The following is a 245,153-nucleotide window of genomic DNA, read 5'->3' as shown; positions in this document are numbered from 1 at the left end:
AAACTGTGATTATAATAAAGTGACTGAGAATCTAATAATCACTTTAAAAAAAAAAATTAAAAAACCTTGTGTTATCAAAGTGAAAACTGTGATTATAATAAAGTGACTGTAAGAATCTAATAATCACTTTAAAAAAATTAAAAAACCAAAATGGCACAACCTATAATGGAACAATGTCTACTAACACTGACTGAAATTCTAAACAGTCAGAATAATGCAGTGCGGAACATTAGAGTTACAATAGAAAAACGTTTAAAATATATAGAGAACTTTACGGGAAAGCAAGGCACGTTACCTTCTTTTATCGCGACGATAGACCAAATTATAGAAGAATTTGGACCGGTAAATATTAACGAAGTGTTTGCTGTTGTCTACAATGAGAAAATCGGAGGAATCGCAAAGAACATCCTAGCAATTGAAGCACCAGCATCGTGGGAGGAATGCAAGCAAAAACAGAAGATACACTTCCGGCCAACCAAAGACGAAGCAACAATCCTGAGAAACATTAATAGTATAAAGGTATATAGTATAAGTCAATTATTAGATAAGATACAAAATATTATTAATTATATAACAGAATGTGCAACATTCAATAAAAATGGTTTAGAAATTGCTAACTGTCTAAATAGTGCATTAATTCTAAAAATAAAAGATGTAACAGCAGGATCTTTAGCTGCAGAGATTTACAATGAATACAATTTATCAAAAATTAGAACAATTTTGTTTAAATATATAGGTCAGGATGAATATAATTTACGATCAGATAGAACACACAACATTGAACCTAGAAATCAATGCCAAAACACAACTTCTCAAAATTTCCAAAACAACAGACACAATTACACTAATCCAAATAAAAACAATACTAACACTAATCAAAATCCTTTTAAAAACAATAATTACACTAATCAATATCCTAATAGAAACAATAACTATACGAATCAAAATCAAGTTAATAGAAACAGTTATCAAAATCAACCTAATGGGAATAGCCCGACAGGACAAATAAGAAATAATAATGCATCAGGCCAAGCTAGAAATAATGGGTATAATAACCATCCCCAAAACATTCAAAATTCAGGTCAACATAGATCAAGACAGGCTAGAATAGAACCTATGGAAGTAGACTATTTAAGTAATAAAGATGAAACCAATCAAATAGAGAATCACGAGTTTTTTATCAACTAGCCTCGGATTCAAGAAAAATGTGCATACAATTAACTTTTGAAAAAACAGACTATATAGCATTGATTGACACAGGATCAACCATTAGCCTATTAAATTCAACTAGAGTTCCCTCAAATCTTTACGAATATATTAACGATACACCAATTCAAATTAATACTATTAATGGTATTGTTAACGAAACAGCACAAGTAAAAACAAAATGTCCAATACAATTTAATCAGCCTTGCAATGCAAGAATGAAATGGACAAAAGTAGAATTAAATAAACCTTACGATTTCCTAATAGGAATGGATTGGATAAGGAACAATGCAAAAACTATAGACTTAAAAAATGAGGAAGTTATTTTAGTAATGGTATACATCTTCCATTCTTAACCACATTACTTGAAGAAGTTAATGTGTTGGAAACAAGTGAAGTTTGTAACATTCAAACAAATCACCTCAATGAAATAGAACAAGAGTCTGTAGAAAAGCTTTTAAATAAATATAAAAAATTGATTTTCAAAGAAGGCGATCAATTAACAAACACTACTACAGTAGTTCACGAAATAAAAACTACCACAGACCAACAAATTAACTCTAAACTATATAGGTATCCACCAAAACATGAAGTCGAAGTACGTAGGCAGATGGAAGAAATGGAGAAACAAGGAATCATTCGAAAGAGTAACAGTCGTTACAGTTCACCAATAATAGTTATTCCGAAAAAACTTGACAATACCGGCATACAAAAATACAGGATTGTCGTTGATTATAGAAAGTTGAACCAAGTAACCGTAGATGATAAATACCCAATTCCCAATATAGACAGTATATTGGATAAGTTAGGGAAATCACAGTACTTCAGCACATTAGATCTGGCAAAAGGTTACCACCAGATCTTAGTTGCACCAGAAGACATTGAAAAGACAGCGTTCGTTACTCCAGCGGGTCTATATGAATACATCAGGATGCCATTCGGGTTAAAGAATGCACCTGCAACGTTTCAGAGACTTATGAACAATATCTTACGTGATTATATAAATAAAATATGCGTAGTCTACTTAGACGATATTTTAATATTCTCTACAACATTAGAAGAACATATGCATTCTCTGGAAAAAATATTTAAAAAATTAAAAGATCATAACCTTAAAATACAAGCAGATAAGTGTAGCTTTATGAAAAGAGATACTGAATTTCTCGGTCATATTTTGACTAAGGAAGGGATTAAACCAAATCCTAACAAAGTAAAAGAAATTGATAACTTAAAGATACCAAAAACAGAGAAACAACTTAAAGGTTTCCTAGGGATGACTGGGTACTACAGAAAATTCGTAAGGGATTATGCTAAGATTGCTTATCCTATGATAAGATATTTGAAAAAAGGTGAAACAATTAATATTAAAGACCCTATATATATATTTCAGCATTCGAAAACCTTAAAGATTTAATAACTTCACATCCAATTTTAAAATATCCTGAATATGACAAACCCTTTGTAGTTACAACAGACGCAAGCAATTATGCCATTGGCGCTGTTCTATCTCAAAACGGGCACCCAATATGCTTCGTATCCAGAACCCTTAATAAACACGAATAAAAGTACAGTGTAACAGATAAAGAGTTCCTGGCAATTGTTTACTCAGTCAACTATTATCGACCATATTTATATGGAAATCATTTTAAAATTGTAACTGATCATATTCCAATAAAATATCTAAATAGCAAATATAAAGGAAAGGAGTTCTCCCAACGAAATCAAAGATGGCTTTTGAAACTTCAAGAGTATAATTTTGAAATCGAATATTTAAAAGGGAAAGAGAATAAAGTAGCAGATTTCCTAAGTAGATTAGAAAACACTCCCAAAATAAACGAGGATAATGATTCAGAATCTAATATGGAGCTTACGGAAACAATTCATTCAGTCGAGGAACAGCATTTAGATCATATAGGAATAAAAGAGGAAATTGTTAACAAATATAAAACGCAATTAATCCTAACTTACAGTAGAATAACAAACGAAATAGAAATATTGCATGAACGTAGAATTATATATCTGAATCCTCTTGAAGGAGTGGACAAAATAAAAGATGTTCTAATTAGAGTAACTAAGAAAGGAACAACAGGTATATATTCTGAGGTAGAAGATCATGACTATAATAAAGTTCAACAAGTTATAATTCATTTATTCTCCATGAACAACAAAATAAAATTCATTAAATGTACTAAAAGAGCAGCCGAAATCAAAACCGAGGAGGAGATTCACAAACAGATTTCCCTCTATCACACTAAAGAATCTATGCACAGTGGTATAAACGAAACATACTACACGCTGAAAGAAAAAATGTTCTTCCCTAAACTTCACGAGCAAATACAGATAGTAATTAACAATTGCAAAAAGTGTCAGGAAATAAAATACGATAGGAATCCCATTAAACCAAAATATAACTTAACAGAGACCCCAAAACATAAAAATGAAATAATACATTTAGATATATTTCACATTGAGAAAAAAGCATTTCTAACTATAATCGACAAACTTACAAAATTTGCAGTAGGGTATGTAATAACCGATAGAAATTGGAGAAGTAAAAAAGCAATTATTATTGAACATTTCTCAAAATTCGGTAAACCAAAAAAAATAATATCAGATAACGAATTCAAATCAGAACATATTTTAGATTTTCTTAATAGAAGCGAGGTCGAAATACACTTCACGAAACCTAATAGCCACACAGGGAATGCGGATATTGAAAGATTGCATTCAACTATTTTAGAAAAAATAACAGGCATTGAAGAAAAAGATTTATCAATAGAAATGAAATTGCAATTAGTTCTAGATAATTATAACAACAGATATCATTCCACGATAAAAACCACACCTAAAATAGCTAAAGAAGAAATTGATGAATTAGTACTTTATGAAAGAATCCAACAAACGAAAGTTAAGAAAATTAACAAACTTAATGAAAAACGCGAAACTTATTCAGAAGAAAGAAAAGTAGGACCAATCAAAAATTACAAAAATGTTCGACATAAAGAACAACCTAGATATAAAATTAAAAATCTCAATAACGTACACATTAGCAATATTAAAAGACCTTATAAATTTTCAGGTAATAATGCTCCTAGTACTATTAGTAACACAAACAACACACGGCATTCTTCAAACAACACTAATTAATGAACAAACAGGTTATTTAAAAATTAAAATTAAAGATCTAGAAATTACTAACCAAACAAATACAATTCTACATATCATAGACCCAGAAGAAATTCTGAACACAATAACACTCATACAAACTAACATTAAACACTTACAGATCGAAAACAAAGATATGATATTTAAAGAAATAGAAACAATTATAGCAAAAATTAAGTCGATTACACCTAAAGAACAGAGAAGATTTAGAAGAGGTTTAATAAACGTAGTCGGAAACATAGAAAGATGGCTCTTCGGAACCATGGATAATGAAGATAGGGAACAAATTTGGAACTATTTAAGAATATCAGAAGAAAACAGCCATAATGCAATTGATGCAATAAATGAACAAATTAAAATAAATAAAAATTTTAATAAATCGATAGAAACATTAAAAAAAAAAACAATTTTAGATGATAGAGAAAAAATACTGAATACTTATAACAGAATACAAAATTCTATTTCAAAAATTGTAAAAAACCAATTATTTTTAGACCAAATGACAAAATTACGTTTTATAAAAAATAAAGTAAATCAAATTCAAGATAATGTTGTATCAGCAAAATATAATATAATACACCCCAGTATATTGACATTGGAAGAACTAAATGAATATGAAATTGATTTGCATAAACTTAAATTAATTAAAATGGGTGTACTAGAATACAAAAACAAATTTCTCATAATCGCCATTAAAATTCCAAGAAATTATGTAACAGTAGAACAAAAGTTAATTTTACCTTTACCAAATGATAAACATTTTGAAATTGATTACGAAAACGAATATATAATAGAAATTAATAATAAAACATTTGTATACCAAAATGATGTAACTGTGCAACAATTAAAACCAAGCAAACATTGTATCCTAACTAAAGATTGTAAATTGAGACATAACAACAAAACTCAAATACAAATAATAGATGATGAAACTTTAATTGTAAAAAATGCATACAAAGAAAAATTAAAACATAATTGTGATGACAGAGAAATTGTATTAAACAACAATTATCTTATTAATTTTTTTAATTGTCAAATATATTTGCTAAAAGAAATTTTTTATAATAACAAAACAATTGTTCAAGAAAAATATTTTTACCCCGAAAATAATTTTAATACTTCTTTTAAGAAAACCATCACTTTTGATGATATTGTTTTAAATAATTTTGAAAATATAAAAGAAATTAATGATTTAAGATTTCATAAAAATATATCATATGTAATAAACATTAGCATGATTATAATGATTATTTGTATAGCAGTAAGCATAACCTATTTCTGCAATAAAATGTATTATAAAGCATACAATGTAAAACAAGTAAATTATAGAATTCAGGAGAATTCTTACTCAAACCCAGGAGGAGTTACATATGATATAGCAGCTAAGCAGCAACTACAATTCAACCGATAAGTGCAGCGTCGGCAATGAAGGGTCAACAGCACGATCAACCAAAAAGTGCAGCATCGGCTAATAACGGTCAACAGCACTTCCAACCAATAAGTGCGGTATCAGCAATAAAGGGTCAACAGCTCAATCACCCACTAAATGCAATGTCAGCATTAAAAGACTATAAAAGCAAAGGCATAACCGATCAGCGGAGCCCAATAATACGTATGTAACCCCAATGATCGCAGCGACGCTTGGACGGCGGATCATTCTGGTTTCTTAGTTTGTTGTATTTAATATTAATTAATAAAGCGTAAGAGGCCTGTGGCCCAATAAAAAAAAAAATAAATAAAAAGTTTTTTTTTTCTTTCTGCGGTCACATAAAACGTAAATCGCGCGACGGCGACCGACGATTTGGTGGTGGTTTTGGTGTGGTAGTAAACTTGTGCAAACGACGGCAACGATTTGGTGGTGGTTTTGGTGTTGCAGAAAACTTTGTGCAAACTACCGCAATGATTTGGTGGTGGTTTTGGTGTCGAGTTTTGGTATCAGGGAACACTGTGGTGCACGTGGTACCAGGCTTTGTGGACCTTCGATAGCTGGAGATTCAAATTTCTTCTCTTTTGATTTCCGTTCTGTTTTTTTGCTCCACTCGTTTCGCTACCATAACACATCGCTGTTGCTATAATATTTCACTAGGCATGTTCGTTTGTATGTCTGACTTGTTCTGAGATTACATGTAGAGTGTGAACATGAGAATTCTTTTGAAATTTAGCAAAAATTAAGCAAACTGGTGAAGTACTACAGTAGTTTTGAGCACATGATTTAAATAGTGCATTTTTTCCGTAGCTGGGAAAAGAAAATGTTATATACTATGTTTCACCGGCCACAAACAGATTTATGTTGACATTTGGTCGGCGACATCTTACAATTCAAGGTTTCTACAAATGTATTTCATGATTATATCTATGTAAATCTAAAGATAACTATGTGTCTAAGTTCATGAGTAATTAAGAAAAAATTAAATATTTCCAAGAAAAACACTTCTTTTTGGTTTTCCTAAATTTTATCTACACAAGAAAAACTAATAAGCTGTATAAAGTATATCTTTTTTATTGATGTATTAAAAACTAAATATTTGTAATCCTTGTTTTTTTTTTATGTTTTGGTTCATCACGTTTGTGTGTATTCTTTAGCGATTTCATGTGGTCAACAGCCTCACGAGTCTTCAATTGACTCATAGTTAAGTTTTGAAAACCTTGATTGTAATCTTTTTATGGTGTTTTTAATAGTTCGTTTAAGAGTTAATTTTTGATGCTGATTACGAATCCGAATTAAAAAAAACTGCTTCACGAATTTAGATAGCCTCGAAAAAGTCTTTTACATATGTATGTATATTATCGCAGTAATTATAAGGTTGGTTGCCGAATAGTATTTAAAAATTAATTTTTATTAATTCCACTTTATTTTAAAAACAAGTAATCTTGATTAACAAATCAAGAAGTCTTAAATAATTCCTTATCACAAAAAAAGATTACAATGTTATTGTTAAGAATTTTTAACTAGTGTGGAATTCAATGTGGATATGAGCTAAGCAAACTATTTTTATTCAAATACTCATCCTTGTCAATAAAAAGGACATGTCAGGCAGGTGCTATGCATTGATTGAGAGATACCGCTCCCGTCCATTGGATGATCCTCTTGATGAACGTGAACTACGCGTGACAACCACGAAACTGCTCGTATCGTATGCCCGGCTGGGACTTGCTGATTCTAATTTTTACAATCCGAATTTTATTAGTGTGGCTGACTTAAAAGTTAAATTCGATTGAACCGATCTAGATCTCGATTTATTGAAATATTCTGGTTAGAAGCAAACTTTGATACTTTTTAAAACAAAATTTGAATAAATTTTATTTTTGAAAGAAAAAATATTCAATAGTTTGTTTTTGTTTTGATTTCATGCAAATCAAAGTAAAAAATTTAAATCAAAAATATTAATTTGTTTAAATAAAAACACATAATAAATGTTTACTTTATTTTATCCTCAGGTAGAAAAGAAACCAAGGTGGATGTTGAAACAAAGGTTACTTTTGCGTGATGCTATTCATTCAGATGGTAATGTTCAGAATATTGGCCAACTAACAATTTTCACATCCTCTTGTATCAAGAAGCTATGACGTACGTGCCAAATTATGGAACTAGAGATTTATTTATTTAAAGTTCCCGCTGATATTACGTGCAAAAATGGTCTAATAACATTTTCACGTCAAGTTGATAGTCTTTCCGTTATGCACTCCATACACGATTCAATTTTATTTTCAATTTAGTTGTCAACTAAATTGATGCTTCGCCACACACCACATAAACGTTGTTGAAGGACTTCTGCTTCAACTGTCAAAACATAATTTTTTTTCTCGTTAAAAAATTTCATTTAACCACACCGAAACCCGAGAGACAAGACATCAGACATGACCACAGAGATAATTCTATTGAGATTATTCACGTCTCTGTTTTTTATCTCATTTAATTTCTTGCTAAGAAAGAGTTGGAATGCGTTTGGTTTGACAGTAAATCAAATGACTTGCCTACACACACCTCAACTAAGTTGAACAAATTCAAAATCTTTTGATTTTCTTTCAACTCAATCGTCAACCTTCAAAAAAATCAAATTCAAGCCGACACACGAGTTTTTTTTTTTTTTTTTAAATTCATTTTTATTAGTTCAATCTTAAACCTATCTTAAAGCTAGACAAAAATTCATAAAACTAGCCTAATTATCCCTACCTTACAACAAACTTAATGGTCCCATACGGACATTCTAAGTTAAACTATAACACTTAAAACTAATGCCTTTCAGCCCTAAGATCTATTTTACTCCATTTAAATTTTATTTATTTTTGTATTTATTAGAAAATCAAAAAAAAAATAATATCAATGTCCTTTTTTATTTTTACTTACAAACTACTTAAAATAAGGTCCTTAAAAAAAACTTAAAACTTACTTAAACTTCCTATTCTACCTATAAACTACTTAAAACTAGAACAACCACAGCAGCAAATCTAACTATCTAACATTTTTGTTTTTCATATTTTGTTGTCTATTTTTTTTTTTTTTTTTTAATATATGTTTTTTTTTTTAAATGTTCTTTTTTTTTTGTATTTTTTGTTTTTTTTTCTATTTCTTTTCGTGCCACCATGCCTATTCTACTTAAAACTAAACCCTAATACTATTAAACAAGTATGTAAGCCGGCCAAGGCTTAAAACCCCATCCCGACTACCCACTATCAAGTGCCGATTGAAGCCACCAAAACTGGTTCTCCTGCTTCACCCTATCAGCTCGGTCCCGTTCGGACACAGCCCTACTGAACCGAAGGAGCTCTGCTCCACCTTGTGCCATGACGTCCCGATTGTACAGGAGTCGCCTATCCACGGTTCTTCGTCTGACGTGGTAGATTAACGGAACTGCCCATCTATCCTGTATCAGACCGCATTTGTCTAAAAATCCGACACACGAGTTGATTTGATGAAATTGACATTAAATTGAAAGACAAGTTGAACTGTGTATGGAGTGCTTTATAAAGCCAACAAAGTGTACACTTTTAATGAAATATGATTTTTTCGCTAAAAACAAGTAGCATTTGCGTTAATATCTCGCTTCATACTGTTTGTACAATAAAAAGTCTAGAACAAAAATTGGCTCAACTTTCCATTACCGCAGCACGAATTTCGACTCGCGTTTTTTTTTATTCGATAGATATGTGCAAATAAATAATAACTATAGCAATTTTAGAGCGAGGAAACATTTATTTCTATTTTTAATTAATTTTTAAAGTTCACTTTTTTCCATACAAAACACTCAAAAATGGTTGATTTTGACATTTCTTCCCTGTTTTTTGTTCAGTGTTGCCATACTTGTTTTTTTTTCTTGGTAATTTCTTTTATTTTAGTGCTCAAATGGAAAAGTACTTTGCATATACCCAAACTCGCACCCACCGAAATCCTATAGTGACCCCAAGCAGGGGGTTGCAGGGGGTCACCATGCCCCCTTTACATTCTTAGCTGTTAGTACGCCGTGGTATCAATTAAAAAAAACTTGTTCTAGGCTCAAAAAATGCAATACAAAAAAAGTAGGGTTAAGTCCGAAAAAGAAAATATTTTTTTTTATGACTTAAAGTTGTTTCCTCGCCCTAATATTTAAAACATGTTCTATTGAGTGTAACTGTAAAAAAAAATCAGAAGGAAATTCGTGCTGCGGTAATGGAAAGTCGCCCCCAAAAATTGTAGAGGACAAAATTATCTACAAATTTTAATGTTTACCATACAAAATTACAATAATATATAATATTATATCGATAATAACGATAATAAGAATCAAAATGAAATGGGGTGGCGCAACAGTCCGTTGTGAACCAGGGCCTAGTGACTTACAACTCTAAACCATTCCTGTGTGCGAGTACTGTTGTGAGGAATGGAAGGAACCTACAATTTAAGGCCGAATCCGAACGGCTAGTTTGAGAAAGCACTTTTTCATGACAAGAATTACTCTTGAAGGATTTGTCAATTCCTCGCAAGAGGCAGTACCCGCGAAAATTATTTTTTTTTTTAAATTAAGCTGGCACAGGCAGGGATTGAACCCAAGACCCCTTGCATGACAGTCCAACGCACTAACCATCATGCTACGGGTACTACTAACGATAATAAGAATGCATTCCTTTAATGCAAGATGTATATGCAGGTACATAGTACATATTACTGTCGTCTGGATACCAGACGGTGAACTGGTGGTTGGAGGGCAACAGGTTGTACATATACTACATATATATATAGAGATATTATTTATAAGGACTAGATCGACCTTTTTTAGTAACAATATACCCAGCTGTTTTCGACATTCATATGCCAGACCGGCCCGATGCAGTGGATGTGTATTAAGTTGTGTTCGGTCCGTCTTTACGAAATGGATACTTCAAACGCTACCTATATCATCGATGGTGGATTTCTTTTGCATCGTGTCATATGGCATCAAGATGATACTTTTCAATGTATAATTAACATTTTATTTGACGGTCTGAGGCATTTAGTGGGTCTTTTGAAGTTGTTTTTAATGTACATGAAAGTGCCTATAAGTCGAGAAAAGTTTCTTTCAAATCGATCGAATAAAAACAGATTTATTTCTACATTGATGCAAAAATTATAAAATGCTAATATAGTTTCAAAAAAAGCTCAAGGCGATGCGGACGTACTAATTATAGAAACAGGATTCTGCATTGAAATTGCTCAAATTCGAAAAATTGGTACTATGTATCTATTTGACATCTTTCGAACAAACGAGAATCGAATAGTTCTAGTAGTGTTTGCAAGCGAAGATTTTGGTCAAAGTGTAAGTAAAATGGTATAAATTATTAATATTCAATTTGTATTTGAAAGTTTTTCATTCAACTTTTTGTGTTTTATTATTTTACCATACCAATACACCGGGAATTCGTGATTTTTGCCAAAAAGTGTTTAGACTTTCGTTTCTCTTCCTCATTAATTTCAAAATTCATCATCAGCGGGCACATGACTCTTTCGATTGAAGTCAAAACTTCGGCAAATATTTTTGACATGGTTTGCTGTGTACGTAAAGCATTCTTGTAAGCACCGATTTGGTTTTGGTAACCTCTTCTTGCCAAAAACTTCAATGCTGCTGAAGATTTAATGATCATCGGAATAGCATTTTGTTTTCTGCGAGAAGTCTTCTCAGATGGTATGGCGTTAAGTAAGAACATAAATCCGTTTTAGAAAGACGATAGTTCTTAACAAAACTAAAACAAAAGTATATATTTTTCATTAAGAAATCGTTGAAATATTCTACCGTATATATACGAGGGTCGTTCAATATATTCTCGGTATCGATATGAAGGAAAATGCGAATTCAATTTAAATTGTTTTATTTTTCAATATAATCTCTCCTAACATCAATGCATTTGTTACATCTTGAGATAAGCTTTTTTAAACCCTCAAAAAAATAAGTTTCCTCTTTCACTGCAAAATACCCATTTATTGCCGACTTGAGTTCTTCATCATCCGAAAATCTTTTTCCACGAAGACATTTTTTCAAATCCGGAAACAGGAAGTAATCACTAGGGGCAAGGTCTGGACTATAGGGTGGATGTTGAATTTCTTCAAAAACACAATCTCGCACAGCAGCCTTGGAAACTCGCGCCGTGTGAACAGGAGCGTTGTCATGAAGAAGCAACACACCCGCTGCGAGTTTACCCCATCTTTTCTTTTTAATTTCCTCCCGCAAATTATGCAAAGTGGAAGCGTATGATTTGGCGTTGATGGTTTCACCTTTTTTTTTGTACTCAATGAGTAAGATTCCCTTTGAGTCCCAAAAAACTATGGCCAGCTCATGGCTCCCGGCAGACGGAGTGACTTTGAACTTCTTCGGGGGGTCTGTTCCTTTTTTATGCCACTGCATGGACTCTTGTTTGCTTTCAGGGTCATAGTGGTGAACCCATGTTTCGTCCCCAGTAACAATCCGATGCATAACACCGTCCGCGTTCTCACTACACATCTCCAAAAGCTCTCTACAGCATGCGATTCTCACTTTTTTCTGAGGCGCTGTGAGCATTCGTGGCACCCACCTTGCACTGACCTTTGAAAGGTTAAGATGGTCATGAAGGATGGTGTGAATGGTACCAGTCGAAAGCTTGGTGATCTCTGCCATCATTTTCACCTTTATTCGGGCATCCTCGAGAACAAGTTTTTCGACTTCTTTGATGCTTTCTCCCGTACAAGCACTAGCCGGGGCCCCGGAGCGGGGGTCGTCTTCAATGCTCTCTCTGCCTCTCTTGAACTCACTTGACCACTTTTGCACAGTTGATTATGAAGGTGCGGAACCCTGGTAAACTACCACCATTTCTTTATGGATAGTTTTTTGACTTTTTCCTTGCTTAGTGAGAAATTTAATTACAGCGCGATGCTCAATTTTCACCATTATCGTCTCAGTTGCCATTATGATTCTGTTTAAATAGAGATTTAACGGTAAATAATAATTACATTTCTATGAGACTTTACATGAATGCACTAAAATAATAGTATTACTTGATAAATAAGTCAATTTATATATAACCATCGTATATAAAGGGTCCGCAAAATACCTTTCTTTTCTTTCTTCGGCTGTGTGGCACGTAGCGCCGCGCCGCGCCGCGCCGTCTTGTTGAAACCAAATTTTGCCAATATCCTCCACCTCCTTTTTTGAACAAAAATTCGTTCAACATGGCCCGATAACGATTGCCATTGCGATTATTTTGGAATAATCTCTTATTCTTCTGCGTTCAATTTGCTCATACCCTTCTTCATTTCCTTGCAAATTAAACCAAATTCCAACGGTGCACAGTGGGACCGTAGTAGGTCATAGGGTAAAAGTTTGATGTTGTTATTATTGCCTCATATTTCTCTATAGTATTTACAAATAGCCATGCCACCTGATTACACACAGAAAAAATCAAATCCACAAACAGAACTTTTCATTCTGTGCTTCCGAAGTGGGACATACCAGACAAATATCGTTGTCATAGCAAGTGCTCTTTTTGCAATAAGCTTTAAAGTCCTATATTGTTAAGAATAGTTTTTTTTTCATATTTGTTAGTAATGGATATTCAAACTGAAGGTATGTGCTATGTTTATAAAGTATGTTTTATTATTTTGATTACTTCATAACCAAGAGCAAGTTCCCACAAAGAAAGCCCAAAATTAGTTTTTTGTCTCTTTTTCTCCAATTCAACGAGACTTTTAATAACAAAGTCATGAAAAGTCATGCATGAATCATATACCAAAATATTGGTATATATATGAAGTTCCAAAAACAACAACATCTTGCTGCGTCTAGTTGCGATGGGCTCCAATTGACTCTGCATTCTCCTTCTAACTGCAGCATATTTCATATATTTTTTTTTTGTTTGAAAGGTGCTTGTCTGAAGTGTTCTTTTAAACGTCTGAGAGTTCTGGATATGTGGCTTTCTTTGAACAATATTAAAAATGAGGCTGAGAGGAATCGTAACGTGTATGAGGCCTTGACGTTGTCTTTACCGGACGCTGAAAATATTCAAATTGATCACTTGCAAAATCGGATTTTTTTACTGTGCAAGCGGTTTAAAATATACTGGAAGCAAGGAACTCGGTCGAAAACAAGACTGTACGAAAAATACAGGGACTGGTTAAGCGAAACCGAGGTATGGAATCTTAGAAAGCAGGCAAGTGCAGATCAACCATCTATAAAGCGAAAGCTGTTTAGAAAGAAGTTCGAAGACTGCGGGAAGAGGTCAAAACGTCGCAGGTTATCAATATTATCTGAATTGGATGATTCCGCTGTGAGTCCTTTACTTGAGAAAGCTGATCAATCCAATTCTTCTTTTCACACGGACGAGGTGGTACGAGTATCTTTGATAAACGAGGCAAAACTAACAAAACATCAATATTTATTACTGAAAGATTTTATTCACTCAAAACTTCCCAATGTTTTGCCTTCCTATCAGAAAGTTTTGAAAGCCAAAAAGCGATGTTATACATCAGAAATTTCTGTAACGGAATCTTCGGCGGAAATTAATTTACAATCTTTGTTAGACCACACTTCCACAAGAATTGTTGAATCTCAAAAATCTATTTTAGATAATGTTACAAAGTCTGGTAGCGTGCTAGTTTTAATAGGAAAATGGGGATTCGATGGGAGTACAGGGCGTAGTGAATATAAGCAGACATTTTTATATCCAACAATTTCCGATGGAAATTTTTTGTCACATCCTATGTTCCTCTTCAACTTATTTGTAAGTCAAGCTCTCCTGACACAGAAATGGTTATCTGGAAAAATCCCCGCCCTTCCTCCACTAGGTTTTGCAGACCAATTCGTTTTCAGTTTGCAAAAGAAACAAAAGAGCTTTCTGTGCAAGAAGAAGCTTATTTCAAACAAAAAATTAGCAAACTGAATCCGTCCTTAGTTAGTGTTGATAACCAAGAAATAAAAATTGCACATTCCTTACAATTAACTATGGTTGATGGTAAAGTTTGTTCTGCCTTAAGTGACTTGTCTACGAGTAGGTGTTATATACGTGGTGCAACACCAAAAGAGATGAATGATTTAAAACAATCTTTAACGAAATTGTTGGACCCGAGTAAGTTTGAGTTAGGGTTATCACCCCTCCATGCATACATTCGATTTTTCGAATATTTTATTAAGATTTCGTACAGAACTCCATTTAATAAATGGCAATGTCGTTCGGCCGAGGATAAGGCTCAACTTTCTGAGAGAAAAGCATTTATTCAAAAGCAGCTTAGGGAACGATTAGGATTAATTGTTGACAAACCACGAAGTGGAGGAAGTGTCACATCCAACGACGGCAATACTGCACGTTCATTTTTTCATAATTCTACCATTTCAGCTGAGGTCACGGGAATAAATAAAGACCTAATTGATAGATGTAATTACCTGCTGCAGTGCCTATCGTCTGGTTACAAAATAAACTCGAAAAAATTTAAGGTACATATACGCATTAGACACCCCAAAATGCTTATTGAAGCTTATCCTTGGTACAACTTGCCTCCATCAATACATAAAGTATTAATACATGGCTCTGAAGTCATTGATTATGCCTTATTATCTATTGGTGAGCTATCTGAAGAGGCTGCTGAATCTTGCAATAAGCTAGTAAAGCATTTCAGACGCGAAAACACCAGAAAACATTCTCGGCTGGTCACCAACACGGATCTTTTGAATAGACTTCTTCTTAATTCTGATCTATTTATATCAAGTCTCAGGAAGTTACCTAGAAAAAAAAATTCTTAACTGCCAAAAGAAGTTTCCAATAAACTTATCTGTCATACTGCTTATTAACTTTTTAACACACGCTCATACGCCATTACTAAAAACTTTTAGTTAGGTAGGTATGTTGCAGTTTCTTACAATTTATTTATTTTACTTTGAATATAAAGAACTTATCCTTTTTTAAACATAAAAGAATAATTTTCCTTACAAGTGTTAATCCTTTGAATTTAGTTTTTTTTGTTTCTTTGTAATACTTTGTATGATTATTTTAAAGTAAACTTAAAAAAAATGTTTTATTTAAGTATTTAAAAAAAAGTGTGGTCTTTTTTTTGTTTTGATAAGCTCAATATTATTACCATTAAAATAAAACAAAATAAAAAATTCTCTAAATAAAAAGTAAAAAAGAAGTGGTCATTTTTAATTTTCTAGAAAACTAGTATTTATAAAAACACGTATTTTTCAGTGTTTGATCAGAATTAATGTAGACAGCAAGTAGTAGTCAAAGCGAATTTAGCACCTGATCCAACAATTTAAAAAAAGAATCAGTATACGCTTGTTTTTATGTTTTTTTTTGTGTAAATTAGTTTTATTTTTTTTTTAAAATCTTTTGATTAAAAAACATTGATTTGAAAACAATATAAAAAGACAGACTTTAGGTTTTCAAAAATGGTATATCACTTTTCTGTAAATTTTACCGATGTATATTTATATTTTTTTTTCATTTGAAGCAATTTAAACAGATGAGTTATACCCCCACGTTTATAAAAAAAATAATGTGATTTTCCTACCTACACGAATTTTTATTATTTGAAGATTTGAAAAAGTGGGCGTGTTAGTGGGCGGATATTTTGCCTGATGATTTCTTATACAATAGTTTATCGGTTCAGATTCTATCAATCTATGACCGCCTCTCCATAAAACTGGAACCACTGTGCGGTGGCCAGTTTTGTTATAATTATTCTTGTCCAAAAATTTGATGTTTTTTTTGTTAAACTGTCAAACGACTCGATACTCTTTATAAATGAGTTTCGAATAGAATCAAAAGTAGAATCGAGTTACATAGTAGGGCCCCATCAATTGAAGAAGTCATACACTCGGAAAACTATTATTATTATAGAGGACGTAGATCTCTAAGTTATACTAATAGCACGCACTCCGTCGCAAAAACAATTTTTTTTTTAAACTCGGTAAAGGAAAAGATGACACAAAAATATACTCGTCTACTAATAGCATTGATCACTACAATTTTGGTAGAGAACATCCACATTTTTTAATGAAGGAAAGGTAAACGATTTAAAACTATTAGAAAATCGTCCAGACCTTCAAAGTGCAGCAGCGGTGTTCAAAAAACAAATTTGATCCGTTCAAGATATTTTCATACTTGGAATTATTTATTTTAGCAATGTGTGGTGCCCAAAAACAAGTGGTCTCCATCGATAATTACAGATACACTATGTCACAAAAGTCTACATACGATGCGAAATTTCTTAATCATTTTGTTGAAATAAGAGAAAGCTTTTTTTTGTATGCACTTTATGCATTATAAAGTATTCCAATATTTATAAACAACATAAAATAGTAACATTTTCTTACACACCGCAATAAAATCTAAAATATGTAACTGCAAAGAAATATCACAAAAGTCTACATACGATCATGAAATTGGCCGAAAATACCGTTATCGCAAATGAAGGTGAACATTTGCATGATAACTCGTGTTGTCGTGTTTGAGTAACGTATCTTGCGTTTAGTTTATTTTTATTTTGGAAGTATTATAAAAACATAAAATGTCTGGCAGAAGAGAAATCTCATCCGAAGTGCGAAAAATTGTTATAAAACTTAAAAACGAAGGAATGTCAATATCGAAAGTTGAGAAAAGCTTGGATTTATCTAAGGCCTCAGTTCAGACTATCATAAAAAAAACTATAACGAAACGGGTAAATACGATAGTAGGCCAAGAAGTGGACGGCCGAGGAAGTTGGATGATCAGACGATGAGGAAAGTTGTGCGAAAAGTTGTGGAGAATCCAAAACAGAGTGCCATAAAACTTACGACTTAACTTCAACCATTTGAAAATATAACAGTTCATCCCGAAACTGTTAGTCGTGTACTTAAAAGGTCTGATATGTTCCAAAAACAGAAATAAACGATTGGAGTACGCCAAGAAGTATGAAAAAAAAAATGCAAGACAAAGCATAAGTCGTTTCTCGTCAAAGAGCCGCTGCTTTACAACGTTCGATCAAAACTTGAACATCCCCCACAATCGCCAGAGCTTAATGCTATTGAGCATCTATGGGCCCACATTATCGCCTTGCATGGCTGATGGAAAGTACAAAAAACTATATCCGCAACCGTTAGTTGCTGAAACAGTCACAGGGAACGATGGATATCGAGTTTATCGTTCGGCGTTCAAAAGTAGATAATGGTCGAACTATCAAAGTTCAAAATCAAGAGATTCAGATCAGAAATGAATTCATTGTACCCGCTGATATAACGAATGTTCAAAACACATGCGAACGTTAAGAGTTGTCATTCGGCCAAATCAGTCAAATATTTGTGCAAGTACGTCACAAAAGGCAGCGACATGGCTGTGTTTGTTATTGCGTCGGAAAATGCGAATGACGAAATCAGAAACTTCCAAATGGGCAGATACGTCAGTACTAATGAAGCACTTTGGTGATTGTTGTCATTTTTCACTCATGAAAGATATCCCACAGTTGTACATTTAGCAGTACATTTGGAAAGTGGACAAATAGTTTACTTCACTGAGGCTAATGCTGCACAACGAGCTGAGAGACCACTATCGACAACGTTGACTAGTTTCTTTGCAGTGTGTGAAGCAGACAATAAGTTAATAGGTTTCTATAAGTTTCTTGAGGTTTCAATTTTATTAACAAATAATAAAATGCATTTTTGTAAGCCCTTTTTATTTGTAACATTTTGTTCTACATTTTCCGTCTTTAAAGTATATGTAGTTTTATAATTTTCAACACTTATATATCGACTGAACCATGGCCGAATGATTTAAAATAGGCAGAATTAGAATTTTGAGTTTCATTTTCGACATATTTTAAAATGGATCAATATGAATAAAGTTTTTATTTCATATAATTTAATATAATATTAGTTTATAGGCCAGCCAGCATAATTCGAGGGTCCTCTACAGCCGCTTTAATTTTACGTAAGAACATAACAGCTTCACGACCATCAATCAAACGGTGATCGTATGTAAGAGCAACATACATCATTGGACGAACAGTGACCTATTATAGAAAATGTATTAAATATAAGAAATACTATTCTTGAAGATTTTTCTGTACTTGTCCTTTGATTGCGATTGGGCGCTCAAATATTCCATGCATTCCTAAAATGGAGCTCTGGGGTGGGTTTATAATGGGTGTACCCATTAAAGAGCCAAACACACCTCCATTACTTATTGTAAATGTTCCACCATCCATATCTTCAACTGCTATAGCACCTTTTTTAGCCTTATCACCCAGAGCAGCTAGTGCTATTTCAATATCGGCATAGTTCATTCCTTCAACATTACGGATAACTGGAACTACCAAACCTTTTGGTGTTGCGACAGCAACTGAGATGTCAACATAATCTCTGTAAATAATTTCCTGTAAACCAAACAATTTTGTTTTAATTATACATTTAATGATTAGGTATTTAAAAATAAAAAAATATCTTAGAAAAGGGTTATTTAATTTAATAAACAATCTATAATAAGGAAATATAAAAAATACAATTTGTGAGACAATAAATATAATTGTCCAATTGGTATTCTCCTACCAAAACTTGCTCCTAAGTTTATATAATAATTCATTTTTTTTTTTAATTTTAAGTAAGGCGTGCAATTTCTAAACTAAATTTATGAGGTTCACAACACAACGCAACGTTAATACAAAACCTACAAATGGAAGTGGACGTATTAATGTCAAAAAAAGACTCAGCGATGTTATAGCTATCAAATATCAACTTGGTATTTAAATATATATAAAATCTTTCCGCAAAAGCAAATCGTAGGTCTTATGGTTATAGACAATTAACATTTTTGGATGGACAATCGAGCCATTTTACTAAAAGCGCATAATGGAAAAAGTGTTGTTGAAATTGGTTCATCTATGAAATACATATACATATATATTTGTGTATATTGTTTCTTAACATAAATCCAAAAGGATTTTGGAATGTTGAGGTGTAATCTTAAAATGATGGGTTTTTTAGGTTTCCCAAAGCACTTGGCAACGGTTTTAAAGACAACATTTTTTGGTCAAAACATGTTTTTATCAGTTACGAAATCTAAGCCAAAAATGAGATTTGTATTTAAACTAAGAACAGGATGCAAATTAATTTTAGAAGATTCAGACCATTTAAGTATTTTTTTTAGACCTAAAGTTAAGCTTATACAATAGAAAACTATTTGCAGTTCCAGAGTGGGATGTCAGTTCGTTTAGAAGATACATGATTTTCAGTGCCCGAAGCTTGTGCATAAACAAGATTGTTTGTAAAGAAATAAACGAAAGAGGAGTAATTTTGGGTAGTTCAAACCATTTTATATACATTCTTTTGATTCTTCTTAGTATTTGCAGAGTACTCAATTGTTATCTTCTACAGGCTGTGTATGTTAACCTTATTTTAAAATTAAGAATCAAAGTGCATGAATACGGAATTCCACGTTCTATTCAAAACGAAAAATCACATCGACCACTGAACGATACCCACGCGGTATTCACACTGTACTCTTTACTTTGTTCAGTGTTCACACTGGTCTTTGAGTATTGTGGTTTTTTTGTATCTGTATTCTTCAAATACCTTAAAGTTTTTCTTCTTAAAGTGCATAAATTTGTATTACTTTGATTTAATATTATCGTTAATTCAATTGTTTTTATCGTGTGTTTCGTGAACTAAGTAAACCTAGTTTGTTGAAATTCTTTTTTCAATTTTGTATTCTTATTTATTTTTTTTTAAATCCTTACACTTTATTTGACAACTCAATTCTCTTAATTGGCAACCATATTCACAACACCCTTTCTTTACTATCTTTCTTTAAAATAAGTTAATAATTCTTCCCTTTATTACCTATTTCACCATAATATATCCAAACTACCTTCCCTAAAACCTAAATCTCACTTTACTTTTGTTGCCCCTTCGTCTTATTATAAAAACACATTTAGTTTTGTCCACTTTTAACTACATTAATTGTTCCTAACCTTGCAAGTTTATTCGTGGTCGTACACGTCTAGGCGCGCACTCTCGGTAATTCTTTCTGTTCCAGACTCCGTTGGCTAGGGCCACGAGGGATACCTGCAAGAATTGGCGCAAGATGGTCATCATTCATCTTCACGGGCAGCGATTAACGAGCAAAAGTGCAGTGAAGTACCTCGGTATTTGTTAGATCAATATTTATATTTTGACAGATGTATAAATGCTGCTCTAACCAGAGCCAAAGAATCCTCTGCTCTGACGAAACAGTGCTTATAAGGACGATGATCGATTATGGTTGTCTAGGGTGGTTCAACATTGTCTCCTCCCAGATCGAGGTCACATTGCAAGAGCTATGTCTTCGACCAACAATTAAGTTTTTTGCGGTGTTTTATCCAAACGAAGAGTATTTTGAAAACGCACTCTTGGGGTTCAGTTAAAATAAAAAATGAAAAACAACGAATGTTAGATAGTTAGGTTTTCTGTTGTGGTCGATCTAGTTTTAACTAGTTTATAGGCAGAATAGGTAGTTTAAGTTAGTTTTAGTTTTATTTAAGGACCTAATTTTTAGTAGTTTTTAAGTAAAAATAAAAAAAGATTTTGAAATTATTTTTTTTTAAATTTTCTAATAAACAAAAATAATTAAAATGAATTACAGTAAAACAGATCTTAGGGCCGAAAGGCATTGGTATTGAGTGTTATATTTTAACTTGGAGTCTCCGTATGGGGCCATCCGTTTTCTTTCCTCACTTTATTATCTATAACTTTTCTTTCCGGTATATTTGATGGACGTATACACTTATACAGTCTTTTGTTCAATTTGAACTAAAAACTAATATATATGTATGTGTATACATATATATTCAAAATTTTCTTTAAGAACTGAAAGCAAGTGATCAATTTTACAAGTGCTATGGTCCATGCAGATAAAAGACATAACCTGAAATTTTGAACAATGGAAGCCTTAAAAGCTTGCTGGTAGTTTTCTGTTCAAAAATCTTTGTTTCCCAGGTTCATAAAAATCATATTTTTTTGGTTAGATCGTTATTCCTGCATAATGTGAGTTTTCTTAACTCTTGACTTTTTTACTGAGAGAAAGTTTTCCGGTTGGCATCTTTCCAATGACATCCGCTGAGATTGTTAACTTGGCAACATTCTTACAATTCTCCTGAGTTTGTCGCTAAGGTTCCAACATTAACTCTATTACATTTTTAACTTACTCATCCCTATACCGAAATTCCTAATTCCTTAACTGTCAACTTGACAGCTCAATATTTATTAAATGTCAACAAAACAACTAGTTTGACTTTGAATATTTTGTATATTTTGAAACCGAATCCTTTATTTATTTCATTATTGAAAATAAAATCGGTTACAATACAAAACTTCAAAAAATGTTGAAAATACAACAAAGTTTATGAGATTGATTTAGCTTGTAGGCAAAATATAAATCCTACCGAGGATTTATATAAAGTGTTTTTGGTATACATTCTACTCCGCCGGCAAATAGAAATGAAAATGTCTGACAAAAGGAGAACGTTTTGAGAAGGATACATGATTTTTAACGCAAAACTCATATCTGAAAATGAGGAAAAAGACGAAACTTGGCATTTTTTCTCATACCTTTCCTTCTTTTTAAAAATCATCCGTTCTCTTTCGTGAATTAATTCTTTTTTTCGATCGGCACTAACTTTATAATTAATGCCTTTTCGTATAAAGAGAACGATAGAGCTCCTTGAGTGCGTTGGGCCGGTCTTTTCTTCCGATATTGTAACTGAACTGAAAGAGTTGAGTTAAGACTTAAAAAAAGTGTTACAATTATTTGATCATAGCAATAATAAACAACATCGAAGGCGAGAAAATAAAAAGGAAATGTAAGAAGTTAAATTAAAAAAAAACTACCACTTGAACCCAAAACTAAATTAATCAAAAAAGAATGACAAGATAGAAAATCAGGTTTCTATTTTGTTAAAATGACACCGCTAAAACGCTAATGGATTTTTTTCATTTCCATTTCAAAAGAAGATATTATATGGAGAAACAGCTAAAATAAGGTGAATGACTATTCAGTGGTTATATTAATTAACACTTAACACTACACTTTTATTTCTAGCCTTAACTTTGTGTGGCCATACCATTGAACCGGTCAGGGTCATAAGCAAAATGTTTACTGTCTCAAATATATATTTAATATAAAAGTCCTACCATTGCTTTCGAACATACAAATATTGAGGCAAAACGTAATTTCGGCAAAATGTCCGTCGGCCTTGTGCGTTAACGTCAACGTGTTTCTGTTACACTAGCCTATATATTTGCAGGTTTTTGATAAGATAATTTCCATCAGAAAGTTTCAAATTGCATGCTTCTGTATCTTGCAGAAGACTAAAAACAAAAAAACTTACATTTCCTTCAATTACAGCATTAACAACAGGTTGATCCTTTAAAGCGTAAGCTGATGCTTTTGCAAACATAGACATAAATCCAATTTTGATACCATATTTTTTCATAAATGTCTCCAGATTAGCTTTACGGAACTCCATTGCAGAGCTAAAATATATCAATTTAGTAATTTAAATATTATATAGAAATATATAAAACCTCATGTCAATTTCATTGAAAGTTGTTAACATTGCATTTGTGTTTTGAGCATCCTTTAACCTCTGTGCTATTTTAAGTCGCATGCGGTTCATTTTTACCCTTTGTTCTGATCTGGTTCCGGTGATTTCCCTTGTAAAATCTTCTGGTGAAACCTGAAAATAATGTATATGTTTTTTTTTATTTTGAATCACTCGAAAAGTAAAAATATTAAATCAAGGCATAATATGTTACGCTGGAAATCCTTCCTTTTTGCTCCATTTGAATATAACAATGTACATACGAGCATACTTGTTTTAATTTATTCAAATACATATGTACCTATGTATTCTTAAATATTGTAATCCATTGTATTTTAATATATATTTTATTTATTTATATTTGGCGTTTTTCTTTTTTAGTTCAGAGCTGAGCTTTGAGCAGAGTCTGAGCGAGCAGAGTAGAGTATAGTTCTGAGCAGTGTATGTTCAGAGCTCTCTGATTTAATTATGAAACAACTTGAGCTCTAAACTGTCATGATTTTAAATGTCGTCTGTTTGTAGGAGTTCAATTTTCTTTAATCAAATTAATTAATAAAACAGTCATAGAGGTGGTCCATTTGACTCCTGAAATAAATTTGATTCATAAAAATGCAAGTAAGTAAGTAAGTTTGCACTAAAGCGACTGGCCTCTTCCGCCATTTTTATTGTTTTGACGGTAATTTTTTTAATTTCCCGGCTTTCAGATTATTATTTTATTATTATTCTTTTGACAGTTCGAGCTCTGCTCGGAATTAAAAAAGAAAAACGCCAATTATAAATGGAAAATTAAATTTAAGATATCAAATCAAAATAAATCTTACTTATTTAAGGTGGCGCTACAGTCCTGTGCGAACTAGGGCCTCACCCAACAAACTTCTGCGTCTAGCTCGGTCCCTAGCTAGATGTCTCCAGTTTCGCGCTTCAATTTGGGTGAGGTTACTTTCCACCTGAATCTCTTCTCTTCCTTTACTGCGCTATCCTGTGGGTGTGGATTCGAAGACTTTCCGGGCCGGAGCATTGGTTTCCATGCGCTCTACGTGACCCAGCCATCTTAATCGTTGGACTTTCACCCTTCTGGCTAAGTCTACGTCGCTGTACAGCCCGTACAGCTTGTCGCTCCATCTTCTCCTCCACTCCCCTTCGAAGCATACTGGACCGTAGATCACACAAAGAACTTCTCTCGAACCGACCCAAGGTGCTTTCATTTGCTTTTGTCATAGTCCATTCTTCTGCACCGTATAGCAGGACAGGGTTGATAGCGACACTTTGGTCTTTCGAGAGAGGACTTTAATACTCAATTGCTTTCTTAGCCCAAAGCAACAGCGGTTAGCAAGTGTTATTCTTCGTTTGATCTTGGCGCTAGTGTTGTTTTCTGCGTTTACAGTGGAGCCTAAACAGACGAAGTCTTTGACTGCATCTAAGTTACGTCTGTCGATGGCGAAGTTTTGACCAAGACGTCAGTGTTGTAGGCCCTTTCTTGACGACATCATGTACTTTGTTTTGCCTCATTACCCGTTCAACTCATTTTTGCCGCCTCTTCCTCAATTTTTACAAAAGTCCCATTGACATTACGCTGTGTTCTTTCGATTAAGTCAATGTCATCAGCATTTGCTCATAATTGGACAGACTTTTGGAAGATAGTGCCTCTAGGGTTGGCGTGTAAGCTTTGCACTATTCTTTCAAGTATAAAGTTATAAAAATCGCATCACAGCGCATAACATTGTTTAAAACCTTTATTGACAACGAAAGGTTCTGTTAAGTTGCTTCCAACCTTTATGGAACAGTGTGAATTCTCCATGGTCATCCTGCACAATCGGACGAGTTTGGCAGGGATGCCAAAGCTACACATGGCTCTATACAGCTCGTTCCTGTAAATGCTGTCATATGCTACCTTGAAATCGATGAAAAGATGGTGGGTGTCGATTTGGTGTTTTTTTTCAGGATCTGCCGTAATGTGAATATTTGATCGACTGTGGACTTTCCTGGTCTAAGAACACACTGATAAGGACCTTATTTGTTGTTGAAGATGGGCTTAAGACGTTAACATATTGCGGCAGAGAAGATTTTGTAAGAAGACTGATTCCTCTATAGTTGTTGCAGTTTAGAGGGTCTCCTTTTTTCACCATCGGGCAAATAATACTGAGGTTCCATTCATCGGGCATGCTTTCTCCCGACCATATCTTACAGATAAGTTGGTGGATGTTCCTAACTAACTTATCTCCAGCTGCATAAAAGAGCTAGGCATTCAAGCCATCTGCCCCAGCGGCTTTGTTAGACTTCGGGAGGACGGATTGTTGGCTTTTGTTGTCTAAGTTGAATGGATCATCCTTCCTGACAGCGAAATTCGGTTTGTCGTTGCCGTTATACAGTCTGCAGAAGTGGTAATCCATAACCTTAGTATTGACTGCGGTTCCACTAGGATGCTCCCACTTTCGTCTTTGCAGCCTTCGGTTCTAGGTTTATGTACTTGTGAATTTCGTTTCACCTTTTCATAAAACTTTTGAACTTCATTCCTGATTTCCAACATCTCAACATCTTGGACCGCACGCTCCTCATGTTCTTTCTTTTTCCTTTTGAGAAGTCGGTGTTCTTCTCGCCCCTTCTGCTCAAAGAGCTCATAAGCAGCTTTCATCCTTTTATGCAATGCCGCTTTGCGAGCCTGTTGTGAAGTGTTGTCGTGCAGGCTGTCACCATAGTAAATATCGCACTTTTTCATCCACTTTTTGCCTGGTCCATCCCATCGTATTTCCTGGATGTCTGCTTTATAGCAGTCTAGGGCCTCCGCTAATTCTTCGGCTGCACGTGGTCTTCTAAGGGATCTAACATTCCACGTACATATCCGAAGTTCGTTGGCGTAGGTTGTCAACAGTAAATCCGTCTGTATCCGATGCTTTTTGGTGCTTCGCAACTAGGAGATTTTTAAGTGGTCAGGAAGTCACCCCGACGGCACAACCCCCAACCTGGAGGGCCAGATCCTTAGTATAGCTCCAAGGACGGGGAGCCGGATAAATCGCTTCTTATAGGCCTGGGCTCCGGATAAGTCGTAGAAGCCCTATAAGGTGTTTACTCAGTAGATCACCGTTGATTCCATTTCGGGAATTCCTCCTCTGCCGTCTGGATTAGGAGATGTGCCTTATTGGAAACATCTCTTCCCCCTCTCTCGTTTGCTGCCTCCAACAACTTTCCACTTGGATTGGAACTCAATCTCCAGTTGAGGTACTAGGCACCCGATTTCATCAAGAAGAGGTGAGAGTAGGAGTTGATAGGCAGAGGTGGTTTTTGAGGAAAAACCTGTGGACGCTTGTGTCCTCTTGAATGCACTTGTCTACCATTTGAATATATCTATCAAGTTAAAAAAAACCGCGAGTTGAAATTCGTGCCGGGGTAATGGAAAGTTGAGCCATCAAATCCTTTGGAGATGGAGAATTCCAAGTAAGTAAAAATATACACAAAACCAAATATCTACCCAGGGTATTCAAAATGTGAAAACAAATATATTTTGAAAAAGTTAAATCATAGCTGGTATAAAAAAAAATGCATGAATAACTGAGTGGGAAACTATTTTAAAAATATGCGCGTTAAATGCAGATTTTAAAATGGTATTACTTATTATTATATCTAGAGCCTAGCAAGTTATTGGTGAAAATCTGCAATACTAGAGTAAATTTAGCAAAAACAAAAGTTTTCAAAATGAGTACAGTAAACGTGAAAATAATACCAAGCGTTAAACATAGCAGATGTTTGATTTATTGGCTGTTTCTACGATGTTGTCCTTATGATAAATCGAAGCTTTCAACTTCTAGGGCTGAATTATTATTATTATTGATAAAAAGGTACGCCTTTGTTGGTTCTTGTTGATTTTTTTTACATTATCTTCAAAATCAATCCCATCTTTTTTAGAATAGTAAGAAGTAAAACGGCTATTCCAGGAAGTCCAATTTCATAAACAAGAAGTAAATTTAATTCAACAGTTTTAAATAAGGAATTTAGATGAATATGATCGAAGAATAATTATAAACTGAGGAATATCGAACTTTAATATTGTTCAATATTAAAACTATAAATATTAATATCACAAGTGCTTTTATAGTAAAGTATATACTTGTTAAAAATGTGAGGCTATTCTATTTGTGTATGGGATCTGATGTGTGAGGTTTTGCGATGCTTCACTTTTCTATACTTCAAACTGAATTTATTTTCAACACATGTGCTTGTTAACTCGAAAGAAGTTTTATGATTTATAAATATTAAAAAAAAAAGAAGTAACCAGCTTAACAATAATCCTCAATCAATATTCATAATATTTAAAAATTAATTTAATTTATAATTACCGTGTTCTACATATTTTCCTCAGCATGATCTTTGAGGTTAAGTTGCTCGCTAACAATTTATTCGTTTCATAGTAGATGAAATGTGGAACACAATTCGTTACTTCCAAATTGTTTTTACAAAATTTTCATCTTTAGAGAACAAAATGCAAATTTTATTTTCCTAACATTATTGGTTTCTTAAAATTTAAAGGTTTTAAATTGACGTTTTTAAATGTGTAAAATCACGTTTATTCGTTGTTCGCTCTCATGTACAAGGCCCTTAAAGCATCTTGCACATGAGCTACGAACTGCGAACAGTGGATGTATTCTTTCACATTAGTGCCATTTGGTTTCTTATAATTTAAATGTGTTTTTGTTTGAAATTGACTCTTTGAAATGTGTAAAATCATGCTTGTTCGTCCATTCGTTGTTCGCTCTCATGTACAACGCGAGTGTATGAGAATATGGAACGAAGCTGTACGGGCTGTACAGCGACGTAGACTTAGCCAGAAGGGTTAAAGTCCAACGACTAAGATGGCTGGGTCAAGTAGAGCGCCAAACCAATGCTCCGGCCCGGAATGTCTTCGAATCAACACCCAACTTGGAGCGCGAAACTGGAGACATCTGCTAGTGGCCCAGCTAGATGGAGAAGTTGCTTTGGTAAGTAAGGTATTCAACCATTTTACTTTCTAATAAAAAAATAAAAATAGTCAAAACTGTGAGAAGTCTGGGTTTTGTTATAAATTGTAACCTATGAGAATACTTCAGTAGATACTAGAAAACGACTTGTTAAATCTAATGTCTAATCTTACCCATACTCTGAAGAAGTTATTCTTATGTTGATTCCTTATACCAATGTAAACTTTAGGTAGCCCCCATTAATTAGATTCATGGACTTCGTAGATACGACCATATGTTACAGTATGGTTCGTTCTTTTTGTGGACAAGTATACATATGTACAGTAAAACTAAATTGAAGTTAAGTACATTTATGTTATTTTTTACTTTGTTTTACATAAAGTCAATTTAAAGAACTTAACATACATACAAAGTCTATCAAGACTTATTAAATACTTAGCTTAAAAAAAGAACAACCTTTCGCATGAGTCCACCTGGTACCACTTAGTACCAATTCAATGTTTCAAAAAATAGTCGTATAGATAATAATGTTTTCAACTAATAAAGATATTTGCGATAATAGTAATAAATAATTGATACAAAATTAATTAACTTTTTCCGGATTACAAAATAAAATGGTTGATCTTACCTTGACTGTCGCTTGAGCTATTCCTTGAGCGTGACGAATTGCAGCCACAGGGATGTGTGCAGGAGGAGCAGCTGGTTGTTCTGAGGTTGGTGATTTAGCTGGTGGTACTGAGGTTGGTGATTTAGCTGGTGGTACTGAGGTTGGTGATTCTAAAGGTGACGAAGGTGCTGACGACGAAGGTATTTTTGTAGTCACCGGTGGCGGTTGTGGTATTGAAGGAGCAGGTGGTGCAGCAGCTTCTTTAGGTTGAACAGATGGTGCAGTTGTCGCTGCATCCGTTTTTTTTAGTTTAAAAAGCTGTTGGCCTGCTTTTACAGTGTCACTATCAGCAACAAAAATTTCTTCGATTATTCCACCGAACGGTGCAGGAACACCAACTGTCGTCTTATCAGTTTCGATCTCCATTACCACTTGATCAGTTTTAACGTAATCTCCGACTTTGCATGTAAACCTTTAATTCAAATTAGTTTACAAAAAATATACTCATGTATACAGCAAATCTATTTACTTGACATCCCCTTCTGATACCGAATCGGCGAACGCAGGGACTTTAACAACTTCGATTTGCAAATTTGAAGCGCTTAGATGAAAACATGCATTATTCCCCTTCAAAGTTTTAATTTTCCTAAAAGTACGTATTGTGATACATATATAATATACAATATTCAAATAATAACAGTCTTTACTTACCTGTATTCAAAACTCCATTTATCTTCGAATGACGTGCTTAGTTTATTAGCAACGCGAATTAAAGTTATATGTCTGCTACCAGCTATATTAACCTGAAATATATTTAATCATTACATGAAGGTACTCTTAAATAACTAAAAATATATTAATACAATAAAAAGACTCACAAATAAACACAATGAGTATGTGGCGCTGTTTTATTTAATTTAATTTTATTTGAAGGATACAATACAAATAAATTTATATTGTCCGGTATATAACGCCAGGTTACACTATACCTATATGTCGGCTACAGATTATAAATTATGTACGTATGTAAATAGGTATTACAGAAATAATGTTTTAAAATTAATAAAAAATAATATATTTCAAATTTTATTTTTTGCTACTAAGACGAATAATTATGAATAACTGGGTCTACTGTAAGGATCTAAACAAATTTCGATGCTGGGAACATTTACAATGAAGTGCTATATTGTTGTTTTGCAGCATTAGTAGTTAATTAAAAATATGGGATTTGTTAAATTGTATGTCCTAGCCTCATCTGTTAAATCTGCACTGCTTGAGGTCGGTTTAAGCTTTCTCTAATTTCTCAAACTATTAGAGCTTGAATTATCGGCACATGGTTTTTGTCATTTTTAATAATTGCGCTGTAAGTCACTGCATACAGCTGTTTTAAAAGCAGAATGAATGACGTATTTGAAGGCTTCGATTAATGCCATTGTAACCGAATAACACTTTTTGTTTCTTTTACAAGAATAAAAGACAAATACAAATTTTACGTTTTTAGTCTAACGACTAAAATGCATTTTTTTAAATAAAGTGAACCCGATATGCTGATTAGGAAAGGGCAAAAATAAAACCAGGAAATGTAAGAAACCCCAGAATAAATTCCAGGTTTATTCTTTATTAGAAGAGTTTATATATAATGGTGTCTTGTTATGTACCTATATACATATATAACGTAAAGATAGTGCGTTAGAGTAAAATACTTGTATTGGTGCAGAAATTCGTAGGAAAAGTACCACCTTCGGACTTGCTAAGAACTAGGCCCTTATCAAGTTATGAAAATACTAAAGTAAGAAACTGCTTTAAACTGAAGTAATGATTTCAAACTGCTTTTTATCTCATCAAACTATCAACATTCCGTGGTCGTGAATGTCTAGGCGGCGTGCCCATCGACGTCGGCTAAGGCCAAAAACCAGCAACAACAACATCTAAAACAACAGCGGCAGAAACAGCAGCAGCAGCAACCGAAACAGCAGCAGCAGAAACAACAGCAGCAAAATCAGCAGCAGCAACACCAGAAACAACCACAGCCCAAGGAGAAGGTGCCACCAATTCGGACCTATCAGGTTGACCTGCAGGACTTAAAACAGGTATGTAAGTCGGCCACTAAGGGCAAATTTTTTACTAAATATTTGGAACGAAAAAGAAAAGCGGTATTCGGTGCAGTGCTTCTCACTGGCCGAATACAAGCTAGTGAAAGAGTTACTAAAAGAGGCCACAGCTGAGTTCTTCAGCTACACGCCCAAATGTGAGAAATTTAAGACGGTCCTTCTGAAGTGCATAAGTTCCTGCACGGAACCGGAGGAGCTCTTAACTGAGCTCCGCCAAAAAGCTATTGACGATCTCGATTTTATCGGGGTCAAGCCTTTCACTACGGTGAAGTCCAGACGAGGGGGTTATAGGCTGCCAATGTTCCTTGTAACATTATCGCCCCAAAGCAGTTTTAATAGTGTGAAGAGAATCGAATCTCTCGATAATCAAGCTGTACGCTGGGAGACATTAAAAAGGCACGACGACATTCTAAAATGTACGAAGTGATAGAGGTTTGGCCATGCCAATGCCAACTGCAATATGCAGTTGCGTTATGTCAGGTGCGGAGAAACCCACAAAGAAGGAGAGTGCAAGCTGGGGAATGAGCGGGTTTAGGATTTGACCCTGCTCAAGTGTGTCCTTTGCGGAAACCGAGGGCACCCGGCTAGTTATAGGGGCTGCCCTAAGGTCCAAGAAATTAAGCAAAAAGGGGCCAGCCAAAAAGCCGAAAGAAGTCGAACAGTTCGTCAGGCTCCAATACAAAAATTCGTGGACCCCAAATTTTCCTACGCCCAAATGGTGTCAGGGAATGGGAACACGAGACAGGCTCCACCAACGGTTGCCCCAAAGGCCCCTGTGCCTTAGGCACCAGAGGTGCAGCCTGACATTGTAACCTTGTTGTTGAGCATTCAAGGTCAACTAACAGGACTGCAAAGTCAGATAAAGAAGCAAGGCAAAAGGGTAGATCATCTCTACTCTTTATTGCCTGGCCTGGCGCAATTAAGACAATAATGGGCGCGCTGACGAAGACGCGCCTAAAAGCCCTAGCTGTGAATGTAAATTCACTGATTAGGATTCAACGAAGAGCCAATATGTTCCAATTGTTGACAGACTACAGTCCCGATGTGTTTATGGCTAGCGAAACTAAGCTAAACCACAAACACAAATTGACTCATAAAAATTACAATATCGTAAGAAGAGACCGGCCCGACTCCACTCAAGGGGGCGGTGTAGCTCTCTTTATAGGGAAAGGCATTAATTATAAAGTCGTATATGGGCATTTCCACAGTATTTTTAACATTCATGTTACCACAGTATATTAAGTCTTAGTAATGAAATTGGCACTTTCTAAGTATATATATTTTCGTATCATGACTTATTTCAATTATATAACCTACTTTTGACTTGATTGGATTAAAAATTTTAATTAAAATTAATAAAAAATAGGCTTAAATATTGCAAATTTCAAGCGCACCAGATGCAAATTTATTAAGTTTTATAAAGAAAAAACATTTCAACGACCTTTGAAACAACTTAACATCATTAATTTATAATTATTTATAATATACACTGATAGAAAAACCTCGATATAAAGGCGTGCTACCATTTAAAAAATAGTACAAAGCAATTAAATTAGAGTACCTCCGTTTTTACAAATATTAAAATCTGATCTTTTTCTCTATATAACTTTCTCAACGATCGATTCTGATAGTATTTTATAGGCTTAAATTATTCTCTATCAATCAATAAATCAATTAAAATTAAATTTGATCATGTGCCTCTATTTAAAAATAAATAATGGCATTTTAAAGTTTAAAATTGAAAACGTGATTGGTACAGAATATGTGATTTTTTAGCGGCACACCTATCGATAAGATCTTACAGAAAAATAAATGATTGTGAATGATAATTTTACGAATAATCAATAATAAAAAAAGCCGTTGAACGAAATTTTTAAATTTCAAAGTCTGTACGACAGTACAAAATCAAATTTTTTTATGAAATGAGGGTTTTTCATTGAATGCACATTGCACACATCTCCACTGCACTGCACAGAACGGAAGATATTTATTAACGATGTTTCAAAATGAATCACGCAAGTATTTTCTTGTTATTTAGATGATAAACAATCAAGGAAATGTTTGTAGATGTGCCTCAAAATTAAAAAAAAAAATTCAATTGTTGAAAATGAAAGATTCTGTGGAAATGCCTATATAACAATGAATTGCGAAAGCTCAAGACGCTACAGTATTGCCAGGAAGTCTATTAAAAAGAAAAAGAATTGTGTGCTTGTTTTGTAGATTTCAAAGCAGCATTTGATAAGGTCAACAGACAGGCTTTAATGTATAAGATCTCATTACTAGGGATCTCCCGAAAATTCCTGATGATATATTTTAAAAAAAGAAGGCTGCCGGAAAAGAATTGGGCACTCAATAATGAACGTATTGAAGTGGTACAAGAGTTTAAATATCTTGGAGTTTTGCTTCGGTATAATTTTTTCTAAGCATGTTAAACAAAAAAGCAAAGAGGTTAAAATTGCGTTGAGGATGGATCTTTTATCAAGATATCGGGATTTTCAAGCAACTGTCAACACTTGTATGAGCTACGGTGCTCAACTTTTTGGATACTTGGCTTTCGAGGAATTTGAAGCAATTCAAAGACATTACTTAATTTAACACCAAATTATGCTATTTAGGTGGAGTCTGGCGTATTGCCAATATATACTCAAAACCTAAAAATGAACTCGGATTATTTAATAAGAGTGATGAAGACGGATGAAAGAAGTCTTCATAAAACCATCTTGCTGAGACTACTGCAATCTAAGGACACCCCTTTCAAAGAATGGAGTCAGCTAGTTATCTCACATGAAGCTATCTTAACTTTATTGGAGTTAAATGTCGATGAATGGAGCTCTATGCTTGCAAATATTACTGCTAAAATTGATGAAAGAAATTACAATCAGCATCTCTCTAAAGCTTCACCAACATCCTCCAGGAACATAAGCTAACTATTTCAATAATTAATTATCGACCGAAGCTATAAGTTATATCTTTAGAGCACGATTTGAAATTTGTAATTTATGTAACAGAAGAGAAATAGAAGATAAACATATTTTATTGCGGTATACCCGATATTACAGGAAAGTCGTCGATTACATTTAAATGAAAGCCATCTTACTGTAAACAGACATCATGAAATTATAAATGGTTCACTAGGGTGGTCCACCCTATATAATTTCTGTAAGCACGTCCTACATTTCTGAAATAGTTTCCCAACGTAAGATCTAATCATTCGGCCAGTTACCATTATTTAACACTTTTTAATTTTGTGTTTAAAATCACTTTACATTTTTTTTTGTATGTATCAAATCATATTAAAATTGTTATTATTTTTGTGTTTCAAATCATACCATTATTTAAAATATTTTAATTGTGTGTTTAAAATCACTTTAAAATTGTGAATGTATGTGTTTCAGATCATATTAAATTGACATCTTTTTTGTGTTTCAAATCATATCAAAATTGTTAATGATTGCTTATGAAGTTTTTTCTATTGCTTAACTTATTTAATTTAGTATACGAATCCAACCAAATTGTTGTATTATTGTATTGTTTTTTTTTTTTTTTAATTTTTAGCATTTTTTAAATTATTAATTAATTATTTAGTTCAATTATTTTACCTATATGTTTTCCTTGTATTATGAAATGTCAATTTAGGCAGACGGCAGAATTGCCAAGTCCTTATTCTTAAGTAAGAATTATTGTTAAACTTTGATAAGAAAAATTAAGAATTTATCTATCTTTATATATTGTTTGTACTACAATTTTTTTCTTTAGTAACAGTTTTATAAAAAGATATAAATTTTATGAAAACTATTTGATTAATTCAAGAAAATAGAAAATATGAACTATATTCACATTTACCAAACTTAAAATGAAAATAAAAGAATTACATGGGTATCCTTTACTCAATATTTTTTTGTTCTTCTGTCATTTGTTGCCGCGAGCATCAAATTGATGCTCAGAAATTGCGTGAAGAAATTTTTTTGGACCAGATCTGGCAAAAAGGGGAAATGTTTTACTCTTTCACGCGCAATTACGCAATTACGCGCAATATAATTCTCAATAACGCAACATCAGCGTCTACAAAAAATTACGAAATAAAAAACTGATGTAAAGTTGCCAATTGATTGGACTCGTTGGAGTTCCAAGAAACTGTGGAACTGTCAAATCATCAATAACATAAAATGAGAATAAAGAATTTATTAAAATAAATTGTTAGTCGAAAATCACGAGCAAAACTAAGAAAATCTTTTTGTAAACTAGATTAAGTTCATAGATTGAACTAAAGTTTTTTTTTAATGAAACCTTTTTTGTTCGAATTTTAATGGCACATTTGTTAGATTTTCAATCCAAAGTTTGTAATTAATATTCTCGTAGTTAAAAGTGTCTTACCAATGGTAAATTAAAACATTAATTTTGGATTGCCGGAACCAAATCGTGGAATCCGTATTTTGTACGTAAGTATAATAGTATAAAGATAAATGAACAAATAAAAAGTCTAATGGCTAAAAAATAGTAAAAAGTGATAAGAAAATAAGTCGATGATTTTAAAAACTTTTATTAATGGTCTCAAACCTTGCTAGTGTAGTGTTAAGTAGGCAGGTAAATAATTTAAGAGATGCTTACTACAAGAAACAGGGATGATCCAAATTAATAGGCAGAAAGCTAGTAAACAGATCCCAACCCACAAAAATATTACTACAAATGATTTTAATCAAAATAGAAACAATTATTCAGGTCAGTACAGAAATAATTTTAATCAGAATAGGAACATTGGGTAAATTCACAAACGTCAAATTTTTGGGTAGTGATAAGGCATTTTTTGGGATGCTGATCGTTGCTCAGCTGATTAATGTGCGATGCTGGCTGGCGAAAAGTTTAACATTTAAAAACAACTTTTGCTTTGGGATGGATGTGTAACCAATAAAAACTCTCATTGATAATATTGAATCGAAAAATAACACTTTTCGAATCCAGGGAGAAATGTCAAAATTTTCAATTCTTCAAATCGGAACCATTACAACAACTTCCTATGGGAAGTTAAAAAAGAAATTGATTTTAATCAGTATTGAGGAGTGCAAGTTCTGGACAGGAGGCTGAATTGAATGTTTGGCTCCATACACTTCGTCCAATCTATCGAAATTTTCCAAGTTGTCGCATCCTTTCCAATTTCCTTGTTTCTTTTTTTATTCTTTTGTATGTGATGACCACATTTAGGAACTTTCGATGGATTTGGTCTTTGTTATGATTTAAATCTGGAGCCACACATTTTATCGTCTCCAGAACTTTCCTCCACAATACTGACTTGGATTTCCTGCCTCCCATAGGAGGAAACATACTTTAGTCTAGTTTTCAATAAAAGTTTAATCTCGGCGCTGGTAAAATATTCCAATTAATTAATTTATAATTTATTTAAAACTTGATTACATATTTTCCATTCTCCTTTTCCCCAATTTTTGCAACTAATCGTGTCGCCATCAACAAGTTATCAAGAAAATTCTTGATGCTTTTTTTTAAATATTTGTGCATCAGTTTATCCAACTTTGCAATAATGAAAATTTGACATTTTAAGTGATGTTAATTATTTGCGTTTATGAACGTGATACATGGAGGATCGCAAATCATCTCTGCAGTGATGCGTTTGTGAATTTAAATATTTATTCAGGACAGTACAGAAACAATTTTAAACAAAATAAAAACAATTATTCAGGACAGTATAGAAATAATTCTAATCTGTATAGAAATAATTTCAATCAGAATAATAACTTAAATATAAAAGACTATAGGGCATAATAATCATATCAAATTTTCAATTACAGCCTCTAAATCGGATTTACCGATAATAGAGTTGGCCATAGAAGATACAAAAATGTAATGATTGATAGATATAGGTTCTACGACTACATTGCTCTATAAATTAAAATTATAAACTAATTCTTTTGAAAGAAAAATTACTTTTAATACATTGAACGGGAGTCCAAAAAAATTCGAAAATAATTACAGAACTTCCAAAAGAATTTAGGGAAAAAGCTCACATGTGTTGGAAGCTTATATCATTCAAAGATAAACATTTTGACGGTTTAATTGGTCAAAATTTACTAAAACCGTTTCAAGCAAAAAATAATTAAGAAAAAACGTACATTGAAATACACGAGAATAAAATGAAATTTATAAATGCATGCATATTAGAGGGAAATAAAGAAGAACAAGATGTACCAAGTTGTCTCCTTGGTAAACATCTAAAGAAAAAGGAAAACGAGGCTGTAAAGAATCTTCAAAAAAAAAAAAAAAACATATAGGCCAATTTACGAAAAAATGTATCGATACCCCCAAATCCACCAATAGGAGATTAGTAGACAAATTAAAACGATGCTTACACAAAACATAAAACAAGAGAGAAATTTTCCTTACAATAGCTCTCTATGGGTTGTGCCAAAGATATTAGATAACCCTGGTGAAAAGAAATGGAGAATAGATAGATAGACAAGTTCTTTATTCAGTCACCGACTAGCTTTCGTGCCGTACGCATCGCTATCTCTGTCAATTCGACTGCTTTCTCTTTAATAAAATAATACCTAATTATTTAATTTATTCAATATAAACATCTATTTTCTTCTCCCTCACTCATACACATTTCAAGTGCATAGTTTTACTCTATCGCGAGTGTATTGATTTCCCATCTAAACCGCATGGCCCCAGGGGCTAAAATGAAACCTGGGTGCCGTTTTGGCGGACTTTCGGAAGTCTCGCTATCGGAACCCAGTGCCAAAAAAAAACAAAAAATCCAATAATACTCGTTTTGTAGAGTTCCCTATACTACCCAAAAAAACACTTTTCAAGAACCCAAGATTTATCGTCATTGAGCAAACAACACAACTTCGTGATGGTAATATTCTGATTTTGACCAAAAACCAACAAATTGCGATAAATTTATAGCCACTACAAATCTCTCAGGGTTATGTCCAGTTACAATCACATTAGACAGCCAACTAAATGGCTCTAAAGGCGTTGTTCATGCTTATAAACGTCCCGGAATCCGAAATAATCTCGGAAATGAAATCTTAAAATGTCATAGGAGTCTACAAATTCACATAAAAAGTTAATGCAGAACCTGAGCCAATTTAAAAGCCGACGGGATTAATGATTTTTACTTTCGATTCTTTCCAACCTCCCGATACCGTGGAATAGGTTGGTACAAAGCCAAAGTATCTGAGTACTACCCTAATCCCATGCGCTGTCAAATTTGCCAAATACTTGGTCATACAAAAAAAAATGCAACAGAAATCCCATGTGCAATGTATGTAATCTACCACCTCATAAAGATACCGCGTGTACAAGAAAAATGTGTGCTAATTGCCTTGCCCCCCACTCATCTGACTCAAAAGACTGTCCCACATTTATCCAAATGAAGGAAATTTTAAAAATTAAAACTAAAAATAAGTGTAGTATAACCGAGGCCAAGCGTTTGTATAAGGAACAAAACCCCATACAACCTAACCTCAATCAAAACTCATACTCCGTAATAGCTAACCCAGATTCAACTAAAACACTTCCTTCCAACATAAACACATCTCAATCCACTCAAAACAATAGTACAAATTCTATCTCTATGTCAAATGAAAATAACAACTCCATAAGCAATTCTTTACCTCCATCAGAGGCATCAACATCAAAACAACAAAGCTTTTCCAGTGCAATAAATAATGCAACCACCACTCCAATTAATACTCAAATTAAACCTTTTTCATTAAATAACAAAACAAACATAATTAATTATCAAGAAAACACTAATCAACTTCAACCTTTTTCCTTAAATAACAATACAAACACAGGTAATTCCAATATAAATCTCTTTAACACAATAGCAACTTCCGAAAATTCACAGATCTCTATGATCACTAGCTCACCTATCTCTAATGCCACTCAAACCCTTCTTAAAAACAACAACTATTTTGTCACACCCACCGAAATCGATGATGATTCCATTTAACAATAATAATTATTTACACAACCCTGACTCTGCTGTTTTGAGGTTCAATCATTTAGGCTCTTTAGGGAGCCTCAATGCTTCAACTTCCAGGCAGCGGAGTCATAATAAATCCGACAACCCTAAAAAAATAACTCACAATTTTGTACAACCTCAAAATTATCTTAAAGCTCTCCAGTGGAATATACAAGGCTATATAAACAACTTCGACGAGCTCAAAATTTTAATAAAAGAAGGATCACCATGTTTAATATCTCGTCAAGAGACACATTGTGCGTATCAATCTACCCTTATAACTCCCAAATCCTATTCTGGGTATTTTCTTAATTCTCCCCAAAACTTATCAGGCAAACAAGGTATAGCAATGTTAATTAAAAAAAATATCCCCCACTTACTAATCAATATTAACTCCAACATCTTAACTCTCGCTGTAGAAATACATTTAAAGATTAAATTTACTGTTGTAACTGTTTATATCTTGCCAAAACAGACATTCCCTCAGTCAGATCTTGAAAATATAATAAGCCAAATACACACCCCTATTTTATTTGTGGAGATGTAAACTCCTGGAATTTTCTTTGGGGTTCACCAACCACAAATCACCGCGGTAGCATGATCGAAAACTTCCTTTTTAACAATGACCTAACTATTTTGAATGACGGCTCGCCAACTCATTTCTCAACGCACAACACCTTCACGCACATCGATATATCTTGCTGCTCACCAATACTTTATCCAATTACAACTTGGAACACACTAGAGGATCTACATAATAGTGACCACTTTCCTATTTTCATACAAATACAAATTTCACCTAACAAATCCGATTTTCTCCCAAACCCTAAATACAAAACCGATTTAGCTAATTGGGACTCCTTTCAACTCGTTATCAACAACCATTTAGAAAATAACACCCCATCTTCAAACATCAATAAAGAAGCTGCCTTATTACAAAAAGCAATTCGTTTCGCAGCCAACGTTTCCATTCCTCAAAGTGCACCTTTCGCTACTAACAAAACAGTTCCTTGGTGGAATTCTGTTTTAAAATGTTTAAGAGACCAAAAAATGAAAGCTTGGAGATCCTTTAAAAAGCATCCCTCTCAACCTTACCTTATTGTTTACAAAAAAGCAAATGCTTTATTCTGCAGAGAATTAAAAATCAGCAAAGCAAAATCTTTGACAGACTGTACATCAACTATCAATCCAAACTCATCCACCGCAAAAAATTGGCATAATATCCGATGTCTAACCGGCAATTTTGTTCCCCGTTCAATCAGATGTATTAAAACACCCTCTGGCCCAATATCTTCATCTTTAGATATCGGCAACTTCTTTGCATGTTCTTGGTCTGACCTCTCAAACGACAATAATTTTTCAACATCTTTCAACAATCTCAAAAGAAATAGCATTTCCTGCTATTCCCCACAAACCGCTGGAAACATTGCAGCGAAACAAATAGAAAGCGTTATAACTTTTATTGAATTGGAAAGTTGTCTCAGTGCTTTAAAAGGAAAAACCCCAAGTATATACCGTATCTCATATCCAATGATAAAAAATTTACCACCAATTGTTAAATCAAGACTTCTTATGCTATATAATGAAATACTTAATAGAGGTATCATCCCATAGACTTGGAAAGTAGCCAATGTCATTCTACAACCAAAACCTAACAAACCAATAGACTCTATAGAAGGGTATCGTCCCATTTCATTAATTCCTTGCATGTCTAAAGTCTTGGAAAAAATTGTTGCTAAACGCCTTTTCTGGTTTTTAGAAACCAAAAAATTAATTAGCCCCAACCAAGTTGCTTTTAAATCTAAGAGAGGCTGTTCCGATGCTGTGCTACATATCGATCATTACATATCAAAAGCGTTATCATCCCGAAACCACATTTCGCTACTTTCATTAGATTTTGACAAGGCTTTTGACCGCATAGGTATCCACTTAATATTAAACAAATTAAAAAATTGGGGAATTGGTCCAAAAATATATTCATTCATCAAATCTTTTTTATCAAACCGCAAAATATCCGTTAGGGTAAACAATTCTTTTTCCACAGCCAAACCACTGAATAATGGTATCCCACAAGGATCACCATTATCAGTTGTGCTTTTCTTAATGGCTTTCAATGATATCAGTGTCATGATCGAAAAATATAAACTTCTCGATCATTGTGTTTACGCTGATGATATTTTCATCATGTGCAAACTCAACGATTTAGAGAAAGCAAAAAACACATTTTCAAAAATTGTAATCGATATTGTAGAATGGTGTAATAACTCAGGAGCAAAGCTCTCATTAAACAAATGTAAAACTCTACATATATGTCGCAAATTATCTTGTCCTAAACTTGAATTAGCAATAAATAATGTAAATATCGAAAGCGTAGAAAACTTAGATATTTTAGGATTGAGATTTAATAATAAGTATAATTGGAAACCACACTGTATGAATCTGAAAAAGAGCCTAGCTGCAAGAAGCAATATTATAAGTTATTTATCCAACAATAAATTAAATGTTCACATTAATACACTATGTAGAATTACTAAAGCCTTAATTTTAAGTAAAATCGATTATGGTTTTTACATTTATGGAAAATATCCAACCTCAACTCTAAATGTTCTCAAATCAACATACCATCAATCCGCGAGAAGGAGTATCAACGCCTATCGGACTACAAGAATAGACAACATCATGGACTTCCTACTTTGGAACAGCGTCAATCAGAAAGCATGTTAAAAATACTGTCAAAGCTTTTATTCTCCAAGGACTCCGTCATTGATAAAGATATCGACTCAACCTCCAACTTGAAAAAAAATATGCGTTTTCCATCTACAATTGCTAAAGCCTTGTCAACTGCAAAACAAACGGGGTTACCATTTCAGCGTGTCAAAGGAAACACCATTTCAACCTTCCCACCGTAGAACATTAATACAAACTTGTTTGAACTAACTCTATCAGTATACAATAAAGACAACACAAACAACAGAATCTATCATTCCAGTTTCGCCGAAATCATGGTAAATTTAAAACAAGAAGGCTGGATTCCGGTCTTCACGGATGGGTCGAAATCAACTTTAAATACCTCGTTTGCAGTAACTCAAGAAGACGGAACTCTGTTAAGAGCTGGAATTTTATGGGAATTCTCATCAATCTTCACTTATGAAGCACTAGCCATTTTTGAAGCTGCTAAAATTGTCCTGCAATCCACTTATAAAGCAGTAATTTGCTCCGACAGTCTATCAGTGCTCAAATCAATCCTTAATCCGAACAACAACAACAACACAATAATAAACAATAAAAGAGATTTGCTCATAAAACACACAACAAAGTTAAAATTAATGTGGGTACCCAGTCATATCGGTATACCAGGCAACGAATATGCCGACAAAGCTGCAAAACTCTGCAACGAAGCACCTGTTTACTTTCGATACATTTTCAAAGAACGACGTTCAAAGATATATCGATCAATTGCTTAAAAAGAACAAAATTCTCAACTGGGATAGCTACGAAAATCATTATGCAAAGATAAACACTGACCGGTCCGCTCCAATCTACCCATCATCACTGTCCAGAACAACAATATCAAACTTCATTCGCCTTCGCTTAGGATACAGTATCGTAACTCACCAACACCTATTAGGAAAGAAAGTTCACCCCTCTGCCCATCATGCAACACCAACTTGAACATGCCACATATACTTGGCTTATCATCATGTGGAATTTCCAAAAAAATTAATGCCATCCTAAAAACCGACCAAAATATTTATTTATTTCTCAATACAATTAATGTCGAAAATTTATTGAAAATTGACAAATATCTTCATATCAATAATTTAATAATATAATTAACTAATAATTTATATTAGAGTGGAAAGCTTTTGTAGCTAGTGCTCTTTTCTATTAGCATAGAATTTGTAATTTTATGTTAATAAATAATAATAATAATAAAAGTTCTTTATTTTTTCAATTTTCTTATAAGTACAATATTTCATAATAAAAGATATACAAAGCATGGCTTTATAAGCCGTCTGCCGGAAAAAAACTAATTACATAAAAAAACAAAAAAAAATACAATATTTGGGTAAAAATATTTTCCAAAATAAGTTTCATAGTTAAAAATATGTAAATATAAACATTAAAGAAACATTTTTTTTTAATTATTATTTTCACAATGTGACTTTTAGTTTAGTCAAAAACAAAGAAAAAAAGAAACTTTGAACCATATGGAATAATGTTCATCATTAAAGTATATTTTGATATATATATGTATATATAGTATAAAAAAGCAACAACAGGTAGTTATAATATTGGTAATGGGCTTTTAGTTTAGTTAAAACAGATAATGGTTTGTAAGTGAGCAAAAAATAGGAAGAAGAACCGCATATTTTAAGGGCTTTTAGTTTAGTTAAAAATGAAAAAAAGGAGAAGATACAATCACTTTAACATCTTGTTACAACAAAATCAAACGCTCGTTTCGATATTTTCTTGCATGTGCCACGATCTCGATGGAGAATAGTCGATTAGAGAAAATTGAATGAAGTCATTATTGACGACAAATATGCTATTCCTAATATAGACACTACCTAAGACAAATTGTGAAGATCCCAGTACTTCACAACTTTACTAGGGCACTACTTACCTAGAATCTTCCACCAGGTACCAGTTAGGGAAGAGGATAGAAACAAAAAAAATAGCATTTTCGACTCCTCTTGAGCACTTTGAATTCACAAAAATGGCTTTCGGGCTAAAGAACGCCCCTGCGACTTTTCAAAAATTGATAAACCTTGACGATATTCGGAAGGAGTAAAAACGAATTAAAATAAAATAGAAAGCATACAAAAACGTCTGTTACTAGAAAGTAAAAAACAAATTAAATCATTTTAACCCTTTGTTGACCGACGGTACTTTGAAGTACCACAGTGTTTTACATGAACTAAAAACTATATAGCGGTAAATTTTGGTTCTGTTGACCAACGGTACTTACAAGTACCATAATAATCTCTATACATTTTGGTGTTTGTAATTTTTTAATTTATTTTATAACTAGTTATAAGAGAAAGTTTATTAAAGACTAGACAAAAATTTCGCAACCAATGACCAGATATTTAAAGAAAAATTCAAAGATCAACTTATAGGATCCAAACTATAAAATCTTTTTAATAACTCAAAATTATCCTCTCAGATTCGACGGTTTTGAAGTAAACAGACTTCAACCAAAAATTCAAACTTACCACCGATGCGAGTGATTTCGCTATTAGGTCCGAACTTACACAGGACGGTCACACAGTGTGTTATGCAAGCCGCACCTTAAACGATCATGAACGGAATTATTCCCTCACTGAAAAATAACTTCTTGCAATAGTCTGGTCTGCAAATTGTTTTAGGCCATATACAGATATGGACGTTAAAATAGAAACACGAAGCGGTTTTAAAAATTCAATTTTTTATTGACTTAAAAAGATTTTTTTTTCAAGTTTGGTCTTCATTTTCTTATTTTTTTCTTTCAAGCAAAAATTACCCATTATTTATAGTAAAATTTTAACACAATTTTTTTTTAAATTCATAAAGGAACAAATTTCGTGGATATTAAAATAGATAGAAAGATTTTAAAAAATTACATTAAATGCAAAACTATTCTGGATTTAAAAATGATTTTAATATCTGGTAACCAGGCCCTTAGCTTTAATTATAGTGTGATATCTGTTGGACATTGAGTCAAATAATGGGCGGCATCTTCATATTTTGATCCATTTTACCCTCAATCAAATGTATCGGTGCAAAGCCATACCAAGAAAATTATACCCAAAGTAGGATACTAATGCCACCATTATTGACCGTGTTCTGAGTGTATTTGGGATTTAGCTTTTTCAAACGGTTTGTCTGCCATCATTTCCGAATAAAATTATCTTTAATTCGTCCATCCACAAAACATTCCTCATCTTTTTGGCTCTTTCTGGCCCACTCTAATCAAAATGGCTCTCAGTGGTCAAATTGCTTTTGCAATCAATTTGTGAGATCTGCTCATTATTCCAGCTATTTAACTCACTTCGTAGAACTAAACGACAGGTTTCTCTTCTAGGGAACAATGCTTGCCGCCACCCATGTTTACCTTAGAATTAATAGTAATATTATTAAAATAATTTGAATTTACTTCCTAAAGTGAACTAATTGTTTTATAAAAGTAAAAAAATGTTAAAAACTAATATTTTTGATACTAGTTAAATATAAGGGTTTGTATTACAATGTGTTTCTATTTTAATGTCCACCAGAAGTACAGTTTTACCTGAGGAACGGTTGATCTCCAAACAATCGACAAGCAAAAAAAATCCATGTTGTTGTTTTAATTGGGTTTTACTCTTAACAACTGGCTCTGCGTATATTTTAATGTCCATTTCTGTATTTATGGTATACGTTTTTATCTGCTAACAGACCACCACTTAAATTGTTGCAAACGAAACATTCGGATTTTTCGTACCTGGCAATGCGTTTCCGAACGTCATTAGCGTTCGAAAACGAACATTTTGTTTCTACACCAAGAGAGGTAACAAATTGCAATTCGAAGGTCTTTTTAAAGGACACATAAGGAAAACTGTGTTAAGTTGTGTGAAATAGATAAAATATAAGGAAATAATAATTATTTTATATCAGCGAAAAATGTGCATACCAAACAAAAGCAATTTAAAATTATGGTGGAATTTGTATGACTTGAAGGAAAAAAATGTATCTTGGCAAAAGACAAATTTCAACACCAAAAACGAAATGACTATGAAAATAAAAGGCGTAAACTTTCTAAACTTGAATTAAAAACAGAGATGTGGCAATTGCAAGGCAATGAAGTGTAAAAAAAGACATTACGATAATTCTCAATGACTGAATTTTAATTTTTTCCTCCTCTTCTTTTTGATTTGTTTTGAATTTTTTGTTTGTATTTTTGCTTTGACAAATCTCATAAGAAATACTGCGAGAATCGGAAAATCTATTTGATAAATCGAAAAATTACTAGATGATTGTCTTATTCGATTCGAAAATTTTACAGAGTACGAAATCATAAACGAATCGAATATCAGATTCGAATCGGATTGCCTTTCGAAACGCATTACAGAGTAGGGCCTCAGGTCATGTTAGCATAAACGAAAATTATGCAGGTCTAAGAAAATGTATATACTTTAAAATTTTAAAAGAGTTGATCTAAAAATACATTAATAAACTGAAGCTTCAATACACGGAAACTCAAAAGACAATAATCAGATAGTACAAGCAGATATTTACATTAACGCCAAAAATAATTTATTTACCTTTATAGACAAATAATAGACTAATAAAATAGTTTTAGATAATGAATTTCAAAACACAAACGTACAAGATTTCTTAAGACAGGAAAATATAGAAGTACACTTTACTACAGCATTACAGAACAATCTTAGCTTACAACTAAAGAAAGAATATATCAGTGTGTAGAATGGAAAAATAAATCAGTAAATTCCTCAATTAAATTTGAACCAATAGATGTTTTAGAAGGCAGAGTAGATAAAGAAAAGGTCCCGGAAAAATGCAAAATATGGAAGATAGCGTTATTAGAAAACTAAATAAAGATTGAGAAGAGTATAATAAAACCAGAGAAGGTTTAGTGAAAAATAAAAAAAAAACTCAGGCACAAATAGGAGCTTAGATATAGAGAGCTAAAATTAAAGAATATACATCAAAGGATGCAAACAAAAATATAAAAATACCGAATGAATTTTCAGATCAACAACTAATGCAACTTTAACCATAGAAAAAATAGACTAAAACAGCAGATTCATAAAAAAAAATTCGGAATCGTTGAAATAGTAAAAACTTATGATATTATTTTCCATATCATAAACCCAGCAAAAATTCCAAAGATAATTTCAAGTTTAGAAGATTATTTTTTAAATATTTACATCATAAACGGAAAAGAAATTTTAATGCATGAATTAGAATCACTTAAATACAAAATGTATACTATAATTCAACATAGACACAAAAGAGGACTTATTAATATAGTAGGGGCAGGTATGTAATGGTTAACTGGCGCGATAGATGAAGATGACAGACGAAACATTGAAAAACACCTGAAAGTCAGCATAACAAACAAGTGTTTATTAATAATAGTTTTAACCAAACCTTTTTGACTTTAAAGCAAACAATTGAAAACAAAAATTTAAATATTATACCAGTTAAACAATATAAAAAGGGAAACTGTTAATATGAATAGCAAGCTTTTATACCTAGAATAGTTATTAAAAGTCGGAATTATAAAAAACAATGTCGAACACTTTTAAAATAATATTGCTTCAAGTAGAATAGGAACAGGTCTATATGAAAATGAAAAAATTGTTTTTGCAATTAAAATACCTAGTGAACTTATAGGGACAAGAAAATATTTAGTTACCTTTTTAACTCGAGACTTATCAAACTGAAACGCTTATAACTTTTGAACTAAAGGTAGCTTTGTCTTTTATACTTTTTTGAAAACCTAAAAGATCAAGCAAGTTTTTAAAAACAATAACTATTATTGTGTAATATATATTTTGTAATAGAACTATTTCAAAATTAGATTTAAAAAATTAAGTTTGATACAAATACGGTTTTAACTATTAATATTTTACAAAATAGGGCGGAAAATTTAAATTTTTGAATGCACAAATATTGAATGTTTATTCAGAATTGTAAAATATTAACATATAGTAAAAACAAAAATCATTTTTGGACAGGGTGATTGAAAAACAGACTATTTTTTCAAAATGCGGTATAGACAAGTTCAAATTCTGTTAGGTCATGACTTGACCATTCATTATATACAGTTTGGACCATTTCTTATGATTTGTTATTGCTAAAGAATGTTAAGAATATAAATTTATCAAGTACTTGTGATGAAGGAACCACACATTTAAATGGAAACTTATTATTAAATTTTCATAGCTGTGAATTAAAAATCCAAAATGGGACCTTTTTGAATAGAAAAAAATATATTTGAAGAAAGATTTATTATATATTATGAAATATTTATATTAATTTTTACAATTCAAGAATAACAAAGCTTAAATGACATTGTAATAAAACAAATAGAAAATTTTACCGGATTAAAGTTTAACCATAAAAATCATATCCTGTTTTAACATTTATATTGGAATTTTCATTGTATTTGGATGTTCCCATAAATATAATTCACAAAAGCGTCTACAAAAATTACGAAACAAAAAACTCAGGTGAATTTGCCAATTGATTGGACTCCTTGGAGTTACAAGAAACTGTGGAACTGTCAAATCATCAATAACATAAAATCAGAATATTTTATTAAAATAAATTGTTAGTCTGAAATTGCGAGCTAAATAAAGAACATCTTTTCGTAAACTATTTTATTATTATTATTTAATATATAAAACAAATTTTCAAATTTTAATGGAAATTAGAGATCTATTAAGGATATATTTTTTTAGGATAGATACAATGCATGGGGCTGTCAAAGGCTCGAAGACCAGCAATTGGGGTACAATATGCATTTTCAAAGTTTAATTCAGATAATAGTCTAGATTGAGTATAAGTAATAGTTTATGAACTTTTTTAATGTTTTCGATTGTAGTTGTTACCATAGGTTACTTAATTTTTTATTGAAAAGTAATGAACATATATAATTAACTTTACAGCATTCTGATATAAGACGTTTTATTGATAGGATTTGATTGGAATTGCAGAGATGACAGATTGAAGGGTTTTCCTTTTTAAAAAGATAACAATGAGTTAATTGTGTGTCTGAGGCGTAAGCGGAGAAAGCATTTGTTCATGATGGTTGTCGTTTCTGTAGGATATGTGGCTGGCTCACGCTTTGGGTTGATGAACGAATAGTGGTGAACGTAGTAGAAAGATTGAAATAGTTTTTTTAATGAAACCTTTCTCGTTCGTATTTTAATCGCGCACTTTTGTAAGAATTAGCAAAACTTTTGAAGTGTGGAAGGAGTTTGCTCTAATATGACTAAACCTTCCTGACACTGTTTGAAACTAGGTGTGGAACACACTGTCTATATACTTCAAAAATTACAAAAAAGTAGGGTTAAATCCAAAGGAGGTAAAAGAAAATCGCACAAAATTGCATGCGAAAGTTTATTCTCCAGGAAAGAAAAGTTGAGCGATCTCAAGTACGGTTTCCATTAAATTTCTTGGTCATTCAATAGTTCCCCATCACTTTGGATGGGTAGACACTGATTAAAATGAGTTTGTCGTTTGAGTAACAGCGAACAACTCTTAAATATCTAATACACCCAGTTTATTCTGAATGAAAACTTTGAGTACAAACAGCTTAATTTAACTCTTTATTTTTTGTAGTTAATATAAAAACAAAAATTGAATGCGTTTATGCATACATGAAATAAATGCAAAAATGACGGTTCAGAATTTAAGGCTTTTTTATACATTACATAATAACCACTTCAAAGAAAGCACAATTATTAAACATCAACTTACTCTAGCATTGCTGTTCAATATGCTTCTAAATCCCCTTTTAAATACATCACGCCTAGTTGAACGCGAAATTACAGAAATTATGCCATACATAGTTACGACGAACGCAAACGAATAAATTTAATAGTTTTCTTTGCTTTACCCAGCCACAGTACCAGAACACCACAATTAATTAAATTCGCGGAAATATGGTCAACTTTACCAAAAATACTCCAAAACCAAGATGGGAATCTCAGACTGACATTTCGGTTTGCCTGCAAGCTATCTGCTGACTAAATGTGAGAAAGTGTGCATAAAATTATACAAAAAGCAAACACATTCTCACATTTAGTGTTCCGGTCCTTCAAAATGCTTCATTTTAGTCCTCAGGCACATCTAAATGCTTCATTTTGGCCTTCGTTCAAAAACGAAACAATCCGAACCAACAGAATCTGAAGTGCTGACATGGTCTTAAATTGGAAAATTTGTATAGCTTTTTAATTTCAATCCAAAAAACATTTGTAAATGTATATTAAATAAAATAAGATTGATTAAATACATATTCAATGATTTACTAGTGTTTTTTTTTTTGTTTATTTAAATTTTTTGCGAACGCAATATGCTCTGCAACTGGTGAAGTATAATTGAAAATGGACAAAAGTGTAGCTCAATACTCAATACAACAAAACAGAACATTTTTTCAGCTGTACTTTGCTTAGAGCAGCAGGGGGAAACAATAGATGGGTGCCACCGTATGTTTTTGTTCAGACAATGCTACGAGAAGAATATTTGTAAATTCCGTTGACAACTTAAGCTAGTTCAGATTCCTCAATTAGATTATTATTTTCATCATTTAAGCAGTTCGGCAATTGCAAGACAAAATTTTAGTTTGTTTGTTGCAGAAATATTCCTGAAAATTTATTTTTGAGGGACTATGTTAGAGTTAGAATTTTGTTTGTAGTTAAATTTTGGAATAATGAACATACCTTAAATATTATTGGCTTTCTTAAAAATATTTTTCTAAGCTAACCTCTGCTTAATATCTGAAAACTATTGTTTATGTATATTTTCTTCTATGTTCTGCATTTATAAAAAGTAATCTAAGTTAATTTCATTATTAGCAGCATACATATATTTTAAACAATAATAAGTAATCTTGAACTTTGGTAACTAAACATCTTTAAGGAATGAATGAAAATTGTATTTTGCGTTAAACTGTGGGAATTCACTAAAAGAAAGTTCTGTACGTCAACAATTAACATTCATGTCGATTATATGATCTATTGAATGAGTTGTGCATGAATTCAGAACGATTTTTTGACAATTTCATTTTGTGATAAACGTCAAAATTTGCATTCTATTTGCTCTACATTTATTCAACAAGTTCGCTATAATCGTTTTGATTTTTTTTTAAATATTGGTGTTCCTTTGAAGCATAATTGTTTTTATAGCAAATACATGTATGCTTTCATGAGGATGAGGTATTTTTCGATAATAACTCTTTTTCTAAATCTAAAATTTATTAATTAAATAATTAAAAACAAACTATAAATATACTAGGATTAATTAAATTGATACAGATTTTAATTACTTGCAAAAAAATATTTGAATTCAATATACTGCTCTTTGATACAATAATAACAAGTTAATTATGAAATTTAAAAAATTTCGTAGTGATTACTGAAAATAATTGAATAAATTATATTAAACTGATTATGAACATTGGTTCGCTTTCAACAAATTATTGCAAAATTAAACCTAGAAACTGACTTTTTCATCGACAAAAGTAAAAAGAAAAATCAGAAAAAAACACTTATTGACCTCCCCATTTTGTTTTTGCTTTGCAAAGTGCCGCTAGCCCACGGCATAGTTTTTTTATGTTTGTTTTCACATCTATTCATGGAATAATGGTCAAAATTACAAATGCAACAATGTAAACAAAGGGGTTTTGGAGAATGAAACCAACGAAAGATTCCGATCTTGAAAGTAGTGATTGATGTAATATGCTGGTTCTATCGTTATATTGCTATCAAACTAAAATAACCACATCTTGGTGCACAGCGTCTGAGTGACAAGTCACCATACAGTTTTGAATAAGGTGTGTTTAAGAATAAGTTTTACAAATGAAATTTCTTGTATCCTCCAAGGTTAAATTTATGAAACTTAATCCAGTGATTGATGATTATGGCATTGTAAGATTGAATGGCAGATTTAACAATGCTCTATTGACTGTTTCTAAACGATTTACCATAATTTTGTCGAAGAAAAGTAAAGTTACGACTCTGCTTATTGATCATGCACATCATACCACAGTGCATGGTAGCAAGCAAACCCGCACCTCAGTGCATAGCTGTCAGACTAAACTTTTCCGGACCCTATACGATTTGTACAAAAAAATTAAAAGATCGTTTTAGTTACGAGTGATGGTTAGCTCTTTTTGTCTGTCTGATCTAGACTAGAGCTATTTATCTAGAACTTGTGAGTGAGATGACAATCGAGACATTACCTTTAGAGTTTCGACGGCTTATAAAAACAGTTGAAACAGGTGCACGATCCCTATCTTGCCATAGTGTATCTTCCAACTCTATTCCAACAGGCTCTCCAAAATTTGGAGGCATATGGGATGCATGAGTCAAGAGCATGAAGCAATATCTCCAGCGGATAACAAGGAGGCATCGTTAATCTTGGAGGAGTCTTACACAGTCATAAAGCTATTGAGAGCTATGCTTAATTCAAGGCCGATTTCGGCTCTCTCAGATTATCTTGGAGTCTTCTGCCTTGACTTTTAGGTACATTTTGGTGAGCCTCCTTATCAGAGAAAAAAAAACTAAACGAGAGAACCAACTTCGACGGTTGCTCTCTTTTTGGCTACAAACTGCGATTTGCACATAAACTTGCATATGTATTAACTCCATATAAAAAAAATGTGGGGAACGAATACTTATGCAGGAAGATGTGCATACTCCCCACAATAAAAAAAAATGGCGTCCACCTTCGAAAAATGGCGGATGCCATGCTGTTCAGACGTGTTCAAAGAAAAGAAAATTCAAAATTGTGGATGAAAAATTTTTTGGTATTCTCATTGTGTTACTTTGGGAGTAATATCATTCGAATATGAAGTGAAATTAATTACTCTTGCCAGGTGCCAGAACAATGAAATATTAGAGAAATATTAGTTAGTTATTTGAAGCCAGTTTTAATTATTAAGTAAGTTAAATAAACGGTGCAATGAGAATTAGGACCTAGAAACATAAAACTCTGAAAGCACTACAACTATTATTTTTTTTATTATTAGCTGCGTTTATGCGTTTAATTTTCGCTCAGACCGTTGAAAAATGCAAAAAAAACTCAGATTTAGTTCAATTTTCAGAGTTCATCGACTTAATTTTTTTCGATGTTAAATAATTCAATGCAGTATATTGTAGATAAAACAGCAGTTAAGTTATTAGTTAAGGTATTACTATTGAAATAAACATAACATTCATTTATAATAAACATGTACTTGTGCATAACAAATAAAGTCTAGTCTAAAAAACCTTAACCTTGTTATACACTCTTTCTGAACATATCTTTTCTTGTTTTGGTTGTTAATGCCATCTATCTGTAACTCAAAGAAAGAGAAAAGAAAAACAAATTCACCACAATCTTCCGTTTTAACGTTTACCGTAATTCATTGACAAACGAAAATTGTTTGCTAGAATTAATTTGTGAAAACCAGAGAGAGAAAGAAATATCAAATATCACGATTCTCTCTGCTCTTCGAGGTGAAAACATGTATACACCGATACGAATTCAACACACTATAAAAAATGTGAGTAAGAGGTTCCAAAGGGACGGAGACGAGGAAATTTGGCTCTCTCATTTAGTTTTTTCTCTCTGCTCCTTATTACTGCCATTTTAAAACCAGATTTGATCGACATCAAGATAGACTGTCAAATTGGAAAAAACTGCAACAGATGTGCGTTTATACTCAGAGTAGTGCGTTTTTTAAATTCCTACAAGCTTCGATTTGCACACCAACTTGCATATGTACTAACGCCATATAAAAATGTGGGGAACAAACACTTATGCAAGAAGATGCGCATACTCCCCACACATGGAAAATGGTTTATAGGTGTTCAAAAAAAATTAGAAATTGTGGATAAACGATATTTTGGTCTTCATAGTGTTCGTTTCGGAGTAATATCATTCGAATATGAAGTGAAATTAATTACTTTTGTTAGGTGCCAGAACTATGAAGATTTAGAAACAATTCTAAATTACGTATTTAGACAAATATTAGTTAGTTATTTAAAGCCATTATTCATTAAGTAAGTAAAATAAATTAGGTGGTGCAACAGTCCAATGAGAATTAGAACCTAGAAACATAAAACTCTGAAAGCACTACAACTATTATTTATTAAATTGTAATCATTGTATTATATCTATCAGCAAAAAACATAACTGTTCTAAGAGCGAAGCCTGGCATAGGCTTAAATGCCATCGTACATAAAAGGCATGTTGGTGTCTACAATTTGGTCGGCCATCTTTCTAGGGAAATTGTTATGGGAAAATTTAAGCTGCAGCAATCGAGATCCAATGGGAATGCTTAACGAAGGACTAAAACCGTTATTCGCAACTGGATTAAGGATTAAAAGGATTTAATTCGATCGAATTGACTTTTACAATGCGAGATTTTTGTGGTGCGAGATTTTGTTATAGCGAGAATTTTATGCCGAAGCGAGATTTTTTTTTAAACTGAAAAATTTTGGTTTTCGGGATTTTAAAAATGCAAGATATTGTTTTGCGTGAAGTTTTTAAAAATGCGAGATTTCGTTGTAAGAGATTTTAGTTTACGATCAATCGTACCGCTCCCATGTAAACATGGATCATGAAAATAAAACAACGCAGGAACATTGTAAACATTTTTATATACTCATCTCTTTTTAACATTCCTATTTTATACTCGTTGCTTATTTTCTTTTCAGTACTCACGACATTTTTAAATCGCTCAAAATAAGTGATTTAAGTAGAGAAAACAAGAGGTGTTCAAAGAAAATTCAAAATTGTGGATGAACAATTTTTTGGTACTCTCATTGTGTTCGTTTGGGAGTAATATCATTCGAATATGAAATGAAGTTAATTACTCTTGTTAGGTGCCAGAAGAATGAAGATTTAGAAACAAGTCTAAAGGACGCATTAAGAGATATATTAGTTAGTTATTTGAAGCCAGTTTTAATCATTAAGTATAAGTAAAATAAATTAGGTGGTGCAACAGTTCAATGAGAATTAGGACCTAAAAACATAAAACTCTAAAAGAACTACAATTTTTTTTTATTATTATCTGCGTTAATACGTTAATGCGTTCCGTGTCTTAAACTCCAAAGAATTGAAGAGAACAGAGACATACGCATGACAGCGCAAATAGATCCAGAGGAAGCCATCTTTGACGATGACTTTTACATAATTAAAGATCCGAAGGAAAAAGTGGAGGCGGTGGGAGCTGCTTTCCAGCAAGTGTATAAGGTGAATGTCAGCATTCGCCCAACCACGACCTAGAAAACAGAGCCCTACTTAATCACTTTTACCTTCGAAATGATATGACACAATGGCGATCTGAGAACCGCGGTTTCATGCGTTTCAAAGACGACTCCTTGGCAAATGCCATAATCGCCAAGCAAACGGGACAAAGTCCCTTGTTAGTGACGAAGGTTGAGCTTCAGCTCAACCGTATAGTTATAGGGTCTTTACTTAAAACTGAGCAGGCTTGGCATAAGCAAGCCATTGTTGTATATACTTTATGATATGCTTAACGGTAGAAAGTTTGTTGTCAAAAGTGGCAATGTAACTTCAACCACAACATTCTCAATTAAAAATGGTCTTCAAAAGGGAGCATTGAATTCGCGGATTCTCTTCAGCATTTACACCAGCGATCTGATATGTAGTCTTACAAAAGCAATTGCGTACGCCGACGATCTAATTGCGTACAGAACTGTTTTTTAGCAGTCGGCTTGACCCCAGAGTGAAGGTAATTTGCTACATGGCCCTCATACGGCAAATGATCGTTTATGGTTGTCCTGTGTGGTTCAGCGTCTTCCCAGCTGGAAAAGTTTAACAGTGTTTAAGACGCTGTGTAGTTGAGCATTACTATTCCAACGAGGTCCTGTAAAAGTTACAACGGGGCTCGAATCAACAGAATTGACAATTTCGTGATAAGACTCGTTCGAGGTCACATTGCAAGAGCTATGTCTTCGACCAACAATTTAATTTTCGGGGCGTTCTATCTGAACGACGAGTATTTTGAAAGTGCACGCTTGAGCGGCTTCATTCCACCAGAAGCATTCCTCTTTTTAGACAAATGCGGTCTGATACAGGATAGATTGGCAGTTCCGTTAATCTACCACGTCAGACGAAGAACCGTGGACAGGCGACTCCTGTACAATCGGGACGTCATGACACAAGGCCGGGGAGAGCTCCTTCAGTTCAGTCAATCGGCACTTGATATTGGGTAGTCGGGATGGGGTTTTAAGCCTTTCCCGGCTTACATACTTGTTTTATAGTTTTAAGGTTTAGTTTTAGGTAGAATAGGCATGGTGGCACAAAAAAATAAAAAACCAAATAAAATTAAAAAATGGTGAAACAAAAAAACATTTAATATAAAAAACAATAAAATATAAAAACAAAAAGCGATAGATTTGCTGCTGTGGTTGTTCTAGTTTAATGTAGTTTATAGTAGTTTAAGCTAGTTTTAAGTTTTATATTAGGGACCTTAGTTTAAATAGTTTTTAAGTAAATAATAAATTAATGCAAAATTAAATTAATTTGAATTGAAGTTAAAATAGATCTTAGGGCCGAAAGGCATTAGTAGTTAGTGTTATAGTTTAACTTAGAGTGTACGTATGGGACCATTAAGTTAGTTGTAAGTTATGGATAATCATGCTTGTTTTATGAATTTTTATCTAGCTTTAAGATAGATTTAATAATGAACTAATAAAAATGAATTTAAAAAAAAGTGCGTTGGACTGTCATGCAAAGGGTCTTTGGTTCAATCCCTGCCTGTGCCACCTAACTTTTCTCACTGGTACTGCCTCTTGCGAGGAATTGACAAATTATCCAGGAGTAATTCTTGTCATGAAAAAGTGCTTTTTCAAATTGACCGCTCGGATTCGGCATATAAACTGAAGGTCCCTTCCATCTCTGACAATATTACTCGCACACAGAAATTGTTATGAGTTGTAAGTCACTAGGCCCGGGTTCGGAGCGAATTTCCATTAGCACAGCTTGAATTTCCTTCTGAATTTTTTTACAGTTAGGTAGGGGTCTCAATAGAACATGTTTTAAATATTCATGTAAGTCTTCATGTGTTGCGCCATATAATTTATTTTTATTTAAAAAAAAAGATGAACATTTTGGTTTACCCAAAATATGTCACCAACCAATAACGCTACATAGTTTAATTGAATTTTAAATTGTAACCTGATGCCAAACAAGTATATTTTTGGAAAAAAAATCCAGTTAAAGGTATTTTTATAAATCAAAAAAACTGAAAAAAAATATTTGTCTATTTTTTTTTGATTTTATCTATAAAATAATTTTATTTTATTTTTTTGACATCTGGTAAAACTAAAAAAATCTACTGTTTTTTTTATAGAAAATAAAAACCTAAAAAAAATGTTTAAAAGTTCGGAAAAATTGACTTCGATTATATTAATAATATAAATAATTCAACTGTCAGCTTTTTTGCCAAAACACGAAAACCTACAAACATTTTTAGCAAGACAAATCGGCAGACGGGATGGAAAGTTATCAGTGTGGATCGCATCTCAGCCTATTATTTTATAATAATGTGTTGCGCCAACCTTGAACAAGACATAATTATATTTATTTGTTTTATTTAATTGAAATTGACAAATGTATCTATGAAAGTTAACCTTCCTGCGGAAAAATATTTACCTTCCTATATTTCAAGGCAGTACCCTACATCTCCCTATGAAAAATGTTTGAACACAAATATTGTGAAAGGTATAACTTCTTTGTTGATTCATGTCACAATATTTCTACTTTAAAAACCAGTTTAATAGATGAAGGTTAGCAGTAGGTAAGGTAAGTAGGTTCATTAGATTTCAATTGGACAATTGTGAAATTTGGTTTGGTCTTTGAAAAACAAAAATAGTATTTATTTAGGTACATAATATTATATTCAGAAAAATTAAATTAGGCAGATATATACATACAGTTTTGAGTTTTTTCTTGAGTACATTACAATGAAAAAAAAAAACAATTCCTTTAAAATTTAACCTCGATCGGGTTAAATTTTATATGAAACTAAATGATCAAGACCAAGCTTCGTTATGAAAAACTGCTGCTTACGAAAAATGTTGCTTGTTTTAAATTTTTTTGTTCACCATTTAGTTTTAACATAAGTTTCAAATTAAATGCTGTTGTGCTTGAATTCTGAAAAAGGGTACTTTTGAAGCTTTCTTCTACAAAACATTGCACAGTAGTTTTTACATAATTTACGAATTCTCTTGTTGGATTTGTCAAGCCTCCATTAATCTTATTTTCGAATTGATGAAATTTTACTAAATGTCCCCTTCATTTCATTTTATTGAGTCTTTCTTTTCAATCACAATGTTTAATACTTTCTTTTATCTTACATTTATTGTCCCTTTCATGTTGTATATATTCAGCTCTTGCTCATGGAGCTATTTCACATTTTATTTTTGACGTATTTGTCATATAAACTTAACCTAATCTTAAAAATACCTTATTCTAAGGAGATACACTATACAATACATGTATCTCTAGGAACATCAAGCTGAAATTAATCGAAATGTTTAGTGTCAAAATTGAAAGTTCATTCTTACATTTTGTATTTACATGTTTTGAATTTTATTTAAAAATAATGACTTTTATAAATCCTTGTCAGCTTATTCAAAGATTTGTTTCACAAATAATGCTTTTGCATAGAAATGAATTTCTTTACCTTCTTATATTATTTGTTTAACATTTATGAGTGATAGTTTGTTTTGTACTTCATTGTTGTTTTGTTTTACTTTAATATACTTATAAGTAGGAATAACAAGCTGAAGTTAATCAAGCTGTTTTGTGTCTAAATTAAAATTATTTCATAAATTTTGTTTGCACTAATATTTACATTATTATGTACATTATTTTTATTGTTTTCATAATAACAACTATTTCTAATTTCATGTTTTTGATTTTGCTGTTTGTTTTTCTATTTCTTTTTGTTATTTGTTTATTTTGATTTTGACAGTTTATTTTCTTAATATTTTCAGAATAGATCTTTTATTTACCGCGCCACATCCTGATAACCACCCGGACTAGCACCAACCTTATCATTCACTTTAAAGTGTAAGATGTGAAGATGTCCCTCCAGTAACTGGCTAGTAAGGATGCGGCGCGATCAATATATAACAATATTGACTCTAGTTACCCACGGTTCTGCCCTTGGACAGTTCTTCTGTAGATTGATGGTAGAGCGCATTCCAAACCATTAGCATTGTTTTGAAAAATGATTCTTATTGGGGACAGGTACTCCGATATGTCCCAAGAAATATCTTTTTGTTGTTTTCTTTTATTAAATTTTTTTCGGACCAGCTCATTCTTTTTATGAATTTTTTCATGAGCGTAAATGCATAGGACATCAGAGGGGTTACTTTAGATTCATTATAAACATATTAATTTGAACATTTTCTAGTTCTTGTTTTGTTATTTTTATTTATACAGTATCTTAGTATTTTTCTTTCTAGCATTTCTAGCTCTTTTGCTACGGTTGGTGAAATTGAAAACCAGCAGGGGAATGCGTAAATCATGGTGGGTCTTATAAGCTTCTTATAAAACAGTAACTTTGTGTTTCTTTTTAGACTTTGATGTCTTAAATATGGTTTTAACATGTTAGAAACCTTAATTGCTTTTTCTTTCATTTTCCTTGCGTGAGAATTAAATTTAAGCAAATTCGAAAACTGAACACCCAAATAGTTTATTTTGTTTTTAAATGGGACTTCTACATTATCAACTGAAGGGCGTAGATATTTGCTCTCTGCATATTGCTTCTGATTTTGAAATGTTTATCCTGATCCTCAATTTACTATAATATTTTACAATTAGTTCAGTATGTTTTGATATTTTACGAACAGCGTCATGTGGATAGTTCGCATGAGCCAAGATTATAGTATCGTCTGCAAAAAGGAAACCTTTAGTGGGTGATGAATTAGGGTAAGTATTTATGTGTGGGAAGTAATACATAAGAATATTATAGAGCCTTGTTGACCAATTCCGATTTTATGTTTTGAATCATGATATAGAAGAATCTATTCGAAAGGAAGCTTAGTAAAATTTTGTATATTTCAACCGGGAAATCTAATTCTAGCAACTTAAAGAACAGGCCTTCCAGCCAGACGCTGTCGAAAGCCTTTTCAACATCAAGGCAGCATGCTATTGTACTCTTTTTCTTTCTTAAATTGTTAGCGATATCATTATGAACTTTTATCAATGCATGGGCTGTAGAATGCTGTTTTTTAAAACCGAACTGGTATTCCGATATGAATTCAATAGTGTCATCTATATGATTATCTATTTTATTTTCCCATCTAATGGAAAATACCCATTATTGAGACAATTATTAAAAATAATAGTTAAGAATTCAATAGCCAGTTTCGAAATTTTTTTCAGTAAAAAGTTTGAAACATCGTCTGGACCAGCCGATTTTTTGGAGTTCAAGTTTTTAATAATTAAAGCAACCTCGTCAACAGATGAAAACATTAGCGGAGCTATTGGATTGAGAGCAGAATTATTTCGATCGAATAAAAATATTTTGTCTGGCAAGGCATTTTTAGCATCTTTTATTTTATTTTTAACTGTTTTAATGAGTTCCTCGTTTATATTCGAATTAGAATTATAGATTTCTTTATAATGATCCCTAAATACTTCAATCTTTTCCTCCTCCTCGACTAAAGAAATGCCATCCACAACTATTTTTGGACAATTGAATTTCCGAGTTTTGCCGATAAGTCTATTTATATCCTGTGGACCGGGTTTAATATTAGAAAGCCTTTTATTTAATTGATCATTAATCCAAATGGCCACTTTTTCCTTAATAATTTGTCTAAGAAGTGATATTCTGTTTGACAATTCTCTATATTCATCATTGGTTCTATTGTAATTGTTATGGTAAATTTAGTTTAACTTTTTTTGCCATTTGTGTTTATGTGAAAAGAGAATTTGAATGTTTTCAGGTAATGCAGCATACTTTTTTAAAAGATGGTGTTACTTTGTTTTAATTGGATTCTACCGCCGATAGAAGAGAAAGGTTCAAGTACCTAATACTTGTGTCGATTTCCGAATTTAACATGTTGAATGTGTGCGTTATTTGAATCCTATTTAATTCCTTGTCTAGTGAGTTCCTAAATTGATTCCAGTCCGTTTTAACAAAATATCTGGTTAAGGGAGGTTGACTTAATGGAATTTCCGCGTCAGCTAGTTTGATGTTGAACAGTAAAGGTAAGTGGTCAGAAAACGAAGGTAAAGCTTTGATGCTACAATTAGGGTTTATCTCATCAATTAGGCTCTTTGTAATTAAAAACTGATCCAGATATGAAGATGTTCTTGGGTAAGTGGGACAGCTAGATACCACATTTACAAGACTGCAACCAGGAGCAGTAAGCCATTTCTCTAAACCAATACCATTTACGTTTGTGACACTATCTCCCCATAGAGGATTTCTTCCATTAAGATCCTATCCCAAAACGCAGCCGTCATAAGCTTCAGCTAAATAATTTATTGTATTCAGTTCACATGTCAAAAACGAAGATGACATACCAGAAGGAATATAAACCGATCCTAATAAAATGCTCTTTCGTGTACCGTTGCATATGTATTCCATCGATATCAGTTTACATAAGATATTTATGTCTTTATTTTCTACTCTCTTATAAAGGATATTGTTTTTGATAGCTATTGCTACTCCTTGTTCATTGTCATTTCTAATCAAAGTATAAGAGTCATTGTGGAGTTTATGTCTATTATTTAGATGGGTTTCCTGTAAGAAAGCTACTGCTACATTGTTATTCAAAAGAATTGAAAGACACTCAATTCTTCTACTGCGTTCAATTAAGGACTCAACGTTATGACTAAGAATTTGCATGGCCATTATTTAAAGCTTGAGATTAGAACTTCATTTAGAAGTCCTAGGTAGGCTTATCTTTTTTCTTCGATTGAGCCAACGTTTTTTATATTTTCCATAAAGTTTTTAATTTTCATTATAAGAACTGAAACATTTGTTCCAAATAACTCTTTTAAGAGTTCGAAAAACTCATTGATTACATTTTGACCACCCACGATTGGACGATTTGATGTTTGGGAATGAGCAACCGGGGGGTTGGATTTAAAAGGGTCAGATTAACTCTTTTAAGTTCTTTAGGAGTAAATGAGTGGGCTTCAACCTCTTTAGAATCTCTTAGAATGTCCATTAGTTTGGAGTACGCTCCAACATCACTCACAAAAAGTTTACTCTTAGAACGATTAATATTAACTACTTTTTTACAAAATTACAGGAGGGCAAAACTTATTTATGTTCTTAGGAACATTGACTGATTTTACACTGTTTTCATTTACATTTTTTGTTTTTAAACTTTGACTGCTATTTCACTTACTAACATTACTTAAAATAGTTAACTTATCAAGAATTTCAAATCTGTTTTCACCGTACGTCTGGTTTGAAGAGTATCTGCTGGCAGGTTCTGATAGATTCCATACTAGATCGTCTTGTCTGGATGTTCTTTTGCGGGGACCTTTTTCCATCCTTCCATTTCAACATCAACGACAGAGTTGGGCATACATCCTAGCTCCATTAGATTTTCTGCTGCCTCCATTCTTCGCGGCGTAGTTTGAAGCATATGTGCACTGCTGCTTGGGTTAGGCTGGTGTATGTGTAGACATCTTGGTTGTATTGCAAGCTAAACCGGAAATCAGCCTGATAAACTTTTGCATAGGGTGCGTGTAATTTCTCCTCTAATTTATTAAATTTCCCCAAAAAACTCAGTAAGTGTGTCTATGTATGCGTGAAAACACGTCAATTTTTCTCGTTGAATTCGTCCCCATTACAAATACAACAATGTAAACAAATGGGTTTTGGAGGATTTATATCTTTACTCAAAAACACTCTAGTAAGTATTTTAATATTAAACATTTTAAACATTTTCATCTGCAGTGGTCTTACATGATGGTTGGATAATGGGAAGCATACTTAGCAAGCGCTGCCTACTTAGCATTAAAAAACAATAAGTTATAAACTAAGGCAAACAAAAAAAAATTAAAAATGTAAATAAAATATACTAACAGCATTGAATTTTGAAAATGAAAACTTTACTAAATAACATACAATTTTGGAAAAAAATAGTTTGGAACTAGCTTATTAATTTGTTTTTGGGATATTTAAAGTTTAAACATCTATTTTTCAAAAACTATATTATGACTATATATGCACATACATATGTATGTATGTATTATACGTTACCGATATATTTTAATATTTGTTTGTCTGGCTTAATTCCTCTTTTTTAAAATTACTTCTCCCTTCTTGATGGGGGACAAGATCATTCCCTATTCTTTTGGTGCACATTATACTAATTAAATTATGGAAAAGATTATCAATTGTTTGTTCTTTATTGAATAAAGCCAAACATTTTCATTTTACCAAATTTGTATTTATTATATTTGAGGTACAATGTGAGCTTTGCTGTCATCGAGCCTTAAACTAATTAAAGCCTTTTCTTCCATAATAAAAGGCTGTGTTTTTCACTCATATTTAACACACTATTAAACGAAGTATCCAAATTACTATTGCTCTCGACAACAAAATGCCGGGGTTGTGTAAACAACGAGTGTTCAAAACCTCAAGTTTTAAAATAATTTGTTTTAATGTTTTTGTTCTTTTAAATATTGAAGAAACTCTGACGAAAGCACTTGACTACATTGCTGAGATGATAAACCAGTTGCTGTTGAAAAGTGTATGCGCTTATACTCAGAGTGATGGATATTTTTCACAATTCCATTTACGGCATCAATTTGCTTGCTAAAGCCTTCGTTGTTTTCATCTTTTGTAGTTCTAAAGGATTGTTGAATGATGGGAAGCATATTTCGCAAGTGCTGCGCAATATCCCTGAAAATAATTAAAAAATGTTAGTTGTATTGGAAACAAAAATCGGTACAATACTTGTTAGAAACTTTTTTTATTGTGTAAAAACATACAAATATCAATTATTTACTAGTATTTACAATAAAATGTTGAAACCTGCTAAGCATTAAAATTCCAGGCAACAAATATAACTTTCAGTCACCGACTATCACTCGAGCCGGTAACAGTTTTTCTTGCTAAGTTATCGTTTTAATTTCGTTGATGCACTCCCGCTATTTCTATAGCTTTCTCTAACTCCAACGTTTTTTTTTGTGAATTGTGCAAAACAATATAATAAAATAAAAGAAGAATGACCCAAGCCCCACGTGGTGCATTAGTGGGTAATTAATTCAGCATTCTCTCTGATGAGATGCTGTTTGAGCCCAGAAACAAAAGACGAAACGACCCAATCCAATAAATAATATAAATAGTTTAAATAACCACTCTAAATTCATTGTTATATCACTATCGGACCCGAATAAACCCTTTAAAACTTTAGTGTCTTCCTCCTCAAAAAAACAATCGACAGTAAGTAGTTAACATGAAAGTTTTAACCAATTACGAGATAGTTATCTTCTTCCTTGTTAAATCTGATAAATTTGCAAACCTTTGGGACATTTCCGTGAAATTACACGAACAGCTCAATACGTGCAAGGGTACTGCCTTTGTACCGTGTCTAAACAACGTCCTATAAAAAGAAATCGTCGAAGAACTGAGTTCACAATGCGGTATAGCAGTATATAAATTTACCAGAACAGTGGATGATGTAAAATTTCCCACTGGCCGAGTTTTATTTACATTCAATCCCTTCAATAAAATTTACCTATCATCTCAAAATTCATCCAAGAAAAAGAGGTTCTTAAAAACAGGACTCAACTTTTCATTACCGCAGCAAGAATTTCGACTCACGGTTTTTTTTATCCGATAGATATGTGCAAATAAATAATAACCATAGCAATTTTAGATCGAGAAAACATTTATTTCTATTTTTAATTAATTTTTAAAGTTCACTTTTTTACTACAAAACACTAAAAAATGGTTGATTTTGACATTTCTTCCCTGTTTTTTGTTCAGTGTTGCCATACTTGTTTTTTTCTTGGTAATTTCTTTTATTTTAGTGCTCAAATGAAAAAGTACTTTGCATATACCCAAACTCGCACCCACCCCAAAGCCTATAGTTACCCCAAGCAGGGGGGTTGCATATGCCTTTAATGATTCATTTACACTATTTACATCTATATTTGTTAGCGCATTATTTGAAAAATTAACCTTACAAGTGTCAATACCTAAATTAGAAAGGTATAAGCCTAATATATCAGGTATCATGATGAATTTGGACAGAATGGAAGTGTTTCTTGTGTGGAGATATCATTATGATAACATTAATTGCTTCTATGGAACTCTTCGATTCATATAGTCCAGAACATTTTACTTTTTTCGGTTTTAATCATTTCTGGTATTTTCTTGTAAAAGATTCAAACATAATTATTAGTGCATTATATGCCGAGTTTGCACCTTGTTTCAAGAGTTTCTTACTTACAACATTAACATGACCATGCTTATACATTAGTTTGATATCGGCGGAAATTTAAATTAGCATGTCTCGAAATTTAGCAACAAAAAAATCTCAAAATTGATAACTTATTAGAACATATAGCCCATTAGAACCTAGTACAATATGAGAACATACCAAGGAATTTGGTAGATAGTTGCAAGTATTGACGCAATCAAAATTATTAACGAATAGCTTATCAAGAAAAAAATCGGAATTATATCAAACTAAATTTTTGGTATAAAAAAGATAAAATATAGTTTTTTTTTAAATTTAAGAGTCATATTATCAAAAATAAAGACAATTATCAGGAACACCCTATTGAATTGAAAAACAAATATATTAAAAAATATATTATATTAACAACCTACCGCAAAAAATACTCTTGCTGTATTTTTTTTTGTTATTGTTTCTTTTCTACTTTTTCTATTTGTTGCTAAAGCATAACCGTAAAATTCTCCTCAAGTATAATATGCATACACACATATAATGTCAAAACCTTGTTGATGCTATTGTCTCCCTCGATCTCCTACTACATTTGCATATGTTCTTCTCTATTTTCTATTCTTTAATTATTGTTGAATTTTCCCTAATTCCCAACTCTTCCCAACTATTGAGGGATATAAAAAAAGGGACCAAATTCAATCATCTCCACGCCTCCCAGATGTTGCTTCAATAGTTCCTGTTCATGAGAGTACTATAATAAATATACATATATACAATGGTTTAACGATGACGCCATTATTAAACAGATTAAAAAAAATATGTAACAAAAAGTGAGTTATTGATGGGTGTGAAGAGAATACCGTCGTAATTTTTATTATTCTCAGTGTTAGTTAAATTAGTTATTTAAAGTTAATTTAAAAAGTCTATAGTAATTCTTCGAACATTTGTAATTTGCACTGACAGCCAGGTGCCAGGTGCCGTGACCCCATGTGTCAATAAGTTATTGAAATTCACATTTATAGGCCATATCCTTGATCAGGACATTTCGCATTAGAATACAATTATGTTTCCATTCACTGCTCAGTCCAATCTTTCTACGATCAATATGAAGAGCAACAGTAACAAATTTTATTAAACTTCTTCAGTTAGGTCACACTACTATAAGCCACCAGCACATTTTAAGGAAAGAAAATCCACCAACTTGTCCTCAAAAATCAATACCATTTTGAATTACACCAAGGAAATTTCTTCATTTTAAAATACAATTAATATCAAAATATTTTAAAGATGGAAAAATAACTGACATAACTGACAAATGAGTTATTTAAGTAAATAAATTTAATTCTGTTTTGAGTGGAAAGCTTCTACATCTAGTGCTTTTTACTTTTATTTGTTGTCTTATGTTAACAAATAATAATAATAATAAATCATTTTGTGCCTACGTCAATTCTGTTGCTTTTATGTTGTACTCTCATGCTCCCATGGTCTTTTAATCAGAAGATAAAAACCCTACAAAATTTATTTTTAAGGAGAACTTGAAAGTTTCAAAATTCTCAAATAGCAAAAAATAATTACAGTCGCATCTACACGCTAGGTTACTTCAAACGCTTATTTTCAATACAGGATAGACAAATGGCTGAAGGTAAAAGCCAATGGTATGTATTGTGAATTTGGTATGTATGGTTTTTAATTTTTTAATCTGTCAAATCTAACTTTTACTATTACAACAGCGTAATTGGTTTGCAAAAATTCAGTACTGCATACTTTAAGCCCTTTATCTCTGAAACATTTAAACGTATGAAGAATTAAAGAAGCCGTATGCTTGGCTATGGTGATAATGTTATCATCATTTTCATCTAAGCAAACGGCATACTTAATAAAATCCGAATTACGCGACACTATACGAGATTTTCATTTTTTCTCTACTTTAACAAAGTTGACCTCTTATTTTATCTTATTATGTTAATCAAATCGATACATGAATTTCACTAAGTTCAATAATAATTCTCTTAAATAAACTGTTTTTTTTTTTCATTCGCATTCATTTATGCGTTTTTATACCTTACCTTCCTTGTTTATTCTTATCTAGAGGCCACTTTTCTAATATTTGAAGGTATTTTTTGCAACACATTGTATACTAAGCCAGTAAACCTTTTTAATTATGAACAAGTGATTTTCTTCTTTTTTTCACAAAACTGTTGTTATTCATTGAGATATCAGGATAAAAATAAATATTTAGACCAGAGAGAAAGAACTAATAGAGAGTCAAATTCGGGGTTAGTTCTCTTTCAGCCAACAAGTTGTGATATTTCGCATCTACTTGCATGTGTGTTTAAATTTCATATAAAGAATATAAAATATTGGGACAATTCCAATACACAATGTCTGTGCATACGCGGATACTCCGATAGGAATTCAAAACCTTATTAAAAATGTAAACAAATGGTTTTGAGGGGACTGAGACCAGGAAAGTTGACCCTCACTACCAGAGAGAAAAAAAACAAAACGAGAGTACCAACTTCGACGGTTGCTCTCTTTTTGCCAACAAGCTGCGATTTACACACCAACTTGTATATTTATTAACTCCATATACCAAAAATGTGGGGAACGAATATTTATGCAAGAAGATGTGCATACTCCCCACATTTAAAAAATGGCGTTCATCTTTGGAAAAATGGCGGATGCAGTCAGCTGTTCAGAGGTGAAGAAGAAAATTCAAAATTGTGGATTAACAATTTGTTGGTACTCTCATTGTGTTAGTTTGGGAGTAATATCATTCTAATATGAAGTGAAATTAATTACTCTTGTTAGGTGCCAGAACAATGAAGATTTAGAAACAATTCTAAATTACGTATTTAGACAAATATTAGTTAGTTATTTAAAGCCATTATTCATTAAGTAAGTAAAATAAATTAGGTGGTGCAACAGTCCAATGAGAATTAGAACCTAGAAACATAAAACTCTGAAAGCACTACAACTATTATTTATTAAATTGTAATCATTGTATTATATCTATCAGCAAAAAACATAACTGTTCTAAGAGCGAAGCCTGGCATAGGCTTAAATGCCATCGTACATAAAAGGCATGTTGGTGTGTGCAATTTGGTCGACCATCTTTCTAGGGAAATTGTTATGGGAAAATTTAAGCTGCAGCAATCGAGATCCAATAGGAATGCATAACGAAGGACTAAAACCGTTATTCGCAACTGGATTAAGGATTAAAAGGATTTAATTCAATCGAATTGACTTTTACAATGCGAGATTTTTGTGGTGCGAGATTTTGTTATAGCGAGAATTTTATGCAGAAGCGAGATTTTTTTTTAAAACTGAAAAATTTTGGTTTTCGGGATTTTAAAAATGCGAGATATTGTTTTGCGTGCAATTTTTAAAAATGCTAGATTTCATTGTAAGAGATTTTAGTTTACGATCAATCGTACGGATCCCATGTAAACATGGATCATGAAAATAAAACAACGCAGGAACATTGTAAACATTTTTATATACTCATCTCTTTTTTACATTCCTATTTTATACTCGTTGTTTATTTTATTTTCAGTACTCACGACATTACCAAATCGCTCAAAATAAGTGATTAAAGAAGAGACAACAAGAGACCGTCAACATGTTACTTCTGCTGCCAATTTTCATTGCATAAGATTTGTGAATTGGTGATAAGCTATTCTTACTGCTTTCCACTAAGCTAGTGTGTTGCTTTTAAAGACTTAACTACATAAGCCGAAAAGTACTTTTGTACAGAAGTAAAAATATTTGTATTCTCGCTAGGTCAGTGGTTTTCTGAAAAGAATATACAAATTTGTTCTTCAACCAAAATTTAAGTCTTATGCATAATTTTTATAAATTTTCCACTTCTATTATTTATTTATATCTTATCTTTCAGTTATATAGCGACAAGAAAAAATCTGTTAGGGAAAGTTCTAACTACAGTTTTTCTGTATGTGCATTGTGGCTTATTCAAAGATGTTTGCTAAACTTTTTAGGCTATTCATAAATAAATGCAAATCTAAGTTAAGAGATAAACCTTAATAACTATAAACATAGAAAATGCTGTGTTCAAGTAATTATTATCGCACTCAAATTTCATAATTAATTTTTTTTGGTGTATAAAATGCTGAAAAACTAATTCATGACAAAGACATGTTACGTTAACACTAAGTTCCAGAAAATATCGAATTATACCGCAATTGCAGAAGATATGGTTATTTTATATAAATATTCCCGCTAAACTGTAGACCTTTATTATTTCCGCCTATTATAATTAATTGGATGTAAAATAATTCAACGCATTATATTTTAGATAAAACAGCAGTTAAGTTATTAGTTAAGGTATTACTACTGAAATAAACGTATCATACATTTATAAAAAAGATGTGCTTGTTCATAACAAATAAAGTCTAGTCTAATAAACCTTAACCTTGATACACTCTTTCTGAACACATCCTTTCTGGTTTTGGTTGTTAATGCCGTCTATCTGTAACTCAAAGAAAGAGAAAAGGAAAACAAATTTACCACGATCTACCGTTATAACGTTTACCGAAAGTTATTGACAAACGAAATTTTTTTGCTAGAATTAATTCGTGAAAACCAAAGAGAGAAAGAAATATCAAATGCATAGACACACTATAAAAGGACCGGAATCTTTCGTACGTTTTATCCTCCAACACCCATTCATTTACATTGTTGTATCTGTAATTTTGACAAAACGTCCATTTTGAAATGTGAAATCCGACAACAATTCGATGCGGTGAATTAAATTGTATTGACAGTTTTTTTTTATTAAATTGCTGTGGTGAGAATTTTAGATTTGATTTTAGCTGTCAAATGACGCATTTGCTGTTTTGTTAATTTTTTTAAAAATGCATTATCCAAATGAAGATTTTGAATGGAATGATGAACTGGTGGTGAGAAGCAGAAAAATATCGAGGACATGAACATGGACGAATCTGAAGACTCCCAAGACGAAAGTGTTCGCGAGGAATATCGGCACAAACGAATGGCATAGATGCGAGCATTCGCAGACAAGGCTCTTTTCGGTTCAGTGTGGGAAATTTTCGGACAAGATTACTTTAACGAAGGGACCAAAGCTGGAGAAGGTATTTGGGTTGTGTTGCATTTGTACACAAATGGTGTGCCACTCTGTTCGCTCATACACCACCATATATTCAATAGTTGGCCAAAAAAGTCCCACAAATTAAGTTCCTGCTGTCGATAGCCACTACCTGCATCCAGAATTTAACAGAGAAGCATCTGGCAACAGTGTTTATCTATTTTGAACGCCAAATGAGTAAGCAATTCATTGGTGCCTTGGAGCTTCGTGGTTAAAAATTGACCACCGATGAATTGGAATTCATGTTCGGTCAGTGTGGTTCAATTACAACGGAAATCAAGGAAGATTCCAAGCAACAAACTAGTGACAAAATGCTCAGCGACCTGAAATCCGTTGATTTCTATTGATTTCGCAATTAGGAGGGAATATTGTTAGATTTTTAATATTTATTTTTGTGTTCGAAAGGATTTTTATTTATTCAAATAATAATAAAAAAAGAAAATGGAACCATAGGTTCCACGAACAATTAAAAGCCAAATTCAAATTTTAATAGTGTTTTATTAACTCCGAGTCAGCCGAAAAAAAATTAATAAAAAAATGCTTTAACATTTTTAATAGGAAAAAAAACATTGGAACTCACTTGGATCTGTTCTTTTAAGTTGTTTTCATTTTTACTAAAAAAAAGTGAATGCAAAGTTCTTACGCACGCTTCAAAGATTCCAGGAAGGTATAAACCATTCCTGTAGGTACACTATTGTTCCAAGGACACGACCAAATAAATTCCAAGGTTTGCATTTTTAAACATTTTCGATAGATAAAAAAAAAATCTTATAATAAAAATCCAATAAAAAAAAATGTAAAAATGGAAGAGGTGGGATTCGACCCCGAGTAGTCTGATAGTGATGATGGGATCCAGCCTTGATTTTTTTTAATTCATTCTTAAACATATCTTAAAGCTAGACAAAAATTCATAAGACACGCCTAAATAACCATAACATAAGCCTAACGTAATGGTCCCTTACGGGCCCAGAAACAGAAGGTAATTATATTGTTTTTCTTTTTAATTTATAAATTGAATAAGAATCACGACCTTTGAATTATTTTAATTAATAAATTTGTTATTTTAGGAGAAATGTTTTTATTGAACAAAAATATTGATAACAAAAATTTATCAACGATCATCGGCCGTATGAGGGCCATGTAGCAAATTACCTTCACTCTGGCGTCAAGCTGACTGGTATGAAACAGCCGTTTCGTCAGTGCGAAGGCTCCTCGGGCCCTGATCAGAGCAGCATTTATATGTCTGTCGAAATATAAATATTGATCTAACCAGATACCTAGGTACTTCAATACACTTTTCTGCGCTAATAGCTGCCCGTAAAGATCAACGAAAACCATCTTGGGCCAATTCCTGCACGTATCCCTTGTGGCCCTACTCAACGGAGTCCGGAACAGAATTATCTCCGACTTCTCGACATTTATTTTCAGTTTCCAGTTGTCGAAATATCGCTGAATCTTGTCGAAATCACGCTGCAAGTGAATTCTAATAACCGAAAATTTTCGGGCCGTTCTGTACGCAATTAGATCGTCGGCGTACGCAATTGCCTTTGTAAGACAGCGTCGAGACCACTAGACCATGGTCAAGGACATCGAAGAAAAATCAAAAATGAAACTATAAAGCAAAACACATGTAGGAGCAACCAAAAGGATGATTGAAATAAAAGAAAAAGAAGAAAAAAAAGAAAAAGTAAAAAAAAGAGAAAAAATAAAAAAAAAGGCAAAAAAGAAACGTGATCGTTAACTAATACCACGAAAGGCATTAGTATTGGTAACGTATGGACTCACGTGTTTTCTCAATTTTCAAGAATTTTGACCAAAATATAAAATCACACTTATATAATGAAAAATCTATTATTCAATTTTAAAATGAAATTAAATTTTTATAGATGAAATATCAGATTCAAAAAGCAAAAAAAAACAAAGACCGGATCCACTTCCATCTTTAAATGCATAGTTTCGTCAGATAATTTCGACAATGGAAAGCCGAGAAACCCAAAAAAAAGCCAAGACAAATCTTTCATTTGGTACCTGGTGCGTGAAAAGATTAGATCAAAGTGTAAGTCTTAAAACAGAAGTAAAAAGGATTAAAAAGTTTCAAAGTGAAGTTTCAACTGTAACTGCAAACTAATAATACAAAATAACATAATTTTGAAAAACGTACATATACATAAAAGTGAAAGCATAAGTGAAACCTAAAAATGTGAAATAATAAAAAAAACATTTGTTTGTAATATTTTTTTTTAAAAGAAAAGACATCCAACAAGACTTATAGTCTAGTCGCCACGAGGAACCAGCCATTTTAAGAGCGGACAAGATTTACTTGAGCTTCAACTTTGGGCAAAAGAAACACAACCAAACAATTTGGTCAAACAAAAGCCCAGAAAAACACGTACAAGCCAAGAAAATCATCGTCGAAACTACCTCGACCATCCACGCTCACACGACACCAACAACAAAAATGAGGTCATCAAAATAAACTATCCATCCATCCATCCGCAACAGCAAGAACATCCAACCAGGAATCACCAAATACAACACTACATCCATCACCCACATCCAAAATTCGCATTCCATTCATCCACATCACCAAAATCATACAACCACTCAACTATCCATGTGCACAACAGAAATAGCAAAATCATACAACCATCCACATTTACTCCATTCATAACAGCAGCAATATACAACCATTCGCACACGCACAACATCTAACAGCATGTATATACGACCATCTATACCATAGTCCATTTATCAGCAAAGCCCATAATTCAATCTCAACCTCTCAAAAGCTAAGTACCAGATTATCCATTTTATTTTATCTATCATTTATCTTATTATCGTGTTTTTTTTTGTGTTTATATCATTTTTCATTACATATATATAAAGGACTAAGAAAAACCAAAATTAAAATTTTAAAGCAAAAGTAACAAAATATCAAAAAAAAAGAAAAGAAAAAATATAAAAAATAGACAATAAAACTAAAGTAATTAGGTTTAAAAAAAAGGAAAATTAAAGAAATTTTTCAATATATTATATTCAATCAAATTTAAATAGTATTGAAAAAAGGTACACATTTATCGTTCAACGATCATATTTTGGATTGTATGCTTATCCTCGAAGCTGAACGACTGAAACACCAAAACCACCTCAACGACTGAAACAACAAAAACAAAACCACATTGAATAACAACAAGTTTTATTTTTTATATTTACATACATTTGAAAAAGCTCGGTACGTGATTTTTACTTATTTAAATTTAAATGTGAATTTATTTGTTGGAAATTTCTTAAAACATATACCCACAATTACACACATAGTTTGAAAACAAAGAAAAACAGAAATTTCTAGAAAGTTTGTCTGAAAGTAGACAATAAAAAAAAAGAAAAAAAATGTCTTGTCTAAAAGTAGGCTTAAAGGAAGTAAAAGTTACAACCCTTTGAAATTTAAAAACATTACTTCAGATTTTCTTATCTGTAAAATAAAATAAAATTTATAACTTTTTAAAAAGTTAGTGAATTATGACTATTAAATTGATAAACAGATGAATTTGACGAGTTAGTAATTTTCATGGATTTCTAAAAGATTATTATGTGACCATTTTAGAAAACCTTCGGTAAGTCACACACATATGAAGTTAGGGGGTTACTGCAAACGACATCGATTTAGCAGTAGCCAAGGTCGTACCACGTTAGTGATGCGTGGGTGGGATATACCTCTAATGGACATAACATCTAGTCGATCCTTTTCTAAGGTTGTTACTTGAAGTTTCTTTCGCGATCAATCCTTTCAATTTGTCGAAAATCAAATAGTAATTCATTTGTTTTCTTAGAGATGAATTTAGGGTCCTAATATTTTTAGATTAAAATTTTTGTATTATCTGTGTTTTATACCTACAACCATCTAGGCATTATTTTACGTAACACACGTTGTGGTATACCTTGGCAAGCATCCAGACCTTCATTCCTGCTTACAGGACTGGACTATAGCTTGCTGTAGGCTATAGTTCATAGTGTGAGCGTAAAGGATGAAGGGTGAAATCTATAGGATTCATTACAGGTGGCGCCCAACGTGGGGCCAGAATTCGTCGTTATAGAAAAGGATATGCCTATGGAGAAAATATATTTTTTTTTGTATTTTTCGATTTTCGATATGTTTTTGTTAATCTACATTTCATAAATCCATTGTCGCTAACAGTTGACGACTAGTGAGTGGATGATTGTGTCGCTGCTCAGGCTGTGGCGCTCAATTAACTTGTAGCGGTTAATTTGTTAAGTATAGACAATTCTTGGTTTATTTGTTAAATTTAATCCGAATTTTGGATTGTTTTGATCTGATTTTTTTTTTTGAAAAATGTTTGAATTTTGATATTTGAATAAAGGAACTTGAAGAGAAATTTGAAGTGCTCGTCCTGAAAATATAAAGTCACAGAATTAGTCTTTATAACCGAGTACCTTTAACCTTTCAAAAAATTTAAAAACAAAAAAATTAAAAATCTGACTTGTTTTTCTTTCAATGGTGATTGTTTGAATTTTAGCAAATTAATGAGATTGAGAGAGAAGTAAAGAGAGAGCATCCTGGAGAAGAAAAGTGGTGATAAAGCTAAGTTTATGATAAATAAATGAAAAGGTTTTGATTTGGCACATTTACCCTTACACATTATGATTGATACAACAAAAATTTAATTTCAATTTCGTTTATATTATATATATTTTATATATTTTTTATATTACTTGATTATATTTTTTTGGTGAATATTTTTATTCTTTTTATTTGTTAAGTTCAAAATTCTTTAGGGCAGTGAATTATCCTTGAAAAAATTTATTGTTACTAGTTTTGTTTATGAATTTCTCTTTGACGTTGGATAGTTTTTTTGAATATCTATTATATTATTCTCTCTGAATTAACAAAACAGAATTGAAGTTTTTTTTGGTTGTAATAGTGAGTTTAATTTTGTAAGAACTTTTTTTGCTTTCTTTATTTTTTTATAGTTCGTAGGATATTTAAAGAGTGTCTGAATGAAAAAATTCAGGGTTGGATTAGTTAGATTTAATCGTAGATTCAATCCTTTTTATTTGTTGTCGAATACAGTTCATTGATAGAGGTAAATATGGGTAAATATGAACGAAAACTGACTTTAGGGAAGTATAGAAATTTACATGCTTTGCGTAGTAATACGAATAGAGGTGCGGGAAATCCAGCAGAAAATGTAACGGATCAACAAAACAGCACAACGGAAGGAAATGACAGAGATTCATTGAATGGAGTGCAACAACCGACAGGTAGACATCAAGTAGACCCAAAGAAGGTGCGGAGTCTTTTTTTACTCAAGCGGAACGAAGGATTCAAAATTTAAACCTTGGGGTTTCTCTTGAAAATAAAGACACACAATTAAATGCTGACGACGACGAAGATGAGGATGATGAAGATCAGGTTATAGGAGGGTTTATCGAACAAGTGATAACGGCGGCAATAGGGATAAACCGCGCCAAAGATATGGCGTTATTTAGGGCGGAGGTACAATGAAATATGGTTCACCTAGAAGAATAGGTTGCAAATATCGTGCGTAGGACATTGTCAGCAGTAACTCCAGGAAAGTATAGTGCGGATCGGGGAGAATCTTTAGTACCTAGGAGTACCCAACCGAGAAGAGAATGAACTGACGGTCCTCCTCCAATCAACCAAACCATACCGCATAGTTCAACGAGAGATGATCGTCCACAGTGTGACTCTACAGCCCATCATCATGGCGAGTATCATTATTCAAATGCACATTAATTTTTGAGACAGCTTAACAACATGTCCTTGAGTGATCCTTTAGAAAGTATGTACCAACCTGCTCAGGCACTTCCAACGACAAAACGGATACCATAATAGCCATAAATGGGGGATGAAATTTGATGGGAAAAGAATGACGGTTGACGACTTCCTTTTTAGACTAAATAGGGTGAGGTGTAGTTATAACGTTTGTGTGGAAGAGATAGTACAGAACTTTCATCACTTTGTGGCAGAGCCCGTAGAAAGTTGGTTCTGGGTTTATATAAACGCAAACCCAACTGCAGATTGAAACACAATATCGTAGTTTAGAAACGGACTCCGAGCTTTTTCGAAAACTTTTCGATTGAAGACAACAGTCTTCGGAATCTTTCGATGATTTGTATACTGCGATAAAACAACTGAAGCATAGATTACGAGTACCTAAACAACCTAAAGATATTGTAGAGTTATTAAAACTGAATGTCAAACGACGTATAGGCGCGTATAGGCGAATTGCTAATAACTTTTCATAGTTTAACTGAAATAGTCTACGTTTGTAGGAAAATTAAAAAGTACTTAAACAATTCTCAAGACTCTCAACAAATCGTAGGAACGTTTCCGAAATAGAGACAGACGAAGTTAGTTTGGTTTATCCGTATATAGAAGCCTTCAATTCAGGTAGGGATGTTCGAAGCCTCGTATGTTTCAATTGAAAGGAAAAAGGACACACATAATTCGATTCCCAAGTGCCTCAAAGAAATCTCTTTTGTTATAAGTGTGGATATGAAAACACTGCCGTACCGCAATGCCCGAGTTAAGTTTGTCGCGAACCGGGAGCTTAAAAAAAACCAACTTTCTTCATTGACAGACAAACTTTAATTGAGAATTCAAATCAATAATTAAATACAATGTTACAAATACGAATTGTTTAGCTAGGCAAAAATACATAAGTCTTTATAATTCTTAAAAACAATAATGCATTGACCTTTGAGGGAAATGCTTACTTATTAAAAATACAAATTCATTATAAGTTAAAATATTTAAAAGCAAGAATTGCTTATTTAACGAAAAGTAATATAATGTTAAAGTAAAAATATTTAAAAGCAAGAATTGCTTATTTAGCGAAAAGTAAAATAGTCAGGTCATCGGTTATGGTGTGGGGGCAGCTTGGTTGCACATGTAACTCCTCCCCCCTTGGAATAGAGCGACGGCCACAATGACGTAATTGGGGATGGAGCGAAAGACATCAGTGTTGGTTGTTGATCTTCGTTGCGATGGGGTTTTCTTCTTATGATGATAACGGCTATGATGATGACTATGATGGTGAGTATTGTATATAGTGCTGTAGATGCTGATATGAGGTGCAGGACTTCTGTTTTTGCATAGAATTTTGCAAAGTTGGAGTTAGTGATGAAGTTGTACTCCTTTAGCTTTTCCAGATTAAGGTCTTCTTTGATGACTGTAGCATTTATATGGCTGCTTGGGGGTGGTGGAATGTGGATTTCGTCCCAAAAGGTGTTAGGACTATCTTCATATGTGAGACCATTTATCTCGATGCTGCAGTTCTGGAAATGAATAAGTGCTGTGCCTTCTAGCATAGAAGTTTTTGTACTGCAAGTAGAGTTAATTATCAATTTTGGTGTATTTAATAGCAAAATATAATTTTTCTCTGGTTGTAAAATTTCTGATGTTTTGCCTTTGTCGGTGAAAGGGCAATTAGCTGCTTCGTTCTTCATAAGTTTTCCCATGCATTTGGAGTCATTGATGTCTTCTTCGTGATGTGCATTCGTGCAGTAAAATGTACCTTCTATCTTGGGGCAAGGTGTTGTAAAGTGCTGTATTTTGTTTTTGTTAATATTTATATAAGGTTCAATTGTAATAAATTTTGTTTGATTTATTGGAAGAGGAACTACATGATAAAAAAAATATGTTTCATTAGACAAATTTGGAATTCGTACATTAAATATAATTTTAGAGCCATTGTAATATGCTTGTAAGCCTAGAAATTCATAAATTTGCTCGTTAGATTCGATTTTAACATTTTGTTTGATAAATTTATTTTCAATATAATAGAGTTCTTCTGTATTTAATAGAAATTTAGGAATTATATTTAATTTACTGAGAATAACTGCTTCAGCAATATTTGAAATATGATTTGTTAGTAAATCAATGTTAAAATTTATTTCGTTTAGGTATTGTGTTTCTAGAAAAACGTGATTTTCTCTTTTTTAAAGCATTATAAGTTGTTAAAAGGAATTCTTCAATTTTATTTTGTTGGTTATTAATGTGTGAGGTGATGTTTTTAAATCTCTCTATTGTTTGAGAGTTAATTGCGTTTTGGGATAAAAGTGTATTAGTAATATTGGTAAGGTTTGAATTGAGGTATTGAATTTGTTCGTTTATAGTTTGTGCGTCTTGCGCATCCATGTTCCCGGTTATGAACTTAATAGTTGAACCAAGTCCATTAATAAGACCTCTTTTGTTTCTTTTCATAGGATATAATGTAGCAAATTTATTTGTTAGTTCTTTAAGTTTTAGTTTTGTTACGTGAATTGAGTTAGTATATGTAGCTCTTTTTTCGAAAAGGTTTAATGTGTTAGTAATTTGTTGTATGTTATTTTGATAGTCTTCTAGGTTAACGATATGGATTAAATTATTATAGTTAATAATTGATCTTCAGGGTCCTAGTCGGAGGGTAAGTACGCCGCGATCTTTTGGAAAATTGAAGATTTCTATTAGTTGTGTTACTACCAACGGAATGCTGTAAAAAGATTACATTAAATTATGTTTTAGATTTTTTTTTTGTTAGTTTGTAATTAATATGTTGTTTTATAAAATTTGTTTGTAAGTTTTTAATCTGCCTTGATTGTTACATTGATGTTCCGTGAATGTATTTATGTTTGTATTTATAAGGGTATTTATATAGGGATTTAAAAGGTTTATTTTAAATTTTAGGAAAACATAATATTATAATTATTATTATTTTTTTTGTTTTTTTTTTGTTTTTATATCATATAAAAGCTTTGTATATTATTTGAATGATGTTAACCATATTCCTTGGTTACATATTTTTAATATAAGCTTAGTTATTTTTTTTTTTTTTTTATTTATTTTTTTTTTATATATATGTGTATTTATATATAAGCTTTGTATTATTTGAATGATGTTAACCATATTCCTTGGTTACATATTTTTAATATAAGCTTAGTTATTTTTTTTTTTTTTTTATATTTTTTTTTTGTATATATATGTGTATTTATATATAAGCTTTGTAATATTTGAATGATGTTAACCATATTCCTTGGTTACATATTCTTAATATAAGCTTAGTTATATATTTTTTTGTTTTTTTTTTTTGTTTATTGTTTTTTTTTTTTCTTTTCTTTCCATGTGCCTTGGATAAGAGAAGGGTTTACAAATGCACTAAATTCTCATTAAATTGTAATGAGGTTAAGGGTTTTTTTTTTTTGTAATGTACCACGATTTACAGTTGAGATAGGGAAAAAGGAAGTATAAGAATAAGTAGTATTAGGATAGTTAAGAGGTTTTTATTGTTTTGTCAATCTTCTGATTTTACTTTTGTGTAATTTTTTGTTGTTCTGAGTAATTAATGTAAATTTGTTATTTTGTTTAACTTTTTGCTTAGAAAATCTAGGTGTGAGTTTAGTTCGCCTACATTCTTTGCGAAAGATGGTGTCTTCGACTTCTAAGACTTTTGGTGTTTCTCTCTTATCATTCAACTTTTCAGTTCTATTTTTTGTAATGGTATCTACTTTTTCTTTGATTTTAGGGTAGATGTTATCAATAAACTCATTTAATTTAAGAAGGTACTCGGGTTCATTTGAGAATTTAAGGGTTTTGAGAAATTTATATGGTCTGCCGAAAAATAGTTCATATGGTGTAAGTTTTGTAACGGAATGTATAGCGTTATTATAAGTTATGAGTGTTTCTGATAAAATTTCTTCGTGGTCAACTTTTAATTTTTCTTCTATTCTTTTTGTATAGATAATCCTATAAATTTCAGTAAGGGTTGAGTGGAGTCTTTCAACTATACTATTACTAGAGGTTTGTTGAAACGATGTAAAGTGAAGGGTGATTTCATGTTGCTTGCAATAATCTTGGAATATGTTCGCGATGAACTCGGAACCTTGGTCGCATATAATTTTCTTCGGAATGCCGTAAAGGCTTATGAAGGTTTTGAATTGTTTGAGTATGGCTACACTTTCTCTACAGTTGAGAGGAAATCCCCATGCGAATCTTGAAAATTTGTCAATTATTGTCAGTATTTGATTTTTATTTATTGTATATATATCCAAGTGAATAATTTCTAGCGGTTTTAGGGGATTCTCGGGTTGGACATATTTGATTTTTGGAGGGTTTCTATCATATTTCATTTTTTTACAATGATCGCAGAAGTTTAGGGTTTTTTCTATTTTCTCCTTCATATGAGGGAAGTAGTATTCGCGTTTTAAATGGAGTAGTGTTTCGTTTATTCCTCTGTGGTTCGAGCGATTATGGTAGTCACGTATAATCTGCTCTTGTTCATCCGGTTGTCGGATGTCTTTAAGGATCTCTGTGCATCTTAATAAACGGAGGCTATTGTTTTGGGAGAAATATTTGGAAAAAGTTGTTTGTAATATAGAGAAAATTTCGTCTGTAGTATAAACGGCAGTTTGTTTTCTGTGTGGAAAAAATTTCTTGAGTATATCTATCATGAAATTCTCGTCATATGTCGTTCTACGTATTGTTCGTCTTTGTCTATTTTTGAAAATTGTTTCGACTGTCGTCGGGGATCCTTTGTCATTAATTTCTAGTATGACTTGCAAATTTAATTCATTTAAGGGTTTTTCTGATATTGGGATTCCGTCGTTTTGATTTTCCTGAGCACTGTGTATTGTTTGAAGGTCTTCATCGTTATTGAAAATTTCATGATAAGTTCCATCCGGATTTGTCAATCTAATGCGGCTCAAAGCGTCGGCGTTTGTGTTTGCTTTTCCCTTTTTATAAACGATTTCGAACTCGAATTCTGCTAGCTTTAAACGCCATCTAACTAATTTCGAATTTGGTTATTTAAGGTTCATTAGCCACATTAATGGTTTATGATCTGTAACAATTAGAAATTTTCGTCCGAAAAGATAGGGCCTGAAATATTTGGTTGCCCAAACAATAGCGAGAAGCTCCTTCTCTATTGTTGAATAATTGCATTCGGAAGAAGAAAGAGTTCTGCTTGCGAAGGAGATGGGTTTGTCGCTTCCGACTCTGCCTTGTGACAAAACTGCACCTATTGCATAGTTACTAGCATCGGTAGTAACTATGAAAGGTTTTGAGAAGTCGGGGTGGACTAAGATGGGGTTATTCGTTAGAAGGTTCTTACATGTTTCAAACGCTTCTATGAATGTTTGATTTGTAGTTTGATCGGCTCCTTTTTTGAGTCGATTAGTGAGTGGTTTAGTTATTTTTGCGAGGTCTTTCATAAATTTCCTATAATAATTTATAAGACCTAGGAATGATTTTATTTCTTTGCTAGTTTTAGGGAGTGGGAAATTTTTAATGGCCTCAATTTTGTTTGGGTTAGGTTTAGTTCCTTCCGGTGTGATTATATGGCCTAGAAAGGCAATCTCATGTCGTAAGAACTCACATTTATCCATTTGGATTTTTAAGTTGGAGTTTCGTAGTCTATCGAAAACTGTTTTTATGCTCTCGATATGTTCCTGTAAGGAAGTGGAGTATATAATAATGTCGTCTAGATAGACGAGACATATTTTACCTACTAGTTCTTTGAGGACGTTGTCCATCACTCGTTGGAAGGTGGATGGGGCGTTTTTCAGCCCAAATGGCATCCTAAGATATTCGTAATGCCCACCTTCTACCGTGAATGCAGTTTTGGGAATGTGAGCTGGGTCCATTTCGATTTGGTGAAAACCGCTTGCCAAATCGAGGGTGGTGAAGTACATACACCTACCTAATTTATCTAGTATTTCGGTGATGTTGGGAATTGGATACCTGTCTGAGACTGTTTTTTCATTGACTTTTCTGTAGTCAATCACGAGTCTCCATTTTTGTTTTCCACTGGCATCCGATTTTTTTGGTACTATCCACACAGGTGAACTCCAAGGGGAGTAGCTTTGGCGGATGATTCCCTGTTCCAACATTTTTGAAATCTGGTCCTGTACTTCTTGTTTATGTATATATGGGTATCTATATGATTTCATATAGATGGGTACGTCATCAGTTGTGTTAATAGTATGTTTGATTTGATTAGAAAAGGTAAGTTGCTCTCCTTCTATGTATATGATATCATTATATCGTTTACACAATTTTAGAAGTTGATTTTTCTCTTCTCTATTTAGATGATCGGTACGAAGTAGATGCTCTATGTTGTTCCTCTCAGTAGTTTTCTCTTCTTCCGGTGTAATGTGTAGATTGTTATGTTCTAAGTATTCCTCTTGTTTGTACTCTGTTGATTGTAAATAGTAGTTTGTTATCTCGACGGTGCTCTAGCCATTGATTGCTCTGTAGATGCCTTGTGATATAAATACATCTGGTTTAAGTTCTATGGTATTTAAAATTATGTCACCATTCAATTTATTTACGGGAAGTTTTGCTAGAATCTTGGATTGAGCTGGGACATTTAATACGTCTGATGATTCGTTTGGTTTAAAATGAATTTCGACTACAGAGTTTTTCGTGACAAGGATCTTGTTTTCGAGGTCAATTTTAGCGTTTAATTGCAACAGTGTATCTAATCCGAGGAGGCCATCAAAGAAATTATGAAATTTGAATAAAAGGAATTTAAGGAGACCATCTTGATTGAATTCTTTAAATATTTTGACATTAGTCTGAGTTTTAAGTTGGTATTTCTTAAATACTGTTGTTATCGTAACAGGGTCACAATGAAGAAGTTTTTCATGTGGTATGTATTCTGGATTGATAAAGGATGCTGATGCACCTGTGTCTAGAAGGAATCTCAAGGGTCGACCAAAAGGAGAGGATATGTTAATAAAGGGAAGTGTGGTTGGGTGAGATTTTGAGTCTATATATCCGGTGGACTCTTGGAGGTTGTATAGAAAAAATTTTGATTATCATTAATATTTGTGGGTTCATTGTCAAAATATTCGTCTAATTGTTGGAAGGAGCCTAGATTGTCGTCTTGAACTTCTTGAAGATTGAAATTTGTATTCTTTATTTGTTGGCTGGGACTGGTTTTGATTTTTGGAGATGAATTGGGATTCTGAAATTTATTGAATTGAGTCTCTTTCTTTTGGAATGGTCGGGAATGACTTGGCTCATTAAAATTTTGTGTATTTCGCATTGGGGGTGATTTAGAAAATGGATTATTTGATTGCCATTGGTTTTGGTTATTATAGTTTGTCCTTGATTGATTTTGGCCTGAACTGTTTGTATATCTTGTATTTTGTCTTGAATTATATGGATATGTTTGGTTTTGGTTTGAATTATTTGTATATCTTGGATTTTGCCTTGAATTATATGAATATGTTTGATTTTGTCCTGAATTGTAGTTATATGGTCTGTACCTATACTGTTGCGAGTATCTTTGATAAGATATATTTTGTTCTTTAATGCAACAAGATAGGGTTGTAGCTAATGAGTCAGGTTGCATGGTTCTTACTCTCGAACCAAGTGGTTCATTAAGTCCACTCAAAAATGAATTAAGGCACATTTCGGAATACAAATTCTTTTTAGCTTGGATTACAGACGGGTTTATTTCCTGAATAAGGATGTTGTTGCATAAGGCAGATTGGATTTCAATTATTTCACCGTAGAAGGATTGAATCGTTTTATTATACTGCCTTATATTATGGAGGTCTCTAATAAGGGATGTTTCGGTTCGTTTGTCGGAATAGTGGAGGATAAGGTTTGTTTTTATATCGTCCCAAATTAAAGGGGTCCCGTACATATTAAGTATTTCATTTGCTTGGCCTTCAACCTTATTCCGGATAGCCCTGAGAAGTATTTGGCCGTAAGGCGTGTTATCAGTTCCTCTAATGTGAAGAAGAATTTCTTCCACATTATTTAGGAATTCAAATAAGAGACGAGGATTCCCGTCAAACTTGGGAAGATCTTTAATGGCATCGGGTATCCTGAGAGAATTAAAAATTTCACTGTGATTTATAGTTTGTTCTGTAGTTTGTGTAGTGTTGTCTTGTTCGGTAGTCATGTTAAATGATTCAGTACTAGAGAATGAAGAATCTATATTTTCAGGGATGGAATTAAGACTTCTTGAAAAGCGATTTAGATTATTAGAGAGATATTTGAAGTTATAGGGGAAAAATGAGCGTCGTGGTTTTACAGGAGGTCCCTTTTCTTTAGGCATTAATTCGATTTTAAAAGAATAAATATTCTGTGATTTTTGTTCGAGTTACATGTATGTACTTTTTTTTTTTTTTTTTTTAAATTCATATATTGTTTTGAAAATATTGTTTTGAGATTTAAAATAATATAATTGAGATATATTTATAATTTAATATTTAGGAAATGATTGATATACTTATTTATATATATTTTTTTTTTTTTTTTTAAATTATACAAATTGTAATAGCACTCACAAACACATGCACCCAAGAAGTATTATCCTTTTTTCCATTTTTTTTGTATGTGGTAGGTTCTTTGGTGAGGTGATGAAGGGTCAAAACCCAACAGCTTATAATTGCGAATAGTTCGATTTAATTAAAATACACTGTTCGTAAGCGTTTATAATAACACTGCTTTTTATTGTTTTTTTTTTTTTTTTTTTTTTTTGCTTTATTATGATTTTCACATCGACTTAGCTGTTCACCGCGGACTAACGACTGCGCCAGTTAAGTTTGTCGCGAACCGGGAGCTTAAAAAAAACCAACTTTCTTCATTGACAGACAAACTTTAATTGAGAATTCAAATCAATAATTAAATACAATGTTACAAATACGAATTGTTTAGCTAGGCAAAAATACATAAGTCTTTATAATTCTTAAAAACAATAATGCATTGACCTTTGAGGGAAATGCTTACTTATTAAAAATACAAATTCATTATAAGTTAAAATATTTAAAAGCAAGAATTGCTTATTTAGCGAAAAGTAAAATAGTCAGGTCATCGGTTATGGTGTGGGGGCAGCTTGGTTGCACATGTAACTCCCGCGTTGTTCGGGAAACGAGGTGAAAAACAGTCCCATGTCCAAGAAAAACTGTTCGAAAAATTAGAACCTGGACATAATATTGACATTTTAAACCCAATCATTTCTCATGAATCACGGATTCAAACAAAAACAACAAATGAAACAACACATCCAATTTTAATTTTAAAACACGAACATAGACCAAAGACAATAGAAACTGACAAAATTCAAAAACCTACCGAACCTAACCAAAAACCTTACACGAGAGATTAGAAAACTATAATAGAGTTAGAAATAGAATTTTTGTCAATCCAGATGCGAAGACAACCGTCTCTGAAAATGTGATGAAACTTAGACAAAAATTCAAATTTAGGAAACAAGAGTTCAAAGCTACAGAAGCTTCGGTATTGTATAATGCGGAAGATCCTAGACCATATGCTACATTGAACATTTTTGACGAAGAGATGCAAGTTTGCTTGATATAGGAGCAAGTATTAGTTGCTTGGGAGCAGGGGTGTCGATATGTTACACAAGAAAAATATAGAGTACAGCAAAATAACCCAAAACATAATTAACATAATAAGAATCAGGCTATAGTAGGCAAAGTCTTAGACGAGATTTCTTACAAAGGCATCTAGAAAGAATTGTACTTATATATTGTACCATCACTTCGGCAGAATTTATACCTTGGTATAAATTTCTGGAAAGATTTTAATATAGCCCCTGACCTCATCTCAGAGCTTTCGCTGAACTCAACGACGTCAAAAGATTAAGATCCAAAGGCCCATGAATTGACGGATGTGCAGTCAGAAACATTAAGGGAAACCATAAAAATGTTTCCATCTTCTGCTGTTTTAGGCCATCGCAAACTTCATCGCGGAACACAAAATTGATACGGGAGATGCAGAGCCAATCAAACACCGTTTTTACCCGATTTCTCCGGCAGTGCAAAAACTAATGTATGAGGAGTTGGATCGTGTGCTAGAGTTAGGTATTATAGAAGAGAGTTCCAGTGTGTGAAACTCTCCAGTAGTTCTGGTTCAGAAGCCAGGAAAGAATCGACTGAAGACAAAGAGAAATGCGTATCCAATGACTCATATAGAGGGTTTGCTATCTCGTCTTCCAGATACTCGTTGGGTTTCAAGCATCGATTTGAAGGACTCGTTTTGGTAAATCCCTCTGGAGAATTCATCAAGGGAAAAAACGGCGTTTACGGTTCCAGGTAGACCATTAATGCAATTCAAGGTCATGCCATTTGGCCTTAAAAACGCGTGTCAAACAATGTGTGCAGTCATAGATAAAGTTGTACCAGTTGCACTGCGAGAACAAATATTCCCATATGTAGACGATTTGCTGGTAGTGTAAAGCTCATTCGAAGATCATATAAAACTCTTGAAAGTGTTAGCAGATAGACTTAAGCAGACAGGTTTAACTTTTAACGTTCAAAAATCCAAATTTAGTTTTAAGCAAGTACAATTTTTAGGTTTCGTATTAGGCCATGGTTTTATTAAACAAATCAGGACAAAATCTCGGCAATAGTTGACTTTCCAGTTCATAAGACACCGAAACAGGTCAGACGAGTTTTAGGAATGGCAGACTGGTACCGAAGATTCGTCAAAGACTTTTCCACTTTGGCCAGTCCACTTACATATTGTTAGACGAAAGGAAAGAAATTTGAATTTACAGAAGAAGCTGAAAAGCTTTCAAAAACTTAAAAACGACATTGACTTCTGATCCTGTTTTAATAAACCCAGATTTTAATAAGGAATTTATAATATAATCCTATGCGACGATACAAACACAGGCATTGGCTATGTTCTCTGTCAACTCGACAATGAAGGTAATGTAAAACCTATATATTACCATTCCCAGAAACTGAATAAGGCACAACGCAATTATAGCGTAACAGAACGCTAGCGTTTAGCAGCAGTGGTCGGAGTTAAAAAGTTTCAAGCATACGGGCAAGGTCAAGCGTTTAAGATAATCACCGATCATGCAAGTTTAAAGTGGCTGATGAATCAAAGGACTTAAGCAAAGTAAGTAAAAGTAAGATAGAGCCTGAAGCTTGACTTCACAACCAAACATCGGAAAGCTTCACAGAACGTTGTCCCTGATTCTCTATCAAGGGCATTTGAAATAGAAGCACTGGACCACAATGTTTCGGTTATGAAAGAATACTTTGACGCGTTTGATCTTGAAGAACCCAGTTTTCAATGTGAGGAGTGCTTAAAGATCATCAACACAGTCAGAAATCAAAAGAACTAGCTACCGGATCTTCAAGTATCGAACAATTTCATTTAGAAGAAGGTCAAAAATTGGACAGGTAATCCGTTATAGGATGACCTTATTTGGAAGCTCTGGGTTCCGGAAGCCTTTACCGATCGTTTGATAGGATTGGCTCATCGGCCGCTGAGAGCATCGCATGGCGGTATATCGAAAACCTTGTAGTGATTACGTACTCGTTTCTTTTGGCCTGGCATGGCAACACAGGTGTAAGCTTACATTGCACGGTGGGATGTTTGTAAATCATGCAAAGCATCGAACAGTTCCCTAAGACCACCAATGGGAAAAGCCTTTACGGTAGAGAGGCAATTTCAAATGCTATACATTGATTTCTTGGGTCCTCACCATCGCTTGATAACCAGAAACACACCTTTTGTTCTTGCTTTGGACCAACTAAAAAAATTTGTCATAATTAGGCCTTTAAGAAAAGCTACTTCGGATACGGTAATAAAGTTTATTGCTGAAAATGTTTTATGTCTGTTTGGTGTACCGGAAACAATTCGTTCCGATAACAGAAAACAGTTTACAAGCAAGGAATTTGAAAAGCTCATGTGTTCGTTTGGAATTCATCATGCGAGAACCGCAGCTTTATCCCCTCAAGCTAACGCAAGCGAGATGGTGAATCGATCAATTTTAGCAGCAATTAGATCTTACATCGATCAAGACCAACGTAATTGGGATTTACATCTAACCTAAATCGCGTGCGCTCTCCGCACAAAAATACATTCCGCTACAAGTGTATCGTCATACGAGGCATTGTTTGGCCAACCAATGGTTGAACATGGTGCTGACTACCAACTTCTGAAAGATCTCAACGCTTTTAATAATTCAGAGATTAAAACATTGTTAAGGGCGTCACAAATGAACATTTTACACTCACATATTAAAGAATCCTTAGCAAATGCTCACACTTAATATGAGAACGCGTATAAAACTCGCAGTAAAGCTATTAAATTTTCGATCAGCGAAGTGGTTTTATGAAGGAAATTTATACTGAGTGACGAATCCAAGAAAATCAGCGCTAAGTTTTATCTCATTAGCTTTCGGAAAAGTAAGCAGGTTTGTGAGAAATGACATTTTAAAATAGAAACAAAATCCTGAAATCAATAATTAAAAATTGAAATTGCGAATACGCAAGCGTGTCCCAGTATTATTTTTGTTTAATTTGGGATGATGAAGCAATGTAGGTTGTAGTAGGTTGATACATTCTTTCAGAGTGAAATCTTTTCGGACTTGTTTTGTTTTTTTTTTTTTTAATGCATTCATGTATTGTAGTTGAAGATTGTCATATAACGATAATGATAATCAAGAACACAATTCAAAATAAAAAAGGAAAGAAAATTGTTAAAAGAAAAAAAATCGAAATTTTAAACAAAAATAAAGGTAAACATCTAAAACCGAGGAGTCTGATAGTGATGATAGGATCCACTACACCATGTCAAGGACATCGAAAGGAAATCAAAAATGAAACTATAAAGCAAAACACATGAAGGAGCAACCTAAAGGATAAATGAAATAAAAGAAAAAAAAAAAACAGAAAAAGTAAGAAAAGGAACGTGATCGGCAACTGTTTATGACATCATTTATTTATCAATAAATGTATATATTTTTAATTTTTAAATTACATACTAAAAATACTATTATAAATTGCTATTGTGAATTAAGGTAATTTGTAGCCCAATATGACATTCATGTCAATTATAAATTTAGTACACAAATGTCAAATTCTTCATTCTTAACCTTGATTGATTAAAAAGGTCATTTTTCTTTTTCATATTCGTTTTGTTCGTTCAAGAAAATTCATGGAATTAAGAGTTAGCAATAAATACTTATAACGTAAATTTAATCCTTTCTTTTATTTAGAAGTTTGAAATATAATACCGGCAAAGTCAAAATCAGTAACTAATACCAAGAAAGGCGTATTGGTTATGTATGGACTCACGTGTTTTCTTAATTATCAAGAATTTTGACCAAAATATAAAATCATATCACACTTATATAAAGAAAAATCCATTGTTCAATTTTCAAATGAAATTGGATTTTCATAGATAAAATATCAGATTCAAGGAGCAAAAAAACAAAGACCGGATCCACTTCCATCTTTAAATGCCCAGTTTCGTCAAAAAATTTCGACAAAAGAAAAGCCGAGAAACCCAAAAAAGCCAAAACAAATCTTTCATTTGGTACCTGGTGCTCGAAAAGATTAGATCAAAGTGTAAGAGTTAAAACAGAAGTAGAAAGTATTAAAAAGTTTCAAAGTGAAGTTTCAACTGTAACTAATTATAAAGAATAACAAAACTTTGAAAAAGGTACATATATATAAAAGTGAAAGCATAAGTGAAACCTAAAAATGTGAAATAATAAAAAAAAAACATTTGTTTGTAATATTTTTTTTTAAAGAAAAGACATATAACAAGACTTATAGTCTAGTCGCCACTAGGAACCAGCCATTTTAAGAGCGGACAAGATTTACTTGAGCTTCAACTTTGGGCAAAAGAAACACAACCAAACAATTTGGTCAAACAAAAGCCCAGAAAAACACGTACAAGCCAAGAAAATTATCGTCGAAACTACCTCGACCATCCACGCTCACACGACACCAACAACAAAAATGAGGCCATCAAAATAAACTATCAAAACATCCAACCAGGAATCACCAAATACAACACTACATCCATCACCACAAAATCCGCAAATGCACCAAAAGCAGCAAAATCGTACATCCATCCACATCACCAAAATAAGAGAGAAAAAACTAATCAGAGAGCCAAATTTCCTCGTCTCCGTCCTTTTGAAACCCTATACTCTCATTTTTCATAGCGTGTTGAATTCGTATCTGTGTATACATGTTTTCACCTCGGAGAGCAGAGAGAATTGAGACATTTGATATTTCTTTCTCTCTTTGGTTTTCACAAATTAATTCTAGCAAACAATTTTCGTTTGTCAATAACTTTCGGTAAACGTTATAACGGTAGATCGTGGTGAATTTGTTTTCCTTTTCTCTTTCTTTGAGTTACAGATAGACGGCATTAACAACCAAAACCAGAAAGGATGTGTTCAGAAAGAGTGTATCAAGGTTAAGGTTTATTAGACTAGACTTTATTTGTTATGAACAAGTACATGTTTTTTATAAATGTATGATACGTTTATTTCAATAGTTATACCTTAACTAATAACTTAACTGCTGTTTTATCTAAAATATACTGCATTGAATTATTTTACATCCAATTAATTATAATAGGCGGAAATAATAAAGGTCTACAGTTTAGCGGGAATATTTATATAAAATAACCATATCTTCTGCAATTGCGGTATAATTCGATATTTTCTGGAACTTAGTGTTAACGTAACATTTATTTGTCATGAATTAGTTTTTCAGCATTTTATACACCAAAAAAAATTAATTATGAAATTTGGGTGCGATAATAATTACTTGAACACAGCATTTTCTATGTTTATAGTTATTAGGGTTTATCCCTTAACTTAGATTTGCATTTATTTATGAATAGCCTAAAAAGTTTAGCAAACATCTTTGAATAAGCCACAATGCACATACAGAAAAACTGTAGTTAGAACTTTCCCTAACAGATTTTTTCTTGTCGCTATATAACTGAAAGATAAGATATAAATAAATAATAGAACTGGAAAATTTATAAAAATGATGCATAAGACTTAAATTTTGGTTGAAGAACAAATTTGTATATTCTTTTCAGAAAACCACTGACCTAGCGAGAATACAAATATTTTTACTTCTGTACAAAAGTACTTTTCGGCTTATGTAATTAAGCCTTTAAAAGCATCATACAAGTTGACGGTCTTTTTATTTAGTTTCTACTTAAATCACTTATTTTCATCGTTTTAGAAATGTCGTGAGTACTGAAAAAAAATAAACAACGAGATAAAAAGAGATGAGTGCATGCAAATGTTTACAATTTTCCTGCATTGTTTTATTTTCATGATCCATGTTTACATTCTGTTACTCTCGTTTTCAATGTTCCTGCAACTCTCGCATCGACAAAATTAAGTCGATGAACTTTGAAAATTGAAACAAATCTGATTTTTGTTTGCATTTTTCAACGGTCTGAGCGAATCACACTAAAGCTAAAGCTCCATGCAGTGTGAAAGGTCTAATGAAAGTTAATGATATGATTGATGCTGGTGTCTCATATGCTTCTAAGGTTCCTCCATCTGCTTTTACTGCTGGCCCAGATAGAACTGATGAAAATTTTATCTTAGGGAGTGATGATGACCGACGACTTCCATAAAAAAGAGGTTGCTTATGATGGTAAAACCGATGCTTATCAAGTTGTTGTTGTTGCTGGTGATGCAAATGTTGTTGGCGTTAAAAGGGTCCATAGACACCACACTTGTGTTCACACCGGTGCACTGGAAAATGGTGTGGCATCCGCCACACACTACAAACCAAATCATACACACATTAGTTGTGAAAGAGATTTCAAAGAGGAAAGATCGGAATGAGTGACGTTGAAGCTTGCGAGCTAATTGTAATCGCTTCTTGTTTAAACGAAAATAAGAAGAAAAAAAGGAGAAAAAGAATTTGGTCGAAAGATTGGTTTCTAAAAAGAAATAAATTTTTACATGTTGGCCTTCTAAAAGAATTGGAAGAAAATTCACCGGAAGATTTTAAAAATTTTCTCAGAATGAATTCTGAAACCTACAAAGAACTTTTAAATATAATTGAACCAATTATAAAAACAAGAGACACACATATGCGGGACGCAATCTCTGCAAACGAAAGGCTATCTGCCACATTGAGATTCCTCGCATCCGGACAAAGCTTTGAAGATTTGAAGTTTCTCTCCGGGATATCACCACAAAGTTTGGGGCAGATAGCTATAGAAACTTGTGAAACCATTACCAAGGTTCTTAAAAGCTATATTCAAGTAAGTATTTTTGCATGTTTACTTTTGCTCATCTTTATTCTCATTGAAAAAAAAATAAATATACATTTTATCATAAAAATAATGCCTTAAAAAAATAACAAAAAAGAATTCTTAAAAAAAAATTAAAAACATTTCATTTGTCATAACAAAATAAAAAGAAATTGTATTTCAATTATAAAATGGATGCCTAGTTAATTATTCGTAATTTATATCATTTACGAGCTCTTAAAACTTCTGAGAACATTCTTGAGATACAACAATTTGCTCGCCGGTTGTTGGCAAACATACATTTACGTATGATGGTTGAACAATACTTGGGGATGGAATAGATAATTCGGAATAAGGTGTGGAGTAAGATGTTCTTGATGATGATGGGGATTCATATGGATATGGATGCAAATAACGTGAAGTTCTTGGTCTTCCAATTGGATGCCCGTAATGTGGAATTGGGGTTCTTACAGTTTGGATGAAATCTAAATTCAGCTTATTTAATTGTCCTTGCAAAAGTATTTCGTCTATAGCTTGTTTTGCATAAATTTGCTGCTCGCCGTTAAGTTTTCTGAAAACAACTGCCCATCCTTCAGAAAAAACATCAGCTTCATCCTTCTCCCATCTTTTGTTTGCTTGCTCTAAATGCTCAACAGCCCTTTCCAAAAATTTAGTTTGTTGAGAATGAGATATTTTTTTTTAGGCTGTATATTAGGCACATCACACTAAAAAGATGAAAAAAAGATGCAAATGAATAAAAAAGCCAATATATCTTTAACACAGTGAAAAGTAATTGTTATATTTTTTTTATATACCAAAACCAAAAAACGATTGGAAGAAAGTTGCTGAAGATTTTGGAAAGCAGTGGAATTTTCCCAACTGCATCGGTGCGATTGACGGGAAACACGTTAATATAAAAAAGCCAGCAGGATCGGGTTCCTACTATTTTAATTACAAAAAAACTTTTAGCATTGTTATGATGGCTTAAGGTAATGCGAATTATGAATTCATAATGGTAAAAGTTGGAGCAAACGGCAGAGTCTCTGATGGTGGTGTTTTCGGTCAAACAAAACTTAAGCAAAAATTGTTGGATGAGGAACTTAATTTGCCAGCCCCTGAAAATCTACCTATGAGTGAAGAGGATTTTCCATATGTCATCGTTGGCGACGATGCGTTTCCTTTGAACAAGTACAGAGCAAAGGATTTTCAACTATCGTTTGTCTAGGGCTAGACGAATTGTTGAAAATGCTTTTGGCATCCTGGCCATCAGGTTTCGTATTCTATTGAATACAATAAATTTGTCACCAGAAAAAGTCACGACGATTGTTCTTGCTTGTTGTTATCTCCACAATTTTTTAAAAAAGCGGAACCCCACTGTATATCTTCGAAGTTCTGTGGATGAGGAAAACATTTGCACCGGAGAGGTAACCAATGCACACTGGCATTCGGATGCCAAACTTCAAGACTTGCAACCTTTACGAGGTAGAAATTCAAATGATTTAAGTAAGGAAATTCGTAATAAATTCTGATGCATATCTTTTAATAAAATAAATATTTCATATTCGTTCAATTATTTTTTTTTGTTTTCTGGAATTGATTTAGGAAATTGAATAAACAAAATTCTTCAAGGTTCTTTGAATTTAAAGAAGCTGATCTGTTTGATGCAAATACTAAACATACACCAGCACAAAACAACAATTATTTTCACTTTAGGTAGGTAGCCAGCACAAAACATAACAATTATTTTCACTTAAGGCAGGTAGTAAAAAAATATGAAACCAATGATAATTTTGTTTTCTCACTTTTTTATATTTATTTTAAATTTTTTCAAATATAAAATCCATCGTCGATGTTCCTTCGATTTGGGTTTCCTGATCCTTAAGGAACTCTAATTCATTAAAATACCACAATGTTGGTATATATAGAGAGTCAGTACCCGCACCGGAACGCTCGCTTTTTTTATTTTTGCCAACTCAAGACGGTAGGATGAACGCAACGACATAATTTTTCTCTTTACCACATCTATTGTTGCCTGGCTTTCAAAGTTTTTATATTTTCTTAGCAAAATTTGCCAAGCTTCTTTTTTTTATCCCGATTTTTGTATTCTCCGGATTTTATTTGCCAGATTTCTGGAAGGTTTCTATACAGATCTATAAAAGATCGCCAGAATTCGCAATCCCGAATTGCCATTTTATTAACACAACATGCGACGCACCACACACAAATACGATTCACATGCAACTGAATAGGAAATGTGCGCGCGCATCCCCACCCATACACATCACACCGATTAGGCCACCGACACAAAAAAATCAAAATCTTTTGATTTTACTCGCTCCGTGTCTCACACCGAAAATCGGTGACGACACCAGCCCACACACAGCACACATTTCCGCACACCGACACAAGTGTGAACACAAGTGTTTGCTAGAGATGTTATTATGAACCATATTGTATGTCCCATTATTCTTTCTCTTTTTAATATTTATGCACCTGAACGATCTATAATATCTAGATTTTTTTTTATATTGAGTATCATAGAACAAACTATGGCCGTAATGATAATATAGTCAAATCTTTAGTTGTATATATTATTACATTGTATAAGTTATATTATCATTATTACAATATTTATTGTGAATGTTAGTCTGATAGATGTAAGTCGACAGATAAAATAAATAAATAAATAAACTTATTGTGTCAAACCTATTGCAAAAATATGATGTAGAAAACATTTATAATGCGGATGAGACCGGATTGTTTTTAAAACCTCTTCCTACTGAAACCCATGTCAAAGATGGATATGAAATACAAGCGCAGAAAATACCAAAAGATATAATAACATTACTCTTCATATGTGATGCAACCGGCACATACAAATTTGTGCTTGCTATTGGGAAATATAAGCAGCCCAGATGTTTCAGAAGGGAGCGGGTCGAAATGCTGTATTTAAAATTAAAATTCTGTATCATACTGTATGATACAGGATACCTGGCGACCTCCGGATTAGCTAGCCTTATCTGTACATGCGAATCTCTGTGCAGATGGACCTTTTTTATTCGCGTCTCGTGGGACCAAATATGAACAAAACAAACAACAAAAACAAAATCACATGTGAGACCGGTATCTCTTCAGGACGGGGCGGCAGCGTGGTGTCAAAGCCTGCTGTCGTATCTCTTGCGGCCAACACAGAGAAGGGCGTAGTGGCTAACTTCTTCTGCTGTTGGTAGCAACGAGAATAAAAAGGTAGCGATACCCAATTTCAGTAGTGGCAGGGTTATGAAAAATGGCCCTGCCACTACTAGTGAGAATACTTCCAGAAATTGAAAACTTACAAAAGGCCTTTATAGGCAAAGGCGGCAAGCGGCGAAAATCTTGAAGGCCTCTGGTGCATCATCGGGGGCTGAAAAGACACCGCAGCAAACCGCTAGCGTTGAATGGGCCAATAAGGACTCTACGTCCAAAAGAGAAAGGTCTCTTGAGGGGGCCGCACCGACACCAAAACGGCCTCGGGTGCATAACACCAGCACCCCCCTCAATCCCATCAGGAAACAATACAGTTTCAGTGACGTCGCGAAGGGTACAGTCGTGGTTGCGGTCATTGACAGGAGCGATGATGATGGCACAATATCGGCGGATCGTTCGCAGTTGGTCAAGGTTAAGCTCTCGGGTGGCTTTTTGATCATTTTGAGAGAGCTTCCAGGACCACTTCCTTACATAAGCCATGGGGGTTGGCATCAAGGCCATGTCAAACTCATGGTTTGTGGCGACCAGAGATCTTGTGACCTTTACAAGCTTGCTGTCAGCCGGTTAGGTGAAGTTTGGCCAGGTGCGAAGCTCGAGGTTGTCGCTGTGGAAGACATTCTTAGCAGACCTAGAGGCCGCATCTGGATACCGATCGAAGCTGCTGGTATCGAGGACATTCTCGAGATGAACCCGTCCCTTCCGACGCATAACTGGAAAATAGCCAAGCTAGAGGAAGTGAAGGGTCTTTATGGGAGCGCGATTGTGGTACTCAATAAAGAATCCTTGGTCAGTGTTTGTGAGAAGTGCAACAAAAATATAAATTTAAGTGGGAAAAATTTCATTATTTGCGACGGCGAATGTAAAAAAGCGTATCACTCCAATTCCTCTTGCAGTGGAATATCGAAACATAAGTTGACAGAGATTGTGAGGGATAAATCTCTATGGTTTTGCTTATCATGCAAATCATCGAGGGACAGAAGGCGTAGCAGCATAATTCCATCACAACTGCAGCAACAACAACAGCATAATAGTTCAACAGGTATTACTAGTCTTAATCCAACAAATACAACCGAATCAGATAATATTACGAACAAACAACTTTCGGATAAACTCGATGAAATTTTAAATTTCCAAAAAACTCTTGAAAAAGAAATAAATTCACTTAGGAAAACGGTTGATGATTACAAAGCGCTAACTAATACCATAATGGAAGAAAACACAAACATGCAAAACGAATTATATATACTCAAAGAACAATTTAACACATATAAACAAAAAGTTGAAAAACATAAACAAACTTCACTGAACTATAGCTTAGCTTTATCTGGTATCCCAATAAAACCGATGAAAATCTGAAATCGATATTCATAGCAATTTCCAACAAATTAAATGTCGATATTACACAAGGCTGCATAAAAGAAATTTATCGCAAGCCACACAGTAACGACGAAAACAATAGCCCGAGTCAAACTAATCCACCAAAGATCTTGATTGAATTCTTTGAAAAAAAAACTCGCGATAGTATCATGAATGCATACAAGAAGAGCAACAGAGATAATGGCTGAATCACATACACGCTTCAGCTTCGGCTTCGCCTGACGTTTACGAGTTCAGCCATAGGAATTCAATGCATGCTATCACAATGTAGCTTCGACCTCACGTTTTGTTTGACAATCGTAAGGAAAAGAATGTAATGTAACGTAATGTGACTCCAAACGGAAGCTCTAGTTCAATTTTCTGAACATTTGCTTTGTCTGACAGCTCATCAGCAGTAAAAAAATTTCAACAAACAAAATATTTGCTCTTTGGAGGGATGAAATAATAGAAATGTCATTCAAAGCAACCTCGAAGCGGGCCTAACGTAACGGAGACGAAGCCGAAGCTGAAGCGTGTATGTGTTTCAGCCATAAAAAATACCTTAACACCGGTTCGGTCTTTGGCGACAACACAACACAACCAGTGTATATAGAAGAAGTTCTCACAAAATTAAACAGCTACTTATTTAAGAAAGCGCGAGACTTAAAGAGACAAAATAAAATTGCATATGCGTGGGTTACTAACGGAAGAGTACTAGTGCGTCTCACAGAAAAAGGGAAAGTAAGAGAAATTCGCAACATTGACTTCTTCAATTAATTGTGAGATGCATGTTCCCTTCTCCCCATGCAATATTCTCTATGACAACATTGGCAACATTAAATTATCTACAGGTAGCACTGCTAAAATTCTCTACATCATTGCTAGATCCATAAAAAACAAAATTTATGAATTTGAGCATATAATTAAAGGCTTTAATATTGATATTGATGTTATCTGCGTCACAGAAAGTTGGCTTTCAGACTCTGATGAAATTTATTTTAACTTAAAAAATTATGAAAAAATTACTGCAAACAGACCTACTGAAGGCGCGGGAGGTGTAATTATCTTTATATCTAAAAGCCTTTCGTATACGCATTTATTTTCAATGAGTGACAACGAGGATAGTTTCTGCGCAGCAAATATCAAACTAAAAAATTACTCTTTTGATATTATGTGCGTTTACCGTAAACCACACCTGATTGTTTCCAAGAAAGAAAAATTTCTATCCGTCCTAATGGAAAACATAACCAGAATGTCTTTAAGAAATTCCATAATTGTTGGCGACTTTAATATAAATATTTTGATCGAAGATGCTTTTGTCATAAAATATCTTAACCTTATCAGAATGCACGGATATTTTGTTATAAATAAATCAATTCCTACCCGAAAAAATGCCAACCTTGATCACTTTTTTGTTAACAACCCCAATTACAATATAATTGCACATCACTCAAAACTTGACTTAGTTGACCATAATGTGACAGCTATTGACATAAGCGCTCCAAAGCCTGTAACGAAACACACATCACTAAAGCTCAACCCAAAATACATATATGTCACTGATGCAACAAAACTAACTATGAAGCTTAAAGAACACCCAATAGTTTTGTATGATTCCATGGCTTGTGAAGAAATGTACAATTACTTTGTTAACAAATTAAACGCTTATATAAAAACACATCAAAAAAAGTCAAAGTCAAACAAAAACAAACCGATTCCTGTGAATGGCTCAGTAGCGAATTGATTTCTCTAATCAAAGAAAAAAACAAATGGTTTAGTAAACTGAGTAAGGATCCTAATAACATTTATATTCAGCGACAATACAAATATCTTAGAAATCAAGTAACAACTCAGAAACGACAAATTAAAGCAGATCATTACAGAAAACTTTTTGAGAGAAGTCTAAATGACAATAGGAAAACATGGGAGAATATCAACAGCCTTTTGTACAATAAATCAAAAAAGAATATGAACTGTCCTTTGCTCAATAACTGCTCACGAAACGAAAAATTAAAAAAAATAAATGATCTTAACGAATTTCTTGCTACGGTTGGCAAAAAAATCATAACTAAATGTCCGACTCAAAACATAGTCTATCCCACCAAACTGCAATTGGAAAGTTTTATATTAGGAAAGACAGCACCAGAACTTATAAAAACTATTATGTGTGGACTTAAACCATCAAAAGCTAAGGATGTAGACAATGTTTTTTCTTCACTACTAAAGGAATGCAGTACAGAGCTTTGTAAACCAATCTCCATACTAATCAACAAATCATTAAGAGAGGGATATGTTCCAAAGATGATGAAAGTGGCCAGGGTTATCCCTATCTTCAAAAGTGGTGACATAGATGACTTCAATAATTATCGCCCTATTTCAATTCTACCTATTATATCGAAAATTATGGAAAAAGTTGTAAACCAGCAATTAATGGAGTATATCGAGCGTAATAAGCTCTCAACCTCTAAACAATATGGATTCCGGAAGAAGTCAGGTACGAGTACAGCGCTGATAGATATGGTATCAAACCTTCAAAAAAATAAGGACAACCGTAGTAATGTTGGTGCACTTTTCATAGACCTGTCAAAAGCCTTCGACACAGTCGACCATACAATTTTGCTGAGAAAGCTCTTTGCCCTAGGAGTAAGAGCCTCCTTCTTCAATTGGTTTAGATCCTATCTCTAAGAGCGTTTTCAGTACATCAAAACAGACGACTGCACGAGTGAAAGACAACCGGTTACGATGGGAGTACCACAAGGAAGTGTTCTTGGACCAACCCTATTTTGCTTATACATACAGAACTTTGCAAACCTCTCACTGAATGGACATCCAGTTCTATTTGCAGATGACATAAGCTTGTTGTATTCCACAAACTCACCTGCAGAGATCGAGTGGCAAATTAATTCTGATCTTAAAAAGATTGAGACTTGGATGAACGCGCAAAAACTATGTGTAAACGCCCGTGAAACGAAGTATATCGTATGCACCAAATCCAATACCCCACTACGAATTGTGTACCAAGAAGATGTAGTTGAACGAGTCAGTGAATTTAAATATCTTGGCCTCTGGGTGGACTCAGCGTTAGATTGGAACTTCCACATTTTGAAACTATCGAAAAAACTGTCTTCGCTTGCTGGAGTTTTTGGTCGAATCCGATACAGCGTTCCTGAAAATCTAAAACGAACAATGTTCTTTTCTCTTTTTCATAGCCATTTGACCTATGGAATCAACATTTGGGGTACAGCAGTTCATGGCCTTCTACAAACCTTGCAAGTAGTGCAGAATAAGGCATTAAAAAACTTGTTCGGATTTGATTGGCTTACAAACACCCGACGATTTTATAAACAGCTGCAGATTTTAATGGTCAAAGATGAAATCGAAATAAATATGGTGACTCACATTCACAAGATAGTGCTTACGGAGGTTCATACAAACACCCAGCTGACTACAAGAAGTAACTTACACCAATACAACGTACGGAGTCGAAATAACATACACCTAGACAGAATCTACTCAAAAAAATATGGAAGCAGCTCAATTTTATACAAGTCTATTCAGTATTATAACAAACATTCTGATGAGATCGAGAAATGTAATACTTTAAAATTTAAACTTCACGTTAAAGCCATGCTACTGTCAAAATACAATGTTTAAAAGGTCAATGTTAATTGTCATAGAGTAAACTGTAAGAATAAATTTTGTCTCCTTTTCTAATTTTTTGTCTCTACTGTATCTTAGTATGTCACAAAAATTTCTTTTTTTGCTATTCAATTGTTGCTTGATGTTTAAATTTCCACTTTTTATTAAATGTTTTTTGTTGTTCCCATTGTCAAATACTTATTGTACTTATATTTAACACTTTTAATTACATAATTACATAAACATTATTGTAAGAACTATACAGCCTGTTACGAGATTCATCTCATAAGGCATTCTGAATAAATAAATAAATAAATAAAAATAAATCGGAAAACTGACTGGGCTTCATACAGGAACTCATTACAGGGTTTACTAGAACCTGGACTATCTAGTCCTTCTTCTAACGCTAACGAACTTGACAACAAAGTCAATGACCTTACCTCAGCTATGAACAGATCGCTAGAAATTGCTTGTCCACTTATACACATAAAAGGAAAGAGGAATTAACAATGGTGGGCCTCAGAGCTTGACTCGCTCAGGAAGGAATGCAGGAAATTTTTCAACCGGGCCAAAGCTGCAAGACTAGCCTCTCATTGGGAATCCTACAAAGAATCCCTAAGAATCTTCAAGAAGGTACTAAGGAAATCCAAGCGATCTTCTTGGCAATCCTTCTGTGGCATGATAGAAGAAACTTCTGAAGCCTCTAGGTTACCTCTTGACATATTTAGCAAACAAATAGCTGCAAGCTCTGCTATTCGCCTTAATGCTTCGTCGCAGTGGGCTAACAGCAGCATTGGCCACTCCGTAATTCTAATGTACTTAGAATCAATTCCAAAGCACACAGACTACACCATCCCCCAACCACAATTCGACAGAAACTTCCAGATTTCTATACCTACCAGATCTTTTTGAGAGGATAGGACATTCTTGGAGGATGAGTCAATCCATTTTTACACTGATGGCTCAAAAACCAAAGAAGGGGTTGGTGGAGGTGTATACTCTGAACGACTGAAATTAAGTCTCTCATTCCGCCTTCCCAATCATTGTAGCGTGTTCCAGGCGGAATTTTTGGTGATTAAGGAAGTCTTGTCTTTGCTCAAAGAAAACGTGATATCAACATCTGATATCCGTATTTTCTCTGACAGCCAGGCCGCTATCAAATCTCTGATCTCTGTCTCTTCAAACTCTATAACAGTTCATAACTGTGGATCATCTCTAAAGGAGATGGTGCAACAGTTTAATATTCACCGTTGCTGGGTGCCGGGCCATAGAGACATTCCAGGTAACTGTAAGGCAGATGAACTCGCCAGGAACGGTACAGTACAGCCCATCCTACCACGTTTGGCAAGTACTGGCATACCAATTGCTACTTGTAAACTGTTGCTAATGCAAGACGCTGCGAGGAGGGCAGGCACCAGGTGGAACAACATCTCCACGTGTCAAGCCACAAAAAACATCTGGCCAAAACTGGATATAAAACGTTCAAGGTGCTTGCTCTCTCTTAGCAGATCGCATATAAGCTCGATAATAGGTATCATAACCGGACACTGTCTAATAGGAAAGCACGCCACGAGACTAGGCGTATTCTCAAATGACTTTTGCAGAAGCTGTATGGACGAGGAAGAGGAAGAAACGGTTCTTCATCTTCTCTGCACATGCCCTGCTCTAGCTCGAAAACGCAAGAATTACCTAGGAGAATTCTTCTTTAACGATCTAAACGATCTAAATCATATCGGTGTAATCAGCCTCTCACGTTTCGTAAGAGACTCAAGCTGGTTCCATTGAGCTTAGGAGGAAGCCTCAAGATTCATGTGGTATCACAATGGGCCATTAAACTGGCCTAAGTGTGTCCGTTTCCATCTTGTACAGCCACTATAACCTAACCTAACCACGTGATCAATATATAAAGAATCATCACTCTCTTCAACACTTTCACAAGCAACATTACTTATCTGAATATTCTTATTTTTTCTGAAACAATAAAAGAAGGTCAGGAGGTTAAATATACAAACCATTGACACTTCCGTTTGATTCTTGATTCATAAAGCATGTTATACAACAATAAAAAAAATTATTGGAATTGAAAACTTGAGTTTTTCTTATATTTTATAAACCACAAATTAAATTTATTGTTTAAAACAGGGACGGTAGATGAGATGCACCAAGCTTTGAAGAACAAATAATTGATGGCAATCGCTGGGCTAAAGGAAGATGATGATGAGGATAGTGAGGAAGATAATGGTGGAGTAGAGGATAGGGAAAATATTAGAAAATAAAAACAACAAAACATTAATGACTTGATAGTTGGGAAACAGCGTTCAGTTGAATATCAAAACAAGTACATCGACGGACTTAGGAATGGCAGGATTGATGGTATAAATGATAGTGGTAGTTTAAATATCAGAATGGTAGAGCAGGTTGTTCTTAATCCAAACAAGAGTGAGCAGATTTATAAATGGAACTTGAAGTTCACTTGTTAACGCTATGCTGCCTCCTTGAACTCATTCTTAGAAAAGATTGAGGAAATGTGCTCATCCCGTGGGGTCACAGAAGCCTAACTTTTTAGGTCCGCGATGTAGTTATTTGAAGGAAAAGCAATGATATGGCTTAGGGCAGTTAGGCTTCTCGTAAATTCGTGGTCAGAACTTGCCAGGGAATTGAAATTAGAGTTTTTGCCACCGAATTACAATGATTGTTTTCTAGAAGAGATAAGGCATCGCACACAAGGCTAAAATGAGTCCATTGGGGTCTATGTGGCAACGATGCAGAATTTGTTTGGTCGGGTTTCCGAACCAATATCTGAACAGAGGAAGTTGTCAATGATTCAGCGGAACCTGACACCTTTCTACCAGACTAAACTTGGTTTGGCTAGACCGAATTGTGTGTCAAATTTAGTGGCATAAGGAAGAGATTTGGAAGCGGTTAGAGCTAACGTGAAATCATACGTTTTCCCCCCAATAGTAGAAGTAGAAATCTTTTAGAACCGGATTATGTAGGAGTAGTTTATGTTTCATTTTCTATTGTTTCACAAAATAATCAATTTGTTGAACAGGGTCAGAGGTCGAATCCGTTTCCAAGTAGGAATAGGGTACAAAATTCTTCTGATAGGATAGGAATGCTACGAATAGCACATTACAAGCCACAAGGTGTTATAATAGGTGTTCCGCTGTTAGGCGTTGTTATGGATGTGGGAGGATTGGAGTTATACGAAGTGTTCGTCAACGGGCAACGAACTCTGGAGTCAGCTGTCCGAGAAGGAGGGTTACCTGCTAGTAACCACTAACCAGTCGGAGATTATTAATGTAGGTTTCACATTCGAACGGAAAGGTAGGGATCAACGCCCATAAATTGGGGTTGAAATTTATAATATTAAAATGTTAGGACTCTGAGATTCAGGTGCTTCACGCACAATTATTAGAAGAGACGAATGGACAATTTTAGAAAAAGTAGGGATACAGTGAGGGAAATCAGATTTAGGGAGGGTCATTTTAGCGGATGGTGCAGGTATAAGAGTAGAATAAAAGGTTTCAATTCCAGTTAAGATAAAGGAATAGGTAGTTTTGATGGAATGTCTCATTATTAAACCCCTTCCTCAAACGGTGATTTTAGGAGCAGATCTTTGGGCTTCGAACGCAAGTTCGTTGTGTTCGATTACCACGTCGGATCAGGTAACGGAACTAACGCAGACATAGAGTAAGGCATCAGAAAGGTGTTTAAAAAAAAGTTTTAAGTGAAACTCTAGATGGGCTAGGGTGCAAAAAGGTGGTAGAATACAAAATAAGGACGGAAGCTGAACCAATTAAGCAGAGGTATTATCCGGTATTACCTGTGGATCAGTCTTTCATAGATAACCAGAGAAATCTAACGGTCCACGGGCTTCTCTCAACGTTATGATGAAGAAGAAAGATGGGAAGTATATGTTTTGTGTAGATTATAGGAAGTTGAATGAGGTTGCGGATAGGGACGGCCATCTTAGATAAGGTAAATATTGCCAGGTTTTTGAGTTCACCAGTTATAAAGTCTGCATTTTGGCAGATTTCAGTACAAACAATTTCTAGATATAATACTGCTTTCACAGTTCCATGTAGGGGTTTATTTTAGTTTTTAAGGATGCCTTTTGGAGTGCAGGTTTATATATACTGTTTTAGGGCCTGAATTAGAACAATATATTTTCGTTTATTTTGATGATATCATCATCTTGACAGACACTTTTGAAAAGCATATAGAAGTTTTAAACGAAGTTTTTAGAAGATTAATTTAAAATTAATTAAATTAAATTAAAAGTAGGTAGGGAAAAGTTTCAGTTTGTTAGGCCATCTTTAAAATGTGTAGGCTATGTTGTAGACAGAAACGGTTTACACATGGACCAAGAAAAGATAGAAAATATGTTGGGAATCCCATCACTATAGAATGTTAAACAGGTTAGGAGTTTTATCGGAGCGTTATCCTGGTAAAGGAGATTTATTCCAAATTTTGCGAGTTTGGTGAAAACGTTATCCGATCCCTTAAAGGAAAATAAGAAGTAAGATTGGAGTAGCGAATGTGAGGAAAGCTTCATAAGAGCAAAAGAATGTTTAGTGGCAGCACCCACCCTGACGTATCCGGATTTTTCGAAACCATTTGTCGTTTAGGCAGATGCTTCGGAATTTGGCTTTAACTTTTAAATCATGGGATGTTCAAATGTTAGACATGTGCATTAAAGAGGACACAATTATCCACAAGATTTTCTCAAAACCCACCTCTGTCTATCAACTCCTAATCTCACCTAGAACCTCAACTGAATATTGGGTTCCAACCCCAGTTGAAAGTTGTTAAGGGGAAAAACAGGCAACCTTACTTTCCTTACTTTCCGAGGAGCTAACATCCACTCGGACCACTACCTCGTTGTAGCAATTATATCGTGGTAACCGAGTTTATCTTAAAAAAACATAACTGTTTTTGTTTTTTTTTGTATTTATTTATTTATTTTTATTTAAAACTTATACTAAAATTGATTTTATTATTTTCTAAAAGTAAGGCCGCTGTCCAAAGCGAAGCTGCACCTTACAGATAGATTGTTGGATTAAGACTGACTTACAATTATTATTTATCTCTTAGGCTAAGTTTGCATTGGGAAACGAATGCACTTCTTGTTGACAAAATATTCAAAATGAAATATGAATATGACTTTATTAATTCTTTAAATGAAATATGAACGTGCAGTGGAAAAGGGGGTGTATCCGTTATGGACACGTTTTGCAAGTTAAGCAAAACAAATGGCTTGGGATACCGTTATGGAATTGACAACCGTTAGGCGAGGGGATGTAAAGGGAATAATGGGTTAATGTTAGGAGGCACTTCGGCTTTCCAGACCCAAGACAAAACAGGGAGATGCTGGGAGATGGTATAACGTCAAAGGACTACAATCGCAAGAGATCACCAAATCCTTCTCCGACCGAGTTACAAGTAACCTTTCTCGCAGTTCTCTGCCACCAACACAATGTATCGAAAACCAGTGGCATCATTGCCAAGATGCAATCAGAGAAGCCGCCTCTGACGTGCAGGGTCTCAAGCAACCACCAACAAAGAACCCCTGGTTTGATGACTAATGCCGGCAGACAAGTGCAGCCAAACAATAGGCACGCAGAGCGGCGCTGCATAAAACGACGAGAACTGCACATGAGCTCTATGAGCAGATGAGGCAAGAGGAACACTGACTTCTTAGAAGGAAAACGATAGGGCATGAGAAGGGTGCAGTCGAAGATGTTGTGAGGTTTAAAAGCAGGAATGAAGTTCGAAAGTTTAATGAACAAGTGAAACGAAATTTACAAGTACGTGTATCTACTTGGAACTAATTACTGATTGACGACAAGGGTAAAAATCGAGGGATGTGACACGTAAAGGATTTAAAAACTTATGTTGATATTGATGTTTAAGTCCCTATATCTTTTCTTTTATTTTTTAATTTTGCTTTTTTTGTCATTAATTTTTATCTTAAGAACTTTTTTAACCGTGCCATTTTTTATTTCATTACTTATATGATGGAAACTTTATGTTGTGTCGTCAACCTTATCTTTTTGATAACCTTTTTCCTAGAGTCAGCCTTAAGAAATGGTTTATTTTTTGTTTGAAAAGTAAATACATTTCTTGGGAGGAGAGGGTGGTTAGGTAAGGTTAACGTGGCTGCGGATTCAAAATCCACACACTTAGGCCAAGAGAAAGGCTTATTGTGATACCACATGAATCTATAAAATTACTTCTTACTAGTCGAACCATTTTGAGCTTTTTATAAAGCGAAGAAGATATTTGATATCGTTTTCAGCTAGTTCACTGGGATTATCAAAAGAGTAGTCCCCCAGATGAAGTTTACGTCTGATAGAAAGAGCAGCGCAAGTGCATAGGAGATGAGAAATTGTTTCCTCTTCTTCTTCGTCCATACAGCTCCTACAGAAGTCATTTGAGGCTACACCAAGTCGTATTGCGTGTCTGCCTATAAGAAAGTGTCCCGTAAGGACACCTATTAGGGAGCTAATATGAAGTCTGCTTTGAGATAACAAATCTTTGGAGCGCTTTAGGTCCAGTGAAGGCCATATGAGTTTAGTGGCTGCGCATGCTGGTAAGTTGTTCCACCTAGAATTTGCTATCGCCAAAGCTGTTCTTTTAGCATAAGTTTACATGTAGCTATAGGTATATATATGTTCTCCCTTTCAGGTGAAATAGGTATGACGGTTCAATTTTTATCGAGTTCATCGGCTCTACAATTACCTGTGATGTCTCTGTGGCCCGGCACCCAACAGAGGTGAATGTTAAATTGCTGCGCCATCTCCATAAGAGACGATCGACAATAGAGGGCCGTTAAAGATATGGTTGAAACACCGTCAAGGGTTTTGATAGCAGCCTGACTGTCAGAGAAGATGCGGATATCAAAAGTTGATATCACGTTTTCTCTTAGCCAGGAGAGGACCTCTTTGATCGCTAAAATTTCCGCTTGAAAGACGCTACAATGATAGGGGAGGTGGAATGAGATGCTTAGATTAAGCTTTTCTGAGTATACACCACTACCATGTCCCTCATTTGTCTTGGATCCATCTGTATAAAAATGAATACTTTTGTTATCCAGGAGTTTTTTGTCTTTCCATTCATCTCTGGATGGAATGGATACCTGGAAGTTGTTTCCAAATAGGGGCTTAGGAATAGTGTAGTCTATGTACTTTGGTATAGAACCAAAGAGGTTCAAAATGATGGAGTGCCCCACATTGTTGTTGGTCCATTGAGATGAGACGTCGAGTCTTATCGCACTTGTTTACTGAAGATGTCGAGGGGTGTCAGATGGAGGAGAGTGTCTTCCGCTGCTGAGGGTGTGGTTCTCAGTGCCCCGCTTATGCAGAGAAATGCAGTGCGTTGGATCCCATTTGCTTCCTATAGTTTTCTTGCAAAGGAGAAGAGCTGCTGTAGCTTTTTTAACTCTTTCCTGTATATTGGATTTCCAGCTTAATTTTTTGTCCAACATCAGACCAAGGTATTTAGCTTCATTGGTAAAATTTAGTGGTATACCTTTTATTGAAGGAGGTACAATTACTGGGATCTTGTATTTCCGTGCGAAAAGGACGAGGTCTGTTTTTTGAGGATTAATACCAAGTCCGCAGTGATCAGCCCATCTAGAGAGCATATTGAGTGCATTTTGGAGGAGGTCTCTCAGTGTATAAGGATGTTCCCCTGTGACAGCGATAGCAACATCGTCGGCATACGCAACCACTCTGTAGCCTTACCTCTCAAGGGATATTAGTAGTTCGTTAACTACTCTTCACAGGAGTTGGGACAGAACACCAACTTGAGGAGTGCCTCTACTGACAGACCTTTTTGTGCAAAAATCTAACAAACTAGAGTTGATGATCCTTTTTTTTAGCATTAGATTAATCAACTCACAGATTGAGTATTCGACGTTTAAGGTCGTCAATATCCAAGAAGGGCACCATAGTGTATTCCTTTTTCTCTAGGGAGTATTCCATAGTTCTTAGTTCCCTTTGCAGTAAGCATGCTGAGACATTGATAGTCTCTTCTCAATGTTGTTACGTATATGGATATCGATCAATCGTTCCAGAGTTTTGAGAATGAAGATGATAGGCTAACAGGTCTTAGGTCCTTAGGGTTGACATGCGAGCATTTGCCCGCCTTGGGAATGAAAACTACCTATACATCCCTCCATCGCTGAGGTATATAGACCAGATTTATGCAACTTTTGATGATCATCTCAATGATGGGCGAAGTTATATCAATGGGATATTGTAGCTCAGCTGGTACGATTTGATCTGGAACTGGAGATTTGTAAGGTTTGAAACTATTCAGAGCCCTTGTCAATTTTTCTTTTGTAACCAGACCTTGAGGAAAAATTAAGTTAATACCCGACCCAGGACTGTTTGTTGTATTAGCGGATTGGGAGCTATCCGGGATGTGGGTGTCTAGTAGCAGGTAAAGCGTTTCTTCGCAAGAGTTGGTCCATGTTCCATCTGAGTTTTTAAGACAACTAGGGATTGTTGGATTTGAGAGGGTGGTATTTGTCACGGTAAAATTTACCACAAGAATGGCTAGCCTACGATTCCTTGACTTCGGTATTCCACTTTCTTTGCTACTGCAAAATATTGGTGAGGTTTAGGGCAACCATGGCTCCATTAGCTAATGGTGTACTTAGCCTATATGTTGCAAAAGCAATAAAACAGGTGTTGCGTTCCAGGATCTTTTATTCCAGCAGACAAATAAAATAATAAATTAACGTTGGGTAGTGTATTATTTTCTCATCTAAATTTACTTAAATTATGAATTGTACAAAATGGGTTTTCACGCCGGCCGGTAAATTTAAATAGTAAGATTAAGTTTCGACATTTAGGAAAAAAAGAAAGTTGGCATAACAATCCTTTGTGCATATTCGAACCTATTTGAATTGAATTCCAACTTTGCATTAGCTGCTTTAAGAGTACAGTAGTAGAAAAAAGCCTTATTAAGGCTCCTTCTCAATTTATTTCTCTTTTTTTCAATTTTCCCCAGAAGAAAATTTAGTTGGGAGGGGGGTTTAAACTTGCCATTACGTTTCGGAAAGTTTTGGAAACACATCCAACTTGTCGAAACCGTGCTTGTGCGTGTGAGAGTAAATTTGTAGAGAATCTACAACGGTTGCTTTCTCGGTGAGAGTCAAGCTTCCAGGAAGCCGTACTCCCGTGACCGACGATCTCGAAAGCGATTGGCTGAGTTGTATGTTGAATGATTGGACTATTGGAGTGGACGAGGGAGGAAGGATAGCTAGAAATTTTTCGCTTGGAATGCACTTAAAGGAGAACCTTAAAAGCGTAACGTTTATTTGTGGAAAAAAAGAAAAGATAAATCAAGAAAACGATAGGAGTATATTAGCTAAGATCAAAAGAAGGAAATTGAAATAATTAAAACAGGATTCGAGGTGGGAAAGAAAAAGGAAAAATAAGGATAGCAGAAAGGAGCAATACCAAGAAAGCTAAGTAGTTAAGTTTAATTTCAAATAGAAACATATATGTATACTCATAATTTCAAAATATATACAGTGGTGGACACTAATTTAGCACATTGAAAAGAGTACAAGTATTTTTCTGTCCATTTTGCAATCAACTTTAATTTTTGTATTTTTTTAAAAAGAAAATAATAATTTTTGAGGTAGGTAGTTAAATATTTCTTTAATATTGTATATAACAAGAGGAGAATGGTGCTCCAAGGAAAAAAGAAGTCTGATCTTGAAAATGAAGTCAAAAGAACGGACGGTAACAGACATTTCTAAGTTGTAAGAATGCTAAAGGAAGCTGGTTTACAGTGCTCAGAGAAAACGCTTGTATCAAAAAAAATCTGAGATCTAGGTTACAGTTTGCCAAAGGTCACCTAGACAAACCAATCAGTTTGTGTAAAAACGTATTCTGTCGGTTCGGATCGGATGATAAAAATATGTATGACATCCAAAAAACAGGGAATATGATCCAAGGTACACTATTAAGACGTGGAAACACATTTTAATCAACGTTATGGTCTGGGCTGCTTTTTCTTGACACGGCGTTGGCTGCATCGTAAAAACTGACACCAAAACGGACCAGAACGTGTGCAGAGATATCCTGTTGGATCATATGATAACCTACGCAGAAGACAATTTGCCTTTATTATGGCGCTTCATGCACGAAAACGACCCTAAACATACTTTAAAGTGAGTGAAGTGTGCCTTAGAGGTGAATAAAATTGACGTTTTGAAGTGGCCAGCACAATCACCCGATCTTAACCCAATCGAAAATTTGTGGAATGATGTTGAACATCACATTGGGCAAAAAAAAACCATTGTGGCAGGAGATTCAAAATGTTTGGTATGCAATTTCAAAGTCACGATGTGAGGCTTTGGTTGAAAGTTTGGCAAGAAGAATTGCTTCTGCACTGCAAAATAAAGGGTTCCATACCAAATACTAACAAAAACTCAGAATTGATAACGGTAAGTAAAATTTAATCAAGAAACTTTTGAATGTGCTAAATTCGTGTCCAGGCGAAAAATTGATGTTTCTATATTCCATACTTTTTTCTTCTTACAGATGTTAAACATATTAATATGAAGTATTATGAAAACATAGTTCTATGCATATGTAATGTAATTAAAATATAATAAATTTCATAATAGGAAAACAAATTGACAATTAAATGGTTTTTACTTGCTTTAACAAGAACCACTATATATATTTTTATCAATTTATTTCTGTTCAAAAAACTGCCGTAGTGCGTTTTCATTTTTTTTTGGTTATTTCGTGAAGACCCATTTTTTGTAAATACTCTTAATTTCTTTCACTTTTGTTTTATTTCAATAGGGCGGCCATTTATAAATTCCAATTTTTATCGAAAATATTTGGGTTTAAACCCATGGATTTTTTATCCCACGTTTTCCCAAAATAAAGTAAAATAAAATATATATAGCCAAATATGTATATCCATTTCTCTTTTTTTTATTTGCATAAATCTTCTGTTTAACTAGTTTTGGAATTTATACAAAAAAATTCCTGGAGCCCTTTCATTTTTTTTGCACCCAAGGCCGGCCTCAGGCAATCTCGCGCCCTGTGCAAGATTAGAAGAAACTGTATACATTTTTTTTACTCCATCAAAACAAAAAGTTGCAATTTCAATTCATTATTTATGTAACATTTTGCAACTGTTGATATAATTTTTGCGATGAATAATATTTATCTAATATATTCATTTTGGTTTTTGTTAAAAAATTGAGTTTTAATAGTTTTTGTGATTTAATTGCCTATAAAATTAATTTTTCTTTTTTTTTATTCTTTCTTTCTTAATCGTTTTGTTACTACCTTTAGTTAAATTCCGTTGAGTTGTTTGTGTAAAATAATAAAGTGAATCATAAATCTACAGTTGCAATAAAAATTGGGTTCTAAAATTTGCAACCGTAGTTGTTATTTGTGTAAGAAAAAGTGATGTTTTATGCATTTTTAAGCTTTATCTTAAAAAACGTAAATTTTGATATATTTAAAGGATAATCCAGCTTTATAGTTTCAACCAAAAAACGTTTATATCATGTGATGAAAACAAGTTCTGAAGGTTTATTTAAAGCTTAATTGGGTTATTTAGAAAACTATTTGTAAGACAAGGCTTGTTGTGAGGAGGGTCAACTCGAAGAATTTAAAATTAAAATATGGCGTTTAAGGTTTGAATATGAATTTAAATAATGAAATTTATTTTTGTTTTTTGATTTGAATTTAAGGGCAGATGGCTTTTTCTGCAAGATTTGAAAGTCGATTTTTACAAACGAATGAAACATAAAACAAAAGAACTTTCTTTTGCAACACAAATAAAATTGCGGGAATCTGGTAGGGCAATATCTGCAAAAGTCCTGAACGAAATAAATCATTCTCCAGGAGGAGCCAAAATTTGTAAAAAAGTATTTAAGAATAATTCTTTTTCTAAACGAGAAAAGATGTGAACTCTGAGAGCGCTTTCAATTTTTGTTGAGGCAGGTTTATCTCGAAAGCAATTCGAAATTACAACAACCAGTGACAAGAAAATGTTTCCGAGTTACAGTACATTTAAAAAAGCTAAAAGTGATTGCTATCCTGACCCAAAGTGTTTTACAGTTACGGAAACACTAGGTGATGTTAAATTGCAAAGCTTGCTTGATCACACCACTAAGCGCTTACTGATGCATTTGGATATTCGACAAACCTTAACCTTGACGAAATGAAATCTTTAGTGCTCTTTTAGAAATTGGTTTGCGATGGATCACATTAAACCCAATATATAAGAATTATTTTAATTAAAGAAACTAAGGATATTACCCAAAGAGAAATTTATTATATAGAATCGCAAATCAATTCTTTAATGATCAATTCTCTGGGTGATTCTGAGAGCATGTAAGCTAAAAATACGTCGGCATTTACAATGATTGATGGCAAAGTCTAAAATGCTGCAACAGATACAATATCAACTATGAAGTGCTATATATGTGGAACAACATCTAAGGAATTTAAAGATTTGTCAAAATCAAGAAACATTCAAACAAATACATTAAAATTCGGTTTATCAATTTTGCATGCAAGAATTTGTCTTTTCGAAACCATTTTACATTATTGCTTATAAGCTTTAAGGAAATGGCAAATTCGAACACAGAAAGATAAAGATATTTTCAAAGAAAAAAAACCAGAATTGCAAGAAAAAATTCAAAAACCAACTCAGTCTAAATGTAGCAAAACTAGGTTTCGGGAGTACAAATGATGGTAATAAAAGTCGTAGATTCTTTGAAGATCGACAAATTTCTATCGAATTAACAGATGTTGACATTCAGTTAATTTTTAGGCTCAAGGTTATATTAGAAGTTCTGTCCAGTGGATATAAAATCGATATTTCCAAGTTTGGTAAATTTTCGATACAGCAAAACTTTATGTGAATTTGTATTCGTGGCATCCGATGACACCAACAATGCACACAATTTTAATCCATGGATCAACCGTAATTGAAAATGCGATTTTGCCAATTGGGCAGCTTTCGGAAGAAACAGCCGAAATTATAAATAAGCACTTCAGACTCTACCGCCTTAATTACTCAAGAAAAATTGCAATGCAGATATTTTTAATCGTTTGTTATTAACATCTGATCCCCTAATAAGAAGCATAAGGCATCATCCTATTAAAAAAACAAATTTTTTTTCGAAAGAAGCAATTGCAATGCTTATAGCTGAGAATTCGATTCGATCAATGGGTCTAATAAATCCATTACGAAGCATTTCTGGAAATAAATGTAATTTCATTGGCAGCGGTTTAACAGGCTAAGAGACGTCTCTTTTTAACAAAGCTTTCTACATCTTTGTCCATAAGCGGCCACCACAGCTTAGCACGCAGTCGGCAATTCATTGCTGTTTTCCCCGGATGTCCCTCATGTTCAAGCTTTAGAACTTGAGACTGAAGATCTATGGGTATGACTATTCTGTTTCCACATTTTGGCTCCTTGAGTCCCAATCATCTTTCTTTGAATGCTCAATAGCTCTCATTAACTCTTTGTCCATATTGCTTTTAGTAATAATTTTGACATTTGTAAGAGCGCGGGGAATCCATTTCTCAATTATGGTGCATACATTTTTTCCCAAAGACGTTCAAAAGAATACACATTTTCAATTTTGCACAATTGTGAAAGCGAATCCGCTATATTTTGTTTTCCAGCCTCACCTCTCAATCCTGGCAGGAGGTTTTGAAGCCGGTTTGAAAATTGCCTCTAGTGGTTTGTGATCGGTAACCAATTCGAATTCGATGCCAGCAAGATAGTAATAAAATCACCCTTTAGCCCAAACTGGCTCAAGACTCTCCTTTTTAGCTTGCGAATGCCGTCTTTCTACTGCAGATAAACTCTTGCTAACGAAAAAGATGACGTATGGAGATCCATTTTCAAACTGTAGCAAGGCAGCTCCTTATGCCACTGGACTGGCATCTGCTACTAGGCGAGTGCGATTTCTGTGGTTAAAATAAGACAAAGTTGGAATTTTTGCAAGCACGTTTTTAAGACTTTCAAATGCCACTTGTTGTCTTTCACCCCACTCATATTGTATACCTTTTTTCAGTAGACTCCACAAAGGCTCAGTTACGTCTGCCATGTCAGGAATAAACTTTGCTAAGTATGTGACCAGCCCCAAAAAGCTCCTTGTTTCTTCCTTTAAGTTAGGTGGTCCAAACTCCATTACCGTTTTTATTTTCTCAGGGTCTGCTAAGATTTCCGTTTAATTAATTAATTCCCATTAAGTTTCTGCTCAACATTCTCTTCTAACTCTGAGTGAATACGACGGCATGGCTGTCGTATTGGCTTAATATTACTATCAATAGATAAGCTGATCTGGATATCCTTTATTGTTGAAAAAGGTCGAAGGTCTTCGATTGTATTCGGTCCTACTCCTAACTTTAAAACGCCTAGCCTGAGCGCTGTTTCACGCCCTAGAAGTGACTGCCTACCATTCCTTATAACATAGAATGTGGAAATGATCTCGAAATGTTTGTCAATACCAATGGGAGCATCAAATATGTACTTTATTTAAGGTCCGTAAAGCTGGAAACACCACAATCGAATTTCGAAATTTTAATGATGGGGTGATTTAGGGCTATTTTTGGGCTAATTTAGTGCTCTAATCCCGACTTGGTTCAAAAATCCCTTCCCCCTCAAACTTGTGGTGTTCCCAGCTTGACGTCAAGCTGGAAACACCACACCTTTAGGTTCATAATTTCAAAAAACTGATGATGAGGGAATTTAGGGCTCTTTTTGGGCTCCTAAGTTAGCGAAACTCCAAATTAGTATCTCCACCCCTTACCCCCTAAAATGACTCGCAAAGTTGAAGTTTGTGGAGACTTTCTAAACCAAACAAAATTTAAAAAAACTAATGATGGGGTCGTTAAGTGCTATTTTTGGGCTCCTTAGTTCGCGGAACTCCAATTTGTTTTTTTAAGCCCATATCCCCAAACTTAAGTCTCAAAGCTTAAACTTTTGGAGACTTTCTTAACCAAACACAATTTTAAAAATCTAATGAATGGGTAATGTAGGGCTCCTTTTGTGCTAATTTAGTGCTCTTATCCCGAGTTGGTTCAAAAATCCCTTCGCCCTAAAAATTAATTTCAAAAGTTCAAACATTTTTTTATTGCATTACCCTGACGAAATTTGAACAATTTTTAAATTTGAAACTCAAAACAAAATTTCTGTGGAGAAATTCTGTACCCGACGTTTTGAAAAACAAAATACAAAATAATACCATTCCATTAAAAAAAATACCAGTTTCGTGTTTTTATTCCCACTTGTTTGTGTTTCACAGGGAAAAAATCAATTTGTGATGACGTGATGACGTCACTCTCAGCAAACTCAACTCCACAGGCTTAACTCATTTATATTTACTCTTATTTTATTTTGGAGATTTGTATATCAACCAATTATATTTAAACAAAGCCTTTCAACCAATCAGATCAAGAATTTTTTTTTGAAATCAATGTAACCTTCACCGGAATTCAAAATTTAACTAATCAATTTTGAATTTATGCGTATTGAGATATGCGTAAATTGTGCACAAAATTCCTATCACAATATGCGTACTTTCAAAATTGATTAGTTAAATTTTGAATTCCGGTGAAGGTTACATTGATTTCAAAAAAAAATTCTTGATCTGATTGGTTGAAAGGCTTTGTTTAAATATAATTGGTTGATATACAAATCTCCAAAATAAAATAAGAGTAAATATAAATGAGTTAAGCCTGTGGAGTTGAGTTTGCTGAGAGTGACGTCATCACGTCATCACAAATTGATTTTTTCCCTGTGAAACACAAACAAGTGGGAATAAAAACACGAAACTGGTATTTTTTTTAATGGAATGGTATTATTTTGTATTTTGTTTTTCAAAACGTCGGGTACAGAATTTCTCCACAGAAATTTTGTTTTGAGTTTCAAATTTAAAAATTGTTCAAATTTCGTCAGGGTAATGCAATAAAAAATGTTTGAACTTTTGAAATTAATTTTTAGGGCGAAGGGATTTTTGAACCAACTCGGGATAAGAGCACTAAATTAGCACAAAAGGAGCCCTACATTACCCATTCATTAGATTTTTAAAATTGTGTTTGGTTAAGAAAGTCTCCAAAAGTTTAAGCTTTGAGACTTAAGTTTGGGGATATGGGCTTAAAAAAACAAATTGGAGTTCCGCGAACTAAGGAGCCCAAAAATAGCACTTAACGACCCCATCATTAGTTTTTTTAAATTTTGTTTGGTTTAGAAAGTCTCCACAAACTTCAACTTTGCGAGTCATTTTAGGGGGTAAGGGGTGGAGATACTAATTTGGAGTTTCGCTAACTTAGGAGCCCAAAAAGAGCCCTAAATTCCCTCATCATCAGTTTTTTGAAATTATGAACCTAAAGGTGTGGTGTTTCCAGCTTGACGTCAAGCTGGGAACACCACAAGTTTGAGGGGGAAGGGATTTTTGAACCAAGTCGGGATTAGAGCACTAAATTAGCCCAAAAATAGCCCTAAATCACCCCATCATTAAAATTTCGAAATTCGATTGTGGTGTTTCCAGCTTTACGGACCTCTTTATTTAAAACGCTTGATTTCTTGCATACGCCCTGAAAATTTTGTGTTCTTTGCTAAGCAGAATATTTAGTATCACCTAAATGACTTACCCGCCCACACCTAAAACACTCTTTGTTGTTACTTGCTTGAAAATAATAAATATAATCCTGTATGTTATTTTAATATATGAATACAGATTTAATATCAACATAATATATGAGTTTTAAATCTGAATTATTAAGCAAAATTTAAATTCATGAGAAATAAATAAATAAATAAAAATCCTAATCTTATCTTATTAAATTTGAAAGCTCTCCACCGAGTTTTATGTTTTGTAGTAAATGTTTGAAGAAATTGTCTTATTTTCGTGGTATTAGATAGAACAAGAAAACAACATGTATTTTCCTCGATTCAAATACAAGGATTATTTATTGTGCGTATCCTGATTAAAAATAGTAGTTCCACTACTTCATATACATTTAAGTTCGCACAAAACAATTTGTCATATTTAAATAGTAATTACTTAAAAGACTATCCGTTCTGGTCCAAAATCTGGATTGACAAAGGAAAACCCAACAAATTCTTCTTGATTAATGCAACGTATGACATCTTTGGCCACATGTGTTAGAATAGGTTCTTCTTTAGTGAATTCCGTATCGAAATTATTGGCGTCACGTGGATTTTTCTGCAAAAAAAATTGTTTTATTTAAACTTGAACATACAAATTTAATTTTCTAAATTGTTGGCTAGTTTAATTTGGTGATCTTCAATTTTAAGAGTAAACCTTAAGTCATTTTATATCAATCCAAAATATCACTGATATAAAGGATTAAAAATTAATGAACTTCTAATTTAATTCAGTTTAATTTAATTTAATATAATTTATTTTAATTTAATTTGATTTAATTTAATTTAATTTAATTTAATTTAGTTTAATTTAATTTAATTTAATTTAATTTAATTTAATTTAATTTAATTTAATTTAATTTAATTTAATTTAATTTAATTTAATTTAATTTAATTTAATTTAATTTAATTTAATTTAATTTAATTTAATTTAATTTAATTTAATTTAATTTAATTTAATATAATTCAATTTTATTAAATTGAATTAAATTTACTTTAATTAATTAAATTTACTTAACTTTAATTAATTGAATTTAAATTAAATTCAATTCAATTTAATTTAATTTAATTTAATTTAATTTAATTTAATTTAATTTAATTTAATTTAATTTAATTTAATTTAATTTAATTTAATTTAATTTAATTTAATTTAATTTAATTTAATTTAATTTAATTTAATTTAATTTAATTTAATTTAATTTAATTTAGTTCAATTTAATTTAATTTACTTTAATTCAATTTAATTTAATTTAATTTAATTTAATTTAGTTTAACTTAATTTAATTTAATTTAATTTAATTTAATTTAATTTAATTTAATTTAATTTAATTTAATTTAATTTAATTTAATTTAATTTAATTTAATTTAATTTAATTTGATTTGATTTAATTTAATTTAATTTAATTTAATTTAATTTATTTTAATCTAATTTAATTTATTTAATTTAATTTAATTTAATTTAATTTAATTTAATTTAGTTTAATTTAGTTTAGTTTAGTTTAGTTTAGTTTAGTTTAGTTTAGTTTAGTTTAGTTTAGTTTAGTTTAGTTTAATTGAATTTAATTTAATTTGATTTAATTGAAATTTAATTTAAAAAATTGATGTAGATCGTGTTTTAGTAATAAAAAGTTACTATAAACTCGAACAAAATGTAAATGACTCCATGACATAAAAATACAATTTTGAAAAAAAAAAACCAGGCTTGTTGTTATTATACTGAATCTAAAAAAATAAAATAAATAAGAAACTTTAATTTGATCCATTTTCCGTTTACCGTTTAGGTAAAATCTAAATTTGTTTTTGGCGAGGAGAAAGTTTTCGAAGTTTTAAACATTTACCTTCAACTTTTATTTATTTTTTAGATTGTATAATTTTATAAAAAAAATAACTTACTAAATATTTCATAAACAAAATATTTATTTATCTGTTATGTCGTTCGGAATCAAAGAAATCCGTGAAATCAAAACGTCTTCGCCTTTGTACTTCTTTTGATATTTTTTGTTACTTATTGTTTGAGCTTTCCTTATATTACCTAAAGTAATGGTTATTCCATTGTAACTTGACACAGTTAATTTGATGTGAGTTGATTGTAATATGTATGTCATGACAGGAAGTATAACGACCTTTGAGTCCAAAAAACGTTTAAGATTCCAAAATTCCTTCTAACTGTTCGTTGTACAAACGTAAGTGCAAACTTTGTTTAACAATTGTTCCTTGTCTTCTGTTGTTTTGAAATGCAAAACAATGTCATCTGCAAATCTCAGTCTTTCTCCCCATGTGTTTATTGCAAAAATATCGGTAAAGTTAAGCATATGAAAAATGTCTTCAAAAGAGAGGTGGTCTAATTTTCGAATTAATGATATATTTTCGTCCAATTTTGTCCGTTTTTATAAAACTAATTAGACAAAATTTGTATAAATTGTCAATATTAAAGTGATTGGTCTATAGCTCTAGATATCTTTGTCACCCTTGTTGTGTAGCACTAAAATGTTCTTTCATTGGCTTAGTATTTTTTGTCAATTAAAAATTTTGCTGAGAATAACAAACACAACAAAAAAAATATAGCGAAATCGGTCCAGCCGTTTAAAATCAGATGCCGTGACCAATGTAATGTGTACAAAGGAAATGGTTTCTAACGTTTTGCATAATACTCTAATCGAATTTAATTCAAACTTCTTCATTTATTTTTTTGTAATTCCTATTTTGTTAAAATATTGAAGTCAGAGTACCTAACTCTGTCGTTTTGAATTTATTTCACGTTTATTTGCTTCATTAGAATATTTGAGATTCTAATATATCATTTAGCGCAGAGTCTTAAGAGACATTTCCAAAAAAATTCAGCATTGTAATCCCAAAAGTAATCGCAAAAAACACCCTTAAATCAATATAAGTTAAAAATATTTATAATTAAAATGTATTTACCATTTTTGGTCTGAAAGGTGGTTTAATATTGCGATTCCCAAGTTCATTCCATTCTAACTTTCCAAAAAATGGATGCTTTTGTATCTCATTCTCATCTCCCGAGCATCCTAAACGTTGGGCTGGGTTTTTCGTTAGGAATCCTAAAAAAAAATTACATCAAATTAAAAAATTGAAAAAAATTATATCCTTTTTACAAAATAAATCGATTAGTCTTACCAAAATTAACAATATTTTACGTTAAAAAAGATATATATATATATATGCCAAGCAATAACGGTTTTCAAAAGAGGTATATATTTAGTAGCAGATATATTATTTTTTTATTTTAAATGCGGTTTCGTCCAATAAATTGAACCGAGAACTGAAATTTCAATTTAAATTAAATTTTGTAATACAAAAAATACTTGTTTTTGCATTTTGCCTTAATTCCAATATTTAGTTAGAATCCCAAATTTCGATATGTAAAGGTTGTTGGTACTTAATAATTTTTAAGAGGTTGGCTTTAACTCCAAAAGATCTAGTATTCAGAATCACTGTATAAAACGGAAAAAAACACATGTATGCATGTATAAATTATACAATCTTTAACAAGAAGTTAAATTTACTTTAAACTCGGGATAAATCACACCATATAATGTTTGTGTTTGTCATGCCTCTTGTACTGAATAGTACAAGTGCTTAGTTTGTTGGTTTCTGTTAGATACATAATGAAGAATGAATTTATGTATACGTATATAATATATATATATATAATTATGTGTTTTATTACCTGCTAAGGTAAAAACATATATACTCCCATCGACTTAGAAGTTTTAATTAAACACAACATGATTTTTTATATTTAAAACCTGTATTTAAAATTCAATTTTTTTATTCGGGGACAATCTATTATTGTAAGTTAAGATATGAATTTATTTAAAGCTTCTGGTCCATTACCGTGGGTCAGGGGAAACCATGGGTTTATACGAAGTGATAAAATGAAATAGAGAACTCATCGATTGTAACAGGTTTATTTATAACCAACCGATCATCCCCATTCCAATATTCTGAAATACGATCAGTACATGATCTAACGGGAATAATGGTGACACAATCGATAAGATGTGCGAGTCAGCACATTTATGTTTACAGTGAGTAATTGTTTGTGTTGCCCGCTGGGAATAATTTTTATCTGTCAAAGATTTTTGTCAATGGCCATGGACAGAAATGATTTTTTATATTGGACGGAGCAGATAGCTCGATAGCTATATCCGTCCATTACGTTAAATGATATTTCAGGTATGGTAGTGGTGTATGTCTGTGATATAACTCCCCCTTCTTAACATTAATTAATAAGAGTTTTTAATTCCAAATGATGAACATTATTATTAAAATTACAAGTGTTAATAAGGCTATTGTGCTGAATGAAATATTTCTAGTAAGAGAATGAGAGTACCTCATTTTTTCAATGATTTGTCTATTTTGTATGTTTTTAATATGCATATATAATAATATAATATGTTAATTAAAATATTTCCGATTTTAATTTCGTTAAAATAAGGTATTACAAAATTTTCATTGATGGTTACAGTTTCATAACTTATGTCATTAATTTTTATTTTACAATTTTCAAAAATTTTTAGATTATGTCCTGTTAAATTATTTTTACATTGATTACAATTATGCTTAATTTTAGTTCTTTCTATATTTTTTACAATAATTACGTTATTTGTTAATTGCTTTTATTTGTACTTAATATTACAGTATAATATTTTGAATCTAATTCTAAATATTCTTTATTTGGTATTGGCTCAATAAAGGCCTCATTATATATTTCCTTAGAATAGTTTGGAATTAATACAACAAATAATATTTTATTTTTATATAATAATGCTGAACTTTTAATCGACATTAAATCCTCAATAGTAATATTATCTTCGGCTGAGAAAACGTCTCTGGCTAAAATGTTTAATCTACATAACATCAGTTTTTCTTTTACCCTCTTAATCTGCTCTCTTAACAGTTGGATTTCGTATTGAATTTGAAATACGTGTTAAATGTGATCGATCTCATTTAAGTCTGATTCTACTGTAGCAATATATTTGAAATTTGATCATTAATTAAGTTTTGTTGTCTATTTATGTGGTCTGTTATCGATTTCATTGCATTAGTTAGTTTCTTATTTATTTTAGCTGATCATTTAGATCTTTTATAGCATTTTTATTATTTGCTTCATTAACTTCTAATTTTCTTTTATTTCTAACTCGTCGTCTGAGTCCATTGTTCCTGCAATCCATTTAAGTCCTTTTCCTACTATATTCAATAAACGTCTTCTCTTCTATTATGTGGTTTTAAGTTGTGAATTTCTTTTTCTAACGAACTTAAACTGTGTAACATTGTTGGAAAATGATCTGAGTAACTCAAGTTAAAAATGTTCTGTTTGATTATGACTAAATTCTCTCCCCGATTGTTGGTATCAATTATGTGTAAGATTTTCCTAAAGAGTGATTTTTTTGAGGTTAGGATTTTCATGCATTAGTATTTGACAGATCACGCGGGATTTCAGACATGGTTTCAAGGAGAAAGATGCTCAGTATGCTTTGACATTTCATCATGAATAGACTTACTAACGAGCAACGCTTGCAAATCATTGAATTTTATTACCAAAATCAGTGTTCGGTTCGAAATGTGTTTCGCGCTTTACGTCCGATTTATGGTCTACAAAATCGACCAAGTGAGCAAACAATTAATGCGATTGTGACCAAGTTTCGCACTCAGTTTACTTTATTGGACATTAATCCAACCACACGAATGCGTACAGTGCGTATAGAAGAGAATATTGCGTCTGTTTCAATTGGGTTTGTGTTATTCGACCACATGGAAGATTTTACGCAAAGATCTTGGTGTAAAACCGTATAAAATACAGCTCGTGCAAGAACTGAAGCCACAACGTCGAATTTTCAGTGAATGGGCCCTAGAAAAGTTGGCAGAAAATTCGCTTTTTATCGACAAATTTTGTTCAGCGATGAGGCTCATTTCTGGTTGAATGGCTACGTAAATAAGCAAAATTGCCGCATTTGGAGTGAAGAGCAACCAGAAGCCGTTCAAGAACTGCCCATGCATCCCGAAAAATGCACTGTTTGGTGTGGTTTGTACGCTGGTGGAATCATTGGACCGTATTTTTTCAAAGATGCTGTTGGACGCAACGTAACGGTGAATGGCGATCGCTATCGTTCAATGCTAACAAACTTTTTGTTGCCAAAAATGGAAGAACTGAACTTGGTTGACATGTGGTTTCAACAAGATGGCGCTACATGCCACACAAAACTTCGGAGAACAATTCATCTCAAGGAATGGACCGGTAAGTTGGCCACCAAGATCATGCAATTTGACGCCTTTAGACTATTTTTTGTGGGGCTACGTCAAGTCTAAAGTCTACACAAATAAGCCAGCAACTATTCCAGCTTTGGAAGACAACATTTCCGAAGAAATTCGGGCTATTCCGGCCGAAATGGTCGAAAAAGTTACCCAAAATTGGACTTTCCGAATGGACCACCTAAGACGCAGCCGCGGTCAACATTTAAATGAAATTATCTTCAAAAAGTAAATGTCATGGACCAATCTAACGTTTCAAATAAAGAATCGATGAGATTTTGCAAATTTAATGCGTTTTTTTTTTTAAAGTTCTCAAGCTCTTAAAAAATCACCGTTTATAATTTGTAATAACTTGTAATTCCTGGTCTCTAATTAAAATATATCCCTCTCTGTAGTTTAAGTCAATTACTTCTAGTCTTTGTCCAGTTTGTCCATAACTAAGTGTGTCAAGTCCTTGTCCTTATATTGTCCTTAACGTCAAAAACAGTATAAGCGTTGTTTTAAGCGCTTCCATCTTGTTCCTGAAATTTTCGAGGTCTTTTTATTTTGCATTTATGGTATTGTTTATTATACGAGTAAGTGGCAAAAACTGTTTCTTATTTCTCTGTGTATAATATTTTTTAAATCTTTGTTGTAGATTTCTTGAGTATATTATTTTATGATACAATCTGTCTTTTTCTTTGTATTCATTAGAATCATTTCTGTTTATATTTTGTTTATTCTTCTTTTTACATGTGTCTTAGTAAGCTTTTTCTTCTAATGCTTCTGGTATTCTCGCATAAAATAATTGAAACGGTGTATATTTTTTTGCTCTACAAATTGAGTTGGTAACGCTTCATCTGATGTGATATTATTATGATTTTTTAATATTCTTAATTTTTTCAATGTTTTAAAAGTGTTGAATGGAATCTTTCTACTGGAGAATTTGAGTTTGAGTTTCTTATTCTTATTGTTGTGAAATGCAAATTTATTCTTTCATTTCTTAAAAATTTCTGAAAATCTATTGAAGTTGCTGCTTTTTCCTGATCTATAACCATTAGGTTTGGTTTGCCGAACGTATTATGTATTTGAGGATAGCGTCTTTTAAATGTATTGAATTTCTAGATTGAAGTTTGTATGCTTGTGCGAATCGACTGTATATATCAATAATTGTTATTATGGGTTTACCTTTTTGCAAAAAGAAAAATCTACGTGAAAGATATAAAGCATTTTTTGGTGATTCTGTGCTTTCAAATTTGGTTTTGAAGGGTGCCTCTCATATTTTTCGACTTGGCATATTTCGCAATTATTTATGTACCTTCTTAGTTTTTCTTTTATATTTGGAATGAAACACTCACGTTTAATACGTTCAAAGGATTCTGTTATGCCTCTATGATTGTTTTCCCTATGCAAATTTACAATGATTTCATCTTTCTCTTGCTCATTTTCTATATCTTTTAAAATTCTTGTACACCTTAATATTTTAAACATTTTTGATCTATGGGAAAGGTTTTTAAACACATCTTGTATTTGAAGGTATAATTGGAGATCTTCCACGTATATAGCATTAGTGCTTTTAGCGTTAAAATGATTTTTTATAATTTGAATGATATCTATTTCTGTAAAATTTGTATTCTTTATTGTCTTCATAATTTTGTTACAAATATTTTAGTCCTAATTTGATTAGCTCCACTTCTAAGTTTCTCTATAATAAATTGATTTTTGGATAACCTAAAGTTTTTTTTTACGGGTAGTGCCTCTTGCGAAGAATTGACGAATTCTCCAAGAGTAATACTTGTCATAAAAAAGTGCTTTCTCAAATCAGCCGTTTGGATTCGGCATATAAACTTTAGGTCCCCTCCATACCTGATAGCAGTACTCCCACTCAGGAATGGTTGAGAGTTGTAAGGCACTAGGCCCTGGTTCTTCATGGACTGTGGACCCACCTAATTTTTTTTTATTAAACTTAAAGCGTCTGCGTTACTATTAATTTTCCCTGGTTTGTAATTTATTTCGTAGTGGAATTCCTTCATTTGTAGTTTCCATCTTACAGGTCTACTATTACGCTCTTTTATGTTCATTAGGTTTATGATTTGGGTTTTACATTTTGTACCGTAAAGGTATGGCCGAAAATATTTCTTCGCCAAAACTATGGCTAGTAGTTCTATTTCTATTGTTGAATAATTTTTTTCGTGATCGTTCAATGTTCGACTTGCGTAAAATAAAGGATGTTCTTATCCTTCTTGAATTTGAGATAACAAAGTTTCTATTGCATAATTTGATGCATCTGTAGTTATTAAGAATTGTTTGGTAAAGTCTGGGTATGCTAGTATTGGTTCAGTAAAGCATTTTGCATAATTTTTATTATTAATATCAATTCTCCGACCTTTCTTTAATTTCTCGGTCATTGATTTTGTTACTTTAACAATGTGTGTGGATTTGGCTTAATACCATCTCAAATCACAACGTGACAAAGGAACTCTACTTCTTCTTTAAGAAATTTGCTTTTTTCTATTTGAATTTTTAAATAAGCATTTCTTAGTGCTTCAAAAACTTTTCGTAGATTTTGAGTATGCTCAATGAAATTTTGTTAGAATATTATAATATCATCCATATAAATAAAAAAACATTAACTTTACAAAATATTTGTTTTTATGTTTCCTTACGCAAACACCTTTTTTTTAGTTTTACGCTATTGTTCTTTGATTTTGTTTTTTATTTGTTATAATTGTTTAAAAAGAGTCCCAAATTGCTTACTTTTTTAAATTCATTGATTAATTTAATGAAAAAAATTGTTGAATGACTACGAAAAGAAAAAATAGAAAATAAAGATTAATCACGTCACATTACGTATATTAAGGATAAGGAACGATCGTGGTAGTCCCATTTAGTCGCAAGATTTTAAGATCGCAAGCAACCTACCCGTGTAACGATTTCACATCACAGATCTGTCCTTTAGTATATTTCTATCTGCACCATGTTCCCATGGGTATGATGGATGTGGTATATAGATTACAATCTTTTGGAATAGAATTCTTATGGGAACAATAACTTTCGCGCTATAATTGAGCGTACGAATTTATTAAAACTATCGAAGGAAGCAAAGGAAAAAAACTTATTCTATCCCTGATCAGGCACTAGTTAAGGTTTCCCTGAATAAAATAAATAATATTCATAATTATTATAACAAAAATTATAATAATAGTAATAATAAAATAATAGTAATAATAATAATAATAATAATAATAATAATAATAATAATAATAATAATAATAATAATAATAATAATAATAATAATAATAATAATAATTATAATAATAATAATAATAATAATAATAATGATAATAATAATAATAATAATAATAATAATAATAATAATAATAATAATAATAATATTAATAATATTAATAATAATAATAATAATAATAATAATAATAATAATTATAATAATAATAATAATAATAATAATAATAATAATAATAATAATAATAATAATAATAATAATAATAATAATAATAATAATAATAATAATAATAATAATAATATTAATAATAATAATAATAATAATAATAATAATAATAATAATAATAATAATAATAATAGTAATAATTATAATTATAATAATAATAATAATAAAAATAATAATAATAATAATAATAATAATAATAATAATAATAATAATAATAATAATAATAATAATAATAATAATAATAATAATAATAATAATAATAATAATAATAATAATAATAATAATATTAATAATATTAATAATAACAATAATAATAATAATAATTATAATAATAATAATAATAATAATAATAATAATAATAATAATAATAATAATAATAATAATAATAATAATAATGATAATAATAATAATAATAATAATAATAATAATAATAATAATAATAATAATAATACTAATAATAATAATAATAATAATAATAATAATAATAATAATAATAATAATAATAATAATAATAATAATAATAATAATAATAATAATAATAATAATAATAATAATAATAATAATAGTAATAATGATAATAATAATAATAATAATAATAATAATAATAATAATAATAATAATAATAATAATATTAATAATATTAATAATAACAATAATAATAATTATAATAATAATAATAATAATAATAATAATAATAATAATAATAATAAAAATAATAATAATAATAATAATAATAATAATAATAATAATAATAATAATAATAATAATAATGATAAAAATAATAATAATAAATGTGAAGTAGAGTGCCGAAAAACTGGGAATCGCAAATACACCAGCACAGAGCCGGGACCTCAATTAATTGAACATCTATGGGAAAATTGGCCAGGAGAGTGTACAAACAGAAATTTAACTCTTTAAATCAGCTTAAGGAGGCTTTTATTGAAGCTTGGAACTCTATTGAGCCTAAGGTGTGCCAAAATTTAGTTAAATCCATCCCAAACCGCCTTCTAGTCGTTCTGGATTGTAAAGTTTTTCTACCAAATACTAGATGATAGATTTTTACTGTTTTAAAGATTATTTGTTGAATTTTAAAAACTGTTTTTTTTTTTTAATTGAATTAGAATTTATCATTTGAAAATATTTAGTTTTTTTTTGTTGTTTTTTGGGTAAGTAAGTGTTTTAAATAAGAACGAAAAACATATACATATAACGTTTTTTTTTCTTAAATTACAGCCCATTTCATATAAATGAAACTACTGTCCGATTATGCGTTAGAGCCACCGTATAATATCTTCATTCAACCATGATTCAGGTGTCATAATTATTTCTACATTTTTACATTATGTGCTTTAACACAATGCCCATTAATATTAACAGGGAAGGTTCTTATCAGCATACTTTCAGAAAAAAAACTCGTGCAGGCCTTTTAAATAGAAGCAGAGTGCATTTGCATTCTCCTACGCATATCATTAGCTTTTCAAAAGACAATAGGGGAATTCACGATCGGGTGTAAATGGTCTTGCATCAGTGCATGTGCATATGTTTTGTGCATACAGATGCTCTACACTAACAAAATATATGAATATGCGCATGCTTTACTAGTGCAAATTTACTTCGCTGAAACCCTAAAGTATACAAATGTACAAGCATGAGCAACACTGTTTTGACAGCAATAAATCAGCTGATATTTAAATAATTAACATGGATGATCTAATTAAAATAAATAAAAAAGAGAAAAACCGAATAAAAAGTGGTCAATTGACGAAATTAAAATAGTTTTAAACTATATACGGGATAATCCGGACTTGGAGGTAATATAAATCAACAATATTTAACATTTGTTTACAAGTATTTGCTGTTTTTTTCTAGCTACCAACAGCACAACTTTATTATAAAAACAACTGTCAAAATTCGTTGCAAGAACACCTTGCTTTTCTATTTGCTTTTCGAGCGTTCACTATGTTGTGCATATATTTACACTCAAATGCAATTCCCAGACTAAATGCACTAGATCGTGAATTCCCCTAATATGATTTAGTATTGTGAGACAATAGAGTTTTTATTTACAAAGAAAAGATCATTAACTGCGGCTGTACTAGGCGTTGATTCGTAAAATTCACTAACTTTACTTTCTTGCAGTATGTGACAAATAATAAATTATTTTTTGGTTTGGTAAATAAAATGTAGTGATCTAGAGGTAGGAGAGTGTTGATAGTTGAACAAAATTTCTTGAAAATCTCATTAAGGCTTTCATTTTCGCTGGAGAACAAAGTCTTGCATGTGCATATTCGAACTCTTGAAGTCAAGGACTTTCGAATGCGATCATCTCAAGCAGTTTCTAATAAAAACGGGTTTTTTGTGACCTTTGCCGATTACACTTTTCGCTATAATGTTTATGTAATCAACTTTACTAAAGCTACCTGCACCTTTAATATCATCCAAAAAAATAACTCATAGTATAATAACTTTAAAAAAATTAACCATTTTAAAAAATGTAAAGAAGTGTAATTCTTAAAGAGCTTTCCTCAAAAGTTTGTTTTCGCACATTAGCTCGCTTTTGTGAAAACTGCAATATTTCTGCACCCTAGCATTTTAATTAAAAATGTTGTAGTTTATTAAGATTAATCTTAATAGTTTTACATTTGCAAACCATTATCATACCTTTTAATATAGAAACAGCTTCACGGGATAGCCAAACAGGATATAAAACATCGTCATGCAGTATGGAATCAAAAAGTTCGTCCTCATTATCAGCTTCAAATGGTGGCTGTCCAGCCATCATTTCGTACATAAGAACACCAAGTGCCCACCAATCTACGGACGCACCATACTCCTGTTCCTTCAATATTTCAGGAGCAATGTAATCAGGAGTACCACAAAATGTTGAAGTAAGTTCCCCGTTCAATACTCCTTCCTGTAGTTGATTATAATTTTAAACAAATTTCCACGTTATTGTGTACATTACACTGATTCAAGAAGAAACTAATGTGCATAATGTAATGCCACAAGCTTCAAGGAAGAGTTATGTAAAAACAAAGTTAAATTATTATTTAAATGTTACAAGTTTTAAATTAAGAAACAATAGAAGCAAAAACATACAAAGTTCTCAAATGAAAATAGAAAAAGACCATGATTGACCTCTAAATTTTAAATGTTGGTAAAATTGTTGGATATTTACTAAACTCTTACTTCAAACTAGTGGCTTGTTTTACCATAACCAGTTTAGTATACATATTCTAATAAGTTAGTTACTTTGCACATTCCAAAATCTGCAAGTTTGCAGTGACCGTCTTGATCTAGCAAAATGTTATCCAACTTAAGGTCACGGTAGATCACTCCGTGGGAGTGAAGAAACTGTAAGGCTAATGTTACCTCAGCAGCATAAAACGCAGCACGCGCAGCTTCAAAGCGTCGGGCTTTTTGAATTTGAAACATTAAGTCCCCTCCATTGACGTATTCCATCACAAAAAATAACCGTTCCTAAAAATATCTTTATATTAAAAAAATGCAATTTAATTGTTTGAGATTAGAAAATTACAGGTGTTTGAAAACATGAGTGCAAAGCTGTTAAAAATGGGTGCTTAGCTGCCAACGCCAATATACGTTTCTCAGTCATTGTACAGTCGACATCGTCATCTTGTATAATTGCATCTTTTTTTAATACCTTTATAGCGTATATTTCCTCTGTACCTTTCTTTTCTGCCAACATTACTTTTCCAAAAGAACCTTTCCCTAGTACTTTTATAAAATTAAAATCCTGAAGTGTTAATTTACCAGAGCGATTTTCAGAATACTGATACAGATTCAAATTTTGTTGTTGGGTTTGTGGATTACTTCCACGTAGCGATGGTTCGCCTTCTACAATATCTTTTCGTTCAGCTGAATACTGTTCTTCCCCGACAGGCAAATTTAAATACTTAGAAATGTTTAAAGGTAAAATTGTAAGAATTAAGATATATTTTGTTATTTACCCTTGACCGACGAGGTTGTGACTGTTTATCCGGTGAAATGCCTAGTGAATTTAATATTTCTGCCATATACTTGGTGTTAACTCCGCATGTATTTGCGACATTCTTTTGGCAACGCTTATGAACATTCATATAACAAGCTTCACATTGAAGGCCCTGTTTTATTAAACCATATAATAATGAACCACAATGGTCACAAAAAGTAAATCTTTTGTAGCTGTGAACGACAAAGCGATGAGGAACATTTACATTAAACCTTTGACCAGCTGGAATAGATTCGGCTTGGCTTTGCTATAGAAAAAAAAAAAACGAAACAATAATACATTTTAACATTAATAACACAAGTACATACTTCTTCTCGCATTCCAGGACATTTCGTAACAACAGAACCATGGCATCGTTTATGCACAACACAGGTACAAACTAAAATAATAATTAATTGAATTCTTTTGTCTTCTTTAAAAATATAGCATTCATGCATCGGGATTTCAACAACAATAAATATTTAAGCATACGAAAGCTTTAAAAAGAAACAAATGTCAACAATTATATTGGCATTGTTTTATAATGTAATAAAAGTAAACCCCCATGATTTCCATTAAAGAACTACTCTTAAAAAGTTTTATAATAATACATACATTTTGGTTTAGTCTGGAACATTATTTGCTTCGTAAAAAAAATTTATATTTTATGGTCATAAGATTTTCATCAGAGAAGTAATTTCCAAAATATATATACAGTTATTTAAACTTTGGAATAATTAATGCATCTATGACATCAGGCACCAGGTATTGACAAGAACATTAATATCAAGTGACAAAACGTTATGGTTTTTTTTTGAATATTTATGTTTCAAGGACTTTTTAACCAAAAATGCTTAAGAAAGATGTCGATCAAGATTTTGTAGACTATAATATGTACTATAAGAAAGTTTAGGTAAACGAGCAAGCATATAGAAGTTACAGCGGTTTTAAAAAATGTAAGATGTTAAAAAAATTAGTTTTCAGATATTTTACATAAACGGTACCGAAGAATTTTTTTCTTTATTAGAAACCAACCCTTTATCTCAAATGATATTGTTGTTGAAATATGTATATTTAAAACCTTTTTTGTTAATTATGTGATAGTCTTAAAAAAGGGTTAACATATTTTTCTAACAAGCAACAAATAACAAAATATGGCGATAAGAAAAAGCCGAAATTTAATTGTTCACATATAACTCCGTAACTGCAAATTTTGTCTATGTTTATGTTTAAGACCTCATTTATTTTGAAAAATTAACAATTAACGATAACGGTCACTGTTCACCGGTGAACCAATTTTCAATTAAATCGTCAATACAATTATAAAATAGAGAATCAAAAATTCTATACTTCTTGAACGTTTGCACTGTCAGCAATTTTAAGAAAAAAAATCTTTATTGCGTTTGCAGAATCTATAACAGTGACGAAATACCGAATTACGCAGCTAGACAGGTCAGACAATCTACCGCAGGAGCAGATGGCTTTAATACCGAGCCCTTCAAAGCAGCTGGAAATTAAGTTATCTAAGAGTCATGGCCGGAAAAAAACAAGCCTGATAAATGAAATCTTAGTGTTTTTTGCCCCATACTGACGAGAAAACTGCAAGAAACTATAGAGAAATCAGTCTACCTAACATCGCTTACAAAATCTTCTTTGCCGTAATAAGCGAACATCTGAAGATTATCACCATAATCTGATAGGTCCTTATCAGTGTGGGTTTAGACCAGGAAAGTTCTCAGGCGACCAAACGTCAAAATTACGGCCGATTGTGGAAAAAACACAAGAACATCAAATCGACACCAACAATCTACTTTTATGCAGGATGAGCATGGAGAATTCACCCATCACGGTGCTCCATACAGATTGGACACAAGTTGACCGAACCTTTCGGTGTTAAAAAAGACTTTACACAAGGTGATGCGCTGTCTGTCATGCGATTTCTTTAACATCTTTTTTGAAAGAATAGTGCAGAGCTCCCTCGTCAAAACTATGAAGAATAATGAAGACAAAACAAATAACATGCAGTCATCAAGAAAGGATCTACACCACATCTTGGTCAAAACGTCACCATCGACACACGTAACTTTGAGTTGATTAAGGAGTTTGATCTCAGCGCCAGCGCTAAGATCAAACAAAGAATCTCCCTTGGTAACCACTGTTTCTTTTGGCTAAGAAAGTAATTGTGTAGTAAAGTCACTAAGACTCTCATCATCCTCGTCCTGCTATATGGTGGAAAATCATGAGTCAACACATAGTCTAAGATACATAGAAGATACAAGAAGAACATATTTTTTTTTGATAATGACCAATATTTTATTAAAAATATTAATAGGAATAAGAATTTGCGCTTGGATTGCAAGATAAGAGTGCATTTTTAAGTTCAATTGTTCTCAGCTGTTATAAACAAAAATGAAGTATATCACAAAATATGAAGTAAAGATGGAAGAGCAATAATTAATAACTGACAGAAGAAAATCTGTGTAGATAGAGATATATAGATAGGTATATAATTTTATTTTCAAAAAGATTTTACAAAAAATTATTATTGCTGGTTTAAAATTAGTTTTGACAATAACTGTAAGTTGCCTGTCAGGTTCAAAAGGAAATTTAAAAGTATATAAGCCTAGAAAGTAAATTACATACATATGTGAAGAATATACATTTATAATTAGATTGCGATATTTAATTGACGCTTTAAGAAGTTATATAAGTTTGAGCAGCAGTATCCATTAAGAACGTTGAGAAGTAGAGAATGAGAAAGGATGCCGCTGCCAAGAAATTTCCTTCTGTGTGTTTTGAATATTGGGCAGGTTCCAATGAAATGCATAGTATTTTCCGATTCATCCATATTACATAATGTACATATTCCGTCTTTATCACCTTGGAAGGCTCTTCCATTGATATTAAGGAGCCCGCAGCGAGCTTTAAAAATTATGGAAATCATATCACGTAAATTGGAGTCATCAAAGTAATTCGGTATTCCAGCGTACATCAAGTTGCAATATTCATCGTGATATTGAGACTGTGTTGCACTAACTGTAAATTCATTCCAGTGAATGTAGCTGGAGGCACTTAAGAAAAACTTTCGGTAAACCTGTTTCAATGTGCACAGCATAGTTAGGCCTATTATCGGGCAGTAAAAAGCACCTTTTCATGAAGAAACATTGCAACTTTTCGACTTGGTTGTATTCGCGGTAAGCCCAAACTTGACACAGTACAACATAATAGCTTTTGAGGCGGCATTGTATATTTTGAACTATGTTGAGTGTTCGATGGTATTGTCTCGCAGCAGTTTCGACCACCTTGCATTGATGGAATTTATAGATTCTCTCAACCTGTTTATTGCATTTAAACACTACGCCAAGATGTTTGTATTGATTAGACACATTTATTTCAGAATTATTGTAAAACCATTTTCTACTTGCTGCTCTTTTTCCACCATTGCGATATATTACTATTTCCGACTTATCAAGATTCCGTTGAATGCGGTTATTATCTGTTATCTGACAACAGTACAATATCGTCCGCATATAAGAGAGCTTTATTTTGAAGATCGTCTAAAACAATTGAAAGTTCCGCATGAAGATCATTTAAAAACAGATCGAAAAAAGAGAGCTTAGCAGAGTCGGTAGCTTATAAACAAGAGCATTCCTGTCAACGCTATCAGAAGTAGTCTTAAGACCGATAAAAAAAGCGTAGAGTTTATTCTTTCGGTAGAGTTGAAGTTGGTCCACAGTAGAATAGTTGGTTTTATATGCAGCCTAAAATTCATTAATTATGTTGTTTTTTTCTCTAACCAAGCTGACAGTCTGAAATGAAAGCCCTCTACACCGAAGGAAGTGCTGAGCATTTATGACAATGCTAGTACGGCCTGAAGACCCATACTAAAAAAGTATCTGTGATATTCCTACATTGTCTTGCTGTATGGTACCACAATCTTTGCTTGTAACACAGCCCCATCCTGTACCTGTCGCCCCATACTGAGATGTCGCAATGCTAATAGTTTTTCCGTGATAATTTATGGCGTGATAATCGATAATCTTCTATCGTATCTTCTGTATCGATATATTTCTACAATAATAAGGAACTTGAGGCACATAACAATAATGAATAAACTTCTCTGCTAGGAGCGTTGTACATTACGCCAGTCAGTATGGGCCTGACTGACATACTGGCATTGTCGTATCGGCTATAACTATTGTTGACGTTACTATTCTCAATATGGCCAAATTAACTATGCTTACAACTTTTTATCCAATGGAAATTTTCTAAGCCATACAGTATTGCCTTCACACCCATACTGACGATTTAATATTCGCAATGTAATTCTTTCTGTGTATAGTTTGACACAACAATTGTATCTCCTTTCTTGAACTGAACAGCGGGTATATAATAGATTTTCTGAAAGATGATGGTAGCGTTGCAGTTTCAAGAATCTCAGTGAATAACTTCTGTATTTCTTCAATAAGAGATAAACATGCATTTGTATACAATTCATACAGTATTCCATCAAAACCGTTTTAATCGACAGTCCGCGTATTTGCTTAGCAATCTTCCACTACTCTCGGGTTAATGAACAGATTCACGACTCCTAGTAAGGCTAACGAAATAAGTTTATTTTTTAGTCCTACATAAAATTCTATATTTAGTGGTTTTCTGAAGAATTTAAGGTGTTTAAAATCATTTTTCCTGGCAATAAAACAAGCTAAATCAAACCAAGGTTTTTTGGCTTTAACTAAACATTTTGTTGCGTGGGAGCTCGGTTTGTTTCATAAATACATCTTTTGATTGCTTTGTATCGTTCTTCAATTGAATCTGTTGGTATTATGATGGAGGGTACAAGTGACTCGAGTTTATTTTTATAAGCAACACCTCTTTCTTTAGTCGTACTATTTTATTGTAGAGATACCTCTTTGGTTGGTATTTTCCGCTGTTACTGAAGATTTTAGGGAAAAAATTAATGGCATGTGATCTGAGAAGGTTACACAATATAAACTAAAATCTTCAACCAAATAAGAGATTGCGTACGAAGGGCAAAAGTAGTCAATCACTGAGGAACCTCTACTACTTACAAAAGTATATTCATTGTTTTTGTCACTAAACCCTCTACCATTAAGATTAAATGCACCAATATCATCAAGAAATTCAATAAATTTGGTGCAGTTATTGTCACAGGTAAAATCTTTTGAATATATTCTTTCCACAATCGACGATGTAGGAATGAAGATGTAGTCCACTATCCCTCTTGTACCTGTTCTCACATTGAAATCCCCTTCGAAAATGAAATTCCAATAATAACAATTCAAGTAAAAAGATATTAAATTTAGTTGTTCTCCGGCGAAACATCCTTGCAGCAAAATCATATCATTCGTTGTTACAAACTTTATTTGATAGATGTGTCCAATAATTTTCTTATACCCAAACAGGCTCCACCACTGGTTCTTCCAAATTTAAGCGTTTTTGTAGCAGATGTCCATTTAAGTTTATAAATTATAACCTACAAAGTATTTCTCATAATTTTTAAAATTCTCAGAAAAAAAAAGTTTCGAATAAAAAGAACGACCAGCTATATTGTAGAACAAAACCTGACAGGCAATGCGTTGCTAATTATAAATACTGTTTTGTTGAATTTTAGATACTGTCACATTGACAGGATAGGTTGGTTTTGCTTAAAAGATTACGCCTTATCGGCTTCGTTAAATGCAGTACCATCCTTGTCGCATTTATATTGACGTCCCTAAACTGATAGTGTCCAATGCTTAATCTCTATTTTAAGCCGGGTATCCAATTTCCCTCTTCAACTGACGCAGATGGAAACTTTCAGATCGCTCATTCAATGTAAGGTATTTATTACTTGATATTTTTGTGTTTTTTAAAAGGATCCATAAAGATATTACGGTTTTTACATCGTTTCCATTCGAAATACATGGTCTAAGCATTTAACCTCTGATAATTAAATTAAATAGCTATGAGTTGTTTTGGTTATTTATTTTTGAGAGTTGAAAATTTACTCAACGTTACAGTTCTACTGATCATGTGCAGGCAAAATCGCAAACGTGAGAGATACCTTTCTTTCCTCGCTTTTGGTGTATTATACTATATGTATTTGATTGGTATCAATGTAGTAAAAAAGACTTAATCTAGGCCACTTTAAGTCTGCATATCTGGAAGCTAACAAAATATAAAATAACAGGTCTGAGAGGCTAAAAAGTTAAATATCACACTTAATTTCGCGACCAGCTTAGAAAAATGTAAGGATTCAAAGAATTTTAGTTGTAATGTACGGGAGTTGGTGTTCAAACATTGGACACTGGGATAATAAGAAGTGATAAGATAAGTGATAGGCATTATGTTTGCATAGGATATCGTATCTAGCAGACATGATCACACATACAAATTGAGTTAACAAGCAACTGATTGTACTTTACGCTGACAGTAAAGTAAGTGTAATCGGGAATTAGACACCGAATTAAAGATGCAGTGTTAAAAAAAGTCAAAAAATCAATTAAAATGCACAAAAAGGATAAACTATACAAATCCCAAAAACAAATAGGGGATGAAGTTGTGCTTATTCATAACAAACTCAAAAATAAAACAAATCGAAAATCTGACTTTGAAATAAGGAATAGACTAAGTTTTATATTGAACAAATTCCAGCTAAGCCACTCAAAAATTTTGGAAGTTGGAATCAGCACAGATAAATATTTCGAAATGAATTATTTCCAGTGCATTGAAAGTGAAGTTAGCAAAATAAATGCTCTGCTTGATGCAGCAAAAACACCGATTCAGCCAGGAGAGGTTGATGATTAAGTTTCAAAGTCTTCAACAAATAATCAAGAAGATGACGCAACAACAACAGTAAGTGCTAGAAAACTGCCGACATTTGCACCAACATTGGGAACATTAAAAACAAACCTCATTAAAATGTATTACCGACGGCATGAAAACTTCAAACGTCAAATGGATAAGACGGTCGGTTGATTTATAATAAGATCACTGTAGACCTCGGATATTATGACAATAATAGAGCGCTTCTAATGTCCAACAAATATTTGAAGAGGAGGCTACAAACCCCGAGATCCAGAAGAAGTCCTCCAACCTGAAGCTGGAAGAAGTTAAAATACCAGTCTTTTATGGCGATTTAAACTAACGGATGTCCTTCCTTGATTTATTTGTGAAATTAGTTCATGAAGTAAAGAATATCTCGAACATAGAAAAGATGTTCAAAATTAAGTCTGTAGTCAAAGGTGAAGCAGGAAAACTCATCATCCATCTCAACATTACTGAGACGAATTATAAAGCGGCATGGAGAATGCTCGAACAGAGATTCGAGAATCGAAGATTTCTGTTTACAAATCTGGTTGACAGATTACTTGATCAGCCAACAATTAATGGCGAGTCAGGAAGTTCTGTTAAAAAGTCATTAGACACCACAAATGAGTGCACATTCGCACTAAATTAATCTAAAGATACCACTAAATGATGCATGTTTAAAAGGAAACTGGACAAAGATGCAGTACGAGCAAGAGGTGAAAAAAACCAAAGAAATACAGAGTTTGGATGACGTTTTACAATTCTTGGTGCAGCAGTATCAAACAATGGAAGCAACAATGCTCAAAAGAATAACTAAAAACAAAACACGTTTTTAACAGACCAGATACAATTTTTTATTGCCAAATTTTGGAAAATTTGTACAACTTAAAGTGGCGGAACAAAGAAGTTGGACTAGGAAATTAAAAGTATGCTATGGGTGTTTAGACCACACAATAAACACAAAATGCACAAGCAAAACAGAAAATGCCAAATTTGTAATCGTGACCACAATACAATACTTCCTTTGCTGCAGAGAAAAAAAGAGAACAACTAACAGCAACAGTGACGAAGGAAGGCGTTTCATCAAACATTTTGCTGGCAACTGCACGAATAAAAGTGAAATCAAAAATCGGTGAGTTCGTGCTAATGCGAGCATTAATAGAGCAAGAATTCCAAAAAACGATGAAATCTGAAGAGACCGCAAATATATAAGCCATTCTCCGGACTTAAGATAGAACCGAACTTCAAGGAATTGAAAATACAACAGTGGGAATATCTAAGAGCAAAGTTTTGTTAGAATTTAAGCCACGTTTTTTGGCATTGGTGTTACCAACATTGGCTCAACCAAGCAGAAGCTTTTATTTTAATTTTGACCACTGGAGTAATTGTGTGATCGCCGATCCATTATTCAATAAATCGGATAGAATAGACGTGGTAATAGATGGCGACAAGATTCTGGAAGATGATATGGAGAAATGCATCTAAATTCAATAGGATGTAGCGACAGAACTTAAAAAGTATGGTTTTCATTTAAAAAAATTAATGATTTAAGAATAACTAACAGCTAACAGCATTCCTAATTGTGGCAACAATCAACTGATTGAAATTAAATATAACGAATCAGCCAAGACTCTAAGACTAAATTGGGATCCAACACAAGACGAATTTAAATTCTATTTGAAGATAAAATTACGAAACGAATTGCATTACAAAATCTTGCCCGAATATTCGATCCATTGGGTTGTCTTTCTCCAGTCATATTAGTTGCAAAACTTTTTAAGCAGAAATTATGGATTTAAGAAATTTCATGGGATAGTGAACTTAAAGAATGAATGGAATAGTTTCATAGAACACATAATCTAGTCTAAATGAAATAAAAGTTTCTCGATGGCTGCAATCATCTATTGGGATGAAAATTGAGCTACACGGCTTTGCTGACGCATCCGAAAAGGCATACGCAGCGATGGTTTATATGAAGGTCAACTCATCAACTACACTGATAAGTGGAAAGAGCAAGGTAAATCCAATAAAGAACAGAAAAACACTTCCGAAATTAGAACTCTGTCGGCACAACTATTACCAAGACTTTTACTTTTAATTATAAAGGTCATAAATAGAGACAATGAAGTACATTATTCCTAAAGCATGTTGTCTCTAAGCAAAACCCAGCAGGTGTAGCATCAAGAGGAATATATGCGAACCAGCCAATCGAGCACACACTTTGGTGGAACGAGTCGGAATGGCTTAAGGAAACAAAGAAAGGTGGCCCAAACAGTGTTAAGACATATATCTACCAACTGTATTAATGATGGTTGGAGACAAAACCAATAAACACTATTTAGATCATCTCATGACAAGATACTCCAGTTTTACAAAACTTATAAGAATAGTAGCATTTATCATACGCTTCTTTCGGAAATAGATGCGAGTAAATGCATTTTTAAACTTTTCTCCAGTAGACGAAGTATAATACGCTTGGAAACTCATTGCGAAACATCATCAACAAAGCGAATTTGAAGCATTGTTTAAAACAAAAGAAATACATTAACCCAAATAATAGAATTATCAATTTATATCCGTTTTTGGATAAATATGATATTCTAAGAGTAGGCGGCAGGTTGCATTTATCCAACATACAATAAAATCAGCCAGTTATTTTAAGCAAATCAAATTTAACTACAGCGATAATTGGAGACACACATCAAGCAACATTACACGGCTCCATTTGCGTCATGGAAATCATTATAAGGCGAAGGTACTGGATCGTTGGATTACAAAATGCATCATACCATGTCCAAAATGCATTAGATATCGACAATGTGTAGCAGGACAGATAATGGGAAATTTTACCAGAATATCGAGTTACTGTATCACATCTATTTGAACATACTGGAATTGATTATGCTGGACCTGTACTGATGAGATGTTCGAAATGAAGAGGGCATAAATCATTCAAAGGCTATATACATAAGTGTTTTCGTGTCTATGTCAACAAAGGCATTACACTTAAAACCAGTGAGCGATATGAAAAAAGAAGTTTTCATGGCAGCTTTAAGACGTTTATTTCGGCAGAAGAAGAAAGAGTGTTCATCTATACTCTGACAACGGATCCAATTTTGTTGCTGCAAGCAGACAAATGGATAAGAAATTCTTACAAGCAATCAAACAGAATTAAGACGTTAGTCATATGCTAGAATCAGAAAGGCATTTTATTCTGCCGGCAGCAGAATTCCTCACTTTGGAGGAATTTGGGAAGCTGGAGTAAAGGCGGTGAAGCATCATCTAAGCGAGTAGTAGGAGATTCGAAATTTACCTTCGAAGTAATGTCAATTCTCTTAGCCCAAATTGAAGGAGTTTTGAATTCTCGGATACTCTGTGCATTCAATAGCCCTGAATCAGAAAGTAACCTTACAATTAATTCCACCGACAAATGGAAGCTTATACAAAACAATGGAGAGATTTTTGGAACCGCTGGAAAAACGAATATTTACATACGCTTCAACAGAAGGGGAAGTGCAAAACACAACAAAATAATGTTAAAGAGAATGATATAGCCATCACCAAAGACGAGAATACTCCGCCATCCAGATGGTCGTTAGGTAAAATAACGCAAGTGCACACTGGAAATGATGGAAGAGTACGAGTAGTGGGTTTAAAAGTTAAAAACGGCACGTTGAAGCGGCCTACACACAAAATTCTTGATTGTTCTCAACAGTCGACAGAGTCAAAACATACTGACATAAGTAATTATAATCTTAGAATAAAATTAGTAACAATGATGCAACAAATGAGCAAAATGACCATTACGTTAATGCTACTACTAATGATGACCGCTGTCTTTGGAGAAGCACCGCTGGCAAAAGGCACTAAAGGGACTTATCTTAAAAGACTTCAGCAAAATTCCGCTATATATTTAGATAAAAGCGAAAAAATGGATATTGTTAGATCAAATTGGAAATTAATCGTTTATTACGATCTGGATCTGACAACACAGTTAGAGAGACAGCGCCATAAATTGACTTACTTTAAATGATCCTGTGAATCAATGGTTCAACCAATGAGAAGGAAGTTAAAACAGCTAAGTGAAAAACAGACATCTTTAATTGATTCTACAACTTACATACTAAAGAAAACAACTTAGGTTGGGAATAACAACTTGGAAAGGCTAAGTCAATAGCTAACCACATTCTACACGCACTCAGTCAAATTCTAGAATGCTGAAAAATTGACATTACAATTTAAGTCACTGGCAATACAAGTTAATACTATGATTGAATAATGTGATAACATTCAATCAGATATCATCACGATGCTTGTTGACATGAATCATGGTCATGTAAATCCACATTTAATCAAACTATCACAACTCATGAAAGAGAAAGACTTCATTATCTGGAAAAACAGGAAAGGAACATTGTTAAAGACACTTACAACTCCATGGTGGCTTAATGGACTTTTATCGGTACTCGATTAATAATTAGAGCTGATATACCACTTATTAATTACGTACCATCAGAGGTTTACAATTTGGTTCCGTTTCCAATGGAATTTAGAGGAAAAATGATAGTAGCACAAGCAACTGCAGAATACATGGCGCACAATCCAGTAAAATTTGTGTATACAATGATTACGGAAACACAACTTAATACCTGCAAAAAGAGCCTGGAAGGAAGATTCTTATGTCAAATGATTTGGGTATGGAATGCAGCTACCGACAGATCCTGTGAAATGTGAGCCTTAAAGAATTCAAAACATGCTGAATTTCAATTCAAGGAAATTCCTTATCATTCAACAACCGTTGGCTGTTCAAAACATACAACCAATCAACATTGGACCTAAACTGTAGTGATTATGAACAAGGATTAGTGGAACTACATTCTCAAGGTATATTGACTTTGGCACCAGGATGTAAGGCACAATTTGAAAGAATCAAAATAACATCTGATCATCAATTAGGATCAAATGTGATCCTGTAGCGACATGGACAAAGAATATAGATTTTGATGCTAGCTTACCTGAGAACTACAGAGGTATTTCAGTAGTAAATTCAATTAGAAAAGTATTTGGTAGAATCCTATACAAAAGACTTATCAATGGGTAGAATCAAACAATCGCTTAAGTATGTTTCAAGCTGGTTTTTGTGAGGTCTTTTTAACGGTTCACTATATGTTTAGTCGGGAAGATCAGGACAAAAACTGGTATATTGAATTCAATATAAATAGAATATTGTACATAGGTTTGTTGCAAAAGTTAGAATGTTTGTATGTATTGGACATGTTAAAACAAATACTATAACACTATGTTTTTGCTTTATCGAGTAAAACTTATGCAACAGTTAGGGTGGGGGCCGAGAGTTCAAATTACTTTCAACCAAATGCAGGTGTTCCCCAATGATGTATTCTCAGCCCAATCTTGTTTGCCCTTTACATTGGTAATATTTCAGATAATTTACCCGGTGGAGTTTGTTTTTCTGATATTCGTATAAAAGTACTTCTTTACGCGGATGACTTGTACTTGTGATAGCGGATAACCCATCTTCTCTCCAGCTAGAAACCATACTACGATATTGCACGTACTGCAATATCTGGGACCTTTAAAAAAAAAAAAGATAATGGTATTTGAGACACGGAATGTTAGAAGGTTGAGAGAAGAAAGGTGGTTCCTTAACAACTAACCTATTGAAATAGTGCAGGAATCCAAATATCTGGGAGTGTTTATGTCTGATAACGGTAGCTTCAATAAACATGTTCAGCATAAGAGTAAAGAAGCTAAAGTAGCTCTAAACATAATGTGGCCAACTTTCTTTTCAAACAAAAACATAGACTTAGGATCAAAATACCGCGATTTCCAAGCAATCATCATTACTTGCTTATTTTACGGTATTCAAGTTTTTGTTCACACACATTTTAAAGAACTTGAGTTAATGCAACGACTCTTATTCAAAATAATAGTTCGACTCCAACCTATGCAATTCATGTTGAGGCTGGAATTGCGCCGACTTATATTAAAAAATTGAAATTGCATGCAGATTTTCTAACTAGAGTGATGAGTTAACCAACTTCGAATCTTCACACATCTATCATTAAGGTTCTTCTACGAGCAGAATCATCGCCATTTAAGGAATGGACTCAACTTGTCCGGTTGCATTATGTTTCTCTTGACTGCGTTTAACATAGATAATTGGCAAGATAACTTTTCGAATGTTATCGCAAAAGTTGATAAAAACATACATATATCTTCAACATCTAAACAGAGCATCATCATCGTCAACAAGAGAAATTTATAGAAATCTAAGCCAATCCTTAAATACTAATGCGACAAATTATTTTGATAATAGACTTTCTGCGAGAGCTATAGGTACAATTTTCAGAGCAAGTGTTGAATTATTGAACTTGAATTATATTCCGCATAGGTCAGGTCTACCTCTCCTTTGCAAATATTGTAACAGAAATGAGCGTGACAATATTTACCATTTCATAGCTATTTGTCCGATACTTCAAAAAATTCGAAGGCTCTATTTTCAACATAGTGTCCTCTCTAGAGAACAAATGTTTGGTGTAATGAACTCATCCGGTGGATGGAAAAATATCTTCATGTTCTGTGACCATGCCTTAAATTAGCAACGAAGCTTTTTCAACCTTTTAATTTTTTTCAAGCTATTGAATAGATTCTATCGCTGTCCTTGAGCTCTGGGGACGAATCCAGAAATTCCTTAACGAAAAAAACCTAATGCCAACCACCCATGCATCGTCTAACATCGTATCAGTTCGGCAGTCTTCGACACGGTGTTTGTGTGTGTGCAACTAGACGTATTGTACGACTCTACAAAGCTCGCACGAATCGAGACGAGTTGCATAAGCAGCTGTTTATGAAAAGGTATATAAGTGTATAGGTATTTATGAAGAACAGTGATAAGCTGTACTTGTAAAATTTCTGTATGAAGTGTTTTGAATATGAATGAACGAAGTGCATTTATTAATGAAGAAAGTTATTAATGCAGTATTAATTTTAAATTGAGAATAAAATACTGCTATAAAGATTACGTACATTTTTGATATTAAAATGAGCGATATTAAAAGTAGCCCTCTTTTATACAAAAAAACAAACATACGCGTATAGTTTAAATTCTCAATTTAGATTCTCAATGTGTGTATATATATATATATGTATATATGTATAAATTCATTCTTCGTTATCTATATAACAGAAACCATCAAACAAAGCACGTGTACTTTTCACATGAATGCCGCATAGAATATATGATATTATATTTCTATAAATGTACATCGCGCGAAATGCAATAATAACTTTTTAATATTGTTATTTTTGTTCAAATTTTTAAAACGAATAATTGTTTCGGTGTGTCATTACGCTATTTATACCTAATTATTTATACCTGCAAATGTTATTTTCTGGAAGACGGCAATGTTTCCATGTTCATATATCTAGTTTTTGATTTTCAAATTGTAAATAAATGTTTTTTAATGAAATTAAGGAATAAATAATGATAATAATAATAATAATAATAATAATAATAATAATAATAATAATAATAATAATAATAATAATAATAATAATAATAATAATAATAATAATTATAATAAAAATAATAAAAATAATAATAATAATAACAATAATAATAATAATAATAATAATAATAATAATAATAATAATATTAATAATAATAATAATAATAATAATAATAATAATAATAATAATAATAATAATAATAATAATAATAATAATAATAATAATAAAAATAATAATAATAATAACAATAATAATAATAATAATAATAATAATAATAATAATAATAATAATAATAATAATAATAATAATAATAATAATAATAATAATAATAATAATAATAATAATAATAATAATAATAATAATAATAATAATAATAATAATAATAATAATAATAATAATAATAATAATAATAATAATAATAATAATAATAATAATAATAATAATGATAAATAATAATGATAATAATAATAAAATAAAACCACTCATGTGTGCACTTTCAAAGTACTAGGTGTTTGGATAGAATGAACCGAAAATTAAATTGTTGGTTAATTCTGCTGTTTGCAACCCCGTTGTGTAGGACCTCTTTGGAATATTAATGAACATAAGAAGATTCGGCTGTGCGATGTTAACCAGTACAGCGCCATAAACACTTACGCTCGAACATCCGAAACTTCTTCATTGGGGTTGTATATTCTTACAAAAGTTTTTTTTTATTTAAAAAACAAAATTGCAAAAAAAGAGAAATTGTATAAGTAAAACCAAAAAGTTTAAAGGTTAATTTTTAAATATGCTTATTCAAGAGTTAAAGCACAATGTACAATTATAATAGACATCAAACTTGGCTTCGAGATGCTGCAAAATGCCCAAAAATAAAGTTATCAGGGTCATTCTTTTTTTAATAAGTTCTTTATGTTCCTTATATACTATACAAATACAAACTTTTTTCAAAACTTAAATACAAAATAAACATTTAATTCAAATTATCAAAAAAGGATGTATCCACTTTTGCACGTTTCAAAATGAGGTTGTGAATATCACGTAGTTCAATACTTTGTCGATAAGCATTTTGTAGTAATGACGCTGTTTATCCGTTTGGGCATGCTCTCAACTAGTTTTTCTATCAGTTCGTGTGGAAATTTCGCCCACTCCACCTGAACTCGGGCACACAGATCGTCTAAGTTTCTTGGCGGATTATCGTACCGTGCAAGTTTCTGTTTCAGAAGAGCCCACAAATTTTCAATGGGATTCAGGTCTGGGCTTTGTGCCGGCCACTGCATAGTTTTAAATTTTTGACTACCGAGCCAATTTTTCACAATTTTAGCAGTATGTTTGAGATCTCCATCTTGTTGAAACACGACCTCTTCTTCTCGGTATGTGCTTTCCTCTTCAAACTTTGGCAGATTCTCTTCTAAAATGCGGAGATAATCTTTATTTCGCATAGTTCTATTGATTTTGCTTTTTTTGCTTAACGGCCGATGTCAAGCCGATTTTTCGAATTGCTCTTCGTGCTGTCCACTTACTTACACTTTTGTTTAAAGCTGTTGCAGCTTCTTTTGGCGTTCTTACTTGCCTGGTTACATCATCCTCCATAGCTCGAGCAATTTGATCGGAAAGCAATATCGGCGGAGATTTGTTTACCTCAGGCGCGCTAATATTTCGTCTTTTTCGAGCTTAAAGCACTGTTCTATGACAATTTTTTAGTTCTTTCGCTATTTTTCTAGGTGAATAACTTTTTTTTTTTTTTCCAAATTTTCCTCATTGTTGTTAAAAAAAAAACTTTTTTTGCACTGACACGCAAAAAATATTTACAGAAACTAATTACTTTTAAACGAAATGCGGTTTGTTTTGATGAGTTGCATAACAGTAAGAATGACTGTAAATTTTTGTGTTCTTGAACTCATAAATTAGCGTTGCCAGCTAAGAAAAAAACGAGCGCTTAAAACGTGCAAAAGTGGATATATCCTTATTTTTCATAATTTGAATTAAGTGTTTGCTTTGGATTTAAGTTTTGCAAAAAGATTTAAGTTTGAATTTCGATGAAATAAAATTAAATTTTGAAATTAATTTGGTGTTTTATTTTATATTCTCATTATATTATTATATATTTTTTTGTTTCATGATTTTAATTGTATATGATACGATATATATGTTTATAAAATTTTGAAGTTTAAATAAATGTTATTAAGAATTTAATCAGTGGCTTATTTAATTTTTACAATTTTAGATTTAAAGTTTTGAAAAACATTGAAGCGATGTTTTTATTAATCAATTAATGATTTGATAAATTTTAATTATATTTGTATTGTTTTAACTTATGAGTTTTGTGCATTAATTTGTTTGCTGTTTTGAACGGTGGTTAAATGATTTTGTGATTTAATGGAAACAATGGATTGTTGCTCAAATGTATTGTTCAATGGCAAGCGACAAATCTTTGCAATGGGCCGTTTTATCCGGATTTGGTTTTCACTGTGACAACACGGATAATCCATCTGATTAGGTTCCAATTAGTAGGTGGAAATCTTTCATCTTTAATGAGAACCATATCTCCAATGTTAATATTTTTTTGGACTTCATCCACTTCGGACGCTGTTGAAGCCTGGATAAGTATTCGGAACTTCATTCAAGCTTAGAGTACACGATTGCCAGATCTGCAAATATTGCCAGATCTGCCACTGAAAAATTTGTCTCGAATGGCTGACAATCGTGTACACACCAAATTAATTTGCAGACAAATGGTTTGGCTCCTTTTTTGCAGACAAATATCTGCCAATTAATTTGTAGATTTCTGGCAATCGTGTACACGCAAGCTGACAACCGTGCACACACCAAATTGATTTGCAGAAAAATTTGTTCATCAATCATTTTGAAGACAAATGAATTTGATTCATTGGGAGATCACCAAATTTTTTTCATTTTCCGACGTTTCTGCAAACGTCTGACAATGAATAAATTTGCAGATGCCGTTTGAGGAACATTTGCAAATTTATTCATTGGCAGACGAATTTGGAGAAAACTACATGGTAAATTTTAAGTTGTTTTTTTTTTTATTTCAAAGAAAATGTATAAAAACGTTAACATTTATTTTCAGATATGGATGCTTATATCGAAAATGAGAGTGCTGAACATGTACAGCCCATTACGGTTGAGGCTGTTTGTTGAGGTTGTTTTCAAAACATCGATGTATCGCTTGCATCCCTAGTGACAATGAGCTGAAAATAAATTTGCAGATCCAAAATTCGATTTGGTGTGTACACGGTTGGTAGAAAATCTACAAATGTTTGCAAATCTATTGCTAGCTATTTGGCCAAATTAGTTTGTCGAGATTGTCAGACAAATATTTGGCAACAGATTTGGAGATGTTTGTAGATATATGCAAACCGTGTACACACAAATTAAAATTTTCAGCTCATTGTCATCTCATTGTCACACATTGCCAGACGTTTGCAGATCTGACAATGATTGTCAGACCTGGCAATCGTGTACACTAAGCTTCACTCCAAAATGTCTCAATTAACGCTTGGATTCCATCTATCCATATACGTGATGTTGATGTCAATTTCACCTTGTGGCACAGCATGAAGGGATTCGCCGATTAAAAAATGAGCTGGGGTTAACACATCTAAATCATCAATACTATCGGAAAGAGGACATAAAGGTCTCGAATTCAAACACGCAAACACAAGTGCTGTGAGTTCTTCAAAAGTTAGTCTCTCTGTTCCAACGATCCATTTTAAATTGTGCTTGAACGACTTCACACCAGCTTCCCACAATCCACAGAAGTGAGGAGAAGCGGGAGGAGTAAAATGCCATTCCTTACCTTGATTTGCAAGGTTTTCCGCGATTTCATTAAAATCATGCTGTGCAGCTTTTAACATTTTGTTTAGTTCAGTATTAGCTCCAACAAAAGTTAGTACCACCATCACTATGAAATTGTTTACAAATTCCGCGTCTGGTAGTAAATCTTCTTGTGTCGTCAAGTCTGAAACGACTTCTTCTTTGTTATTAGGCAATTAAAAACCACGAAGTATCCTTTCAGGATTTAACTGCTTTGTGCTTTCCAGGCTTTGATTTTGAAGGGACCTGCGTAGTCAACACCAGTGTGACAAAATGGTCTAGCAATACGAACTCTTGTAGCTGGTAAATTTCCCAGCAATTGCTGCATATCTGCAACCTGTTGCAGATAGCAAGTCGTGCATTGATGTAATTGGTACTTAAAGTTGACGTATGTACGCTACATTTTGTTAGATTCTTTCTATTCTTTGGAGAATATTTCGCTCTGGGCTCTTTTGATAGCAAGAGTTCGAGCTTTCAACTCAGACACCCTTAATGGTACGGTGAGTTTTGAGGCAGTCACTACCACATTGCTAAACTTTGACTTTTTTCTGGCCTGACTCATGGCTCGGAGATTGGTTTTGTAATGAAACCACCAAGCTTTTACTGGCATTATCTTGCGTTAGCTCGAAATCTTGTGAATACTTACGCTGGTGAGTTCCTCTGCTACTTGAATAGTATGGATCTTTACTGGACGACGTTCTTTTTCTGTTTCAACACTTTCACCTTGGCCATCAAACTCCCACTGCGATCTTTAAAATATTGGACCGTTCCACCAGACATCTCAAATCAAATCAAATGGGGTGGCGCAACAGTCCGTTGTGAACCAGGGCCTAGTGACTTACAACTCTCAACCATTCCTGTGTGCGAGTACTGTTGTCAGGAATGGAAGGGACCTACAATTTAAGGCCGAATCCGAACGGCTAATTTGAGAAAGCACTTTTTCATGACAAGAATTACTCTTGAAGGATTTGTCAATTCCTCGCAAGAGGCAGTACCCGTGAAAATTATTTTTTTTAAATTAAGCTGGCACAGGCAGGGATTGAACCCAGGACCCCTTGCATGACAGTCCAACGCACTAACCATCATGCCACGGGTAATGCCCACCAGACATCTAAGAATCCCATAATTGATGGATATACGCCACGGGATGCCAGATCAGCTGGATTGTGCTGTGTTACGACATAAGACCAACAATCGCTGCTAATTAATCATGTATTTCGGATACTCGATTTGAAACAAAGGTTATAAAGTTTGATGGAGGTGTTCGAATCTAGCAAAGAGCAAAAACCCATTGGTCCGGTGCCGTCTTTCGGACGTTTAATTTCCGTTAGGAATATTAAGGCACAAACGTCACTGCCTAAAAGAAAATCGATGGGTGCAGGTTCTTGGAGTTGTGGTTCTGCCAACGGAAGTCCAATTAGGTGCTTCCATGCGTCAAATGCCTGCAAAGCATTTTGAAACGATGAGTGACAAGATATTATCTGCACCTTTTTTAAACACACGGTTAGATTGTGGAATTCCCTCCCCCTGCCCATAAAGATAATTGGATGCATCACTCGGTTCAAGATGAGACTAAGACAATACTTTGCAGACTCTCAATGATAAACTTTTTTGAATGTATTACTTTTCTATTGTTAAATGCAACTATTACTTCTTTTGCATTTTGTTTTTATTAGTTTTTGAATCATTATTATGTTAACATCATAAATGTTTTTAAATAGTATGTTAATACTAAAACTTGATCTATCCTAAAAGATATTGTATCTTATTGCCTAAGCTAATTCCATCAAATTAATAAATAAATAAATATACCTGTACAGCATCCTTCGAGGTGCCACTACTGACCAACCTCAGCCCTGATACCTCGACACATGTCCTTAATTTTTCAACTTAAGCAACTGATCATCTTCTTCAGTAATGAATGAAGATTCGGAACCTGTATCAAGCATGGCTCTCAAAAAATGTAATAGGTCGTCTGAAGAGCGGGCCTTAACTAAAGCGGTAGCACTTGAAGAGAGAAATCTCGATTACCATATGAAGTGTAAAAGTTCAAGGTGGTGGAATTTTGAACATCATTGTTTGGGTTGGAAATCGAAGGCATTTGCATCTATGTTGTTTAAACTACATTTGAGGTAGTTGATTTCGGTTGTGTTGGAAATTTTTAAGAAGGTTGCGCAGGATTTCTTTGGAGATTGTTATTCTGCACTTGTTGTTGGTTTATATGCAACAAAGAATGATGTATCTGTTGACAAAAGAAGCAACATAGTGGACTTGGACCTTCATTTAAGAAATTCCTGTAAGAAAAGCAATTTTCACATACTTTCAACCGTCGAACAACATCTGTACAACCCATGGTGTCCATATTTAAAAATAGTTGACATCATTCCAAGGAATATTTTTCTTTACTACAAATTAAATTTTCCGTCACAGGTGGTTTAGCAGGCTTAAACTTTTGCTTAGTAAATAAAACCTTGGACTTCAGTCGAAAACGTAGTTTCGCATAAGCTGCTGGATAAAATTTGGTATTATTTGAAGTACTCTGATCCTTTTGTTCAAAAACTTCAAGAGTTTGGAAACGTTTTTCCAAAAACTAGTTAATTCATTAAATTTTGTAGTTCTTTTTTATCGCCTAAACTTTCTTCCCGCAGCTTTTGAATAGCCGATGGCATTTTTGGTTAATGAACCAGACAAGAACAATGTCAAAATTTTCAACCGGAACATCCATATTTTGCAACGTAATACAAAATTTTGTTTAGTGTACAAAAGATTTCAATTGTAACAGTTTCACGAGGAGGTCCAGACTGTCCAAAAAGTTGATGCACCAGAATGCCTTCAAAAGTGTCCATGCCTTCTCATAATTGGGAGCTTCAACAAATAAGTTATGAATGAATCGTTTCGCGTCATCAGTTAAACAAGGCTGCAGAGAATGGAGGCTATATAAATCCATCAAACTTTTGCTGTTGTGGACCAGAGCCTGAAATCTGTCATAAAATGGCCGCATCTCCTTTCCATTTCAACCTCAGGCTACAGCCTCCCGGGGCTGATCCTGGCAGCAGAAAGGAGAGCGTGTCCAGGCCACGGTAGATTGGCATGCTTGAATGAAGGCGAACTAGCTCGCCGACGGGGGGGGGGGGGGGGGGGGTTCTTGCTACCGCAGCACTGGACGGGGTTATGACTTCATGCCATCTTTTACAAAATTAAAAAAAAAAATGGTAACCCGAACTGTCAATAGGTTGGAGAGAGTGATCCCTATAGAGGGGGAAAGTCGTTGATGGTGTTGACCCTCGGAGGATTTGCTCACCCTTGTATCCGACGGCTATCACCTTGCCTACTACAACCTCCTATTTATGTAGTAGCCTCTAACTCACGCTTTTGCTCCACCAAACGCACCTTACTCCATGTGCGTCCCCTCCACCCCAGTCCTGGGGCATCTAGCCGGCCATCGTAGCTAGAATACAAAACAAAATGAGAAAACCGCCTTCCCAAAGCAAAATCACGAAAACCAACTGAAAATCCAGTTGAGGAAAGACCATGTTCACTTTTCTTTTTTAAACGTTATAAACTTGGTACCTTTATTAAAAATTATTACAATTTAATTAAAATTAATAAAAAAAAAAAACAATTAATAGTAGGTTGGGGAAAAGTACAATTGATCACCACACAGTGACACTATACACTTTAACAGGGAACAATTTTGGGGGAACTGCTACTGCTGCTGCTGTTGCTGATGATGAGGATGAGGGGTATGAAAATCGGTGTTAGGTAGTTGCTGAGGGCACAGGTAGATATATATATATATTTTCATTTTTTTAGAGGTCACTGAGTATGGGTAAGTATTTTATTATGTACATATGTTTATATAACTTTTTCTTTTTGGAGGCAAGGGGCACCGGGAGATAGGTATACATATATATTCTTACTGGCTGCTAGGGGCACAGTTAGGTAAATATATGTAGATACATATTTTTTTTAGAGGTCACTAAGCACGTGTAAGTATTTTTTTTATATATATACCTTTTTATTTTTGAAGGCACGGGGCACAGATAGGTAAAGTTTATGTTCTATCTAAAAAAACACAATTTTCGATTTCAAAAATATAAATTAAAAAATAGTGTAATGACACACCAAAATTAATTTTAAAAATTTGAACAAAAATACAGATATTAAGAAGTACAATACATTCTCGATAAAGCAACTCTGGATTCGCGCAACTCCTCGATTTTCGCAACAGCTCAATTTGTATCATTATTGACGCGGTAATCGCAACTCTTTAAAAAAAATTGACTCGATAAGTGCAACTTTTGTTTTTATATGCATATCCCACAGGTTATTTACTATTTTTGTTTTTGTCTGTTGCGTTACATTTTGTCTCGGCAGTTATTTTACAGCTACTTTTGAGAGATGGGTACGATGAAGGTACATTTATGTATCTGTACAATGGAAAATGTTCTCATTAGTTTTATTGAATTTTGTTTAGTGAGTCGCTTGTGTTTGGAAAAAATGAGGTTACTAAAAAAATTGTGTAACTTTCAATTAAAAATAAAAGTGAAATTATAGAAAAAATTAGTAAAGGTGCTTCAATAAAATCATTATGCTCTGAGTATAATGTTCATAAATCTACAGTCAGCAGAATAAAACGAAAAGAGGGTGCAATAAGAAAGGAAAGACGATCACATTAAAAGGTGGCGAATACCCTAAGATGGAAAAGGCTTTGTACAAGTGGTTCCTGAATCAAAGAAAGCAAAATGTGCCAATTTCCACCGAGGTCCTGAAAACAAAACCGTGCTCATTGCATGAAAAAATTAAAGAGAGGCCAGGATCTTTTAATGCGAGCAATGGTTATATGACAAATTTTAAGAAAAGACACGGAATTCGCCTGTTGAAAATTTGTGGAGAAAAACTTTTAAACAAACCGCAGCTTGTAGATCCATTCTTGATTGAATTTAAGGAAAAAGTCAGAGAGCTCCATTTGACTCCCAATCAAATTTATAACGCCGATGAGTCTGGGTTATTCTATTGACTTATGCCCACCCTTGTAACTTTTAAGGAATCGACAGATCCTGGCCGAAAGACAAGCAAAGAAAGAATCACGTTTCCCGCCTGCACGAACGCATCCAGTTTACACAAAGTGAAGCTGTTCTTCATCGGTAAATCTGTAAGTCCAAGATCATTTAAAAAATTTTACCACATGCCCGTGTATACAAGGCATCTCGAATTGAGCCTAACAAAATATTTACTCGGTTATAGCAACCACCCTTGTTTTAATTAGTTGCAATAATCTAGAACGTACTGTAATTATCGAATTTCGGGCGATGTACTTTTAAGCACTATTTACATGAGCACGACCAACGAATTAACGAATATTCGTCGATTTTGACATTTATTTCACATGAGAGTTTATAATTCGTCGCGAATGAAGTTTGAAGTTTCTCTGTGCGGAATTTATGTGCGTTATCTATACACCAAAAACAAAGGTACTGAATAGTACACGTTCTTAGTTTGATTGTTTTTGTTATATGCATAATGAATTTATATAAAGTGGTGAACACGAAAATAGCAGTAAGTAAAAAATAAAAAAAATATTGAAACGAAAAATAAAACTGTCGAACTGAAACGACGTGAGACGATGCATGGGTGGGTGGCGTTAGGTTTTTTTTTTACGGAATTTCTGGATTTGGTCCCCATAGAATCTATGCAATAGCTTAAAAAAAGAAATTCTATGAGTAAAACCACAAAGTTTAAATTTTATCGTAAACGACAAATCAAAAGCTTACTGCTGGTCCTTGATACATGACATGACAATAGCCTTTAAGGCTCTATGTGTAACTAGCAAATTTTAATAATTAAGTTGTCTTTTTTATTGAAAATGTCGCTTACGATAAAATGCCAGGAAGGACTCGATATCTTTACGATAACCTTAGTATATCATTGCAAGTTTTACATTTTTCGTTAAATTTATTTTGAGATACAAAGGTTGGAAATACTATTTTAAAGTTGAATTTACATTAGTTTTATTTTTAAATTTGATTTATTTTATTATTTATCTTAATATATCATGTATAATCGCACAGGGTTACTCCGTGAAGATCAACGATGAATATGTTGCACCAATTCTTGCACTTATTTTTCGTGGTCCTCGCCAAGAGAGTCCGTAACGTCTCCGAGTTCTGGACGCTTATTTTTAGTTTGCAGTCGTCACCATATCACTGAATCTTGTCGAAATCACGCTGCAAGATAAATCTAATAACCTCAGATTTTCAGATCCGCCTTGAAGCCCAACTGTTTATACCAAATTATTTGTATATATACAGCTAACTTTGTCAGAGCCCTATTGATGATCTTCCTGGAGACTTTGCTATTTCTTGGAAGAAGACTTAGCGACCGAAGATTTGACGATTTGGAGTTTCCCTTTTACTTTTTCGGTAGAATGGCACCATTATTATTCATCTTGTTGATTTTCGAAAACATTTCGGTTCACTGAAATTAACTGACCGAATCGTGTGGTCCAAGTACGTGTTGATTGATAACCTGTTGTTATCCTTAATCGACATATTGGTATTTTTTCTTGAGGACTTCGGTGTCCTAACTTCCTAGTCGTGCGGGACTGTGAATCATCTGTACAAGTTTTGGAGTCTTGTCAGCAAGCGACTCTTTTGGCTATGTAGTGTTTCTAAAGTCGCGTTTCTGTCACAAGCAGACACAAGCGTCCACAGATTTTTTTCAAAACTAACATTTGTCTATCGAGCATCCTAAGACGCTCTCACCTACTCTCACCTCCCCGCGGAGGATTAAAAGGCCTTCCGGGCTGGAGCGTTGATGTCCATCAGCTCTACATGACATAGCCATCTAAGCCGTTGGACTTTAATTCTGCTAACTAGGTCAGTGTCGCTGTACTGCCCGTACAGTTCGTCGTTGTATCTTCTCCTCCATTCTCCATCTATGCGTACGGGACCAAAAATCACCCGAAGAATTTTTCTCTCGAAGCATCCTAAGACGCTCTCATCTTTCTTTGACAGGGTCCAGGCCTCAGCGCCATAAATGAGAACCGGGATGATGAGTGTCTTATAGATGATGATTTTAGATGCTCGAGAGAGGACTTTACTTTACAACTTATGTGGGTGAATACCTCAACCAACTTGTGCGAAACTGGAGACAGTAAGCTAGGGATCGAACTGGCTGGAGAAGCATGTTGGTTGAGGCCCAGGTCCGATTTGAACTGTAGCGGCACCTTAAGTTAGTTGTTTGTTGGGGCTATGTCACTCGAACGAAGTTCTCTCACTAAGTATAATTGTAGAGGGCGTTGCAAAGCAGCCAGTCCGTACATGACTGTCTGTAAGCAGTTTGAGGGCGATAACCCACTTTGTCTGCAATTTTCAGTCTGGTGTTCTGTGACAAAAGATCGAGAAGGAACCGCTTGTGGGACACAATGACTTTTCAGTAGCCAGCAACCATAGTTAACGCTTTAAGGGTTCATCAATTAAAAAGAAAGCCACCACTAGGATTACTTTATTGATTTCTCTTATCTTCAATTAAACCAGTGATGAAATAGTTTTCTTCCAAGCTCAGGTTCAGTGCCCTAAAAGGAATCTGGAGTTGTAAAGCAAAGCGTGGAGTTGACCCACCCTTTTGCCTTGCTCCTTTATCGGAATTTGCAGTCCTGTTAGTTGTCCTTGAATGCTCAACAAAAAAAGCTACACTGTCAGTTTGCACAGGCTGGTGCTTTAGACATGGGGGCCTTTAAAGCAACCGTTGGTGGAGCTTATCTCGTGTTCGCATTCTGTGACACCATTTGGGCGTAGAAAAATATTGGGTCTACGAGTTTTTCGGCGTAGAAAACTATTGTGTCTACAAATTTTTGTGTGGAGGTACTGTTGGACTTTCTTCAACTGGTCTGTTTTTTTTTTAATGAGTTGCACCTTAAATCAGCTCCTATAACCATCAGGGTGACCTTGGTTTACACAGAGTACACACTTGAACTGGGTTAAATCCTCAACCCGCTTATCCTCCGGCTTGTCTCCTACCGCCACCTTCACTGGGTTACCGACCACTTAAATACAGCTGTGGAACACTGCGTACTCTACTACCGATCAAACACTTGCTATTTGAACCACGAAAGAAGTTAAGTTTTAAATGACAAAATTTAATTCAAATAAAACAAATAAAGTGGAATTAGTTTAATCAAACAAAGAAAGAAGGGGAAAATCAAAAAATCACTTTAAAACAAAAAGCACTCACATATGGTCAAGGGAACACTTTGGAAAAAAGAAAAATATCACGCAGCTGGCCAGTGAGAATTTTTATTTCAAACAAATAACACTTATCATTCAAAATTGAAATTGATTAAAAAACAATTTAAACACAACGAAAGCAAATAAAAACAAAATAAGTTCACTTATTTAGTGAAGTTAAACACTAGTGGAAATGTTTGAATACGGTTATTAATAGAAAATTAAAAAGATAGAGCCTGTATGACAACGCAGCTAATGGTTACAACAAGATTTTTTCCTTAACTGGGTCTAATAAACTTCTTAATGTATTAAAAGACCGTCTTTACAAATTGTAAATTCATTTTTAAATTTTACCTATAACATAAGATTGTCTTTAAAGACTCAAATGCTATTTAATCAATTAAAACAAAATTGATTTATTTAATATTTTATTTTTGAAAATCGTTTTTTAATTAATTTTTGAGTGTACCTAAAATATTTTTTGTATGCAGTCATTTAGAGCTTATTTATTTGCGTTTCACATGGTAAGGACAGACTGACGGATGGGATCAGGGAAACCACTTTTTTTTCTATACCATCGTAATGTCATGTTTGATAAAAATCTCGAGTTCATATTTTCTGCAAATACAATACTTGCTGTATAGTTCCCTGCCGCAAGTAAAAAACTATATGTGCAATGCGAACATAGCTAAGAACGCATTATCAAAACCTTACCCACTTAGATTAAATGCGAGCATTGGCTTTATTCTTCGGTGTTGGTGAACTGTAATTAAACTTTGAAAAGTTAAACTTGAACTTCATATTTCCAGTCTTAAAGACTTAAACGTTAAGTTATATTTTATTTCGTCTTATTCATAGGTATTGATGTTAAGTTGGAAATGCAATCCGAAGCTGTAAGAACACATATTTTGCTCCCAAGAATGAAAATTATTTTTAAGCAATTATGCAGAAATTCTATGGCAACAAAATTTTTCGATGAACAGCCAAAAACTCAATTCAACTTTTAGAAAAGCTTTGTTCAGGAATTTCTAATTGAATCTGATAAATATCCAGATGTTGTAAATTGTTGGAGTGAGAAAAATGATTTTTGTTGTACATTTAAAAGGAAAGAATATCACAAGATAACAATTTGTTCTTAAAAAACTAATTAAGGCGAATCAAAGTAAAGCTGAAGTAAAGCATCAATTTTCATTATAACGATACACAATAAACATAATGAAAAAGCGGCACACAGCATACAACATAATTCTCAAAAATTGTATTTTTAGGATTTCCAATCTTAGTTACAGAATTATTTCCTTCTGACAACAATAAACATAGCTCTCGAGATATTATTTTTAGAAGAGATTCTTTAAATTAGAACTATTAATTTTAAACCAAGAAAATAGTTCTTAGTCACTCAAGAAATATATTTTTCGGGCAACATTTTATTCTTAAGAGTTAATACAAGAACGAAAGTACTTGTTTTAAAAAAGCTTGTTCTAATTTTTAAAATTAGAAAAATTTAAAAAAAATAAGTTTTAGGTCAATCTTAAGTGTATTTAATTTTGCAATCAGAGTATGTTTAAAATATTCATCAAATTATTCAGGTGACTTTTGTCTTCCTAATCCTTCATCAAAAGTTGAATGAATCTTTAAATTACAACAATAAAATCTACAACTGGCTTGTGATATTTTCAAATTAAGTCGGTATTAAGATTTAACCCTACGAACGATTTCCTAAACGATTTAGTCCGCACTTTTTTCTTCAGCACATGATAGGAGTTTTGGTTTGCAAACATTTCAAATTTAGGTTATCAATGAGAGCTGTACTGTGTAAACACCTAAAATGATTAGCATGCTTTTCTTAGTTTTTATTTAGCAATTAGCATACTGGTCAACGGGATCTTTTAATTTAAAGAGAATTGTAAACAAACAAAATTATTTAAGGCTTCTATTATGAAAACATGATGATACGCAAATTAAAAAAAAAAATTAAAAAGAGCTAATCTACAAAAAAACGAAAATAATGCAAATTTATAATAGTTCTGAACATCGCAAACATACCTTGACACTGATAGCCTTGTTTACCAATACCCCTGGAAAAGCAAAAAATGTCCAATTCTAATATATTTTTTTACAATCACCAAACATTTTAATTGAAATTTAATTAGTTTTGTTAGATAAGTACTAAAACCCGATATAATCAATAGAAATACTAAGTTTGTTAAGCTTTTTAAATTTGTTTTAAACTAATAATATTGAAACAACGGTTTTATGTGTGTTAATTCATTATTTTTTAAAATCTTACCAAATAAATTCACGACAGTGGGAGCAAAAAGTCGGCTGTCTTAAAAATGTGGCCATAAACTTATGACCATTAACCTGAAAGGAAGTAAAAATTAGGAATTATAATGCTACATGTATTTCTTATTGAAAATTAACCTGATGAACACGCCTTCGCATCGCTCCTCGTCGACGATTAAATCCCGCTCTTTCCTTGAATTCATTTTTAGTGGAAACCACAAGTTGTTCTACATCGGCAAGTACCTTACAATGATCTAAGGATAAATAAATATTCAAATTATTTTAGTTTCAATTTTGTAAATTTACTTATAATCAAATAAATCTAAGTTTTTCTAAACAATGTGAAATTCTGCTCATGTACGTATTAAATTTCAAGATAATTTCCTTTTAAGGCTAGCAACTATAGGTAATAAGTAAATATAGATAATTGTATGGTTACTTGTTAACGATGTTGGCCTCATTAAAAATCCAAATTTCTGACCCGGGCACCGAAAGCAACATGTACCGCGAAAATGTCGGGTATTTTTTACCTGAAGGAGAATTTAGTCGATACAATCACATTCTACGTATTTAAGGCAAATAAATTAACTTTATAATTTGAGCCTTAAGTTATACCTGGAGATGTAATGAACTTGACAATACAGTTGTTCAAATATTACCCAAAATACTTTTTACAAACATAACAAAAAGAGATAAATTGTTTTAAGGTATACCATAGCTCAGCAGTGCAAAGATTGTACCAGATGAAGAACAAAATTATATAAATTGAGGTCTATAACCCATTCAGAAAAATGGGTTGACATACAAAATCAAAGATTGGAAAACAACGGCAACACCTAAAACAGACAAATTACTTGGATAACCATTTTTTTTCATTTTTGTATACGCTATTAAGTACTATTTTTTCAGTAAACAAAGTCCTTGTCAATTATTGATTAAACACATTACTGGTTCTCCTGCTTCACCCTATAAATTCGGTCCCGTTCAGACACAGCCCTACGGAACCGAAGGAGCTCTGTTCCACCTTGTGCCATGTAGTCCCGATTGTACAGGAGTCGACTATCCACGGTTCTTCGTCTGAAGATTAGAGAAACTGTCAATCTATCCTGAAGCAGCTCGTGGCCTTAGCGAACGGAGTCCAACACAGATTTGTCTCCGACTTCTGGACATTTATTTTCAGTTACCAGTCGTCGAAATTTCCCTGAATCTTGTTGAAATCACGCTGCAAGAGAATTCTATTAACTTCAACCTTTCAGGCCTTTCTGTACACAATTAGATCGTCGGCGTACGCAATTGGTTTTGTAAGACTATATATAATAGAGCATATACAACAGTGCTTTGCTTATGCCAAGCTTGCTTAGTTAAAGATAAAGACCTTCTAACCATACGGTGTCAAAAGCGTTTCCAAATCAACCAGAACAACACATTTGCATTGTTGTGTTGATTCATTCTATGGGACATTAGAAACGCGTTTAGACGCAGCATGAATTGTGAAATAACCCGCCTTGAAACCAATCTATTTATCCGGAATTATTTTGTTGTCCACAGCCCACTTAGTCAGAACCCTATTGGTGATCTTCTCGAAAACTTTGCTTGTGCTCGATAAAAGACTTATCGACCGAAGATCTGACTTTTTGTTTTTATTGAGTTGAAGATGCTTATGCCGAAACCCGAACTTCGTCACAAACAAGGGACTTGGTCCCTTGCATGAAACCGCGGTTCTCAGACCACAATGCAAATGCTAACAAGTACCTGTACACTTGCTGAAAAACAGCTCCCACTGGTTTTACCTTTTCCTTCGGGATCAGAGTCAGCATCAAAGATGGCTTCTTCTAAATCTATTTGCGCTGTCTTGAGTACGTCTCTGTTCTCTTCAGTTCTTTGGAGTTTCAGACACGGAAGGTCACTATCGTTCTTTTTCCTCAATATCTTGTTTTCAGGAATGACCGGATCTTACGGTCCCAGTAGTTGTTAATTGATAACAGAATTACATTTTTTATTGACGACTTCAGTGTCGCAACCTTCAAGTCGTTTGGGTCTATACAAGTTTTTGAGTCTTGTAAGTAAGCCACTCTCGTGCCTACGTAGTGCTTCAATAGTCTGGTTTCGGTAAGCGTCCATTTGGTCCCGTTTTTTTTTGTATGGTCCGTTGCATCGTTCATTTTATTGTTTCGTCCATCTGTTGTAAATGTTGTTCAATTTCTGCATTTGTCATGTTTCTGTTGTTTGGTGGGGCTATGTCACTGAAACAATGTATTCCCCCAACTCCACGCGTTCGTTCAGAATCTGCATCCACTGGGCTATCGATTATTTGTTGTGACACACTGCCTTGTTATTCCCAAACACTCCAACTGCGCTTTTAATTTAAAATTAACTGCTAAACAATTGTTCTCTCTTCCAAAGTAAAAGAACGACGACAGTCATACGCACTACCCCACATGGCCCTCGTACATCCGATTATCGTTTATGGTTATCCTGTGTGGTTCAACGTTGTCCGTTCCCAGATGGAGAATTGTCGGGTGGAAGTGTTTACAACGCTGTACCGGCTTATATCAAACAGCCGAATCTTCTTACGTGCATTACTTTTCCAACGAGTTCATCTCGAATCCAAAGATTTGACAGTTTCGTTATAAAACTCGTTCGAGGTCACATTGCAAGAGCTACATATGTCTTCGACCAACAATTAAACTTTCGAGGCGGTTTCGACGAGTATTATGAAAGTGCACGCTTGAGCGTGATTCGATCTAACAAAGTATAGATTGACAGTTCCTCTAATCTACCACGTCGGACGACGAATCGTAGATAGTCGACTCCTGTACAATCAGGACGTCATGGCACAAGGCGAAGCAGAGCTCCGAATTGACAGGATCACGCAGGAGACCCAGTTTTGGTTGCTTTAATCGGCATTTGAAAGTGGTAGTCGTGTACATACTTGTTCTACAGTTTTAGGGTTAAGTTTTAAGTAGTGCAGGCATATTGTGGCGAAAAAAAAAATAATAAATAAAACAAATTACAAATTAATAGAAAAAGACACAAAAAAGAAGAAAATGAAAAACAAAAATTGACAGAAACAAAATTTAAATTAAAAACAATAAACCCAGATTTGCTGCCGTGGTTGTTCCAGTTTTAAGCAGATTATAGGTAGAATAGGTAGTTTACTGTCGTTTCAAGTTTTATTTTAAAGACCTTATTTTAAATAGTTTTTAAGTACAATAAAAAAGATACTGAAATTATTTTTTTTTAAATTTTCTAATCAAATAAATAAAATAACATTTTAGTCAAATAGATCTTTTTGCCGAAGGCATTAATATTAAGTATTATATATTAACTTGTGTCCATCAGTAAGTTAGTTGTAAGTTATGGTTAATTTGGCTAGTTTCATGAATTTTTCTTTTAAGAATTAATGAATACAAATTTAATTTTAATTTTAAAATATTCGGTATCAAAGTTTTCATCTTCGTTTATGTCGTTAATGCTGGTGCAGAAAATTGTGTTTAGCAAATCTCCTGGAGTATTTGGCAAAATTGGCATGATAGACTCAAGAAAATCGTTTCGCATTGTCCAACCCCATACCTGGGGTTCTAAGTCACGCCCTAGGTTAGATATCGTTTAAGTAACTTTCTTTGATAGAGTAGGGCATACTAAGGCCAGTTTAATGGCACATTGAGATACCACATTTATCTTAAGGCTTTCTTCTCAATGAAAATAGTCTGAGTCCCTTACGAAACTTGAGAGGATTTAGATCCCTTAGATCGTTATAGAATAAGTATACCAGGTAATTCTTGTGTTTTTGAGCTCCTCAAAGAAAGATCTGAGGGTATAGAAATCTGAAAGTTTCTGCAATTGAAATTAGTAAATGGTTTGGTCTAAGTTCTTTTTTTCTCTTTCTTTCTTTTAATTCTAAATAATTTAGAATTACGGAGTGGCTAATGTTGTTGTTAATCTACTGCGACACAGCCTTGCGACTATTAGCAGAGCTTGCAGCTATTTGTTTTCTTTATATAATAAGAGGTGTTAGGTAGAGTAGGGTGTCCAATACCGCAGGTGGGGTCGAGCGAAGCGATCCGCTTATACGTTGGACTTTATTTATTTTGTAGCGGTTTAAAGCTTTCTCTAAAGCAGTCCACCATACTGCCACACCGAACATTAAAATCAGTCTGATTACCGAATAGAATTGTAAGTCCCATTTATTACCAATAGCTTTTTTGCAATAAAAGAGACCTACAGTAGCTTTTTTGACACTTTCTTGTACGTTGCGTTTCCATTTAGTTTTTTGATCTAAAATAAGACCCAGTTAGTTAGCCTTTTATCATCCTTGGAACACTTGTGGATTAAAAAATTGAAGAAGTTGCAAAGAAGAACGATATCGAAGCAATAATCATTTATAATCAACAAACAATAGCTGCGAACATTCATCTGACAAATAAAATGGAGCATATGCTACCAATTAGAAAGCAAAACGGAGGAGTTGGAAAAGAAAAACACAGAAAACAATCTATTGCTACGGGTACGATCCAAGAAAATCAAGATGAAAAAGAGGTTGCAAGAACGTTATAACGTAACGATAACGTTAAGAGCTTTCTGGTAAAACTTGCCTCGAAAGAACAAGTCATCTAACACACTACCTAGCACTAAAATAATAATATCAAAGGATCTGCCAGCCTCTGTCTGGCAAAAGAAATACAAATTGATGTGTATCAAAAGACGGCTTAATAAATTTAAGTCGCAAAGTAAAGTGCTTGTTAGGGATGATTATATGTTTATCAATACAAATATTTTCTGCTGGAGCCTGACGTTGGGTTTAATTAATATCAACAAACATAACAATGCCATAGATGGAGCTAAAATTCTTAATGACATTTACAATACAGATATAGTTTAACAGCTAGATTCTCATTGTGACAGATGACACTTCGTGTGATAGTGCTGCGAATAGAAAAAAAACAGATCCTGCACCACCTGGTTGTCAGGATAGGCTTAGTAAAGTCAACAACCAACAGTAGATATTCTAAAGCAAAGGGTGAAGCTGCCGTCTGCAAAAAAAAATACTATTAAACACAATAATGAATTAGAAACTTTAAAATAATTAGCTATAATTTATCAGGATTGAGTAATAAATCCGTATTCGATTTTTTTTATTTTACAAACAATATTTTCAAGTTTATGTGGATTCCAAAACAATTTTTTCAAGTTTATGTGGATTCCAGCAACAAGATTAAATACGCGAGGAAGAGCTGGTGGTGGGAGTTATTTCGGCTTCAAAAAACCTCTATCTGAAGTAAATTGCGAATTCAAGGTGAAAGATGAAGTTAAAATATTAGATATTAAAATGGGGACAACGAATTGTAATTACTAGGGTCGAGATTTCAATATACTCCATAGTTTTATAGAGAACAATAATAGTGATGAAATAATGATAATCGGGGACCTTAAAGCGAGGATAGGAATTAATAATGGAAAAGAAAACACTATTGCGGGAAAAATAAGGAATTCGAAAGACACTAATGTCAATGCACGAGGAACTTAATTGTTAAATGTTTGTGATGCTTTTGGAGGGAAATTGGATTCCTATAATTTCAGTTTTCGTTGTCAATGTCGTTTTTGATCACTTGCCATTAGCAGTTCAATTCCGAACTAACTTAATACAGAAAGACAATATAACGGCTGCTCCCAAAATTAAATTGGAAAGAAGACAGAACTCACGAGTATCAATGCAACCTGGAACGGAATCTTCCAACGGTAAATCAAATTTCAATATACACCATTGAACAAATTATGAAATTTGTATGCTCGGAATCAAGAAAATACCAAGGAAAAATTCTTAAAAGTAAAGAAAAATAGTTCGACGTACGTTTTATGAAACCAAGGCTCTTAAACTTACAAACTACAAGGCTTCCAAGGAATTCTGGATGGTGATTAGCCAATTAAATAAAGCAAAACCAAAAATCAGTTTGAAACTAAATATCGATACATAATCACTTCAAGTTATTTTTTAACCCAGTGAGTCCTACGCTTTCTATCCAATAGCTAAAACTTCGTACTGGAATGATATTTTGGAATATTTTATTATTAAGTAATCACTAAAGCATTGTAACTTTGTTTGATGAAATAAACACTAAACTAAACGAAAGTGTCATAACTCATGACGAAGTTAAAACCGTATTAGTGAAACTGAAGGAGAGACAAAATTCAGTACCTGATGGTATACCACTGGAATTCTTTAAATATGGAACAGAAATGCTAACTTTAAATTTAACATCGGCTTTCAATACAATTTTGGATATTGGAATACTACCAGAACAGTTAAAAAATTCCTGAATTTGTCCCATACATAAGAAAGGCAACATTGCCGATCCATCCAACTACCGTGGGATATCCTTCCTCAACGCCACCTACAAGATATTCGCAACATTATTAAATAACCGATTGACAGGTTGGATTCATGATAATAAGTTGCTTGGGGGAATTTCAGGCAGGTTTTAGAAGTGGCTGCTCCACTATCGACTATATTTTTGTACTGCAAAGCATAGCGGCAACCTCTATTAAACACAAAAAGAAGCTCTACGTATTTTGTGTCGCTTTCAAGGCATTTTTTGATACCGTTGAACGCCGATCAGTATTCTTCAAGCTTTACAATTATGGAATGTCACACAAATTTGGACAGGTACTAGAAAGCATATTTGACGAAAATAAGGGAGCGGTATGGAATGCTTCGAAAAGTCGGAGAGTTTCAAATCTTTTTGCTTTGTTCATAGAGGACCTCATTGATTTTCTTCCTGGTGGAATTGAAATATCGAGGACACTCATCAAAGCCTTGCTTTTTGCAGATGTTGAGATACTGTTTGCTTGCCCGAAACCTTTTAGTTAATGATTAACCGACTAAATGTGTATTGTCGGTTATGGAATCTGAAAGACAGTTTGAGCAAATCCAAGGTGATGATATTCCGGAATAGTTCTGGTAGCACAGCCAGGAATGAGAAGTGGCACTATGAAATAGAACCAAACGAGATTGTTAAAGCCTACAAATATATAGAATTTACCAAAACCAGCAATATAGAAACTCACCATAAAGAAAAATTGATTTAATCTAAAAGTACAAGTGCTTTTTTTTATTTTACACTTTAGAATTTTCAGAAAATAGTAAGCTTATAGCAAACGTCAAACTACGATCATAGTTTCTAGTATAATACAATTATAGCAAAACACGCACAAAATGAGAACGTTTACGGTAGTGGACCAATGGTTCTGAACAATGATTTTAACCCCACCTTACTTAAATTTAAATCTATCGATTAATATTTTAAGTTATATAAAATGGTCATTCGACTTAAAGCTTCATTCTTCCCATAAGTTGTTCTATGGAAGTCAATATATATAAAATTAAATGTATGTAATGGTGATGAGTTCCGCCCCGGTAATTCAAATCTACACAAGATAGCAAATAAGGTGCATCAATTTCACCATTAATGAGTTGATGAAAAAATACTAAGACATTATTAACACGCCTTTGATACAGAGTTTCCATTTGAAGAAGCAGAAAACGATGTTCATAAAAAATTTGCCTGTTTTTAGAGACGCGGATAAAAGATGAAGCACCGTACTCTGGAGCACAGGTATGTGATTACAGCTAGTCTTCAAGGCTATTAACAAATGACTCATGGAAATTTTTTTGCGAAAGCGCTACAGATATCAACAATTTTATCTAAAGAAAGGTTCTTGTGAGTGAAGTTAACTGGAAAGCTATCTGATTTTTTCTTAAAGATTACAAGTTTTCAAATTTGTTTCGGATTCTCTTTCAAAGTGGTGACCAAATCAGTAACATAGTTAGCATATACAAAATTAGAAAGAGACTTAAATTGGTTAAAGAGTTTAACATAAAAGAAGAAGATGGTTGGAGACAGAGTTTTGAGATAAATTGTCCATGCTTTATTTTTTTTATTACGCAGTAAACGCAATTCTTTAAAGTTTGTATTTCTTGATTTTTTTAAAACTTTTATTCCAAACAATAATTAAGGATATTATAAAAAGTTGAAACTGCTTGGTCAATGTTAAAAAACGCTTATGTTTCAGCAATTCCAGAAATGGTTAAATCTTCAGACAAAATCTGGAAATAAGCTCTTCTGAAATCAAAATTATATAAGCAATCAAAGGAGTTACTGTGTTCAGTAAGGTGATTACTTAAGTCAAAAAAATATCCAAAGGGAGGTGATATTTACCAAAATTATTAATTCCTGATCTAGATTCTAGAACAAGAGTACTAAGAGCGTCAGAAAAAAAAATTAAATTGAAAATTAAATTTTTTGCAATAATAATAATAATAATAATAATAATTATTATAATAATAATAATGATATTAATAATAATATTAAAAATAATAATAATAATAATAATAATAATAATAATAATAATAATAATAATAATAATAATTATAATAATAATAATAATAATAATAATAACAATAATAATAATAATAATAATAATAATAATAATAATAATAATAATAATAATAATAATAATAATAATAATAATAATAATAATAATAATAATAATAATAATAATAATAATAATAATAATAATAATAATAATAATACATAATAATAATACATAATAATAATAATAATAATAATAATAATAATAATAATAATAATAATAATAATAATAATAATAATAATAATACATAATAATAATACATAATAATAATAATAATAATTGTGTAGTACCCGTGACATGATAGTTAGTGCGATGGACTGTCATGTCCTAAATGATAGATCTGCTATTAGAACAAATATAATTCAAATGTTACATTTGTTCACAGCCGCACTTACCCTTGTCACCGACAATGAGAAAGGGTTCTTTAGTCCTATTATTCTAAGCATGATTACAAATTTTGGAATTAAGCTTTACCACCCCATAGAAGCGAAGGACAAATTGAAAGAGTTCACTCTACAGTTATTGATAGATGCCTTAGAGAAGAACATAAAGATGTAAGTGTCAAGGAATTTGTGTATGTGGCTGTTGACTGTTACAATAATACCATTCATTCGGTAACAAATAAGAAACCATCTGATATATTTTTTAACAGGTCATAGAAGATTAACTATCAAAGCCTTTAAACATACGTCAAAAGATTAATAACGACCTTAGGGGGATTATTAGAACAAATATGGATGCTAGGAATGCTAGAAGAAATCTGAAAAGAGTGGTTCCTAAGAAGTATTGAAAGGCTGATGTCGTTTATGTGGCTATCAAAGGCATTAAAGGTAAACATAAGCCTCTATATAGAAAAAAAATCGTAGCCAAGGATAATAAGGTCACTATAACGACATTGAGTGGCAAAAAGATCCATAAGGCCCACTTTAAAAATAGTAAATAATTCATAAAGAAAACACATTATTTTCCCGAAACCTTATATATATATATAAAAAAAGGCAAAGGGATCACAGGGGTCCGAATTTTACAAATATATATAAAGAAACGCCTTGGGTTGATCTCTACAGAAACAAGGGGCCGGTTCATTTAAAAAACTTCTTAATTGTAGTTGCGGTGGTGTTGGACCTCGTATCCTAGTAGGTTCCTTGTACTTTAAACCTTGTGGCCAAAACGGACTAATACGAACCTTCCGATCCGCAGTGATTACCCCGAAAATTTAATGGAGAGTAACCCCATGAGCGTATTAATAAATAAATACGTAAAAGAATGAATTATATATTATAAAGAGAAATTATGGGAACAACTTATATTATGTTCAAAGTGAGGATGTCATATAAAAAAAAAAAAAACTAAACAAAAATATTAAAAGAACAAAAATATAACTTACATGATAAAACATAAAATGTTCAAACATGCCTAGGAGCTTAGCTCTCACGAAACAAAGGCCCGGTTCACAAAAAATTACTTAATCGTAATTGCGGTGGTGTTCATTCTCGTACCCTAGTAGGTTTCTTCAAACTTTAACCTTGCAGCCAAAGCGGATGAATACGAATCTTCCGATCCGCTGTGACTACCCTGAAAATTTAATGGAGAGCTAACTCATCGGACATTAAAAATATAAGAAATCATTTATTTGATTTAAAATAAAAAAAAAAATATGAATATTAAGAAATTATAAAAAAAAACAATTGAACAAAAAATGTAACAAAAGAAATGATGAATATACTTACAAAAAATATAATAATTGTATCTTGTAATATAGATTTTAAGAAATTAAATTGTGCTTAATAAACCTTGATTATATATGCATTACAGATTAGTAGTTCTTTTCAACCCCATGCAGTCATTGCATATATTTGCCTATGAATCACCGGTGGTAATGATCAAAGAGAGAAATGCTTGGATAACGAGGGGAGTTTTTAAACTTGTACATGTAATTGACCTACAAAAATATGACAAACTGGTGCCGGAAGTCGAACAACTCACATTTAAACATTTAGAGGACGAAGAAATGCGACCTATTCGGAATTATCACATAAATCAGATTAAGGAAAGAATTGACGAATTGAGAGACTCGAAAATGATAAAGGTTAGGTCAGTCAATTAGATAGGGACAGCCTGGAAGTGGATAGGTGGTTCTCCAGATGCAACTGACAGGGACAATCTTTTAAAAAAAATAAACATACATTCAAGAAAAAAACAACCAACAATACATTATCAAAAAAAAGTTGTTTGAAAAGACTCAGGAAGTAAGAGACAAAATTAACCAATTAATTGAAATAACGCTATACAAAAACGAGAAACAGATGAACTCAGCCAATACTTACTCGATAAGATAATTATCTTAAAGGAAGGGGTCAGTTAAATAGTAAGAGCTTGCCAATTTGCCATGAACGGAATAGTAAATAGTAATCTTTTGAACACTGAAAAAATTAACTCCATAGTTCACGACCCTCAGTGTATCGTAATGGGACATTACTACTTTACGTGTTATCTATACCTAAAATTGACCCCGGTATACATCACTTAATTACGGTTCATGCTGCAATTAGAAACAACAGACAAATGGACTGAGACTATTCCAAAATAATAATAATAATAATTGTAGACTGTCTTAATATTGCTAACACATCTGTGTGCGAAGAGAAAACTCTTGCATATCCAGAATTCTTAAGGGTGGAAATGCGTTATGCAACTACAAAATAACGAATGAAGAAACTGTTCAATTGGTCGGGGAAAATCCAGTTTTCCTTACGAATTTTAGCGAAACAAACCTGAATGCGTGCTTGGTCTCAACACCAACACGTTTAAGTTCCCATATAAAATTCATAAAGTGCTTCCGAATGACAGATATGTAATAATGGACATTGAAATTTGTCAACTTACTCAATTGCCATATGACGGTGTTATTGAAGCTAGACACTTACGAAATTGGCTGACTAGCGTAGTTCATTGAGTAAAATTAACACTATGTGATGTCATATTTTATTAAAAATGTTCTTAAATATGTTAACTTTTTATTATTTTCTTAAATTATGTGTAGGTATGTATTTGATTGGTTATTAATTAATTTGCTTAGGTATTATCATAATTTTTGTAACTAACATTATACTGTAATTATATTTTTCTTTTTTTTTTATGATGTAATATTTGAATTCAGGATTGACCAAGTTATATAAGTACTTTTTACTTGTTTGTAATTTAAAAAAAACCTTAGAACACGTTTTTATTAAAATTATTATTTTGATGTTTTCAATAATTAGTATTATTCTTGAGCTGAATGTGAACAGACTTTGTTACTTAATTATTATTTCAATAAAGAAGTCTTTACAACAAAAGAAACCTTCACACTCTTAAACAAAAAAAAAACGCCTAACGCGAATCTGCTTAAAACCTTAACTTCCAAGTTTGAACTCAATCTACCCAATGGTTTAGGCTGTAGGAGCGTGGACAGACAGACAAAACAGACCGGACGGAATCGCGGGACTCACTTTTTTCGACTTCTACCATCGCAATATCATGTTTGATTAAAATCACGAGTTCGAAATTTTTTACGAATGCAAAACTTGCCATATAGTTCCTATATGTCGCAAGTAAAAAATTGATCTAGTAATTGTAATTTAGTAAGCACAATAAATTCGAGGATCGCATAAATCCCTCGAGTTCTGCAGTTAATTATAGTTTGTTGGTATTGAACGCTGGAAACCTCTTTTAGAAATTTAGGGATTTTAAGGAATTAATTTATTCAATTAATTTATCTTTAGTCTTTTTCTGACGATATTACCCCTTTTTATTTATAATATTATACAAGAAATATAGCATATACTTTTTGTTGTTTTCCAGTTTTTAGGTTTTAATTTGTATTAACCGCCCTTTCTTTGTGCATCTATTAGTTATTATGTACTATATCTTTTATGCACCTCGGTTCAACATTTTTTCATTACTTAATTTAAGTCACTCATTTTTTGCATTTAACAGTTAATTATTTCATGCGCTCTCTTCTTCCAATTTGTATCGTTGCGGTTTACTTTTAATTAATTTTATTTGTATTTACAAATATTTTGTTAAACACCATTTTTCTTAAACGTTTTATTTTCCTCCGGTTTTTGCCTGTTCTAATCTTTTATATAATTAATTGTAAAACTAAAAAAAATGTAGTTTTGTCTTTGTAAACTGACTTGACTAATTTGTTTAACTATGAGGAAATAGATATGGGTAATTAATAATTATACAAAAGTTGGGTAACTTTTGAGGATATTTTGTTTACGATAGTTATTAAATCCAACTTCTACAAATTCGGGTGTATATGATAGCTAATCTGATAATATATTGTTCCCAATCGGGCCAGTCACATTGTAAGATATTTAAAAATTTCGGAATTTGACGAGGCAACATAGTACTGATAGATGTTATACACAGTTTTGAAAGTATTATAATGAAATTTAGTACAAATTAGTAAATATAGGATTTAATAATGACCACTTAAAATCATTTAATAACAATTAAAAATAATTTTTAATATGCAATACTGGGAGAGAATAATATATCAGTTTTAAAAACATTGACATTTTACGTAACGTTATTCACTTATCTTTTACTAACTTCACATAGTTTACTAAATATTTCTATGTAATCATCAATCAAACAATATAAACAAAATCTAAAAATATTCATCGTGAAATGAAAAACTCACATATGTATTAAATTGATAAATTTTCTCAAAACAATGATAATGTTTGATAGACAATTTCTTATCCATTTAAATAAGGATTTAAGAAAAACTAAATAACCCTAGGCATAAATCAATCCATATTTGATTATTACTATCAAAATAAGACTACGTAAATGCGCAAGGAAAAAGAATTAATTAAAATATTTGTCTTGGTAATTTTCAGTTTTTTCAAGAACTAGAAGACATAAAATCATCTAGTTTTCAGTTTTTGATTAAAAGCAAATAAGAGCAATGAATTCTGAAAACAACAATAGTAGATAATCTTAAAGTTTTGAAAAATTATACTTTAAACCCTTTTTTTAACTTTTTGTTTGAACATATTTTGAGTTTAAAACAATTTTTTTCCAAAACCATGCACAGTTTTGACTTAATTTAAAAACAAGCTAATAGACAAAAGTATAAAATTGGTTGTAAGTATTACCAATATTTTTTAATAATATTTTTCCATTTAACGTACATATAGATATAGACCCCCCTCCCATAGTAAAAAATGCTCGTTTTTAACTGTTCTACACAAATTCGTCATTAAACTTTGTCGCCTGAGTTATCGTTCTCTCTCCAAGAACACTAATATTTTCCTTATTTGCTTTTTCCTCGTATCGTAAAAAAAATGCCTCTGTTCTTTGTTTTCGGCCTCAACAATCCTTCGCCCTTGTTTGAATTCTGCAACCGAAGGCTCTTTTTGTTCTATATTAGAAAACAGAAAGCACAACTGAAAAGAAACTTCTTGTCAAAACTGATAGCATTTCAATTCAGACCAGATACAACAATAGAAGTCGATATAAGTCATTCATTTTGACTTTCGAGTGTGAGTTTCGATACTCGATAATAAGACATACTTTTGAAAAAGTGCGATATCTTAAAAAGTTTGGATAGTTGTCATGATTTTATAATTCGTTAAATACTATCGTTAACAATTCTTAATATATACTTAAAATCAAAAACTTAAACTAAATTGTTGAAAAATATTAACTTGCAATTTATACTTTTTACATTATCATTTGGTGAATTAATACAAGAGTAAAATTTATTACAGTTGTCAATTAATAGATTTAAGGGACTATTTACACCATAGTTTGATCTGCTAAAATTAGTTTTCAATAGTTTCTGGAGTCTTATACTGGAAGGATTAAAACTAAAGTTTAAACTACCAAGAACTGATGGTGATGAAATGTGTCCGTTTATTATTCCAACAATAAAACAAAACTGCAAGTACATCCTATGATTTGTCAAAGAAGGAAGATTTATGAGAGAAAGTCTTTGTGAATAAGGCGGTAATGTATGAATTTCATGAAACCACGGAAGGGATAGTAGACAAAAACGCAAAAATCTTTTCGGAATGGCTTCGAGTCTTGTGACGTGTACGGCGGAGTAGTACGGTGACCATAATGTACAAGCATATTCCAGGACTCACAAATCAAACAAAAAGCAATTTTTAAACATATGGAACACGGAAATCACGGCCAAATCTCTTAATAAAACCCAGGACTCTATTTGCTTTTTTAACTATGAAGTTAATATGTTCATTAAATATAAGTTTAGGATCTAAGACAACACCCAAGTCAGAAAATACATATACTCTACTCAAAGGACAAGAATCAAAAATGTAACTAAAAACGATTGGAACTTTTTTGCTTGTAAAACTCATAGTTTTACATTTGTCAACATTTAAAACAAGACGATTATTACTGAAACATTCCTGAATAATGTTAAGTCTTCTTGCAAGAGAAGGCATTCAGTTGTAGAGTTAATTTTTTTTTATTTCAATGTCATCAGCATATATTAGGACAGACGAATTTCGTATGATCGAAGCCAAGTCATTTATTCATAAAACAAATAGAAAAAGACCAAGGTGACTTCCCTAGGGGACACCAGAATTTAACACTATAACATCTATCTTGCCAATATTTGGAGATCCAGTTTATAAAACAATCGTTGTGATAGTCTTAAAAGTAATGTTTTATGACACAATTTATCAAAGGCCTTGCTGAAATCAGTAAAGATACAACCAACTTCTTCACGTTTTTCAAAAATATCTAAACAAAGGGACGTAAAGTTATACAGATTAGTAACTGTTGAATGCTTTTTAACAAAACCATGCTGGTAACCACATATAATTGAACTACAGTTAAAGAAAGGACGCTACATACGATTGACTCAAATAGTTTAGGTATCACAGATAGTTTCGCAATAGGTCGGTAGTTTATTATTTCGTTTTTAGGACCTTTTTTGTGTACTGGTATTATGAAGAAGCTCTTCCAGATAAAAGGAAACAGCTAGTTACTTAAAGACGTGTTGAAAAGAACACATAACGGATGTGCTAAATACGCATCACATTTCTTTAAAATGAATGATGGTACACCGTCGGGACTAGGACTAAAACATTCGTTGTAGAATACTATTAAGGACAGTATCTTCACTTATAACGAAATTGATAGAATTTAAGTGGGGGAAATTTATAACAGTGGTAGATGTGTCAGGAAAACTAATATTATTGTTATCTACAAAAGCATCTTTGAAGTAGTTTGCATTACTCAATACTCATTACTATTTGTTGTCGAATCAGTCATTAAGTTAGGGTACCCACATGTTTTCTTCTTACGATTAACGACTTTCCAAAAACCATCAGGATTATTTTTAAGGTTTAATTCAATTTTCCTAATGTAGACATCATATAGAATGTTATAGTAGTTTGATTATACTTTATCCAAGCTTTGCTACTTTGGTTTTTTAAGTCTTAAACATGAGAATTAAACCATGGTGGAACACTTTAGAGTCTTTTTAAATGGAATCGTTTTGTAGAAACAATCAAAATGAGTTTAATAAAAAATGTTACACATATCGTCAGTATTTAAGTTACAAAATAAGTGATCTCAATTGACCGTACATAATAAGTTAAAAAGGATTTCAAGATTACACCAACTAAAGTTGAATTCTAGTTGTTGTTATTAGATAGCATATGAGGTGAAGCCATGTTGGCTGGATGGTGGCGATCTTCGTCCACAACTTTGACAGCAGAAGAAATCACAGCTGCTTCAGAGCATATGGTTTCGGACAAAAATACCAGATCGAATGTTTTTCCAAAACGGTTCTTCAAACCGTTGGGTTGACTAAGCCACATGAAGACATACAAGCTGTTAATAAAAACTCGTTTAAAGATGACGCGTTTATTGAAATGTAGAAGTTATCGTCGTCAATTTGAATCCAATTGAGATTGGGTAAATTAAAATCACCAACAACCAGTACTTCGTCTTCAGGCTCCAAAAGAATATGAATACTTTCTATACAGTTGTTTAGTGTTTCATAAATCTCGTTCTCGGAGTTTGGAGGTAAACATATATGCTGTGCTGGTACAATAAATAAATGTCCTGTTGCCATTTTACTTTTCAAGCATAATATTTCGATAACCAGTGAAAGTATTGTTGAAAGCGACAAGAATTCCGCCACCAATGGCGTTTGAATCGTCTGAGTTATGACGATCACGTTTAAAGACTTGATAAGAGGAGTTAGAAAGCTCCTAGTCCGAGATGGAGTTGTTAAGACATGTTTCCGTCAATATTATGATATCGTGACGAAGATTGTTAATGTTTTTGTAAGCCATGTTGGTCTTTGTCCGAAGTCCATTTACGTGTTGGTAGTAGCTGGTAGTTCAGAAAGAAACAATATTTTTTGCCCTACGGTAAAAAAACCGATTTGGTTTATCGTGGCAATGTATTTACATACAGTGCGTTCAGACGATTCGATATTTTGACATATAGTGCGTCATTTTTCATCTGGGCTACTGTCGAATAATGTATTGCTAGTATATAGTCGTTTTTGTGTACGAGTACGAGTACTGTGTAGGGTTGAGTACGGTGTACGGTTAAATATCGAATCGTGTGAACGGGCTCTAAGACTATCAGGTGATACAACATAACTCATAACAAGATAGAAGAACAGAGGAGAAAGATTAACAGATAGAAAACACATGACAATCAAGATGATAATCCATTTTTGATTTAGGTGATCAATGGGAACTAATGCTTTAACAGTGGCAAGGCTATTGCCTTGAAAAAAGAAAACAATTTAAAAAAGCGAAAATAATAAATTCAGTAATTCAACTATTTTAATATAATACTTATGAATTTGCTAACCCAACAATTTTGTGACAATTGAATATTAAATACCATTTATAAATTGAACTCACAGTTAAAAGATAGTGAGCTATCTTATTATTATTCGGTAGCGAGAGGTTTTGATCAAATAAAATATAAGTGACAGGTTCAGAATTAATGAAAATTCATAAACAGTTGCTGAAGTTAATGGATTAATCACTATAATCAGTTATTGCTCTTTTAGAAAAGGCAACAAACATAACGAAATTAATCAAAATTCCTTACCTGTTTTTTTCTTAAGTTCTATAATAATATGAATTTTTCCTTGAGGTTCAAGATTAATCTGAAAAAAATAAAGAAAAAACTATTACATTAATTTTAATAGTCATCATCATAGTATCCGTAAAATTTGGCGGATAACCCAAAAACATCTTTGTGTCATTAAAATTAAAAATTCTAATTTGTATTAACGAGTCGTACACTTCTTTATTAAGTACAGTAGTAGGTTTAGCTAATTTGTAGGGGAAATAAATAAAATCCAGACTACTTGTACACTGACTAAAACATAAATATCAGTAAAAATCATTTATCAGATGATATCTTTGAAATACATTTTTAACTTTTTTGGTGAATCTACGTGCAACGAAAAATAAAATTAAAGAAATATGTAGATAAAAACATAACAAAAAACATAATAGACCAAAAAGAAAGGCCTCTAATTGCGGTTAACATTGAAACAGTCGTTGATCAATTTTCAAATTACCATCTTTGAACATTCCAACGAAAGAAGACATATTTTCGAAAGATATGCAGCTCCGCCTACAAATAAGATGGATAAAAAGCTTAGCTATATAACACAAACTTGTCCAAGCCATCTTAATCTCAGCTTTTGGTGATGTTGAAAAAGAAAATTGTTCTCAAACTGGAGAAAGTTCACACTACTCATTTTAATTGATTTTCCGTCTGCCATATTAAAAATATTTAAAAGTTGTTAATTTAAATAATATAATATCATTTAATTTTTCATATAATGTTGCAGGACTAAATAATAAGGGTTTCTTTATGGTTTTTTATAAGTTTATTAATCAATTTGGAAGAATTTTGCTATATGCAACTTTTATAACCGAAAATAATATATATATGTAGTATAGATATTTGAACCCAAATTTATTAATTTTGAATTTAAGTACCAGCTATTCGAGCACAGTCAAAAAGAAGAGCCAGCGGGGTTTGTTTTTCGGATATAAGAAGGATATGAAGCTTGTAAATTGTGATTTTCGGGTTATTGATTGTCCATTAGACGTGACTTGAGGTCTTTCTATGACGACTCAGGAATCAAACCCTATGAGACTTTCATAAACTTATGTGGAACCAAAATAATAGAGCTCAATACCAAATAAATCTTAACAGTTTCCTTCACAGTTATCAGAAATATAACTCGATTAAGTTAGAAGAGATCATGAAAGCATCATATCCGAGAATTTTGTGCAACATTACAAAAGCACAAGATAGCATTATAGCACCTATTATAAGACCTTGTGTTGCTACAAGGTCCCAGAAGCTAGACGGTTATCAAATTGTATGAACTCCAAGGACTTAATTGAATTTGGTGAAAAATTTTAAATCTATTCGGAATTGAGGCCCACGCTTTTGGCAGACCATTTTAAAAATTTGATAGCCCCAGTTCATGAAGTAAAGAACTTTCATTTTGCACCTCCCGGTATTTATAATGGAGTTTTGGACACATATAATCAACGAAGAAGTAAATGTAGCAATGAACATAATATAGAATATACCTACTAGAGGAATTTTTTAAGTATAGAATCGTTGCGTAGAGTTAATCAGCAAGCTTACTGCAGTTTACAACGAGGTGTTGGGAACAGGTATGATTCTATAAGAACTTAGTGAATCAATCATTTTCCCTATCGACAAAAAAGGAAGCTGGGGCGGAATCGGCTAACGTGATAATTGACTATAATATCCGTGTTTTGCGCAGTTTACAACTAATGAAGTACAGAACGGAAAAGATAAATATTAGGAGCGGAATGCTCCTGGTGACTACTGAGTACCGCCTTAACAAAAGAATATAATATAATATTTGAGATAGCAACTGTTCCTGCAAGCTTTAAAAGGCAAATATATATCCAATGCACAAAAAAGGATCATACGATAATCCCAAAAATTACAAAGGCATCTCTTTTTTGATCGTCGTATATACTATACAAATTAGGAATGTCTTCTAAAACTGTAGTTCTATTAAAAGCAATATACGAGAACAATGTGGCGTATGTATGGGATGGCTTACTTTACTCTTCATCTTCTTATAAATGATACCGTAGAAGCGACCAGTGGAGGAATCCATGAATAATTTTCGTGCGTTTTCATACCGCTTTATGGGGCACAAGTTTGGGGTTTTGGGGATTTCGAAGAAGTCGAAAAATTTCTCAGGCATTTTATAAAAAGGATTTTTCGATTACCAGCTTGCACACCAAACTTTATGCTGCATTTAGAAACAACCGTTCCACCATTATTTTTCGACACTCTTAAGATTTACTTTGAATATATTATTAAAATATTGTAGATGGATGAGGGAAGGTTACTAAAACAAATACTGCAGCACACCTTAACTTATAGGGGAAATCTTGTCATGAAGTGAGTAAGATGGAATTGTCAATTTAAAATTATTTTGTGTTAAATAAAGTTTTCAACTAACTAACTAACTAAGAGGAAGAGGCATACTCCCAACTTGGTAAAGCAAACCAATCCTGTTAAGCGAAAAGCAAATACAATAAAATGCAGCAGAAACCTCAGAGAGTGAAGACTCTGGGCGCCCCGATTACGTCTCAGAGGGAGGTAAAGGGCGATTTAGGTCTCCGAAGAATAGGTTCGAGATTCTATCGGAGCAGAAAAGAGAAGGTGCCACCAAATAGGACCTACCGTGTTGGCCTACAGGACATACAACAGGTATGTTAGTTTTCCACAATAAACAAAACAAAAGCCGTATTCGGTATAGTACTTCTCCGAAGAAAACAAAACAAAATTTATATAAAGAAGTGCTAGTGGAGGCCACATCTAATTTCTTCAGCTTTACGCCTAAAAGCGAAAAATTAAAGACGGTCCTACTGGGGCGCTCTTAACTGAGCTCCTTCAAATAGCCATTGACAATCTCGATTTTATTGGGGTCAAGCCTTTCACTACGGTGAAGTCCAGGCGATTTGGTAACAGGCTGCCTATGTTTCTCGTAATATTATCGCCCCAAAGTAGGATTCAGAGTCTGAGGGAAATCACACTCCTCGACTATCAAGCCAAACAATGTACGAAGTGTCAAAGGTTTGGCCATGCTGGAGCCAATATGCAGTTGCGCTGCGTCAAGTGCTCAGAAACCCTCATTTAGGCAGAATGTAAGCTGGAAAATGAGCGGGTTGAGAATTTAACCCAGCTCAAGTGTGTCCTTTGTGGAAACCAAGAGCACCTGGCTAACTGTAGGGGTTGCCCTTCTAAGGTTCAACAAATGAAACAAAAACAAGCCAGTCGAAAAGCCGAACAGTTCGGCATTCTCCAACACAAAAATTCGTGGATCCCAAATTTTCCTACGCAATAATGGTGTCAAGGAATGGGAACACTAACGGTTGTCCCAAAGGCCACGGTGCCTAAGGTACCAGAGATGCAGCCTGACATTGCAACCTTGTTGTTGAGCATTCAAGGTCAACTAACAGGGCTTCAAAGTCAGATAAAGGAGCAAAGCCAAGGGTAGATCATCTCTCTTCTTTGTTGCCTGGCCTGGCGCAATTAAGACCATAATGGACGTGCTGCCGGAGACGGGCCAAAAGGTCCTAGCTCTGAATGTAAATTCACTGTTCAGGATTGAATGAAGAGCAAACATGTTCCAATTGTTAAAAGACTTCAGTCCCGATGTGTTTATGGCTAGCGAAACCAAGTTTAACCACAAACACAAAAATAATAGATAATACAATTTCGTAAAAAAATACTTTCCCAACTCTACTAAAGGGGCGGTGTCGCTCTCATTATACGAAAAGGCATTAAATATAAAGTCATTTACCACGATGGATTGCGATAGCTTAAGACGCTAAAAGTTTGCGTTGTACTCATCTCTCTCACTCAAGGGAAGCGGATGAATATGATTGCACTTGATGCCGCTGGAGGTCCGCAGGAGTAAGTAAGTAAGTATATAATTCATTTATTTACATTTTAAAGTGAGTCCGCAGGATACTTACTTTGCTTTTGAACTCGAGATTCTTTTTAGGGAACTTAAACTGAGCTTGGAAGAAAACTATTTCATCTTGACCGGCGATTTGAACGCAAAACATGAAGATTGGGGAAATCGACATGTTCATCCCAGAGTTAACCATCATTTTAATTTGAAAAATCTTTACAGCGTTGAATAAGGCGTCGACCTATTGGCTACGGAAAAGTCATCGTATCCAAGAAGCGGCTCCTTTCTGTATCTTTTGCTGTACGACATCAAACTGACAATTACAGACAAAGTGGGTTATCACCCTCGAATCTGCTTACGAGTACGGACTGGCTGCACATTTGAACGAACGCTTGGAGTTGGAGGAATACGATGCAACGCACTCTTACAATTACAGTAAGATGCGTTGGTCTCGTTTCACCAAAACCTTAGCGAGAGATCAACAGAAACCTGACAAAAACAGAAATTTTAAAACATTTACAACAGGTGGAAGAAACAATAAAACGTGGTTTTGCCAGCTACCTACGAAAAAACCTCGTCAGACCAATAGCGGGGAGACCATCCGGACCAGCGGATTTATGAATGTTGAGATCTTTAAGAACTTTCGCCACAGTTCGAGTAAGAAAAAATATGGGTTTATCAATAGAGCTATATAAAGGAGTGTCATTGACAACAAGCGTAGGAACCGAGGAAGAGGATAAATTCCTCATGAGTCATACTAGTAATTTGCACTGAAGTCTACGTCACTACCGAGGAGCATAGTGACCAGTTAAAGGTCCTGAAGAAATTGTTGAGACTGTCCCAGTTAGCTTTCTCGTAATTTCACACGGTTCTCTTTAGAGCTATTTTTTTAACTGATGTGCTTAGAGGCGTCAATACACTGATTGTGCTTTATCAGGATCAGAAATGAGAAACAAGTGAAGTATATTTTCTGCTAGACCGTTAACGTCTGATATTCGAGAAGGCTCATTGACAAGCTGAGTAAGATGGTTAAGCTTAGCAAAAATTTCAGTACACATTCCTTAGGGTGTTGTCTGTCATTGCAATACATAAAATCCAAAAAATTAAAACAGACGAATTTTTAAGTATATCACTGTATAAGATTTTTTAAAATGTCGTGAAAAAAAGATGTTGAAAACAACAATTTGTATAAGAAAAATTAGTTTGAAGCCAACAGCCAAAATTTTTAAAAGATATCAAAGCCGAAAATTTTTAACAACTTTTTGTAATGTTTTTTTTAGGTTTTTATTTTTTGTATGAACGTACGTAAGCACGCATGCAAAGACATATCTCTACAAATCGTTTATTTCGATTCCAGGGACCCTGAAACCTCAAGAAATGACACAATTTTCAATTTGAAAAGTCGGACCGATTATAATAACTTCCGATGGGAAGTTAATAATATCGCGGAAGCCTTGCGTAGCTCTCAAAAACCTTATGAGCAAAATGTGCATTGCATTGATTTCACAATATCAATGCTTTTTTCACATTTCCTTCCCTTATACACAAGAGTTATGAATTGTACCTGCCAACATTCATATTTGAGACTCGAGCAAACGTCAACATTTTATCCGCACTCGGATCGTTTTTCTATTTTGATCTGCAGTGAAGGGCATGTATTTGTAATGTAGTACATATCAGCCTTCGCTACTGATATTTTTGCCAAAAAAAGCCCACCTATTGGTATTGTGGTTATAGTATGCTATCCACTAGTGAAGTCTTGTGGTATGATACTGTTAAAGGACATTTGGGATTTTTCGTATTGACTATAGTTTTCCAATAATTGTTATTGGTGAGTTGGATGAAGATGAAACTTTATTAAGACGCAGTGCATAAACAGTCTTATCTTTGTTCAATGAAAGGTAGTCCGGATTCAATCAACACATTAGTATTTGGAGAGTTTCTTTAAGCTATTGGGGCGAGTATAATTGCAGTGTTGTATTCATGTAGATAATTTGATGATTGTTATCCACTAGTGACGTTTAGTGTTGAAGGACATTTGGGGCTTTTTTCCTATTGAGTACTGAGCGACTATAGTTGCGGTGTTGTATTCAGGTAGATAGAATGATTGATGTTACGTTTTTTTGTATATTGTGCGCTCACTGAAGGGGTTATGAATACCCTTATAATGATAAAAAAGAGTGGAAGCACTTAGGAAAGGAGGATAGGATTAGAAAGAAGAAACCGATGCACATTGGTTTTGAATGTCTGCATATTGTAAAGAAGGAATTCCTGTGCTTAACAGAGGGGCACAAAGGTAAACTGATATGCATCGCTAGTAGTGTAGCGGTGTTTAAGAGAAGCAGATGTCTCGGTAAGAGAACGATCTCCTATAATTTGTAGAGCTTTTTTTTCAATTCTATCAAGAACACTCAAGTATGTTATTGGGGGATCAGCATAAATATGATAGTAAACCCGACTTACAGACGAATAAAATCTTGGAAGATTATAGCTTGATCAGAATGGGTAGAAAACTTCTTTCATAGTCGGAGAAAAGCCAAACACTTAGCAGAATTTTTGGCGATGTCAAATATGTGATCACTCCACAACAAGTGGTTTGTAAAGCACATACCTAGGACTGATAGTTGTGCAGTCTCTTCGATGTAAGTTTCACTCTTCGAAAGTGGAATCGGGGGAGGGTTAAGGTTTTGCAACAGTAGACAACATTGAGATTTCGAAGCATTAAATTCTACACCGATCAGAATTCAATGAGCTTATCATACGCTGCCGTTGGTAGACCACATCCGAAGAAAATGAAAATCTAAAAACGAATATTGAAAGCTAAGAGGACTGCCATTACCGAAACAATTTTTTGGGTTGCGTTGGAGATAAAACGGAGCCGTGGTGTACACTAACGATATCTGATTTGAATCCGTCTATTACTTCTTGAATTGAACGGTCCGAAAGATAATTTCTAACCCAACAATACCAAATGCACGCATTTTCGAGTGCAGTAATCTTACTTTCTCCAAAACGTGGTAAGGATTATTTCCACTGTTCGGTGAGATGAGCCATGAGATCATTAGTGGAACTATTGCTTTGAAAGCCAAGTTGGCAGTCATAGCGAAGCTGCCGTTCCTCTAGACATTTCTTAAGCTGATAACAATTAATCAACGATTCCATGACTTCAGAAAGGGGGGACGTTTGTGCTATCGGTCGGTAATTTGCGGGAGAAGAAGATTCGCCTTTTTGGGGATTGGCTAAACAAATGCAGTTTTCCAACTACTCGGAAGAAGCCCAGAAGAATAGGATAGATGGAAAAGCTTACGCAGTGGTTTTGCTAGCCACCAAAAGAAGACAATTCTTCAGAATAATAGCATTGATACTATCCGTACCAGTGGATTTATGAATGAAGGGAATGCACTTACTGTGTTCTGGTAGGTATTTTTTTTTTATTATTCCCTTTGTGTTGCTTTTTTTTATATATATGTAAGTGCTATGGCTTGTTTCTATTATATCGTCGCATAAGAGGTTTGTATTTCTTTGTTAAAGAATTCGTTATCTGCAATGGGATATGGATACTGTTTAACATCAACCGGATTATCATTGGTCGTCCTAACAGTGTATATAGTCTATAATATCTGAAATAGGTAACGGTCCTATGCTGTTATTAACCTTCATCAGTCTATATATGTCTGCTTTATTAATATTATTTTCCCCAATTATGCAACTACATATATCTGCTCTGCAATCCAAGTCACTATCGATTAAGCATAGTGAACTGTTAAAGTTCCTGAAAAAGTCGTTGTGACCGTTCCAGTTGGCTTTCTCATATTGCCATACGGTTCTCGTAGGGTTTTTTGGCTTGTAAATTAGTCTGAAGTGCCTAGAGGCGATAATAAACAAACCGCAGATTAATTAGGATCTTGAACCCGAAAACAAATGTAACCTAAAAATAGTTCGCCGCGAGTGTTAAGTGAACTAAGTAATAAACCCAAAAATAAATAAATAAATTAAAAGAGAGACGAAACCACGAGGGAGTGTAAGAGTATTTCCCAAGTAGCATAAGCAAAAGAGGCCAAAAAAAGCCCTACCAGCGTGGAATAATCTGCAAGATCTTAATGTAAGAAATTATTTTAAGAATTACAAAGTGAAACAATTATTAATTTTTATATTTTTGTATTTTAAAGCAAGATTTAAACAGATTTTATAGGGCTTTTCTTGATCAAAATAAGAAACAAAACGTATTAACTTGAACAAAACTTCTTTAATACTAATGAAAAATATTATTTTGATTACCTAGAAACAGTGAAAAATAAATAAGCTTTAATTTGATTATTCTGAGCAAAGAAATCATTAAGTACAGTGATATTTCATATCGTAAGAGATGAAGCCTCTTACAGTTCGGCCATCATGACTCTAAATCGTCCTCGATTTACAATTACATGCAACAACATTTACATCAACATAACATTTTTCTTTCAAATTACTATTGTTCTTTTAAATTCTCTTACATCTATAGACTTTTAAACAAAATTGAGTACATCATTAATGAATACAATTAACGTTATGAAAAAATGTGTTTTAATCATAGACATAGGTGTATCAGTTTTTTTTTTCTACTGTTCAATTTGGAAACAAAAAATAAAAAACATAATGACAAAGTTTTAACATTTAAAAAAAAAAAAAAACTTTTACATAAAATTGATAAAATAAAAAAAAATCCGATTAAATTTATTGATGCAAAATTAGAGATTATGTTTGAACATAAGGCTTCATGTTCTCAGGGCAACACACCCCTTTATACGGCACGCGAGATATTTGGATATTTTCTACGTCTTCTGTAACGGTCATTAGGCAAGACTTTTTTAACCTCATAGGGACCTTTATATTTAGCTATCAATTTTTTGTTTAATCCTGGAGTATTTACAACGCTTTTGATTAGGACATCACCGACTTTGTATTTCAAAGGTGGCTTATGATGTTTATCAAAATTAATTTTGTTTTTGTTTTGGCTTTTGACAGTTTTTTCGTTTGCAAATTTTCGGAGCTCTTCTAAATTTCTAGGTTCTTTCTGTAATATATTTTCTCTTCGATATTCTTTTAAGTTGTCCATGACAAACACCAAAAAGGAGTACACTAGGGCAAGCACCTCTTGTTTTGTGTGTTACTTAGAGCAAACTCAACCTTTTTGAGATGTAACATTCAACTACCTGAATCCATTTCACTTTCTTTCGACAGCATAGGGGTAAGGCACCTGTGTTTTCGTTCAACCTGGCCGTTGGACTGAGGTGAGCTAGTGGCCACCTGAATATCTTGAATGTTATACTTTTTACAGAAATCGCCTAAGGTAAAACAACTGACCCTATCTGAAATGATGCGTGTTGGCTTACTATAGTATACAAAATAAGATTCAAGGCATTGAATTACTTCCTTAGTCGTCGTATTTTTAACAGCGTAAAGCTTCGTATATTTTGTAAATCCGTCGACTACAACAAGTACATGTTTTTTTATTTGAAATTGAGGGAGGTAATGGACCGTAATGGTCGATGTGAACTGTTTCAAATGGCTTGTTTCCTTTAGGAATGTTGTGTAACACTGCTTCTTTTTTCCACAATGTGTTTTCTTTAAAAAATGAAAACATTTCTTAACCCCGAGGTGACACAAATTTTCAGGGTGAGTCTGTATGACATTCCTTTCCATCGAAGCTGGAACATAAAACAATATTTCCTTCTAAATTTTTCGATAGACTAACCCATTTATAAGTTCGTAACTAGAACTCTCCCTTTTTTCAAGCAACTCGACTAATCTTTGTATAGTTGTATCTTTTTGCTGCGATGCAGCAAGCGCATGCTCAAACGTTTCAGGTTCAACAACCAAAATGTTATGATCTTTGGATCTTTTCGAAAAGAAAAAATTGGATGGAACTTTTTGTCTTCTTGGCGCTGTAGCAATACAGCTCCAAAACCTAAGCTGCTGGCATCGCAGTGAAGCTCTGTGTCGGCGGTCGGACTATAAATGCTTAAAAGTGGAGCTTCTAAAAGGTTTTTTTTTTCAAAGTGTTTAAAGCATCCAACTGCTTATCTCCAAATTCAAACTTTGTGTCCTTTTTCAACAAATCGTTAAGTGGTTTTGCTAAAGAGAAAAATCTTTTATACATTTTCGAAAGCAAGAGCATAAACCCAAAAACCAATGCAACTTCTTTTCCTTTGTAGGTATAGAAAAATCGGCTACAGCTCTTAAACCTTCATAATTTGGACCTATTCCATTCGCCGAAACCTCATATCCCAAATACCTAATTTTCTCATACATAAAAATGCACTTATCTTAACTAAGATGCAAACTATATTTGGAGACAACGTCTAAAACCTCTTTTAAGACTATAAAATGTTCTTCTTTATTCTTCGTTGCAATCAACAAATCATCGATATAAACCAAAAGTTAACCAGAATCAATAAGATTTTTAAAAATTTTATTAATGTAACGATGAAAAATTGTTGGGCCGTTATTAAGCCCAAATGTCATTTGAATTGTCCCATTGGGGTTACAAAAGAAGTTAGTTTAATAGAATCTTCGGCCGTTTTCACGTGGTGAAAAACACTTTTAAGATCAAGCAAAGAAAGTATTTTTTGTTTCGCAATCGGTCCAGATGATCTTCTATTAACGGTAATGATAAATTATCCTTGACCGTGATTTTGTTTAAATTGCGGTAATCGACACAAAGTCGAACTTCACTTGACTTTTTCTTTGTCAGCACTATCGGAGATGCGAACGGTGAATAACTTTCAGGAATTATGTTATTTTTAAGCAAATCGTCCAGAACTTTCTGCAACTCAATTTTATGTGCATATGGAAGACGTCTAGGAGCACAATGAAAAAAACTGTTTGGATTAGTCGGAACTATTTCCATTTCATAACCGTTATCTGAATATTTCGGATTGGTTGTAATACTTCCGAAAACTAAATGTTCTATTTTTATCTTTTCATCATAAGTCAAATTCTCGTTTGTATTCAAGTTAACAATTTCGTCGCCGGCATTGCATAAAACAATTTTTAAAATAATTTCGTCACAATCAGGATTTTACATTTTTTCAACATAATTTTCATCATCAGGTTTAAAACTAATATTCACATCCTTTACACATTCTAAATTTTTAACACTTTCAAATTTCTCTTGTTCTTTAACATCAGCTCTTTCGTTTTCAACTATTTTAGTATCTAAATCACCAATCGCTAACTTAACATTTGTTTTATGTAAGAAATCTCGACCTAATATGATTGGGTCGTTCATAATTTTGTCACTCACTACATATAGACAAAAATTATAATTCAAACGAAAGGTGATGGTTCAAGTGACGTCATCAAAATGGGTGGTACGTACCGTTGTTGGATGAAACTTATAGGACTGTCAGTATCTATAATGGTCAAGATGTTCATCCGAGCTCCAAAACTTTCAGCTTCCCGATTCGCAGATTTAATTTCATACTCCAACACTCCATGAAAATCGGTCGTCAATGTTGAAACCGCAGATTCCATTGTACATTTTCCTCTCTGGACTGAAGACTTTTGTGGACAATTGGTGATAATATGTCTCTTTTGTCCCCATCGGAAACACGAACCTTTTTCTCGGCGAGCTTTGGGACAGTTACTTCTCGAAGGTTGTACAGATCTGTTGTAACCAGAACTCGTGGGGTTGCAACTCGGGTTTCATTTTTTCAGTCTTGCGCAGAATGTTCTTGAGATCAGCGATGGTATTTGCAGTAGGCAATTAAGCATGAATTGCTTATTAAATATTGAATCAGGGATCCCCTTGATTATATAGGCTATCACATCCTGTTCATCAATCTCTGCAGAAGAAGCTATCTCCTGCACGGATAAAACGTATTGCTGGTAATTTTCATCTCTACGTTTTTTTCGATTTCTCAATGTGTTATGGACGTCTGTTGCGGTTGTATGGTAGTGAAACTCGGACATCAGAGCGGCTCTCAGATCTTTCCATGATCGAAACGTTCTTGAACGCAAAAATAACTTGGCCGTACATTTAAGGAGTCTTTTGAAATAAATGAAAGCCTCTGACTCACTCTAATGGTAAGTGACCATAGCATCCTCGACGTTTTATTATCGGGTAATTATCGTCGCCACTAAATAATGGTAAGGACTCCTCGATATCATGTGACGAATGTGCACTAACGTGCTGGAACTCACGAATAGGGCTGTTAGTACTGAGTTCAGCCAAACGTTTTTCCAACGCAGCGATTTCTTCCTTTTTCTTGGCTAAATCACGGAGTTTCTCAAGACGTTGTGACACAGCGTCATCTTCGTCCTCATGTGCGTCATCACAACTTGCCTCACTTTCCTGGTCACCAACAGGAAACAGATTTTCAATCTGCTCAGGTTCAAGCGAATCAATGGCTTCATTAAAACGGGCCTTAAGTGAAGCCTTGGTACCATGTGTGCTTGAATTCATTTGGACAAGCTTCTCTTTGAGGATTTGCACAGAAGCGTTTTCCAAAAAACTCAAAACACGAGCCATTGCATTTGCATCCATGTTTGGAAAAATTTTAGGATCAAATTTTAGGACAAACAATTTTTTTTTAATAAATTTTCTTTAATTTATCGTAAGAAATGCAACCACTACTCAATTAAATGAGGAACTTTATCCCACTTCTGATTTATTATACTGCTTTTCTTGATCAAAATAAGAAACAAAACGTATTAACTTGAACAAAACTTCTTTATTACTATTGAAAAATATTATTTTGATTACATGGAAACAGTGAAAAATAAATAAGCTTTAATTTGATTATTCTGAGCAAAGTAATTATTAAGTACAGTGATATTTCATATCGTAAGAGATGAAGCCTCTTACAATTTGTACTTCTTTTTTTCTTTTTATTTAATCGCTATCATTTAAAGTAAAATAAATGTATCCCGTAGTTAATATTTAAACGAATTATAATTAATTTAAATACAAATTTTAAAATTCCGAAACTCAAAAAAAGTAAGAAAAGAACAATGACGGATCGAGAAACCACAGAGTCCAACAACCCCTTACCTAATATCTAACTCCAACATTTTAACATTTAGAGTGCATTTCTAAATGTCTTGCTACCCATCATGCGGAAAAACGCGACCTTGGTACATTAGAGTACCAGATGACTACCCTCAAACAGAGTAATAACAGCATAGAACAATATTACCAAATGGTGCATCACCATTTGACATGGATCATAAATAAGACCTCTCTGCAGATGGTATGAATATACTTACAGACACATTGGCTTAGTTATAAGAGAACCCGCCGATCTGTCAAGCCTTATACTTGTGCCAAAAATTAGACAATCAACAATTCCGCTCAGAACATGCAAATATTCTCAGCAAAAAACAAAACCCCGAATTACATACTCGCAGAACAAATTACATGCCTCAAGCACAACAATTTTATCAATCAGTTCCTCAACGATATACTCAATATTCACGAAATTATACGAAATACCTTCAACAAAGGCCTTTCCTTCAACATAATTTCAAATATCCACAACAACATTATCAATACCCACAACAAAATCCCTTTTTACCGAAAAAGTTTTAATTTAAATTTTGTCAACAACTTGTTTTTCGGCATTTGTGGTTTTTAGTTGGTGACGAAGCAATACATTTGTCTTTATAGATATAATAGTTGTTGCAATTGTTGGATTATAAGTATTATAATTGAACGGCTTTCTAAAAATTTGATAATTTTGTGGTCTAAATTTGATATTATTCGTTAAATCGATTTGATAATTACTACTTTGTATTTTAATATATTTGTTAAGTCTTTCTTACTTATATTAATTTAAAAGACCTCTTATCATACTTTTTATTGGAGGAATAAGATCTTCTAAAATACATACGTTTTCAAAATATTTAAATTTAAACTTAATGCAAGTGGAGTTGCCATGTTAAATTGTCTATCGAGTCCTAACCGCTATTTTGTCGTGCGCGACATTTTTTACAAAATTGAGTCAATAATGCATTTCGATAGTTTATCCCATTGCGTTTTTATCTATATCATTAATTTTTCAATATTTCATTTTATTAGTTACTAGCGGCCCGTCCCGGCTTCGCACGGGTAGACATAAATAAGTACAGATATTTAAGTTATACTTATAAGCATGCTAATTAAAACGACAATGAAAAAAATTGTATGCTTATCTTAAAGCCTCCCTGTACACTACGTTGGCTGTAGTATTTGTAGGTGGCAACAAAACGTATTGATTTTCAGGAGATCCTACTCGAGAAAGCGCCACATACAATTGCCCGTGGGAAAAGCACTCTTTCCTTAAGTCTATACCAACTATGGAAAAAGTTTGTCCCTGGGATTTGTTTATTGTAAGGGCAAAGGATATTTTTAAAGGGAACTGTAACCGTTTAAAAGATATGGGCAAATCAGTTGGTATCATCGGGATCCGTGGAACATGTGCGAGCTGACCGGCCGCGGGACCCGTAATGATTGTTGCAACAATTACATTATCTCTTAATTCTTTGATCAAAAGTCTTGTACCATTACACATATTGGGAGGGCTTAAATTTCTTAAAAGCATAACAGGCGTACCTATTTTTAATTTTAGTTCATGGGGTGGCAAGCCAGCAGGATTGAGGGAATTTAAAAATTCCTGTGGGTAATGCACTGTATCTTCGATGTTGCACACGGTGTCAACAGATTTGTAACATTTAAAATCACCTGGTACTTTTTCAATAATAATTTTGTTTATCTCATTTACTCTCGTTTCTGGGTGACAATATCGCTCTCGAACAGAGCCAATGGAAATTTCTTACTGTAAGATTGTTCATGTCGGGATAGATTTTGTCTATAAGAATTTCTAGACTGTGAACAGTTTGGGCCAATCCAATATCCAAAAGTACTTGGGAGCTGTTTGCAATTGGAGTAGTAAATTTTCCGTCTCCTAATTTAAGTATATTTTCTGAGAAATTACCACCGCGGTTATTGCATAAATGTGCTCTCATATTCGTGCGCAAATTGAGAGTTTTAATTGATAGCCACAAAGGTGATGATTTAAGGCACGCTTTAATAACGTCGGCACGTGTACCTTTTGTTACAACTGGTAGAGTTTGGCGAAAGTCTCCAGCGAAAACAAAAGTTACGCCACCCATCATATTGCATGAGTTTCTTATATCTTTTAATGTGCGGTCCACTGCTTCTACATGAGCTCTATGGCTCATGGTGCACTCATCCCAAATAATCAGCGACGTGTCCTGTAAGAGCTTTCCCAGTGGACCATTTTTACGGATTGAACATACAGACTGTTGATCTAAAGAAACAGTCAACGGTAATTTAAACGTAGAGTGAGCCGTTTTCCCATCATATAATAGGGTTGCAGCAATTCCTGACGATGCCACAGCCAGGGCTTTTCTTCCGGATAATCGTACTTTTGACAATACTAAATTGGCAAGAAAGGTTTTACCCGTGCCACCGGGCGCGTCCAAAAAAAAAAGTTGACCACTGTTATTTTCCACACTTTCAATTATAGCATCGTACGCTATTTTTTGATCTGCCACTAACTTGGGTACATTTGAATTGACAAATTCTGACAACTCGTTAACATCATATATACGGCACGGTATGGCATCAACTACATTTTGTGAGCGATTCGGAGAAGGTAATCCAAAGTCTCTTAAACTTTTGTCATTTAATTCTAAAAGTTTGTTTTCGATTTGTATCAAACCTTTGTTATATACATCATAATCGGAACCTTGTTCTTGGGCTATATGTCTGATGTCTTCACACAAATCATCTTTAAACGTGTCCCATAATTTGAGAGGTTCCGAGGGAAAACAAAATAATAATATTACCACAAACAACTCTCTCAGCCTTAACGGACATTGAGAAATCGAAGCTTCTCTCAAAGTAGTTTCCCATTGGTTATCATCTTCTAGCAAACCCCTTTCTCGGCAAGCGGCTTGGTAAGTTTCTTTAACAACTCCGTCAACGGTTTTTAAATCTTGGAACGATGTTGGGCCACGTACATGATGAAGCAGTATCCTGAGATAAAAACACTCTGACTGGGAAGGATGAACGCTGTATACTCTTCCCAGTGCCGCATCTTTTTTTATACCGGGATGTCCAACTACTTCTTGGCCACGTTTCCTTCTAGAAAATTTATTGTTAGCCCATGTATAATAATGAGGAACTTCGTGATAGTAGTGTTTTAGCAAAACCATCACTGTGGCATAGGTCAAAAAACGCCGTAAGTGTCGTTTTTGGTGGATTTTGCGCTATATTTTGCATATTTTCCGCTGAGAAGTACACTCGTTGTCCATTCTCTAGGTGTACTGCTAGGTGTACTACGGTAGGGTGTCTGTCATGTATAGGAAACTCTAATATCCTCCACACTGCTTCAGATGTACTTATGTACCGGCCGTTCAAATAATTTTCAACTTCATCGTGAGCATTTCTGACACTGAAAAGTGCTTGATCCGATCCTTTGTTAATGTATTTACATATGTATTTTATGGCTTGTACGGAATGACAATATTCAACATTAATATGAGCATTAAAAGATCGACATAGTATTGGGGAATATGGAACGATCCATCTGTTGTCTATATTAACCGTACGCCCTCGGACATTCAATGCAGCAATCTGCCCTCCGTTGTCGATATCGCGTCGTCGATAAACGGGATACCCATCCTCACCGGTCTGGGTTTCAGTCACGAAACGTCGTGGATATTTTTTTGTACATATCCCATTTTTCATGCACGGAGAAGTCAAATTTTCTTGTCCACATGGTCCATGTACCATATTCTTTGTGACTATCTCAAATAATACTGGGTCTTCGTCTTTATTAGGTAGTTCGGCAACTATTATTTTATCAATTTCATCGGGTTGTACTTTTGAGTTCAACCAAAGCAACATATGACAATGCGGCAATCCTCTTTTTTGCCGCTCAACAGTAAGCATATAACATTTAACCGGCCCAAAAATCGCGTCTTTTGTTAATATTTTTATCATTTTCTTCATTTTTAAGTGAAACACTCGAGCTATGATGTCATGCCGGTCGAAAGACCGTTGACCGGGAAAAAGTTCCTGTTTTATTTCTTGCCAATCTGGATTACAGGTGAAAGTTATGAAAAGATCTGGCCTTCCATAATTGCGCACGTATGTCATTGCATCTTGTGTCTTTTCGTGGAGATACCTTGGAGACCCAGTAAATGATGACGGCAAGATGACATGCTGTCCGATATTAGCTGCAATTACCCTTGCGTCTTGGTTTAAAGCATCCCTTAAATGAATATAGTCATCCGCTCTAAGCTTTTGTTGGTTTCGGTAAACAAAATTTAACCTTTCGGAAATCATCTTCGCCATCATATCCACACAATATTGATTAAACAAATCTTTGTAATAATGGAGTGCATTAAAACAGTTGGCCCTAATCATTAAACGGTATGCATAATATTGCATACATGACACAGTCTTATTTCTTGAGGAATTCTGCTGAGGAATAGTTAAATAATATCCATCGTCTCCTGATGCAAACATCAACGGATATTGTAACGGATCATATGCTCGATGTAATTCCGACACTCGTTTTAGTTGTCCGTCTCTACCGTGCAGTACTATATCCCTGGGTCCTTTGTCTTCATCGACCAAGAGAACTGCCACTTCATTTATTGAAGGGGCGTTATATCTTCCTCTGTGTTCTGTATGGGGTGTGCGATCAGAGTAAATGATCAATTTCAAACTGTCGGGGGTATTGAGTTCAATACTATGTTTAAAAATTCGTATGTAAACATTGTGGCTATTCAACATGGTCTGCAATTCGTTTATCAAATTTAGTTTTAGCATGGGAGCCGTGTTTGATCGCAATGATAGTTGATCAGCATCGGAAATAAAATATATCTGCAAAAATTGGGGAATTTGTCCTGATGGCGGTAAAAGGCTACCTATGAGATGATAAACTTGTCCTTCCACCTTAAAGTTAGGCATAAAATGACCCTCCTTAATTTCTTTTGCCCCAAAGGAAGTCATTTGAAAAAGGCTATTGTATCTACGTACGTTATTCAAAAAATGCGCGGATAGTATATGATTATTTGTCAAAAGACTTTTAATTGGTTCTGGTGGCTCATCAATGTTAGGGAGAACAACCTTTCCAGATGCACAGCACATACCTTTCGCTTCCTCAGCCCATTTTTTAGCGAAACATATCGGACACATCTTATTCATTGCTCCGATTTGGATGCTGTTTTGATGAGCATATTCAATTTGAGGATCGTAACTAAATGCCGACCTATTACTATGCGCTAAAATTCTATTGCGCGTCCTAGCTCTTAACGACCGTTGTCTATCTCGCTGTGTCAAAAGCCGCTGCGAGCGTTCAGTGCTAGATTCCCGTGCACGCGTTCGCGAGTTCCTAGCTCTATTTTCTTCAAGTCGCTGAGAGCGCTCAGCACTTGACTGTCGTTCGTATCTTGCATTTTGTTCTGCAAGACGAATTGAACGTTCGACGCTTAATTCTCTGGCTCGCGATTGGGAAGCGTACACTCTCATAATTTCCAGACGATCTGCATTTTCAGAAGAAGACTCTCCAATACGACGAACTTTTACTAATCTCGCTTGGGAACTATTCTTAGATAGCTGCGACCTTCTTCTTCTAGGCATATTGCTATGAAGGATATTTATTTTAAATAATAATAACAAAGAAATTATTCAAGTTCAAAGAGATATTTCTGAAAAGAACTTTGAGAAATATGAAAAAGTGTGATAAATACTAAAATTAAGTAGCTCTGAAAAGAACTTTTGAAGTGAAGCATACAAATGTATTTAAAAAACTCTAAATCTTCAATGTCGCTTGCGTCCGCTGCGTAAGGAGCCGACAGCGCAAATGAGAGTATATTTAATAATGAGCAGAGACACTCTCCACGTTTTCCTTCTGAGTTCATGTTTTAAATTACCCCTATGTCACACAAACACGAGAAATAGATGGCAGTAAGAATAGTTACAGTGTAAAAGAGAAGGAAGAAAAAGAGTTACAATTCCTATTCCAGCCCTAATTGCATTTTAGTGTTACCAGCTGTTTTAAATACGTACGCAAGAAGTAAAAAGTACTGTTTCTTATACTACGCTAAACATAACTTTTTTATGTTTTTAGAAGAACAAAATAAAGATGATGCAATTTTCATATTTCAAAACAATACATTTATTTAAAAAATACATAAGAGGTATTTTAATTTATAAAATAAAAAAATGACACAAAAAATAAAAGAAGAGCAGAGGCTGGTCACATTCAATCAATGAACAGCACGGAAAAAACCATACACACACATGCGATCACATTGGATCGCCTTTAAAAATCCATTATGAAAAAAGACCTCATTTATGTATCATACTATCGAAGGTGTATGTGCTGGTGTTGGGAAAACCGATTGTGTATCTTTCTAACATTAGCTATGTCAGGTAAGGATTAAAATGGATATATTTGACCTGTTTTCACTTATAATAACTTTTTGTTTTGTTTTATTGTTCATAGCGTATGCGATGAAAGACATTTTATGGCTAATTTTTTTACACCTTCGGTTGGTTTTAATAGGAATTTGTAAAGATTTCTATAGTAATCTAGTACTAAATATAGCCTATGTTACTCAGTGATAATGTAGCTTTCTAATGAAAAAAGAATTATTAAAATCGGTCCAGTACTTTTTGAGTTTATTCGTAACATACAAAATACAAATCTTTCCTCTTTATAATATTAGTAGATAAAAAAATTATCGTAAGCGGCATTTGTTAGTTTGTTTTACAGTCAAATATCGCAGATGACTAAGAATAAGATATTAATTTCCAAATTTTGTTAGTATTTACATCGGCAATCAAACCCTAATATACACTAAGAAATTGTTCCTGTCATGCTAAGATTTAGGAAGAGTATATATGCCCACTGAAACTTATGAATTTCATGAAAGTGAACTTGTTTATTACTAAATATTACCGTTACAGCCGTTTATTTGATTAAAAATTAAACTTTAGTCATCGTGTTCAGGTCAAGGCTAAATAATTAAGTTCAGTTTATTAATACTGCTAAGGAATGTCGTCCAAGTTCAAAAATAATAATTACCACGTAGGCTTCTATTTGCCTTAATCATAAGAATGCTGAGAAAGAAGAACAAAGAATTATTATGGAAGAAATAGATGAAAACTCAAACCATATGAGAGACAAAGCAATCGCAAAGCATGTATTCCTCTCAGATCAGAAAAATAGTTAAATCCATTTATTCTCTGTGCATGCTTTGACTTACAAAAAGTTTTAAATACCCTTCATGGTAAAAGTGTAAATCTGTGCTATTCGCGAAAAATACTTGTACTACAACGAGTGTGTTTACGAAAGTACAACAAAATTTCATCTATAATATTCAAATATTTGGCTTCAGTGGATCAGCGAGAAGTTAAAAATATAATTCATATTTATGGTGATAGATGTGCAGGACAACATCGCAACAGAAGCATGCTATCCATGTTAAGGTATTTTTTGAAAAAAATCACATTTCATATCACATTCATGTCATTTATACGAAATAAAACAGTAGGGCACTTCCGAGTGGCTAACTTTGATTTATAATGCAAGACACAATCCATCATCATATGACTGTATACGTATGAATATACTAATTTTAATGACTGGAAAAACGTTCGCTTTTACTTTTTCTTACCAAGTGTAATGTAGAGTTTAAAAATTTTTTTGAAAAAAATAGTTCACTTATTCTACTGAAATATAGATTCTCAGATGACTGTGAAATGAAGAAGTGTGACATTGCTCTTCCAAGGCCAAGCCGCATTTCCGCGGACGGAACTTACCAACTTCCCAATTGTTGCTATAAAAGCAAATCAAAAATTTCCAGAAGTTTTCGATTTGCCAAAAAAAAAACAATTTCTGAACCATGTAATCATGGTACTGATAATTTAAATAAAACAGACGAAGGAGATAACGTTGATAAATATGTAAATATCTATGTTTATTTAGTTTTTTTTGTTCATTCTTTTGTATCTGTTTTTTTGTTCTAAATAGCCATTTTTTCACCAAAAATCAAAAAATCTGTATTTATGTATGTATTTTTGTTGTTGTATGTTATACGACCGAAATGCAAAATAGTTGACCTGCTTGTTATTACTTTATATGAGTTGTAATTTAAATTAAATACAATAATTAAAATTTTATTTTAGTATTTTTCTTGTGTAAGAAAAACTCTTCTTAAACTTAAAACAAAAAACAAGAAATATCTTACGACATGTAACGAGCAAAATAGCTAGTCCACGGTTTTTACGATGCAAAAAAGGCAGCCCAATACAAATAACTTGTCTTCACCTATTAGTGACGTCACCTTTGTTCTTACTAACGTCCACAATTCGACTTGGGAGTGTTTCCATAAGGTTATAGCAAAACGCAGGGGTTATGTCATTCGAAACTTTCTGGTTTTTTGCTATACCTAGCTCAAGTTCTTAGCTGGATTTGTAATTGTTTCTTTTTTCATTTTCGTCAACAAAGGGTCTCAATGGGAGACAGATCGTCGCTATTTGCGTGCCACGTTGGTATTGTAATGTTGTGTTTTCGACGAAAGCCCATGTTTCGCAATAATGGATGACATTTGTTCAATAAAACACGTTACCTGGGTTAAATTCAGAACACAATGAGTTACTTATTAAGGCAAAAATAAGAAAAGTATGTAAAGTTATAATCAAGTACCTATGTACATATGTACAAAGTGGAGAGTACAATGAGTTAAAAATAATTCAATGATTTTTATAATGATCTTAACACTTCCACGTTATAATTAAAAAAAGTTATTACCAATAATAACAATAATAAAATTAAAACAAATATTTTTTACATTCCATTTCCTTTTGGAAAAAATCGAACGATTTAGTTTATGTGACTGTCCAAGTAAAATAATACAACCACTAGTTGAACGTCCGAGATCACCAGCAAATTTAGCATAACTGAAACAATTCATGGTTTAACTACATTTTTTGTAATATTAAACTATAATGAATTGTCCCCTTAACATATCAGATAATACGTTTCACTATCTGGACGTGACATGTGTTGGCATTTTCCCAACAAAAAGCGCATCAAAAGCTATCTGGTCTAGTACCAATAGACAGGTAAACTAGGCTCCCAAAGAAGTTTCGGTATGGAAAACGATGTTCTTCTGACGTTGCTGCAAAGGTACTCAGCAAAACAGATGGATCAGCTGGTGTCACCACAAATTGTTTAGAATAGTTCTTTTGTCCAAGCGAAATCGTCGCAATACTAGGTAACTTCAAGGGCTAGAAAACACCTTATCTGATACAACTCCACTTGGAAAACATCTCTCAAATGATTGATGAGTTTCGATATTTTGGACACTGACGCCATCAAAATAATTAATGTAAATGGCGACAATTATGTTATATTCGACTAAAACAAAGGAATTTTACCTCAAAAATAGATAGATATTCTTTATTTTTGTATTAACGGTCACGCACATTTTACATACAGATTTGATATTTTTCTGCTGAACAATTAATTTGTATATAGAATTTAGATAATAATAATTTAAGTAACAATTTTGAAGGAAAATAAAAACAAATAGTTCAACTCAAATTAAAAAGGGCAGATACATTTTAGCTCAAATGAAATTAAGATTTCTAAACTTTTGTTTGGAAGTATGTTACTAAAAAAAGGGTAGTGCTGATGATAACTGATAAATAAATTTTAATATATTAGTAATTTGTTAGTAAGAATCAACAAATTGTTAAATAAAGATATGTACAAAAATAAATAAATTAGTTTATAAATAAAGTAATTAATAAATAAATAAAATAAATAAATAAAATAAATAAATAAACAGATAAATACATAAATAAGTAAATTAATTAATAGACAAGTAAAGACAAACAATACATAAATAATGAGCATAAAGAAAATAAATTGATAAATTAACAATTTAAAGAGTGTAATAGTTTTTTTTGCTGTTATATTTACATTGTTATGTTAAATGTAAATGGTTTCTTTCCTTTGTTCCAAGCGCCGACTCTCGGCCTTCTCACAAAAGATGATAATCTGGCAATGCCGGACAAGAAACAGAGTAAAAACACGTGGAAGGCAGGAAATGAAACCATCTTGTAATTTTTGGAAATTAAAGAAGTTTGGATACGAAGTAGAAAAAGACTGATTCTGTGACTAAAGATATAAATTAATAAAGAAAAATTGAAAAATAAAGTTTTATTGCAAAGATCTATGGTGGAAGGTTAGGCATCATTTTAGAAGCTGTTTTGTGATGCTTGCAGTTTTTTAAGATGAAATTTTAAATTTCCCCCAAACCTAACATCCATAGTATTGCTTGGAATACGACTTTCCTTTTTATTATTATCATTTTACTGTCGTTGCTAAGACATAACTTTCTTTTTATAAAAGAATATAAAATATTTATATCAACGCTAACTTTTTGCAGAGTTCTGGCAATATGTTCTAAATAAATGAATATAAAATGAGGGAACATTTAACAATAATCAACAATAGTTAAAGAATAGAAAATAGAGAACAGCACATGCCAATGTAATGGGAGATCGAGGGAGACAATAGAAACAAGCTGTTGACATAATATGTGTGTATGCAAATTATACTTGACGATTACGGTTTTGCTTTGGCCAGAAATAGAACAAATTTAAACAAATACAGCAACAAAGCAAAAAAGTACTGCAAGAGTACTTTTTGCTATTGGAAGTAAAAAAAGTTAGTACTTTTTTGAAATTAATTACCAAATGATTAAATAATCCTCAAAACAGGTACAAGGTAGCATTCTAAAGACAAACATATTTTAAAATATTTTATTTGGATAAGATATTAATATTTTAATTGGTACGTTTTATTTTCTGACCTTGAGTTTTAATATACGCCTTAAGCTTAGCAGAAATGTATAGTAATATAATGACTGATTCAATAATTTTTCATCATGACTTGTAGTGTCTTGCGTCTTAAAGGGGTCTTAAATAAAAAATTCCAAAAATACGGAAATAATTTTGAAATAAAGTGATTTTATTTGAAACTGTTGAAAAAATTAAATGTTATGATATTAATTAGTTCATAAGCTTTCAACATATAATTTCACAAGAAAATCAATAATTTCCGATGAAATATGTGAGAGATACATTCAAAATTACTCAAAATCATACTTTCTTGAAGACTCACTACCTACAAGTTGCAATTTTTAAGTTAGGTAACTTTTATTCGAAGGGTGCGAGGTACTATGAAAGATATAAAGAATTTTATGAAAGCAGTTAGTAAAATGAAAACAAATTTTCAATACCAACCGCAGGAAGGCACCCCTGTCTTATTTTTATAGCAATTTTTAACCATGTCCGGTATTGCACAGTGCATGTATTCAATGTGCATTAATCGGCTATTTTGTTTTGAAGTGTCATTCGGTGATGGGCGTTGCTTTCGTTGCTCGCTCGGTGAACCCACGGATGCCACATTGGTCATCTTTGACCAAATTTGATAATTATTTTTTCTATTGTTGATTGTGCTTGACCAATTCTTTGAACTTGTTTTTATTGATTGTGTTGAAAATAGGCTCTTTTTGTCTTTTTGGTTTGGGGAATGCTAATAAAAAACTATTTCATTCTTTCTCCCAACGTTTTGTTAGAATTCCTTACTTCTTCAGGGATATTTTTCTTTATTCAATCTGTATAAATACATATAAATAATAACTTTTCAATTACAAAATACTTTGTTTGATATAACATTTTCTTACATTTGTAGTAAATCATACTTTTTTCTTTCCACACCTGACGGAACTGACCCAAATCGAAAATAAACAAAAAAAAACAAGAAAAACACTTATATCACAGATGGGGAAGTACTACATCATAGCTTTGTTTGATGTTGTCGATGTCTTCTTTCGTGTTCATGGTTCTCTTTATTTTTTGTCGGATTCGTAAACTTTCCATAGTTATAAATAAATAAATTGGGTGGCGCAACAATCCATTAATGAACTAGGGCCTAGTGACTGACAGCTCTCAACCATTTCTGTGTGCGAGTACTGTTGTCATGGATGGAAGGGACCTACAGTTTTAAGCCGAATCCGAAAGGCAAATTTGAGAAAGCACTTTTTATGACAAGAATTACTCTTTGAGAATTTGTCAATTCCTCGCAAGACGCAGTACCCATGTAAAGACTTAATATGGCATAGGCAGGGACCGAACCCAAGACCTCTCGCATGGCAGTCCAACGCACTAACCATCATGCCATAGTTAATCATGTGTTTAATTTTCTCTCTTTATCCAATATTTTTACTCCCTCGAAGTTCACTGAGTGTCCCGTTTGTGTTACATGCTGTGCAAGTCCAGTTGTCTCTTTGTTTTTCTTTATGCCTGCTTCGTGTTCAGTTAGTCTTAGATTTAAATTTCTCTTTGTTTGTCCTATGTAAACCAGATCGCACTTTTAATTCTTTTTGCCTTTGAATTCTATTTCATACACTACGTTGTGTTGTTGTTCTTTTTGTATTTTTAGTTTGGTGTTTGTGAAAATTGACTTTAGTCTAAAGTGTCGAATTTTATACATAGAACAAACCATCCAAACAATAGAAGATGACACAGAAAAAGATAAGAACATACAAGAAGGCTTAAAAATAAACCTAATGAAAAATTTATTCTAAAAACATTCCAGACAACTAAAAAATGTATATCCAGTAATAATGTATAAACAAGACTATGAGCAAAAAATGAACAAACTTCTTGAAGATAAGAACACATACAAAACAATAAGACTGGATCCAACAACAAAACTTCAATCAACAAATAACACGCTTGTAAACGAACTCTTCAAAAATGAATGCATCTACCGCTGGCTTAAAAAAAAATTGCCGGTCTACGTCCAATATCATCGTCTATGAATGTACCCTGTTACAGTCTGTCAAAACATATTGGGACTATTGTTCAAAACATAATTTCAGACAAATACAACATCAAAAATTCTTTCCAACTAAAAGAAAAACTAATGGATATAGTTTTATACGATGATGACGTCATGGTTTCTTTTGATGTGGTTTCACTATTTACTAATATACCAACATTATTAAGCTATTAAAAACTTCATGAAACAATGAGATGTATAAAGAATCACACAAAAATACCAAAGCCAAAGTTTCTCAAGCTTCTGGACTTTTGTCTATTTTATTACAACTATTTTCAATTTGACGACAAGTTCTATTTGCAAACATTGGGTAAGCCTATGGGAAACCCTTTCCCCAACAGTTGCAGATGTTATTTTGGACAACCTACTGAACAACTAAACAACATCGGAATACACATTAAATTTATAGCCAAATACATAGATCATATCTTTTAACACAGCATTCAATTTCATAAACAAAGTTTTGGACCTCAGCGACGATAAATATGAAACAGAAAATAGAAGAAAAATAAAAACAATATTAAAAACCAACAACTATCCAGTCTGCATAAATAAAACCTTTTAAGAAAAACATGTTATATTAAGTTAAGTTAACTAAAAGAAACAAACATCTCCACCACTAGTTTTTCAGGAATACTCCATTTTGTATGAGTAATCCGCGCACGACTGCAGGGTTAATCAACTCAAAAGTATGTAGTTTATGAAAAAAATTGTTTTAAACTCAAAATTACTAGTTATCAGTTTCCGTTCTTAATCAAAAACAAATAAGGGCAATAGAAAAAATAGTAGATAATCTTGAACTACTGAAAAATAGACCCTACCTCCCATAGTAAAAAATGCTAACTGTTCTTAAAAATCCGTTATAAATGTTTAATATCTTGTCGCCTGAGTTATCGTACTCTTGCACAAAAACAGACACGCGTATAGTTATACATATAAATTCATTCATCAATATGTATCTAACAGAAACCATCAAACCAAGCACGTGTACTATTCAGTACATTTTTTTTTTGTGTATAGATAATGCAATAGCTTTACCGCGGTAGTCTCCGAGTGCCACACGTCTTTTTTTTAGTTCGTATTTGAGGATATCGATTCATGTAGATCACGTCTCCGTCCTCAGCGCCCGAATTGATTCGAAAACTATAAACAATCATCAAATTACTCTAAAGCAAAAGGAGGTCTAAAAACAGCTGATAGTTTTGTTCTTTGAAAAAGGTTTAGTTTGGTTCTGATCGACCAAAGAAGATGTGTTTGATATTATGATATCCCTATGCATGCGCTCAGAAAACAATTTTTTTTTAAACAAAGTTATACCTAGATTAAAGAAAAACCAATCTTTATTTATTTTATCTTTGCCGTCTAAGTATCCCTAAGTTGAATACCTTTCTCAAGCTCAAATTTTTGATGATTATAGCGAACACATACAATTTTGTTTTTGTAACTTTTTACTTGCGACATATAGGAACTATATGGCAAGTTTTGCATTCGTGCAAAATTTCGAACTCGAGATTTTAATCAAACATGATATTACGATGGTAGACAAGTCGAAAAAAGTGGGTCCCGCGATTCCGTCCGGTCGGTTTTGTCTGTCTGTCCACGCGCCTACAGCCTAAACCATTGGGTCGATTGAGTTCAAACTTGGAAGTTAAGGTTTTGAGCAGATTCGCGTTTGGCGTTTTTTTCATTTTTTTTTAAAGATCAAAACTAACAGTGGCCACCATACAATATTTTTTGGTAAAAAAAGAAAATTCGAATTTTCTCAAAAACAAACCGATAGATTTTCTTTACATTTTCTCTAAAATTTTATTTTCTAACTTGGCTTCTTTTAATAAGAAAAACAAATTTTTGTATTGCTCAGGAAAGGTACCGCTCATAGAACCGTTATTTTGTTTTTTAAATTTCTCAGTAATTTATAAACCGATTTCAATAATTTTTTTTCTGAATAAGCTCTTATATTGCTTTAACAATATTTGATTATCAAAAGTGCAATTTTTAATTGTTTGGATTTTTAAAAAAATATTGAATTTTATTTTTTCAAAATTCGATATCTCAAAAACGGTTCAACATTTTTTTATGAAATTCAAACGTATAGCGTATATTAACAATCTCTAAACAACTGCGTACCAAAAATATTTTTGGAACAAAATTGAAAAATTTTATATATAAAAAATTAATTTAAAAAAAAACCGCTCTAACGATTTTCATAAAAAAATTTTGAAAAATAAAATGTTTTTTTATTTATAAAATGGCATTTAAATTTTTGAAGACAAACTTATTTTTCGGGCGAAATTTTGAATATTAAAATAATTTTTTTTTAATATTTTAACTGTGCATGAGCCCGAAAGAGCGCATTATTTTGACAAAATTGTAATTACATTCCTAGCTTTTATCTAAATTAGTGCATTTGGTACATATGTATTTATGTATTTTTATAACTAAAATTATTGTAAATACCAACAATGGCCGCCCATGTAGCGCAACTGTATCGGATTAACGAATATGATATATTTGATCAACAATCTATTTTAAAGTGTCTATCAAGAAGTAATATCTTGGTAACTTTGTATATGTGATTTTAAAATATTATTCTTTACGAATAAGGTTGTTTCACACATGATTTACTTGCCTTCGCCTATATAAAAGAATAAATACTTAGTAAAAGTTAAAGAAACGTGCCAGAAATAGTATATGTGTTTTCTATTAGAATCACTTTTTCAACGTATACACATTATACCTACTTATAAAGGTATTACGTACAAATTCAACAACTACTGCTAACGTGTCACTTCATAACTAAAATCCCAAACGCACAAAAGCCTGACTGTAAACAAAACATCAATAGCAATTTCTTGTACCTGTTCGTATGCTTGTTATTTTTTTAAACTTTAACAAAATAAATAAACTGAACGTAAAAACTCCATGTTAGCGCTGAAAACTTATAGTAAAGAAGGAATGTAGTATGTACCTTTTAGCTACCAATAACATTCCTTCATTATCATCATAAACATGTCCTTATCTATCTATCTGCATAAAGCTAAGCACACCAATGAACTATTCTTTATTCGTTTTAGACATCTACCTGCTCCCTAACTACACAACCAATAGGCGATCGATTTACAATTTAAACATTCATGGTCAGCCTCTTTCTTATCTTATTTATTTTCCATCCTGATTCTTTTAATATGAAATTACAATAAAGCTCTATCTAAAGGAAAAAAGCTTTGAATCGCATCGTAGCCTTATACAAACCATTTTTCATATACAAAGATCGTACCGAAGTAAAAGCAGACTCATGAATGTAAATAAAAACAAATATAGGTAAAAGATCCTAAACAGCTGACGTAAGCATGCAATAGTTTGTTTCATCCCCTTATTAGATACAACATTAAGCCATTTTGTTTTTTATATAAAGTGCATTGATATAAATAAAACAAAAACAAATTCATCAACCTTTATATGGAAGCTCTGTATGTGAAAATATATACAAGGATAGACTCAAGTAGAATGACGGAAATTGTGTTGACTTTTTGGGGTCGAAAATTAATTATCTCCCTTATTCTGCTGGCTGCTTATGGGAATGGAAATAATATTTTTCTCTCGCTCCAGCTGAATTTCTCCACTTTCGATACTAAAGCCACGCCAACGACTATGCATCTGGTCGCCCTAAAAGTTTCTGCTCATGAGAGTACTATGGTTTTCATTATGTACAATTGTACATAATGGCATTTATATCTTTGAAGACAAACTTAATTTACAGGTATATTTTTAAATCTTATATAAGTACTTTTGTAAACATACTCTTAGCATACAGGAGCAAGTTCGTGCGACCCAGTCGCGCATTTTATTTTTATTGCGAAATCCTTTATTGAATTAATTTTTTTTATGGAGTGTTAAAAACGTACTCAACATTTTTTGGAATCCGCTTTCAATAGAACGCACAACAAAAAAAATAGAACAAACCTTTTTAATTACATTTGAACTACGAGTAATATGGGGCCTAAACAACAAATTTTAAATCGCAATACGCGCTGATGATGAAGACGGTCAGTCGCTTAATAACCCTGGTACAGGTGAACATGCAATATGTGGTTCCGGTCCGTCGGTATCAAGTCAGAAAGATTTATCTCAGGATGAGAAAGTTACACGTGTCATCCAAAATATAGTTGTGGCCTAAATAGGATTAAATAGGGCTGAAGATCTTCGAAGACGTCAGGAAGAAGCCGAAAAGATTAAGCCTTCGGAGACAAATTATGTCAGACGTGAGAGAAGAACTTAGAGCTTTTCGCTATTCTCCTGCTCCAGAAGTTCAACCCCCTGCTAATGTTAACACACTAAGTACTAGTTCAAAACGACATAGATACAAATCGTAAAGCAAGCGAAAACACGACTCAAAACCAAAATCATAATGAAACTTACACCAGAAATGCATTCATGCATATAGGCCTTAAAAAGAACCGCATGAAAGAAGAAGAGCTAGACTTTTATCCGAGTGAAGATTTTCAAAATTTTACGAACAGAATAGAGGATTTAGCCACCAATCCTAGTTCGAGCAAGCCAACTCTTAGTTCCTACAATCAAGGTTTAAATACAACGTAATGGACACGACCAGCTGATTTTAAGAAATGGTGACTAAAATTCGACAATGAAAGAATGTTCATTGAAGACTTCCTCTTTAGACTAAATTGCCTAAAAACTTCTTATAAGTTTTCCTGGGATGATATTTTCCTACATTTTTATATCTACGTAGCGGGTAAAGTCGAGACGTGGCTTTGGATTTACTTGAAAAGCAATACTTGTGCTACTTGGCCACATTTAGAGCTTGCTCTCTTAGAGCAATACAAAAGACTAGAGACTGACACTGAAATTTCGCGAAAAATGTTTGACCGACGTCAGAGTCAGACGGAAACTTTCGATAATTTTTCTATTTAGACATCATGAAACTGATTTTACGCTTACTAATACCGAAACCATCTCATGAATTAATAGATACCATTAAGCAAAATGTTAAAGACAAACCGGGGAACTGTTAATAACATTCTCCACAAAAAGTCTACCCGAAGTGGCATACGTTTGTCATACTACCGAAAAACGCTTCAGTCAATATGAAAATATCAGAACTATACATTTCAGATACCAAATTCTATTATACGGCCTAAAGTTAATGAGTTAGATTTACGAGACGAAGATGAGGAGTCCCAAAGTTTTGACTCTTATACATGTTGGAACTGCAATTGCAAAGGCCATACGTATAAGTTTTGTAATAGTCCACAGAGGAACTTAATTTTCTTTCGATGTGGTTTAGAAAACACTACCTTACCTAAATGCCCAAAGTATTTGGGAAACCGGAAACGGGGCAATCCAACCGGGGAGTTTTGTTATACACAGGTGAACCCGGAACAGAAACAGACTTAGATAATTTTAAGCATTTACATAATGAAAATAAACCTGCAATTTCAAGCCCCAATCTAACTAATTCCACAATACAACCAGAAAATTCTATAGACAGTAACCAAACTTCCAAAACCAATACAAATATTCAAATTCTCAAAAGACTTTTACACAAACCTGAAGTAAAACCCAAGGACTGTTGTGCGAAGCAAATTCAAAAACCTTCACTGTACAAAAGATTGATGAATTATTATGGTGTGCGTGATCGTATTTTTAAAACTCCTTCAAATCGTATTTTAAAATTGAGGGAAAAATTTAAAGAGAAACGTGAAGTACATCGATCTATTTCTGCTTCTACACTAGGCTGTGGTGTTGACCCAAGGCCATAAGCCAATGTGACGATTTTCGAAAAAAAAAGATGCTAAGTCTATTGGACAGTGGGGCATGCATAAGCTGTCTAGGTGCCGGATGTCTTGACCTTGTTAATTCTGAGGGTATTTCGTTCAATTCTGTTAATAATGCCTGCAAAGTAAAAACAGCAAGTGGTCAGACTCAATCAATAATAGATGAACTTTTGACATCAGTAACTTATAAAGGATGTTCAAAGAAAATCAAGTTGTACTAAGTTCCTTCATTGGAACAATCCTTATATTAAGAGGTGAATTTTTGGAATTCGTTCGGCATCGCTAAACATATTTTGTCTGATATTTCCTCTCTAGACTGTCTTCGTGATTCAAATGCTCACGAGTTCACTGCAGATCAAACAATGTACCTTGAACAGGTTATAAGCTTGCTTCAAATTTGGACTTGGTAAAACGTCGCTTGAAGAACACACGTCATTACCCGGTCTCTCCAGCGGTACAGGCCCTAATGTATAAAGAATTGGATAGGATGATTGCCTTAGGAGTGATTGAGGAAAGCCAGAGTGCATGCAGCTCTTCAATTGTAATTGTGCAAAAACCGGGGAAAACATTGAAAAATTATGCTTAGACTCGAGGAAAGTGAATAAGATGACGAAAAAGGATAGCTATCCTCGTCATCATGTTGATGGCTTGCTTAGTCGACAAACAGATACACATTATACATCGACTGTGGATTTAAAGGATTTTGGCAAATACCTCTGGAGAGCATCAAGGGAAAAAACTGCGTTTACTGTGCCCGGCCAACCCTTGTTCACCGTCATGCCATTCAGCCTTTGCAATGCTGCCCAAAGGCTTTGCAGACTTATGGACCAATTCCTTCCACATGAGTTAAGACAACATGTTTATGTCTATTTGGATGATTTGTTAGTAGTCTCGTCGACTTTTAAAGAACACATGGAAATCCTATCGAAGCTTGCCATGCTATTGACGCCGGATTAATAATTAATTTATCTAAATCAAAATTTTGCTTTAAAGAATTAACATTTTTAGGTTTCATTATCCGGATAAAGTAAATGCGATAGGGGATTTCCCTGTCCCAAAAACAGCAAACAGGTCAGACTTTTTTAGGTTTATCTGGGTAGTATAGGCGGATTGTCAATAATTATTCGTCCTCAGCTATACCCTTGACAGATACACTTTAAAAGAGTAAATCTTTTAACTTTACGCCCGAAGCTTTAAAAGCATTTAAAGAATTAAAACAGGCTTTATCGTCAGCACCTAATATTGTGTGATGCCAAGAAGACGAAAACGGGGTGGAAATACCGATATATTACTTTTCTCACAAACGTACACAGCTAGAGTGCTTAGCAGCAGTTCTAGGGGTGGACAAATTTCGTTGCTACGTGGAGGGTCAAGAATTTACCATAATTACCGACCACGCCAGCCTACGATGGCTAATGAGCCAAAAAGACCAGAATGGGCGTGTAGCACGTTGGAGTCTCTGACTCCAATCTAGTATTGTTTTATAACAAATATGATAGAATAAAATATTATGAATAAAATTATGTATCTACATACCAACATGTTATGAAATTTGTACGTATTATTGCTTAACAGAATGTTAAGTGAGTAAAAGTAGGAGTGAGCTTGTGAAAAGGTAACTTAGACGGTAACGAGGTAAGTCAGATTTAGGTAATTTTGACTGCAATTTAGGGGTTGCCACGTATGATAACTAGGTGGTGTGGTAACCGTGGAGTGACTACGTTAAATAGTATACAGTGGGAGGGACACTACGTGGAACCTATCCCATCTAAGGTTTCACAAATGGAAATACGTTTTTGTTTAGTGTAAGTAGGTTGCAGCAATTCGTTATTTCTCTTTTTTATTATTAATAGCAATATAGTCACGTAAAAAGGTACACGGCGGTCCAGTGGCAATTGCAAGATCCCACTCCTCCGATGAGCTAGTTTAATTGGCATTCGCTAGCTTGCCTACCGCACTCAGCTGACTCGACAAGAATATACTGAGCGGTAAAATCGTCGCATTCCAGGTATATTTGCAACCACGTATCGATCGTTCGGTAGTACTACACAAATTATATAGGGTCCTCTAATTTGGGCTCAAGTTTTTGAGATTCGCCCGTCGATGGTGGTTCGTTCTCAATTACGACTAAGTCATCTTTGTTGTATAACATTAGCTTTTTTTACTGTTGATCGTAACGATGTTTCCACTTGATCTTTTGTTCCTTTATTTTCTCAGATGCTTCTATACGATTAACAGCTACTGGATTTGGTTCCAGTTCTCCGATGCTTTGCAAAACTAAAAGGAGCTTATTTTGCAAGTTATCCCAATGTCTGAAATAAAATAAAAGTTGGGCTTTTACCAGTGGTGTTGTTTGGGGAACTGTTTATCGTCCACTGTATGTTACGTAAAGTTTTGTCCCAGTCCCGTCCAGTTTCTTTCTTTGTCATAGTTATTATGGCACTCAATAACGTTCTGTTCATTCGTTCAACCTGCCCGTGCGCCCTTGGCATTCTTATTGCGTTGTATGATATTCTCTTTACAGTATTTTTCAAATAAATTACAAGTTTATGATGTACCCCTATCAGTTATAATTTTGGTTGGCAAACGAAAATAAGAGTGGATTCATATAAAAATAGTATCACGTGAAAAGTTTTCCTATCCCGTACTGCCTTGAACCGAACAAACTTAGTAAAAGCGTCAATGAGTACAATCACGTGCTGGTTTCCAGAAGAGCATTTGAGAAATGGACACAAATGGATGCAATGGAATGGAGCGGGCACGATTTCAAAAATATGTAGTTCACCTTCCCTCCAGGGCGCTTATAATAATAGCACAGGCACGTATGTGTTTCGAAATGCCCCCTTTCATTGTGAAAATTTCGAACAATTTGCCAATGAACACCGGCAGGAACCACCCACATTGTGTTTCCGTTTACGTTTCTGAATAACTTGTTGTTTTCAAGGGTGTAATTTAACTGCAGTTGCTTCGTTTCTCTATCTTTTCTTTTAGTTTGAGTTTTTCAATGATTTCCTCTAACTTTGAATCTTGATTTTGTAGAGGTACCACCCAATCTACGCAATAAATATAATTTTTAAAACTTTGGTTATTTTAATGACTTGATTTAAAAGATCGGGGCACCTACTTAAGGCGGCACAATGGTGAAATCAAATTCAGATGAACACAACAACCATCTCACAATTCTTCTATTCAGGGGGTAGGTACTAACGTTGAGTGTTTGAATAGCTTGACAATCTGTGACAACAAGAACTTCAAGTTCAAAACTTGAATAGCCCTCTTCGGCTCCATTTGTTTGACGACTTAAATATTGTACGGGACTTAGCACTCTACCTTCTTCTTGCATCAAAATCCCTGATTATCCAATAGAAGAAGCATCTGTGTGGAGTTCATATCTGGCATTTAAGTCATAAACACAGGTTCTTGGTATATTTTTCAAATGTTGAAATGCTGTGAATTACTTCTCGCCCCATACAAATCTAGAATCCTTACGAAGCAATGCTGTCAATGGTTCGGATAAAATTGCACACTTTTTGATAAACCTTCGGAAATACCCACTTTATCCTAGAAATTAGGGAGTTTCATGAACGTTTTGTGGTACTGGGTAGTCAAAAATGGCTTTGGTTTTTGATCCTGGTTTTACCCCCGTCTGTGCAATAACATGACCCACCATTTCCACCTCAGTGTGAAAAAACTACATCTTCCTAGTTTGAATGACAATCCGTAATCCGATATTACTTCAAGTAAAATTCTCAGTTTATTTAATCCTTCACCAACAGTTTGGCAAGGAAGAACTATATCGTCTATATAAATCAAGACAAATTTATCCTTGATTCACTGCTTGATTTTGTTCACAGTGCTTTGAAACTCTGCTGGAGCATTCTTCAGCCCAAAGCTCATTCGGAGAAATTCGTATTGATTGTCATCATTGGAAAAAGCCGTGAATTTTCTTGACGACTCTCCAATTGGCATTTGATAGTATCCGGAAATGAAATCGAGGCAAATAAAATATTTAAAACCAGCAAGCTATGCGAGTTGCTCTTCTGCATTTGGCATAGGAAAGTGTTGGCCTACAGTTATTGAATTAAGTTGCCGATAGTCAACACAAAGTCTTAATTCATTGTTCTTCTTTTTTAGTAACAAAAGAGGAGAAGACAACTCTGATGTACTTTCTAGGATGATTTTATTTTTGAGTGAATCGTCTATGATCGTTTTGCTTTTATTACGTTCCGTAAAAGCTAATCGATAAGGTTTCCTATTAATAATTACGTTCAATTTCAATTGAATTGTAAATTCAGACATGTTACATAATCCTATCTTAGATAAATCTTTCGCGAAGCATTATCAAAATTCATTTAATAAATTAACAAGAGATGTCACTTCCTCATGCGAAAGCTCGTCATTATACTTTATATAATTAAATCTGAGATTACTTCAGCATCATTCTTTTTCGGTACGCGTTCACCTTGTTTTGCTTGTGGCTTTGTCTCAAAGATTAAGCTGTTTTGTTCTTTAGAAACACGAATATGACTCTGATCAATAAAATCTCTTCCAATTAAAATATCAGTTTTAAGTAACGCATCATCAACCACAAGCAGAAAAATATTTGCAATGACCCCATCAATTGAAACCTCAGCTAAAATTTTCTGGGATGATTGGTATGATCCACCTCCGAAACCTAATAATTGGTTCTGGCTAGGCATAGAGGTTACCTTCACATTGCGAAAAATGTTTTGTTTGATCATACTACACTCACTTCCAAAATAAAAGCTAATTTTGACTCTCCGTTAATAGAAATCATTTTATGATACTCATCCGGAATAGTTATTAAATTCTCCCGACGACCTGAATTATTATTTTCTGATTTCTTGACAAAACACTGTGTTTCCGTATGTCTACTTTTTTGGCAGTAACTACATCTAGATCGCCTTGGTGGCTTGGGACAACTTATTGATATATGACCTCGTTCGGAACAGTTAAAGCATATACGTTTATCTGTTTGAGCTATTTGGTTTGGAACTAATAAATTATATCTCTTTCCAAATCTTTGGATTGACGATGAGACACGATCTTTTTCCTGATTTTGTAGCATATTCATATTCTCAAAAGATTTTATTCTGAAAAGGAGATCATTCGTCGATGGAAAAATAACTTCAGTCTACAGATTTGCAATAGTTGGATTTCTCGATGAGATAACCCTTTCCATAAATTGAGCTGCGCTAAGACCCACAAATTGCTCCCCATTATCAAAATTTGGGAGAATTTCTATAACAACTCTTGATTGCAAAATACTATTTTGTTATCATTCCCTAAAGTTGAAGCAGCTTAATTTATTTCATATTCCTCGAATTTTTTTTCCAACTCTTTAATTTTCTGTTGCAACTTTTCCATTTCGGTTTAAGTTTTCTTGTGAGCATTATTGTTAACTTGTGTGCTTGTGCGTGTAAGCGTTTCGTTTTCCCCGTTAAAGATAATTTTCGTCTCTTCAAATATTCTCTAAGAGATTCTGATGCCATAGTTTTGATTGTTCGTTCGTTTACAGAATCATCGCCATCGCGATTCCCACTTTTCACTTCCGTCTTAGTAGACACCTTCTTTTTCTTAATTCTAATGGCTTTGTAGTACCCGGGGCATGATGGTTAGTGCGTTAGACGGCCAATGATTGTTTATGGTTGTCCTGTGTGGTTCAACGTTGCCCCTTCCCAGATGGAGAAGTTTCGGGTGTTCGAGCGGCAGTGTTAAAGACGCTGTACCGGTTTATATCGAACAGCCCAGTCTTCTTATGTGCATTACTATTCCAACGAGGTCCTATACAACGGAGCTCGAACCATCAGAATTAACAATTTCGTGGTAAAACTCGTTCGAGGTCACATTGTAAAAAGAACCGTTATGGCACAAGGCGGAAAAGAGCTCCTTCGGTTCAGTAGGGCTGTGTGCGAACGGGACCGAACTGATAGGGTGAAGCAGGAGAACCAGTTTTGGTGGCTTCAATCGGCACTTGATATTGGGTAGTCGGGATGGGGTTTTAAGCCTTGACCGGCTTACATACTTGTTTTATAGTTTTAGGGTTTAGTTTTAAGTAGAATAGACATGGTGGCACAAAAAAAATACACAAACAAATTAAAAAACAAAAAAAAAAATTAAAAACAAAAAAAAATAAAAAACAAAAAAAAATTAAAAAAACAAAAAAAAATTAAAAAGAAAAAACATGGACTATACAAAATATTTAAAAAAAAAAGAGACATAAAATATAAAAACAAAGAACGTTAGATTTGCTGCTGATGTTGTTCTAGTTTTAAGTAGTTTATAGGTAGTTTAAGTTAGCTTTAAGTTTTATATTAAAAAAGGATATTGATATTAGTTTTTTTTCAAAATTTTCTAATAAATACAAAAATAAATTATATTTGAATTGAAGTAAAATAGATCTTTGGACCGAAAGGCATTAGTAGTTAGTGTTATAGTTTAACTTAGAGTGTCCGTATGGGACCATTAAGTAGTTGTAAGTTATGGATAATTGCCTAGTTTTATGAATTTTTGTCTAGCTTTAAGAATGAACTAAAAAAAAAAGTGCGTTGGACTGTCATGCGAGAGGTCTTGGGTTCGATCCCTGCCTGTGCGAGGTACTGCCTCTTGCGAGGAATATACAAATTCGCCAAGAGTAATTCTTGTCATGAAAAAGTGCTTTTTTCAAATTAGCCCTTCGGATTCGGCATATAAACTGTAGGTCCCCTCCATCCCTGCAATTGCTCGCAGGAATGGTTGAGAGCTGTAATTCACTAGGCCCTGGTTCTCTACGGACTGCTGCGCCAACTAATTTATTTAAATAGATTTTGGCCAATTCAATTTTATTTATTTTTGTATTTATTAGAAAATTAATTTATTTCAATATTTTTTTTTATATTTACTTAAGAACTACTTAAAATAAGGTTCTTAATATAAAACTTAAACTTAACTTAAACTACCTACTCTGCTTACATATAAACTAATTAAAACTAGAACAAAAGCAGCAGAAAATCTAACCATCTAACATTTTTTTGTTTTTCATCTACCGCATCTATCTAAGAAGGTGGATGGAAGCCGTTCAAGTGTGCACTCTCAAAAGACTCGTCGTGCGGACAGAACACCCCAAAATATAATTGTTGGTCGAAGACATAGCTCTTGCAATGTGGTCTCGAACGAATTTGATCACGAAATTGTCAATTCTGTTGATTAGGATAGTAATGCACGATAGAAGATTCGGCTGTTGCATATAAGCCGGTACAGCGTCGTAAACACTTCCGCTCAAACACCCGAAACTTCTCCATCTGGAAAGGGGCAACGTTGAACCACGCAGGACATGTAAGTTCTTACAGTGTTTTTTTTTTAATTGACTTGCACTTTTGTACAATTTGAGATTTGTTGGGTTCCAAATTGCTTTGGAACTGCTTCTTTTTTGTTTGTTGTATTTTTCAAGCTTCTAAGACTTTATTGACTCTTTTTGTATTCTTCTGTCGTTAAGGCTTTTAAATCAGCCTCTCACGGTGTTGGGATATACACCGAAATATATGTTGGTAACAAAGAAATGTCGGGTAACGTTTCAACTAAAATAAAAAAATAGGTGGCGCAACATTTCGTTGAGAACGAGGGCCTAGTGACTCTTAACTATGTGTTCTGTGTGCGAGTAATGTGTTGTCACTAATGGAGAAAACCTACAGTTTTAACCGGAATCCGAACAGCTATTTTGAGAAATCACTTTTTATGACAAGAATTCGTCATGCAGGATTTGTCCATTCCTCGCAAGAGACAGTACCAGTGAAAAAACTTAACATGGCACTTTACATGAACCGGAGACCTCTGACATGACAGTCCAACGCACTACTCATCATGACACGGGTTTCAAGTAACATAAATTACTTGTATTTTTACTTACAACTAGTTTTACTTTCATTGTCATCAATGTTCCCTGATTCGAAGACAGGGAGCTTTTATTCAATTTATAATTGTAGTTTTAGATTTAAGATTAAAACCAATTGCTATTGCGGACAGAAAATAGTTTATTTGGATTAGTTTGTGATGATTTGTACCAATTGTGCTACAATAAATAATTCAAATAACTTTTTTTTATTCAGCGTTTTTTTTTGTATTGTATAGAAAATAAATTTTTTTGACATAGTTTTTAAAGATGACATATGCGGCACCTATTCTTCATTGCGGCCTAATGGATTGAAGATGGGATAGCTTTAATTCATTCAAGTTCTTGGTTCTCGTTTTGTACACCTCCTGCTTGACATAACCCCATAAAAAAATACTGGTGCAGTCAGGTCAGGTGACCTTGGTGGCGATAAATAAATTTGTTTTGGGAATTTCCGTTTGAGCTGCGCCATAACTGGTTTGGGAGCAGTTCCGTCTCATGGAGTATTTCTGGAATTGATTCACTCTAAATACCCAATTTTGCTTGTTTATATAGCCGTTTAGGTCACAATGGGCCTTATAATACATGAACATACAATTAATGAATGTGTTGCCTTCTTCGGCCATTGCAATCATTTTCAGCAAAACTCCTAGCGAACAGGAAAATCCTGAGGGTTCAACCTGCGCGTAATTTGGGCTTTGTAGGAAAACAAGTCTAAGTCATCTAGAAGTATCCGCTGTAATCTTATTTGCCGCGATAAGTTTCGAGTTGAAACGTTTGGATTTCCAATGCTAAGGCGGGGCGTTTGTAACCTTAACATAAACATTGGGATCCCCATGGTACGGTCTTCGTGCGATGCTTCTTGATTTGGCATGCTCAGCAGCCTCATAATTGGCCATATACTAGGCGGTGTACTACCAAAATTCTCTTTGGACGGAAATGAAACACCGCAAAGCATGGTTCCGTTTTACCTTACAAATTCTTTTTTTCAGTACCCAAGCATACATTTTTTTTAAATCTGAAAAACAACCTGCAAAATCAAAAAAAAAATAAGCCGATTACTAACACAAAAAAAAAAATTATTACGTTTTATTTGTGTCGCACGATTAGTGCGCACCCTGTTTTATTTGTTTTTAATAAGATTTGAAGTTAAATGAGGAATATGAAAAGAATTGGCATTTAGATAAGTTAGCTGTTTTGTATAGTAGTATTTATTTCGTTGTTTTAATCAATTGCATTTTTGAGTTTCTTGTTGTTTGCTATTTGTTGCTTTATTGGGTATTGTAGTGATTGTTTATTGATGAGAAAATTCTTTTGGAATATTTGGTTTTTTAATTTGGTAATATGGTTCATAATTGGTTTTTCTAGGTGGTATAGGTGAATTTGTTGACGTAATACGAGTATTTGGTTCTAATTGTTTCAGATTTTGGGTTATGTAGCCCTAGAAGGCAAGAGTAGGACAACCAAGGAAAGATAACGGTTCTTCATAGAACAAATTAAACAAACATTTTGCTATGGCAGGATGGGAAACATTATGAAAAAAGTAATTTAAATGAAAACAATACAAATAAGTATTGTATTTTGTTTTAAAGCCACAAAAATCCAAATTGTTAAAATCTTAACTTTTCAATTACATTTTTCTAAAAACAAGTCGTTGCTCTTAATTTAAGCTTAAAACTTTATAGTTTAACGTCTTTTAGTTTTCGAGAAAATTGAAATTTGTTTAACTTTGGAATGTACGTTGTTTTAATTTGACATATCTCTAAGTCGACTCGCTTTGCAATTCTGATAACAAAACGAAAACAATCTTACAGATTAAAACATGGGCTTCCCAAAAATCTCAAGCTTATCTAAAGTCAATAATATTGACAATAAGGCTATTTTTTGTTGTGTTGGCTTTAGTGTTTTACCTGTGTTGAGTTTACCAATATACAGTTTCCCAAGCTAGTTCGACATTGATCCTTTATCCTCCCCGTTAGCAAAATTAAAAAGATGCCAGTCTTTACCATCCCAATGTTATCGATGCGCGAGATATTTTTCTAATCCCCCCCCTACCTGGTTGTTTTCTCGCCGAATAATCCCTTTAACCAACATTCCTCTTCCTACACCCTTCTACCTAGGTTTCCTCATCTCTTCATCACCCCCTTTTTAAAACAAAATCTAGAGATTCTTTTGTTTGTAATCTATTTGACAAGTTTCATTTAAAATTTAATTAGAATTAGTAATTAGGATCAATTACTAAAATCGATCAATTTTCAAAAATTTGAATAATTAGGTATTATAAACAAAAATATGTGAAATTTAATAACTTAATCAAAAAAAGTCTAAAGGTATAATATTAGTTTTGCTCTATTATATTCTTTTGAAGATTATTAAGCAATATTTATAAATATATTTGTCTCAATAGGACAGGTTAACAACACAAATTCACTCACCCCAAAATACCGATGCAGTGGCCACTCCCTCGAAGAATCTTGGTTCGATGAGGCAATTTTTAGTACGCCTCATATTTTTATTTAATAAAAACAATAAATGTTACCACTTCACAAAAAAATATAATTAGCACTGCTACCTGAAAGTATCATGCTAGCGTCTATGCAACGCAAATCTATGGGATGATCATAAAACCGATCGCAAAACCGAAAAACAACATTCGGCACATTAGGTTCGACCAATCCCAGGAAAGACTAATTATAATCATTATTCAATATTCACTATCTTAAACAAACCAACCCTTAAGAAAAATGAGAACGCACAACAGCGGAGTAGATGAATGAGTTCATAAACCGCAATTTGAACACCAAACTGATCAGAGTGCTCTTGTGAATGTTTGTATTAGTATTTTTAGTTTAAATACAATTATTTTAATTAAATTGTAAAAACTTTGTTAAATTAATTGGGGGCTCAATCGGCATCCCTTAAGCCTAAAATAAAATTTTAAAGTAAAATCAGTGCAAAGTGGTTCCTGCCAAACTTATCCGCCAAACTATTCTACAAGATAGAAGAAGGAGCAACAAAACAATTAGAAGCGGTAAATACCAGGCAGCATTCCGAGGGGTACAAAAAGCTTCGAAAGGAAAATCATCAGTAACTCGTTAGAGAGAATAAGAGATACGGATATAGAGTACTGAGACAGGGTCCGCCACATTTAACGCTTTTAACTGTAAGTTAACCTTGTTGATAAACAAAACTATCATGATGCACGGTTCTAATACACCGGTCTCAAATGAATTAAACGCTATGAAAAGACGCAATGCCCTCAGAGTTCATAACTGGCGTAAATGGTCAGCTGCCTTAAATCCTATTTTATTAAAACCCACCAGATTTGCCCAACGCACTCGCTAAGGCACAGAGCAAATTTTGCATCACACTTTTCACAACATAAAGGAGAAAAAAAAGTCACAATCAAAATGCCTTGAGATTGGCCAGGCAACCGAGCAATGATAGTTTCCCACCTCTCAAACAAAATGATTAAATACAACTACTACCGCGCTTCGAACCAATGGTTCTCGGTAGTTCAGCCAACAGGCTATAAATAGAGAGGACGTAAATCGGTGCTGACAAATAAACCTAAACACTTACACAGAAAATCCACGAGACCTTTATTTAAAAAGGTAAGGGATAGCGTCCAACACTCCAGTAAAAACTGAGAGAGTGAAAAATATTAACGAAGACAAGTCTACGTTTTATTGACCAGGAGTGAGACTCTTGCACTGTAAACGGGGAAACAATAATACAAAATTGCCATCAAGCATTTATTTTAAAAAGAAGGAGTACGAAATTTTAATAGGAGTAAAATTGCTCAGCTCAATAAATGCTGAGATTAATTTAGGAAATAACACTTTTTGTTATGGAAACAAAATAGATAAAATCTATTTTGACGAAGACACTAAAATGATAATAGATTATATTGAGGAACATGGTACACTAGTGGAATCAATGATGAAGATAATAAAGAGTATTCACTCAAACATTGACACTACACTTCCATTCAGAACAGATGTAACGGAAATCAGTACCCTTATCTTTTATCAGATAATGAATTTGAGAACAATGAAGTCACAAAAATGTTAAAGGAAGGAGTGATTAGACCTTCAAAATCAATAGCCCTGGTATGGGTTGTACCAAAAAAAGTACAAACGAAGAAGGTACGCCAAAGAGTCTATTAGTTATCGATTATAAAAAACTGAACGAATGTACCGTTGCGGATAAGTATCCAATAGCCGATACTAATATTATTCTATCGAACTTAGGGAAGGCTAAATACTTCTCTACGCTAGGTTTGGAATCGGGATTTAACCAAATTAAAATTAAACCGGAACATATTGAAAGAATAAGTTTTTCCGTTAAGAGTGGAAAATACGAATATGTACGATTACCCTTTGGTTTAAAAAATGCTCCGTCAATCTTTCCGAGAGCAATGGACAATATTTTACGTCCTTATATAGGAAAAATATGTCATACCTATATAGACAACATTATTGTGTATTCCCACAGTATTCAAGAGCATACAGAACATTTGATAAGACTGCTCCGTACAAATGCATCTCCTTTCAGAGAATGGAACGCGCTTGCTGCAGGATTTGATATAGTACTCTTCTTAAGCGAAAATAATGTATAGGAATGTCAAAATATGTTCGCGGTTTTGATAGCTAAAATTGATGAAAAACTTTATTTAGAACACCTGCAAGTGCATCCTCATCGGCAAGCAGAAAAATATACAATCGCTTAAACCATCATCATCAACTTCAAACTATTTTTGTAAAGAATTGACTCCGGAAGCTATCGGCACCATTTTTAAAGCTAGAGTCGAGATCGTTAATGTCAACTATGTCCCCTATAGATCGGACCTGTCACAAATTTGCACTCTCTGCAATAGAAGAGATGTGGAGGATATAAATCATTTCACACCAGTTTGTCCAATATTACAAGAAGTACGACGGCTATATTTCCAAGGGAGTTTTTTGTCTATGGACCAACTTATTGGGCTGAGTGGTTGGACGAATCTGTTTAAGTTTTGCAAACATGCTTTAGCCTATAGAAGTAGCTTTTGAGCGTTTATATATGCAGTTATGGCGATGTAGAATTTAAAATTTTTTGTGTTTCAAATCACGGCAAAATTGAACTTGTTTTCATCTACTAAAATTGTTTTTAAAAGCGGGAAAGTTTATTTTAAAGGTTTTGCATTCCAAATTACGGCAAAATTGATGTTTTAAGTCTCGAACCACTGAGAATGTAAGAACGAAAAAAAAAATAAAGCTATTTAAACTCATATTTTTGTGTTTCAAATGATGTCAAATTGTATGCATATCTTTAAAGATTATAAAATCATTCAAAATTATTTTATATCTTCTTTTTTATAAATATTAAAGTTAAGAAATTATTCATCTGTTATATTTGAAAATTGTTAAGAAAAATCACTAAAAAATACAGTTTTTATTTTCTTATACTAAAAACAAAACAAAAAAAACATTAACAATGTTAAACTATTTTTAACTGAAATGTCTATAAGGCAGACGGCAACAACCCCATGTTATATTATACCAAGAAAAAGTAGACTTTTTGGGTTATGTCGTTGGACATAACGTTATTAAGACTAACCCAAACAAGGTAGCAACAGTCAAAGAATACCCTGAGCCAACAACTTTAAGTCAACTCAGAAGTTTCCTAGGTATGATTGGTTACTATCGTAAGTTTATAAAGAACAAAGATGAAGAAATGGCAAGCTCTTATAGATGAACATGCACCTAAAATGGTTTACAAACCGGGTCAAACTAATGTAGTCGCCTACACTTTGTCAAGGCAGAATTTAAACCAAATTTCTGATTTTAATATGATACATTCGGCTGAGAGTAGTGAAGAAGGCGACATAGATATAATAAATAGACTAATAAACCAATTTCACGAACAACTAACCCTATTTCCAAATATGAGACGACATTTAATAACATATAAAGATCACCAAGACATAACCCCCATATTTAGAGAATATTTGCAGGAAGGCATAGTAGCCTTGTATGTAACTTTAGAAGTTGTTTATGAAGTAAAAGCTATCTTAAGGAAACACTTTAAGAAAAAATTCATAAGATGCAAATATTTCGCTAACGACATAGCAAATAAGGATGACCAGATAGAAATGATTGAAAAATCTCATAACCGAGCGCATAGAAATGCCCACGAGAATGTGAAACAAATTATAGCACAATATTATTGGCCCAATGTGAAACAAATTACAGCACAATATTATTGGCCCAAAATGCAAGATGAATTCTTGCAGTACACCCAAAGTTGTGAGGTCTGTAACAAAAACAAATACAATAGACCCCCTACCCTACAGCCCAATTTCAAAAAAGAGGGAGAGTCCTTACACATTGATGTAATGTTTGCCGAAAAACAAAAATTCCTTACATGCATTGATGCATATTCTAAGTTCCTAATTATAAAAGCTCTAAACAATCGCCAAGAAATGCAAAACAAAGTTCTTGTGGTACTGCAAGCATTTCTGCGACCAAGATCCTATGTTTACCTCAGCTTCTTTCAAATCAGTAATGCAAAGATTAAATATCTAAATCCTTCAGGAGATAGCCAGATGCATTAGAGAGGAGTATAAATTAATAGATAATGTTGAAACATTGATTAGAGCAGCTAAAGAATATAATAGAACCATTCACTCTTCCACTGAAAAGAAACCTGCAGACATATTGTTTGATAAAATTAATCATTCCGATGTTCCGTTAAAATTAACGATGGCCCAAGATAAAATGCTTGAGGTTCATTATAAAAAACGCTGACGTTAACGATTATACAAGAGAAAACTACCTACTGATAAAGACTATCGAGGCTCTCATTTATGAAAACAGCTTCCACGTGACTATCTTGACTTATTTTCAAGATTTTCTTGACAGAACCAAAGAATCATTGGAACAACATTACGATAGTACAAACTATGATGACTCACCGAAAGATAACACACATAAACAGCAATAAACATTAACCAATTTTTAACTGTTCGAAGCAATACAATCTGTAAAACATACAATTTAAAGTGACCTTATTCCCGAAAAATGTAAATTAATTATCTTTGAGCTTCAAAATTTGATGAACACACTCACTCTAGCACTTGTTGCAAACTTCTTCGGATGCGAATTGAATTCATAAATTTCATGCAACAGAGGTGAGTTTCTCCACCTTCGCAACATAATCTCTGACCATCTCAAATTATGGCAAATCTGCTGACAATCACTCAATTTGTGATTTGGGTGTCAGCCATAATTCCTCCTGACCAAGAGAAGAATTTATCATTAAGCTTACCTATTATCCCTCTAGAAGGGGAGCGAGGTAGCATTGCTATAGCATGTCACAATATAAACAACTGCAGTTGAGTTGAGTCGTTATTTCTAGCGTGCCACAGAAAGAGCCAATACACAATCCAAAATAATTTTTTAGAGTCGAGATGTTGAAAAATGATCTGTAGACCGTCGAAAGCCCTTTTCGTGTAAATACTCCCTAATCAGCATTGAAATGGATTTGGTGAATACAAGTTACACTTGATGCACTTGAGCTTCCCACAACTATCACTACAGCAGCAAATTCCACAAATCTCCGGACGGAGATCCAGCATATAAAAACAAACGACGAATTTGTATAGGAAGGACAACTACAGAAGAATGAAATACATTCTTCTCATCACCATACAGATCAATTAAGTACACAAAAATGATGAAGCAGCATGGAGATAACAAAATCTTCGCTTAGCAATAGAACCGAGCAGTCAGTCATCATCCAGCATTCAACACGATAAGTTGCATTCAATACAATAAATTCTGTTTTTTACAATCAAACAGAGAAAAGCATTTTTTAATTGGTAAACTAAAACGTGGATGTACATACGTTAAAAATAGTCCGGTAAGGAATTATAGTGCAAGAGAAAATTATTTAAAACTACCACAAGAAATAGGATCATTTGTAGAAAGAAATACGAATACATTTTATGAAACATTAAATAATTCACTACAGAAAATGCAAACTAAGGAACAGCTTGAGCCTAATTTTGTATAAACACAAAGTAACAATGAATTGTTAATACAAGAAACTTTCAAAAGTAACTTAACTCCTAGTCAGACAGCTAAATCAGTGCAAGTAAACGTACTACTATGATGCCACCATATGATTTATTTTAATTAATAGTTAAATACTGACTATGCAAAAAAACCCATAGATACGAATACAAATTTCAATAATTACATTCCTAAACAGAATAATTTCGTACCTAGATATAATAACATGAATAAAAATCGCAATAATGTTTAATGTTTTTTGAAATAATAATTTAGAAATGAATTCAGCTCAAAAAAGGACAAATTATAATCAGGTCTAAGTTAAAATCCTTTTAGAGATTATAAATTCGGATTCCAACATAAATATAATTATAATAATTACCAAGCTCAAAATAGAAATTGTCAAGGTCAAAATAATAATTATCAAACTCATAATTGTTATTGGAACCCTAATCTTAGTAGACAGATAAGACAAGATCCAATTGAAGTTAATCATCTTACCGACGAACAAAATAAAATTAGTGAAGAAGTACATTTTATTCAACGGGGTCAACGACACTTCCTGTCGTAGAGCTGAATGTACAACAAGATAATATTAATACAGGATCTACTAAGACCCTTCTTGATAACAGAAAATTAAAAGCCGGTAAAAGAATAATATTAGACAAAGAAATTAAAGTTAACACAGTAAATTCACATGTTTACATAACCGAACAGATAATAACTTACTTATCCGTAGTGTTTAATGAAAGAGCCACCATTGAGTGGAAACTGATAAATTAAAAAAAAAAAAATTTTAAACGCTATAGGTGGAATTGTCAATATTTGAGCGTCTAAGAAAATATAATTTAATACAAATTTTTAAATTTTTAGGGCATTTGATTACTAAAGCTGTGTTGAAACCGAATGAAGAGAAAATAAAAATTTGTATACCTAAAACCACAACAGAAATAAAATCTGTTCTTGGTTTAACCGAGTATTATAGAAAGTTTATATCGGGCTATGCTTGTACGGTATTACCAATGACTAAATATTTGAAAAAGGGAACGAGAATAGATATTATATATTCACAGTATATACAATCATTTGAAACTTTTAAGAAAAATATAATGAGAACCCCGGTATTAGCATACCCGAATTTCAATAATGAATTTGAGCTCACTACCGGTGCATCAAATTATGCGATTGGTGACAACATCCATAGGACAAACATCCCATAACATAATATATTATATTAGTAGAGCCTTAAATGATCATGAAAGACAATATTTAAGCACGGGAAAATAATTATTAGCCATAGTGTGGTCCGTTAAATATTTAAGAATATTTGTGTGGAAGGAAGTTCGAATTAAAATCAGATCATCAGCCTTTGAAATGGCTAAAAACAAAAAGTATATGGAACGATATTTCTGGAAGATTACAGAGATGGCTACTTTCTCTTGGAGAACTTTTTAAGTTACTTAAAAAGCTCACAAAATACAATAGCCGATTATTAAAGCAGAGAAATAAAACGCAATCAAATTAATCATATAGATGAAGATGAAACTCGACATTATAAAGAAGAAGATTAGATCATTTTGTTATTATAGAAAAATGTGTTAATTCTTACAAACAACAGATAATAGTTTATCAAGATTATCAAGGAACAAACATAGGAATGAGACGAATGAATGGAAATAGAAAATTTGTTGAACTTTCTCTAAATTTATTAGAACAACCAAGTTTCGAGAAAAAAATTAAGACAGTGCTAGAACCAAAACAAACAGGTATATATTGTGAAAACGATGCAATATACAATAAACTACAACAAAAACTAATAACACTTTTTTTTCTTAAATAAGCTACCATTCCTTTCTACAATTGATAAATTCACATTTACTTCAATCCTTATTAAAAATATAGAAAGTATACATACAGCATAAGTGGAGTATATTTCACAACATGGAAAACCAATCAAGTTTGTAATGGAAAATGAGTTTGACAACATTTCTATTAATACTTTTTTTAATGATTTAAACATAGAAAGACAGTTTACAACACCTCATTCACACACATGGAATAGCCCTTTTGAAAGAGCACATAGCTCAATATAAGAAAAAATATTTTAGAGCTAGGGACCGAGCTGGATGGAGAAGTTTGTTGGTAAGAAGGTAAAGTTAAAAAAATATCATTATGTTAAAAAATGTCCTGATGAATTTAAACAGGATATTAATGCTAGGATAAGATAAGGGTTGAAATGAAGTTAGAAAAAGCCATAGATACAAAAGTGAGACTAAGAGATATTATTAATGAAGAAATAGTTTTGAATAATAACGAACGCATTCCATTTTTAAGTAAGAAAATTGTCAATGAGGTTAATATTAGAGCAGTCTTTTTTAAAATATTAAATTAGATCATTTAAACGAGGAAGAAAAACAAGGTGTAACTCAGTTAATGTATAAATGTAAAAATTTAAAGATAATGATAATGATAAGTTAACAAATACCACAAGTATAGTCCACGAAATCAAAACAACAACAAACGAACAGATTAATTATAAACTGTATCCACCTCAGTATGAGACAGAAGTAAAAGTAGATATAATTCACCTATTATTGTCATACCTAAAAAGGGAGATAATTCTGAGAAAACAGCTTTTGTCACACCAGATGGTCTTTATGAGTTTTTAAGAATGACATTTGGCTTAGAAAATGCTCCCGCAACATTTCGGCATTAAATTAATGAAATATTAAGGGATTGCATTAATGTAATCTGTGTTAATCTTGATGATATTCTAGTGTATTCAAAAATTCTAAGTGCACACTTTAAATCTTTAGACAAAATTATCAAAATTCTATCTACACATAACTTAAATATACAAGCCGATAAATGCAGCTTTATGCAGAAGGATACTAAATTTGTAGGGCATATTCTGATCAAAGATGGTATTATGCCTTATCCCAGTACTTTGATATTGATTACCTAAAAGGTAAAGAGAATACAAAATAGTCCTAAAATATGTGATGGAAACAGTAGTGAATCTATCATGGACCTAATTAATACCATCCATTTAGTATTGAAACAGATTAGGATCATATTTTTATAAAAGAAGAAATTATTAACAATCACAAACACAATTTATTTTAACACATAGTCCATACAAAGAAAAAAAGAGGTTCTTTATGGTAGAAGAATAATAGAAATTAATCCAAAAAACAAACTTTCGTTACTATTATTGATAAGCTAACTAAATTTGCTGTTGTTTATTTAATAAATGATAAGAATTGGTTTTAAAAGACAGGTATTTTAGAAAGGCCATAATTTAACGAATTTAAATCGGAACAAAGGACAGGAACATTGAAGTACATTGGACTAAACCAAATAGTCACACTGGAAATGCTGATGTGGAAAGGCTACATCGACATTAATAGAAAAAATTCAAGAGCGATTGAAGAAAACAATACAAAAAAATTCAGTCACCGACTAACCTTCCAGCCGATAAGATCGATCTCAATTGACAGTGCGTTGATTTTTTGCCTAGTGCATTCATATATTCATTGTGTTTTTTTTTTATTTTGACTTTGCGGCTTTTGTTTAGCTGGAAATGAGTGCCTCCGGTCCGAAAAGAAATCAATTTTCGCTTCTTGCGGAAAATGATTATCCATACGAACAAAACCCATACAAAAAAAAAACAAAAATCAGCATTATCCATATTTATAGACCAATACCCAGAATTACCTACTACTTCATGTTTTAAAAATTCAAGATTTGTAGTTATTTCTCCTAATGATATCGTCTTTAAACCCATTTTTGCTGGAAAAAGCTATAGAACATATTAGTAAAAAGTTTGAAATCGCAAGGAGTGACGGATGTCTATAAATTTAATAAAACCGAAAATGGCAAACGAAAACCATCAGGCCTTTTATTGTTCCCGTTCTATAAAATCTACCAAAATCCGTAGAGATTGGATTTTACAAGGCTTAGTTAGGGAAATATAATCCAAACCCTATACGTTGCAAAAATTGTCAACTCCTCGGTCACACATCGAAACGTTGCATTAGTGATCCCACATGTGTAAACTGTGCCAACTGTAAAGCCCGACACCCCTCCTCATCCAAAGATTGCGCGGAATACAAAATTGCCAAAGAAATTATTGCAATTAAAACCGTAGAAAATGTTTCATATCTTAGGCTAAACGTCTTTATGGACAACAAAATCCAAAAACACAAACTACAATCTCAACAACTGCCTCATTTGCCACAAGAACCATACACCAAAAAAGCCCTTCTGATATTCTATCAACAAATTCATCACACAAACAATACAAAACAAATAGCTTATCAGCTAATAAAGCCAACTACTCAACACAATCTTTCGATAAAACAAGAACAACAAAACTTTCTTCATTTGTTTTCAGCACTTTATTATAAACAAAATAAACAAGAATCCACTAAAAATATAGTTAAAAAAAATCACTGTCCAAAAAGACCAACTAACAATCTCAACACCCAACAATATTAATACCAATACCCCCTCTCCTGTATCTCACTTGACTTCAAGCCTCATTCACAACCAAAACTACTTTATGGACACATCATCTTTGGATGATGATGATCCTTAAAAAATAAAACTAACAGAAGCCGCATTTCTCGACTTGCGACATGGGTAGAGAGGTCATTTCATTCCCTGCTCACGTCGCACGTCCGGAAGTGCTGCTCCAGAATAGACATCAGCTCCACATAACCCAAATCATTCAACACAAAACTTCTTCCTTTTGCACAATATTTATAAAAAAAGGATATTGTGGAATGGAATTTAAATGGTTTTTTTTTAATAATTTACATGAGCTGCAGTTATTAATTAAAGATCAACACCCATTAATCATTTCACTTCAAAAAACTCTGATACCAAACCACTCAGATCCAACTAAATTAAAAAATTACTCACCTAAGCAATATAAAAAATATTTCCATAATTTACCAACAAACATCGCAGCTAAACAAGGAATTGGCTTTCTTGTACACAAACCAATTTTCCATTAACCCATCCAAACAAATTCAAATATTTTCGCACTTGCAATTGAATTAGAATTTAAAACCAAAGTAACAATTATCAATGTGTATATACCAGACCAAACATTTTCTTCTTCAGATTTAGAAAACATTGTCAATACAATCTAAACCCCTGTTTTGATAACAGGCAACTTTAATTGCTGGAGCCCTCTTTGGAGTTCTTCTTGTAGCAAAACTAGAGGTAAAATATGTGAACATTTTTTAACAAACACCAACTTTATTGAATAACGGAAGTCCGGGTTGAACCCACTAAACTTTTACTCATATTGACTTAACCTTAATTTTACCCATAAACAACCTGGTCAGTTCTCTCCGATTTATATGGTAGTAACCATTTCCCAATCGTGACAAATATAACCCATGATTCAGAGCATACGAATGCTAAACCCGCCTAAAATACCAAGTCGAAAAAGCAAACTGGAACCATTTCAAAACAAACGCTACAAACTTTAAGCCCAACGTGGAGCCCTCTATCTGAATTCTGAAGATAGAGTGGCTAAGGAGTTATTTAGTTTTTCTTATAACTTCAAATAAATTTCAATAACATTCTTTTTCGTTTAAATTTGAATTTGTTTATGTTCATTTTCTGAGTCCCGGTTACTGAATATTAGGTATTTGGTAACGCGTTGCCACAAGTGAGACATAATCAAAATTGTGTTTATCTACAACTGATGTGAAGAGACCCGTTTATCTAAAGGCGTATTCGGAGATCCTTACAACTGGCTCGCAGAACACGAATTCTTCTCCGTTCTTATCATTTCTTTTCCCGTCCATTTCTCTTATCAAATTCTCATCTCTTTATTTTTTTTTATGAATTATATTTTGAAAATAAACACAATTTTTAATCATTGATCATTTTGAAATTTTAATTTTTTTTAAATATAATAACATATAATAAAATTTTTATATCACATACATATATGTATGTATTTTGAAAACATTTTTGAATTATTTTTCTTTAAAATATTATATTTGGTGGTAAGTTCAAACAAGAATTTCATGTTTGGAGCTGGATATTCGTGTTTTGAATTTAGTCACATATCCTAATGAAATTTCCAAAAACTTATATTTTGATTTTTTTGTTGAAATATCAATTTTTAAAATTGCAGTCTTAAAATTAGTTTCATATTTAACATCCTCTTGGAAAAAGGGTTGATACTCGTAATTCAATAATTTTAAATTAATTTACAGATGTGCATATATTTTTTTTTTAACTTCGAAAATAATTTTGAATCCTGAACGTTCTTGGATTTCGAATTATTTTTTTGAGTTTAATACTTCTACTATTAAATTTGTTTATTTACATTTTTGAGCACATAGTAAAGGTGTTCAAAAAAAAAGGTTTTATTTTTTTTTGAATCTTTCTAGTTCAACCTGCATTGAGACCATAATAGAGTTCGAGTGTCCTGTTCTGTTGAGGGTTTTCGTACTCATACATTCTTTGATCTTGATTTCTTTTCTCGGGTTCAAAGAGTTAGTAGCTGAAGTCTTTTACTTTTTTCCATAATGAAGGTATGTACTCGGTAGATTCTGATTGAGTCATGAGCAAGCAGAGAAGAAAGCCTTTCCAAGAGAAACTACAAGAAATCAGTTTGTATACCGAAGCTAAATTTGAGGAGTTCCATCAAAGATTTTGAAATACTATCGATCGTTTTGATCTTAATAATACGTTTAGTTTTTATGAAGATATTAATTCAGATAAATGTAGGCTTGACCGGCGGCATATCAACTATGATGAGTCTGAAAATGTTTCCGAATTTTTGTTTAAAGTTAAACGTATGCAAAAATCCTCTGGGTATGCAGACGAACAGATCATTGCAAATTTTAAAATTTTGCTTTCATCCGGAAGTAGGCCAAACAAATGCTTTTGGGCATATCTTAGAAACCCTAATGCAAAGTTTAGTGACGTCAAAACGGCAATGAACAAGGAGTTTGGCAGACTCGAAAGTGATGTCGAAATATATATGCGTTTGCTTACACGAAGGCAAGGTCCTAAAGAGTCATATTACGAATTTTACTATGCTGTAGCGGGTCTTAACTACCCATTAACGGAATCGTTTGAAAGAAGATGGTCAACGATATTCGAAACAACACTAGAGTTAAACTCGGCAAAATCTTGCTGGATTAAATGTAAAATCTTGAAGAGCTCAGAGGCTGAACGACTGTTAGCTAAAAGATCCTTAGTAGCACATGAAATTGCCATTGCGGAAAACTAAGAAGCTGAACCTTCGGGGGTAAGGAAGTTGCAGCTTTTTCATGTGCTCGAAAAGCAACTTCAACGGCAAATTATATTTGCTGGACTTGCAACCAGTAAGGCCATGCTTATCATTTCTGTCCATCGAGAACCGGAAATTTGTTTTGCTTTCTTTGTGGAGCAAAAGGTGTGAGTACTGTGGCATGCGGTAAGCACTCGGGAAACCACCACTCTCAACAATAAAATCGTTTTCATCCAACAACAATTTAATTAAAACTCTTGATAAAAATGTTCCAATCAAGATCTTGGAACGAGTTAACGCGGAAGAAGTAAGTAAGTAAGTAACAAATTCATTTATTAATTCAATAATTGTTTAAGTTTAAATTTACACATGAATTACACATTGCTTGACAAGAATTATAATTCTTATAAACGTTTTTTATAGATAACAATTATATAGATAAATTAACAAATTAAACATATTCGCTAACTAAAAAGCATTCTATATTTGAAGATAACTCCTAAAAATTTACTTAGTGTTTTCCAGTCGCACTCGTTTAGTATTGTAAGGGTGTCTTGCATTGAAAGGGTATTTTTACCAAAGAAGAAACGTCGGTGTGGCTTAAATATTGGACATATACTTATAAAATGGAAGCAGTCCTCTTTTGACTTAAGGTTGCATATAGAACAGAACTGATCAAAGCTCCCGTTATAAGGGCATTCGTTTAGGCTGAGTAATTCACATCTCGCTTTAAAAATGAAATAAATCTCTCGGTATGTTAAGGTATCGTTAAGGTAGTTTCTCTTCTCAAGATTGTAGTTAAGCTGAGAGTATAACAATCTACTGTCGGATTCACGACCATTTAAAACAAATTTTTCTCGAGTCATGTCCTCATTCTTTCTAATTATACGGTACAGCTGTTTCTTTAAGTTGTTGGAATTATTAAAGCCAATATGAAGTGCTTCACCACAAGCAGTACCTAAGTTTTCCCACTTAGGAGTCAATTAGTCTTTATTCCTCAACTCGTATAAGAACATTTTTTTTGTCATCCTTGAGCCGTCATGGGCTAAAGTCTTAATAATAAAATCAGCCTGCGCTTTAAGGGTACTTGTTCGCAGTTTTGGTAATCCTGTTTCCAAGTATATTGCATAGTTTGGTGTGTTTTGAGGTAAGTTGAAGAGTTTTTTTAAGAAATTTCTCTGGAATTATTTAATTTGTTCATATTCATCTGCACCCCAGACTTGACATGCGTAACAGAGCTTTGACTTTACCACCGCTTCGTATATACTTATACTTGGCGGAAAGAATTAATCTACAATTAGTAAATACTTTTCTCCATGTAGAATTCAACAAGCTTTGTGAAGTGTTAGCCTTTTCTCTTAGATGGTTGTTGAAGTTCAAATTGTGGGTAAGTTTTACGCCTAGATATTTAATTTTATTGGTTACTTCTAGTAGATTTCTATTGTAGTACCACCTTATCACGTTTTGACTTCGGGAGGAGCGCGAAAACACCATGGCCTTAGATTTGTCCGTATTAATTGTTAGTCCCCATCTGTTGCAGTAAGATGCTAATCGGTTCATCATTAATTGTAGGTTTTCTGATGATTCAGACAGAATAACAAGATCGTCGGCGTATAGTAAAACATTTACAACCGAATTCGATATCCTTATGCCTCCAGGTAGATCTTCAACAATGTCATTGATAAAAAGGGAGAACAGTAACGAGCTGAGAAGACATCCTTGCTTTACTCCAGTGGTTATTTCAAACCAATCTGAGAATATTGCACCATCCCATACGGCTGCTTTTGTTCCATTGTACATTTCCTTAATCACAAAATTTTGGCTTGAAGATTTAAAAGAATACTTTTCTTCTCCACCCATTTTTCAAGCCTCTCCACAAGTATACCGCAAAATATTTTCTCTAATGCGTTCATAAATGATATGCCTCGTTAGTTGTCAACAATATCAAAAGCGACTTTTTTATGAATTGGGAAGATAACTGCTTTTGTGAACGCGGATGGAATTTCGGCGTTAGCCAAGATCTTGTTATAAAACTTTAACAAATAGTTAAAGTATGAAGGAGTTGCGTTCTGGTAAAATTCGTAGGGAATCCCATCTTCACCTGGTGCCTTTTCATTTTTCGCTTTCTTCATGGCTTAAATATGAGCCTAGCTTTAGTATTAATACTAAGCTGTAAACATTGTTACTTTTTTATTATTGAAATCAAAAAATAAAACAATGAAAACTGTAAACAATTTGAAGCCGGAGACTTCAGATTTAAAACAGGGAAAAATAACGTATATTGACCCTACCAAAATTGATGAGTCTAATCAAGACAACATTAATAAATTGAAACTACTTTCATGGTAACGTAAATACTCAAACGTCAAATCAATATTTCTCAGCATAAATAAGTTTATAATTCATAATATCAATTGTACAGAGTAAGCATTAATTTTAGATATATAAATAAAATACTTTTCATTAATTTAACTCTAAAACCCTAAACAATACGATTATTTTAATTAAGTAATTCATGGCATAAAAACGGGAGAAGAATTATGGGACTTATCCAGCTACTACATTTTAATAACTACAAAATAAGATTCACACAAAAAGAGGTTAAAAATATAGACAATAAGCAAGATCAAGAAAATTTTATAATTGAAACCCACAAGAGAGCTCGTTGAAATCCAAAGGAAAACCGACTAAAAATTTTAGAAAAATATTTCTTTCCCGGTATGGCAGGTAAAATTAAAAGAATCATAAACATCTGTACAGTTGTAAACAAAATAAATATGAGAGGCATCCAAATGATCCAGAACTAAATAGGCACCAATGCCAGATTTGCTGGACATACAGTCCACATTGATATTTTCGGTACGGAGAAAAAACTAACTTGCGTTAGACAAATTCACAAAATATATACAGACAAAAATAATTAAATTAAGTTGATAGAAGAGGTCAGACAGTATTTTTCTTTGGCGTTCCCAAGTCCATCCTTATTGACAATGAACGATCACTAAACTCTGCATCAATATTAATTATGTTGAAAGACGAACTAGGCACAAGTGTTTATACAACACCTCCATACATGAGTGAAGCTAATGGCTAATGGCAAATCGAAAGGTTCCTTTCAACCCTGTCGAGAAATAATGAGATGCATTAAAGACAATGGAACACATAAAGATTTTGAGGAACTTCTAGAAAAATCTGTGAATGAGTACAATCACAGTATACACTCTACAACAGACAAGAAACATGACGACTTATTCTTTGGCCGTAATGTAAAATTTGGACCTTATTATTATGACAAGACTAGAAAGAAAAACTTACAGAAACTTTTACATAAACAACAAGTTAACCTTAAACAACAGATCAAGACGAGAATTAAACAGTATCTGCCCTAACAAATAGTTTACGTAAGACAAAATAAGCGACTAAGGATAAAACTTTCCAAAAGATTTAAAGAAGAAATTGTGAAAGAAAATAGAAACAGAATATGGGAAAATTGTCTACAAGGGATATATTTGCAACTATTAATCTATCCTTTAATTTCAGATCTTTCCTCACCCTCACCCTGAGCAACGGCGAAATTCAAATACTAGACTATACTAACTCACAAATTATAACACTAGGGACGGGGACGGCAAAACTACAAAATGGGACTTTTAAAATAATCCGAGGACTGATTATTAACCAAAACATTAGCACTAGTAAAACACTCTATCCATACCTTTCCCATGAAATTTTAACCATCCAAAATCACCTAACTTACTAATGAAAACTAAAAGTTCAATTGACTTTATAGAAAGCTGATAATCCAGATCATAACGACTTCCAAATAATTAGTAGCAAAATAAATAATGGTCTACAAAATAATAATAATTGGTGATGTTAAAATTGCATCTAATCTTTCTACAATTATATATATTTTTACTTCACCATCCACAGAACTTGAAACATGTTAAACAATTCTATTAAAAACCTGAAAAAAAAGATAATTTTATGAACAAAATTCCATATGAAAAAATAAGAGAAAATATATTGAAATGTAAACAAAATCTTTTTGGCATAAAAACAAACTGTACAAAATTGTTTAATTTTTCAATTTGTAGTCATAAGAACTTTATGAACATAAGTAATTTAACTTGCATAATGAACTTATTAAGAAGCCAGCCACCTATTTGTACCACAATAAATAACCAGCACGTACCCACACCACAGTTGAAAAAATTTCTAACAGAATATTACTCTTAAATCAATATAACAGCAGTATTTTGATCGACAGTGAAGGAGTAAAGCTTACCGGCACTTTCACCATTTAACACCACAATCAAAGCAGTACAGTAAATAACCAAACCTATGTTTCAAAGGAAGTTTTAACCAATAATGCATCTTTTTTTTAAAAAAATTAAAAACTCTTATCCCTAGAGATTATAAAAGAGCTGCTCATAAATAACATAAAATTAAAAAAATGTGTCAAGCAATGTTGGCCTATCAACATACGTAGTCGTATTTATATTATACATTTTCAATAAATCATGCCCTTGAAAGAAACAACAACACATGAAAATTAATACAATAAGCGTTAAGCGTTTCCCAAATAAGGAAATAATTTGTTTGAACAAATAATTATATAAATTATTTACTTATACACAAAAATACATGAAAATACAAGAAATTAAAATAAAATAGTTAAATAAATACCTGATCTACAATTTTTTAACACTCTGTGAAAAACCAAAGCTTTGGATGTCTAAAATTTGATGTGTTCACTATTAAGCTTTTGAAACAATAACAGGGTTGGCAATCGAAAACAAATAAAATACCATTTTTGCCAAGAATTGAGACAATATACTATTCTGCGGCAGCTGTCGACTTAGACTAAGAGCATGTTGAGCGCTTCGATTTATTATCAATAAAGAATTTATATAGATTGTTAATTTTTGTGTATGCAAGAAGGCAAGCTCTGCGAAGAAATAAATCGCTTTTATAAATTACTTGTTAAACAAAGAAAGATCTCTGAAGTTATGAGCCATTTTTTTCATAAAAAACATATTTTTCTTCATTTATCACTAGTTTTTTTTAGAGGTATAGAACTTTAAGTTAACAGCACTATTTTAACTGGTGGTCATTTTGTCAGCTTTCAAGTGAGTTCGGTTTGGCATTGCAACAGTTGAAGCCAGAGGATCACCTAGCCAGACGTGGATTGGATTTTTGTTAATATGTCAATAAACTATAGTGATGATAATTCTCAAGTGCATGTTGAGACATAATTTTTATTGATCAATACAACAACAATGTTAGCGTGTGCCAAAATTGATTTATGGACTATTTTGACTATTTTATGTAGGGATATGTGAACTTGCTAGGCCACGTCGTAGTTTAAAATATTTCTTAAAATAAGTACCTTTTATAAGAACAACTGTGTGGTTGTATAATAAAAATAATAAGCCTTTGTAAGATTTCCATATTTTATTTTGGGATTCCTTCCTGATTCTTTAGTACAAAATAAGATTGAGGGTAAGAATCGCCTCCTCTTTAGAGCATTTTGCCCTCCTTCAGATAAAAAATTATGAATAAGAATAACATAATTTTGGTATTTAGCACTATTATTATATTTATTAAAGTAGAAGATTGCGACACAAAATTAATTTTATGGTCTATCAGACGTTCTTCTACTATTTCCACATTACGCACAATAGCTTTTTAGTACTTCGACTGGCTGTAGTCACTTAAATATTTAAGTCTTTACAACTCTTAATATTACTTATCAACATTGGTTTTTAAACTGAAGGCATTTCATGTTTTCATAGATAACTTTACCCTGAGAAACTGAGCATTAAATTTAAATAAAGTCACCGATATAGTTAGACTGGACTGGATTGATGTGGAGACGGTTCTAGAGCAAGTTCAATTATAAATGAAGCGTCAAAATAACAAGCCATTTATTGACTTCAACTTAAAATATCTGTAATTGAACATTTAAAAAGCGGCGAGTTATTTTAATATAATTTCTTAATCAAAAATACTTATCAGCTACATTCACTACCGCTCATTTAAATAGGTTCCCTGTTTTTCGTACCTTACTTCAGGAATCTCTGTATATAGGCATAAAATGTCTAAAGGTTTAATAGCAAACAAATCAATTGATGTTCGTGGGTTATATGATTTAAAATATTTTAGATAAATTGAATTGATTGAAAGCGTTTAAAAAAGGTGCGCACACATCCCTTAAACGTCTAAGATAAAGGAAAAATAAAAGCATTTCATAAATAAGGATTAACCTACAAAAAAATCGCAAACAAAATTAAACGAAGCCAAACTTTATTGGGTAATTATTTGTGGAAAATCGATAACTTGATGGTAAAACTTATAGGGCCGCAATAATCAGACCTGATTCAAATTTGCATGATACTGCGTCAAAAACTTTAAAATGGGGTTTGGCGAAATGAGTTATTAAGAGTGGAAACATTTCAAAGAAAAATGCAGAAAAAACTACCTCTGAACAAAAAGCGAAAAGAAAATGGTCTCCATATTAGAAAAACATACCGTGGTATTCGGAGTGGATGCGAGTCAAAGAAAAACATTATTTAAGCAGTTTGCAAAGCTGTGAAGGTAGTGTCATGGTTTGGGACGGAACATTTGAGCTCCAATTTTAAGATAGCGAATGAATGGCAATGTGTACAAAGTAGTGTTGCAAAAGGCCTTCCCACAAACCTTTTACCGTTTAGGACAAGTAAAATGGTCATTCCACCGTGGTAATACTCCTATTCATTCAGCGGGGTCGGTAAAACAATAGTTCTGGATTCAAAATGTAGAAGTGCTAATATGACCTCCATTTTCATCTTTGAAAATGTTTGGGTACTTTTTTTCCCGTAAGGTGGATGAGTTGAAGTAACAATATAAAGACAGGAAATCCTTAATCGCGAGAATGAAGAAAGGTTGGGCAGAGATTTCTGTGTAATATCTGTCAACACTGTCTGATTAATTCCAAATCAAATAGTTGCAGCAATTGCAAAGAAAGGTAGCAATACACATTATAAATATGGATTATTGCATCGCTACCTATTAAATGTGCAAATTAAATTATTTAATTACCGTTATTTTTTTCCTTTTCTTGAATTATTTGCTTTTGAACCTATTGAGATGAGCCAAAAAAAAAATTAGTTTTTTTTGTTAGGAGTTAAGATTACCTGGACAGTGAGACTAACGTTTAGCTTTAAGAGACAATTATTTCTCCAAAAATTAGCGCATATAATGCCTTTTCATTACATAAATAACCTTAATGGGTCGTTGTCTTCTAAATGCAAAGATTCTTACTGTAAGGTACGAAAATCAGTGAATCTATTCAGATGAGTGGCAGTGTAGATTTTATAAGTTGTATATAAAATTTTAAATAATTATTATCGTTAAACGAAAGATATTCGAAAATTTAGAATGAAATTCGATTAAAAATTTTTTAACTGCCATATTTCATATAAAACCAATAGTCGACATGAAACTAAAGTTTACTTATTTAAAAAAAAAATGAGTTTGTAAGACTGAAATATTGTATAATATTTATATATCGACAGTATTGCCAATTGTAAAGTAAAATCCCAAACTGACTCTACTGTTATAGAAAATATTTTTCATTTCTTATAAAGTTAGAACTGATTATTTACAGACAAATTAAGTATTGAAATAATTGTTTAAACAAAAAAACTAAAAGCTGTTTTGTAAATAAAACTTATATGTACTTTGTTGGTTCGATGATCCATTCATAAGATGTGCGTAAACCATATATATATTTTTTGTCAACAATTTAGTGCGGGATTAAGAAGAGTTGATATAAAATCAATCAAACCGGGAAACATTGTTAAATAATAAATTAAGAATTTACTTATTTTTTATTTTTTCGGCTTAAAACTATTTTTGTAGCAATTTTATTTTAACTTGAGATACGTACATAGGTATCTATGCCTTAAAAATTTGAAAAAAATCACAGTTACTTTACACTTTTGTATGTATTTACCCATAAATCTGGTGCATTTGACTCGTTATGAAGTATATCATCAAAAGGTATAATGCAGTTAGCAACAAAATCATCTGGGGGAAGGGCAGCATCATGAAAAACTGTTAAATTAATATTTTTAGCGTCCTTCACATCGTGTGAAAACTGTTCATTCCAAACAGGATCAAACGTTTTTGATCTTGTCGTTGAACGATCTTAAAATAAAAAGAATTGAAAAAACCGTTTAAATAAAATAAAAATATCGTTTAGCTTACCAAAATGACTTTCATCAACATCTATTGAAACGTAAGGATCAATAAGCTGATCATCAGGTTTTCCAAAAGTTATATTATGTCGTTTTTGAAAATCAGTGGGCCGGAGCCCGCAAGCCTCGCAAACCTTTATTTGTAGTTTTCCAGAGAACATTTTTTTTTGCTATTATGATTTCCTTATTCAAGTTATTTTCTTATACAGAAATATTTGTATGGTATGTATATTTGCTCTACCCAGTCAATGTATAATAGTAAAATTTTTGCAACAACTACTCTTTTTAATTTTTAAAAGAATGAATGAAATGCGCCAAATTTTAAAAATAAAAATAATTATTTTGTATGATTCTCAAATACAATATAATATTTCAATATCGTTCAAAAAAATTAACTCCCTCTGGTTGCTTTCACAAATTTCTTCACTTCCGAAAATTTATTTATTAAGTTGCGTTACAGCCTATAAACTATGAACAATCTGAAACTAAATGATTGCACTTAACAAAATACAAAACTTTGTTTGGTATACTTAAGAAAAGCAAGAAGCTATTAATAGATAAAAGAGTTGATTGCACCACAAAATTGTTATATTTTGCTTAATTTATATACTCCCACAAATTAAAACCACCAACTAATTAAAGTTTGGATCTTATACTTTTGTATAGAAACTATAAATACTTCATTTTACAAGATGTGATTCTTTCGTACGTTTCACTCTGCAGACTCCGTTTCATTTCATTAAACGCTTTGAAATACGACATTGAGTCTGAATCCATAAAATGTGAAAATTACCAACAAAACGATAAGGTGGGCTAGTGGCATTTTGCAAAACCAACAACAAAATAGTGAGGTGAATTAGTTTTGTTTTGACAGCGCAATCTTTTTTCCGTTCATGAATTTCGTTTATTTTGCCTTTTTGATAAGAAAGTCAGTTTTAAGCTTTTTTTCAAGTCATTTTGTTCATAAAAAAACAATGTATAGTTTTGTATTACAAAAGCATGTTGAAAATCATTTTATTAAAATTAATTCACTAATTTACAATAATCACCACAAAATGCTTCAAATTTCAAAATCAAAAACTCTTATTATTTTATCAATATATTGCGTTCTAAGAATCATTAAGTTAAGTTTTCGAGGGCAATATATTGAATTCAACTTTATTTTCTAAATAACCAGCCTATGTATACATTTTTGCAAGTGACTAAAATCTGTATCAATTTAATTAAATTATTAATCCAGTTTTTAGTTTTTTTCCATACTTTAGGTTTGCATATTTTTTTTAGTTTTAAACAGATTAATAAATTAAATAAAAAAAGAGTTGTCAGCGAAAAATATCCTCTCCATACAATTCTTGATTGATGAAAACATACATGGATTTTTAATAAATAAAATCAATTTATAACTTAACAAACGAGCAGCAACATTAATTAAAAAAACGATTATAGCAAACACGATGAATCAATACCAATAGTAATTAAAAGCAAATTTTGTGTAGTAATTTTCTTATACAAAAAACTACATTAAGCTCTCTCAAATAGTTTTGAGTCTGATTTTTAGTACCTATTCAAATTGGTTTTAAATATCGTTTGCAATCTTGACAACACAACCAACATCGAAAGTTGTTGTGAGAAACACCTAAGCAGCATTTACATGAGCGTGACCAACGAATGACGAATGACTCACAAAATGTGAGTTTATATACATTTGAAGACATATTATCACGCAAATTCTTAACAAAACGATAGCAATATAGTTTATATTTGATTAATGATGCATACTTTTACTTGTCAATATCATATATTAATACATTTAAGAAAACAAATATATTCATCGCGGAAAAAATTAAAGTTGATACGAACTGTCAAACTTTATTCGCGTTCCACATTATCCACACTGCCAACGAATAAAATAATCGCGCGTACTTAACCTAAAAAAATCATTCTTGTTTTGCTTTCGGTGGTCATAGTCAAACTTTATACGCGACGAATTATATTATATTCCTCCAAAAAGTTTAGTGTGTTTATAGCGAACTCTCTTGTGTTTTTTTGTGTTTATCATTATTTTGTTTTGAAAAAGAACGAGTGAGAATATGCGGTCAAAACCATAATTGTTTAAAAAAAATGTATTGGTGTCCTTGTTAATAAACAAAACAAGCAAAAGATTTCATGTTCATCCATTTAATGCAAATCGGAAAATTGAAGGAGAATATATTTCCTTAATAAGACTGCTGGAAAAATATCCAGAAAAGTTCTTTTCATATTTTAGGATGTCAAAGGAAACATTTGACTACATTTTGAGCTTGGTAAAGAACAACTTGGTTGCGAAACTTACTAGCTTTAGAAACGACATTATTTGCGCCAAGGAAAAGTTAGTAATTACTTTAAGGTAAGAGCTATTGTCCTTGTACAATATAAAGTTGTTTCAAATTTGTTAAAGATTATATTGTTTCCAGATTCTTAGCTACTATTGCAAGCTTTGTCGACCTTGCCTACAGATTTCGAATGGGAGTGTAAACCGTAAAAAAAGCAATAGATACTACCCTTAAGGCTATCAACGCCAATTGCTTAGAAATCAGCATACCCAGTTCACTTTCAAAAGACGATTGGAAACAAATTTCATTAGAATTTTTTGAGCGCTGGAACTTTCCGAATTGCCTAGGTGCTGTAGACAGCAAACATGTTTTAACGTTTGCTCCAGAGAAAAGTGGAAGTTTTTATTTCAATTATAAAAAAACATTTTCGTACAACCTGATGGCAGTTGTGGATGCAAAATATAGATTTTTAATGGTTGACATATTAGCTTATGGCGGTAACGCGGATTCGACAGTTTTCAGTTGCAGTCCTTTTGGCAATGTTTGGCTCAATAATCCTACAGAACTGAATATTCCAGAGGATTCACCTCTTCCTGGAACAACCACAAAATTACCCTATGTTATCATTGGAGATAAAGGCTTTGCACTGAAGTCAACAATCTTGAGACCTTTTCCTGGATTATCCAGAGCTAGGAGAGTGGTTGCAAATGCGTTTGGCATCATGACCCATACTTGCAGAATTCTCCTGAAACGGTTGGAAGTTGGCAAAGAATCAGGTCATCGAATAATTCTAAGCTGTTGCATCTTCCACAATTTCCTCACACAAAAAAAAACATAGAAATATGTTTGAACAAGAAAATCCTATCAAGATTCAGAAGATTCGATTTTAACGTCAACACTGGCTTCAGGATGTGATGTTCGAGGAAAGTTTGCTAACTGGTGCTTGGAGGAAGGAAGTGTTAGCTTTCAATACGATATGGTTTAATGAAACAATATTAGTTAAAAGACGTTATTCATTTTACCAAAAAGAATTAATTTTAATTTAATTAACTTGTGCCTCTTCTATATTTACAAAACATAAATAAAAAATATACTCCTTAATTTAAATAAATCTTAGGACTAATTTGAAATAAAAATAAACAGAAATAAAAATATGCTTCATAAAACTAAAAACTAATAAAAAAACGAGCAAAAGTAAAATAAAATCAGTTTTAAAATTTTAGTCTTTATATTTTAAAAAAACTTACAACTAATTTGAAATAAAAATAAATAGAAATAAAAATATGCTTCCTGCACTAAAAAAAATGTACACTTCATAAAACTAAAAACTAATAAAAAAACAAACAAAAGTAAAATATATCACATTAAAAATTTTAGTCATCTTTAAATTCAATTTGATGAAAGACATTCAATGTCTGCGGCTCAAGTTTTGATTGCTTCCGCCGGGTCCAAGAACTGGCACGCTGTGCGAGTGACAAAAAAAATGTCTCCAACGGAGTTGACTCTGGCTCATTGATTTGAGTCAATGCCGCCAAAACCTTTTCGGTATCAGACTCCTTTTTTCTCTTTCTTGCTGGTGGTGAAAACCAGCACGAAACCGTAGGGAATGAGTCCTCGGTATCATCCTGCAATTGGAAAGTGTTTTCTTTTCCTAGTGCCATATTCCCGACAGTTCTAGAAAACAAAGACTCACAAACATTAACTAAAAACATTCAAGAAAAGCTATTTTAAAATTACCTTGGCACTTCGATGTTCGACTTCATTATTTCAAAATACGGCCATGGCTTCTTCGCATATGCCTGCGACCCACTCGGCACATTTTTTTCTTTTTTATAATGTTTCGAGAATGTATCTCTCAAATTCTTCCATCTATCTTTGCACGTTGTTACCGAAATAAAAAATGTTTACTTTAGCGCATGAAATATTCATTGCAATATTTTTTTTAATTATCATCTGCATTCAAAACATTTCCAATGTATGTCCGAATTTGTTCCTTCTTTTATTATCAATCAAATTTTCTTTACCTTTTTATCCATATTTTTTTTCAAGAAGCACAGCAGAACACCATTCACCATCGAAACCAAAACCAGAATGAATCTTTTAGGTTAAGTACGAGCAATTATTTTATTCGTTGCGAGTGTGGATAATGTGGAACGCGAATTAAGTTTGACAGTTCGTATCAACCTAAATTTTTTTCGCGACGAATAAATTTGTTTTCTTAAATTTATTAATATATGATAATGAAAAGTAAAAGTATGTATCATAAATCAAATAGAGACTATATTGCTATAGTTTTGTTAAGAATTTGTGTGGAAATATGTCTTTAAATGTATATAAACTAATATTTTGTAATTCATTCGTCGTTCGTTGGTCGAGCTCATGTGAATACTTCTTTAGACTTTGTTATCAGTTTGTCCACCAGTATTTTACTTCTAGGTAATTTTAATTTACCACACATTGGTTGGACTCAATCAGAAGACGAATCTTGCCTTGAAGCCTCACTCTCTTCTTCACAGTTGGAACTATCTTTTCTCGATAAAATCCTTCTTACTGACTTACAGCAAACAAGCTGTATTAA

The 245,153-nt window shown here is 33.0% G+C and overlaps 3 protein-coding genes and 1 long non-coding RNA gene across 6 annotated transcripts; 1 reads left to right on the top strand and 3 right to left on the bottom strand.

Annotated features, from left to right (window-relative positions):
- Positions 1 to 18,472: 18,472 nt before the first annotated feature.
- LOC129943090 (dihydrolipoyllysine-residue succinyltransferase component of 2-oxoglutarate dehydrogenase complex, mitochondrial) lies at positions 18,473 to 49,708 on the bottom strand. The gene is made up of 8 exons (XM_056052351.1): positions 49,514 to 49,708; positions 29,660 to 29,751; positions 29,478 to 29,594; positions 28,970 to 29,420; positions 23,376 to 23,527; positions 23,180 to 23,324; positions 18,887 to 19,192; positions 18,473 to 18,829 (listed from the first exon to the last, which is right to left on the bottom strand). The coding sequence occupies exons 1-8, from the start codon at positions 49,601 to 49,603 to the stop codon at positions 18,695 to 18,697; spliced, it is 1,488 nt and encodes a 495-aa protein (XP_055908326.1). The 5' UTR covers positions 49,604 to 49,708; the 3' UTR covers positions 18,473 to 18,694.
- A 7,404-nt stretch (positions 49,709 to 57,112) lies between these two features.
- LOC129939340 (uncharacterized) lies at positions 57,113 to 59,188 on the top strand. The gene is made up of 2 exons (XR_008780535.1): positions 57,113 to 57,571; positions 58,768 to 59,188. It is a non-coding gene; the product is annotated as an uncharacterized LOC129939340 (long non-coding RNA).
- A 17,668-nt stretch (positions 59,189 to 76,856) lies between these two features.
- Positions 76,857 to 79,042, bottom strand: LOC129940189 (uncharacterized). The gene is given in 2 exon segments (XM_056048451.1): positions 76,857 to 78,279; positions 78,281 to 79,042. Coding segments are annotated over 2 exon segments (1,350 nt in total). The 5' UTR covers positions 78,537 to 79,042; the 3' UTR covers positions 76,857 to 77,185.
- A 38,482-nt stretch (positions 79,043 to 117,524) lies between these two features.
- LOC129942955 (protein kinase C) lies at positions 117,525 to 240,899 on the bottom strand. 3 transcript variants are annotated; one of them, XM_056052130.1, is made up of 13 exons: positions 240,274 to 240,899; positions 240,020 to 240,213; positions 177,202 to 177,259; positions 159,799 to 159,914; positions 159,665 to 159,738; positions 159,421 to 159,452; positions 131,299 to 131,369; positions 130,950 to 131,237; positions 130,517 to 130,894; positions 130,231 to 130,458; positions 129,640 to 129,892; positions 120,177 to 120,316; positions 117,525 to 117,813 (listed from the first exon to the last, which is right to left on the bottom strand). In XM_056052130.1, exons 1-13 carry the CDS (start codon positions 240,422 to 240,424, stop codon positions 117,652 to 117,654), a joined length of 2,145 nt encoding a protein of 714 aa, XP_055908105.1. In that variant the 5' UTR covers positions 240,425 to 240,899; the 3' UTR covers positions 117,525 to 117,651. The 3 variants fall into 3 exon arrangements, with proteins under 3 accessions (XP_055908105.1, XP_055908106.1, XP_055908107.1); XM_056052131.1 differs by having other exon boundaries at positions 130,517 to 130,864; XM_056052132.1 differs by lacking the exons at positions 177,202 to 177,259; positions 240,020 to 240,213; positions 240,274 to 240,899 and adding an exon at positions 169,478 to 169,631.
- Between the last annotated feature and the right edge of the window lie 4,254 nt (positions 240,900 to 245,153).

Source organism: Eupeodes corollae, chromosome 1, assembly GCF_945859685.1.
Source record: "Eupeodes corollae chromosome 1, idEupCoro1.1, whole genome shotgun sequence".
NCBI classification, from domain to species: Eukaryota; Metazoa; Arthropoda; class Insecta; order Diptera; family Syrphidae; genus Eupeodes; species Eupeodes corollae.
The sequence above is the reverse complement of the archived record's forward strand: the minus strand, read 5'-3'. Positions and strand labels throughout refer to the sequence as shown.

What these genes read in the sequence shown, in the direction of transcription:
- LOC129943090 (XM_056052351.1), bottom strand. Translation starts at nt 49,603, where the DNA reads ATGTATGGCATAATTTCTGTAATTTCGCGTTCAACTAGGCGTGATGTA. An exon ending in GTATCAGAAGGGGATGTCAA is followed by an intron (nt 29,421 to 29,477) that starts GTAAATAGATTT and finishes TTTGAATTAAAG; the next exon opens with GTTTACATGCAAAGTCGGAG. An exon ending in CAATCGCAATCAAAGGACAA is followed by an intron (nt 18,830 to 18,886) that starts GTACAGAAAAAT and finishes TTTCTATAATAG; the next exon opens with GTCACTGTTCGTCCAATGAT.
- LOC129942955 (XM_056052130.1), bottom strand. Translation starts at nt 240,424, where the DNA reads ATGTTCTCTGGAAAACTACAAATAAAGGTTTGCGAGGCTTGCGGGCTC. An exon ending in TGCGAAGGCGTGTTCATCAG is followed by an intron (nt 159,739 to 159,798) that starts GTTAATTTTCAA and finishes ACTTCCTTTCAG; the next exon opens with GTTAATGGTCATAAGTTTAT. An exon ending in CACTGTCGTGAATTTATTTG is followed by an intron (nt 159,453 to 159,664) that starts GTAAGATTTTAA and finishes TTGCTTTTCCAG; the next exon opens with GGGTATTGGTAAACAAGGCT.